The sequence below is a fragment of the Gobio gobio genome (genome assembly GCF_949357685.1).
Source record: "Gobio gobio genome assembly, chromosome: 14".
Lineage (NCBI taxonomy): Eukaryota > Metazoa > Chordata > Actinopteri > Cypriniformes > Gobionidae > Gobio > Gobio gobio.
Window position 1 is genome coordinate 14,132,005 of NC_137107.1, and position 276,615 is coordinate 14,408,619.

Below are 276,615 nucleotides of genomic sequence, written 5' to 3' on the forward strand. Positions count from 1 at the left end.
GTTGCTGGTCAGGTCTCAAGTAACGTCAGGATTATTTGGATAATGGGTAACACTTTATAATAACTATGCTTATTAATAGTACTATGAAGCATTAGTTAATCATTAGTGAATAGTTAATTCATCATTTATAAAGCATTGATAGACATTACTAAGCAGTTTATAAACACAGCTATAAATGCTTTATTCTTGATTTATAAGCATATCTATAATGTGTTTAATTGTTTTATTTTCATACTTTATAAATGATCAATTTATCATTTCTAAATTAAGTATTACATTATTTACAAACCAGTTATTTAGGAGTTGTCAGTGGTTCATCAGATAATTTCGAAAGTATTAGTTAAGGATTAATAAACTATTTAAATATATATTTATACATCTCATTATTTAGACATATAGTAATAGTTACTTAGTGTGTTAATAAATGCTTTATTAACATGTATTTCCACTGTAATTCATGATTAATTCAGGTAGTTATAAAACATTTAGTAGTTGTCAGTTAACTATTTTAGGAGCTCATCTAAAGTGAGGACTATTTATGCCTTGTAAAGCTTGTACAAAAGAGATTTAAAGGCTTAGTTCTCTTCTGCACTGCTGTTCTCTAATGATTTAAAGTTAGTACTGTTTTGACACTGCAAAATATTTTATTATATTATTATTGCTATTGTTTTATCTACATTTTATTTGTTGTATTTTGGCACTCCTGTAATCCACTATTCAGCAATGTTTACACTTTACATAAATTTATTTTTATATCAGATTGCAGAGGCTTAGTTTCATTTGATGCAGTTATGTTTTCTGGCGGTCTACAGGAATATTATTTTCTATGACATTGAAGAAGTTTAATTTTACTAGTTGTACAGTCTCCATTTTTGCATTTTGAAATAAATATTTCTATGTGCTATATTCCTCTGTGTTGTGTTCGTTTCCTTTTTATGTTCAGAAGAGAACTGAGCCTTCATATCTCCTTTGTACAAGCTTTACGAGGCATACATAGCCCTCACTTTAGATGAGCTCACAAAAATAGTTAGCTGACAACTACTAAATATTTTATAACTACCTGAATTAATCATGAATTACAGTGGAAATACATGTTAATAAAGCATGTATTAACTCACTGAGCAACTATTACTATGTCTAAATAATAAGATGTATAAATGTACATTTAAATAGTTTATTAATCCTTTACTTACACTTTCTAAATGATCTTATAAACCACTGACAACTCCTAAATAACTGGGTTTTAAATAATGTAATACTTAATTTAGAAATGATAAATTGATCATTTATAAAGTATGAAAATACAATTATTAAACACATTATAAATATGTTTATAGAATAAAGCATTTATAGCTGTATTTATAAACTGCCTATTAATGTATATTAATGCTTCATAAATTATGAATTAACTATTTACTAATGCTTCATAGCGTGTAGTTATTATAAAGTTTTACCGGATAATGCTTTTCCCTTACGCATAGTTTTAAATCACTACCGTGTTCTTGTCGTACACGATTTTGATAATATTGCCACCTTTCTGTTGGAAAGTTATTCCATAATTTTTTAGTTCAGTACGGGGAGTAGAACAACCGGCTGGGCCGAGGCTGGATCTAGAGGGCCCTGCATCCTTGGGATAAGAATGTGAGAAGTGTGAGAAGGGAGATAAAAGGAATAACATTAGTGTAGATGCCATTACATTTTATTAAATTTAAAATATATAAATACAAAATGTTTACAGTAACAGATAATAATAAATATGAAGTCATCACCTACTCTTCATAGGGTAAACCCATGGTTGTAATAGTCCTTGCTTTATCAACATGGTGTCACGATCATGTCCTGTTTGGTTTCATTGTCATGTTCTGTTTCTGTCTGCCTGAGTCCTCATTTTTTTTGTTACACTCTCAGAAAAAAAAGTACAAAAGCTGTCACTGGGACCTTTTCAAAAGGTACACTTTTGTACCTAAAGAGTGTATATTGGTACCTTAAATGTACATATTAGTACCTAAAGTGTAGATATAAGTACCTAAAAGGAACAAAAGTGCACATTTTGAAAAGGTACCGCCCCGGTGACAGATTCACTCACTCATCTTTATTGTGGATCGCGCTACACAGCATTGACACATGGCTGACAATAATTCTGTTTGAGGGCATGTTAATATTTTAAAGTAATTGCCAAATAACATCAGAGGAACATCTGGGGGAAAAGCTGAATCAAACTCAAAGACTCTTGACAAACTTTTTTAGATTATCTGTCTGACTGTACTGTATATGCATCAGTGGTAATCATGACAGTTTAAGCTAAAACTAACTAAATCAAGAAGCAACTACCTGCCTCTAAAATTTCCCACCTCAAAAGTAGGGGCAGAATTGTGGTTTCAATGAATCTACATTGAAAAGCAAAGAAGAAAAAAAACTGTATTCTCCCCACCCTAGAAGGAGCCAATGCCAGTAAACTCAATGCAGGTCATCTTTACTGTTGAAATAACTGACCTCCCACAGTTTACAAAGATATTTACTTGCTTGTCTTTGGAAAAGGAGAATCTGCAATCTAATTCAATAGTACATTTCTCCAATAAACTGACACTCTCTCTATCCCAAATATATTGTACACCCAACTTGACTTGTATCTGCTACAAGCTAGAAATATTATTTTAGTTGAAAGATCTGCACTTGCCACTTAATGAATAAAGAATATCATAATTAACAATACAAATAAAACAGCAGTGTGTAACACATATTAGGAATTTATATACCTGCAGAGTGTGAAAGAGGGGTTTAGACATCACTAGAGATATTTTTGTGAATATACATTATGTATTATTATTATTATGAATATTAACATAGCATCTGGATGGACTACTGTCACAATTCACCAGTGTGAGTGCCCGTGATCACCATCAGAGGGCACTCCAACCCGGACTGTCATTCCATAAAAGACTACATTACCCATAATCATTTGCCCGGACTCATCATCACTCATTGTTTGCACCTGTGTCTCATCACCTCATTACCCCATTACCCCAGCCTATATAAACCATGTTCACTCTATCATTCACTGCGAAGTCTTGTTTGTTGTAAACTGCATTTCTGAGCGTTTCCCTGGTTTCATGTCTCTGGTTTTGGATTTCTTGCCGGTTCCGTGGATTACCCGTTTGCCTGTCTCTCTTGCCTTGTTTGCCTTATTGGACTGATTACATGTTATGACTTCTTGCCTGTTTGATGACTACGAGTGTGGATTACCCTTTAATAAAGCTGCATTTGGATCTTCTACCTTCTGTCTCAGAGCAGTACGTTACAGAAGACTTTGCCATGCACAGATCCAGCAGCCAAGTGAACGTCCATCCACAAGTTAGTCCAGCCGCACAGATTGTGCGTCTCCGCCAGGGAGATCGCCCTATTGAGAACTATGTACCAGACTTTATTGAACTGGAACATCTCTCCACACTGGACACGCTATGCCTCATGATATTTTTCCGTGGGGGACTATCTGAGCCGCTCAGCTCGTTTATGCCATTACATGACCCTAATTCGACCCTGGAACATTATATCGATTTGGCATTACAAATAAGCGGCTCTGATTTTACTGTGGGTTTTACATTTACTCTGTACCCACCAGTCCTGCGACAGCTCCAGCCACAGACCAGCGTCCAGCAACGGCTCCAGCCACAGACCAGCGTCCAGCAACGGCTCCAGCCACAGACCAGCGTCCAGCGACGGCTCCAGCCACAGACCAGCGTCCAGCGACAGCTCCAGCCACAGACCAGTGTCCAGAGACGGCTCCAGCCACAGACAAGCGTCCAGAGACGGCTCCAGCCACAGACCAGCGTCCAGAGACGGCTCCAGCCACTGACCAGCGTCCAGAGACTGCTCTAGCCACTGACCAGCGTCCAGAGACGGCTCCAGCCACTGACCAGCGTCCAGAGACAGCACCAGCCACTGACCAGCGTCCAGCGACGGCTCCAGCCACAGACCAGCGTCCAGAGACGGCTCCAGCCACAGACCAGCGTCCAGAGACGGCTCCAGCCACAGACAAGCGTCCAGAGACGGCTCCAGCCACTGACCAGCGTCCAGAGACGGCTCCAGCCACTGACCAGCGTCCAGAGACGGCTCCAGCCACTGACCAGCGTCCAGAGACGGCACCAGCCACTGACCAGCGTCCAGAGACGGCTCCAGCCACTGACCAGCGTCCAGCGACGGCTCCAGCCACTGACCAGCGTCCAGCGACGGCTCCAGCCACTGACCAGCGTCCAGAGACGGCTCCAGCCACTGACCAGCGTCCAGAGACGGCTCCAGCCACTGACCAGCGTCCAGAGACGGCTCCAGCCACTGACCAGCGTCCAGAGACGGCTCCAGCCACTGAACAGCGTCCAGCGACGGCTCCAGCCACAGACCAGTGTCCAGCAATGGCTCCAGCCACAGACCAGCGTCCAGAGACGGCACCAGCCACTGACCAGCGTCCAGAGACGGCACCAGCCACTGACCAGCGTCCAGAGACGGCTCCAGCCACTGACCACCGTCCAGAGACGGCTCCAGCCACTGACCACCGTCCAGAGAGGACTCCGCCGCCTCCTGTCACGAGTCCAGAGAGGGCTCAACCGCCTCCTGTCACGAGTCCAGAGAGGGCTCCGCCGCCTCCTGTCACGAGTCCAGAGAGGGCTCCGCCGCCTCTTGTCACGAGTCCAGAGAGGGCTCTGCCGCCTCCTATCACAAGTCCAGAGAAGACTCCGACCAGGCCACCTGCTCTGCCCGCACCAGCCAGGCGCTTTGCACTGCCTGCACCGCCCAGGCGCCTTGCTCTGCCTGCTCCGCCGTGGGGTTCTTCAACCTCGTCTGCGCTGCTGTGGTGGTCGTCTGCTCCACCATGGGGGTCTCCAAGACCGTCTGCGCTGCTGTGGTGGTCGTCTGCTCTGCCGTGGGGGTCTCCAAGACCATCTGCGCTGCTGTGGTGGTCGTCTGCTCCGCCGTGGGGCCTTCAAGCCTATCTGCAGGCCTGTCTGTTCAGCCTGCGCCACCCTGGTCATCTGTTCAGCCTGTTCCGTCCTGGCTGCCTGCTCTGCCTCAGTCTCCAGGCCCTGTTCCGCTCCACGGGCCTGGCCCTCCATCCCGCCCCCGTTTCCGCCTCTGCTCCACCTCCCTCCTGGACAATTTCAGGAGCGTCTGAAAGCCGCTCCTTTGAGGGGGGGCTATGTCACAATTCACCAATGTGAGTGCCCGTGATCACCACCAGAGGGCACTCCAACCCGGACTGTCATTCCATCAAAGACTACATTACCCATTATCCCTTGCCCGGACTCATCATCACTCATTGTTTGCACCAAGCCTGCAGCGCTCCTGTCAGAAACTGAAGCTTCCGCGCCTCGATTGCCCCCCGGTGGTTGGTCCCAGTATAGCTCCTAAACCCCACCCCTCCATGTATTTGAATGGACGCGAGACACACTAAACAATTAAATTACACTTAAAATAATTGTTTCCTAAAGATGGTTTCTGTCATTTTATGCAGTTTTTATTACGATGATTTCATTTCAAGTGTTCGTTTTTTAAATAAGTTTAGTTTTAGTGAGTTATGTGATGTTATAAAAACGGGGGGTGTGACGTCATGATTGACAGCTGAGATTGACGGCTTCTCTGAGTGAAGTTGTCACTGAGGCACTAACAGACTTTTTTCAGGATTTTGGGGAGGAGATTGGAGCTTTAGAAATAATTTAACCTAGCCACGGTCCTCCTGCAATACCGTTATGGCCCACCGGGGGGCCAAGGCCCACAGTTTGGGAAGCACTGTTCTAGATGATTCGTTCAAACATAATTCCACACAAAACTCAACTCAACAAATCAACAATCTATGGCCGTAAAAGAAGTGGGCTCTGTTCAGTCTGCGACAAGCTAACGAACCCCCCAGCTAAGTACTTTATGGCCTTGCAAGCTTTGGGCCACACCAAGATAATGGCAGAGGTTGATTGATCCCCAAGACAAAGAGCCAAAACAGATCCCCTCCTTCTCAGCGACCTTTAAATGAACTTAAAATCCACAGCAAGACTGAGAAGATATGTTGTTACATTTAAACTGCATCAAATCATTCAAAAAGGTGTCACATGTCTGTGTTGTCTTGTATTGGCAAATGTGGTGTGTTGGGTAATTCCTGCGTTCCTGTCTTCTGTCTTGACCCCACCCCTCTTGTTATCTGATTATTGGTTAATTTGCCCCACCTGTTATGCCCCATTACCTGCCTTGTTTGTCACCCTTTATATTCTCATTGTGTCTTCATATTCTCATTGTGTCTTCAGTTCTGTGCTGGTTTGTTGTCGTGAGTATGTCTTTTGTCATCCGTTTCCCATTTGTGCCACATGTTCTGCTCCAGATGTTTATTGTATTTCAAGTTTCAGTTTCCCCCTCGTGGGTTTTGTTTTGTGTCTATGTTTATTTTTGTATATAATAAATCCCACCTTTATTTCTGCAAATGAGTCCTCGCTGCCATTTTCCCCTTTCATTACGTGACAAAAGGATGATAGCCGGACTTGCATTCAAACATCCTTTTACTGCATAATTCTATATCATGTCTATAACCGATACATGTGACCATTATGCTTAAACTCAGTAACAATTCAAGTAATTGTTATAACTATGGAATGGTTAATTGAAAGTGTGCCTTGCTTGGTATCAGTATGATTGTATGCTCATAATTCAGAAGATGGCTTGATTGAAATCTGTGTAGAATGTATTTTGTTCTTATGATTAAAAAAAATCCTGTCTAAATGCACTCTCTGCTTAGAGCAAGAAGTTAGGAGACAACAAATAACAGGTAATTTAAGGGAGGGGTGGGGAAGCAGTCACCTTTGAACCAAAGATGATGCCTAATTGGTCAGAACCCATCCAGGAGGATGGGCAGACATTTGAGTTTAAAATCTCAGAACATGAACAAAGAATCAGGTGAAAGAGACAAAGAAAAGACAGATGACTAATTACGAATAGATGATCGAACGAAGATGATCGAGGCAGACCAAGATCAGAGAAAATGGGTTAACAATTTCATTCAAGCCATCTAAATACCCTCTTCTCACTTTCCTTTCTTTTACATTTAGTCATTTACATTTAGTCATTTAGCAGACGCTTTTATCCAAAGCGACTTACAAATGAGAGCAACAGAAGCAACTAGAACAGTCAAGGGCAACAGTATGCAACTGCTGTAACAAGTCTAAGTTAATCTAGCACAGAACACACAGGACAGAAGTCTTTTTTTTATTTATTTTTTTAAAATAAATTAGACAGACAGAAAATGAACAGAATGATAAGTGCTATTCTTGATTGGTCAGGTGCTGCTGGAAGAGATGTGTCTTTAGATGTTTTTTGAAAATGGCTACAGACTCTGCCGCACGAATTGAGATCGGCAGGTCATTCCACCAGGTGGGGGCAGTCCAGGAAAAGGTCTGGGAGCGATTTCATGCCTCTCTGGTATGGCACCACACGGCGTCGTTCACTGGCAGAACGTAAGCTCCTGGAGGGTGTGTAAGTCTGAACGAGCGAGTTTAAGTATATTGGTGCAGAGCCAGTGGTTGCTTTGAAGGCGAGCACCAGTGCCTTGAATTTGATGCGAGCGGCTATTGGTAGCCAGTGCAGACTGATGAAGAGAGGCGTGACGTGCGCACTCTTTGGCTCACTGAAGACCAACCTCGCCGCTGCATTCTGGATCAGTTGCAAGGGTTTGATAGTGCATGCCGGAAGGCCCGCTAGAAGAGCATTACAGTAGTCCAGTCTGGAGAGAACAAGAGCTTGGACCAGGAGTTGTGTGGCCTGCTCTGATAGGAAGGGTCTAATCTTCTTAATGTTGTATAACGCAAATCTGCAGGACTAGTGTGCATTGGACATTATTACACTGAACAATAATGATAATCTTACAAAATTTACTGAAACACCGGTAATCAAACATTGTAGTTTTAGCTATGTGGAAATAAAAAAATCACCTCACAAAAAAGTGGTGCTTATGCATACATATTGAATGAAATGCACTATATAAAATCTCTCTCTCACTGTCTCTCTCTCACACGTCCAGGGGGTGTAAAAACCCTGCTAAAATTTGAGACCGACAGCATCGGGGTAGGGGGCAAACTGTGGGACACTTCCACATCATTATTATTCGGTGTAATAATGACCCCTTAATTTCTTAAAGAGAGAAACTAAAATAAGACCATTGTTTGAGGTGATGCCAAACACAAATTAATATCTGGAATGTTTTTAAAACTAGTCCTTTTTAAAAAATCATACATACAATTTAAAAATGCTATTTGAATCTTTGTAGAAATAAGCTCTTACATTTTAAAACAATCTAAAGTAATGGAACATTCTCATTGTGAGTTTTTTTGAGACTTTTATTTTGGATGCGATTAATCTTTTGACAGCCCTAATATATATATATATATCATTATTTACTTTTACTTTGGTAAACAAAACAGTGAGAATCAAGCAGGTAATTATGAGGAATTCATGTTCAGTTTTGTTGATGTTGTAAACCTGTATTATAAGTATGAAAAATAAGTATTTGCTATCATTAAATAGGTAACATTTTACAATAAGTTTTACAATTTTACAATTTCATTAGTTAACTACATTTGTTAACATGAACTAATAATAAACTGGCCTTCTACAGCATTTATTAATCTTAATTTAAATTTCAGCATTTACTAATACATTATTAAAATCAAAAGTTGTATATGTTATATTGGTTAATGCACTGTCAAGTAACATGAACAAACAATGAACACAGCTGTATTTTTATTAACTAACTTTGACAAAGATTAAAATATTAATATACAATAACAAATGTATTGCTCATGGTTAGTTCATGTTGGTTAATAACATAGACTGTAAAAAAATAATTAATACATTAACTTTACAAATGAGACCTTCATGCAAGTGTTACCATGATATCAAATATATAAATTCCATACAATTTAGAGTTTGACAAGGACTTTTTCATTTAATTTCACTAGATTTATTTCCCCGAGCTAATAACACGAGGACGTGCTATGGTCTTGGATAAAAACAAATTGAATGACATTGTCGACTCAGAATGCTGCTGCTGAACTCAAGACTCGAGTTATGCTTTTATTGTAATTAAGCATAACTTGCACGCTCCCGCAACCTTTACAGTAGCGTGGTGGAAGGATAAATATACATTTTCTGTATTAGCTTATATATATATATATATATATTGTTAGTGGTAAAATGGTACATAAGCGTATTGATATTTATTAAAAATATTTATAATAATAGTAATTAATATTATTTACTATTACCAGGGAGGGGCACATTCCATTTTGAGACAAAAGGGGCAGGGGCTTGAGGGGCTCAATTTCATGCTCCTAATCACCCTGATGAATGGGAATATACTTACTCATAAAAATAAAGGATAAAGGATTTAGCTACAGTGCCCTCCACTAATATTGGAATATTAGTGGAGGGCACTGTAGCTAAATCCTTTATAAATATTTTTTAAAAGAACTCATACAGAGACCTTTTTTGCCTCATATCTTGTCATTTGGGTGATTTATACATTTTCAGTTGAAACACATCTCTGTGTCTGTGTTTTCTGAGCTTGATGACTGATGATCCAAAAATTAGATGACAGCTGAACATCAGTTCATAAATAAAATATTTTAAATTATTATTGCCTTTTAGTTCCATTTCAATGTATTTATAAAACACAATTAAAAATAACTACTGTTAGTTATTATTTTGGAATAAATATAAAAATACTTAAAAACACTAACTTGATGAGATTTATACTTGGTTTTAATAAACAGAACATTAATTACATTGGGAGCTGTTGCGTTCCTGGTTTCTCCTGTCTAGATTTTGTCTCTGGTTCCCCTGTTTGTATTATGTTTTATGTTTGATGTTATGTCTCTGTTTTGGATAATCTTGATTTGTGTTTTTTGAATAAACTGTTGCTGCACTTGGATTATCACCTCTCCTCGTCCCTGCTTAAAGCGTAACAATATGAAACCTATTAGATATTAAAACAATTCAGGCTATACTGACAAATCTAGCCAAAATAAATGTATATGTTTATGTGTGTATAATATATATTTTGTAATATACACATGACAGCTATGTCTTTGTATAAATGTGTAATGTAGCCTACAAATCACACAAACAATTTTGAAACAAAATCCTACTACTCCTTCACATAACATGACCTTGAATGGGGTCCTTCAACTAATTAAACTTGTCACATGGAATTGCATATAGGATATGGTGTCACACTGGAGGACATTTTTTCTGTGACAAAGTGTAGGCTATCAAGTTCCTACGCTTTTAGAAATATATGGATGAAAAAAAAGATTGTCAGACACTTGTAAAAATATGCCTGAGGTGTTTATTAACATTTGTATGCTTTTCTTCTTATTTAAGAGTGTGCTGTAATTTATTGAATTGTTCAATTTTAAAAATCTAAAGACAAAGCAATTTTTATATTCCGTGTAAGAAATGTTTAACCTGCATTTGAAATGATGACAATACTAATTATATTCATTTTTATCAGTGAAAATGCCATGTCACGTCAACAACCCATAAATGTGTAACATACAAATACAATATAAATACTTTTTATTACTCTCTTGTCATGTCCACATTTTTGATTTGCGGGGATACTGTATCATTTTAGAAAATGTGACCCTAACAAGAAGCACACCATCGGTAATGAGAGAGTTAACAAGCACGTACTTGTGAAAAGAAGGCGGGGCCACCGCGCTCGACCAGTCCCTTTCCAGGAAACGCGCGGCTACATCAGTATGCTAATGTTTTTCGGGGGAAACTGAGCGCGCAGGCGTGTTGCGGTGTGGGTGGATGTGGGGGCCCGCGTGAACAGGGCGGCGTTTCTATGGTTTCTCTTTCATACGACACAAGGACCTGGGCACATCGCATCTTCTGCGTCTGCTTTTAATGTATTTTATCGGATGACACGTTGCAGCAGCGAGCTAACGTACACCGAACTGTCATATATCGGCCTCGGTCGTGTTGTTGATGTGTAAGGCCTCTCGCCGCTGAACAAGAGCCTCTTTGAAGCTTTTATGTAATGGTACGCTCTGGCCAGGGATATTCTGGACTCTCCTCTTATACGTTTTCCAGTCAAGACTTCACGTTTGGAAATACGCCTTCTTCCTTGCATACAAACTAAAGCCCAGCCCAGAGTCATCTGTGAATAACACACCGCACCAGAGAGTCTGTAGGTCTCTCCCACAGGTGTCTTTTACATAAAGGATGCCGATCTGTTGAAACGGCTGAGTCTGCCCACCTCCTTGAGCATTTCATTATTCTTACACCGAAGACAGATTTGAAGTTAATGTTTCGCCAGGAGGTTGGCGTCCTGTCCTTTATACCGTCTTGTTCGTACCTTTTCCAATACGAGCAGAGGAACATGTCTCGGTATAATATCTACAGTCTGCTGGACTGGATCTATGGAGGCGTGGACCCCATGTTTGAGGGCAATGGAGGACCAGAGTGTGCAGCCTTCCTCTCTCCACAGCAGAGAATATGTGAGACTCTGGTCATTGTGTTGTTCTCTATCGTGGAAGTGGTGGTGGCCACCAAGAAGCTCAATTTCCCTAAAGAGGTCAGAGATGTTGGAAAAGATGGCAGGAGGAGTAAGGAAGACAGCTTGGGCAAGAACCTGTTGCTTGTGGCTCTGTGCATGACTTTTGGTGTTGAGGTTGGGTTTAAGTTTGCTACAAAAACTGTGATCTACCTCCTCAATCCATGCCATGTGGTCACAATGGTGCAAGTAAGTATATTTATGATCAAATCAAACAATTATTGTGCAGATGTGGTGGTGCTTTTATTGCAGATGATTTGGGCTCGTAACTTGAAGAGTGTAGGTTCAAAATCCCAAAGGGTTGGTTCGTCCATCACCACTGTGGCCTTGAACAAAACGCTCAACTTCAGATTACTTAACTGATTTGAACCCATTTTCAGTGTGTCATAAGTTGCTTTGGTTACACTAGTAAATGATTTTGAAGTAGTTAAGGTTTGCAGCGATATTTCCTTTGCTTTCAAAGCTTTGAATATCATTGCATGCACTGGTAATTTTCATTGCATACCACATAGCTAGGAGCAAATCTGAACTTGTTATATCATGTGCAGTTCCTCTCCTCTCCCTGGCTCTCAAAACAGATTAAGGAAACGAGTTGCCACATTTAAAACGGACATCAGTTGAAAAAAGGAGGAAGTATGGTGTACATTTTTGCACCGTGGTTCAAACTGGTGTACAATTTATCCTCAGACATTTTACTAGCTGAATGTAGATGAATTAGTTTTGCATTAAGATTTTTTTTTTTTAATTCAAAAGGATGCATCACATGCAACTTAATGCATCTGCTTACATTTTTTTTAATGAAAAATTATGTCTTCAATGTTTTTACTACGTAATAACTACTGTCCAAAAGCAATAAGGCACTCAAGACCTAACTATAATAGTGTAGCTACCTGCATATATTTTTATCTGTAGACTTTTGATATGGGGTGAACAACTCTATAATTATGCAAACAAATTCTTACTGAAACCTTTTCTATACTAAAATAGTTACTATAACTTTTTAACACATGCCACATGGAAACTTAAGCAAACATTTTTTTTGCAAACAAGTTTTGCTGAAATACATATTACTAAAACATTTTAATATATGAAAAATGTCATGCAAAATTTTGGAACATCTCTCTGTCTTGATGTTCTCATACTTGTTGAAAGAGACGCAAAGATAGTCGAATGACACCGTTATTAGGAAATGTAATACACAAATAAGAAGCACCATCAAATTCTAAGTGTTCCTTAATTTTATATCATCAGGTGTAAATATTTGATTTGTTGCCCAGTCCTACTCCGACGTAAGCATTTTTACTGTAAATTACTGGTTTATGAAAATATTCCTGTCATCTATGTGAGGCTTTCTTGTATATTGAGCAACTCGATCAAGAAATCCTTGTTGCATGCACGCTATGATGCCACTCTACTAGGCCTCCACAATTTGAACACAGCACCTCATAGTAACTCCATAGTTCCACTTATGTCAATAAACTTATTTGTACAAGTCTTACAGTATTTGTACAAGGTCACAGTCTTATCATCTGGTAAATAATAAAGCCAGAGTATTGTAGAGAATTGTAAACAGACACACACACACACACACACACACACACACACACACACACACACACACACACACACACACACACACAAATTATTTGAGTGCAAAAACCAGTAATATACACAAGGAGTAATGGGAAAATAATTGTTGTATTGTTAAAAATTATTTAAAAATAAAAGAATAACTTATTATGATATTTTTTCTTCTGTCACGTGAGAGCATTGAGAGTTTTCTATTTTAGTTAAACATTGTGTCGTAAGTGGCCCCAAAGTAAATAACTAATTTCCGTTTACAACGGAAATTAATCAATCAAAAACTTACTTTAGCTGGATAATAACGTTTTTCTAGAGCTGATATACAGCCAAAACTATCTCTCTTCCATTCATTTCCTATTATCACTGTAAAGCTGCTTTGAAAAAATCTATTGTGAAAAGTGATACATAAATGGTGATAGGGATGAAACGATTACCGGTTTCACGATAAACCACGATACAATTTAGTGACGGTTAGTAATATAGTTTAAAATTTAATTATCATTAAAACTGCGTGTGATTATCACGATTTTGAAAACTTGCGGTAAATCCTGTCCAGTCAGCGTCAGTCTGGCTCAGGCGCGGTGCACGCTGTGTTTGAATGAGAAGAAATAGCAGTGACAACACTCGGGAGATTTTTCAGACTTCTAAAAGGACCAAATCTGAGGTGTGGTCATATTTTGGCTTTTACAAAAGTCCTGAGGGAAACCTAATCGAAGATGGTCACCCTGTCTGCAGAACATGCTAGAAGAAAGTCGCTGTAATAGGGGGAACACTTCAAAACTGCAAATGCAAGGCAAGTGGACTTTGTCCTCAATACCAAAAATATGTCTGGGAAATAATAACGTGAAGCGAACGAACAAGTTCAGACAAGACTAGGGCGACATTAAGGGATAATAATCAGGGCTTGACATTAACAACCGCCATTTGCCATTTTTTCGGCTGCACACTAGCCACTCTGGCTGTTGAACTTATTATAGTCTTCTCAAAAGCCATCTGTTAATCGCGTTGCGCATTATAACCACTCACACGTGTTTCTATTGAGTTTATGAATGCAATGTCTCATAATCAGAGGCATTCAGATTAGCCGGAGTTTTGTTCAGAGCGTGCGCCGCTCTCACTCGCTGAAATCTGCTCTCAAAGCGGAGATGAACGTGCGATGTACGCAGGAGATTCACTCATCATACAGTGATCGACTGTTTCTGTTCTATTTAAGCAGCGAAAATAGTTTCAAACAAACACAGCAGAACCACAGCGCATCTGATATGACTGGCACAACGCTGGCGAATTTAGGGGCCATCTCTAAAGTTACACACAACATTGGTAACGTTACACGTTTCAAACTTCAATAGCATTTGAAGAGAATTACTTTGTCATCAAACTGATTGTAAAGTGTTCCTCTAGGTGTCAGGTAGATGCACACATTTTGATATTTAATAAAATAAACTGTCAAATCATATGGAAATATGGATATGCAAAGGATACTGTTTGGGCTCTTACACAAAACATGCTAGATTTAAATGTGACTGATAGAACACTGATAATATTGCTTGAGAATATATTTACAGAGATAATATTAGAGATTATATTTATGTGTTGCTATTGACGACGGCCATTATAAGGAAGGAAATCCCACAGAATCTAGCTTTAAAAAGTGCTTAGAGCTGCTTTATTTATTTGTTGTTTGTTGATTTTCAAATATAATACTTGTTGAAATGTTTTAAGTGTGTGCATCTGTTTGTTTTTGAACACTTTCATCTCATTTGAAGAAAACCGTGATAATATTGATAACCGTGATAATTTGGGTCACTATAATCGTGATGTGAAATTTCCATACCGTCTCATCCCTAAATGGTGACTCGTGAAAAACAAACCAATCAAATTTTTCTTAGACTGTAAATGGCACCAGATAGGACGTGTTAGCCTCAGTAAAGTAGCATTAAGAAGAATCTGAAGTACAGTAGATGCCTATAAGGACTGTAGATAATAGCTTTGGGTCAGTTGTTCAAAACATTTAATCTGGATCAAAATGATCTGGATTTTGAAATCCCATGTTTTGTTATCCAGGATCAGGTAATCCATTTTACTTTTGTACCGGTTTTTCAAAGCAAAATTGGATTGATCAACCTGATCCAGATACACACCTTTTCAGATTACCAAATATGGATTACTAGTGCTCTATGGAGCCCCTAAAGGGACATGGTGGTGATGGGAAAAATATGAGTTGGAAAAAAAAAATTAAAATGCTTTTGCATTCTCTCAGAAAAGTTTTGCGTAGCATTCACACGAGAAACCTTTTGACTGGTTCATCTCTTATAATTGATAAGAAGTAAAAGGTCTTATAAGTGATAAAAAAACATTTGAAATGTAGTATATTATTTTTGTTTGATATTTACAGCTGTTTGGGGATTATTTTATATGGCTAAATCTTTTTTTACTTTGACTGTAGGCTACCGAAAGGCTAGCCTAATGTCTACTTCTAATTTATTACTTTAACAATTAGCCTAACTAATCAAGAGCAAAATAAAATATGTTTTTGTGTATTATATGATACAAATGTTGTATTATTTTGACCAGTTTTAAAGTTTTACTACATTTTCTTCCTGGAATCCACCTTGAAATCCTACCCCCTGTTGGGATCAGGATGATCCTGTTTTTTTGGATCAAAGTTATCCAAATCCTACTGACAAGTTTTGAACAACACAAAACGAAGGTTTGATCCAGATTAAAACTAGGATTGGATTCTGTAATCTAATCTGATTTCAGATCCCTTCTTTCCTTATTAACCCATTTTCAAGATTTGATCCAATCCGATAACCAAAATCCGATCAACTTACCTTTGAACAACTGTCCCTTTGTGTTTTTCTTTTTTTGCGTGAGATCAGTATGGTGTTAGCCAGCCAGCAGAGTCCCTAAAGAGCCCCTACAACTCTGACGTAATCTGACAACGTAAGAAAGAAATGAAAGAAATCTGCCTGCAAGTGTAGAGGTTCATGGATGCACTCTCGAAATTTAACGCCATATGTAGCAACTCAATGTAATAACTGCACATAATGTAATAAGTGTTACATTATTATTGTAATGAAATGTTCATAATGTAATAATTTCCTCAAAACGTAATAAAAACTTAATGTAATGTAATCATTTTTACATTATGATAAATTTATTGCATTATAAACTCACCAAAACATGTCATATTTTCATTATTGTAATAGCTTTTAAAACAAAAAATATTAGTATTCCCTTACAGTCAATTAAAAAAATATATAAATCAAGTCTTAAACTACCTGCGAAATGCAACAGATTTAAATATTCATGCAATTATTATTATTTTTATTAAAAATGATTCCTTTATAGTACATTTTAAAAATCTAAATCCAGTTTTAACTTGCCCTCGAAATCCACCAGATTACTGCTACTACTTCTACTACTTTGTCCCAAAATGTCTTTTGTGTAAAAATATTACAAAGTCTTTAAACTAGACGTTAACACAGGCCAGAGACGGGACACACTAAAGATAGACCAAAGAGAAGAGGAGAGCACAGGCGCGCCAAAAGAGAAAAAACTGTACCAGGCACAGCAAGCTTACTGTTCGCGATGTTCAAAATACTGGAAGAAAAATATAAATATTGAATTGGGGTTCATTTGAATGAATCTCTGATAGGAAATGACTGTCTTAAGAAAAGATTCAATGCCATTTTCAATGCCAACAGAGTTTGCCAATCACTTCAGTAAACATTACAAAACAAAATAAAAAGAATATAAAATTGGTTTGGTGCCCAGATATCCTAAAATTGGTGTGATTTGAATGTCAATGTCCTGATCAGTAAGATGACACGCCAGTGATGTTTGTACCTATTTGAATATGTGCAAACATGATGCAAACATGATTTCAGAGCTTTGATGGAGGAGAAGATTAGAAGTGAATAGTGACAAGACGGTTATCAATAGCCCTGGTCTACATTCACTTTCATTTTATGGAAAAGAGCATGCACATTCTGCTAAAAAAATTTGTGTTCCGGGGAAGAAAGATAAACAACAACAAAACATGGTTTGAAACAACATAAGGGTGATAAAATTATGACTTTTCAGATGTGTGTGAGGCTTGTGATGTATGAGAGATGTGTGATTGCTGTACAGACCCGCCCATTTTTAGTGTTATAGGCTGTATGAAATACTTTCCTAAAAAATCTAGGTGCAAGGGTGTACTCACACTAGGCGATCTGAACTGTGCCCGGATGACTAATGTGAGTGCTCCGTACCGTGCCCGGCGCGGTTCGTTTAGCCGGCCCTTGGAAGAGGTGGGCCAGAGTGTGGTTTGCTTGGGCTCAGGCGCATTACACAAATTACACATTGCACAAATCACTGTTACATGGTGAGACGTAGTGAACAGAGATTATTTACACATAATCAGGATTAGAGGTTGACCAATTCATCGGTTTTGTCAATTAATCGGCACCAGTAGCTGATTGGTGAAACAATCGGTTATTGACAAATCCAAACCGATAGTTTTTCCGGGTTGCGTCCATTGCTGAGAAGGGTGCGCTGTCATTACACTGTATGAGAGCGGCCTCTAGAAGCGAAATAACAACTATCACTGACGCCTCGTGTTGCTTATATTAACACGTAGGGCTGTACGATTAATCGAAAAATAACCGAAACCGACATTCAGAACCTCTAACCGACGTATTTTTCCCATGTCGGTTATTTCGGTTTTCATGTGACGTGACTCCGCCCCATCAGTCACATTAAGTGCAGTTTGCAGGCACACAGAGATGCAGGAGCAGTTATCTGTGTATATAGATGCCCAGAATCACTATAGTAACTGCATGTTTTACACAGTTTATATACAGGTCAGTTAATCGCCGTTCTTATAGCATATACGCGCTGCCACCGACACACACACACACACACACACACACACACAGACACAGAGACGGTGCGCGCGCACCCTGAAGGCAGACTCTTTCACCTGCGTCCTCACAAAGCTTTGTCATTTGTATGTGTTTTAAGCCCTGCCAGTTTGAACATTAAAGCGAGTTTAGACCATCAGATGTGTGTTATGTTGAACTAATGCCTGATATATTGTGACACACGAGCACTCAGACAGAAGCTTGCACATCACGTGAAGATCGCGTGCAGATAGCACAGAAACGCAGTGTCAACGCTGTCCTGTGACTAAAGTAAAGTCACTAAAGTTGCTTAGAAACTCAACCGTTATAGGCATATATTTTAATACCTTTGAAGTAAGTACAAACCACAGCTTCATAATGAATAGAGACGGTATGAGTAATTCACACACACAATCACTCTCTCATTAATGCATTCAAATAAATGTAATGTAGACCATGTCAATTTATCTGTTTCTGATGTACAACAAGCAGAAATCTGCTCCATAGACAATAACTGTTTTTTTTTAAAAAAAATCCACCTTTAATAGTAGAAAAAAAGAGAGCAAAATAATCGTTCATTAATCGTAATCGAGGTAAAATGTTCAATTAATCGAGGTTTTTATTTTTGGTCAAATCGTTACAGCCCTATTAACATGTGAGGCTGCGCACTGCACAGAGAGTTCTGACACATCAGATGCGCGTTTAAAACACTGACAGCGGAACAGTATGAATACAGAATACTTCTGTACATGTTGCCAAATCATTATAAAATAATTTGTTGACTAGATGCTGTATTAGCAGGGAAAGAACAGCAGTATGTATATACTTTGTCATCGAGACTGAGAAGACGCTAACATTAGCAGTACCTCAAGCAGTTAAAACAATGTAACAACTAGTGATGTGAGAAAGCAAACTGTATCGTCATGCAGCCGACAGAAATATAAACAAATCAGAAACGCATTCGATTTCAATACATATTTTGTTATTTTGATTAGATCATCGTCAAGTGTTCTAAAAAAGCAGACTGTTTGGATTTATATGTAATAACACTTTACAATATTATTTGTAATATTAAGGTTAATAAATACTGTAGCGGTATTATTCATTGTCAGTTTTATCTGTTAACCTTAGTTAATGCACTATGAACTAACATGAATGATCAAGGTACAGTTGTATTGCTCAAATATTTATACATGCTGTAAAATGTATATTGCATAATGCATTTAGTTCATGTAAATAAGCAAATACAACAAATGGGACTTGCAGTCTGTTACCTAGGTTATAGCTAAAGAAACATTTATTTATAATAGTATTTTAGTTCAAATTAATTTCTGTAGAATTTTTTCAGTTTGAACTTCTCATTTCAATATATTCATATTTACATATTTAATTTAGCACATTTTCATGATTCAGTATTGTTTTTTTTTTTATTTCTTGTAATAAAGTTCAGCACTGTTTTACTTAGTGTTATTTTTTTTTAATCGATTAATCGGTTATCGGCAAGTGTGGTCCAACCTTGTTATTTGGTATCTGTAAAATCCACTATCGGTCGACCTCTAATCTAGAGGCGTTCAAATTACTGTTAATTTTAAAGGCATGTTTCCTTTGAAGCTGTTCACTTGGAATTTATGACATTCATGAAACAGTCATACATAGAAACCACTCTAAAACAAATATATATGTTTTATGATCATCTTAATTGCAGTATTGCTGTAACAGTGTTATCCAAATTGTTCACTCCACCTCAGGATGAGCATATTACACAAGAAAGTGAAAGCGGTATCATCCTGTTACGTGACGTCATTGTGCTCTAGTTTGATTCACCTGGGACGATGACATCTGCTGGCAGGATTCAACTTCCTTTCTTCCTTTCTTCTTTCCTGTGTCATCCTCCTAGACTGATCTTCATATCCAAAGAGGGAAACGCTGGCTACCCTCCCAAAAGATACTAAACAATGTCAATCTGTGATCTCTTTAACCCTGTGTAGTAGATGCCTTTATCACTGAAAGAACAGACTGCATAGCGTTTGTAACCAACAAAATTGGTTTATCATATGAAAGTAAGCAAATGTCTCTGTAATTTTCAACATTGAAATTTGTTTTAATATTGACATTTACCTGAAATGTATATATAAAATGATGAATAATTCTCAAAAAGACTGTTTAAACGGCTCAGTTACAAATGCAGTTTATATTTTTTGATCTGTGATTTTAACAGTTTATGTTGATGGTGTTGTTGAATTGGTGTGTTTTTCATTGCTACATAAAGAATAAATAAGTAAAATAAAGATGATCAGAGAATGTATAGGTATATTTCTGCCATAATCAAAGTGCCACATAATCCAAGTTGGTTTGAAAATAGTTCTGAATGCAACACTGAACTGGTCCAAAATGGTGGTTATCTTAAGGTATCCATTTTTCACGTTTTAACGTCTCTGATTAACACTCAGCTACTTAAAATGTGATAAACTTGTTCTGATAAAATAAGCACTGCTTGGCCCATGGTTCAAAATTTGCATTTATCTATTTATTTATTTATATCCGCTTTGTCTGAAAGAGTCAGTTATTGAGCTTTACCACTTCCTCTTTTGCAGATCTTCCTGCTTGCATGTCCCCCCTGTAAAACTGCCATGGTTATCTTTAGGTAAGTACTCAGAAAGAGGTTGCACTGCAGAGAACTGTGAGCTTTCTTTGTCACCATCACTCTTGGTCTTGTGCAATTTGAGTCTAGTGACAGTAACTAATGTAGTGTTTGTCCTCTTCAGCTTATGAGGAATTCAAACCAGCCTGTTCTTAAAATAGCCTTTGGAACTTTCAAAACCTTTTTCTGTGAATGCTTGGGATACTCAGTTAGCCATGTCAGAATGAAACCAATAACACATTACTACAACAGACCATGAATAACCCCTGATTATTTCCGTAGCAATATTACAGATGTGTTAAATATCACTAGTAATATATGTCTGCATTATGAAACAAAAAAAGGCTCATTAACTGGAGCATTGAGTGTAGGGCTGCAACTGACGATTATTTTGATAATTGATTAATCTGTCGATTTTTATATTATACATAAAAAAAATTCGAATTAAAAATGAAATTTAATTCATTATTTTAAACAATATAGTATTTTTATTGATGCTGTCCTCCAAACAGTGTAATATAAAACCTATGAAAACATATAGGTGAATGTATCTTTTTAGGCTATAGAGACAGAGCGACACGCGTCATAATCTGAAGACCACGCCCACCTGGGGGGAAAACAATCAAACCGTCTCCATTGACTTTGCATTGTGGGAGGCTGCCTCCTTGTCATTTCGGACTTATAACAAAAAACTGAACAATGTATAAAAGCTGATATGTGACAAAGTGTACAGCAAACAAGCTAAACAACACCCAGAAGCAAAAACCCGGCAGTTTTTATAAGCTGTTGACCCAAAAAACGAGCGTTTAAGGACAAAAAAGTGGATTCAGGCCATTGAGACAGAGCGTGACGGGTCATATTACACTGACAACTACGGCGACTAGAGGGGAACGTAATCAACGACAGGAAATATCTATATAAAACGGACATTTGGATATTTGACTTAACAGTGACAAAATGTTTACTGCACACATAGACATATTGAGGCATACTGAGTGTCAGGATCCCAAAATTGACCCATTCTTCCTGCTGAAGTGTCACGTTTTACTGCCTGTATCAACTTTTGTCTCCTTAAACGCTCGTTTTTTGGGTCAACAGCTTCTAAAAACTTATTTCTGTGTTTTTTAGCTTGTTTGCTGTACACCTTGTCACATCTCAGCTTTTAGACATTGTTCTGTTTTTTGTTATAAGTCCGAAATGACAATGAGGCAGCCTCCCGCAATGCAAAGTCAATGGAGAGCGTTGGATTGTCCCCGCCCCCCGGTGTGGGCGTGGCCTAAATACGCTCTGTCTCTATGCTGTATAGTATAAGCGAAAAAAAATGTTAAAATACATTCCACACTGATTGCTTACTATTTTAAAGCAGAAATGAAAATGACTAAATTAAAAATGATAAAAAAAGATAAAAGCACAAAATATTAACTTGTACTCTCCTATTCTACTCTGCTGTCTGTTTAAAGTGCATGTCATTCATTGAAGACTGAAGTTTAAAGGGTTTGTTCACCCAAAAATTAAAATTGTCATTAATTTCTCACCCATGTGTTGTTCCACAACCGTAAGACCTTGACACAAATGAAGATATTTTAAATCAAATCTGAGAGGTTTCTGTCCCTCCATAGAAATCCAACGCAACTACCACTTTCAAGGTCCAAAAAGGTTGGAAAGACATCATTAAAATACTCCATGTGACTCCAGTGGTTTTAACCCAGTGGTTTTCATACTTTTTTAAGAGCGACCCTGTTTTTTTTTAATTGTCGTGACCCATATAAAGGCCTACAACCATTTACATTCAAACAAGTTATGCCAAGCATAAGAATACCTATATACAATGGGCCATTTGACTGTATTTTATTTAGCTCCGCACGTTTCCGCACGACCAATTTTTTTTAATCCTTGACGCATTCGCAATATTTTTATATTTTTGAAAGAGGAAAAAAAAAAAACAAGTCACGTATATGTCGCAATGTTATACTACACACTGGAAAATGGAAACCTAAACTCCAAAACGGTGTGATTTATGATTCCATGCTGCATCACAAGTCAGATTGTGGATTGGTATAATTCAGAATATTTCAACCAGTTCCTTCTGCTTGAACTATCTCTAGGGCTTGTCTAGTTGTCATGTTCTCTGCTGACATTCAGCAAAGATAAATAGGAAAAGGATCTGCCGCCCGCAATTTTTATGTAATTTAGGTATTATTAACTGGCCAGAATTTTAGTTTAGAGCTTTGTAAGTAATTAGCAATATTTTAAATGTATACTATGTATAATAGGGAGACAATGCAGTGTTGACAGAACTGGGCTAATATTGTCATGCTTTCAGGTTCTAGTAAGAACTATAGCCGCTGCGTTTTGGACCAGCTGGAGTTTATTTATTAAGCGAGCAGGGCAACCACCCAGTAGAGCATTACAATAATGTAGCCTTGAGGTCATGGATGCATTAATTAACTTTTCTGCATCTGACATATGTTGCACAGAGCATATGTCATAATTTAGATATATTTTTAAGATTGAAAAATGCCGATTTACAAATGCTAGAAATCTGGATTTCAAATAAAAGTTATTTAGGGTCACTGGAAACTTCCAGACAGATGTGTTGGGGCAAGCTGGAGCTAAACTCTACCCTCCAAGAGTAGGTTTAAACATCTCATGCTTTACCCAAGAAAAGTATTTTTTTGGAGGTAAATGCATTTGTAATATCTGTGCTATTAAGTATTTTATTCTGTTAATAAAATGTATTTTATTATGTCGTCTTGTGTTTTTCTTTTGTATGCTTATGACCATAACCCTAAAACTGCATGGCCAGTGGGAGAATAATTACAGCTACCACTGAAGATGATAGGATTACTTTAAAATTCCTTTTTTTTTTTTTGCTTGGAGTTTGGAGCCATGCAAAGTACAAATAATAGGACAAATAAAATGATGATAAATTAAATAAACAATGATTTAATTTTTCAGCTACTGTAGGTCTATTTAACAGTAGGGGAGAACCGGGGCGAAAGTAACACGGGACGAAAGTAACAAAGCGATTTTCTCCGAGCCCTGACTACATTTACTTTCCAAGCTATGACAGCACGTTCAGAACACAACCCTTGATGGATCTGCCAAATATCATGTGATTCCACCATCGTTTCCCGCGGTTAGGTCCGAAATGTAGTTTTCAAGTACGGCAAGTAAATTAATGAAGCGGTACTTTTTTTCTAATTACAAGTTGTTTCTTGTTTCATGTGTCACAGTAATGATCAATCTACAGGTTATTTAGTGCTATTACACACCCTGAAGGTTTGTCTTTTCAGAGTTTTTCAGTATAAAAGTAAATCGTGTTTAAATGTCAGGACTTCCTGTCGGGACGAAAGTAACACTTGTTTCTTTTGTCCCGCTATTATATATATATATATATAGCCTAATGCATATTATGCAAATTTAATTTAATTTTCATATTGTTCATACTGTTGAAGAAAAAACTTATTAAAAAATATTCTAAACAATTCAAGTTTGTACTGTCATATTACATTTGAAACATTTGATGAACTTTAACATTTAAAATGAAAATGTAATTTAATAATTTTTTTGCAAAGATAAAGGACAAAATATGTTTGCAGTTACATATTAAAGGGTTAGTTCACCCAAAAATGAAAATTCTGTCATTAATTACTCACCCTCATGTCGTTCGACACCCGTAAGACCTGAGAAAGGCTTCAGATAGGCCTCCATTGGCATTCAGTACATTAATACTCCCAAGACGCATAAAAGGCACTTAAAACGTCGTTACAAAGTCCATCTCACCACAGTGACTCTACAATAATTTTACGATGCGACGACAATAGTTTTTGTGCGAAAAAAAAAATCAAAATAACACCTTTATCCAACTTGTTCTTGTCTTCCGTGTGTGCCTCCACGACGCATGCGCGAGAATATGACGCAGATCCGGATTTCAACAAAAATATCTTCATTTGTGTTCCGAATATGAACGGAGGTCTTACGGGTGTCGAACGACATGAGGGTGAGTAATTAATGACAGAATTTTCATTTTTGGGTGAACTAACCCTTTAACAAGGTCATAGTCAGGTATGTTTAATAAAAACAAGAGTAGCACCAAAAAAATCTAGCTTGTATTGTTGTGTTACTTTCGTCCCACCTGATGGGGTCAAAAGTAACAATGTGCAGATTATGTTCAAAGTGAAATTATACTGTAGTCGTTCTACATTTGTACAAAATACCACCTGCTATTGATAGACCACACTTGTGAGTTATTGACCACAGCAAAAATATATCTCGGTCTAAAACATTATCTTTTAAAATTACGATTTTCTGAAAAATGGTACTTTCGTCCCTGCTCTCCCCTAGTATTCAAATAAAGAATGTATTAATCAACTGAGCATCATGACTGTATCGATTTCGTCTCCATACCAGTGTGATAAATCGAATCTTCAAGCAGAATGAACTGGATGAAATATTTTGAGTGCTACCGATCCACAATCGGTCTTCTGACTTGTGATGCAGCCTGAATCATAATCACACCGTGGCTTGTTTGGCCAGAGGAGTACTGGTCCCCCGACTGAGCCTGGTTTCTTTTTTTTTCTTCTTCTCCATTTCTGTCACTTGATGGAGTTGAGGTTCCTTGGGGATTTTCTGCAGAGCTGCTTTATAGCTGAATTGAACTCATTTCATAAATGATGTACTTTTTTGTTATGGATCCTAAATGAATAAACTCTGAACTGATTTCAGCTGAATAATGACAGACTGTTTTTCTAAATTGCTAAACCACTACACCCAATTCTCTTAACCAAATTCCATAAATCGAATAAATCACTTTCTCTGTAAAACCTTTAACAAGTTCAGGCTGTTAGACACCATTTGCAAATCTCATGCACTCTTTTTGCAAAACTCTGAACACATTCTCACTCACTTAAACAAATATCGCACTGTGATGCACTTGTGCTGCAAAAAGCTAAACACAGGCAGACAAAAGTTAAACACAAATTAAACTAGGGCTGTAATCTCCCAGTGTATTATTAGTCGATACGTTCTGGCTCGACCAAAATTCTGATTGGTCGATTTTTTTTTTTTTGCTGCATTCATTTCATCAGTTTTGCCGGGCCGCGTTTATTTCATCAAGGTGCGGATCCACTTGCCCGTGCAACACTTCTGTCGCGCTGCACTCCACTTTATTCCTTTGGGTGATGTCAAGCATTCCGGGAAGGCGGCGCTGCATTTGAACAAATGCCGTGCGTCTAAAAAGCTGGCCGAAGCCCAACTTAATGCACATGGAGAGTATATTTTTTTAATTGACTGTAAGGGAATTCTAATATTTTTTGTTTTAAAAGCTATTACAATAATGAAAATATGACATGTTTTGGTGAGTTTATAATGCAATAAATTTATCATAATGTAAAAATTATTACATTATGAGCTCAAGTTTTTATTACGTTTTGAGGAAATTATTACATTATGAACATTTCATTACAATAATAATGTAACACTTATTACATTATGTGCAGTTTTTACATTGTGTAGTTATTACATTGAGTTGCTACATATGGCGTTAAATTTCGAGAGCGCATCCATGAATCTCTACACTTGCAGGCAGATTTCTTTCATTTCTTTCTTACGTTGTCAGATTACGTCAGAGTTTGTTGTCGTTTATTGGAAATTCATACCACACTGCTCACTTTTTCTGTGTGGTGTGAATTGGCCTATATAGACCCTCAGAAGTGACCACTTAACCACAGCATTTGTATTCCCAAAGTCCCCCCTTTGAGAGTTCTAATAACAAGTCAATTTGCCTTTTTTCTTTTAACATAGCCCAATTTTACAGTCTTATAACTTTAAATAGTCACAGGCACATATAACTTATTCTGTGTCACAGAGTTTGTTAAAAGAATCAATGGATTGTACTTTAAAAGAAAGAAAGAAAAAAAAATATTTTAAAAACTGTTTACAAATTTACAACAAGGTGTGGTAAAATATCATATATTCCGTGTGATGACACAGAAAACCATGAAGCATAAAAGTTGAAGCACTAAATATCAATGAAGCCATAATAGCTGTGAAGTCTGTCTTCTGTGACATCATTTTTCAATGCAGAATTGCTCAGATGAATCTCTTACCCCTCTTAGGGCATTTACGTTTTTATTTGTTCTCTGGGTTTGCTTTATTCATGGATGCTGCTGCAGTCTTTACTTTTGCTTTAACATCTCTTTCCCATGTGACCAATTTGAAGTTAGTTTGTAGAGTTGCAACAGAACATGCAAGGTTTATGAAGGACAGTGCATTCTGTACTTTGAATCTACATCAAAATAAGTAGAGACTAATAGTTCCATTGGCCATTGTCAATAGCCATGTTTGCACTATTGGACGAGCATGCTAAAGTGTGTCAGGGCCAGTCACATTTCCACTGTCACTTCAGGGGCTTGGTCAGGCCTCCTCGGGGGGGGGTTCCTCAGGGCCAGGGGTTTTTGGCCCGCTGACTACCATGGTCCAAACAAAGCTATTGTCTGAAATAACTTCCTATTGCAATCCAATGGGGATTCTGATCACCAAATGATGTACAAATATATTTAAATGCCATGCTAAAGGCTACTTGTTTTAAGAACTTAGAATCAAATCATATGATTATAATCATATATTTGTTTGGTTTCATGTTTCTTCCCTGTGCCTTTGATACCCAACTTCTGCATCTGCATATGTCAGAAATTACACATACTCTGGTTAACCCCAAGGAGTCTGAGCTCTTTTTGGCCCTTTAGAAGTTTTGACATGCTCCGACATTTGTGCTTTTTCAGTTGCTTATAAACATATTAATGGCAAAAGTGTAACTACACTGTATTCAGCACAAACTGGGCTACCATAATATCTAAGCAACATGTATATACATGCTTGTATTTTTGAGAGAATAATGTTTATGCATGGTTTTTGAAAAAAAAAAAATATATATATTTTAAAATTAAGGCCTCATTACAAACAATAGATATGTGTCCACAAGACTTTTGACTAATGGGTGTTGTTGCCTAGAGTTTTTGCTTCAAACTGATGTGAGAATCATTGAGCCTACTCATTCACATAAAACAATACACTGAATTAAAATTTGTAAGACACCTTTTCTTTACAAAGCCAATATGCGAGGAGGTGTGAACGAACCATGAATAATGCTGGGTATCACACCTGAGATAACAAAAGAACGCATAATGACCTGCAAAATGAATGAGCTTCAGGTATGTGACTGAGAGAGCAACAGAACAAAGGAAATATATTTTTTTGTCGTTTATTTAGAATGTAGTCAACAAAGGCCTATTATATTCTAAATGATCAAAAGAGTTGACTACGCTGCAAAAAAATGCTCTTCTTATTTAGTAGTTTTTCTTGTTTCCAGTCCAAATATTTAAAATTCTTAAATCAAGATTCATTTACTAGATAAGTACAATTTTCTGGGGGAAAAAAATCTAAAAGAAGTGAGTTTTGCTTAAAACAAGCTAAATTATCTCCCACAACAATTTATGATTTATTAAACCATAATTTATGATTTTATTAAACCAATTTATTAAAACACAACAATTTAGGAGATTAAAACCGTGTTTTTACTCCAAACTTACTTTATATCACAAGTCAAATGTTTTAAATAACCTTCTGTGATCTCATTTGGCTTTGGATCAAATAATCAGACAAAATATATCATTTTACAATATTCTGCATAATGATAAAAGCTATGTCAAATAGCATTGCATTATAAATATAATCTATTATGAATACACCAAACATGGTATAAAGAACACAGATAAACCATACATCATCGCGATTGTGTGTTTATTGTCTTCAAACGTGTCTATCTGCATGTTATAGCGATCTCGGGAAGCTTTGTTTACCGGTATGTCAGAGTTCCTGGAATGTCACATGGTATATATCTTCTTCATCTATACCATATAGGGACTAAATGTGCACGGAGCGCCCTCCGGCTGCCTGTATGAACTGAAAACACAGCACATCAAAGCATTCAGCACTCATAATGATTACATCTGCGCATTATGGGTAAAGACTGAATAAATAATACTTCTCTGTATATAAATTTGACACAGACATATGAGAATCTATCAATATTTCTCCTCATCTGAACACTTTTGAACTAAAAGCCATGAGGGATGTTGAGTCTTCATGAAGAGCATAGAGGAGTTTTTTTAAAGGGTAACTAAACCCTAAACCAACTTTTTTTAGTTAATGATCTGTAATACTGGGGCTTTATTAATGCTGTTCATTGATTCGAGTAAATGTTTTGACATTTGAGTATAAAGTGTTTTAATTCTATAAAATATGGTGTAAAACCGCCAAAGTGCTGCCCTCTTAAGGTTGAACGGTGGCTACTGCAGTTGAATTTTCCTATTGGACGTCGTGGTACATCGTGACGTAGGATGGTACTTCCAACGGCTCATTATCCGCGCCCCTAGCGCGAGCTCACCACGCCCTCAGAAATGATTCCCCCAATCACATGATGAGAACGGCTTCACTCCAGTATGAACTGTCATATTACATGAAGTGGAAACATTATGAATGAAACTCACTTGACACTTGCTATAACATTGTATTGAAGAAAATACGGTTAAATAATGCAGTTGTCAGTACACGTCAGGCTTTTCTTGCGATATTATTGCCGCCCGTCATGTGTACAGATAATTTTCATATGCAGATAGATTAGGTCGGTTCTCTTGCGCGGCTGCTTCACTAGCATCGTCTGCATCGGGAGTTAACGCAGTTTGAGCAGCGGCTCGCATTGATAAGGCTCGGGGTTTGTGTCTGTTACAGACAATCCACCCTCCTCCACTTCAGGTGAAGGTAGGAGAAATGACCGCTCTGTTGCAAAGCTGGCATCACTCCAGTCATTCTCCATCTTTGCGACTCGCGAGTCTGACAGCTGTCAATCAATCCGTCACTGCGGGTCTCAGGTGCACGCCCTCCGCTCTGCCCCGCCCTCGGTTCGTCCCCTCTGTGTCCGCCGGGCTCTGCCCACTTTTCCAGCATTTTTTGAAAATTGCCAGTGGGTGGAGTTAAGCTCTGAGCAGGGGTTTAGTTACCCTTTAATGAGATTAACTTGAAGTGACAGCCATCAGTTAATATTTAAAGGGGTCATGAATTGAGAAATCAACTTTCCCTTGAACTTTTGATATATAAAAGGTCATGGTAAGAATATCCTGTAAGTTTCAGAGCTGAAAACGTCCTTGTTAGTCAAAGAAAAGCTTTTATAGACACCAGACCCAGCAAACGATCGATTTCAGAATATGCCTCACCTTGACGTCATCGTGTGGTAAAACACCGCCTCAACAGAAGAAGATAAACGCCTACTTCATCACTGCCTGTTAAGCCCCGCCCACCGATTCACGCATGTAACATAGGCCTAGTGTTGAACCGAGCTACAAAGCAATAAACATGCCGTTGAGGATTACAATTATTGTGCTGTGCCTGGACTCAACATGTACATACTAATACTAATGCCTGATCTGAAATGTAATGATTCATGTTCTGTGCATCAAACCAGTGACTAAACATCAACTTGCATTGTTTCTCTTAGTAGGATGAAAATAATCTGTTATTTAACGGTGATTCAATTCTATAAAGAAAGTGATCAAAAAAAGCCTTTGCGATCGTTTGCAGCGCACGCTGAACCTGTCAGTCAAACAGAAGAGTTTATCAGTGAAGTTTATCAGTGACTCCCGTTTTATTCAACGAATCTCTTAACTATATCACTTTGCACTGTTAGTGAAGATGAAACCATTCGTTAGTGTACAAAACCTGAGTTGCAATGATGAGATTACTGCTTTCATGCGCTCAGCATGTGTGTGATCGGCTACAATGGTCATCACTGCAACCTTTCATGCCACGATCTTAACATGATGCCATAGATCTAAATGTAATGCCATAGATCTAAATGTAATACAACACTTTTCACGATTAGTTAACCATGAGAGCTGTAATTGTAAAAACAAGCTAAAAGAGGGAGTAAAATTATTTCAAATGCACAATCACAGCAGTGGGCGTTTACACTGAACTCTCACAGCAGACACGCCCTTTAAAACAGAGCGTTCAGAGCAGAAGGCTAAAATCAGGGTAGGAAAAATGCCTTTTATTTATAAATTATGAAAATTTGATGTAAAAAGCATTCTAACATTATAAGTGCAACCCAGGAAACATAAAACAATAAAAAACGCAGTTCATGACCCTTTTAAAGTCTGTTTATGAAGTATTTACATAGACGTTTAATGTGGATGAGCTTAAAGGGAGCACACTGAGCTTTATTGGAACAGCAACCTTTTTTTAATTAATAAATATTATTAAATTAAATTAAAAAAAGACAATTTTGCTAAATAAATAATCTAGGTCATGTATTAAGTTCATACATATTTTAATATGAACAGCTATTACTGAAAATATCTATTAAATTATACTTTCTCTTATTGATATCACACTGAAGCTGTGTGATTTTCATAGTAGTGCACCCTTTAAAGAGCACCTATCATGGCATTTAAAATGTTCCAAATATTGTTTTAGAAGTCCCCAACAACAGTTTTGCATGCATGCAATGACAAAAAAGACTTTAGTTTTCTTATAATATGCATTTATTTTTACCTGTTTTGACAGCGATTCTCAAATGATTCCTTTAGTGATTCACTTTTCAAAACCCCGCCTTTACGTGACGCTAATCTGCGGTGATTGGTCCGATGACCCAGTCAGTTGTGATTGGTATAGTCTGTGCAGATATTTTCGGAAACGGAACGCCCATCAAAGTCTTATAGTGACAGTAATTTGTTAATATGTGTCAGGAGTTATGAATATGAAAACCGCGTCGGAACCGTTTGATTGTAATATGAGCCTCAGCTGATCTCATTCATAAAAAAACTCCTCTATTCTCCTCACGAAGACTCGCGACAAATCAACATCCCTCAGGGCTTTTAGTTCAAAAGTGTGCAGATGAGGAGACATATTGATATATTCTCATATGTCTGTGTCAAATTTCTAAACAGAGGAGTATTTTTTATTCAATACTTCCTCAAAATGCACAGATATAGCCTAATCATGAGCGATGGAGTCTCTTATGTGTTGTTTTCAATTCATACTGGCAGCCGGAGGGCGCTCTGTGCACATGTCGTCCATATATGGTACAGACAGACGAAGAAGATGCCATGTGCCATAATAGAAGTCCATAATAAAAGCTTCCTGAGATCGCGAAAACATACATTTGACGACTAATAAACACTCAATCGCGACGATGTATGGTTTGTCTTCAAGCCACTTAGTCTTCAAATGCTCATCCTTAGGCAGATGAAAAAAGTTTGCTTTTGAGTCGCACTTCAGAACACAGCGTCTCGTCGCCATGATGTTTTCTAGTTTTCACTGGCGTCTTGGAGCGCAATAAGTGGGCGTATCGTATTCAAATAACTTGACAAGTTGACGTCATCTAGTCAGAGAAAAAGCTTCGGTCTTCTAACGATTCTTAAAAATGACTCAGAGTCGACTCATACTTTTGAAAGAAAATAACTATATATACGGTGTACTGTCATATTTCAAAACTTTGCAGGATGTTTTTGTCCACTTAGATCTATGTTACACACTACATGAAAGGCAAATTTCAAAATTCCATGATAGGTGCTCTTTAAGCTCACCTTACAATAATACGAAATCTTTAGAAAGTACAGCAGTGTAAAACAACAGAACATCAATAAACTGTACATTTATAATATAATGGATTTAAAAATCCTTTATACACTGGAGAGATCACTCTAATTAAGTAGAAAATGAATAGAAATCATTCTAATAGAAATCATTCTATCTAAAGAAATGTGATGTAAACATAAACTATATTGCCAAAATCGTTGGGACGTCTGCCTTTACATGCACACAAACTTGAATTACATCCTATTCTTAATCCGTTTTTTTTAATATGGAGTTGGCCCAACCTCTGAAAAACAACCCCACACCATAATTCATACACTTGGCACAATGCAGTCAGGCAAGTACCCAGACTTGTCCATTGGATTGCCAGACAGTGAGGCGTGATTCGTCACTCCAGAGAACACGTCTCCACTGCTCTAGAGTCCAGTGGCGGCGTGCTTTACACCACTGCATCCGACGCTTTGCATTGCACTTGGATGCAGCTGCTCGGCCACGGAAACCCATTCCATGAAGCTCTATACGCACTGTTCACAAGCTAATCTGAAGACCACATGAAGTTTGGAGGTCTGTAGCTATTGACTCTGCATTTGTTGGCGACTTCTGCGCACTGTGCGCCTCGGCATGAGGCTGACCCTGCTCTGTGATTTTTACGTGGCCTACCACTTCGTGGCTGAGTTGCTTTTGTTCCCAATTTCTTCCACTTTGTTATAATACCACTAATAGTTGACTGTGTATTTAGTAGTGAGGAAATCTCATGAATGGACTTATTGCACAGGTGGCAACCTATCACGGTACCACACTTGAATTGACTGAGCTCCTGAGAGTGACCCATTCTTTCAGATACTCATACTCTTTTCTTCTTTTAGGGTAGCACTGCAGGGCTGGAGAAATATTTAAATATTTACTTAATTATTACGAAATCTCTGTCTATTTTGGTGTAGATCATTAAACTGTTATGCTGCCTTAGAAGTCCTTCTGAAATCAGTTTCAGGAGGTACCTTCATGCACAAACACTTCCTGCAAAGTCATTGCCTGATAGGGCAGGGAGGCAACAAGTCAGCTGCTAAGCGTGCGGACACAGCCTCTGTCTGCAGTAAGGCTGGCCAATATGTAAAAAATATCTCATTGATAATTGTCTTAAAAAATATCATGATATCCAAGTATATCGTCCATCTGAGATTCAGCCCCCACTGGAGACAACACTGCTGAGCTACACCGTAAACACCATATTCAGTTTGGCTGCACTTAATCTAATGATAACCTGTGATTCGGTTTGTTTAATTTAAATATTGAAACGTTGTTTTACTTTTCTTAGTTTGGGCTTAAATAACAGAAAACATATATGTTGGTGTTGCTAATAATTTCCACTCTGTTCTTATCAATGAATTTTGTTTCATGAGAACCTGTAGAAGAAAATTTAATAGAACCCAATTTTAAGTTCATGGTGAAGGTGGACATGCTGGTGATGATTGCAAGAATGGGAAGTGCATGGTAATGTCACTGTGTAGTGTGTCTTGGTCCGATGTTTCTCTTTCTTTTTGGCGTTATCACCACTTTTCATTATGATTTAATTTCTTTAGGTTCCTATGGTTTAACCCTTGTAGCGCCGTTTTTAAACCCTTAGTCAATATATATAATGTATTTGTTATTTGTCATGTGTCATGTATTTGTCATGTGTCTAAAATCAGAAAATTTTCCTTCTGGTTCTAGAGTTCCGAGGTCTCCCCTGTTGAAATCCTCATCAGGGAGCTTGCGAGATAGAACTAGTCTGCTGAGATCACTAAACCACTCCCCCTTGCCACAATAATATTCAGCCTTCCCAGGCAAAGCAGAGGATCTCATCTATCTTTATCACCATTTCTCATTTTATACCACCATCTTGAATATATTTCTTGCTGATTTTTAAAAGAAATAAATCAGAGTATTGCGGGATTGTCTTCTATGTGCAGGATGCATATTTTGCTGCTTCAAGATAGCATAATTGTCAAAAGGGGTCCAAGGAAGGAACAGTGGTGAACAGGCAAATTATGTATAATTATGTAAATAGGTTTGTTAGTGTTTTAAGTATTTTTGTGTTACAGTTGCTTCTGGCCTATCATAGCTTTAGATTTTGAATTATATTTCTGATATTGTCAATTTAATGATAGTGCTTTTTGTATTTCACTGTTTTCCCTTGCTTGTTTGATATTTAGAACCGTGTGATCCTGTAGTGTTTTAGTTAGTGTTGCTGTGAGCTTTCTACTGTTTTGTTTTTTGTTTTTTTTTAACAATCTTTTCTGTTTTCAGACTTCAGGTCCACATGTTGAATGGAGCCCTTCTAGCTCTTCTCTTCCCAGTAGTCAACACTAGACTGGTGAGTATATTTATGGTAATAATCAGGGCTCGCAAAATTTCAAAATTAAATTTTTATTTAACTAGCAAAGAATTTAGCTAGCCCAAATTAAAAAAGAGCATTTTTATGTAGAAAATTGGACTGCAGTCAAAATATCAATCAAAAACACAAATAAAAACATGTATTTGGTTCTAACTGAACTGAAATTTCTATTAATTTCTATCCTGACCTGTCTTTTTTGGATCAGCAGAACTGAAATACCTGTGTAAATCCGTGCACCTTTTAACATTTTCACACACACACACACACACACACACACACACACACACACACACACACACACACACACACACACACACACACACACACACACACACACACACACACACACACACACACACACACACACACACACACACACACACACACACACACACACACACACACACACACACACACACACATGTAGTGTTTTCATCTTTTATGGGGACTTTCCATAGGCGTAATGGTTTTTATACCGTACATACCGTATATTCTATCCCCCTACACTGCCCCTGCCCCTAAACCTAGCCCTCACAGGAGACATTCTGCAATTTTACATTTTCAAAAAACATCACTTAGTCTGATTTATAAGATGTTTTCCTCATGGGGACCTAAAAATGTCCCCACAAGGATGAGGATTTCGGATATTGCTATCTTTGTGGGGACATTTTGTCCCCATAACGTGATGATTACCAGTCCACACACACACACACACACATACACACACACACACAGTGTCATCGATTTTCACAATTTTCTTTCAATCTCTTTCATTCAGCAAAAAAAAAAATACATGTAAAGTAGTAAGTTCTTTGGCAAAATTACATTTCCTAAACACAGGAAACATTTCCTCGCATACTGGCTTTGTGGCTTTGTCTAAACACACTCTTAACCCTCTCGAGTCGGCAGTCGCGCCGGCGTGATCGGCTCTCTTCTTTTCTTTTCAGTGCCAAAGAGACTCAAATAACTGTGTTTTTTTTATCATTCAGGCAAGTGTTATACATCATTATTATCTGTTAAGTTTCTATTTTTGTAAAAATAATTTTTTTTGCTTTTTGCAAAATAGAGTAAACAAACATGATGCGCGATCTGCAGCCTCTCTCTCAAAGACATTCATTGGTAACACTTTAGAATAATGGTCATTAGTTAACTACATTAGTTAACATTAACTAATAATGAACTGCACTTATAAAGCATTTATTAATCTTTGTTAATGTTAATTTCAACATTTACTAATGCATTATTAAAATCTTGTTAACATTAGTTAATGCACTGTGAACATGAACAAACCATGAACAGCTGTATTTATATTAACTAATGTTAACAAAGATGAACAAATACAGTAACAAATGTACTGCTCATGGTTCGTTCATGTTAGTTAATACATTAAAGAGCACCTATCATGGCATTTAAAATGTTCCAAATATTGTTTTAGAAGTCCCCAACAACAGTTTTGCATGCATGCAATGACAAAAAAGATGTTAGTTTTCTTATAATATGCATTTATTTTTACCTGTTTTGACAGCGATTCTCAAATGATTCCTTTAGTGATTCACTTTTCAAAACCCCGCCTTTACGTGACGCTAATCTGCGGTGATTGGTCCGATGACCCAGTCAGTTGTGATTGGTATAGTCTGTGCAGATATTTTCGGAAACGGAACGCCCATCAAAGTCTTATAGTGACAGTAATTTGTTAATATGTGTCAGGAGTTATGAATATGAAAACCGCGTCGGTACCGTTTGATTGTAATATGAGCCTCAGCTGATCTCATTCATAAAAAACTCCTCTATTCTCCTCACGAAGACTCGCGACAAATCAACATCCCTCAGGGCTTTCAGTTCAAATGTGGCAAATTTCTAAACAGAGGAGTATTTTTTATTCAATACTTCCTCAAAATGCACAGATATAGCCTAATCATGAGCGATGGAGTCTCTTATGTGTTGTTTTCAATTCATACTGGCAGCCGGAGGGCGCTCTGTGCACATGTAGTCCATATATGGTACAGACAGACGAAGAAGATGCCATGTGCCATAATAGAAGTCCATAATAAAAGCTTCCTAAGATCGCGAAACATACATTTGACGACTAATAAACACTCAATCGCGACGATGTATGGTTTGTCTTCAAGCCACTTAGTCTTCAAATGCTCATCCTTGGCCAGATGAAAAAAGTTTGCTTTTGAGTCGCACTTCAGAACACAGCGTCTCGTCGCCATGATGTTTTCTAGTTTTCACTGGCGTCTTGGAGCGCAATAAGTGGGCGTATCGTATTCAAATAACTTGACAAGTTGACGTCATCTAGTCAGATTTTAAGCTTCGGTCTTCTAACGATTCTTAAAAATGACTCAGAGTCGACTCTTACTTTTGAAAGAAAATAACTATAAATACGGTGCACTGTCATATTTCAAACTATGGAGGATGTTTTTGTTCACTTAGATCTATGTTACACACTACATGAAAGGCAAATTTCAAAATTCCATGATAGGTGCTCTTTAACTAAAGTGTTACCCATTCATTCAGATAGTCTTCAGAAAAGGACCTCAAGCTTAGTGAATACTTGTCTCACAAACATGAGACGTATGTCTAAAGAAATGCTGAAACGTCAGGTTTTAAACAATGTAAACCAAATTGAAAACAAATATGCTGTGTTTATGTAATCTGGTTGAAAAGTGAGTCTTTTGCAAGCCACTTCATTATCCGCTAATGCGACCACACCCACGGAGCACGCGCTCTTTCAGATTCAAATACTGATGATCCAGAGTCGACACCCACACATAAACTCATACAAACACATCAAGTGAAGCGCTGTAACGTTACCTCAGCTACATCGTTTTGAGACACGTTGAGCTATATTTCTCCCCATGAAAAGCTCTTCATTTCTTAAAGCAACGGATTCAGGGCTGATTGTAAGGTAGGCTTTATTCTGTTAAGTTTATTCTGTTAGCATCTGTGAATATTAAACGCACAAAGACCGTTTAAATATGAATCCTGCTGCAACCTAAGATGTCATACACGCAAGACTGTTTAGACAAGATTTATTTGGCCTGTTTTGGACAGATTATAATGTGTTTATTGTAAAAGAGCCTAGTGTCACAGCAATAAAGCTTTCATTCACAAATGTCTGCTCAGATGCTATAAATATAGTACCAAACAAAAAATATTTTTCTTCATATTGATGTTTAAATATTATAGCCTAATGTTATTTTTTTATTTAATATCAAAGTGTGTTTTATCGAGTTAATATTGAGTTTTGTTTTGTAGAAAGTGAATTGCTTTCTTTAAAGTGAATTTCGTTTTGTATAAATTGTATCTTAATTTTAATTATTTATTATAATTTTTTTTAGCATGAGACTACTTTCAAAAACACAAAAAAAATAGTACAAAAAAATGTAGAAAAAATGCTCTTCTTAGTAATTTGTGTTGTTTCTATTCAAAATATTTAAACATTCTTAAATCAAGATGCATTTACTAGATAAGTACAATTTTTAACTAAATAAGAAGAGCATTTTTTGCAGTGTAGTCAAATCTTTTGATCATTTAAAATATAATAGGCCTTTGTTGACTACATTCTAAATAAATGATTCTGGAGTTTTGTTTTGTAGAAAGTGATTTTTTTTGTTTAGAAAGTGAATTGCTTTCTTTACAGTGAATTTCGTTTGTATAAATTGTATCTTAATTTGAATTTTTTATTATTTAATTTTTTAGCATGAGACTACTTTCAAAAACAAAAAAAAATAGTACTAAAAATTTTGAAAAATGCTCTTAGTAATTTGTCTTGTTTCTAGTCTAAATATTTAAACATTCTTAAATCAAGATGCATTTACTAGATAAGTATAATATATATAATATATAATGTCCTTTGTCCTGCTGCTCTCAGTCACATAGGTACCTGAAGCTCATTCCTTATGCAGGTCATTATGCAGGCTATTATGTTCTTTTGTCCTCTCAGGTGACACTCATCATTATTCATTAGATATCACGCCTCCTCGCATACTGGCTTTGTGAAGAAAAACTGTCTTACAAATTTTAAATCAGTGTATTGTTTTATGTGATTGTGTAGGCTCAATGATTCTCACATCAGTTTGAAGAAAAAACTCTTGGCAACAACACCCATTATTCAAAAGTATTGTGGACACATATCTATTGTGTGTTTTGAGGCCTTCATTTTAAAACAATTTTTTTTGTTTTCTCAAAAACCATGCATAAACATTTTGGACCCACTTTATATTAGGTGGCCTTTACTACTATATACTAACATTTTAATTAATAATTTGATACAATACACTTATTGTGTACATACATGTTTTTACATTTAAAAAAATACCTGCATGTAATTATGTCTGTAATTAATTTCTGTAGTCACATTTGTAATTACACAGTTGACACTTCCCTTACACCTAACCCTACCCTTAAACTTACCCATAACTGTACCTAACCCTACCCATATCCCACCTCAATATCAGCAAAGGTGTTTTGCAATACAATTTGAACACAGTAAGTACATTGTTCTTATTTTTTGATGTAAGTACATAGTACTTAAGGCCACCTAATATAAAGTGGGGCCAACATTTTTTCTCTCAAAAATACAAGCATGTACATACACGTTGCTCACATATTATGGTAGCCCAGTTTGTGCTGAATACAGTGTAATTACACTTTTGCCATTAATGTGTTTATAAGCAACTGAAAAAAAAACACAAATGTCAGAGCATGTCAAAACTAAATATGTTCAACCCAAGCTAAGACTGGATATAGGCGTTTATTAGTTTACTGTCTTACGTACACTGTGTTTCACAGAGTTGCTAAGTTAAATAAACATTATTTGTTAACACTTTAAAATAAGGTTGTATTAGTTCATGCATTATTTTAACATGAACTAACCTTGAACAACACATCTGTTCAGCATTAGTTAATCTTTATTAACGATAGTTCATAAAAATACAGCTGTTCATGGTTTGTTCATACATTAGTTCACAGTGCATTAACTAATGTTAGCAAGATTTTAATAAGCATTAGTAAATGTTGAAATTAATATTAACAACGATAAATAAATGTTTTAGAAGTGCAGTTCATTATAAGTTCATGTTAACTAATATAGTTAACTAATGTTAACTAATGAACCTTATTGTAAAGTGTTACCCAATTAATATTTAATTGAATAGTATATCAAATATAATATTTAATACTTTTTGAATAACTCCTTCGTGTTTTATATAATGACCACTAGGAGGTGTTCTAGGCGTATGTTTTCCTTGATTGGTTTTCCCTGAAGAGTTGAAAATGGAAGTAAAAAAGTAATGCACGTTCGTTGCATTTTACCATGAAATGAGAGTTGTGTCTTTATCAAACAAACACAATAATGGTTTATCTCTCATCACAATTCATTTGAATGTCATTAATTTTTTTGTACTTGGCCCGCCCGATCGGTGGATATAGAACCGCGCATCACGCACACAAATACACACACACCAGGCACGCGTTAGCAGCGCTTATTTTTTTCCGGCGCCCATGTTAACAGATTAGAGCATGTACACCGCACTCAGAGGCGTTTAAATGATTAAAACTAGAGGCATATCTTAACTTTAAGGTTACTTGTATCATGTAAACTACCTTAATACAGCATGTCATATGCATGTGTTTGGGACAGAGGGGAACACTGTCGCATTCTCAGCAGATATATGCTGCCCATCATAAATCAAAGCACGAGACAGACGGGGGTAAGAGGAGAACAGTGGAAAGGGTGACAGAATGGACAACACTCGTCTGTATAGTACACAAGCGCTGCAGTTCAGCTGCGCGCGAAAAACGCTGCCAATGTGAAAAGCACAACGGGCGAGCACAGCTCCGGCCTTCTCTCCATACGCACAGCTTTATTTCACTATTTAAGATAGCCCGTCAGGCAGTGCAGTGATACATTTTGGTAGCCCGACTGGAAAACACATTAGGTCGTCGGGCGGGTTATTTTGCGAGCCCTGATAATGTAAACCAAGTCAATTACACTATGGTAGTGGTTGAAAACACAGCAATTGTCAAGTATTCCTCACTGTAGACTGTAGCACAATTTAATTTAAGTTAATTTGTTGGCATGCTTAATGTTGTCATGTTTGATAACAAGGATGGACACGGTGGCAACAGAGACAGCCAATGAGCATAATCTGTTTATTATACTCTACATTATTTTACCAGTTGTTTATATTCCACATCACATAGAACATGATATTTGTTTTGTGGCTAGTATTCTTTTCAGGATTATAATGTTGGAGGGGAGATCCATCCTGAAGAGCACTAGATAAATGTTTTTTTAGTTTTTGTTGCTGTTTTGGATGTTTTTTTTGTTTTGTGATTTATGTGGCAAAAGAAAGTTGGGAGGACACCTATTATGCCCCTTTTAGTCTCTGATTTTCCCAGAGTGTGTAGGCTATATGAAGTTTTAGCTCAAAATCCACATTTAATTTTTATAGCATGTTAAAATTGCCTTTTTGGGGGCGAGCAAAAACACGCCCTTTTCGTGAGTCCCTTTAAATGCAAATGAGCCGGCCCCCTTTCAAGAAGAGGGCGTAACTTCAAGATTTTATGCTCCAGGTGTCAGGACAATTTCACACAATGAAAATGTCAGAAACTCAATAGCTAGCCTATGTTCAGTTCTAACCGGAGTTGGACAATGATGCATGGAGATAGAGCAGGTATAGTTTCGTTTAATTACTAGGGGTGTAGAAATTAATCGTTTCTTCGATACATCGCGATGGAGAAAAATTGCGATTCGGTATCGGTTCAGTAATCGACCATAACCGATTATAATGTACTGACGCTTTTCTGCCGTCATTTGTCACGTGTGTGCGTTGTCGCGGTAGCATACAATGGCAGAGGGAGGCAAGACGCGAGTGCGAGTAATTCAAATGCTCCAACTACTTTAAAAGCAGACATCTGGACACATTTCTCCTTTTATGAACAACATGGCAAGCACGACCTGGAGAACACTCGTGCTGTATGTAAATCATGTCACGCACAAATAAAATGTGCATGTGGTAATAATACCAATAACTTCAGAAACCACGTCAGCCGTTTTCATTGTGAGCTGTTAACGCCTGTCACTGCCAAGGTGCACCCAGCTCAGCCAAAAATGTATCAAATTATATCAACGTTATAGTTCTTAAAGGGTCATGAAACCCCCTGTTTCAGCAGCCATCAGTTCTCACCACAGTTTTGAAAAATGCTATAAAAGTGGGCGTGGTTAAGCTGTGGAGTTGCGGGGGATGCGGGGAGACTGACTGACAACAACACAGCAACGGCTTCTGATTCAGTTTTATTTCACTCTCAGTAAAAGCATCAACGTTATATTGTATATATAGTTATATAGTTGTATTGTAAAACTAAAATACCTTATTCAGTTTGACGTGTTAGATTTGTGGCTGAATTTGAAGTTCTTTTTCGCTTAAGAAAAATAAATAATATTACTGTCAAATGCATGTCAGATAATAAAATACTGTAATAAATACAGTAGTTCACCATGTATTTGTTCATGTTTTATTAAGGGATAAGTCTGAAGCACACCATAAAATAATTCTAGCAATTCATACAGGGCTAGTAGTATATACAGCTGTAAATACAGATACACACCCAGGTATCGGATCAGTACTCGGTATCGGCTGATACCCTGAGCCCAGGTATCGGAATCGGGAAGGGAAAAAGGGTATCGGAAAATCTTAATCCGCAAAACGGATATAAATCAGATCTCCAATTCCCGCACTGCGGATTTAATGAAGTTAACGCCAAACAACAGATATATGAGCTGCATTTTATTAATCATCAGCTAATTTCAAAATTAAAGACCACAATAGGAGAGAGCGCGGCAACAGCACTGGTAAGATCATTCGGTTTCTTTACTTTTAAGGAATATGATTGTATGTTGAGCACTGCGACTTGCTTTCAGTTTCATTTGTGGTAGTTTGTGTGCTGGCTTGATGAAGAGATACACAGCTGCTGTCTGTGGCGATGCGTGCTTCAGTAGCACTGTCATATCTGACTATAACGCCATATAGCCCATAACGCTCACACACGTTAATTTTTTTGCATTGTTGGGAGGAGTAAAATGTTTCAACAACCAGATGCATTTAGACTGTAGTTAAGAAGCGTGTTTTCTTTGAGCTAAAGGTTCTGTTCATATGACTGACAAAATTGTATACATGAGGATGCAGTGCATCGTCAATGCAATGTGATGCATCGTGGTATCGATCCGAACCAAATTGATGGCATGATAATCGTAATCGAAACGAACCGTGAGACCAGTGTAGGTTCACACCCTTATTAATTACGGTTATAACTTATCTTGTCATCTTGCTTTTATCCACTATTAGTACAAGCCTGTTGTAGAGGACCCCGTCCGAATGATGGCCAAAATTTTACTGATGAGTTTTATAAAGTTTATTGTACATCAAACAAAAGATGAAGCATCTGTTTTCACTCCACAAAATCACCATTAGAGCGGAATACACTGTACAAGAAGTGCACATTAAAGTCTTGTCCGTAAAAACACTCTCTCTTCCTTGCATTATCATCAACATACACAGCGAATTACACAGAAACGCTAGTTTCAATTCAATTAACAGTAAACAAATACACAGATCAGGCATAACATTATAACATGCCTCGACATTATAACCCGTCGAGGCATGGACTCCACTAGACCTCTGAAGGTGTGCTATGGTATCTGGCACCAGGATGTTAGCAGCAGATCCTTTAAGTCCTGTAAGTTGCGAGGTGGGGCCTCCATGGATCGGACTTGTTTGTTCAGCACATCCCTCAGATGCTCGATTGGATTGAGATCTGGGGAATTTGGACCCCAAGTCAACACCTCAAACTCGTGCTCCTCGAACCATTCCTGAACCATTTTTGCTTTGTGGCAGGGTGCATTATCCTGCCGAAAGAGACCACAGCCACCAGGGAATACCGTGTACATGGTCTGCAACAATGTTTAGGTAGGTGGTACGTGTCAAAGTAACATCCACATGGATGGCAGGACCCAAGGTTTCCCAGCAGAACATTGCCCAAAGCATCACACTGCCTCCGCCGGCTTGCCTTCTTCCCATAGTGCATCCTGGCGCCATGTGTTCCCCAAGTAAGCGACTCATCACGCACGCGGCCATCCATGTGATGTATAAGAAAACATGATTCATCAGTTTCATCAATTCTTCCATTGCTCCGTGATCGAGTTCTGATGCTCACATGCCCACTGTGGCCACCTAGCTGCTGTAGCTCAAATTGCTCAAGAAGTTAATGCTGGTTCTGATAGAAAGGTGTCAAAATACACAGTGCATCGCATTTTGTTGATTAGTGACCCCTTTGCTGACCCCTGTCCACCACAGGGCCAAAACGGCTTTCGGCCATGGACAGGGGTCAGCATGGGCACCCTGACTGGTCTGCGGCTATGCAGCCACATACGCAATGTGTATTTTGACACCTTTCTATCAGAACCAGCATTAACTTCTTGAGCAATTTGAGCTACAGCAGCTCGTCTGTTTGATCGGACTACACAGGCCAGCCTTCGCTCCCGACATGCATTAATGAGCCTTGGCCGCCCATGACCCTGTCGCCAGTGCTTATGATTTATGCCCCTTGAAATACCTCTAAATTTGTAATCTTCCACCTGGTTTCTTAAAAGCATGTGTGTGATTTTGTACCAATGTGTGGGGGGTTTCTCTTGAACTTTCTTCAAACAGAGGGGTGCAAACACTATCCAGAGTGTTGGAGAAGACTTTATTCATAGTTTCTATCCTTACATCAAGTTCTTCAGAGCTTGTGGGCACTGTACAGTAAAAAGCAAGCACACTTCAAGCACTTCCATCACTGTAATATTTCACTGTGACAGTAGTCAGAGAGATAGAATCTTGTGTATTTACTGCCACTGAAATTCCTTGTGGCAGCGGTGATAGGTATTTTGGTTGACTACCTACCTACTGTAGGTTAAATTGGTGCTGTATGTTTGGTGATGGGGGCTGATCACATGTTTGCGGCTATTGTGGACTAAGGTCATAGTGCCAGCAAATGGTAGCAGGAAGTGTTTTTTTACCTGACATTTATTGTTTTCCTAGAGCCGCCAGGTGGCGATGGCACCTTAGTATCGATGCAAGCAGAAATGACGGGCTCGAGCACTATATTTTTATGGTTTAGCTGTTTGTTTAGATGCTTATTGCTTAAGCATATACAGTAATACTAGTGACACATGCTAACACCAAATAAGACTAGATTGCAACGCTCTCTGTATGTTTTATCTAAACATACTTTTTTCCCCATCACAGCTTCCATTTGAAAAGGAGATCTACTATATTCAACACTCCATGCTGTATCTTGTGCCAGTCTACCTCTTCAGAAAAGGAGGTGAGTTTCCGAAGTTTGGTCAAACAGTAGTACTGGATTTTTTACCCCACATTGTCCACATGTGCACCACAATGTAATTTTAGCTTCCCTGTCTGTATGTTTCAGTTGAAAAAGGATGTAATGTAAATACTATTGAAATCAGTAGCATGTTATTTATGGAGCTCTACCCAACTGCAGATCTCCGCCATTTTTTTTTAAGAAACAGCTGAAAATACATCTCTTCTGTGAGCACTTAACTGCAAGCCTACTTAAAAAACAAATTTCTTTCACTATTCCTTTGTCTATGCTCTCACTATTTCTTAATCCCTCCCTTATTCTATCTTGTACTATCCCGAACAATGACTGAAACTTTGTATTACTAGCATTGCTTCTTTAAGATAAATGAATACATTTAAATTTAACTGATTGACAATTGAAATGACAGTTATGTTGTCAGAACAGCACCCAGGGTAAAAGATACATGAGTGAAGCAATGATGCTTATAGAGAAAAAATTTAACCTATAGTGTCACCTAATGTTCAGACAGGACAACTACAGCTCCACATTTACCTAAAAGAACAGAATAAGAACAAAGATTAGCATGTCTAGATTATTATTATTATTATTTTTTGGGTTGGGTAATTATGAGGATATGCCCTTACAGAGTAAAGAGAGTAACAAAATGTGTGTTTGAACAAAGTGCAAGGTTCTTAGCATATACATATATGCATGAAGTCTGGTCCACCTACAGCTTATTCTGGCCAAGAACTGCCCGTCTAACCAACTGTCTAACCAACAGGACGCACCTAATAACTTTTTAAGAACATTTTGTTATTACTTGTCATTTAGGGGGTGGATAAAATGTGAGCGATAGACACTTAAAATAAAATAGTGCTGCTACATTGTCTGCAACGGGCTGTAGGCTTATATAAAAGAGTAAATACATTTTTATCATAAATTTAGTCAGACCAACAGATCCATCAGACCGACTGATATGCCTGCCAGTCTCCCTGCAAAATAAAACATTATGGGCTTAATGCTTACAAGTGAAGAAATGAACACACGTATTGACTGCTGTAAGAAAAATTTTCAATTCAAATGTTACAATTCAGTTGTATTAATAATAAACCATGCCCTCCACTAATATTGGCACACTTGGTAAATATGAGCAAAGGCGGCTGTGAAAATAAATCTGCATTGTCCTTTTGATCTTTCATTAAAAAAAATCACAAAAATGTAACCTTTAATTGAAGTAAAATAATTGAAAGTGGGGGAAAACTCACATTATGAAAGAAAATGTAAATAAATGTACCAAAGTAGCCGGAGCAACTTTTCTCTATTTACAGATTTGATGAGACATGCACGGGCAAGTGACGTCTGTACGCAATTTCCCTCGAAAACCATCCTGCTAGGTCTAAAATATAAACACTTTTATATAAATATAAACACTGATTCACTGGCTTAGCATACTGAATCAGTAGCTGTGTTTACATGGACATTTATAATCTAATCGTAAACGGACTGTAAACAGACTAGTTGCACAATCGGAATAAAAAAGTCACAGGTAACCACGTCAATTGGAATGAATTGACCAGATCTGATTACATTTAATTTGGATTGTAAGAGGTGGTTTATTCCTTTTGTAATCCGATCGAGAGGACATGTAAACACTTGATCGGATTGAAAACCAAAACTGGAAAGTACTGTGCCAATGCAATAATGTAGAAATAGCGTAATTACGTATGACGCGCAGAACGAGCTGTTATTCCTGTTGAATAAAGTGTCATAAACGAGTGTCTCGTCATTCTAAAATTCTCTTTCCACTCTTCGTCTGTGAAGTGGAGCAGGACAACGTCCCACGAGTCTTTGTTTTGGACTCTTATCCTCAGACGTCTTGTTATGGGCGCGTGTGGATTGGGTGTTTTTACGGTTTGATAAATATAAGCAGCACGGCATACCGGTTCATGTGCTCGTCGGCACCTAATTAGGACCTGAAATAGAAAAATATTAAGACTGCTTTTTAAAAAAAAGAAAAAAATAGGATGGTTTGTATGCATCAACAGTGGGAAACCTATATATTCATGCAGTGTGCGCATGTCAATATATGTCACAAGCTTCTGATCGGATTTCATCTAAACGCGCAAATCACCCCGATCACTTTATTTAGTGTCTATGTAAAACTACGTTCAGATTAATCTGAATTAATTCATTATGATTGATGAAAGCAAAAAGTGTCAATGTAAACATAGCTAGTGTAAGACAAAAACACGTTTGGATGAAGGATTAATAATGTAATTATTTCATTTATTTAAAAAAAAGGGTATCATTAATTAAAAGTATTACATTAAATATTTAGTTGAATAAAGACAGATATATCAAATAACAATCTTAGACTAGAAGATTAATCTGAATTACATTATATAATTATATTCAGGCCTATATTTTTATTTCATGGGATATAGTAGACTATTCTGATTGAATGATTCTCCTCAATTGGCCTGTAGGTTCTGATGAACAATATATGAGATGCACTTGTAATTTATGTAAATAATATATAATAATTCCCTGATCTTCTATTAATTATTAAATTAAATTATGAAAACATGTCACTGGGCCTTCTGGCCCAATTCTATTGGGGAATTAACCTCACTTTAATTTTTTTTACAGTAAAAATTTGTACTGTACAGTAAAAAAAGTAATTTATAAAAACAATTTTGAAGGACGAGTTTAAATTCTGTGTGGTAACATGTTGTCTTGTCTTACTGAACCCAGAATATTCCTTCAGGTCATGAAAATAAATGATCCAGCATCCAAATAAACATACCACTGACTTGGAGAGGTCTGGACTTTACATGCATCTTTAACAACTCTGTCATGTGTCTTGTTTGTCAGGTGTGTATAAGCCAGAGCCGCTTGGTGACATGTGGTGGGCGCTGCTGTCCACAGGAATCCTCTTCCTCTATCACTTTGTATTCCTCCAGGGCCTTGGAATGGTACGACAATCAACACTATTGCAGAATTCAGAATAACATACTGCTCTTTGTATTTCTGCCATTCAAAGATATTGTAGTCATGTTAAATATGGAATACTAGCTTGCTACTTGCTGAATTATATAGATACTCGCTACTTACCTTACAATGCATGCTTTCCACAATGCATGCTTTTTTAAAAAGTGAAACAGCAGACATTATTCCACAACATCGTCACATGACCTCATCACATTATGTGTTTAATTCAGTAAGTGGTTATTTTGCATTTTTAATCCAATATTGTGTAAAAATGTCACGAAATTTCAAGTCGGATGCATTGTGTGAGACTATATTCAATACAGTATGCTCTGTTGGATACTGTTCATTTTAAGATCATCTTGGTATTTTATGTATGACAATTTGCACACTGTGCATAATATACACTCACCTAAAGGATTATTAGGAACACCTGTTCAATTTCTCATTAATGCAATTATCTAATCAACCAATCACATGGCCGTTGCTTCAATGCATTTAGGGGTGTGGTCCTGGTCAAGACAATCTCCTGAACTCCAAACTGAATGTCAGAATGGGAAAGAAAGGTGATTTAAGCAATTTTGAGTGTGGCATGGTTGTTGGTGCCAGACGGGCCGGTCTGAGTATTTCACAATCTGCTCAGTTTCTGGGATTTTCATGGACAACCATTTCTAGGGTTTACAAAAAAAGAAAAATGGAAAAACATCCAGTATGCGGCAGTCCTGTGGGCGAAAATGCCTTGTTGATGCTAGAGGTCAGAGGAGAATGGGCCGACTGATTCAAGCTGATAGAAGAGCAACTTTGACTGAAATAACCACTCGTTACAACCGAGGTATGCAGCAAAGCATTTGTGAAGCCACAACACGCACAACCTTGAGGCGAATGGGCTACAAATCAGTCAATGTTTGCGCAAGTTATAACACACTTCCTGTTTCCCTTTTCTCGCCATAAATTCGTTGCTTCGCCACGGCCAAACCATTCGAGATATCAAAAATCTGCTCGCAATTTAGCACCCTGAATATCTTGTCTTAATGCTGACCGAGTATGGCACTGATTGAAACAATGGCCTCGGAGGAGTATATTAAATTCCAGAGCATGCGTTTTCCGAACAACCCATAATAATAGCTCACTTCCTGTAGGGCTGACGCATAACTTAGAGCGCGAAAGTTGTTCGGCCCGATGAGGTCTATATGTCTACCGAGTTTCATACATGTACGTGCAAGTGTGTTTGATACATGGACCAAGTTTCAGAACGCATTCTAGGGGGCGCTGTCGAGCCCTGATGGCCGCGCATTCCGACATGTGTGCAAAGTTTCAAGAGTTTTCGAACATGTTAAGTGCCCCAAAAGTACCTGAGAAGTCAGAAAAAAAAATTATAATCTTAAGGAAAACTATTGCCTTATTAGGCTCTGCGCCCTTTCAGGGCTTGGGCCCTAATTAATTTTTCCAGGTACATAATGACTCTAATTTGCATTGGATTTCTTAATTTAAACTTAATTACTACACTAATTGTAATATAAATAAGAAAAAATATTAGAAGTATTTATTTTTATTTAATTCATTAAATGGTCATTAATGGACCATAATTATTGCACAAATAATAGGCCTATTTAGTACCAAAAGATCTCCTCAAAATATTCAATAAATATTATTAAACTAAAATATAGAGGTGTTTGGTCACATTTGACCACAAATGAGTATGAGTGTGACCAATTAGTAAAGAATACCTGAGGGCTAAATACAAGAAAAACAATAACATTAATGTAAACAATGTTGCATCTCCATCACTCTCCATAATAAAATTATACTGTAAATGTGGTTGGCGTAATAATCAATGCACACTATGCTGTACTGTTTACCAAAACTTGCAAATACCTGAATAGTGAAACTATAATAGTGCAACAAATGTATTGACACAGCGCTAGAAGTATTGAGAGCTTCATGAACCACGTGACGCGCGCCGCCGGGAGATGAGAGCATTTCGCCTCTGGCTTTAACTGTTATACCACATTAGCGCCAAAACGCTATTTATTGTTTGAATTTCGTATTAAAACTTAAAAAAATGTAAAAGCTTAGACTCTGTTCAATAACAAAAGCAGGTTTGGCAATTTGAGAGCGAGAGACGCGCGTGAGTGACAGAGAGATGGAGGGAGAGCATTGAAAGAAAGTGGAGCTGAACGAATACGCTGCGTGTAAAAAAAAAAGAATAACGACACGCAATATGTGGCGGCCGGTGTTGATTCTGTGGCACACCGCCACAAATTAGTCAATGTGTGGGAAACACTGATTTCCATCCCTTTATGACCACCATGTACCCATCCTCTGATGGCTACTTCCAGCAGGATAATGCACCATGTCACAAAGCTCGAATTATTTCAAATTGGTTTCTTGAACATGACAATGAGTTCACTGAACTAAAATGGCCCCCACAGTCACCAGATCTCAACCCAATAGAGCATCTTTGGGATGTGGTGGAACGGGAGCTTCGTGCCCTGGATGTGCATCCCACAAATCTCCATCAACTGCAAGATGCTATCGTATCAATATGGGCCAACATTTCTAAAGAATGCTTTCAGCACCTTGTTGAATCAATGCCACGTAGAATTAAGGCAGTTCTGAAGGCGAAAGGGGGTCAAACACAGTATTAGTATGGTGTTCCTAATAATCCTTTAGGTGAGTGTACATACTATATGTATGACAACAATAGTACAGTGTGTTAGGATAGTATAGGTCTGAATATAGCCTTCATTACTGAATTATCAGGCACAGCAAGAAAGCAAGCTCTTATCAAGTAATGATTTCCAGTATTTTCAGCTTACTTTCAGTAAGCTGAAAATGCCCTTAAATATTTTTATTGCTGTTCCTGGTGACAGTTGAATAAACAGAGAATAAATGTTGAGTGCTGTGGCAGCAGTAGGTTTTATGGTCTCACTCCGTTTGCGTATTGACTCGAGGCCTCAGAAAGGTGAATGCGTGCTGTCATCATCATAATACCTGTCAAAGGTTTTGTATAATTGTTTTTTTTTTTTTTATGCCTAAAATAACTCTTTACTATTTTAAAATATATTTGCAATTTAACCTAGGCATTGTACTGAATTCCACAGGATTGTGTAATGTTGAATTTTCACCTGTGCATTTATGCATATCTTATTTTGTATACCTTGTTGTGTAACAAGCAGCACTCATTGGGCGTCATTAATGAAACTTTCGTAAATATACAGGCAAATTCTGAGTTATTTGCGCGTAAAATGGACCTTTACAAAAACTCTCCTCCAGATTCACAAACACTTTGTATACCACGGATTCGGTAGTTAATCGTGTGTATATTAATGAATTCCAAACATTTGTAAATAGGGCGCGCATTCATGTTCATTCCCAATTAGCATAATCCACGCCCATGAGTTACAACTACGCAAATGACGTGTCCAGGAACGCTGTGGAATCTTCTGGACTTCCTTCTGGTTTGGCTCCAGTATATTGCAAAAATGCTAAAGAGACCAATTGGCCATTTGCCCAGCAATAAATATTCAATTATCGTGTGTCCACCAAAGCATTTATCTAAAAACGCCTGGTGCTCTTCTGAAAACGGCCAGCTGGTGGTGTTTGAAAGCATTTTGTAAGCACGTTACTAATAACACATTACTGCCATGATTATTCTGTATCATAGCATCTCATTTTGAAGAATATTACTGAATATAAAAATTAAGTAACCACTAACCAGTAATATTAACTCCTCTATTGTTGTACAAGTAGGATGGTTGGTTGGTGTAGTATTTGTCCCGCCCCTCCTCCACTGTGATTGGACGGCTGGGTAAAAAGTGACAGTGACGAGTGCTGCCTATTACCCAAAGTTGAACAGTTAAAAAAAAAAAAACAGACAGGGCAAATCAAATGAAATATTAATATTGTAAATAGTGCATCAAAATGCAATGTCATCAGTTTGCCTAAATTAGAACACAGAAATTTACACAATGGTGCGTAAAACATTTGAACATTCCTTCGTACCAACTAACATTTTGAAAATACAAACATTTTCGTGAATCCGAAAATTTACGTCAGAATGCCTTTACGAACGATTTACACAAAAATGTGTTCTGCTCGTGTTAACAAATGCCCATTAAGTGTATACATTTCTGTTAGTGGAAATGAAGAGGATCTGCTCCCTTTTGGTCCATCTTCTGTGAAGATCTGTCCTTCCTTTGTGGCTTGTTATTCCTGGGAGTCCTAAGGAATTTGCGATCATTTACACGTGTTGATAAGAATGATAAATTCCACTCTGTGACCTGAAGAAGACAGTTTCACGAATGGCTGCTATCGACCATTATAACAATCTGCATCTCATTATTGACAATGGAAAATTAACTTTGAAATTGACAATAAATGTCAATATTTCACTGTCTTAGCCTTACTTCATACCCTGATACAGGCTAGAGTGGAAGTTATGTTAGGCTACTATTTGAGCTTCTGCTTTTCAAATCTGAGAGTGTGTTGAAGGCCTATAGCACCCCTTGTGGCAGTGTTGAAAATGCAACTCTGCATTATGAATTGCATCCTAGTACATTTCATAAAATGAGACCCTGGACCACAAACCCAGTCATAAGTCACATGGGTATATTTGTGGCAACAATACATTGTATGGGTCAAAATTATCGATTTTTCTTTTATGCCAAAAATCATTAGGATATTAAGTAAAGATCTTGTTCCATGAAGATATTTTGTAAATTTCTAATGTAAATTGAATGTATTAGTAGTAGTAATATGCCTTGCTAAGGACTTCATTTGGACAACTTTAAAGGCGATTTTCTCAATATTTAGATTTTTTTGCACCCTCAGATTCCATATTTTCAATAGTTGTATCTGTAACAAAGATTATCCTATCCTAACTAACCATACATCAATGGAAAGCTTATTTATTCAGCTTTCATGATGTATAAATCTCAGTTTCAAAAAAATGTAGTTTTGTGGTCCAGGTTTACATATGAAGCATGAAATTGAGCAAATTCTGCTAGAATAATCTGTTCATGTACTTTCATGTTTTGGATATGCTTGGTTTGACTGTGCCTTAGTTATTGTGGCCCTATACTAACTCAATCTTGCATTTTGCTTCCCACCAGTTGACAGAAGTGAATTTGAACAACATGCTGTGTCCTGCTGTCTCTGACCCCTTTTATGGACCATGGTATCGAGTTTGGGCAACGGGCCACCAGACCGCCTTGACTTTACTGCATGGCAAGGCTCTGACCATCCTCTCGCAGCACACTGCTCCCACATGCCGGTATTTACTGGATATAGCACATCTACGCAACAAGAAGATGGACTAGTGTTTTTATAAGCAATCTTACGTGGACGAAACCTCATGCTCCTTAACTGAAACTTGTCCCGCATCCTAGATGAAAGCGTAACTTTAGTACATGCCTTTATTTTCCTATCTGTTGTTGTTTGGTCCGAACCCGAAAGATCGTTTTTACAAAATAGGAGCAGGGGACAGCAGGACTCAAGCAACATAAAACTTTGCCTTTTTCTTTTTAGTTTGAATTTTTAGCAAAATGAAGATTCAGTGAACTCGTAACAGACATAACCTTTCTTCTAATGTTGCCTTCTTTAGTTACGCTCATCGAACAGTGAAATGGGGCCAACCCAGTTCCTTTTACTCATTTGCTGAATAGCTGTTGCGCAGTTCCTCACGCCTTGCAGTTTTAAAAGATTGTCTCAAAATTTCACTTTGTTATTGTTGACCTGTTGCAGGAAGCATAAATGTGGTGGTACTCAATGTCTAGGATTTTTTCCAGGGCATTTCCAATCCTCTGGCAGTATCTTTCTTTGATACCGTTATGTAAATAGTCAGAACTATACATTCTAAGCTGAAGCCATTAGCTGTTGGCTAAAGGTGTCCGGTTGATTCCATTAGCCACTCTCTACTGAAGTTATTCAAGGGAAAGGACAGCGTTGTATCATAGCGAATTGACTGTTGTCTGTAGATAGACAGAATGACCATTTTCAGGGTATTTTTGATTTTTAACTGATAGTTCTTTAGATGTTTCTTACTGGGCCAGTTAAAAAGATTCAAACTTATTTCACAAACATTTTTACGGTCTCAATAATTAGCTAAACTCAGTTATCTATAAATGGTTCAACTCAGTTCAGTGGAAATTTATTTTACAAACAACTAAATAGACTAAACTTGAGCATGGCTGTTTCAGACAAAGTGTTTACATTATACTGTACATGAATGACTGAGTGTTTACCCTATCCATGAAAACAATGTACAAAAAAGCAGTCCAATATGTAGCCAAAAACAAGTTTCATTAGGAGGTTCTTTTGGTCCCAAAAACTGCTCAGTACTTGAAGTGTATCCCATCATTTCCATGTCAAAGGTCCAAGCATAAAATCGAAGTTTGTGGCTGTTGAGCTAATGCAAGAAATACCGATTGCAGTCTTGTGAATTATGGGAACACTCATTTCAATGTATGCAACTTGACTGAAAGGGTAACATTAGTTCTGATCTCAATTTTGTACATATGTTTTTATGAAATATGGTCTATATTAAAGGTCTTCTCCAACGTGTAGCATCCATGAGGTTTGTCTTGGTTTCACATCTGTTCATCAAAAAGGAAGCATAAAGACACCCAATGCTTATTCTTTCAGATTTTTTTATTGGATAAATGATTTAAAAGGTAATAACAATAATGTTTTAAAACTACATTATCATTGCCACAGCCATAGCTCACATACCCACATCTAACCCCCCTCCCCATCCCCTTCCCAACACTTTTTTTTGTAGATTTTGTAGATTTTTGTCTTTTTTTTGGAGCCATACTACCATATTCATAATAAATGCCCATTTCAAGTCTCATCACTCTAACAGCAATCCAATGGGGTAAAGGATCTAATTCTACAGGGGAGGTTTTTTTGTTTCTATTTTTTTTGTTTTTTTTTCACAAAGTCGTTACTTCAGCAATTTCAAGTTCATAAAGCAAGAGAGAATCCAAACTCAAAAATAGAAATAAAACAAAGTGGTGGGCATAGGGGGCTACTCCAGGCAACCCCAGTGCCCGCAATGACAACACTGCAAGATGTCAATCATCGAAGGGCACGTTCAAAACTCGTCTTCTCAAAGTTCCAGAACATAGAAAACCACTAAAATAATAATTAGAAACTAGGTCCAAAATATTTTAAAGAATTAACTTGATGTACAAAAACAGTCATTGTGTTTATTTTTTTTAACTTTTTTTTTTTACAAAAAAGTTTTCAAACAAGTTTATTGTAGTTCTTACATTTATTTTTATCATCATCATTATTATTATTATTATGCCCCCCCCCTCCCCCCCTTATATCTATCAGTGCGATTGTATGCCAGTGCAGCTACTGGGTCCAGAGTAAAGAAAAAAAGGCTTCTTTTTTTTCTCCTTAAATGGCATTTAAAAATAAGGATTAGCTCATCTTTTGTATAAAGTATAACTGCTGGTCTTAGGAAAAAAAAAAACACTTTAAGAAACCCATAAATCTAAGAGGCACGCTATGGGGTTTTCTTTCTTTACAAAAATAGATAGTAACAATGATGAAAACAAAATAAAAAAGTGCAACCTAGTATTACGGTCATAGACACCGTGCAAGGTTTCAAAAACGGCTACAATGAAGATTCATTGAACTTAGGTAGCTAAATACCTAAAACAATATTAGAAATTGTACAAAAGAAAAAAAAGTAAATACACAAAAACAAAAAAGACATTTCTCTTGCAGGGAAGGTTTTTGGAAGGACAGGAAGGCAGGTCTGTAGAGCAGCATTTGGACATGGCTGGAGGCATCTTTGGTTCGGTTGAACACACAAAGGTAACATGAGCCTAACTTCCAAATGACTATGGTTTTAACAGTAAATGTGAAGCTCGTATGTAGGTGTTACAACCCAACATTTATGCCTAAAATGAGCATTAACTACACTAATTCCAGGTGTTAAAGGTTACAGAAAATGAAGGTGTAATGAGAGAAAAAAGGGCCATGACGAGCAAACTTTCAGCTCATAACTGCAGGCCAGGTTCTGTTCAAATGTGCCAGAAATTGCTAAAGTTAATGTTTCCGAAGTGCATGTTTAAACTACACTAGGAAACACAAAATACTTTAAGCTCCATTTGCAGTCGTTTCACAATTAGACAGAAAAGTAATTTTTCAAAACCTTGCTTAAAACTCTAGACGTATACATGTAGCTCTATGAAAGAATGAACATGTCTTTCATCACAGCATCAATTGCAACAAAATGAACCAATAATATTTGAACAAACATTGTTAGGAAAGTAAACTTTGCACATTGAACATCATTATCGCTTTGGCCATGTTTCGGCAACAGCGTTCAGCTAGTTAAGCCAGCTGTAGTTCAAAATGACAATGTTCATGAACGCCAACATCGACAGCATTCAACGATGGATACAAAGTGTGAAACTTCAGGGTAATTGTGTATTGCGTAAATGTGCACATCTATGACAGATGATATAAGCATATGCCCGTATCCCCCAGGCCATGAGGGAAAGATGGGGTTAGACTCGTCACTACTTGTCCTTTCAAACCTGCAGGAGATTGTTACACTGGTAGGAAAAAAACACCTGTAAAACAGATCTGCATATATTGAGGATAATAAAAAGTCTGATATGATCAATGAGTCCGCATGACCAGTCACATTTACTGCGACCACCCCCAACATGAGGTCCAATAGCACCATTTTATAAAGTCTGTTTTCTCATATCTATATAGCAGTGAAACAAGCATGCCATGTTTAACGGCCTCCTATTCATGCAACAAATGTATTGCAAATTTGTATACATCAAATTTTCTCAAAATGCAAAGACTTGGTTTTGCAGCAGAAAAAAAAAAAAGTTCAGTTTGTGCTGTTTTAATGGACCAAAAATGAGGCCCTGATTGTCCAACTATAACAAATAAAAACAATAACTGGGTTTAAAACTGAGGCAGTAAAGTGGAGATATTTAAAGGGTTTTTAAAGACTGAGACACTACAAATGGATCACTATTGGAAGGTAGGATTTAGATAAGTGAATTATATATTTTTTTTTTAAAGGTCACAACTGGGCAGTGGAGGGCCTCAATTAAAAAAAGATCGTAATAAACAGCTTTGCTCAAACTTCACACAATTGCTGAAGTCGCTGGTCAAAACCTGCACGTTGTGATGCTGGCCAAAATAACGTGTCTTAAGCTAGTTGAGCACTCAGGGCAACATTTGCTGGTCCATGTTATAACCATTTTTAAGGCAACACAACTGAAATCAGGGTTTTTTTAGGTTTTTTTTTAGGTTTTTTTTAGGTTTTGGTGAACTGTATTATGACTGTGGATGGAACCCCAAAAGCCCTTAACATTTTGCATATGAAAACAGATGACAGGAAATAGTTTTCCGATTTTACAAAAGAACCTCTCAGATATTTTCCTTTCAGAGTCAGTCAAAAAACTGGAACTCAAAAGTTCACTGCATCTACAGATAAGATGACATGATTTAAAAAATAAATAAAAGATCTATATGAACAGAACACTCTGAGATGGTCTTTTCAGAATGGACCTAACACTATGACTATGGAGAGTGGTTTATAAATGATCTTCCTGTGACATGGCAGATCCGACAACATTATTCAAACAAACTTCATCGCAAGATGTCGGATTCAAAAGCTGCGATAGCATCTGCTCAATGATCTTCTCAAATTACAGCAACTTTAAATAAAGTGGCATTTGTATAGAGATGTAAACATTGTTGCCATGTGAGACAGAAATGAACATATTTATCCATAAGACCAGATCATTTAAAAAAAGAGCTTTCTGAAGCATCCTCCTGAGAGCAGAGTGAAGATTCCTGTGCCAGGAGAAAAATTCATTAAAAATAGCCATTTAGAGCAACCACCCTGCCACAGCCTGCATTTAAAAAAGGGAAAAAAAGTATGGCTTTTTTTAGCTTGTCCCTGTCATTTGACCTTGGTATCTCTGAAGGTTTTCCTCTCTGTGTGACAAAATAGGAGCAAAACAAAACAAATTCAGGCAGCTTTCTGGCCACAAGGTCAGTTGTGAGCCCAATTGAGCTTAACTAATTTTAATCTCTGACTATAAATGTCTTCATTTACTCCCTTATTCTGAATACAGACTGGCAATCTCACAAACAACACCTGACAAACACTAATACAACACGTCAACATGAGAAATTAAACACGAGATGGATTACTAATATGCTTTTTTCCCCTAAGAGTAGCAAATCTACACAAAAAGGGGTAACTGACTGTTTATCCAAGTAAATTCAATTCAAATCAACACCAATAATGCTAAGAGCAACAGGCCTTTGCATTAAGGTAAATATTCTGGTATCCCCAACAGCAAATTTAATATAGTGGTTTCAATTGTCTGATGACATCGAGTCAACAGGAAAAAACAAACAAGACTTAACTAGTTCTTCATTGCCTAACTCACACCACCACACTGCACAACCCTACAACCCACAACATTTACAAAAATAAAAAAAAGGAAAACAGAAATTCACCCTTCATAACGAAAATATTAAGAGGAATTACACAGAGAGGAAAGGACATCCCTTAAACCCTGTGGTTGCATACATATGATAAAAAGTCAAACTAATACGAAACAATGAAGGGGGGGGGGGGGTTGCGCCAAATAAAGCAAGTCGCTAAAGCTTAGCATAGATAAAATCTGAGCAAAAGTATACTATCTTCAAAACTAGCCCATCATTTAATATGACTTATTTCCATCCACAGACTGATTAGGAAATTTGTTGAAACAACAAAAAAACATAGTATTTGTTTATTTGCTTTTAAAAAAAAGGAAGGGGGCGATATATATATATGCTGCAAAAACTAAATTAATACAAATAAAAATGTCAAAATGAATTTTTCGCTTAATAATCACCTAATGCTTATTTGCACCCGCTGCCATGCCTCCATCTGACTGTAGGCATGGCAACGGAAACTATCATCATAAAATGGTACAGTAGTACAGATAGCTAGACCACGAGGAGGCGGGCTCTCCTGGGAAGATGTCCGCAGAGAGGTCCAGTGACTGGTCATGCGGCTCGCTGTCAGGAATAATGGTTGTATGGAGGGAGAGGGTGCCCGATGCCATTCTGGTAGTGATGATGCTGGCGGTGGGCGATGTATTCTGCGTAGCTCATTGTCATCTTTTCACTACGGTACCTAAAACAATGGTGAAAAAGGGGTAAGCATAAGAACAAGACCATTGAAATATTGTTCACAACACAGGCCTGTAGATGAAATGACGTCATTAATCACCTTCATGGTTCAAACATTAACTTTCCTCTGTGGAGCACAAAATGAGAAATTTCAAATTTTTCTCCAAAGTGCTCTTTTCCATGCAATAAAACTCAATAAGAACATAGTCTGTCAAGCACCAAAACCACAAAGATTAAAAAAATTCAATGAGAATTTTACCAATACAAATCTATTAAATTACATTATTAAAAAAAAAACTATGAATCACACATATTTCTGCATTTAATCATGATTAATCACATCAAACATTACAAATTGTAATCACATTAAATCTCTAAATTAAAGTGGAAACAAAGACAGAATTTTTGATACTTTAGGTAGTCTTATTGGTTTTCAAACCTTAATGAAAATGTATGATGCTTGCGAAAAAGACTTGTTTGAATTTTTAACCACTTTAATAATTAATCCAGTGTGAAATGGCCTGTGTTTGATACCAACTACAAAAAGCTTTCTCGGTTCTTAAAAGTCCAATGCGAGTCTTAGGCTTCGGATTGATCAAATGTGCTTCAGAAATAATTGTAAATATACATTTCCAAAATAGCAGAATCTTACTACATGACCATAAACAATTAAACAGTTTTCTGTTTACAGTTTACACTTACTACAGAGTGGAGAAATCATGGGATATTTTTTTGTTATGGTAAATATATGTTATGAAACTCCTGGTTATGGAGTTATGAAATATAGATATGTTTTGGTAAATAATGGAGCCTATGAATTAACTGGAACTGAATTATATTATCTAATATTCACAGAACATGCATGTACATTATCCCACGTTTTCATGAATATTAAAACCCATTTCCTCTTCCCAGTCATGTTTTATTTTCTCTGTGTTGTTGTCCACCTTTTCTAATAATTTACAAAAGTTTGACATGTTACCACTTACTCCAGGGTGTACATTAACAATTGTATCTAAAATAGGATTCAAACTCAAAACGTCCAAGTCTGGAATGTGAAAAAATTTGTGTTGCTGTTCAAAATAACTAAATGTACCTTCCCTATAAAGACACTGAATTGATACTATACCCATAGGATTCCACTGAAAAAAAAAACTTTGTTTTATTACAAATTAGAGAATCCAGATATATATCTGGAATTTTCAAATATACCTTTATTTGTTTCCACACTTTAATTCAATTAGAAATAACTGCATTTCCAATTATATATTTTTATATACATTTTAATGGGACTATTAAGCAGGGCAGATAATGAAGTCCTATTACAAAAAGCTTCCTCGATTGCTTAGCTCGATTAATTAATTAATTGTCACCTAATTCTACCAAACCGATCTTCTTCCACCATGCTAAAGTAGTTAAATTAGCTGCCCAATAATATTTAAAATTGGGATGCCCAACCCCTCCTTGGTGCTTAAAGTTTATTTATATGTTTTTTGTTAATCCTACGTAGCTGTTGGCCAAAATGAAGCAGGTTTTAATAGTTTCTAGTAGTTTAAAATGAAAAGGGGGATAAAGAAAGGAATAGCTTGAAATACATACAAAAATATTGGAAGTACAACCATTTTATAGAGTTAATCCCGCCTACCATGGACATGGGGTGTGTCTTCCGAAAGACAATATTATCTTTACCTCTGGTGCTCTTCGGTCATTTTTGACCTAAACGTTTATGATATACAAGTAAAATGATATATCCTCGCTCCCTTTCGCGCCACTTCAAAGCGTCGTCAAATAATAATGACTCTACACCGCTGGATTTAGTTTGCTTTAGTTTGATATAATTCTGCAACTGTCAGTTTTTGTTATTTGACATATATCTGTCTTGTACATGTAAACATAATAATAATAATGAATAAACTGTGGCAAGATGTGAAGGGGAGGAGAATTAATACGTGTGTCACGTTTAGTTGATAAAACACTTCCGCAAAGGATACACCCGTGTATCCTCGCTCATGACTCCTCAGGAAGCCTCCACGCGATGTAATTAGAGAATTAAGATGTCCTACAAGATGGCTGAGCTCGGTCGGTTTCCGGGTCATAGGATGGAGGAGCGAGGAAACGAGGAGGGATATTGAGAAGCACCCATAGTGTATCGTCTCGTGAGCTAAATGTATCGTCACACCGAGATACAAGGGCTGTCAAAAAGGCTGAAAACTTACATTTATATTCAATACTCAAATATTACTATTATTCTAATGATCTGAATGGCTATTTGAAAACATGTAAAAACTGTTTGATTTCCTTATATTTGTACAGTATTATATATCTAGCATGTTTTTATTTAACTTGTTTTAATGACACATTTATTCAAACATACATTAAATAAGATACAAAAATGACAGCAACCCGTTTAAATGATCTTTTTATGCCAGTTTTTTTTGTAGATCATTTAAAATGTCAATACAATTCTGTCTCTGATGTAGACGGTGTAGATTTATTTTAATGCAGTTCCCACACTGGTTACACTTGACAGCAAGAGAGATGTTGTGAACGCATGCTATATAAATCTCATGCTACAATTAATCTATGACCATTTGCACTACAATTTTTAATTTGATTAACTAAGAGGTCAAAGTTGGTTTAAAGGTCCCATGGCATGGATTTTTTATTTTATTTTATAATGCATTCTGAGGTGTACTTGTATTATTAGTATGATTTTTACATCATAACATGTCAATTTAGAAATAAAAGGCATTTTTTTTATACTGAAGTTTGCCCTCTGGCTGAATGCCCTGTTTCAAGGAGCGTGTCTGCTGTGAGACTTCAGTAAAAATGCCCACTGTTGCGATTGGCTGACATCTTTGCATTTGAAATGAGTATTATATCTTTTAGCGGAGGGGGTTGGGTTTAGCAAGGTCTACGAGGCATGAGCCTGCCAGAGAGACGGATGGACCCGAGTTCACTTCTCATCAGTTATCTCGGCACGTCTCAGTTCAGTAAACTGTTGTAGTTACTAGCATATACTTCAGGTTATTAGTTTATTTCTAGTCAAAGGGACTGTCACTCATGTCAGAAAGTTAATAACTTTAGTAAATTATGGATCAGCGCTGACTCCAGACGCAAACCGTTTAGAATGATTCAGTCCGATTTGGTGAACTGGTTCGACCGGTTCACTAAAAAGAACCAGTTCAAAAGAACGATTTGTTCGCGAACCGGACATCACTAGTGGACAAGAGACGGAGCGATTGCTAACAAAGTTATATTGTAACTACTGAGTTGTGAGAGCGCTGTCAGTGCGAGTTTATTTAGTTTGTATCTGAGAATTCTGAATAAACACGAGTCCCAGTCACGGAGAGCCCGTATTCCTCCTTATTCTACCAACCTTGTAACACATGCAATGTACCATTACAGCTGTCGAGATGAACAAGTTACGAGTAAGTGTTGATTATAGCATTATTTTTAGATGTTTTCCTATCATATGAAAAGCATCAGTGTATTAGTGTACACAGTATTTTTTTTTCCTACTATGGTAGTCAATAGTTGCTCTATCTGCTTGGTTACAAACATTCTTCTAAATATTTTCTTTTGTGTTCAGCAGAACAAAGAAACTCATGCAGGTTTGGAACAACTTGAGGGTGAGTAAATGATGACAGAATTTTCATTTTTGGGTGAACTATCCCTTTAACCCTCTCGAGTCGGCCGTCACGCTGGCGTGATTGGCTTGCTTCTTTTTTTTTCAGTGCCAAAGAGACTCAAATTACTGTAATTTTTTATCATTCAGGCAAGTGTTATACATCATTATTATCTGTTAAGTTTCTTTTTTTTTTGTAGTGTCACAATAAAAACAAATTGTTGTGCTTTTTGCAAAATAAAGAAATCAAACATGATGCGCGATCTGCAGCCTCTCTGTCAAAGACGTTCTTTCAGATAGTCTTCAGAAAATTACCTCTAGCTTAGTGAATACTTGTCTGACAAACATGAGACATATGTCTAAAGAAACGCTGAAATGTCAGGTTTTAAACGCCGTAAACCAAATCAAAAACAAATATTCTGTGTTCATGTAATCCGTTTGAAAGCAGAGCGATGTTAGTCGTTCCTGAGCGGCTCATTATACACTAATGCGACCACGCCCACGAAGCACGCGCTCTATTGAGATTCAAATACTGAGGCGACGCCCACACACACATCAACTCAAACAAACATCGTGCATGAGGGCGCACTGAAGCTTTCTTTGTTTAAATTAGCTCAAAATTACTGTCAGATGTAAGTAATTACCTTGACAAACTATACATCATTTAAAAGATCTAAGACTCAAGCTTCCATTTTTGACCTCTGTTTTATTCTCAAAGTCATATAGTGACCGTAATTTGTTAATATGTGTCAGGAGTTATGAATATGAAAACCGTCGGTACCTTCTAAAGATTGTAATACCGTCAGCTGCTCTCATTCATAAAAAAACTCTTGATACTTCATACTGGCAGCCGGAGGGCGCTCTGTGCACATGTAGTCCATATATAGCACGCATGAAGAAGATACCATATGACATTGACATAAACAGCTTCCAGAAATCGCTCTAACATGCAGCTAGACACGTTTGAAGATAATAAACACACAATCGCGACAATATATGGCTTATCTGTGTTATTTATACAATGTTGGGTGTTTTCATAATAGATTATATTTATAATGCAATGCTACTCGAGCTTTTATAATCATGCAGAATATTGTAAAATATATTTTCTGTCTGATTTTTTTGATCCAAAGCCAAATGAGATCACATAAGGTTATTTAAAACAATTGGTGTAATAAATAATAAATTATAGTTTAATAAATCATAAATTGTTGTGGCAGAGAATATAGATTGTTTTAAGTTATCTGGTCTACCTTTATGAAGCAACTCTGCACTGTGCCTAAGCAGAATTTCCCCTTGGAGACAATAAAGTTAACTAACTAACTAACTAAGCAAACACTTCATTTTGTATTTTCCCCCCAGAAATTTGTACTTAAAAATTGTAATTAATCTTGATTTAAGAATTTTAAATATTTGGACTGGAAACAAGAAAAAATACCAAATAAGAAGAGCATTTTTTGCAGTGTAGTCAAATCCTCTGATCATTTAAAATATAATAGGCCTTTGTTGATTACATTCCAAATATAATAAACTACAAAAAATATATATTTCCTTTGCTCTGTTGCTCCCTGTCACAGGCCTACCTGAAGCTCATTCATTATGCAGCTCGAGTCCTTTGTTATCTCAGGTGCTATCTCATCATTATTCATTAGATATCACGCCTCCTCGCATATTGGCTTTGTGAAGAGAAACTGTCTTACAAATTTTAAATCAGTGTTTTATGTGAATGAGTAGGCTCAATGATTCTCACATCAGTTTAAAGAAAACCCTCTATACAAATACAGACAGGAGTCAAAAGTTTTGGGAAAAGATATCTATTGTGTGTTTTGAGGCCTTAATTTTAAAACTATTTTTTTTAGTTTTTTCAAAATCCGTGCATAAACATTTATCTCTCAAAAATACAAGCATGTACATACATGTTGCTCACATATTCTGGTAGCCCAGTTTGTGCTGAATACAGTGTAATTACACTTTTGCCATTAATGTGTTTATAAGCAACTGAGAAAAACACAAATGTCAGAGCATGTCAAAACTTCTAAAGGGCCCCAAAAGAGCTCAAACTCCAGAGGGTTAAGGGAAGTTTTCACAGAATGGCATAGGCTGCAGATTTTGAAGTTTTGTGTGTGTTTTAGTAATTCTGAATGGATCTGTTTTGTTTTTTTAACCGTCTTTTGGCATCTCCATGTGGTCCTGTTTGGTATCACACCATGACAGTTGTGGTCAGAATTATTGGCACCCCATGTAAATATGATCAAAGATGGCTGTAAAAATAAATCCGCATCATTTATCCTTTTTAACTTTTATTAAAAGAAATTCACAAAAATCTAACCTTTTATTGAAGTAAAAGAATTGAAAGTGGGGGTAAATCACATTATGAAATAAATGCTTTTCTCCAAAGCACGTTGGCCATAATTATTGGCATAATTATTTTGGGTGAACTATCCCTTTAAGAGACTAGTACCATTGGACACAAGTACTAAAAGATTCACTTTTATATAGCCTTGTATTGTAGTGATCGAAAAGGTTTATAAAAGGTAATTCTCTCACCTGGTCAATTTAATAGTCTTCCTGAAGTCATTTGTGATGGGAGCTTTGTAACCTCCCTTTCGAAGTAAGGAATCTATGGTCTGAATGTGGTCCCATCCTATGGAGAGAGAACAAATTCAATCCTGTTTTTTCATACTGATTAAGTGTTACCTTTTGGCCTATTCTTCATCTTGTTTCTGCTATTATATCGTAACTGTAGACAGATAAAACTCAGGCAAGTGTACTTTTTCTCACCTTGCTCCTTCGCAACCTCTGGCAGGTAGGTGGCGGTGCGCTTTGATCCTTTTTCATTAAAAAATTCTATCCTAATGCCGTGAACACCCACCTAAGAAATAAAAACATTTTGAAAAATTGTTCTTTTTTTCGGTTTGATCTCCATGTAACTGATAAATACGGTTACTTTGGTTCTGACAATGACAAACATGGTAAGTTACCTTGTTGTGAGGGGAAACATTTAATCTATAAGGATACGCAGTTTCAAGAATAATTATAAGACAACGATGAGTCATCAATGATGCAAGAAAACGTTGACATTGACACAAAGACCATTTTAAACCCAGAAAATGAAAACAGCACAAGAAAGCTTCACATGAGCAACATGACTCTTAACATCTCAGAAAATGTGGTTTAGGGTTTCATGTCCCATTAATGTTAATCAAACAACAAAAAACAAACAACTGGATAACTTTTAAAGCTTCAATAAGAATCAAAGCAAGTTAAATTCATACAATAAAGACTGTGCTGTGTTTTATTCTACATTTGATTCTACATTTTTTGTGGAATGCTATTACCTGAATACTATTCTGTTAGACTTGCATGAAAAACGCAAACACTGTTTATTTATGTCTTTTTATAATGGTATTTGTCCTATTTTTGTAATTATATATATTTTTTTATTGTATTACTGTCTGAGTACTTCACTGACATTAGTTAGCCTAGTATTCGGCTGTGGTATTGACACCTATATATATATAGTTATATAGATATATAATCTTTATGTATTGCTATCTATAAATAAATAACTGATTACAATATTGACCGAAATAATTATGATTTAACACATGACATACTTATTCAGCTGATGCAGTTTAAAGTAAGGGCCTGTTCACACAGGCGGCATGCGTAAAATTGCATCGCGAGACCATGCCTTTTTCATTCATTAGTCATGCGGCTCTGCAGTTGGAAACTACTGTGCACCATCTTACGTTTCAGTGTGAATGGGCCATTAAGCGTTTCACTCTGCAAATTAATGTGGTCAAATTGGACTGGAGCTTTTCTACTCATCAGCTCAGACGAAGGAGGTCATTTTTGATGACTGACATCACAGAGTTTATTTTATTTGTTTATTACTTCTGATTTACATGCACATCAATTCTGGTTATGCCTTTAGATCTGAAGAAACCAAGACCTGAACTTTATTTTAATGCAATTTTTACGATACAGTCAAACCAAAAATTATCAAGACACCAGATATTTTTACTACTGGGTGCAGGACACTATAGTTAATTTATGTAAGTGAGGATAGCAAAATCAAATAAACTGTGACATAGTACCCAAAATGTCTTCATACAGTGGACTACCAGTAAAATTTATAAATTTGGGACAAAAAATTATTCAGACACTTTGACCTGACCATATTTTGCTTAAGTGTTTTTTCTTTCTTTCTTTACACCACAGACTGAACAAAATGAAGCATTGCTTGGTAATTGGTTGACATAAATTGGTATAGAGGGTGTGCATCGACATCACTTTCCCGCCGGAACACGCCCCCTCAGCCGGGACTGAGTGGCAGAAGAGCAGGGGCACGTTCAAAGCTCAAAACGGTGCGCAACGTTTTGCTTTGGTTTCCGGTTGAACATGACGTTTCCTGGAAACGGTGCGCAGCGGTGTGCAACAGGTTTGAGATGCGTTTTATCTTGTTTGGTGGGTGTGTCAGTAATGTCAGCCCAATCAGCAGCAACATGTATATAAACCACACGGTATTAAAGAGACAGCTCACACAATGAGTCCAAGTAAAGTTGTTTACAAATGTGTCCGCTGCAGCTCAGTATGTATACGCAACAATTGAAGATATTAGAAGACATGATTGTCGTGAAAAAAAAAATTTATACAGTATATATATCAACATGATGTATTTATTTATATTTTTAGCTTCATTGCAAGGCAAATTTCATATATGGTAATTAAGTGCTTTACATAAAAATGAGAATAAAAAAAAGCAAGCTATTAAAAAAGAACTAGAAATAAAATAAAATAAGAATTGATTACCAGGAGATAAAAAAAAGGTTCATTAAATGGGATTGGGGTAAGTTGTCTTTTATTCTGGACGGCAAGGGCAGTGATTGCATGTATTTTGCAGTATTAAACACGTATTTATATCGATTTCATCAGGCTCTGAAAATTCCTCAAAAAGAACACAGAGAATGGCCTTCTCAGCTGCCATAGTTACAACTCTTGCGTCATCAGAACAGGGTGTTCAACGCTGCACCGTTTCCGTTTAAAAAATGTTTTGCAATGTTTTGTCAGGGCTGAACGCAGCCCAGCTGCGTGACTGGAGTTAATAGGGGAAAAACGCGAGTAAAACAAACAGTTATCAGTTTAAACTAAAGGTTGGACTCTATATAGTGTTCTTTACAACTTGGCAAAGATCCAGTGACCCATGAATATTGACATGCAGCCAGGAATCGTGTTTTCCTGACATTTATATGAGCCTGATTTCGATACATAAATATCACTGTCAGTCATCACAATTTCGAGAATGAATCCCGCATGTATATGCGGATATGGGTCGATGTATTAAAGTGTGTATGTGGCCGCTTGTCAAGAATGGAAAACAAAAGTATTATTCAAATTCTGAATATATTATAGGCCTATTAATATTTTTTATATATCGCCTAGACAGCGGGCAAATAGTGCTCCCTTTATAATCACTAAAAGCTGTCACTCATTCAATGAACGCGATCTCCCAAAGTTCCGTTATATTAATCAGTGAAGCTGACGGCACAATGAATCTTATTTACATATCTAACGTTACACTTTATTAGAGAGGATTAGCGCGTGTGCAGAACTGGACAACAACTCGAGCGGTGAGTGGATTCTAACTTCAACACCTGTGATTGGCCATTGCATTTTTAGAAATCAATAAACATGTCTGTGATTGGCTACATTACTCACCGAAGGGGAAATACGTTGGAAATGTAATCATTTGACGAGTGTAAATACAGAAACGCACAGGCTCTTTTGCCAAATCTTTTTCGCTAATCAGATGCTATTATTACAATTTCTTACAGTGGATTACAGATCCTAGATCAGCAGTGTTGGGCAGCTTTTCCCTCTAAAAGCAGTAAATCCTGAGTGCCAGTGCACTGCCTGGGCAGTGGTTTGAGTGCGAAAATGACACGCTATTATCAGACAAGTCCATCTCCCTCGGTCCGGAGGGGCCGTGGACAAAGCCTCCCCCGACCCACCCTCTGGCGTCAGGCCTTGTTTTATGTGTTTTTCATGGCATTCACGCTGTAAACCAATGCTGCCTCTCAGTCGTTTTGCCACTCAGTGTGGCGTAACCGCAGTCACTCCAGCTGAAGGTGACGTCACGTGCATACCCTCTATTATCTAAGTGTGCACTTAAATTTAACAGCTGATAGCTGATTGCAGTACATTACATACCTTTCTATCAAAGTTATCTGACATTAATCAAGATTAATTTGTTCTGACAGTTTAACACTGAGTTCTTGTCATATTTTATTACCATTTTCTAAAATATAGCAAATAAACTGTGATAATGTGAGAAAATGTTGAAGGTGTAATAAATTTTGGTTTGATTGTATACTAGAGATTCTTAATCTTGACATTTATTAAACTGCATTTTAGTAATTTTGGAGGAGTTATCAACAATTCTCATTCATGTCCTTTACAAAAACACAGTAGCATGATGAAAAGCACACTTAAGGTCATGAGACGCATACAAACGTAGGTCATTATGTTTCCTCACTTCAAAAAATGTGTTTCTTCAATGGCTTCAATGTCTTTGTCTAACCCCAAACTATTTTTATGTATACATGTGAAACAAATAATGGTGTATGGTGGAGTAATGGTAATGGTGTAGTAATGGTGGATATGCAAAATAAGGCATTTACATGACCCCACATTTGTATAATAACAATAATAATAATAATAATAATAATAAACCTGCTGTCTTATTCAGATATATAGAAACTGGAATATTGGATTCAATTAGTTATGCCAAACAGGTTAATGCTTGTACATGACGCTTACATAATCACAATTATGTACATTTCAGAATAATTACAGGATATTCTTGTGCATGTAAATGCAACCAGTGTATGTCTATGGGTCTTTTCATCTGTTTCATCACAAAAAAAATAGCACACCTTAGGTGTTCTTTCAAATCCCTAACCTTAGGTATGAGCAATAGTGATGCTTTCATTATCAATCACCACCAATGAGAGACTCCTAAAGCAGCTGCTACACTTTACTTCTAGTGGACTATTTTGCCTCTAGGTTTGTGATGTGTAAACACAGTCTAGCGCCAAACTGGGTCACTGCTGACAAAAGGTACAGATGCATATGGAATGGCAGCAGAACTACACAACATAAAGACTTTGGTTCTAACTTCCAGGATCTGAACAAAAGATGTTTTGTGAACAGATGGGAAAAGAATGCGGAAATGTTGTGGCAGGGATTAGTGACTAATACCTAACTGTCATGCCATTTTTTTTAAGGAAAGGCAGTGCGAGTGGAGAATCAGAAAACAAATCCATTATTTTTTGGACAAGATTAGCATTTCTGACAATTATAAACAAAATTATAAGAAAAATAGAATTTTTTAATATCAGATTTCGATCTTAGTAATTATCACTAAGGTTGGATTGTCTATTTTCTAGATGCAGCAATTAAATGCCCGTAAGCCAACGTTAGAGGAGTTTTGGTCAGATTACAGTGAGCAAAATTAAAGGTGGGGTAAGCGATATTTGAAAAATGCTGTTTGAAAGTTGGTCGGGCCGACAACAACAAACGTGTAGCCAGTCAGCATTAGGGGGCGTATGAATATCACTGGAAAATTAAGGGTTATGATCAGGAAAGAGCTTTAGGACCCGCATCAATATTAGAAAAGCTTTCCAGCGCTGGAGAGAGCTAAGCAGGAAGGCCTGGAAACAGTTGTGCAGGCTGATGACTGCTAGAGAACACGTGCTGCTCATGCTCCGCTGACGCTTGTGATGTGAAACGGCCATGGTAATAGACATAGCGGAATCGTTGATATTTAGAAATAAGGTTGCATGGGCGTTTGAATCGAGATCACGATCTTTTAACGATTAATCGTGCAGTTTTACTTCAAGCTAGTGATGCACCGAAATGAAAATTCTGGGCCAAAACCGAAACTTTAGGATGCACTTGGCTGAAAACCGAAACTGAAGCCGAAAATAGCTTCTTTTAAAAACGTTTAATACAATTTTAACCTTTTTTTCAAAATATAAACAATAATACCAAATAATATTATTCTTCAAGTTTTATGTTCCATCAAATAAAATAGTTTTTAACAGTACACACAAAATCACAATGGCAGTGGGCCTCTATTCTGCTGCTGCATGTAAAAAATTTTTTACTTACATTTTAAATTGCTGTGCAAAAGAACATATACAGACGATTGTAGAGAAAACTTTTATCTTAGTTTTTATTTTATGCAAAACATTTTAGTCTCGTCCTTTTTCATCAACAATAATGTATGTTAATTTAGTCTTAGTCTGCGTTTTTGGACATTGGTGCAGTCTCGTTATAGTCTCGTCTTCGTCATGGAAAAAAAGGTCGTTGACGAACATATTTAGTCTCGTCTCGTCTGACGAAATTAACACTATTGGTGTCCTCATCTGAAACTTTCAAATACTTCCATACCGCTGACATGCTTAATCTTTGATATGCAGACAAATGATAACAGCTCGACCGTGAGTGAAACCTAAGTGCTCGTGCACAGAAGGGAGGGGCGGGTGACATTCATTTTCGGTTTACGTTTTCGGCTTTTTTTTTTTCGGCCCGAAACCGATAATGCCATTTTCGGCCGAACATTTTCGGCGGCCGAAATTTCGGTGCACCCCTACTTCAAGCACACCACAAACTGTGTGTAATTCATTTGTTATTTTATATTAGCATGGTATATGCCGTGTTTATTCGTTTTGTTAATAAAGCTGTCAGTCGTTTTGTATAAAAGTCCTATGTTTAATATAAGCGAGTTAGTCATTGTACCGTTTTATTGTGTTTTTCATTAAGAATAATAATGAACCCACCATTCAAGCAATTGCCACCTAGAATTGCAGTGAAAGTAAAATGTGCACAGGCATTCATAAGGGATCTAAAGGCGAGGTGGAAAAGAGTGAAATTTAATTCTCAGACTTTGGCTCTCGGGACCGAATATCCTCATCTTTGATGACTAGATTGACTGTTTAGGACTTTCTTCCTTTAACAAAGTACTACTGCTGCACAGATGGAAATACAAACTCACCTAAAGGATTATTAGGAACACCTATTCAATTTCTCATTAATGCAATTATCTATTATCTAATCAAAACATGGCAGTTGCTTCAATGCATTTAGGGTTGTGGTCCTGGTCAAGACAATCTCCTGAACTCCAAACTGAATGTCAGAATGGGAAAGAAAGGGGATTTAAGCAATTTTGAGCGTGGCATGGTTGTTGGTGCCAGATGGGCCGGTCTGAGTATTTCACAATCTGCTCAGTTACTGGGATTTTCATGCACAACCATTTCTAGGGTTTACAAAGAATGGTGTGAAAAGGGAAAAACATCCAGTATGCGGCAGTCCTGTGGGCGAAAATGCCTTGTTGATGCTAGAGGTCAGAGGAGAATGGGCCGACTGATTCAAGCTGATAGAAGAGCAACTTTGACTGAAATAACCACTCGTTACAACCGAGGTATGCAGCAAAGCATTTGTGAAGCCATAACACAAACAACCTTGAGGCGGATGGGCTACAACAGCAGAAGTACCACTCATCTCCATTTCAAATAGGAAAAAGAGGCTACAATTTGCACGAGCGCACCAAAATTGGACAGTTGAAGACTGTAAAAATGTTGCCTGGTCTGATGAGTCTCGATTTCTTTTGAGACATTCAGATGGTAGAGTCAGAATTTGGCGTAAACAGAATGAGAACATGGATCCATCATGCCTTGTTACCACTGTGCAGGCTGGTGGTGGTGGTGTAATGGTGTGGGGGATGTTTTCTTGGCACACTTTAGGCCCCTTAGTGCCAATTGGGCATCGTTTAAATGCCAAGGGCTACCTGATCATTGTTTCTGACCATGTCCATCCCTTTATGACCACCATGTACCCATCCTCTGATGGCTACTTCAAGCAGGATAATGCACCATGTCAAAAAGCTCGAATCATTTCAAATTGGTTTCTTGAACATGACAATGAGTTCACTGAACTAAAATGGCCCCCACAGTCACCAGATCTCAACCCAATAGAGCATCTTTGGGATGTGGTGGAACGGGAGCTTCGTGCCCTGGATGTACATCCCACAAATCTCCATCAACTGCAAGATGCTATCCTATCAATGTGGGCCAACATTTCTAAAGAATGCTTTCAGCACCTTGTTGAATCAATGCCACGTAGAATTAAGGCAGTTCTGAAGGCGAAAGGGGGTCAAACACAGTATTAGTATGGTGTTCGTAATAATCCTTTAGGTGAGTGTATGTATGTGTGTGTGTGTGTGTGTGTGTGTGTGTGTGTGTGTGTGTGTGTGTGTGTGTGTGTGTGTGTGTGTGTGTGTGTATGTATATATTATATATATATATATATATATATATATATATATATATATATATATATATATATATATATATATATATATATATATATATATATATATATATATATATATATATATATATATATATATATATATATATATATATATATAAAAATATAAATAAAACTTCTAAAAAAAACACATTATATTTCCTTCCTAGTGGAGGTCCGGACCTTTTTGAACTTTAATTGAATACCCCTGATGTAGAGTAAACAGAAAATCACACTGAACATCTTAAAAGTGAAAAGCTTCAGTTCAGTGTTAAGGGTTCAGTATGTTTACAATGTACAGTGTTTATGGAGACCTTGAAAACTGTACATTTGTACATATAGTTAGTAGGACTCAACGTAAGAGAAAGAGAGAGGCTTAAGCCTTGTTTTTACTTTCAGTAGGAACTCTGAAGTGACGTAAGCCGCACTTGTTGTTGTGACAATTGCGGCAAACTTATTTTGACGGCACAGAGAATGCCAGAGCCTAAGCACACAGCACTCACATGATCCATCTTCATTAGTTTAAGACCTGTTTAACAGTCCTGTCTAACACATTATTAGATAGAACTGTTATAAAAAGAAAGTAGACAGTATATGAAAAAGTATTGGCGTTTGCCGTGTGGTTGATGTCCAGTGTCTCTAGCGGAGCAGAAATACTTTGTGTTTCACTTGGTCCCCTTAAAGTTGCGTTGGATATTCTCTTTAGCGTAAAGATTAAGAGATCCATATATCACAGCTTTCCATGTTCGTAGAGTTAGTTTGTGAAGTAAATATATAGGCTATAATCTGTGTTTTTTTACACATCTTTCAAAAAAAATGGTGGGTTTTGGTGTTTTGCATGTGTTCGACCAATCAGCGTACACTTACGTCAACTGGTAGTTCCTATTGTGCTGGGTTGGACTCTACTCTAAAGTAGGAGCTAATTTAGTTCCCCCAAAAGTTTCTAGAACTAAAATTGTTCCTGCGGTGTGAACACACCAAAAAGCAGATACTTCCACCAATAGTTCTAGGAACTATGAAATGGTTCCTTTGGTGCCCCTAAAGTTTGATTTTAGTACACGTCACCAAAGCTTGCACTTCTATCTTTATGTTCATTAAAAATGCTTATTTCTTCTATTGTAGGCTCATTTTGTAAATGCAACAATTAATGTGGACAAATTGCTAACTGGGTGCCGGTACCAACATGATCGGCCAGAGTCGCCTCGTTGTCATGCATCTTCGGAAGCGGAGCCGCACAAAAAGTTACAAAAAAATGCAGTGCACAATAAGGGTGTGAACCTACACTGTTCTCACGGTTCGGTTCGATTACGATTATCATGCCATCATTTCGGTTCAATTCGATATCACGATGCATCACAATGCACTGCATCCTCATGTATACAATTTTGCTGTATCTGCTTTTAAAGTAGTTGGAGCATTTTAATTAGGCTACTCGCACTCGCGTCTCGTCTCCCTCTGCCATTGTATGCTACCGCTTCAATGCACGTACGCGGCAAATGACGTCAGAAAAGAATCAGTACACTATAATCAGTTATGGTCTATTACTGAACCGATACCGAATTGTCCTCGTCTGCATCGCGATGCATCAAAGAAACTATTAATTTCGACACCCCTAGTGCACAATGGCCTGCGAAATGGGTCTCATGACCGCCTACACTGCGATGACGCCAGTTTGGCTGCGCACACCTTCACACTTGTGCGGATGCAGCAAGTATGAACCAGGCTTTACACATTCCACATAAAGAAAATGTATGTGCTATTTGGAAATGCAGGGCTCGAAAATAGTGGCTTTCACACCAGAGGACCGTTTTCATAGTTCCTATAAATGTTGGCAGAAGTACCCACTTTTTGGCCTTTTCGCACTACAGGAACGATATTAGTTATATCGCCTTTGGGGGGTACATTAGCTCCTACTTCAGAGTAGGGTCTAAACCAGCACAATAGGCCTTACTCCCTAACCCTGCACCGGTATTGGCGATAACCGTGATATTCAAAGCACAAAATATCAACATCGTGTTAATTTAGTGTGTGACAATATACTGATATTTGTGATAGCATGACACGTAAATACTCCCGAGTCCGAATGGAGACAGTGTTTTTTTTCTCCCTCCCTATTACACTGTTGCAGCCATACAAATAGTTCAGCTTTGTTTTTAATGTCAAGGTAGTTATATTTTGTTTAGTTTCTTCATTAAGTTAATTTAGAAAAAATGTTTGGAGCAATTTTTGTTTGTTAAATTAAAGATTTAGTTTTTTAAAGTAACGACCGAGCGGCCGACAGGGAGTTAACCACACGTTTGATCAATTTAGACTCTCAAATCAACACTTGACTTGTCTTGCTTATAATAAAATCTATAGATATAAAACACTTTAAGCACATCACAATGTTAGTTTAAATGTAAAAGCCCCCACAGTAAAAACGCATTATTGACGAGCTGAGGCAGGCTGATGCTGCTCGCAACGGCGCCCATTAACAGAACGGGCTATACAATCTAAACGAATAAACAAAAAAATAAAGCGTTGAAGGAACGCTGACTGCTGCTGCTGGAGCGGACTCTAAACACCAGTCAGAGACAGGTGGCGGTTGCGACTGCATGGGCTCGTGTTGTTTCCACCAGTGTAGCGCATCTCAGTTTCTTTTAATTAATCAATGTCTATTTACATAATGTATATTCTTGTATTTGTATTTGCAATCTAGTCATGGGCAATCATGTTTGTAGCATTTATGTTAATATTTATTCATCATACTGTTGAACTTGACAGAATTTTCTCTCGTTATTTTATAGGGAGCTTCAAAGATGCATGTGCCCTGTTGTTTATCAGTATCCAATTATGTTCATTGGGTGAAAAAAGAAAAACTAAAACAAAGCAAATTATTTTGATAACTTTTTCCCCCAAGGTTACTGTAGAGATCGCGATAATGCCCTTTAAAGTTATATGTTGTCTGTATTGTGTTCTTGCAGATCTGTAATAAAATAATGTGATCAGACTCTAAATTATTGCACATACGCATGGCTACAATATTATGAATTTTGTTGTCTTTGTTTCACAATACTCAATTAATGATAAACGGATCTGGTGGTAAACTGATGGTAAAACTGAGGTTGGTGTCTTTAGAAGAATCTGTGCTGAATTTTACATAAAACCACAACATTCCTGTGCTATTGGCACCGGCCACTGATAAAGGATTCAGCGCAAGTTTTTTTTTTTTACGCCACTATTTGTAGCTTCTGCTTTTTGAACGTGGAAATGTGATGAATGCCTATAGGAACTTTAGTGTACATTGATTGGCCAAATACATGTGAATTGTTTTTATGAATTTTTACATGTGAAAAGCAAATTCTCTCATTTGGATTGTTCTTGCATTCCATGTAAAAAGTCTGGCAAGTAAAAAATGTAAAATAAATAGCTAATGGCAACTTGAGCTTCAGTGTGTCCGTAGAGGGTTGAATAAGTAAAGTAAATACTCAAATAAAAGAAAAATACAATAGAGTGGTGCAGGGATGACGTCAGAACCCAGAAGACATTTGCCAGTGGTTCCTTCAAGATTTTTGCGGGTTCTGATGTCATCCCTGCACCACCCTGCAATATGAACTTTTATATACACATACACAAATATTAATTTATTTATACATAATATACACACACACGTTTTTAAATAGTAGCTCCAAGGATTAAGTGTCAAAGTAAAGTAAAATTGTCAGTTATTGGTATTAGCCATAAGCTGTGAATGATCAGTTACTGGTGTTAGGCCTGAACTTCCATTTCAGTAGTAACATTTATATTTAAAATGTGTGCAGCAAAAAACCTTAAGTGTACATATAGTTTTTGTTTGTTTAGTTAATTTTGTGAATAAATGATAATATACACAGCACCTATGTATTAATAACTGGTAGTAATTGTTTCTGTGCTCTTACCTCCCAGTCTAAGTAATCACCAACATCCTCAAAGTTGGTAAGCAGAGACACTGAGCAGAAGAGGCGCGGCAGCTCGTCCCTCGTCATGGGGGGAAAGCGACTGTCTTTAAGGGCACTGTGAAGGGGACATGAAGATGTGTTTTAAGACAAAGCACGTCATGGATACAGTATGACAACCCCAATAGTATTATTTACAGTAAGGTAACAATTTATACTTAATTTTCATTTATTTTTTAGTTTTATGCCGGGGTTCCCAATCCTGTTCCTGGAGATCTACCTACAGTACCTGAAGAGATCAGATCCAACCCTGATCTAACACACCTGTCTGGAATTATCAAGGGCTCCTGAAGATTTTAAGCTGCTTTAGTTACGTTTGATCAGGGTTGGAGCTGACATTTTTAGGAAGGTCTCCAGGAACAGGATCGGGCACCCGTTTTATGGCATGTCAGCATCTAACGGACGAGAAGCGCAGTCGCATCTAGAACAACTCAGAGGTACCGCACAGCAGACACTCACATTCTGTTGTCAGTTTGTGGTCAACAATATTGCTAAGTTTTACGGACATCATGAAATTAAATGTCTATACTGAACGTAATGTATTGTAATGTACCAGGCAAATGTTACAAGGTTACAGGTTAGTGTATAAAAATATTGGCACAGAAAATGCTATGTTTGTTATATAACAAATAGAAGCTAGATGGCTTCAGACAGAAGCTAAGTGGCGCCATCGGTGTGCGTACACTCATAGAAAACAAATTTTTCAAATTTCAAACATTAGCGAGACGCAACAAGGCGCTTCTCATTCAAACACACAATATACAATGTTAGTTTTAGTCTGCATTATATTTGTGTGTGTGTGTGTGTGTGGGCATGTTTTTGTGAAATATCAGGACACATATGTGTATAATGACATGGGTATGACATAGGTATTACAAAAAGAGGGTGAAATGAGGACGTTCCCCATGTCCTCACTTTTCAAAATGCTTATAAATCATACAGAACAAGTTTTTTTTCACAGAAAGTAAACTGCACAGTCTCCTGTGATGGGTAGGTTTAGGGGCAGGGGCAGTGTAAGGGGATAGAAAATACGGTTTGTACGGTATAAAAACCATTACGCCTATGGAATGTCCTCACATTTCACAAAAACAAACATATGTGTGTGTGTGTGAATAAAGACTCTACCACTGAATGTTCTCTCCTGTGTCTATGTTAGTTTTTAATTCCAAACGGTCAAAATCACAAATGTGGCAAATAGTGACAGATAGGATAACACAAACACAAGTGAGTCAATGTTACCTTGAAGTCATTCATTGTTGAACGTGGCAAAATAGTAAATGGTGGGGGTTTTTTTGGACAATGTTTAGATTTGACTAAATTATCGTTTTGAAGATTTTCTCTATTACTGAGGGCTCAACAGTGCAACCATTTCAGTCACATTTACTGCAGTACATTCAATGCTCATATGAGGACAGCAAAGCTTGAATTTCATCACAGGGTTTTAGGTATTGGCCATGATTTTACTCTTCCTGCAAACTCACACACAAATATTAATTCGCTTTAGCTATGTGGGATTAATGAGTAAATTAAACCACACAGATCAAGTCAATCTTTTGTAATTTCACAAACAGCGTGAGTAAATCAGTGATATACTGTGTCTCCTCTCTCTTAATACAACAAAAATGGCTTTAATCAACACATTGCATCTGGACGCATCTGGAGCTGGAGTTTAGAATCAATAATGCTAACAGGAAAGACAGCAGGAATACAAAATAGTGTTTATAATGCTAGACCAAAGCTATGGAGCCAGATATTTATAACAGCCTTCATCACTTACTGGTTATACTCGCACAAGGGATGATCTACCAGTGCAAAATGTCAGGTAAAAAACAACAACAACAAAAAACATTAATGAATAACCTTACTTGATAACAATAGTTAATATATCAAACCTATTATGAATGGAATATAAGAACTGAAAGCCAGAGTTCTTTAGAAGATATTTGTCAGATGATTACAGCATTTAAAGGATGCACATCACAGGCCTACATTGTAATTGTATAAAAATAGAGTAAACCAAAAAAACGCAAAGTTATAAATCCAGCTGCATTTAGAATACCATTATGAATGAGCCCTACATTTCCCAAAAAGAGTGAACATCTATTTGCCCTGTTGGTTAAGGTTTGATGAATTACAAAAATGTGAGCTCATTTTTCCAGGTTCGTTTCCAGGTTCATAAATCAATTAAATTATGTCAAGTCAGTCTCCTACGCTGTTCACGTAATAAACAGTGCAGTGCTTCCGGTTTTTATGTCAGAACTCCGGCTCTGACTGATGCTGTTCACGTGAGCACCACAACGCATGTGTGATGCTGACGCAGGAGCAGGCCAATAACGAGCCAGCGTTCTGATGTAGAACCCGGAAGTGCTGTACTGTTTACTACGTGAACAGCATAGGAGACTGACATGGAAGAGAAGAAATTGTTGAATGAATTCATTTTTATTTGTTTATTGCACACAAAATGTATTCTTGTCATTCATAACATCAAGGTTGACGCTGTAGTCACATGGACTATTTTAACGATGTCTACCTTTCTGGGCCTTGAAAGTTGCAATGACGTTGCTGCCTATGGGTGGTTCAGAAACCTCTCGGAATTCATCAAAAATATCTTAATTTGTGTTCCAAAGATGAACAGAGGTCTTACGGGTTTAGAACGACATGAGGGTGAGTAATTAATGACAAATTTCATTTTTGGGTGAACTAACCCTGAATGTTGTCAGGTGGCACAACTGATATTCATCAATTGGTACAACCATATAAATTCTTGATTTAAACCAACAAATAATAGGTCAAAGTGATTAAATGGTTGAAAACTAGACTGTGTACTAGTTATTGTATCCAATGCATTTATTTGTATACTTGTATGATTTTTTTTGTCTTTTTCTGTCATTAAAAGTAAAATCAGATGCTAAAGGTACAAAATACCTGGTCACTAAAATACAATAATTATAAATTAATATAAATAAAATGCACAACAACAAAACAATGTGTTAGGCACTGTAGACACTCTTTAAGGGTAACTAAGGGATTTCATTTATAAATAAAATTAGGAATATATTTACAAATATTTGGTTGTACCACCTGAAAACATGTCAAAAATTATTTAACCATTGAAACTTCTTTAAACACATTGTTCCCTCAAAAATATGCATTACATCAAACGATCACAAAACAATGTTTTTTATTCTTTAATTTTCATTTTAATAAAACAAAACAAAAATATTTAAATGTTACCATATAAAAATTAGGTTGTTACAATTTTTAAAGATGTTACTGTATTTGTTAATGAACATTTGCTACTACTGCTGTCAACTCAAGCTACTGTCAAATGTGCATTTCTAGGAGACAAAACATGTACTATTAATATTGCAGCTGGCACTGCAAACTTTGCTGAAGATACACGTCAAAGTCAAGCAACACAAACATTTTCATATTGTTTCATGACTTGAAACAATATCACCTGTTAACACATGCAGTAACTAAGAAAATATTTTTTTATATTAAGAGATTACTTTTTAAGGAAAAATTAGTGGATGTGCGTAAAGAATTCTGACAATAAAGAGTAGTCTAAAACCACAATTAACAGTCTGGTTTCAACAGCTTTAGGAGCAAAAATCTGCCTTCAAACTTGAAAGAAATAAAGGTTTGAAATTCATTGTGATAATTATCAATATCAACTGATCTATATCGCCTAGCACTAAGCAGCATCAAATATGAAAAATCGTCCACCATCTCCTTCACCAAAGACAGGATAATGCAGACAATGGCTGTTATAATGGCTCCATGTAGATATCTGCCTCCTAATTCATGCCTAATCAAATTCTCTTAAAAAGACACACACAAAAAAACTTTTGAACTATATAAGAGTCAATGTAGTTAGGGCAATTTAGACATTTAGGAAGTTAGCATGTACATTGTATTTGCCAACATTAATTATATTTAGGGGACAATAGAACAAACGAATAGTCTACATTGAGACCACACTAAGGAATATAAAATAATAATGATATTATTGAATATCGTCAAAAACTGGGGGGGAAAAGGAGATATACATGTTTAATTATATCTCCCAGCCTTAGGTGAAACACCTTTTCAAAAACAAAAGAGGAAATCAAGAAAAGAAAGAAATCTCTCAGTCATGTAGATTTCTTTTGAACCCTACGTGAAAAACAAAAAAGTAACTTCGCCATAAACATTTCGGGGCCTTAATTATTCATCATTTTCTCTTTAGCCCTGACCACTTGCACATTACATGGACAGACAAAAGGAACTACTACTACAACAACAGACTGCTCATTTAAAGGGGTCATGAATGAGAAATAAAAATGTTCCTTGATCTTTTGACATAAGAGGTCTTAGTACTAGAAATATATCCTGCATGTTTCAGAATTCTAAACTTCCTTGTTAGTCCAAAAACAGCTTTTATTGAAACTAAGATCCCCAAAAACTCTTCTCAGTGGTTTGACGAAAGACCGCCTCTGCAGAAGATGATCAACACCTAATTCAACATCATTGCCTCTTTAGCCCCGCCCAATTCGTGCATATCATATAGTAGTAAATACGAGAGAGATGCAAACCCAGGATAACTTGAGCAACAAAAAATTATAAAGATGCCTCTGAGGATTACAAGATGTTCTGCACTGCCAAGTTGTGGAAAAACAGTCTTTGCATTGCCTTCCTTGTGATCCCAAGCGTCTATGTATAAATATTCAGGTGTTCCAATCACTTCCATGGCCACAGGTGTATAAAATCAAGCACCTAGGCATGCAGACTACTTCTACAAACATTTGTGAAAGAATGGGTCGCTCTCAGGAGCTCAGTGAATTCAAGCGTAGTCACCAGTGCAATAAATCCATTCGTGAAATTTCTTCACTACTAAATATTCCAACAAAAGTGGAAGCAATTGGGAACAACGGCAACTCAGCCATGAAGTGGTAGGCCAAGTAAAATCACAGAGCGAGGTCAGTGCATGCTGAGGCGCACAGTGCGCAGAAGTCGCCAACTTTCCTCAGAGTCAATAGCTACAGACCGCCAAACTTTGTGTGGCCTTCAGATTAGCTCAAGAACAGTGCGTAGAGAGCTTCATGGAATGGGTTTCCGTGGCCGAGCAGCTGCATCCAAGCCTTAAAATCACCAAATGCAATGCAAAGCGTTGGATGCAGTGGGGTAAAACACGCCGCCACTGGACTCTAGAGCAGTGGAGACGTGTTCTCTGGAGGGACCAATCACACTTTTCTGTCTGGCAATCTGAGGGATGAGTCTGGGTTTGGCGGTTGCCAGGAGAACGGTACTTGCCTGACTGCATTGTACCAAGTGTAAAGTTTGGTGGAGGGAGTATTATGGTGTGGGGTTGTTTTTCAGGCATTGGGCTTGGTCACTTAGTTCCAGTGAAAGGAACTCTTAATGCTTCAGCATACCAAGACATTTTGGACAATTTCATGCTTCCAACTTTGTGGGAACAGTTTGGGGATGGCCCCTTCCTGTTACAACATGACTGCGCACCAGTGCACACAGCAAGTCCATAAAGACATGGATGAGCGAGTTTGGTGTGGAGGACTGGCCTGCACAGAGTCCTGACCTCAACCCAATAGAACACCTTTGGGATGAATTAGAGCGGAGACCGCAAGCCAGGCCTTCTCGTCCAACATCAGTGCCTGACCTCACAAATGCGCTTCTAGAAGAATGGTGAAAAATTCCCATAAACACACTCCTAAACCTTGTCGATAGCCTTCACCAGAAAAGTTGAACCCAACTCCATATTAAACTCAATGGATTAAAAATGGTATGTCATTAAAGTTCATGTGCATGTAAAGGCAGACGTTCCAAAACTTTTGGCAATCTATAGAATATATAAACTTTATATATTAACAAAGTTCCAGATCACGTCGGTAAATACACGGTTCGTTTGTTCGCTTCATTTTACTAAAGATATATATTTAAATGAGGCACAGCTTGACGTAGGCTTTTCAGAGAGACTAAAAGATGATGCAGTGCCAACTATTATTGGATCCGACAGTAATGCGAGTATCAATGTTTTTACCATGTGTCACTATTGCTTTGTTACAGATCATTTTGATATGCACTCACTTTACTTACACTTTGCTAAAAATGATGAACGATGAAAATAAGAATGACAGTGCGACAAACGAAGGTACATTCATTCATAGTTTGTTTACACAAAACACTGCAAGTTATCCTGTCAACTTTAACTGTGGTAACCCCAAGTACTTAAACTTTATTTGTCACAACCATATGTAATAATGTAATAAGCATATGTAATATGCATAAATGTTTCACAGTTGGTAAATGTTTCAACTATGCCACAAGATAAACACCTTTTTGTAGCGTCTTCGTTTTAACACTAATATAATGTAATGTAATAAAATACAATACTTCCTCACAAATACATAATGAATAAATATAAATAAAGATGATTACCAAGCTGTCGCAGACTGGAGTATCCTTGGTATTTGAGGTGTAGGTTCGTCTTCTGATTTGGGTTTAGACTCTGGCTCCAACATGTATGGCGAACATCGGAAGTTTTCAAAATAATTCCACACGTGTAGTGGGGATGTTGAAAATTATTTTAATATGCAAAACTGTTACCCAATCATACCAGTGGGCAGTTACTTCCAAGTCTTGAATGCGGCACGCCTATCAAAACGGAGTGTTTCAAAGAGAGGGTCAAAAACAGGATAGAAAATAACCTAATACTTCTAAATTAGGATGTTATTTTTATGTAAAAATCTTGCTAACAATATAAGTGGACCTCAAAGAACATAAAATAAAATAAAAAATAAAAATGCAGTTCATGACCCCTTTCATTTATCTATCTAAATACACTGAAGAAATTTAAATATTGATATTTTCATTTTTTTGTGTGTGACTATTTTAACATTTTCCAAAACAACACTGGACCCCCATTAACGTTTTATTGTATGGACAAAAAAGAGAGACATTTGGATACAGGAAACAAATGCATACAGGTGATGATAAAAATGTAATTTTTTGGTGAACTATCCTTTACAGCAAATGATATGTTAGAAAGACATGCAACGATTGCAATTAATTAAAAAAGTTTGTGGCAGCAGCACCTGTGATACTAAGTTCTATCCACTCATAACTATACTCATTCCTTTAAAAAAAAAAATAAGAAAAGAAAACAGACAGTGTTATTGGTTATATAAGCTGCTTCAAAGTTAATGAGAGAATAGAGAAGTGGGAATTTGGCAGCGAATACTGGGTTGAACTGAGCCAAGGCACAAGCATCTGCTCTGGTGTCTCCGTCCCTGCTGCGGGAAGAATGTGGCTGTAGATCTACAGATGGATGACATGGAAGCAAGGTCAAGCAACTGCTAGAGATAGAGATGTCTAAGATGCATGTACAAGGCAATGCATGTACAAGTGTAAGTTATATGCACAGGCAACTTCAAGTAAACCAACAGGAGGTGGGTTGGGGGGGGGGGGTGCACTCGTAATAGTTTTTAATTAAGTCACCATCAGAACATTGCCAATCAAACCGCATCAGTGTTTCCCACAGGATTTTCAGAGACTATGAGAGGTGGGACTTGGTCCCTTGGTTCTGAGGATATAACCCCCAGGAAGAACATGTTGTCCATTTAAAGTTGAAATTGAAGCAATCGGCCTGGTGCTCTTTGAGATCAAACTACTAAATTCAGCACTATGATCTGAGGGTACATGCAAAAGTTGGGACCAGTGCCAGCTACAGGTCATGAGATCTGAAAATTATATTTTCGAATTTTCATAAATATTTAAATTTTTATTCCTTTTTTCCCCCCATAACTTTTGAATTTTTTGTCAGAAAATCATAACGTTGGGCTCAGCAGATTTCTTGGGTCACGGTGAATCGGTTGATACTGATTTTACCAGGATCAGACAAATTGCCTGTCTGACATTTTCTTTTTAAAGGTTTGACATTTTGGCAAAAACGTTTTTCAGCAGATATAAGGTTTTTTACAGAATAGCTTTTGAAAACGTTAAACAAATTAGTTCTTAGTGCCATAACCCTCCTTGGTTTATGCTGATTCTGATTATGTATTATGGTACAGAAATAGAGTATTAAATAAAAATATATATATATTTTATAGTACAACAGAAATTTTGAAATATTAATATTTATGTTTTAATTTCTCCATTTACAGATATTAAACCATCAAGCTTATATTTTGTTGGATAACTTCAGGGATTCCTTAAAGCAGTGGTAGCCAACCCTGCTCCTGGAATGTTACCTTCCTGCAGACTTCAGTTCCAACCCTGCTCCAACACACTTACCTGCTATACCTTGAACACCTTAATTAACTGGTACGGGTGTGTTTGATTAGATTTGGAGCTAAACGCTGCAGGATGGCAGCCCTCGAGCAGCAGGGGGTCTCCAACCCCTGCCTTAAAATGTCATAAAACCCCCATTAAAGTTGGTAGTGTACAGGGAGAGGGGGAGGCGGGGGTTGGGGCAACCAATAAAACACAGACCTACATGTGCTACAACACACTCATTATGTTACATAAAGTTATGTTTATGTAAGTAATCCAGTGTGTCATCGCGTTCATGTTCAGACATACCGCTGTATATATTTAATTTTAAGAAGGAGTGATTTAATATGTGCGCATGCACAGCGCTGGTTTACATTTGGAGCACTAGAGTAGATGAAATATGGCCATAGAAACTTGAAGGGGAAAAAAAAAGGTGCTTGATTCTGGTCCAGATATGAACTTTGATTCACGTGGCGACTGTTGTTAAACGTATTGTGGTGTTCAGCACAGAAAACACTCTCATGCTTGTTACATGTATGTATATGTGAAATGCTTTTTACAGACATATTTTCCGTGTTGGTAGGTAGCCAAATGCACGCGAGGGAATGCAAACAACGCATTTCGTTGAACGCAAAAATATCCATATTTAAAACTTCATATCTAGCTTCATACCGCCTTCCATATTCATCTTATGAAAAAAACTTAACTGACGCTACATCTGACTAGGACGTAGCGTAAGCATTTTAAACTGCGAGAGGCGTTACACTTTCTTTGGAAGTTGAATACAGAAGGCGGTCTGGCTTTTAAAGTTTTAAATATAGATTTTTTTTTCCTTACAAACACCCATTGATTTGCTTTAGAAGGCCTTTATTAACCCCCCTGAGCCATGTGGAGCAGTTATATGATGGATGGATGCACTTTTTTGAGCTTCAAACTCATTGGCCCCATTCACTGCCATTATAAAGCTTGGAAGAGCCAGGATATTTATCAATGTAACTCTGATTGTGTTCATCAGAAAGAAGAAAGTCATATACACCTAGGATGGCTTGAGTAAATCATGGGGTAATTAGCATATTAAAGTGAACTAATCCTATAAGCAGCTTGCCCTTTTACAACAGATTTAGTTCACAAACAACTGACAGTCAACTGACTAAACAGGAGTCTCATTTACAGAAATAAATCATAAAATTCAGCATTAGTAACTTGGTAACTCAAGCTTTGAGGGTCTCCCGCTCTTGGCTCATTTTGAGTCAGACTTTTGAATTCAGTGAATTGTTTACTGGAGACTCACTCTGACTGGATCATTTGAATCAGTGAGTTGCTGACTCAAGAACAAATGCAATCTGATCGGTCCAATTGACAAATTAATCGTTCAGTGTGCATTGCGAACCGATTTAACTGGTTAAGAATCAGCTTGTTTGTGAATCGGACTCCACTATCGCATTTCGCAGCTGGTGACGATTTCTTTTTGAAGCTGGTTTTAGGAAATGTAGAGGAGTACAAAGTATGATATTTAGATAGATACTCCGATAAAGTACAGATACTAGAAAAATGTACTTAAGTACTGTAACAAAATAAAAATATAGCTGCAAACAGCAATGTCGGGCCCAAGACCCGGCGCCACCACCAAAGTGGCTTTAGGAAAACTGTGCGGCAATATGCATTTAAAGCGATTAAATATTAAAGGACAACATCAAAGTAATTTGAATATGCCACATTTACTGCAGCCAGCTTATGCAAGTATGACCACAAAATTTAGATGAATTTCATGTCATTTGTCAGTTTTTTATGAGTGTAAAGTTATAATTTGCAGCTCAAAATGTTGTAAGTCCAGAAGTATTTATCTTAAGATCTTTTAAACTAAACATTTTCAAAATGATAAGCCTCACATTTCAGCCTTTAAGAAAAGGAATCAAGACGATAAATGATATTGCATATAATATATTTGAAATGTAATCATCATAATGTAAATATGATATATATTTTTACATTTTCTGAATGCACTTTCTTTTCGAACCACCAGTTAAAAACTGTTTGTAAAGGTCTGAATGAAAATGCAAATCCAATCTCTGACAGCAAGTGGCGGTTATGGAACAGCAGAAATAGAACGTTACCCTGGTAACCCCTGTTCACAAATCACCTGAGCTTATTGTGAAGGTCATTTTCTCTGAGAGGCGACGAGTTTGCAGGTAATATAATCACCAATGTAAACAATGTTCAATCAGTCTTGCTAAAAGTAACTTGATCATCACCTTATATCTTATATTGGCACTGCCTGCCAAATGTTTAGCGTAGACTTCTCATCAGTGGCAAGGGTTTCACACATGATACATGCAGGGAAATAGTTAGGCTGACAGAGAAGATTACAGAATTAGAGACATGCTTCCAAACTTTAATTAAGGATAGTAAGAAATCAAGGGCTTTAGATATGGCTTTTGATCATCCGTACATTGTTTGGTTCTGGTTGCAGAGCAGGGCAACTGGGTGACTACGAGATGGCATAGTCGTGAGACAAAATAAAAAGATTCCTGTTCACATTGGTGCTAATGATTGCAAATGTTGAAATATCCATTTTCTCTGAATTGCTTCAAGTCTTTTTAGGAATGCACGGATACCAGTATCGGGCCCGATACTATACTGCTCTTGTGTACTCGTAGCCCTGCTGAAGCAGCTCTAAATATGCACTGTGCTATTAAATGAAAGATAAATATGATATAGCAATAGAATGAACAGTGAAAGTAACAGAAGCTTGTACAATACATTTTAACAGGCATAATTAAGCATGAAAATAACTGAAGGAAATGTATATATTTGCTAAACAAATTAAACCAAGGAATATGATCCATATTCTTTTGGTTTCTCTACCTAATATTTTTTTTAATTTACAAATGCAATGAAAATACAGGTATTGTAAGTACCAACAATTAAAGTATCGCATTGGACTCGTTCTGAAAAAAGTGGTATTGGTGCATCCCTACATTTTTTATAATTGTCAATAAAGGTATACATTTGAAATTAAGGTATTTTTCATGTCTTGAATACTGTTGCCATGGCAACAATTTTTTTTATCATTTTTATGTATATTAATGTCTTTTTTTAGGTACTTGATCTTTGATCTTTTTAACTCACAGGACTCATCTGCCATTAGTAGAGGGCAATGGTTCATACATGGGCGTGTAGAGGGGTCTCTACAGCCGGATGAACCCCTTATTGTTATTAATATTATTACAGAAGATGCATAGGCACCTATTAGCTGCTTTTCCACTGTCGGGCTAGTACAAGCCAGAGCTTTCAATGGGCCGGGTTGGGCTAATAGCCTCGAACCTGTAGCATGAGCCCAAAACCACGCTGCATTTCCACTGTCAAGCTAGAACCTCTGCATCGCTTCACTAAAACCCGCCCGTAACAACCCTTTTCGGGAACAACGTCACAAACCCATCATTTCACCAACAAATGGAAGTTATCATAAAACTATTCAGTCACTGGTAACTAGCAAAACGAGCATGATAAAAGGGAACGTTTGTTGCCTTGTTTCCTTAAAGATTTAAAACCTAAGCGTCAATGTTTTACCACAGGTTTAAAAAAATGATTTTTCATTGATCATAATTGATTTATCAAGATTGCACATTAGTCACAGAAATAAAGTAGTAGCGTTATTTTACACAAGAAAGAGGACATGCGTACTTAGTCGGATATGTTTCTGTTTATTTGTAGTCACAGGACATGGTTTACATCACATTTTGAAAGAATGATTATTTCTAGAGGTCGACCGATAGTGGATTTTACCGATACCGATAACTAGGTTGGACCGCACTTGCCGATAACCGATTAATCGACCAATTGTTTTTAAAATGGATACTGGATTTAAAAAAAAAGTAAAACAGTGCTGAACTTTATAACAAGTTCTAACAGAACAAATTCTTCAGAAGATAATTTAAACATTAAAATATTACAGGTCAAATTTGTTTCTTTACCTATAACCTAGAAACATGCATGTACATTTCATAGGTAACACTATGCAAGCCCCTATGCAACATGAACTTACATGAACTATAAGCATTATGCATACATTTTTACAGCATGTAATAATATGAGCAATACAATTGTACCTTGATCATTCATGTTAGTTCATAGTGCATTAACCAAGGTTAACAGATAAAAATAAAATTTCAAACTCAATTTAATGTTGAAATGAACATACTAACAATGAACAATACTTCCACAGCATTTATTAACCTTAGTTAATGCAGTGTTTCCCACAGATTAGAAACCAATTTGTGGTGGCAGGTGGGTGGGGGTATTTGGTTGTTTGGGGGGGTGGGGGGTTGGCATAAATATCGTACATATAGGGAAAAAGTTTGCCTTTTTGGCATTATTTTGAACTTTTCATGGCAAATTATATTTTCTCGCATTCATTAATATTCTATTGTGTGCTCATATAAGTATCATTAAATTAAAAAATATTAGGATGCAAGTTATTAACGTTTTAAAATTTCACATTTAAAGAAATCTAGTGTTTTATCATGTCTAAATATGTATTCAAAAGCAAAACCTAAAAATAAGTAAGCAGTTATGATCTGCAATACTTTGAGCAACTAGATACATGTATATTTATTAAAGAGTCATACAGGCACCTATAGTGGGTAAACCATGGCATTACAAATGAAATATATTATTTTTCCAGCCAAAAAATGACTCTAATTTGCCTCTATGCATTGGAATTCTCCATTTTAACCTTAATTACACTAATTGTAATATAAATAAGAAAAATATTAGAAGAAATATATTTTAATTCATTAAATGGTCATGGACCATAATTATTCCACAAATAGTAGGCCCTATTCAGTACCAAAAGATCTCCTATAAATATTATTAAACTAAAATATAGAAAAAAATAATTGAAAAATAATAAAAGGTGTATGGTCACATTTAACCACCAATGAGTATAAGTTTGACCAATTAGTAAGGAATACCTGAGGGCTAAATACAAGAAAACCATTAACATTAATGTAAACAATGTTGCATCTACATCACTCTCCATAATAAAATGATACTGTAAATGGTTGACGTAATAATCAATGCACACTATGCTGCACTGTTTACCAAAAATTGCTGCAAATACCTGTATAGTGAAACTGTCGTCTTTCCATTCAAATGTATTGACAGTGCGGGTTTGTGTGGAACTATTGAGAGCTCTGTGAACCACGTGACCGCGCGCACCGCCGGGAGATGAGAGCATGTCGCAACTCTGCTTTTCAACGCCTCTGGCTTTAACTGCCACAATAGCGCCAAAACGCTATTTAGTGTTTGAATTTCGTATTAAAACTCTTTAAAAGCTTAGACTTTGTTTCAAATGAAAAGCAGGTTTGGCCATTAGAGAGCGAGAGACACGCGTGAGTGACAGAGAGAGGGAGGGAGAGCAGGGAAAGCAAATGCAGCTGAACGAATACGCTGCGTGTTTTAAATAGCGTAAAAAAAAAGAAGAACGACGCACAATATGTGGTGGTCAGTGTTGATTCTGTGGCGCACCACCATGAATTAGTCTATGTGTGGGAAACACTGTAATGTTAAAAATGGAATCTTATTGTAGTGTTACCATTTCATAAATCTAAGCAGTCTGCTTTTTTAGAAGGAGATTATCTAATAAAAAACGAATGCGTTTCTGCTTTGTTTATGTTTCTGTCGGCAGCATGACGATACAGTTTGCGTTCTCACATCACTAATTTTATATATGCAACATTTAGGTCTGACTTGCGTGTGTTTTTATCACATTGTTTTAACTGCTTTAACTGAAATTAATTACTATATAATGATTTGGAAACAAGTACTGTAGTGTTCTGTATTCATACCGTTTCGCTGTCGTGTCTTAAACGCGCATCTGATGTGTCAGCACTCTCTGTGCAGGGCCGCGGGCAGCCTCATGTGTGAATGTAAACACCACATGGCATCAGTGAGTTTTTATTTCGCCTCTAGAGGCCGCTCTCGTGCTATATAATGCCAGCAGACCCTTCTCAGAGCTCTTGTACTGTGTAATGACAGAGCACCCATCTCAGCCACTCCAGCAACGGACGCAACATGGAAAAACTATCGGTGTGGATTTTTGCCGATAACCAATTGTTCCAGCAATCAGCTATCGGCAAAACCGATTAATCGGTCAACCTCGAATTATTTCTACAAATTTTCCACCAAAAATACGACCTGAGGAGCTTTAGCATCTCCAGTAATAGGTCTCCAGTTCTAATACAGTTATAATTTCAGTCAGAGAAACAGAGGAAGCTCCCGAAAAAGACATGTGGAGCTAAATATGGATATCAGACAGTCCGGTATAAAGAGACTACACTCACTGACAGATAAAATACACGATTGTGATAGTCTATATGATTTGTGTGATTTCTTCAAGCAGTCGTATTTACCATGTTTACTATGGTAATTGTTAGAGCAAATGGCTTATACATTGATCAGAATCCACATCGGATCACAAAAAGTGAGTTGAGCTATAAATGATTTTAAATCTTTAATGTTGTTAGCTGGTATACGAAATCATCTGCGCCGCTGCCGTCTCCAGACTCAGGTCAACTTTGTTCGTAACCGCTCCTCAAGCCCAAGCTGGCCTACTTTGGACCAAAAAACTCTGGCCATTGGCCCCGACGAGGCCCGATCAAGCCCCAGAAGTGACAGTGGAAACGCGACTGGCCCTGGTACTCACTAGCACACCCGCTTTTGGCCCGACAGTGGAAACATGGCTATTGGCGATAAAACGCTTACGATAATTATTGCAATATTTTCCTCGATAAAACAATAACAAGAGTTCAATAAATATTCAAAATGTTTATAAGCCAGAAAATACATGAAGATACAAGACAAAGTCAGGCAACAATCACGATTACCACAAGCAGAAACTAATAAATTACGATATTTATTTTGTTAAGGAAAAATGACTGGAAATATATAAAGAATTTGAAAATGTAGTTTAAAACCACAATTAACAGATTAACTTTCAATTAGAAGAAATAAAGTAATACAGAAATAAAGATTTGGCATTTATCGTGATAATTATCAATATCAACTGATATGAAAATTTTTATCATGATAATTATTTTTGCCCATATTGCCCACCAAACCGCTTGTGGAAATGTTATGAAATTTGCACCATAGCAAATTCACCATTGCAAATTTGGAGTTTCTAACTCAATCCCTCTAGCACCACCAACTGTTCAAAGTTGCACTCACTTTTATGCTAATAACTTTTGAGGGGCTAGAAATACAATTTTCCCTCTAATTACTTGGCTCAAGATGATATGATCATATGAACTATGACATAATTTTCTGAAAAACCTACTTTTTTGAACTCATCCAAGACGGTTCGTCTGATTTTCACCACAATTGGCTCAGATCAACTTCAGACCATGCTGGCAAAAAGTTATTAAAAACCTTTTGAAAAACCCAACCATTCTCGAATAACACAAATGAATTTGACGAAGAGCACGGAAAATTGGATACAAGGCTATAGGTGTGTGCTGTTGCATGTAACCGTTTGGTTTTACTGTAATAAAAATACAGATTTGTAAGCAGTAGTGGAACTGATGGTGTTAGAATAAACACAAAACACACATGATCGTTGTGGAACACCTGTGTCGTCATCAGAGCTCATGCAGCCCCTCTTGAATCGCTCTCGCGGTATTTGATGCCATACATCACAGTGACGTAGCGTCTGCGCTGTCTTAAGTCGGACAAAATTTCTAACCGGCATAAGTCAGCCGCTGACCGGTCTGCGCAGCGCTGCATGAAGTCGAACAAGCCTTAAATCTCTGCAACACTTTAGCTTATTGAGACGAGTCTTGGTAATGTCATCACAAGACCAGAGGCTACATGGTGTTTCGGCACAGCACCACCTACTGGTCAGGAGATATGAAAATGGTTATTTTTGCTTTAACTTCTTACAAACAACTCCTCCTTGAACGTTGGTCTGATTTTCACCAAAATTGGCTCAGATCATCTTCAGCCCATACCGGGCGAAAGTCATTAAAAGCTTTTCGATTGACCAAACCGTTCTCGAATAACGCATCAACAAATTTGATGGCAGTGTGCCAAGCTTATTCTTAGGCTGTAACACTGCAACGCTTTGTCATATTGACACCAAACTTTGCATGCGTCATTGTCTGCTCACACATTACATGTGATTGTATGTGATTTTTAAGCAATTTATAATATAATAAGCTAAAAATGTCTTTAATTACTCATTGTTGCAGTTGCTCTGAAGCTCCCAGCCATGCTTGCATGTCTCATTGTTCCTATTGTGCTTGGCCCTGATAAATGCTGCTCGCAACTATATTTATTATTATTATAATCAGTATTTACTGCACAATTAATGTGGAGATCTGAGTCACAAACCTGCAAGACCTTCGTTCATCTTCGGAACACAAATTAAGATCTTTTTGATGAAATCTGAGCACTCCCTGATAAGTTTTTTTTTTTCATTTTTGGGTGAACTAACCCTTTAACACCCCGGTGTAAAAACTGTGGCGCTTTCAAAACATTACATTTCTAAACCTAAAAATTCTGGGTCAACCAATATTTTGGGGTGGGACAATGTTAACTTAAGAAAAAAAAAGAAAAAAAAAGGGAGCTGGGCTAGTGCTGCAGTAAAAACAACACTTTTAAAAAGGACAGGTCCTTTAGAGAAGTTTTTCAGAGAAATTGAATCAAGAAACTCTCATATTTTGGTAATAAGTCTAATAAGAAGCCCAAATAAAACAAAGCCCCCCAAAAATAAATAAGAAATCTTGAATAAGTAAATTTTATGATATGAATGGAGACACATTAGTGAGAGAAAAGCAGAATTTCAAAGATGTGGCATACCTAGTAAGGGTGTACTCCCTGAGTCCTGAGTGCAGGTTCATGGCAGAAAATGTACCTATACAACCCCTTAACCGCTTGTCCCGGCCGATTTTCCAAGTGACAAACAGTGGGCTGTTGGAAAAGAAAATAACACCATCTGTAAAATCAGGGCTTAAACAAATGACCATTACATTAATGACATTAAGTATGAACATTCTACAAACATAAATGTATAACCACAAAAAAAATCTAATTCTAGAAATCACAGAAGCAAGTAAAACCAATTAATAATTTAAAAGCCAGAGTCTGTTCAGCTTCCACTAAAATCACATACAAAAGGCTTTGCACCAAAATAGGATTGAGATCCAAATCTGGATTGGCATCCAAATCTGGACACTTGTTCAATTCTTGCTTAATACATTACCAAGACACCAAGGAAATCAAAAGAGATTTTATATAAATCATTATCAACTATAGAGGACACCGCATTAAAGGTGCAATAAGTGATTTCTGAGAAATGCTGTTGAAAACTGAAATCAACACAAACAATTTTGTGAATATTTGCTAGATGTCTGCTCAGTGTGTGCTGAAAATATTGTGCTTGTACATAGTCCTGGCTGTGTAAATAGAAAAACAAAGTGGATTGGACACACAGAACATGTTCGCCTATATTCGAGAAAACCATAAAGGTATGTCCTGTTTAAGGTTGTATGGATTTCTGCAATACAGAAGGAATCCACTCCTGAAAATGGAATTTATAGTAAACGCAGTCACCAAAACACTCCTATAGCCAATTATTCACAATACATTTAAATTTAATAATTTAGTAAACGCTTTTATTCAAAGTGAATTGCAAATGAGAAGAACTAAAGAAGCAATATAAATAGGGTTGGGAACCGAGAACCGGTTCTTATGCAGAACCGAAACTGATTTTTGAAAAATACCAGAACCGCGCGAAATTCCTAAGTTTCGGTTCCGAAAACGGTTCTGGTGCAATGTGTGTGCGCGAAGCGCTGGAAGCGTATCCTTTCATAGCGAGTGACAGCCAGTGTTGCCAACTCCGTGATTTTCCCGCTTTCCCGTTTTCCACTGTTGCCGCGGGCTGTGTTTCATGTCCGCGGGTTGAAACGATTGTGCAATTGTGCGGGTTTTGTTGTGAAAACCTGGCAACCCTGGCTCACCTCATCATGAATATTAATTACGTTGCCTGCCGCTTCCAGGAGGGCAACGCAGTTCAGCACTGAAAGCCCTCGCGCTATTTACGGTTTTGTGTCAGATATTTTCTCGTTGACCACCAGCATAGCGAAGAGAAAGTCACAAGTATGGATTCATTTCCAAAGAATGAATGATAATGAAGCAAAATGTAACACGTGAAAAGTTAATAACATGCAAAGGAGGCTGCACTAGCAATTTGACAAAACATTTGCTACAGCACAGAGTGCCACAGGGCTTATACCAGATTTATAGTGAAAGGCATATATATATATATATATATATATATATATATGTCAACCGTTGAGTCACCATGGTTTAGGTAAGCGTTTAGGCACAATTACCTTTGTAATGCTGAATTGCAATTTATTATTTACAAGTTCACTGAATAACTGAATTACTATTAAATTAATATATAACTAATTAATAAATATAACTAATAAATATAATTTATAACTTGGTTTTATTCAGAGACAGAGAGATAAAATGTAATAAGACAATTTCAGAGGTGTTCATTTGAAAAAAAATGTGTTGCAAGAATGGCTTAATTAATACTGTAATATATGTACAGTACAGGACTTTTTTGACATTGCCAACCTGTAAATAAATTTTAGAGCAAGTAATAAACACAAAATGGATTGTTTGAGTTGCGTATTGTGCCTTTTTCCTTTACCACTATTTGTTTAATAATTTTAATGGAACCGGAATCGGAACCCGGAATCGTTAGGCGGAACCGGAACCGGAAAATTTCTCACGATTCCCAACCCTAAATATAAATCAACAAAATGTAAGTGCTGTGAAAAGTCTAGTTAGTCTAGCGCAATGCATGTAGCAAGTTTTTTTTTTTAAACAAATAAAATAAAAATAGAATAGCAAGTGCTAGTATTACTCAGCTGCTCGTTTTGAGATCAACAGGGAACAAAGGTAAAGGTCTGTGAAAGCGATGTTGTGCAAACTGATGAAGAGACATGTGACGTGCGCTCTCTCCGGCTGGTTAAAGACCACTCTTGCTGTTGCATTCTGGATCAGTTGCAGAGGCTTGACAGTACATTCTGGAAGGCCTATCAGGAGAGCATTACTGTAGGGAAGGGGGTTTTCTCCCTGGACATGTTATGATACAAGATGGACAAATAAAAATGATGGCTTAACTCGTGTGCACCAACAAATGCACTATGGTGCAAAAGATGCGTTTTTGAAAAGTAAATAAAAGATACATTTTATTTATATATAGTAAGGGATAGTTCTCCAAAGGGTGCGCAGTATATGTGTGTATATATATATATATATATATATAAAATAAAAATCAAACAGAAGGATCTTCCTGAGGTAAGACTTAAAATACTAGAGTGCAGTTCCTGAGGTGTCCCTTGTTGTGAGGGTTGACTGCAGGATCTGAAGGTTAACGGTCAAAAGCAGCAGAGAGATCCAGCAAAATGGGTACTGATAATTTGGAAGCTGCTCTTGCCAGTAACAGAGCTGAGAACTGAGAGCAGGGCAGTCTCGGTGGAGTGGCTACTTTTGAAACCAGGAGGTTGTTTTGTGTAATAAAGGTAGAGAATTGGTTGAACATGACTCGCTCAAGTGTCTTTGCAATGAATGGAAGAAAGGATACCGGTCTATAGTTTTCTAAAAGTGCTGGATTTAGAAATGGTAAATGGACTGCATTTATATAGCGCTTTAAACAGACCTACAGCCATCCAAAGCGCTTTACATTTGCCTCACATTCACCCATTCACACACCGACAGTTAAATGCTCCTGGGAAAGGTACCAGTGTGAAGAGAGGTGTTGATAATGTGAGTTAGTGCAGGTATAACAGAAGAAGAAATGGCTGGAAGGAGATAAGTGGGGACAAGATCAAGCGGACTGGTAGTAGAGCCTAAACAATAAAGGATTTTTAAGGCCGATACCGATACAAATATTTGGTCATTTAAAAATCCGATATATCAGCCGATATATATTAAAAATAAATAAATAAAATAACAAACACGTAAAAAACACTTAAACAGATTTCCCTTACATTAGTTATTTGTAGTTATTCATGATCCCTCAGCCTCTTTAAAATAATATGATAATGCAGTTGTTTGTTTTATTGTCACAACAGAACATAAAAATATATTAAAGTTCTGATAAATAAAATGTATAAAAATACAAACTTAAAAAAAAAACATATTCAAATTGGCTAGTGATTTGACAGTGTTACCCGCTGCAGTTGATTTTTACCTGCATTTGGCAGGTTTTCATTTCAAACCCTGGGTGTAACGATACGTTATCTGGGCTCAAATTCGGAAATTCCGCAAACATTCATTCACTTTTAGCATGTAGTTTGTATGAGTAAATACATCCACACAGATTATAAGATTATTTAAGATTTAAAACTTTCTGCAAGACAACTTTTTGTTGGACAAGAGGTTCATAAATGCTTGTCATGTTTGACACATGATGCTTTTCAAATGCACGTTATAAGCGACTAGATATCGACCAATATATATATTTTTTTATAACCAATACCGATTATTTGCATGTTTATGTGCCTGATAACTGTAATATGGAACCTATATTTATTTATTGTTATTTCTGTTTTTCACAATTGTAGCAACAGCACTGAACTGAACAAACTTTTATTTAACAGTATTTAAACACTGTAATTTTTCCAATTTCATTTTCTTCTTACAAATAAAACACACTTCTACATCAATAAATAGAGTCTGAAAGAGTGCAATTTAAACAAAAAATACAGTGCACTGTCACTAAAGTGTCTTTTTAACTATTGCGTCTTTTATTTATAACAACAGCATATTAACAGGCAAAATAAATGCACAAAGTCTAATGTTTTCAAATGGAGAACATAAATAAATGACAGGGGAGTCTATCAACTCCCCATAAATATAAGCATGCATTTTAAACTACAGTTTTAAAATGTTTATGTGTTGCTTAATATACTACAGAGTGAAGAAAATGGAACGCATTGGAATATTATTTGGAATACGCAAACATTTTCAGAAAAATAAAAAAACAGTGAATACTTCATCGCTATTACAGAGTCCATCTCATCTGGCACAATATCAAAATCATTAATGTTTCTGTTGGTCTAGATTATGAAATACCTGCTGATGACAGAGCGCTGTATTCATCTATGCGTTGACACAGAACGTCTCTCACAGAGATAGGCCTCATAATTAATTTAAGGAGTTTTAAACGAGTGGATCTTGTTAAAAATTACATACACTGGAAGTTTAAACTACCTAACAGCCTTATCTTATTTGTGCATTACTTGCTGTTGTGTTAAATAAAGTTTATTAATTAAAGGATGCAAGTTATTTTACCTTTGAACACCGTTGTCAACTCATTTCCCATCAGGCACAGTGCTTTAATGGCAGGCTTGGCGTCATTTGTCGGTGAATCTGATATTACAAAACCGATACCCAGTTATGGGAAAACGCTTCGATATCAGGAAAAATATCGGGAAACCAATATATCAGTCGATCTCTATAAGCGAGTCAAACTCGCAGTGATTTCAGATGGAGCAGCATTTACTACTGACCACAGAGCCGTGCTTCACAGACCAGCTGTGCAGAAAGAAAAAATAAATAAAAATAGCAGCCTTTGCGATTTCATAATCGATCTGAGCCACATCGGTTTAAGCATGATTTTGTTCTTAGATCTGATGACATATCTATAATATGGTTTGTTGAATATAATGTGTAACACAGACAGTTCTAGCTAATGTAGGTTTCTGTTGATTGATGTGCATTCTGGCTTCCCAATGTACACCACCAATAATAAAAGAAAAAAATGTGGACAAAACAGTCACTCTTTGTGAAGTTTTGTTCAATAGAAGTACCGTTTGCTCTAATATGACCAGTCATCATTACGGTCATCACTTGGGTGTTGATAGCCTGCGAGTTGGGGTGCGCCGATTTTTGTGCTTAAGGACCCGAAATACTCATGGCAAAGTAATTTTTCGTTTAGGGGTAAAACAATGTTCGAAATACAGGACCAGCTACTCAGGGCTCCAGACTAACATTTGAGAGCAGTGGCACCAGCACAAGTCCTACATATTTATCATAAAATGTATCAAAAGTATTATATACTACAACAACTCTTCCTCTTCTCTAAAGCAGCACAACATGGCCTCACCCCCTTTGTTGCGTGTTCCCGGGGGCTTGGTTTATGTACATTTTAGGGAAGAAGCTTGTCGTAGTCCCTACTAGCCATTTGTTGTAGTCCTACAAAAAAGTGCTTTCTTTAGAAGAAAATATCTCCCTTTAAAAATGCAGTATGTAATATTGACAGCTAGTGGTTGAAATGGGTACTGCATTACAAACTCAATATTGGAGAGGGACACATTTACTTACTGGTAGGGATGAAACGATTACCGGTTTCACGATAAACCACGGTAAAATTTAGTGATGGTTAATATCGTATAAAATTTAATTATCATTAAAACCGCGTGTGATTATCACGATTGTGAAAACTCGCGGTAAATCTTGTCCAGTCAGAGTCAGTCTGTTGCGCGCACCGCTGTTTTTTGAATGATAAGAAATGGCAGAAGGCAGTGACAGCGCAGTGAGATTTTTCAGAATTCCACTAGGTCACCTAATGGGGTTTTGGTTTCCTTGCCACTGTTGCCTCTGGCTTGGCGTGCTCAGTTGGGGACACAATTTTTCAACTAAACATCGAAATACATCTAAATAATAAACTAAATTAACCATTTAAACTAAATTACTGATCAAATTATTGATCTAAAGCCCACACTGTCACTGTATGATACTTGAAATTTTTCCAGAATGGCTATACAGCTGAATAAAATTATGCTGCATTATTTTCCTGTTTAACACTGTAAAGCTGCTTTGAAACAATCGACATTGTTAAAAGCGCTATATAAATAAAGTTGACTTGACTTGACTTGACTTCTAAAAGGACCAAATCTGAGGCGTTGTCATATTTTGGCTTTTACAAAAGTCCTGAGGGAAACTTAATTGAAGATGGTCACCCTGTCTGCAGAACATGCTAGAAGAAAGTCGCTGTAATAGGGGGAACACTTCAAAACTACGAACGCAAGGCAAGTGGACTTTGACCTCAATACCAAAACTAAGTCTGCGAAATATTAACATGAAGCGAACAAACAAATTCAGACAAGACTAGGGCGACATTAGGGAATAATAATCAGGGCTTGACATTAACAACTGCCATTTGCGGGTGTAACAATGTTATTTCGGCTAACGTTAGCCACTCTGGCGGTTGAACTTATTATAGTCTTCTCAAAAGCCATCTGTTATAATCGCGTTGCGCATTATAACCACTCACACGTGTTTCTATTGAGTTTATGAATGCAATGTCTCATAATCAGAGGCATTCAGATTAGCCGGAGTTTTGTTCAGAGCGCGCGACGCTCTCACTCGCTGAAATATACACTCAAACAGAGATAAACGTGCAATGTATGCAGGAGATTCACTCATCATACAGTGATTGACTGTTTTTGTTCTATTTCAGCAGCGAAAATGGTTTAAAAAGCACAGCAGAACCACAGCGCATCTGATATGACTGGCATAACGCTGGCGCATTTAGGGACCGTCTCTAAAGTTACATACAACATTGGTAACGTTATACACGTTTCAAACTTCAATAGCATTTGAAGAGAATGACAGTCATAAAACTGACTGTAAAGTGATCATCTAGGTGTCAGGTATGATGCACACATTTTGATATTTAATAAAATAAACTGTCAAATCATATGGAAATATGGATATGCATTATTTCACCAGGATACTGTTTGGGCTCTTACACAAAATATGCTAGATTGAAATGCATCATTGCTGAACACTGATGAGAATATTGCTTGAGAATATATTTACAGAGATAATATTAGAGATTATATTTACGACAAATTATTATTATTTATGCGTTGCTATTGACGACGGCCATTATAAGGAAGGAAATCCCATGGAATAGAATCTAGCTTAAAAAAGTGCATAGAGCTTCTTTAGTTATTTGTTGTTTGTTGATTTTCATATACAAAACTTGTTGAAATGTTTTAAGTGTGTGCATCTGTTCTTTTTGAACACTTTCATCTCATTTGAACAAAACCGTGATAATATTGATAACCGTGATAATTTGGGTCACTATAATCGTGATGTGAAATATCCATACCGTTTCATCCCTACTTACTGGAGTAGGATTTTTCTCCATCTCTGGTAAGATAGCAATCATGATAAGAGAGAAAGAGGTGCGTTTCAGACAGCGCTCGAACATCGTATTGATTCCGCTTTCGTGTTTACTTGCGCTTGAACGGACACATACACACAAAATGATGTCAAAACAAAAGTATTCTCTCGGTTATGTCTTAAGTGAACAGTTGAGAAAGAAACCGGATGTCCATCCATCATCTTCCGCTTAGCTGGGGCCTAGTCGCGGGAGCAACAGTCAAATCAGAGACGCCCAGACTTCCCTCTCCCTAGACACTTCCTCCAGCTCGTCCGGGGGAATACCGAGGCGTTCCCAGGCCAGCCGGGAGACATATTCCCTCCAGCATGTCCTAGGTCTTTCCCGGGGTCTCCTCCCGGTGGGACGTGCCCGGAACACCTACCCGGGAAGGCATCCAGGAGGCATCTGAAACAGATGTCCGAGTCACCAAAGCTGGCTCCTCTCGATGTGGAGGAGCAAGGGCTCTACTCGGAGCTCCTCCCGAGTGACAGAGCTTCTCACCCACAACTCATGACCATAGGTCTTAAAGTGACAGCAGCCTAATATTCCTGCTGTTGTCGGTGTCATTTATGTTGATAAAATAAACACAAATACAGCTTTAACAATGATGAACCGATATTTAATTTCTACAGTGAACAAAGTGTTATTTTACATTTAGGCAGCTTAGGGAACAGTATCCCTTTCGCGGCTTAATGCACTTTTAATAACATTGTTTAATATCAAGCATGTCCCAAAGTATAATAACAGTAGCCTACATTTTACAACACTCACTTATTCAGCTGATTTGGGTTTTAAGTTTGGCTTCGGTAGGAATCAAAGCACATCTAAAGTTTCAGATAATGTAACTCCTGGAGTTGACGTCGATCATGAGGTGAATGATTCCAACGATTATGAAAACAATAATCAACGTAAAACAATAATTGTGCCGCATTCCATCCACTTCCTTCACAGAGGTACGCTTTCGTTCCTACCTAAGACAAACTTAACACCCAAATCAGCTGAATAAGTGAGTGTTGTAAAATGTAGGCTACTGTTATTAAACTGCGGGACATGCTTGAAATTAAACAATGTTATTAAAAGCGCATTAAGCCGCGAAAGGGATACTGTTCCCTAGGCGGCCTCCTGTGCACAAGAAAGTAAGCCATTTTGGTAAGTATCCTCGTAAACACAGTCGGTTATGTCAGTGAATGTAAACACTAACAGTTATGAAAGAAATACACTGGAAATAAATATTAATATACTATATGTATAAATATATTGGATCCGTGCGGCTCAAAGTGACAGCAGCCTAATAAATATACAGCAATGTTATTTTACATTTGATTACTTTATTAAATTTCAGTTGTAGTAGGATATTACTTATCTGAATACCACTGTTAGTACATCTTCCTGAAAAACCTAAAGCACCGTTTATTTAATGTGTATTTTTGTTCTGTTGTATTTTTTGTCGATTTGTTTGTAATTAGTTTCTTTGTTCTTGTTTTATTGTTGAATGTTAACTTGTCTTCTGTAACTCTTTTGAGGACCTTTTTTTTTTATAATTTTTTTTTTTACTTATGATGGCGACACAAGATATTCAGGCCGTTTTTTGGACCGATTTCTCCCCTTCCGACAATGTGTATGACATTCTTCTTTCAGACAAATAAAATCGGAGTTATATTAAAGGGGCTATATGCAACTTTTTCCCCAAAATAAACGTAACAATAGCCTTTTTATTTTACCATTTATGACTCAAACATCTCCTGATGAGCATACTGACACCTTGTCCGCTCACAGTGGGTGCACCTATAAGCCTGTATCCTATTTTTCCTATTTTCTGGCGGGTCGTCTTTTCCCGCGCTGTCTGCGGATGTGACGTCACCACCGCTGCGAGAGCGAGCAGAAAATGAGCAGTTCTGTTTTTTGGCCACAGGTGTCAGTCGCGAGTTTAAATTTCAGAAAAACGCATATAGCCCCTTTAAATAAGTCCTGGCTAATCCAAGCATTATAATGGGTGACTCGATGGGTCATTTTTTAAGTCCATATCTTGCATCTATCCATCATAAAAGTGCTCCACATGGCTCCGGGGGGTTAATAAAGGCCTTCTGAAGCGAAGTGGCGTGTTTGTGTAAGAAATATATCCATATTTAAAACTTTATATACAAAAATAGCTCATTTCCAGTGGTCAGCAGTGCACGAGTCGACTTCGGCTAAAAGAGTAACCCCCAACGCTACAGGGTTTTTTTTTTTTGCTCTATCCTCTGCGCTATTTTAGTGCAGAGGATAGAGTTAGCTATTTAGGAAGTTAGCTAGCCTGACGTCGTCATACTCAATTCTAGTCAGAATATGAGTCTGATACTGCTCCGTTGGGCTGTGATTATGGGGCGTGTTTCAACCGAACCAGGAAAGACCTCAATTGGATAGACCTACAACCAATCAGAGCAACGGAGCAACGCATAACGTTAGTTGTCAAATGTCAAAAGAACTCAACTGCACTGTGTTGCCATGTCCGCGGGTTGAAGCGACCCCAATTATGTGATATACAGGCCCAGGAATGCGATTTTTAGCTGCCATCCCTGCCAAAATAACATATTTTAACCCCCAAATGCCTTTTTTTCCCCCGGAGAACGCCCCTGGAAAGCTATTGGGCTTGTTTTGAAGAAAAAGATGAGTGTAAACGATCTTTGCCAGTGTTGTAAAAAAAGAATTTAAGGATACACAGAGTACTTACCAACACGATCATCATTTCTGAGAGAAATAGTAAAGGTGAATGCATATACAACAAGTTCTCCGTTTAGGATTAGAACAAATTGAACCCAAACGCTCTTTGGTGATGTGGATGATTACGTTAATGTTGATCATCTGTCCATCATCGTCTAAAGCCCGCCCTGACAATTTCATTGGTCCAAACAGTTTCTGTTCGGGCATAATTACTTCTCTACGGAGAAAGTCCAGACCGAACTGCCCGAGTAAAAATGTTGTGGGCGGGGCTAAGTTCGGCTGGCATCCAGGCTAGAAGTTAGCTATTTTAGTCTATAAAATTTTAAATATGGACATTTTTCTTACACAAACGTGCCACTTCGCTTCAGAAGGGCTGAATTAAGCCCTTCTGAAGCCCTGAATTAGCCCAAACTATTAGCCTAAATTAATTTGCTATTTATTTTTTAGATATAATAATCAACACTTATAAGCTTCACATAAGGCAGTTTTTGCATTAACATCTAAATCTAATTATTATTATTTTTTCTCCAATTCGTTGTTGAAATATAATCATTTAGTGGCTGTAATTTTCATGACAGGTTTATTTAAACATACATTAAATAAACAAGACATCACTAACAGGCTAAGTAGTATATAATGAATATATATAGGCTAATATAACGAATATATAGGCTAATATAGTGCATGTATTCAGTGAAAGTTAATCTCTCTAGTGAACTGACAGCTGTGGACACCGAATGACTTCTGAGGTAAACGTGATTCTACATGACATTGTTTACAAGCTGTTTTATTGTCTTTCCGTGGTCGAAACACAGATGGAGCGATTACACAACATATGATACGTTTCAGTAAGTTGTAATGTATCCTCAACATACCTTAAGATATTCATTTATGTTTATTCTTTAGGAAGAGATGATCGCGTTCACTCGCGCGCTGCCGCTCGAAATTGAAATGATACGCGTCTATCAGTCATGTCACATTATCGAGCGTTAAAACGGCATTGTTTGAATTTCGTGATAAAATGGACTGAACTCAATATGTTCGTGTGGGAACTCGGACTGAAGTGTGTTCCGCGCTTTAAACAAGCCGACTGTTAACTGTTAAAGATTGCATTCATAACCGTTCGGTATTGATTTTGGATTTCAGAATAGCACAACGGCGAGCTCGTAGAGAATAAACACGTCCCCAAATGAACAAGGCAGGTGCGCGCGCTGTCAGCAGAGGCTTGCGCTGCGGAGCCAGACAAAAGTATAAACAAGGCTGGTAAAACAAGTTTGTGGTATTACCAGTCTTAGTAGGGACGACAGTCATGCATAATTTGCAGACGACATTGGTCTGACTACGGTCAGACCTATAGAATCCAAAAAACTGCCATACTGGCGAGCTAACTTGTTTTCATGTTTTATCAACAAATTCCTCGCTTGCTGTGGCACTCATTTTCCACTTATCTAGGGCCCTATGAAATCCGTTTTATTTTTTCCCAAATTCCGTTTTATTTTTTCCCAAATTCCGTTTTTTCCGTTTTAATTTTTGCTAATTCCTTTTTTTTCCGTTTTAATTTTTGCAAATTCAGTTTTTTTTACCCTTAACTGTTATTTTAGTCGTAAAAAGAGTGTTTTTAATGTTAATATAATAGAACATAAAACATAAAATAGGAATGACAAACATCAAACAGGTAACAAACATCACATTTACTTTTCAGGACAAATACTGCAACATAACACTGCACTCTAAGCACTTCAAGTCACAACTAGATATTAGTGCTGTGAATTGATAATTAAAAAAAACCCAGAATTAATTGCATTTTTTCTGTAATTAATCATGATTAATTGCAATTAAAAACATTGGAGTTTTTAATATTTTGATATTGTAATAATTTCAGTTACTCTCCAAATTAATTTAGAAACAATTTAAAGACAGCATATTTTAAATGTGTGTTGTAATGGCATCTTTTTATGAATGAAGGCCAGTATCACTGATATTAATGTCTATATGAAACATTGATGACGTTACATTACAGTATAACTGAAAGCTACCGATTTCACCATTTATTAGGCTTTAAAAAATAACTTTTAATTTAATTGAACTTAAAACAATCTTTACATAAACCCATTATAATAAATGTTATATTTACCTGTGGCCTTCCCTGTCATAGTCTACACAGAAATTGAATAAAGTTATCAACACCTTTCTTAACTGCATAAATAATAAGTGAAATATAGATGAATCATCATTAAAACTACAATCTTCTGTTCCCGTTGTTCTTTGAACATTAATGACAGACATTATCAGTGCTCCTGTCACTTTAAGAACAGCCGCTTCTGAACATGATGTGGATAATGCTGCCTTCACGTGCTATCGGAAATTTGATGATTCCGACTTCTGAAGTCGTGATTACGAGCGCATTGCATTCAAGTTTCAAAATGTGAGGGCGTTCATGTGCAATGTTTACCTAGGAAACTCGTATATTACGATAATTCCGAGAGCACGTGAAGGCAGCATAAGACGCGCTGATCCGCGCATCTCATTTTCTCTCAAGTTCATTTAAGGCATTATTTTCCATACAGTACATTGAAGTGCATTAAAAACAAGGCAAAATACAGCAAGCACTACCTGAGGGAACTGCTCGGCTCTGTACTGAGGGCGGTGTGAACGGGGCTTTAGCGTTGAGTTTCTTAACTTTTCCGCTGATGAAAGCAGAGCCGTGGTGAGCCGCTTCACCATACTTTCATTGTTTTGAAGGCGGAGCTGAAATGACGGGAGGGGTTGAGTCGCCCAGATTTGCTTCCCCCGGTCTGCATTTTCCCCAGACATACGTTCTTCTCCCACACAAAACCGCATTTCATTCCAAATATGTCAAATTCCGGGAAATTCCGCGTTAACAATAGATTCCGCGTTAATATGCCAATTCCGCGATTCCGTCCGCGATTCGGTGATCGCGGAAATCATAGGGCCCTACTTATCACTCCACGCTGGGTCTGTTTACTGAAGAATTAATCCAACTCGAGACAGCGATATGGCGCAACCAAACGCAACGCCTACAGTTACTAGGAGTGGCACGGTACATATAAAAAAAAAAAAACGTTCGGTTCGCTCGTCTCGGTTCGGAGCGTGTGCGTCGCACGGTTTCGACGCATGTGCAATGTATACTTGGGCCCGTTTGTTACCTCAGACAGTGGGTGTCCTTTTCGCGCAAAATAAGAGGTGTGTGTGGACACACAATAAAATAAAGTAAAAGTGGAGTGCTGCAGGTCACGTCACATGTAGAAATGCAAGTGGGAGAGATAAGGAAGGCTGCCTGGAGTTGGAGGATGCGCCAGCAGGGCAGATGCAGTGCGTATGGAGAGCGGGAGCCGCGCGCGCCCGTCGTGCAATCACACACTGGCAGTGTTTGTCTCGCGCAGCTGAACCGCGGCTTGTGTATTGCAAATACAGACAAATATTGTCCATTCTGTCACATTTTCCGGTGTTCTCCTCCGACCCCTGTCTGTCTTATGCTTAGATTTATGATGGGCAGCATATATCTGCTGCAAATGCGACCGTGTTCCCCTCTGTCTCATACACACATGCATAACATTTAAAAGTTAAGATATGCTTCTAGTTTTAATAATTTAAACATGCCTTTGAAGTTTGGGCAAAAACCTCTGGCAGTGTTGTGGTTTCGTGTACTTTTTTCTTTTCTTTTCACAGCGCTGGATGTCATATGGTGATTGTGAAACACACGGAACACTTCATGGTGAAATTTGTTAATCAGGTCAGCTGAATTAAAGCCACAGTGCATTGTTCTGATCAAAATTTACATGATTAACATGAAAAATGTTACGCCAATGTGTCGGATTCGGTAGACAGCCGGAAACAACTTCTACATGATAACAATTTTTTAATAATGTATCCTAAATTGTGGATGATTAAGCTATATATCATATGCTGAAGTAAATTTCTGGATTGTTAACGATTAAAAAAACAACAACAAGAACCGTACAGAACCGAAAACCGTGACCCTAAAACCGTGATACGAACCGAACCGTGGGTTTTGTGAACCGTGCCACCCCTAACAGTTACATGATTCGCTGTTAGCCTGTCACTCCCTACGTTGCTTGGTTACCAGAGAGCGAGTGCCTTTGTTCATGCAACCAAACTTGCTTTGCAACCTCTGGTTTCTTCCTGGTTTTTATCAAACGCATTTTTTATTGATATCGATTACGTGTATCGCGATACATATCGTTATCGTTTTATCGCCCAGCCCTAGTTTAACGTGAATAAATTGACAATACATTATGCTACTGTTGTAGCCTATAGTAGATTTAGCTACGTCTCTATGTAATAATACATCTTTATTAATAATAATAATTATGCCTAGACGGTTGCTTAGTTTTTAAGACCTAATGGAGAAAAATAAACCTTGTGAAGAGGAAGATAACACCTGAGCAGTGCCACAGACTGATCGACTCCATGCCACGCCGCATTGCTGCAGTAATTCAGGCAAAAGGAGCCCCAACTAAGTATTGAGTGCTGTACATGCTTATCATTTTCATGTTCATACTTTTCAGTTGGCCAAGATTTCTAAAAATCCTTTCTTTGTATTGGTCTTCAGTAATATTCTAATTTTGAGATACTGAATTTGGGATTTTCCTTAGTTGTCAGTTATAATCATCAAAATTAAAAGAAATAAACATTTGAAATATATCAGTCTGTGTGTAATGAATTAATATAATATACAAGTTTCACTTTTTGAATGGAATTAGTGAAATAAATCAACTTTTTGATGATATTCTAATATGACCAGCATCTGTACACTAGAAATTAAAGTCCCTGTAAAGTCAAAACTAAACATGTGTTCTGAGTTTCTCACACCACAGATAAATGTGTTATTAACCACCCAGCCAAATTCGAATCATTAAAAAATCCGCAAAGTACATAAAAAAGCTTATCAAAAACTTGAATAAATGAGCAGCATTCTCTGCTCTCAAACACTGGGGGTGTGTCCGCTGTCTGCGCCGAAACCACGCCCATTCGCGGGAAAGCTGCCGTGGCACACAAGACAACACTCACTGATCACGACCGTGTATGATCACGACGCACCAGATGTCGGTGGGACGGGAGGACTAAGGCCGGGGCGGGGGATAGTCTGTTCTGAAGCGGATTATCAGTGAATCCCAGTTGTCTCCGGTGAAAGTTTGTAAAACGATCCGGTGTATTGTCACTGCAGACTCAGAGGCAGGCGTCGGTGGTTATCCTCAGCTCTCCATCAAGATGGCTGTTTACAAAATTAATCCACCTCTTCTTGATCATCGTGTTTGTTTTGTAAGCTGTTTTGCAAGTTGTAGACTATAGTAACTAACAGTACTGTGGGCAAACTGTTGCGAATGTGCTCGAGTTATGATCGTGTTTGGGGAGGAGCCAGGCTCGGTGGCTCCAGTGCGTCATCGAGCCACCGTTTTAGCCCCGCCCAGAAAATCCTGAACACAGCAACGGTGAAAAACTGTTTTACGGTCTAACTTCTGAATTCAGTACTACATAGTTCACAGTCTTTGTAATTTGTTTCAGCAATACATTTCTAACATTTATAATGTGTTTAGAAAAAAATCTCAGAATTGCCTTTACAGGGACTTTAAAGGGGCTATATGCAACTTTTTCCCCAAAAGAAACGTAACAATAGCCTTTTTATTTTACGATTTATGACTCAAACATTTCCTGATGAGCATACTGACACCTTGTCCGCTCACAGTGGGTGCACCTATAAGCCTGTATCCTATTTTTCCTATTTTCTGGCGGGTCATTTTTTTTCCCGCGCTGTCTGCGGATGTGACGTCACCACCGCTGCGAGAGCGAGCAGAAAATAAGAGCAGTTCTGTTTTTTGGCCACAGGTGTCAGTCGCGAGTTTGAATTTCAGAAAAACGCATATAGCCCCTTTAACTCTTCTATTTTTGTCTATTATTCTGTGGCTTCCACAGAACTGTCATTTTCTGCAACCAGGTAGGCTCTGCCCACAAAAAAGATCATTGCTGTTCACAAACACAAAATAGGTCTATAGACCTTGAACTGAATTTGATGTGCGACTGCGAGTATGTCATTTTATAAATTTTCTTAATGAGGATTTGCACTTTTTACACATTGCACATTTTAAAGGGTTAGTTCACCCAAAAATGAAAATTCTGTCATTAATTACTCACCCTCATGTCGTTCGACACCCGTAAGCGCATGCGTCGTGGAGGCACACACGGAAGACAATAACAAGCTGGATAAAGGTGTTATTTTGATTTTTTTTGCGCACAAAAACTATTGTCGTCGCATCGTAAAATTATTGTAGAGCTACTGTGGTGAGATGTAACTGTTTTAAGTGCCTTTTATGGGTCTTGGGAGTATTAATGTACTGAATGCCAATGGAGGCCTATCTGAAGGTCTTACGGGTGTCGAACGACATGAGAGTGAGTAATTAATGACAGAATTTCATTTTTGGGTGAACTAACCCTTTAACATAAAAACATGAAAGACTTTCTTGATGATTGTCAAGCGGTCATCAGATTGATCTCATGTGTGACTCCACCTGCCCCCCTCCCACATTATTATTTTATTTATTTATTTTTTAATCTAAAGTGTTTTTGTTTGTTTGTTGTGGATGTCCCAATTGAGATACAGTATGAACAATTTTCAGAGAGTTCAGTTAAATGGCCATTTTATATATTTTGGTTACATTTGCAAGTTAAAAGTAAAATAAATAAATAGTGTAAATTACATGTAAATGTAAATTATTTTGTCAAATAGGCACATACCGGTAATATTAGCAAATTAATATATCGATATACTCCAGAATCAAATCAAATTGTAATTGTCTCACATAATTTATTAAGGTGTCTGCAAAATTGTCTATGGCTAAATAACAGTTGACTATGGCCAAGACAAATGTTTCATATTTTTGTAATGCAGCAACTTAAGGTAAATAAACGAGTTGTATATTGCCTAAATACATGGATGTGTGTGTGTACCGTCCATATCGGGTCAGTGTCGCTATCAGCAACAGAGGGAGGAACTGCAGTGAAGACATTCATTCATTACCTAGTTCGACGAAACATGACTAACCGGATAAGATAAACATTCCTTTAACGTCCTTAACAGAAAAAGCTCTCGAACTGTAGCTCGAGTAAAATGCTTACCTGAAAGGGTCCAAAATAATAAAGAATCGGTGTTTACAAAGTGACAAAATACCAGAATATTGAAGTGTTGGTGATTTAACAGTTAACATGTGAAATGTTATTGTGTGTCCTGATGTTAATTTTGTTGCTTTATCACTAACTTGAACAATACTGTAAGAGCTTTCGACTGGGGGAAACGTAACCAACACTTGGGTTTTGTTAGCTTACTAGCTCACTTCAGCTAACCACTAACAACAGCTTGGGAACGAAATAATACTCGATGTTTCTTACAAAAATCTAACGAATTAAGAAAAGGAAAGGGAGCGGAGAGTAAATAAACAGAAAAAGGCAAACATTGGCCGATATGTCAATAGTGTGAGTTGGCTAACGTCGCTTAGCCTGTTAGCTTGCAGATAAGCTTGAATAAATGGGGGGGGGGGGGGGGGCATTAATAATACATCATTTCACTTCTAGTCTTCTAAATCATGCATACTAAACCCAGTATTTGCCCTCAAATATTTTATTTATTTATATATATATATATATATATATATATATATATATATATATATATATATATATATATATGTGTGTGTGTGTGTGTGTGTGTGTGTGTGTGTGTGTGTATGTGTGTGTGTGTGTGTGTGTGTGTGTGTGTGTGTGTGTGTGTGTGTGTGTGTGTGTGTGTGTGTGTATTATGTATAAACTATATAAACTTGATTTGACCACCAATAAAATTAATCTACACAACTAAGTTAGACTAGCGGGTGTTTATGTATTAACGACATTTTTTTCTAAAAACACCTCAGAAACCTCGAGTTTGGAAACATGACAACAGCTCTTTTCTGTTGTAAAAAAAAGAAAGAGCCGTTTTAATCGGGAGGGCTTGGGTTAGCGAGTTAAACTATTAGTGACTGCATTTGGTATGGACATCAAACAAAGTAATTAACATGGGGGGGGGGGGGGACATTAGACCAAGATGAGCAGGAGCAAAACTTCGCCGAGGAGCATGAAGACTCAAAACTTCGTTATTACTGCATAGGGAAAATGAAGCACACCATCTGTTGTTGAGGGAAACCAGGTCAAAATAGCCATCTTGCTACTTACTAGGGGTCGTTTGTAAACCTGGGTGTTCGAGGAGGCTGGTATCCGTATAGATGGCAATAAAGCACGTCGAAGCAAAAGCAACACATCTCCGCCGAAACGACCATTTTCCTGCCTCCTGAGCCAGGCCCGGGACTGAGAGTCGGGGAGAGGCCAGTTGAGTTGTAGCCTCCCGGGGTTGGGGACAGAGCATTGGTGTTGTTGCTGCTGCTGCCGCTGCTGCTGCTGCTGCTGCTGCTACTACTACTACCCCCTGGACCCCCCAGGCCGTTCATCCGATTCACATTCCCGGTCACTATAGTCGACGACGACCCGATCCCCAATTCCGATCCACAATGTCCGGTCCCGGCTACCCCGCTCCCCGCCCCGCCGGGACCCCCCGCCCCGGGGGATCCCGACAACTTCTGCTTCTTCACCCCGCAGCACCCGGCCGCCATCTTCGAACAATCTGCACCGACACACCGCTTCCGACCCATCACCGTCACCGCGGGAAGGGCGGGTCGAAACGCAGACCAGACGTAGAAATCCCACTGCGTCAGCACGTACGACGGACAATGCTCCACCTTCCCTTCCTTTGACAAACGTAATAAGCGAGAAGAGCTTACGTTATATCTCTCCGAGAGAGACTGCAATGTCACCCAATATTATTCCTCCGAACAGACGTAGCGTACGCTGCAGCCTTACGCAGTGTTCTTAGGGAGACAGGCAGCAAATTAAACGCTTCGACGGATCCAATGTATATTTGCTAGAGTAAGAGCCCCTCCTTGGGATACTCTGTGCCAGCTGCAACGATGCACGCAGGATCTGTCAAAGCATGCACGCGTCCATCCATACATGAAATGACAGTCAAGCTAGGCAAATATATGGCCCGTATAGCAGCTCGGATTCAGGTCTCCCTATAAGGGAGTGGGGATATTGAGAACGCAGGACCCACACACGCCTCAAGAACATCAGCCGACCCGAGAAGCGACGCAGTCAGAGTGGCTTTCAATCGATGTAACTGTTAGTTCGGCTGCATGTGTGATAGTACCATGCTAGCCACAGCTCCCCGGGATCCTGTTAGCCACACGGCCTCCTTTTATTACAAGCCCACCGTGTAAACTGAACTATAAAGTTTTCCTTCGATGGATCGGAGTGCTGTCATCCGATTATTCGGGTACATTTCCGAGCGGCATAATGTGGCCTCCGTCAGAAATCCACCGGATTCCCCCGGACTCTCTGAGTGTTCCGCTCACGGCTGCTAACATAAGCTCGGTTGCGGTTGAGAAAATATCCTATGCGATCATCTGAAGCACTCGTATTCTCTACTTTCACGCCGGAGTACAGAGCCCAGGACGTATTTTACGACAGATTCCTGCGTATAATACGCATTCTTCGTATTCACAAACTTGTACGTGATCACGGCGCCGTTTCTTCACCGAGGGACACAGACATCCCGAATTTGTTATGCGATCAAACGCATAAATCCGTTTATTCATCCTTTTGTTTTGTCATCATTAGTTTAAATCTTCAGCCTAATGGAGAAAGAATAGAGCAGTTAGAGAGTATCATGACCCAGCAGCATCCAGCCTGTCTGACTGACTGACTGAACAGCGTATGTTCTAGTCACTGAAACGAGCCCAAGTGATGCCGAGTCTGCACTCAGTGTATTATTCTCAAACTGAAACTCACCAAACAATTGGAAAACAGTCTCATCACCCCTAATTAAACGTATGGGCTATATCCTGGGTTCATATGGCAATAGAAAACCCTCAAATATAAAGATCATTTTAAATTGTGCTTTTCCACAAAAATAATGAAAATTAATACCACCTTAAAATGACGGGTATTTTTTTATAGTGCGTGTCTGTGCATCAAAGACTAGACAGAAAAACAATGAAGAAGAAAATCAGTTAAAGATATTTTGCTTACTGTGAAGGGTGTGTCATCACCCAGGGTCTTTCAGACAAATTATCTTCTGTCCCCAATTATGCGTAAACTCTCCAGCTCTAATGCAAATTCCAGTCGTAGTTCATACCTCCATTTGGATGTTTTGTTTTGGTCTGAGTAAGCTTCAGAAAGATATGTATGGAAGACACTCAGCAGTGTCATTCTGATTTCAGGCAAGCATCTTGTACTCTTTATTTCTGAGAATTAGATGTTTTGTTTTGGTTATCTTGAATTGATTATGTAATTTGCATGATACATGTTCACCTGACTAATAATACATTTTTACATTCAATTTTATTCTGACCTTCTCTGAAATTATTGAGTCTAGTACTAGCCTACTACTTACTACTACTACTTTATTTGTCCCTTTAAGGGAAAATTGTTTTGGGCAATACAGGTAAGCAGCATAACAAGATACCCACACCAATACTTAATCACACGTCGTGTCCTTTGAACTAGATTTTAACATCCTTAGCCAAAGGAACACAATAATTCTTATAGCGGTTGTATCTGTAGATTATAGTAGTAGATTAGGTTAAATCCCTGGCTGTTACCACAAATCTGTGATCCAGTTAGTAACAGACTACAATCCAGTTTAGATGATAAACAAAAAAAAAGTGTTATCTAAATAGGGTTAGCCTTAACTTCTGATTTTTGTAATATTATTCAAGCTACCAAGACTGATTAGTTTGTGACCGTGAGATCCGTGTATAGCGGGTGTTGTAATTTCGACTCCATGTCACATTATGACCCCTCTGATCTGTTTGAAGCTGCTACCTGATTGCCTAATCCAACCTCATCCCATTATCCTAACCTAGGTGTTAACTACTATGTACTTACATAAAAAAATAAGAGCAATGTACTTATTGTGTTCATATTGTATTGGAAAACACTTTTGCTGATATTGAAATGGGACACGGGTAACGTTAGGGACAGGTGTGGTGGTGTGGGTAAGTTTAAGGGTAGGGTTAACTTCGTTGTAAGGGAAGGGTCAACAGTGTAATAATAAATGTGACTACAGAAATTAATTACGCTGAAATGCATAAATCCATTTATTCATCCTTTTGTCTTGTCATCATTAGTTTAAGTCTTCAGCCTAATGGAGAAAGAATAGAGCAGTTAGAGTATCATGACCCAGCATCCATCCATCCATCCATCCAGCCTGCCTGCCTCACTGAAACGAGCCCAAGTGATGTCGAGTCTGCACTCAGTGTATTATTCTCAAACTCACCAAACAATTGGAAACCAGCCTCATCACCCCTAACTAAACGTATAGGCTATATCCTGGGTTCATATGGTAATAGAAAACCCACAAATATAAACAGAATTTTAAATGGGCAAGTGTCAACAGTAATTATAAATGTAAGAAATTAATTACGGATGTAATTACATGCAGTATTTTAAATAATGTAAGTACAATGTAAAAACATGTATGTACACAATAAGTGCATTGTATCAAATGATTAATTTAAATCTTAGTACACAAGGCCAACTAATATAAAGTGGGTCCAAATAATCAAATGTCTGGATAAATTATATATATTACATCATTAGAAGAATGGCATCTACGCTAATATTATTCTCTCTGTTTATCCCGAGGTTTACTGCAGTCAGCCGTATCCAGATCAGATGGTAAACCGGCGCCTAGACACGACCACAACGCATTCTTGTCAACTAGACTCTCCCCTCAATAAATAAATATGGGTAAAATAATAAATATGATAAGGGTAACAAAAAGAAAAGGGGGATTATCTAACATACTTATATAATACTACTTGTAAACTTCTTAAAGGAAATCACAGTTGTTACATTACCACATCAGAATTGTCTTAAATATAACATCACAGTTTTTCATACAATTTATACATTTGCCCTAGATCTTCTCAAATAAAGAACATAAGATGATTGTTCTCTTAGCGACACATGATAAGGAGGTTCTGTAGATTTCCCCTGTATAGCTGTACATTTCTTTGCTGCCATCAGGACCATCTTCATAAAATATAAATGTACCCTCTGTTCAAGTTGCATGACCTAATAAAATAAATCTCGGATCAAATGGAAAAATAACCTGTCATTTTGTTATTAGTTTCTAGTATATTTTCCCAATAGGTTTTAAGTTTTGTACATGCCCAAAACATGTAATAATGTACCAGTTTCTACATATTTTATGTAATCTCTCCGGTGTGTAATAAACCCTGTGTATAATGTTAAACTGAATTAATCCATGTCTTAGGGAATTTTCACAATTTCCCAAGCATCTTGTTCAAAAGTACAATACAAATCTTTTTTTCCAGTTTGGATTTAAAGGATTCCTTTCCTCTCCATAAAAAAAGAAGTTTCCTCCCCATAAATATAAATGAAATTGGCATACATGATACAAACCCTCTCTTATGTTATCTTGGGAGTGGAGAAAGAGGCAATAAATGACCACTTTGTTGGGTAGCAATGTCAAGCATCTATGATATTATGCTTTATTAAAATGCTTACTTTTTTTTTCTTTTCAATTTTGTGTTACACGCTTTGCATTGCACTTGGTAATGTAAGGCTTGGATGCAGCTGCTCGGCCATGAAAACTCACTCCATGAAACACTCTGTTCTTGAGTGAATCTGAAGGCCACACGAAGTTAGGAGTTCTGTAGCTATTGCAGAAAGCTGGCGACTTCTGCGCAGTGTGCTGACCCCGCTCTGTGAGCGGAGACATTTCATTACAGAAGTAACAAATCACAAAGTTGGTTGCGATTTATTCGATGGGAGGCACGCTATAAAGTTTTGTTTATTAAACCAACTGAAAACAGTATAGACTTGGGATTTAAGAATCGATATTGGTTCTTCAAAATGAGAATAGATTAAAAAAAATGTTTGCATAGTGGTCTTTGTGAAGCCCAACACTGGTCTGAAGATATGGTTCAATCCCTCCTTCAGTGTGAGTCTATATTAATTTGTCACCTGTTTTATTGTCTGCTAGAGGATAAACTCTGCAGCACTTGGCTAAAATACACACCTGTCACCTACAATGTAATATTAGAATTAACCGTGCGTAAGATTACAGCATTCTAAAACAGCCTTTCCCCAGGCAGAATTTAAAAAGGAATTTAGATATTTTAACATGGCAATATGTTAAGAAATGAACAACACAAATAAAATTAACCATTTATTTAAGTCACTAGATTTAATAGAAATAACATCTACAACAATGACTTTCAAATGTCATACAAATAGCTTAAAAGTCTATAAAATTACTCATTACATGTGCAGTTCATATTGTTAGTTGGTGCATTAACTATTAATGCAAATGAATTACCATTAACAATAAAATACCAATTTAACAAACAAATGTATACATTTAAACCACATGAAAAAGACAAGACAAAATAATTAGCAGGCGTAACGATCACATTCTACTACTAATGTTCTTCACGGATAGGTGTGCAGCCAGAGAAGAAGCTGTTTTTGAAGTTATTTAGGCCTCTCTTGTTCCTCCGGAGGAAGCTGGAAGTGCTGTTCATCGCTTCAGAGTCATCACTGTCACTTTCGTTGTCAGCAGGGACTGGTTTTTTTTCAAGCTTCAGATCTGCAGGCAAGCGGCCCATGTCTCCAATTTCCTGTTTATGATGCAGAAAACAAGTGTGTTTAAGCAAGAAATAGCCCACACAGAAATGAAAATACTCCTAAACCAGTATGCTGTCATTTTAAGGGTCAGTGAAAAATAAGAATGGGTAGATGAGGAAAAAAAAAAATTCTCTTCAAGTCCTGAAAAGTGAAGCCAAAGCATTTCAAAATCACCCACTGGTGGCTGGCTGCAGTACAGGTCATAAACCCGCCCTTTCCATGTAGTCCAGTGATGCACCTCTTCATGGAAATAACATCACAACATTTATTTACATCAAGAGGCGCATCAAGACAATGCAAGAGTCCAGCACTCTTTAAAGTCTCCTCCAGCACATCCCAAAGACTTTTAATGAATTTAAAGGTCTGGGTCCGTATTCATAAAGAATCTTAATGCAAAGAGTAGCTCCTAGTGACAAAATTCTAAGAAAATTCTTTGAAATGTGGGCGTTTACTCTTAAAATTAACTAAAAAAATCCTAGTAAAGAAAAAAGTAATTCAGAAAGCATCTTAACCCTTAAAAGAGGTCTTACGGTCAAATTTGTTAGGAGCACAGACGAGGACTTTTAAGAGGCTTAAGAGTTTCTTTAGCAGTGGAGAAAATAGCAGAAAGACGAATAGGGAAAAGAAATGTGTTGCAGACAATGGATGACCGTGACTTAAGACGCTATAGATTAGATCGTGCAGGGATCATATTTGTTGCATTAAACCCAACTTTCAAACCACCAATTAAATAGACATGCCACCAATCAGTGTAATTGGAAAGAGTGGAACAATGTTTATAATTCTAAGCCAATCAAATACCTTATAGGAAATTAACAGCATGGTAAATAAAAGGATTTATATACATATTTATAGTGTGTGTGTGTGTGTGTGTGTGTGTGTGTGTGTGTGTGTGTGTGTGTGTGTGTGTGTGTGTGTGTGTGTGTGTGTGTGTGTGTGTGTGTGTGTGTGTGTGTGAGAGTGAGAGTGAGAACGGTAAAATAGGACAATTTGCGCTTGTAATTTCAAAGTGAAGGCTTAGAATCGACCCTATACTTAAAAGCGCTCCTTTTTCCCCCTTTTTGGACAACCAACCAATCACAGTCTTCAAAAGACTGTCATACGTAGCAACGGGGTCAGCCCCGCCTCTTCACTAAGATAAAAGTATGTATTTTTCCTTGCTCAGAGTTGCTCTCAGATCGGTCTCGAATAGCTCTTAAGCTAAGACTCCTACGTAAAAGTTTTTAAGCTAAATTAGGAGTTTTCTAAGAGGACTCTTTATGAATACAGGCCCAGGACTTTTTATGCCTCTCCCAACCATTCTTTCACAATTTGAGCCTGATGAACCTTGTCATCCTGGAATCCTTCCTACATAGTTGTTTAAGAAATTAAAAGATACACACTCCACCAATATGGGTTGGAAGAACTGTTGCCAACATATAACATGCTAGAAAGATAATCACTGCAATAATGGTCCAATCATAGACTCTTAAGCATTTGCCTATTTAAATCCAAACAGCGATTTTTTTTTTTTGGCTGGGCAGTGTATAAAATATAATTTCCACTCAACTGACGCTATAACGCGAGTCTGTAGTAAAAATATGCTGTTATTCTTATAAATTTTCGTACTTTAGCCCCATTTCCACCAAAATTACCCGGAACAATTTGTACCAGGAACTTTTCTTCCCCCTGACCTGCTACAGTCTGCGTTTCCACTGCGGTCTAAAGTACCGTGAAGATTAGGCAAATTAGTCCGGTGATGTAGGACTGCACGCGACTGCTCCTCCCAGTCAGTGACGGACAGTAATCATTTTTGCGCGACACTGTCTGCAACAATAACAAGTATAGAGGAGATTCAAGTAGCGCTGATTTTGCTGGTTATGTATTGGTTTACTTAAGAGGTAATTAACAAAACGGCGGAAAAGAGACGAGCACTGATACTTAAGCGTATTCTGAAAGCTCTTAAAGCTAGATTTAGATTTAAGACAACGTATGTTATTATAAGCTATTACGGACATTGAGAATGAGATTGTTGAGACGAACGCGCGCCACGACAGAAAGAGCAAGACTGATATTTGCTGTACACAGAACGAACCTCGCAAAAAACTTTTAAAAATCCCGGTTGAAATAAAATGCTGCGTGAGTTCAACCAATCAGCATGTTCAGCGTCCAAGTCTCACCCCCGAAAGTTCCTGAACTTTGAAAAAGTAGTACCTCGCGAGCAGGGACTCTCGGAGGGGGAAATATTTACCCGGAACTTCATTTAGACCCTGGTTCCTGCGGACCCTGGGGAAAGTTCCTGCGGTGGAAACGCAGCTTAAGACTAAAAACTATTAGCATTTTAGTCTCCTCTAAATAAATAAAATCACACGGGATGGTCTTAATCTTTTTATCAGTTTTGTTTATCAGTATAAAGGTAGCAACCAACTGTAATTGTTCCTTTTGTAATGTTGCAAAAAAAAAAGTCAACAAATTCTATAGATATAGCAATGTATTATCATGAATTCTTTTGGCCATGATAATTGTGTTGTGAAAAATCTGATCGTAAAACCCATCTTAACAGCCTTAAGCATCCCAACAAAGAGTGCAAAAATTAGATTACATAAGTAAAAACTATTCATTTTCTCTACAGGGAAATTGATTTTTAATGATGACTCATAAACTTTCAAAGACTGTGGTTGTTAATCCATGGTATTTGAAGCCATCAGCCCGCATTAGCTTATTTTTAAAATCATGGTTAACAGCAGAATTCCTTGTGAAAACTACATTACCCATGATGCTGAACAGACAATTACACCAGAAAAAAAGCAACATGCACCAAAATAGCTCTTTTCTCACTTTTGCCCACTCCCATGAAGCACTGCTAATGATGTAGATTCGATCACTCTACACTCTCAAAATACTTAAATGTTTGTATATGTATAATTTGTAATAAAATATATAGTTTTTATATTAAATCAATTTGTAAATAGGTTGTTTTGGATTTCCCCATTTTTAATTTGATTATGCTATTTGCAATGCTTTATGGGATTGTAGTTCTTTCTCTCAGTAAAGCTGTTAAAAACAGCCATCTTATTATTTGTCAGATTTTAAAAATGTCTTCGCATCAAATCAAAGTTTGTAGTGTTGTTATTCACCTCGTGCTGACTGGCTTGGTTCGTGGCTTATAACTCTTTAATTAAGACTTTTTTTAAAATTGCAATGGGAAAAATAAATGGAAAAAAATACTTTCGGAACCAAAAAAGGGCACTGTTGCACTACTTTTTAAATGACTTGCCTGTTTGTTATGCTACTATACTTAGTTACATTTCTGTTAACTGAATAAAAAAAGGTTTCTCAAGGGGTTAAACCCAGCACAATCTAATAAAACAAGCTTAATGGATAAAGAATTTTGACAAAACAAATTTTTGTTGGATCGTGTCCATTATTAAAACTGGCCTATTTGGTAGCAGGCATAAACAATCTGGTCCCATCAATCTGAAAAAAAAAAAAAATCTAGAAACCTCTCCCAACATGGGAATGGATTTCATGAAGTTTGTTCAAAACTGAATATATTCCACTCTGTTATTGGTTATTAACATAGGAATTTATTTTATTATAGGTTTTTAGATCCATAGGAGCTATTGTCATCTGATAATCCAGGTACCAAAAAAACCCTTTTAAGGTGCAGTGTGTGCATCTAGCAGTGAGGTTGTGAATTGCACCCCCCAACGCTCCCCCCTCCCTTTCGAAGCACATAGAGAAGATACGGTGGCTGACACAGGACAAAAATGTCGTCGTCGGAGAGAGCAGAGAGTGACTAGTGCTCTGTAGAGAAGTTTGTCCATTTAGGGCTACTGTATAGTGTTAATTTCGTCAGAAGAGGCGAGACTAAATATGTTCGTCAACTACCTTTTTTTCCATGACTAAGACGAGACGATGACGAGACTGCACCAATGTCCAAAAACGCAGACTAAGACTAAATTAACATGCATTATTGTTGACGAAAAAAGACGAGACTAAAATGTTTTGCATAAAATAAAAACTAAGATAAAATCTCTCTTAATTTTCGTCTACAATCGTCTCTACTTTTTCCATCATGAGATAGAATATTCAGCTGTTCAAAATATTCCGAAAGAGTTCATGCTGTTGCTCATGTACAGGTCTCATACTCCTGTTGCTGCCAGCCTGTCATCTCGTGGCAGCGGCGCGGTCACGTGGTTCCCGGAGCGCTCAATACTTCTAGCACTGTGTCAATGGTCAGTACCATTGAATGGCTTAAGCGGATACATAACAGTTTCACTATACAGGTGTTTGCAGCAATTTTTTGTAAACAGTACAGCATAGTGTGCATTGATTATTACGTCAACCACATTTACAGGATCATTGTATTATGGAGAGTGGTGGTGATGCAAAATTATTTACATTAATGTTAATGTTTTATTGTATTTAGCCCTCAGGTATTCCTTACTAATTGGTCACACTTATACTCATTGGTGGTCAAATGTGACCATACACCTTAACTATTTTTAAAATAAAATCGCCTATATTTTAGTTCAATAATATTTATTGAATATTTTGGTACTAAATACTATTTGTGCAATAAGTATGGTCCATTAATGACCACTTAAAACATTTGTCTTCTAATATTTTTATTATTTATATTACAATTAGTGTAGTAATTAAGGTTAAAATAGAGAATTCCAATGCAAAGAGGCAAATTAGAGTTATTTTGTGGCTGGAAAAATACAATTTTCATTTGTAATGCCATTACTGGTGCCTGTATGGCTCTTTAATAAATATACATGTAGTCTAGTTGCTCAAAAAAGTATTGCAGATCATAACTACTTACTTATTTGTGAAATGTGTGAAATTTTAAAATGTTAATAGTGAATAGTACTGAATGCAAGCAAATATAATTTAACCCCCAAAAAAGTTTAAAATAGTGCTAAAAGGCAAACTTATTTTTCCTTATGTACAGTAGGCTATATACATATGAATTCATACTGAATCAAGATCGAAATCGATATTTGTGCCCATCGTCTCATAAGCTAATGATGATTTTAGGCATTTATGCTGTAAATCAACCAGTTAGCTATGGTGTTGTGGCACATACATTATGCAAGTTATATGTTTTTTATTTAACTTATTTTGCCACACAATATATTGAGTTTTCCTTTGACTAAAACTAGACTAAAATGATGAGACTTAGTCGACTAAAACTTGACTAACAAAAAAAGATATGTGAATCACTAAATATGACTAAAACTAACAAGGACATTTGGCACAAGACTAAGACTAAATTGAAAATAGGTGATAAAATTAACACTACTACTGTAGAAACATGACGGTGTAAAATGGTGATTTCACTGTAAGGGGACCCGCTGTGTATGTACTGTAGATAGAAATGGCTTATTCTAAGCCAAGGTAACAAAAACATAATGGTACGGTACATTAAGTAAGTTCTTTATACTCCACTGAAAAAATAGTTATGTATATTATATTGCATTTCTGTCAATAGATCCTCATAAATACTACACACTGAAACTTTAAAAGAACTTTATATTTTTTGACAGTTAAACCAGTGAGGTATTTTTGACTATTTAATTCAGAGATTAAAAACATGTTCATAATAGATGTATTAAAGTGTATTAAAATCCTTGTATGTATAAATTCTAATTTACTCAAACATTAAAAGGCCTGCTTTATCTTTCTGCCATATTTTCTGTATTTCCATATGGTGTTAAGCCATTGCTTTAGAAAAAGACATGGTCAAAGACAAAAAACGTCAGCCTTGGTCTTACCTTTTTAGTAGGTGGCACATTAGGAGGTCTGAAAAACGTAGAATCTCGAGGGCTGACTGCTGTGGGGTCCTCAGGAATTGCAGCAGACTCCTTCGACACGTCACTTATTTCGGTATAATCCTGAGGACAACAGCAGAAGATGAAGAAATGGCCATTCACAGAGTAAACAGACAACCCCAGGCTCTTTAAAAGAACATTTTACTAACCACATTGTTGCGGTTCTCCATATTGCGACATTTTGCATGGTCACAGAGACAGTTTTCTCCACAGGTCATTTTTCCCTTGCGGCAGCGACAAAGCTTGTTAACACAGCGGCCCCGACATGCACACTAGAGAAGACAGAATCATTCACTTAATTAGCTTGCTAAAAAAAGCAAAGCCACAAAATAGATGCTTAATTACAGGGTTCATACACATTTTTGCTAGGGCTGGACGATATATCAAAATAACAAAATATCGCAACATAATGTACGCATCATGATATGCACAGGGTTCCCACTCGTCCTGGAAAACCTGGAAAATTGATGACAAATTTTCCAGTCCTGGAAAACACATGGAAAATTAGAGAAAATGTAAAATGTCCTGGAAAATCTTGTTGTTGTCTGGGAAAATTCTTTAAAAAAAAGTTGCCGAGTATAAAGAGCTTATCGCTGGCCCAAACAATTAGCGCTAGTTGTAGAAAGCACATGTTCAGTAATGCTGAGTTTGATACGTGTGAGTAGTATTTTGAATAATGATGTTTAGTCTTGTGTTGCCACTTGCAGCCGTTAGCTAATGCTATTAACTGCTCAAATGTATGCAGTGAATGTTAACTCGTACACTGCTAACTAATCACAATTTTGATATAAAGTCACATTTGTGTGTTATAAAGTCAGAATTGCATGATATAAACTCGCAATTCTGACCTTTTCTTCACAATTGACTTTTTTGCGCAGTTGCGAGTTTATATCATGCAATTCTGACTTCTTTTCTCAGAATTGTGAGATCTAAACTGCAATTGCAAGTTATAAGTCCAATTCTGAGGAAAAAAGAATTGCGACAATTTTTGCGTTTATATCACAAATATGTAAACTCGCAATTGCGAGAGTCAGAATAGAGATAAAAAGTCACAATTACCTTTTCTTTCCATTCTGTGGTGTAAACAAGCTTCCATAGTCATGATTGAGAGCTCATATTGAAAAATGCTGGATTGTTAAGTAATGGCAATAAACTGTACGGCTTTTAAAGACTTAAAGAAAGCCATATTTGGCATGATCCTTGTCTTTTATTCCCGCCGTAGTAAAATTGAAAATGTCCTGGAAAAGGACTGGAAAATGGTTGCTGAAAAAGAGTGGGAACCCTGTATGCATATTGCAACGGCATACAATATCTGAATGATTTTAATAGGCTACTTCAAAAACTAAAGTCAAAGTTTTAGGTCGACGCATATAGCAGAGAACTATAGACTGGGCATTGTTACTTACATTACTTGCTTGAAAATAAAAAGTGTTAAGTGCAGTAAGTTGCGTAAAACAACTTGCAGTCTCGCGCTGACTGACACACACCCGAAGCGCACAAACAAGCCACCTCTCTGACAGCATGTGAAACCTTTCAGTTATTTTTCACGCTTTGTCACAGTTGAACACTCAAATATACACAGTTGTGTCAAAATGCCTCTTATCAGTTGGGAAAGAAATTGGATGTGTCAACAATGCATTAGGTCTTAGGTACACATGGAGACGTGTTTAGCTGTATACATAAGAATGTTGAATCGTATCGCGTGTTTCGTCCAGACGGATCCGGCGTTTTAGGAGGCTGAAAGCGCTGTTTTTTTAAACCGGGTTCCAGAGTGGTAGCCTGGATGCCAGCCGAACTTAGCCCCCCCCCACAACATTTTTACTCGGGCAGTTCGGTCTGGACTTGATCCATAGAGAAGTAATTATGCCCGAACAGAAACTGTTCGGACCAATGAAATTGTCAGGGCGGGCTTTAGACGATGATGGACAGATGATCAACAGTAACGTAATCATCCACGTCATCAAAAGGCGCTTGGGTTGAGTTTGTTCTAATCCTAAACGGAGAACTTGTTCGTATATGCGTTCACCTTTACTATTTCTCTCAGAATGATGATCGTGTTGGTAAGTACTCTGTGTATCCTTAAATTCTTTTTTTACAACACCGGCAAAGATCGTTTACACTCATCTTCTTCTAACGTAAGGCTACTTATTCCAGCGTGCGTGCAGGTACAGGGTTGCCAAGTTTTTACAACAAAACCCGCCCAATTGCTAACGTTCCTCAAAACTAGCCAAAAACAAGCCCAATAGCTTTCCAGGGGGGTTCTCCGGGAAAAAAGGCATTTGGGGGTAAAATATGTGTTATGTTGGCAGGGCTGGCAGCTAAAAATCGCATTCCTGGGTCTGTATATCACATAATTGGGGTCGCTTCAACCCGCGGACATGGCAACACAGTGCAGTTGAGTTCTGTTGACATTTGACAACTAACGTTGTGCGTCGCTCCATTGCTCTGATTGGTTGTAGGTCTATCCAATTGAGGTCTTTCCTGGTTCGGTTGAAACACGCCCCATAATCACAGCCCAACGGAGCAGAATCAGACTCATATTCTGACTAGAATTGAGTATGACGACGTCAGGCTACCAGAGTGGATGAATCAAAAAAAAAAAATGACACCCTTGCATTTTCGTGTGTACAGACAATCCGTATATTTTGTAAAACAATGATGTCATCACCTCACATCTTGACCCTAGTCAGACACCGCATGCGCATGCTCCAAGTCTTTTCCATTTTTAGTGCATCTCTGTGGCAGAATTACAGCACCACATACTGGTCTGGCATGTATACTACATCGTTTTGAGTCTGTTTCAGTGGTTTCGTGTGTACGTAGATATTTGAGACGAGGAGAAAAAAAAAGTGTTGGATAGGGAAAGCTCTGGCTTCATGTGGATGTGGCCTTAAAGTAACAGCCTGTTTATATAGTAAACCTGCTGCTGTCTGTCAAACAACAAAAGAAAAAGAATCATTCACTGCTCTTGACTGAATAACTTTTGTAGCTTTATTATGAATCAATGTATATTTAATTAATGTATATTTATATGTATATTATATGTATAATGTTATATGTATATATATGTATAATGTATATTTAATATTTAAAGTCCCTGTAAAGTCAAAACTAAACATGTGTTCTGAGTTCCTCACACCACAGATAAATGTGTTATTAACCACCCAGCCAAGTTTGAATCATAAAAAAATCCGGGAAGTACATAAAATAGCTTATCAAAAACTTGAAAAAATGAGCAGCATTCTCTGCTCTCAAACACTGGGGGTGTGTCCGCTGTCGGCGCCGAAACCACGCCCACTCGCGGGAAAGCGGCAGTAGCACACAAGACAACACTCACTGATCACGACCGTCTATGATCACGACGCACCAGATGTCGGCGGGACGGGAGGATGAAGGCCTGGGCGGGGGATAGTCGGTTCTGCAGCGGATTATCAGTGAATCCCAGTTGTCTCCGGTGAAAGTTTGTAAAACGATCCGGTGTGAAGTCACTGCAGAGGTAGGTGTCGGTGATGATCCTCAGCTCTCCATCAAGGTTGCTGTTCACAAAATTAATCCACCTCTTCATCGTTTTTGTTTTGTAAGCTGTTTTGGAAGTTGTTGACTATAGTAACTAACAGTACTGTCAGTAACTCGCGATCGAACGGGCGAACTGATGCGAATGTGCTCTAGTTATGATCGTGTTTGGGGAGGAGCCAGGCTCGGTGGCTTCAGTGCGTCATCGAGCCACCGTTTTAGCCCCGCCCAGAAAATCCTGAACACAGCAATGGTGAAAAACTGTTTAACGGTCTAACTTCTGAATTTAGTACTTCGTAGTTCACAGTCTTTGTAATGTGTTTCAGCAATACATTTCTAACATTTATAATGTGTTTAGAAACAAATCTCAGAATTGCCTTTACAGGGACTTTAAGACTATGCAGAGTTTTAGTTTTACATAAATTAGTTCCTGTGTTGTTTCTTTCTTGAATGCTACTGTTAAATAGATCTAATGTAGGCCTACCTGAAAAACTTAAAGTAGTGTTTATTTCAATTGTATCTTTGTTTTTATTGTATTTGTCCTATTGTCTGTAGTTCTTGCATGTAATAAAGAAACGTTTAAATAAAAGTGTTGGTTTACCTGGATATTCTTGATGTTAAGTTTTCCATGAAAGTCTATGTATACATATAAAATAAGAATAAAAATGTTCAAATGTATAGCATAATGTGCAAAATAGCATATCTAAAACCATCTAAGCTTGATTTCAAATTTTTAAATAAAATTCATAAACAGTCAGTAAAATAATAAATTACAAGCTGTAGCACAAATAAATAAAGAAACAAATGAAAGTTAAGGTAGGTCTAACAGTAGAATTCAGGTACAGAAATACAACAGAAATTGAATAAAGTAATCAAATGTAAAATAACACTGGATAGTCTTTACTGTAAATTATAAACAGTAAATTCACTAACTAAAAACAGATTAACCATTCAAATTAAAGCTACAAAAGTTATTCAGTCAAGAGAAGTGAGTGATTTTCTCTGTCAGGTTGCTGTTTGTCATTTCCGGTATGGTGCACGTGATCATGTTTATTCTGTAACTATTAAAGAGGAAGAGATGATCTGAAGGCATGTTGAAGGATACATTACAACCAGAGGTGGACAGTAACTAAGTACATTTACTTGAGTGCTGTACTTAAGTACACTTTTTGAGTATCTGTACTTTCCTTGAGTAGTATTTTTTCTGGAAACTTATGACTTTATTTACATTTGGAAGACAAATATAATTTCTATCAAGGCCCTCAAAGTAGAAAGTCGTAGCCGCTTTGAAAGTCAGTGGATGATTTGTTTTCTTCTTTAAAACGTGATTAGTAATCACTCTTGTAGGATCACATGAAGTTCAATGATTTCCAAGTATTTTTTGAACACCAATCAATTGATGGCAAAATAGAAGGCGGCAGTTCCCAGACGCAGTGCGCGCAAACATGGCCATACTTAAAAGTTAAAATTCCGAAGAGCAGATGTGGATAAGTCTGAAAGTGCACACAGAAAGCTGCCTCTCAGACGCCAGACCACAAGTAGACTACTGAAGTTTAGTCTATTGAATCTACTAAAATCTTATTATAGTCAATTAAAACTAGACTAAAACTAAAACAATTCAGATACCTAAAATGTTATAGTCAAAAGACTGACTAAAACAAAATCAAAATTTGCTGTCAAAATTAACACTGGTATGAAGTATGATTGGTCAAATGATTTTTATAGATTTACCCGCCAAGTTGCCATAGCCTTGTGGATACAGCGCTAACGCATAGGCATAGGTAACGTTCCACAGTGACGTTAGTTAGCATACAAAAACGTATTTGGGCTAATAATGTTAAAAGCCGACATCTGGACACATCTCGGCTTTTATGAACAACCTGGTAAGCACGACCTGGAGAACACACGCGCTGTGTGTAAATCAAAGCTATCTGATTTATCAAAACCATTTAATTTACACTTAGGAACATAAATGTATCTCCGCAAAACGGATATAAATCCGATCTTCAAATTCCCGCGCTATATGCAGATTTATTGGAGTTCACGTCACCGAAAACAACAGATCATAGGCAGAGTTTCACTTATGTGCTTGAGGGGGGACCTTGGATATAATTTATATTTTTATAAATAATAATAATAATAATAATAACCCCCCCCCTCCAACAATAAAATCAGAAATGGACTTTAACTGTTAGCGTTCGCGTCTCCTGTTTCACGCGCCTTAATCCATGCAGAGCTTTTCAGAAAGTCAGCCACGCACCATTAATAGTATTTCAGAGTGCCAGTATGAGATTAATGCAATGTTTCTGCTCAAAGCTCACTCTATTGTGACCTTATGCAAATATTATATATAATTAAAGCTGCAAGCAGCATTTCTCGGGGTTCAAGCAGTCTAAGGCCTTTAATCACACGTGCATAAAAATATATGTTTTATTTAGCAAGCATGTAACCACTTAGAAAACTTAGGAAACCAAAAGTAATTTATAAAAGATCATAAGAGATTCAGTAAAGAATCATTTTGTCCAAATGTATTCCAGATGCATTTTGTCCAATTAATGCATGTTGGATCGCTGTTTAAAAGGAAGATCATCCTGATAATGCATTGTCAGCATTTGATATATTATTTTACCCTTTGGTGGACAAACATGCACCTATGGAAAAATGTACAGTGAAGAATGTTAGGGCAGCATGGACTGAGAATGAGTCGAGAGAGATGTGGCAAAGGGTACAGCCAACAGAACTCGGAGCAAGGAGGATTGGGAGGTCAATTGCAAATTAAGTATTAGCTAAGTATAACTAAAATTAATAGGAAAAAATACAATGTTTTATGTTACATTAAAATAAGTGAACCTAAATATGATCAATAAGTTTGGTAACGGTTCTTAGCAAAGTATTGGAAACAATAGTTTGAGCAAATTTAAGTGTTTAATAATTTTCAGCATGCACATTGAGAAGGAAACTCAATAGGAACAGCATTAACACAGATGATTGCTTAGCACAGATTGATGAAAATAAATTAGCAGTATTGTTCGATTTTATTTTACAATTACTTTTCATACTGTACATTGGTTTAAAAGTTATCCGTTTAATAGGGGACATTGTGTATTTTATATTGGAAGTTTTTCAGATGTGAAAGAGCCTTATGTGGTGTGCCTCAAGGAGGTTTTTTAGGACCATTACTATTTTACCTTCCTTGCAATAAACTGTGTACGGACAGACATGTATGCAGATGAAACAATTAGGGGTGTAACGGTACACGTATTCGTACCGAACCGTTTCGGTACAGGGCTTTCGGTTTGGTGCACGCCTGTAACGAATGGTTTCCGAGTGCAAACAGTTAACAGTAGGCTTGTTTTAAGCGTGGAACACACTCAATCCGAGTTCCCACACGAACATATTAAGTATTCTGTCCATTTTATCACGAAATTCAAACGATAAATGCCGTTTTGACGCTCTATGTGGCGTGACTGATCACTGATCACAATTCAAGCAGCCACGCGACACGCACGCGCGTGAACGCGATCATCTGTGAAGGCGATCGATCATCTTTTCCTAGAGAATAAACATGAATGACCATCTGAAGGTATGCTGAGGATACATTACAACTTACTGTCATGTACAGGGCTCCAGACAAAAATATCAATTAAGGAGCCATTGGCTCCTATAAGGGAAAAACTTAGGCGCCAAATAATTTTCTCAAGTGCCACAAAAGAATAAACGCATTTTAATTTTTCATGTGCAATTATATGGGCGGTGCTGAATTTCATTTTTGGCTTCTTCCATTCTTTGTCATTAAGACAACAGGTTAAGTAAAACATTTTTGTTTTGTCTTTTTTGCCTGTGTAGAACTGAAACAACTTAAATCTATGCGCCTCTTAACATTTTAACACCACACCATACACAGAGCGATTTTCACAGTTTTCTCCACTATAGGCTTTATTAATTTATTGTCATATACATGGAGCGCTTCACAGCTGTTACACATCACATAGGCTACCCAACACTTGATTTGTTTTGTTAAACTACTTCACTAAAACGCTCCCACATTTTACTTTACTTTATTTTCTTCCTTTTGTTAATTTGGCAAATTAGAACCTGAAGAAAAAAGTTTTAAACATGTTGATATTTCCAATCACTATGTTGGACAATTCTTATCAGAATCATTTCTATTAAGTTAGTGTATATTTTTTAGGTAAAACTGTTACATTTTTAAGCAATCTCATGTAGGATTTTTCCTTTGCGTTATATATACTGTCCACTAGGAGGTGCTCCAAGCATATCTTATCCTTGATTTGTTTTCCCTGAATAGACGCTGGTTATGAAAGTGAAAGTGACGCACGTTCGTTGCGTTTTACAGTGAAATGAGAGTTCTGTGTCTTTAATAATATCAACACATTAATTATTTCTCTCTCATCCACCCGTAATTATTTACAATGTTATGATCCGCTCATCACAAACACACTCAAAAATATCCACGCAGACACATACATCCGCTAAACTTCACTGCGGACAAATAAGCATTGTTTCATTCTATCCTCTATCGTCAATAGAATGGACGGTTAACGCCAAGATAGTTGCGTACACTTAACTTTATTGAACACAACAAACCCGGTCTGTACTGTCACATGTAAACAACATCTAACTACTGGTGTCACATCAATTACAGTCCGTGCTACAACAACAACTAAGCATGATCAAAAACATTCGTGATCTTATTTTTCCTTCAGACAACAAGTTAAGAGAGTCAACAATGCAAAGCAAGAAAGGATTTTAATCACTATTTAAAATAGCCCGTCGGGCAGGGCGGTGATACATTTTGCGTATTCCTGTGAAGTTAAGGCAGTAACAGAAAAGTTTAATAAGAGTAAAATATATTGAGAATAAGTATCAGTATCAATTAAAAACTAGAATTGTTACTGATTAGTTGGCGTCCACACAGCCTTCCTGCACTTTTACAAGTAGAGTAGGGTACTTGGATGTTCATTCATTGACACGTCTCTGTCGCTTTCTATCTCTCTCCGGCTGGCACAGCCGTCAGTGTTGTTGCTTGATAGAGATGAGGGCTTTGAAAAAGCATGATATTTTCCGTTTTGACATCCGTTTCTGACGCGTATTTTGGCGCTCCGACTCAGCAAGGTTTTTTTCTCTGTAACTTTGCTGCGCATCGTCTTAGTTTATTACGTCAACACACAACAAGACTGGTCGCCAATGGCGATCTCAGCAAAAATATCGCTCGCAAATTAATATTTTTGGTCGCAAATGCGACCGTTTTAGTCGCAGTCTGGAGCCCTGCATGTATCATATGTGGTGTAATCGCTCAATCGGTGTTTCAACAGCGTAAAGACGTCAATAAAACTGCTTGTAAACTAAACAATGTCATGTAACGTTAGAATCACATTTAAGCAATCATTCAGTGTCCACAGGATTTTATTCACTAGAGAAATCAACTCTTTCACTAAATATATGCTCTATATTAGACTTTATATTAATTATATTCTACTTAACCTGTTAGGGATGTCTTGATTATTTCATGAATGTTAAATAAACCTGTCATTAAAATGACAGACACTGTGTAGGCTATAAATGATTATATATTTCGACAACAAATTGGAGAAAAAACTATTTTATAATTAGATTTAGAAGTTAATGCAAAAACTGCCTTATGTGAAGTTTACATGTTTGCATACAATGTGTTATTTGAGTGTTGATTATTATACCTAAAAAAAAAATAGCAACTGAATTTAGGCTAATAGTTTGGGCTCTGTTGTTAACCTTTAATATTAATGTGCAAGTAAGGGCTCCCTATATAATTTACAGAAATATCTTCAATAAACTTTTAGTTATAATTTAATTCATTAAAGGAGAGACACTTTTCTTCTTCAGTAAACCACTGTTTAATAAAAATAAATAAAAAGCAATTTTGTAAAACTGCTGTACCGAACTCGTACCGAACCGTAACTTCAAAACCGAGGTACGTACCGAACAGTCAGTTTTGTGTACCGTTACACCCCAAGAAACTATATAATATTTACCTGCAACATCAATTAAGCAGTTGTCTACTGCTTTGGATGAGGAATTATAATTGGTCAAAGTAGGTACAGAATAATAAGTTGGTTGTAAACTTGACAAAAACCAAAAGCATTTTGGTGATCCATAAATCAGAGTAATATCTGATATGTCACTCACCAAAGCCAGATATACTATTAGTATTATATAACTATTTCAGATTATGAATGAAAGATAATTGAAGATTGTCCTTCTGCTTTGTTTATCATTTGTCGAGAGTTCCTAATGTCAACTTTTATATAGTAGTACTAGTCATATATAACACCAGGCATGCATCAAAAGGATGTTTTTTACTTGTTTCGAAAACTATTGTAAAACAACGTACTGTAACATTTAGAGGAATGGAAATATGGAATGATTTACCATTGCATATTACATATTTGAAGTAAAATTAAAAATTAAAAAAAGTTCTAAAAAAATCTTTAAAGGAACATTTATTGGCACAATAGTAAATTTTAGATTTTGATATTTGAAATTAATTTTGGGTTTGTATGTTTCATTGACTTTTTGTTGATATGGATTCATGTATTTTTTTACTTGTTGTGACCTCAGGAAGAGCACTGCCTATGTATTGGCTAATGTGGATCCAAATAAATAAATAAACTTAGATCATATATGAAAAAATACCATTTACTAAGGAATACATTTAAAAAAATAAATAAAAAAAAAACACTTGTTTTAGTAATGGCAGTTATAGCACCACATCTTGGCCAATCTCCACTTTTTAGGTGTCCTTAAGAGTGTGTCCATACATATGCGTGTCGAATTTGTTATAAATATCTCACTGAATTTTGAGGTTATAGACCAGGGGTGTCCAAAGTTGGTCCTGGAGGGCCACTGTCCTGCAGAGTCTAGCTCCAAGTTGTCTCAACACCCCTGTCTGAAAGTTTCTAGTATGCCTAATAAGACCTTGATTAGCTGGTACAGGTGTGTTGAATCGGGGTTGGCGCTAAAGTCTGCAGGACAGTGGCCCTCCAGGAGCAGGATTGGACACCCGGTTATAGACACTTACAGTATATTTATGAGAGTATAAAAATGACTAATTGATAGGATTTCACTTCCTATTATAGTTTTGACATTTGGACATTATTGTTTAGCTATTGACCTATGTTATCAAATTTCCTGTGGTGGTTTTGTCTCGATCGGACTAGCGGTTTCGAAGATAATCGCAAAAGTTTTGTAAGCGCTAAATTACACTGTTATACAAACTATAAGGCAAAACCTGCCATGTTTGGTATTGTTGAACTCTGCAAGGATTCAGGAGTCTAAGGAGGTGACTCCCGTGAAAAAGACTGGCTTAATTTCTTGGGCTCCTTCAAGGCATTGTGCCGATGTGTTCTTTGAGATACACCCATGTCTTTCTACATTACTAACTAAAATTTTTGTCATGTAATTTGGAATAAGGAACAAACTACAATTTGTAAGTGATCTATCCAGCACTGCTTGTAGTGCAGACACGATGTGCTGACATTAACTTTTGAAGCCATTTGCTGGTGAGATAGATAGATAGGATGATAGATAGTAGGGATGGGCGATATGGCCTAAAATCCATATTGCAATATACATTGCAGCCTCTTGCGATAACGATATATATTGCGATATAAAAATTATAATAGAACCATTTCAGAACGGGTTAGACCATAAGGAAAGCCAAACAGCTAAATGTATTTTAATATTTTTAAAGATAGAAACGTTGTATGTAGTTTTGAGAACATTTATTGTGCAAAACTGGAATTATAACATTGTTGCAGATAAATAAAATTCAAGTACACTAGCTGCAGAGACTTTAACAAAAAAAAGCAGAAAGTTTTAAAAACGTCCTGTACGCGCTTATCCATATAATGGCAGTGAATAGCGACCAGACTAAAACTTTACAAAAATTATACAAAAGTATCACGCAATGATACAGGGAGATGCGTGCCAAATCTGTACCAATTTCGGTACCACAATTTTTTTTATTTAAGTATTTAAAAAACTTAAATGCAATTCAATAAGTTTATTATTTATGATAATCATTATAAGTAAATAATACATAAACATTTAAAGCATGTATGCTGTTTAAAAGTAAACATTGTTTATAAAAAAGATCAAGTGAAAAATAAGCAATCATCTAGGCATAATTTTTATTATTATTAGTTGAGACGAATTATTATTACATAGAGACAAAGTTAAATCTACTGTAGGCTACAACAGTAGCCCAATATATTTTGAAAAATTTCTCACGTTAAACCAAACTTTTATTTTGACGGGTTGTCGTGAACACCTTTGAGTGTCTGTTCATTTTATGATATGACAGTTTTCTCAAATGAAATGGTAAATTCTCATGAAGTGATTGTTTATGCATTCGTGTCCTCTATAGCAGTGTTTCCCAACCTTTTTTCAGTCATGGCACGCTTTGAAAATGTTTTTGTGGCACCCCCTCGCATACGTTACGCTAGGGGTATAACGGTACAGATTGCTCACGGTTCGGTTTGTATCACGGTTTTAGGTTCGCGGTTTCGGTACGGTTTAGTATTTGCTATGTTCAGGGAAAAAAGGACTACTGTCAAATAAAAATAAAGAAAATAATAATAAGAACAAATAATTTAAATACAAGCAGCAGCACAAATAAATACTTTTGAGCAAAGATACTAATAAAATAAACTATGCTTTTCAGGTTGCCTACGTCTAACATTAGTTTTCAGGTACAGAAAATTATCAAATGTAAAATAACATTGCATATTTGACTGTATAAATTAAAGATTAATTCTATTAAACTTACAAAAGCATTTCAAACAAGAGCAGTGAGTGATGTCCTTGTCTTTTGTTGTCCGACATTAAACAGACAGCAGTAAAGGCTACTGTCCCTTTAAGACCTAATCCATGGATATGCGTCATCTTTCTCGACTGTATAAAGTTCACTTAAGGCATATACTAACTATGTCTGCTAGAATACTCATCAAGATGGACATGTTGACATACTTTTTGTGTGAGTTCCTCCATTCAAGAGCAATACTTGAAAGATAACTCAATATTTGCGCACTGAGACGTGTGCGCGCTTTCGGATGAGTGCACAGAGACAAATTTTCTCAGCGCGCGCGACTTCTCATTCGCGTCTTCTGGTACTACACCCGGGTGATGACGAAAATGACTGGTCATATTCGAACATAAGGCAGCACTCGCATGCATTGAACAAAGTTTACAAAGAGAGAATTATTTGAAAAATTTGAAAGAAAAAAAAAAGGTTCCGGTTGGGAAACACTGCAGAGACTACAAAGACCGTGAGCGAGTGTGTGTGTGTGTGTGTGTGTGTGTGTGTGTGTGTGTGTGTGTGCACGCGCCCGCTCAGCTGTGCGTCGGACGGCTTAAATCCGAACCAAGTCCAAACAATGGATGTTGCACCGGTCTTTTTTTTACCAGCTCCTCCGTTTCGCTTTCAGCTATGTTTACTCAAGATGACCAATACGATGATGCATTGCTGCCAGTTGCAGCTCGTGGCTCTAAATTTCGCGGGTAGATTCTGTCATCAACGTGCATTATCGCGATAGACTTAATCTCTATCGTAGGCCAATTTTGTATCGTTTAGATCGCATATCGTTTATATCGCCCATTACTAAAAGATAGAATGGATGGATAGGATGGACCACTGAATCACTCGCACTGTTTTCAAATTACTGTTTTGATCTGGTATTGTGTGTGGATTCATTTAATCATCTAACCTACATGCTGATGCTATAGTAAAGAAGTAGAGAGTTTTGAAACAGCTAAATTCTGCATTAACCACCAAGGTATATCCAAGTGAGTATATTTAATGATAGCATCTCTCGAGATTTACAATATCCCCACCACAAACTCACCCCATTCATTTTTGACTTTTTGGAACCTCGTCGTGTTCTATCGTTTTTCTCTGGGCGCCAGTCGTCCTCCTCTTTCTCAGACTCTGATGGAGAGATAAGTTCATCAAGGTCTATGGGCTCTTGCAGACGTGCCCGAGCAGTGGAGTAGCTTTTGGCTTTAGGCTAGAAGTAGGGGGTGTGGAAGACAGGTGTTAGAATAGACCTATAAATCCTTTTTTTCCTTGCTCCAAAAAACCCCCAACAAAAATAAAAACAAAATGCGGTCAAAAAAACAAAGCAATCAGGTTTACCTTGGGTGGAACATATTCAAAAGATGTATCAGGTGACTCATTCACAGAAGAAAGGACTTTCTTTGCACTGGTCAGCTGGGCCAGAAGTAATTTCTGTGGAGATCCGCCCGCAAAACAAAAGTTTTCAGGATTCGGAAATTTGCTTATATAGAACTTATATAGAAAACTAAATCAAAAAATTCAATTCCCACTTTGCTAAATAAAGTATTATGAAATTTGTGAGCAAAAAGGCTTATACCTGCTTGTATTGTTCATTTTCATCCTTGAGTTTTTGGTTCCGATCATCGAGTTCTCGCAGTTTTTCAATTTCATCTTCCTGTGACAGAAAGCAGCCCATACATATATTTCTTTTAAATGTTAACCATTTTATTTGCTGAATGGATATTATGTCTAATATGTAATTAGGTTTTATTGCACACTATCAACGTCTGCACACCTCCTCATTGTCTTTTACATATTACATAATGAATCCTTTACCAAAATTCAGACATGTAATCATTTTTGGTACCGAGATCACCAGTGCCCGAGTTGCCATTCTCCATGTTCATTAGTTTACGGTCTCTGTTTAACAGTTCGGTCTAATAAATTGTTAGAACTGTTAAACAAAGAAAGTAAACAGTATTTGAAAAGAATTAGAAAGGCAAACACCATAATACCTTCTCATCTACCATCAGCGTTCAGCAAATATGCATTTACTTACTACTCCACTTAAGTGTTCCTTTGTAGTCTGCATAAAAACATGTATACTATGCAAAACGGACGGTCCATGTGAATTGGATGCAGACAGGAGAGTTCAGCTGTCACTGGCCACGCATGTGTCTACAATTTTTAAATCCTTGATTTCACACTGTGCTGCGCAATATCCAGTTGGCTACTATGCTGTATTCATGTCAATCACTTTGTACTCCAAGTAAAATGAGCACTACCTTGTCTTGATTTGAAAAAAATATGATTCATGGTCCACACAGATTACTGCATACACTTTTTGTTACTGTGTTCCTTTTTTAATCAACCATATTTTTAACCATTTCATAGTAAAAAATAAAAAATAAAATAAAAAATAAATAAAAATAAAAATACAATAGGATTACAGAATCAAGAAGTTGCCCTGAATCCATTTATTTTACAGATTTTTTTTTTTTATCAAGTTCAATGTTCAAATTATGCATTTCTAATTTAGTAAATTTGTTAAATAAATAAATTCCAATATCGATTGACCACTACAAGATGTATGGAGACATTCACACCTGAAACTTTAGACGCTGCATCAGCTCCTGCTCTCGTTTGGACACCTCCTCCTGCTGCTCCTTCAGCTTCTCCTGTGCCACAGGCTTACCTTGGAGCTGACCGAGGAGATACAGCACCTGGACAACACATCAGACACAAGGAATGAGTGAAAGGCCAATATACATCAACAACACTGCATATGTATATAAGGGAAATTTCACACTATTACCGTAACTGGTCACCATTTTAATCACATTTTAAATGGTTCTACAGTATAAAACAATTTAAATTACAAATATTAAATTAAACTTTAAGAAAAATATAAAACTATAATATACAATTTTAAAAGTAGTGTAAAAATAATAATTTAAAATACAAACATTGAATTAAACTTAAGCAGAAAATCTTAAGTCAATCTACTTGCATCAATGTCAAAACTAAACGGAAAATAAAATGGAACTAATTAAACTAATTCTTTGCCTTTGCCTGTATTACTATGAAAATAGCAGCTAAACATCTATGAGGAGCTTCTGTGAAAGCAGACCTTCTCCTGGTGTCTCTGCTCCATTTCTACCAGGTGACTCTGGTGCTCCATGTCCATGGCAGACATGAGCTTGCGTTCATCACACATGATCTTTTGCATATCCAGTAGGTTGGCTCTTTCCTGCTTCAGCTCACTCTCCAGCTTGGCATTGGTGGTCTTGGAGACTACAACCTAAAACAGGTGCATGGAAAAGAGTCAAACAATTGACTATTATCATAAACGGAACAAAACCTTCTAAACCTACTTTTATAACAATTACTCATAAATACATTTTTAGACAATATATGAATTAGATTTTTAGGTTAAATTAAACTTTTTAAACAATTGACATCCCTATGTCATACACCAATGTGTTTACAAGTAATACCTAGACTCTGGTGTAGGGCTGAAACGATTCATCGAGTTACTCGATTACAAAAATTCCTCGAGGCAAAAACTCTGCCTCGAAGCCTTGTTAAATTCCGGAAGCACACCATAGCGCGTGATACATTTTGAATTTAGTTGGCGCAATGGCGGAGAGTAAAGATGTCCATAAACGGCAGAGAATGTCTAAAGTTTGGGATCATTACATTCTTAAAAAAGAAGAGAACAAGGTGCAATGTGTCTACTGCAAAGTAGAACTGGCATTCCACAGCAGTACGACTTCAATGATTTAGCATCTGAACCGAGAACATCCACTCCATGCTGTTTCACCAAGTGTCGCTGAAACGTAGCCTAAGCCTATTGATGTTCGCTGATTTTAATCCCATACTGTATTTGTAGCGATGTCATGATGCGGTTTGACTAGATATGATGTTTAGGTTTGATGTTTTTAAGTAGTAAACGTATTCGCGTTCAACTGCAAGAGAGTATAGCCTAATAAAAGAACCCCTTCACACTAGAGATGGGCGTATCGATATGAAGTATCGATACTGATGTGAGCATCGAAAAGAATCGATTCTCAAATTTAAAAAAAAAAACATATTAAGGTGTTTTTTCCTTGGTAATTTTGTTTATTTAGAGAGATTATTTTATGCATACAATACAAATAACCTATATTACTGAACAGTTGTGTAGTATAGGACTATTTTCCTGCTCATCTGAACGCATGCAAATGCTGCAAGACAGAACCAGTCAATCACAGAGAGCATTTGGTCACTGATGACACTGTATTTAAACAGGTCTGCGTTTCCCAAAACTATCTTAAGAAACCATTGATGCTTTTGGAAACAGCCCAGAACAATGCTCACCAGAAGACAAAAAAAACATATGTTTGAGTTATTTCCCAATAAACAAATAGAAAATAGAAATATTATTGTAGCCTACATAGTGCAATTACACTCTTTAAAATTTAAACGCGATCCGTTTTGATTGTCCGTGCGGCCGTCTGTGTTTAACATTCTGTGCGTGAGATCTCTCCTCTATGGGCGGGTTGATAACATGCGGAACAGCTCCATCTAGTGGCTGTAGTCTTTAGCCTCTGGCAAAAAAATCCTCCGATGACACAAAATGACGATTTGCGTCAGAGGATTTTTTCCAGAAATAAAATGCACAATTCTCTCGTCTCAGGGGACATGAGGGGGGAAAGTACCATAATTTTAATATACTGCCGGGTTTCTACTGATACAAAGCCTAATGCTAAATCACTGAAGTGACCCTTTAATAAAAATTATGCTAAATTATAATTTTTTACTACAGTGACCATAGTTCAACTAGTATTTGTAAATGTCCATGGTTACCACTACAAGTAAACATATTTTATGTGTAAACGTAAATATGATCTAATAAGTTGCAATTAAGGCATATTGAATATTAAAATACTTTTCAAATATGATGTTAAGTGGGTCTCTTTACCCATTTTACTCTTAGTAATTTTAATAATTTAATAAATGTAATCATTAAAAAGTTCAGTTTAGAAGTATCGTATCGATATCGTTGATACTGGCCTTGAAAGTATCGGTATCGTATCGAAAACAAAATAAGTGGTATCACCCATCCCTACTTCACACGCGCGCACACACACACACACAGTCTCTCTCACGCGCCAGTCAGACCAATCGCGGCAATGCATCACATATGCTTAAACTTTTATGTAGCCACGCAACAATTTCAGCATGCATTCACTGTATACACCGGGACGTGATGTTGTGATGCGATTTTTCGAAAGGATGCTTCACCTAAAATGCACCGCAATGCAAGTGATGCAAGCCAAATGCAGCGTTCTATTGAAAATGAATGTATGCATTTCTGCTGTACTAAACTGCAATGAAGCAACTGATCTGACTTTGGGGCGTCACTCTTCCGCACGCACGCACGTTGCTAGGTTACCATAGCAAATAGGCTCACCCCAGAAATAATATATTATTTGTTAGTAGCCTAATGGTAAATGCTGCAGGTGTAGAAATCTACATAAATATATTTACTTTGATTTCAGGGCTAGATTACAGCATGAAACCTGTTGTGCATATTAATAAATTAAATTGCTTTTCCTCTTTTTCTCCCTCAACACACACTTTTTAATCCGATAAATCGAATCGTAGCTACGCCGTAGGCTGTGATGCGCGCGTACCCTAAGCCGTACCCTGACGCGCACCTCTCCAAAAATGTAACAACGCGTCAATTCTACGCGGACCGCAAGCACTGTGATTGGTCTGCCAGAACCCCTACCTAAGGTCAATAAATAAATAAAAAATCTGCGATAGGTGTGTGTGTGTGTGTGTCCAGAATTGGGATGATAGTTCCTTACGTCTGCTATAACAATATTTTGTAGTCCAGCGATTCTTTATGCTAGTAAATAAATACATAGATCTGCTGAGTATCATTTGTTTATTTTCTCATTAAAACCAAAGATGTTAGTCAATACTTGTATATCAAGAACAGGGACACATTAGGGCAGTGTTTCTCAAACTTTTTCTGCCATTCCCCACTCTGGAGGTAGGGAAGGGTTCCGAGCCCCACCTGTCCCCAATCGCCCCAACAAATTTTTTCCAAACTATCAGTATCAGTATTTATGATGGCCGATAAATTAATATTTGACAAAATTATAAAAATGGATGAAACACCGCTCAACCACATTATGAGTGTTGGTGTTTCATAGTTTTAATACATTTTATTTATCAGAACTTTAATATATTTTTATGTTCCTCTGTTCTGTTTTGACCATAATGCAGTTTAAAAATAAACTTGTTTGTTTTATCACATTATTTTAGAGAGGCTGAGGGATCATGAATAACTACAAATAACTAATGTAAGGGAAATCTATATGCGTTGTGTTTATATATATATATATATATATATCAGCCGATATATCAGACGAACTTGACAAACTTGCTTACCATGTCATAAAATCAAATAATCGAATTCTCAAATATGTGCAAGTGAGTGTGTTTTGCCATTTAAAAACCTTCATAAATTATCTTGATTTTGATCTATAACGTGAGATGGGTGCCTATGTTTGTTTGCATCGCAGTTCAGAGAGTCCTGACAGTCGGATTCGCGTGAATTTATCAGTTTCTCCCGAAATACAAGTGACCGGTGAACTGGGAGAAGAATATAGTAAACTTTTTAGTTACCTATACGTGTATCTGATATGAATAAAACGTAGGCAATTATTTTTGAATGGATTGTTATTGCTGCGTCTAGTGACACCAGTGTGTAGGCCTATTTTACAAACTCTAAATGTATTGTTTTACTACTAGGCCTACTTATGTGTATTTAAATGTTTGAAACCTAAAATAAACATTATGCATGATATGTTAAGTCACCTTCATTTATTTAGCGCATTTTACAACACGGATTGCTTCAAAGCTTTAGTGATAATCGTAAATAGGCTACATTTTGCTTTAGAAGAAAAGCTAAAGTAGTTTTTTTTATTATTATTATTATCAAGCACTGAGCGAGTGCTTTTATTATCAAGCACTGAGGCCCTAGCCCGGCCCGTGTCCGACAGCTTATCAAAATTTTCAGCCTGAGTCCGACTGAAGCCCGTGTTTTTTTTTTCTTCTATTTTTTATCCTCCCTATTAGGCCTACACATTGTTGCAGCCATTAAAATAGTTCGGTTTTGTTTTTAATGTCAAAGTAGTTATATTTCGTTTCGTTTCTTTATTAAGTTAATTTAGAAAAATGTTTGAAGCATTTATTTGTTTGTTAAATCTTTTTTTTATTTTAAGTAACGACCAAGCGGCCAGCAGCTGACAGTTAGTTAACCACGTTTGATTAATTTAGCCTCTCAAATCAACACTGGACTTGTCTCTTGCTTATAATAAAATCCATAGATATAAAACATTTCAAGCATCACAATGTTAATTTAAACGTTTAGCCTAAAAAAGGCATTTTTTTACAAGCTGAGGCAGGCTGCTCGCAACGGCGCTCACAAACAAAACGGGCTGATCGAGAAAAAAATAAAAAACATACACACACACACACACACACACACACACAAAACACATGCTGTTTGTCCTATCCTTACACCTATCTACAAAACTATTATAAATCCGATCTTCAATTCCCGGTCTGATGCACATTTAACGGAGTTCACGTCAACGAAAGCAACAGATGAGCTGCATTATATCAGCTCATTTCAAGATCAAAGACCGCAAAATGAGAGAGCGACCTGAGCACTGGGAAGAGCATTTAGTCTCATTCGTTTTAATGAAGATGATTGTGTTTTTGAGCATCTAAGACGTAGCCTATTTTCTGTTTCACTTGCGGCCGTTTGCGTGTTGGCTTGCTTTACTCATTTGTGGCGATGCGTTGCATAGCGCCAGCCCCGCGCCACTCTAAACACTGAGCGAGTCATCTTGACAGTTGCGGTGTCATGGTCTCATGTTGTTTCCACCAGCGCAGCACATCTCATCTCAGGTGCACCGAAATAAAAATCCCACATGTGGGACCGCTCAAAAGGGTAATAAAGATGGGCTCAAAAATGACCACATTTCCTCCCGTTTGTCGCGCCCCACCTGTCGCGTCTCTATTCCCCACCAGTGGGGCGCGCCCCACACTTTGAGTAACGCTGCATTAGGGTATATTTCGTGAATGAAGTCTCCGCAACAGCAATCGATTGCTCGAGCCACCGCTACTGAAAACAGTGGCCACGAGCTCTGCATGATTTCACAAACGCATTCCAGTGCCAGATCGCCTTATTTAACTCTACAAATCTACTAGAAATGCTTAATTTGTATTAGATACAAGAACTCAAGCTGCAAGAAAAGCCGCTCTCTCACTGCTGCTGATACTCCGAAAATGAATGTACACATTCTACACAACAAGCTGCTTCTGCTTCTTCGGCTGTTGTCTTGATTACACCAACATGCCCAAGGACACTGCCTACTAGCGTCTGCATGTGTAATTGCACATTGACACGGACAACAGCGCAGAAGTATAAATCAAAACCAACGCGTAACTAACGGCGTAGAGGATACGGCGTAGGTCCGACGCAGAAGTATAAATCAGCCTTTAGCCTGGTCCTACCAGACTCTCGTAATGATTTCTCAGTTCATCACCCCTTTAAAAAGTATTTTCAACATGGAGAAACTTAAATTTTTTGTTTCAGAAGGATTTTTATGTTTTTTTGTTGATTTCTGGTCCAAATTGATTGAGTACATTACTCCTATTGAACCAACTACTTTTTTGATATAGAATGAATGTTATGTTTTTTGCGACTACCTCCCCCTCCTTTTGTAAATAGTTTCTGTGTTGAAACTGCGGATAATGTAAAGAGATACATAGAGGTGTCTTTTATTATAAACAACTTGTCACTGGAGAGTTTTGTTATTCCTGATTAATTCATATTTTTGTAAGCTGGTAAAGCTGTAAAAGTGGAATGTCATAAACAAATATGAATTGTATCCCTTTGCAATAAAAACCCTGGTAAAAACACAATCAAGGTTCCAGCAACTTAAGTGCTTGGACCACTAAAATCCTCAAATGTGAGAAAATGTTGCTTTCACCTCAGTCATGAGGACTTTCAGGGCACTCTTGGCCTCTACGATGGTTGTGACAGAATCCCAGCGCTGTTTCATTCGCCCCTCATTATCCGCATCCAGAACCTTCTGCTGGAGGTCAGCTATTTGAGCGCTCCTGAAAGAGTTTAGAGAAAGGTATACATATACACACAGTGAATATAAAAAGTCTACACAACCCTGTTAAAATAGCAGCTTTTTGAGATGTAAAAAAAAAAAGGAATTATGACTGGGTGACTGAGTCTGCAGTAGCAGGACAAAACACAGCTCCTCTGTTCCGACTGAAACATCTAAATGGTTCTCCCTACTCAGTGACAGACCTACTGAGAAACCTTTTGAAAGTGCCCTTGTTATCGAAGATTCTGTTTTATGGTACATGAAATAGACATCAGCCACCATAGTCAAATGTTTACCGGGAGCCAGAGCACCTGACATCAAATCAAATTTAAAATTGCAGACTAAAGCTAAGCGTAAGTTCAGCAAAATTGTTATCCACGGCAGCACAAATTATGTCTGTCGAACGGAGATCACCAAAAATAACAGTACAGTGTCACACACCTCTTTAATATGCTCAGGTCTGCTCTGGATCTCTAAGGGGTGTCTGCAGAATAACATTGGTTTTATAGATAATTGGACCCGTTTTTGGGGCAGACCTGATCTGTTGAAAATAGATGGTCTTCATGCCTCCTGGTGTGGTGCCGCTATTCTTTCAAGAAATATGGCACAATCTTAGAGTTGGTACTTGACTAGACCGAGGAAATATGACGACATTACCTTGGTACTTCCAACACTACATTGGCTCCCTATTAAACATTGTATACATTGCGATAGTGGCTCAGTGGTTCATGTAGGTTGTCTACAAACCAGAAGGTTGGTGGTTAAATCCCCGGTTCCACCTGACCAAGTGTCGAGGTGTCCATGAGCAAGACACCTAACCCCAGCTGCTCCCGATGAGCTGGATGGCACCTTGCATGGCTGACACCGCCGTCAGTGTATGAATGGGTGAATGTGAGGCAATATGTAAAGCGCTTTGGATGGCCATGGGTCTGTTGAAAGCGCTATATAAATGCAGTCCATTTACATTTTATAAAACGCCATTACAAAACTGCCCCTCGTTACCTTCTCATTATGGCTTGCACCTGTTTTAGTTTGTTTGTCAACCTTTATATTCCCTTTTTGTTTCCTGTCCTGTGCCAGACTGAATTTCTGCATTGCTAAGTAACTGGCTCACGTCGGTGTACAACTTGATCTTGATGTAGTTTTAGTCTTAAGCCTTGTTTATACTTCCGCCTGGCCCCACTGCGCGCGCTCCTCCCCAAACGGACGAGACATTTATACTTGACGCGCTCACTGTTGTACTTTTCTACACAGGGGACAATATCTATTTTAGAACACTTCACCAAAAACCACACTACAAAAGCATTGTGGACAACTCGGTGAACCTTGATATTATTACTTGTTGTGACATTAGAACAAAATGTATGTATCAGTGATGCAAACGGGTAAGGGGTAAAAAAGGTGAGAAAGGTGAGAATATCTTTTCCGAGGTCAGGACACTTTAAAAAAAAAAAAAATTATATTTACTTTTCATGTTCATTTCTAGACACTATTAAGTATCTTTGAATCTGCCTGAAAACTCATTCTAACAGGTAAGAGGTAAAAAAGTTGTTTCATGTAGGGCAAAACAACCCTTTATAAAACACTCAAAACTTTCTGATGAAAGATTCCACTGGCTACAAATGCATCAATATGGGATACTTTGTACACCAAGTTAAACCCCATTTCTTCTGACGTTTAGTCACCAGAATTTCAAGGGCCCGCTTCCTTCGTTTTGCTGCATGTCTCAGCCTTGCCCGTTTTTCTTTTACATATTTTATATTTTTATTTATTTACAACAGTAGCCTAATATATTCTATGTATTAATAATACATCTCTACTAATAATAATAATGCCTAGATGGTTGCTTATTTTTCACTTGTTTTGTTGTAAAGAGATTGTTTTTTAATTCTTAGATTTATTTGTTGCACTGTTTTTTATACAGTTGTATTGTAAAACTAAAATACCTTTTTCAGTTTGCAGTGTTAGATTTGTGGATGCATTCTTTTTCACTTAAGAAAAATAACTAATATTACTGTCAAATGCATGTCAGATAATAAAAATACTGTAATACAGTAGTTCACCATGTATTTGTTCATGTTTTATTAAGGGATAAGTCTGAAGCACACCATAAAATAATTCTAGCAATTCATACAGGGCTAGTAGTATATACAGCTGTATATACAGATACACACCCAGGTATCGGATAAGTACTCGGTATCGGCCGATACCCTGAACCCAGGTATCAGAATCGGTATCGGGAAGGGAAAAAGGGTATCGGAACATCTCTAATCCATAATCTGAAGTTTTCTTCATCTTCATCTTCAAAATTGTCTGACATCGTTGTTTTATCTTTTTTTGCTAAAGGGCGTTTGTATTAGTCTTCGCATGTGCACTTTGTAAACACGGGGACGGTACTTCTTAGCCTGGTCCTACCAGACTCTCGTACATTTCATTTGTACAGAGAGTCTGGCCACTCTCCATTGACAAGCGTTAACTTCCTTGAAGGCGGTACTCTGTTGAAGTTTAAAACTATTGCATCCGCCAAAAGCCACTCTGGATCTGCCATAACCAATCGCTAACGTTTGGTCGTGACGCATGTCATGCGCCGTTCGCCTTTATTTCTCACATAGTGAAGTCCGTAAAAATAAATCTGCAGCCACCTCAGTGATAAAACCTTGTGCATTCGGATTGTGATTTATTCACGGTGGAGGGGAGAGTTTTGTGATCGGGAACGCGCTGCTCACGTGGTCCATAACAATTGTATACTGTAAATAAAATATCATATGCTTGGTATGATAAGAATAAATGCTGCCGTAAATAACGGCCCAATTCAAATGTTAACGTGCTTTTCTACCTGTTATTTTTTGAGCGTGATGAAATATATTGCTCTTGAAAATACTTGTCTAGAAATGCATCCAAATTACAGCGAAGCGCAACCTTACGGTGCTCTGCAGTGGTCAAAAAGGATATAAACAGTGAATTTTGAAGTGGTATATTCTTGAAAATTCAGAGATGTGGACTCGGACAGCAATTAAATTACCACACGACTTGTGTTTGTCAAAACCAGTAGGTTATTCGGCCGGGGATTTTTAAGCGGGTGGTGGGAGACGGACGGCAAAAAAAAAATCAATAACGTTAGCCCCTGTAAATGACGACAATACATTCCGACCGCACGCAAAACAATTACCAGGGCTTCAGCTCAACTCCTTCACCACTAACGGAGCGAGCTGGAAAATCAAACTTTTCCCAGGACACATCATGGCCACCAAAAAAAACTCAAAGATTGTTCTTGCTCTGGCTTTAACTTCTGGATATTCGGCAGAGGTGCCACAACGGAATGAATGGCCATTACTGAACTACAACTCAAACTAGCGCACGATATCAACGTCATCGTTCTCAGTCACTCCCTCTGTTCGCTGATTGAACCAGTAAAAATTTGTTCGGAGAAAACCCAAGACTACACTGCATTCCCAGACGGAGTACTGAAGGAAAATGAAAATTGAGTACGTAGGAGGGCGGAGCCAGGCTAGGTACTTCTGCCTACGTCCTCAAAGACTTTTGAAACTGCAATGATTTTGGACCTTGAACATTTTGGTTGCAATTGAAAACCATAATGTGAAGAAAAATCCTGGAATGTTTTCCTAAAAAAAAAAACTTAATTTCTTTTTGACTGAAGAAAGAAAGACATGAACATCTTGAATGAGATGGGGGTGAGTAAAATATCAGGGAATTTTCATTTTGAAGTGAACTAATCCTTTAATAGCTGAATTTAACTAATTTCATAATTGATTAAATCTACAGTTATTGAACAGAAATAAATCAACACTGAACTGACTTCACCTGAATAAATGACATAACGTCTTTTTTAGAGCTGCTTTACTCTGCACGATAGTGGACTAAAATATGAAAATATTTTAAAACTGAAAACTGAAATATGGACCACTTTTAGGGTACTTTTTGTTTGTTCTTTTCTGACCTGAGCCCCATCTCTGTTTCCAGACTCTCCACTTGCTTGCTGATGGAGGCTTCCAGGTCACCTTGGCCTTCCAACTCTGAAATGGTCAGTGTACGACGCTGAGGGAAAAAAACAATTCAAATGCATCTAGCTTCCACTGACAAATGACTGAGGCTTTCAATCTGGGTCAACACAGGGTCAGTATAAATCACAATTAAATGGAACAAAGGGCTGTGTCAAAGTGAATATAGGTAGGTGTGTGTGTGTGTGTGTGTGTGTGTGTGTGTGTGTGTGTGTGTGTGTGTGTGTGTGTGTGTGTGTGTGTGTGTGTGTGTGTGTGTGTGTTACAGTTACAATGGGTTTCGATCTGCAAATCACCACAATTAACCATGGATCAACTGTAGTACTAACACTTACTGTAAAACAATGTTATTGTTGGTGGTATGTTACGGTTATTAATGATAATAAATTGACATATGCATCTAACTCAAGCTCAGTGCTTAACTTTTAAATCTGCATTTCCAAGAGACAAAATGTCATATTACCCCAACCTTCTCAAATGTCTGTGCTTGACACACAAGAATTAATGAGGTTCATCATAAAGCATGTGTTTTCAGAAGACTTGGATTAAACCACTCAATTAATATGACCCAAGATTCATACTTCATTTTTGTTCCGAAGATGAACAAAAGTCTTACGGGTTTTGTTAGGGTCTCTCTTACAAGCATTGTTACAAAGCCCTGACACAAATGTAGTAAGCAGTATGTTAGTATTCCATGCTGAACATAGTGTGTGCAAATCTCACCCGAACTTTGGCTACAGGTCTCTCTCCTGCCTCCATCTGCTGGCGAAGCTGAGCAATCTCCTCTGCCAGCATCTTCCTATCCTCCAGCAGGTCCTTTAGATGCCGGCGGGCCTCCTCCGTGCTCACAAGCACTTCTACCTCGTTCAGCAACCAATTCTTAACCAAGCAAAATGACAACAATTACAACATTCCCTCTAAGATGCCAATACATTCTAGTGATGAAACAGTTACCGGTTTGACAATAAATCACTATAAAAACTCCCAATAGTTATAATTAAAATATGCAACGCTAATCCTAATTAAAACCATGAGAAAAAACAAAATGAGATTATTGCGATTTGAAAAACTCAGTTAAAACTGTTTGGCATTAATCAAAGTTAACAACAGTCTGGATTTAAATTATTCAGCTTGTCTGCCACTTTTGTTTAGACGCAAAAATCAGCAGATGGAAAATAAGCTAATATGCATTCTAAAAATCTCAACACTTCGGATAATAAAGTAGCCTATGTAGAATTGTTTATGGAGCAGATGAAACACCTGTAATTTACCATTTTAATAATCCTTTTCATAAAAATAAATTCAACTCTGCAATGTGAGGTTGATAACTGAATTTTTTTGGGGGGTCAAAACTTTTTGAACATTTAGTACATGTTAGTAGATAACATGCTATGCTGCAAGTCACCCAACCAATATTTTTTGTTAGTTTAAAATCCGGCCATCATCTTTAATGTTATTTTGTGCAGACAAAAAGTGCATAGTGCTGCGAATTTTATTGGTTGTTTGTTGGTTTTCGACAGTGCATGTATGATTTCCTTTTTTTTTTTTTTACATTTCCAACACATTTTAACAATACTGTGGTACATTTTGGTCACTATAAGAGTGATATGAAATTTTCATAGCTTTTTTTCCAAGTTGACAATTTATTTCTCATGCCCTCAACATAGAAAGTTCTCTCAAAGTGCCACGATTTTTTTCTATGGTAATCTGCCTACTTGAAATACTTTTGTGAGCAAGGTCGGATGTTTTTTTTTTTGGCCATTCATTTAATTCTAACTCACCTTAAAATAACATTAAAACTGAGGGTGTATTTCTAGCAGGTAAGATGTCGTAAATACATGACATCCAATCAAATTAACTCCTCTTTCACGGTCAAAACTGACTGCATACACACAAGCAGCAAGCATATGATATTGCATGGAGAGTATGCTGTCTTAGCAAGTTGCGCTACATTACTGCCGTTCTCGACAATGTACCTTTGTAAAAGTGGGGATTTAGCATTTACTAGGATGAAGAACAAATAAACACAGACGGTGCATAGAGATTGATTTAAGATTCAAACTTTCTTCAATAAAACATTCCCTGTGAGTTTGTTTTTCATTTTGATCATATAGCCTATTATACAAGCAGGAATGCAATGTTTCCTGAATCCACACGATTGCAAATGAGACATTGATTTTATACAACAATTCAACAAATGAAAGGGTATTATTAAAGGGATAGTTCACCCAAAAATGAAAATTGTTCAATTGTTCACTTTAAACAGTATTTTGCAACAAAAAAAAAAAACGTGTGCGCGTGCGTGTGCATACATGCATACACACACATGCACACTTTTCATTACACAGACTGGTATATTTCAAATGTTTATTTCTTTTAATTTTGATGATTATAACTGACAACTAAGGAAAATCCCAAATTCAGTATCTCAGAAAATTAGATTATTATGAAAAGGTTCAATATTGAAGACACCTGGTGCCACACTCTAATCAGCTAATTAACTAAAACCACCTGCAAAGGCCTTTAAATGGTCTCTCAGTCTAGATCTGTAGGCTACACAATCATAGGGAAGACTGCTGACTTGACAGTTGTCCAAAAGACGACCATTGACACCTTGCACAGGGAGGGCAAGACACAAAAGGTCATTGCAAAAGAGGCTGGCTGTTCACAGAGCTGTGTCCAAGCACATTAATAGAGAGGCGAAGGGAAGGAAAAGATGTGGTAGAAAAAAGTGTACAAGCAATAGGGATAACCGCACCCTGGAGAGGATTGTGAAACAAAACCCATTCAAAAATGTGGGGGAGATTCACAAAGAGTGGACTGCAGCTGGAGTCAGTGCTTCAAGAACCACTATGCACAGACGTATGCAAGACATGGGTTTCAGCGGTCGCATTCCTTGTGTCAAGCCACTCTTGAACAACATACAGTGTCAGAAGCGTCTCGCCTGGGCTAAAGACAAAAAGGACTGGACTGCTGCAGAGTGGTCCAAAGTTATGTTCTCTGATGAAAGTAAATTTTGCATTTCCTTTGGAAATCAGGGTCCCAGAGTCTGGAGGAAGAGAGGAGAGGCACACAATCCACGTTGCTTGAGGTCCAGTGTAAAGTTTCCTCAGTCAGTGATGGTTTGGGGTGCAATGTCATCTGCTGGTGCTGGTCCACTGTGTTTTCTGAGGTCCAAGGTCAACCCAGCCGTATACATGTGCTGCGTTCCATTTCATTTGTATTATGCCCTTCACTCATTAACTTCCCTCCGTCTCGTTCACTCGGATGTGTGTCATTGCTTACGTTGCATGAGTGCCCACTACTGGAGGAACATTTGCAATGGACTGAACTGGAACGTCCTAAGCCCTTGATCACTTCAAATCCACTATGGAGTTGATTTTTTTTTCTTTCTTTTCTTTACGAAATTGTTTAATGCAGCATTCTACAGGGAGTGCAGAATTATTAGGCACGTTGATTTTCTGATCATATTTTTTTTCCAGGCACATTTGACAAATTCCAAACCACAGTAATCCTAATAACTACTATTGATTTAGTATTTAATAATGTATAAGTGATATATAATTGTTCATGAAGGCTGGAAATGAAAATCACCTTATATTCAGGTGTGCAGAATTATTAGGCATGTTTTCTTTTACAGATAAATTGAGCCAAAAAAGAGATTTAACTCAGACTGAAAAGTCAAAAATTATTAAATGCCCATGAGAAGGATGCAATACTAGACATTGCAGTTAAGGCGTGACCATTGGACAGTGAAATGCTCGTTGGGTCAGCAGGGTCAGACAAAAACAGGTGGTGAAGAAAAGACACCTGTTAACTGCAAAAGAATTAAGAATTAAGGTGAAGAATTAAGGGTGAAACCATCAGGAACCCTTTAGTCTCCAGCGCCACCATTTTCCAGAGCTGCAACCTACCTGGAGTCTCCAAAAGTGCAAGGTGTCAGGATCTCAGAGACTTCAGTTAGGAAAAGAATCCTAAAAAATGACCCCCACTAGATAAGAATCACAAGCTGAAGTGTTGTAAAATACATGAAGGTGGTTTTTTTATAGGCTTTATGGACAGATAGGTTGAGAGTGACTCTTGAAGGACCAGCACCACATCCTGTAGTACCACTGTTTGAAGAATTCATCTTCCAGAATCTGGCAGTACGTTTTGGGAGTTCATTTTAGTCCATCCTGAAGTCCGTTTTGCAGAGATGGACTAAAAATGAACTCCCAAAACGTACTGCCAGATTCTGGAAGATGAATTCTTCAAACAGTGGTACTGTAAATTCAGACACTGAATTTGGGATTTTCCTTAGTTGTCAGTTATAATCATCAAAATTAAAATAAATAAACATTTGAAATATATCAGTCTGTGTGTAATGATTGAATATAACATACAAGTTTCACTTTTTGAATGGAATTAGTGAAATAAATCAACTTTTTGATGATATTATAATATGACCAGCACCTGTATAGGCCGATATATTGGATTTTTAAATCACCAAATATTTGTATCATATCGGCCTTAAAAATAATTTATCGGTCGGGCTCTAGTCAAAACAAGTTAAGCACCTTGACTCTGCTGGCGACACCATCCACTCCACGGTTCTGAACGTCTTTACGCTTCTCTGCAACTTCACTTCTCTTCTGAAGTGCATCTTTCAGACGTTTGTTAGCAGCAGCCGCCTGTGGATGAACCATAAAAATAAAAGAAAATTCCCATACTGTATAGGGGAACACGATCCTATCATCTGAGCAGAGAGAGGTGTTAAACATCAACAAAACAGCAAGTGCAAATTTGTTCAGAATGGTTTGTTTTGGAGAAACAGCTCACCTCTTCTGTCTTGCGACGGAGAACACTGGCCTGTTTCTGGAAGTCTCTCTCCAGTTTTAGCATCTCATATTGCCGTTTCCGATCCTGAATTGTGTACAACAAACATTTAATTTCCTACAAAACCTTATTAATACATAAATATTAAAAAATTTGAATGGTCAAACAAAAACAATGATAAAATTACACCATCTGTGATTGAAATAAGACCCGAGTAAAAATTCAAGATTGACACTCACTTTCTCTTTGAGCTGCAGTACTTCTTTATCTTTCTTCTGTTTCCACAAGCGAAATTTCTCAGAGTCTTCCTTCATCTGTCTCATGAGCTGCACCCGCTGAGACTTCATAGCCTGCACAGATCAAGCAGCACAAAAGAAAAAGTTTCAAACCTCTTTTTAATCCATTTTCATTGACTAATGCAAATAAGACGGAAATTATCCAGTTTAAAGGGTAACTAAACCCCTGCTCAGAGCTTAACTCCACCCACTGGCAATTTTCAAAAAATGCTGGAAAAGTGGGCAGAGCCCGGCGGACACAGAGGGGACGAACCGAGGGCGGAGCTGAGAGGAGGGTGTGCACCTGAGACCCGCAGTGACGGATTGATTGACAGCTGTCTGACTCGCGAGTCGCAAAGATGGAGAATGACTGGAGTGAAGCCAGCTTTGCAACAGAGCGGTCATTTCTCCTACCTTCACCTGAAGTGGAGGAGGGTGAATTGTCTGTAACAGACACAAACCCGGAGCCTTATCAATGCGAGCCGCTGCTCAAACTGCGTTAACTCCCGATGCAGACGATGCTAGTGAAGCAGCCGCGCAAGAGAACCGACCTAATCTATCTGCGTCCGTGGCAACCACTTGCGTGTCAGGGTTTGAAAGCGCGTCTCATGCATGAAAATTATCTGTACACATGACGGGCGGCAATAATATCGCAAGAAAAGCCTGACGTGTACTGACAACTGCATTATTTAACCGTATTTTCTTCAATACAATGTTAAAGCAAGTGTCAAGTGAGTATCATTCATAATGTTTCTACTTCATGTAACATGACAGTTCATACTGGAGTGAAGCCGTTCTCATCGTGTGATTGGGGGAAACATTTCTGAGGGCGTGGTGAGCTCGTGCCAGGGGCGCGGATAGTGAGCCGTTGGAGGTACCATCCTACGTCACGATGTACCACAACGTCCAATAGGAAAATTCAACTGCAGTAGCCCCCGTTCAACCTTAAGAGGGCAGCACTTTGGCGGTTTTACACCATATTTTATAGAATTAAAACCCTTTATACTCAAATGTCAAAACATTTACTCGAATCAATGAACAGCACTAATAAAGCCCCAGTATTACAGATCATTAACTAAAAAAAGTTGGTTTAGGGTTTAGTTACCCTTTAAATATTTATGTGAGTAGTGGCAATAAGAAAAGTCTATGTAATTATCATTTGAAACTAACTTTGTCTCCATTAAAAAGGGCAAAAAGAACAGTCTTAAGGCCTGTACACACCGGGACGAATATCGCGCGCGCTTATCGCCAGCGTTTTTCGTGACGTTTTTCGGCGCGTCTTGAGTGTTCACACCCAATCGATTTTCACTGGCGCTGCGCCGAGTGAACGTGCACATTCAGTCGATGCGCTCCCGGTACACAAGATGGTGCTGCGGCACTTTAAGCTTCTGACACTCGCTTGTCACACAGAAGGAGAAGAGAGACAGTATTTACGTGCTTGCCAAAACCATAGACATATTATGTATATGGACAAAACCATTCACACACTTTTTGCTAACTGGCAAGCAGCATTAGCAGTTCATCTTCTTCTTTGTCTACTTACTACTTCTTCGTCGTATCAATGTGTGCTCGGCAAGACCGTTTTGTGCTTGAGCGCCACCAAGTCGTGTTTTACTGTCACTTCAGCAGCTCCAGGCACGTGAACAAAAGCGCCGATCTCATTGGTCGGACAGTTTTTTACGCGCCGCGTCAAAATAAAAAAACGAACCCGAGGCGTTTTTTAAAAAATGACGCTTTTACGCCTGGCGTTTTGCGCGTCGGTGTGAACACTCACATTGGCGCCCATTGTTTAGTCCCGAGGCGTTAAACGTCGGCGATAAACGCGTGCGAAAATCGTCCCGGTGTGAACAGGCCTTTAGGGTTGACCGGATACTGAGGGTTGCAACAACTATATATACACTTTTTTGTTGTAGTATCAAACAAAGCAAAATCGTTCACAGTTTGCATCACTCCAGTTGTCTGTGCGCTGTCCAGATAGGCTAATTAGTCTGTCCAATAGTGGTGGAGTATTTTTCTGCAAATTACATCGCTACCTGGATGCAAGTAACGTCCCATTCCAAATCAGCAAATTAAAGGCTTTGTAAACACAAACCTGAATCTCTTGGTTGAGTTTAGATACATTGCGCACAGATGACTCTTTCAGTTTAAGCAGCTTCGATTGATCTTGCAGTTTTCTCTTTAACTCTGTGATTTGTCCTTCCAGCTCCTGCAGTCTCTTTCTGCGTTGTTCACTCAGTCTAGAGTGAAACAAGACATGAAAATAATAAACTATCAAAGTGTCGTGTTGCAGCATTAGAACTGGCAGTTTAAGTTTGGAGAGAAACTGGCATAGATATTGAGTTACTTGGCCTGATTGGTGTCCTTCTTAGACTGCAGAGCATGGATGAGATCTTCCTTCTCTTTCTGCAGAGAGCCAACCGCAGCCTGCAGACTTTGAACATTCTCCTGGAGAGGTAAAACAAATTAACATGACTTTCATGGAGTTCACCAATATCACTTTTTATGATTTGGTTTCCAGGCTTACCTGATATTCTGTTTGCATGGGCTCCAAATGACTATCATTCTGACACATCTTCTTGACAAAAGCCTCTTTCAGTGCCAAAACTTTATTAAGCTCAATCAGTTCTTTTGACATCTGAGCCTGCCGCAGTGCATGCTGGGCTGTGTAGGCTTCAGGAGAGCCTTTGGCTTGAGGATCAGCACTGATGTCCTAAATAGAATATTTGAGCAAAAAACAAACTAGAGTGAAAACTATTAGGATTTAACAATGCCCTGACTACATATCCGTTGGGCATATAGGAAAAGGATGTAGCATATGGTAAACTACACCAACTACACTGGCCAATGACTCTTTCATGAATACAAATACATTTATTTTAGGTATGCACGATATATCTACATTTATCGGCTAATACCGATATGGTGGCAAACGTTATCAATCAGATAATAGGCCAATATATTAAAGCCAATAAATAATGGATTATTTCCTTCAGCTGAGACATTTCAAATGTGCGCTGGTAACCATGATGGTTTTGAATCGCTTGAAATATGATGATTGGAATAACTTTGAAAAGGAAGATAGTTAAGTTGACAGTTACCGGTATGTATAGTTAAGTTAATTACAGTTAAGTTAATTCGAGGCTACTGCTGTGTCGTGAATAAGTCACGGCTGAAGGGGTTACAAGCACTGTGCCTAACAATGCCCTTCAGCCGATGCTTATTCACGCTACAGCACAGCCTCTCATGCCTTATTGCTTACTTAACAGATACAGCTTTGGATCTTAAAAATAGAGATTAACTTTAACTAAGATGAATAAATCCTGTAGTATTGTTCATTCATTGTTAGTTCATGTTAACTAATGCTAACAAAATGAAACCTCATTGTAAAGTTTTACCAATTTTTTTATATATAAAGTTGGCCATAGGAGTGTAAAATTAATTTTAAAAGTTAAGGAAGCTTACACTGGTTCAAACTAGGGTACTGTATTGTAGATGTTTGATTGATGTTGAAGTGTTTGGAAAATTGCTTTTAATGGTGAGCCTTTTATTTCTGTAATCAGGATCTCAAAGTTTATCAAAATTTGGATTTAGATTTTTCAGGCAATATATCATTAGCAGCTTTCAAATATATAGTGGGGAGAACAAGTATTTGATACACTGCCGATTTTGCAGGTTTTCCTACTTACAAAGCATGTAGAAGTAATTTTTATCATAGGTACACTTCAACTGTGAGAGACTGAATCTAAAACTAATCAAAAATCCAGAAAATCACATTGTATGATTTTTGAATAATTAGTTTGCATTTTATTGCATGATATAAGTATTTGATCACCTACCAACCAGTAAGAATTGACCTATCGGTAAGCCCCGCCCCCCTTAGTTACTGTTGCTAACTCGGACAAACAAACAGAGTTGTTATATCTTACAATGACAGCTGTCAGAGTGAAAACCTTATCCCAAGATGTTGTTGGACACAGAATGTAGCGTATACCCTGTCTGAATGATGGCCAAACTTTACTGATGGACTATCAAGTTTATTATGTCTTTTTTCACTCCAAAAAATCATTGTAAGAGCTGAACAAACAAAGCATAAGAAGTGCGCATTAACGTTTCATTCACAAACTATCTCTCTCCGTTGCATTACCATTAACATACACAGCAAATTACACAGAAACACTCATACAACTAACAGTAAACAAACATATACACAGAGCTTATGACTTTAAGGGTGCAGTTAATAACTGATAAACTTTGCATTTGCAAAACAACTCCGATAAACTGCGTGCGAGCTCTCCCTTTCACTACCCGTAGATTGTAATACCCATCATTATGTAGACCCATAATGTAGACCTTAAACATATCTCAAATTAAAATTATATTACATATAACCAGTTTAATATGGAGAGGAACTGAAATGTAGACCTTCGTGTTTTTGACCTACAGTGTTACAAGACGAGAGAACAGTTAGTTATTACGGTTTGTATGTTAGCAGGGACTTTAATCGTAACTTCACGAGAGTATGACAAACAGAAAATCCTCTCAGGATTAGGGATGGGCGATATCTTATCGTTTGCGATATACCGTTAAAAATTCTCCCCACGATAAGGTTCAATCTGAACCTGTACATACAGATGTATTTTCACTCGCTGAGCACTTGGACTGAGCGCTTAAGAGATTCGCTCTGTCTCAATCGATCGGTAAAGCAAACTATTTCAGTTCATCTCAATGAATGCGCAGTGTATTTGACGCACATTTAACACTAGTGTGAGGCGCGCGACTGAGAGCGCTCAGTGTTTCACACACACTCAAAGAGAGAGCGAGAGAGTCTTACACAACACAGAATTGACGTGCTACATGTAAACAATATCCTTTTGTTGTATTTTCCTGTAAAATAATGGCGTTTATTTGGAATTATTCAGCCTTTCATGAAACAGGAAGAAACGAATGCACAAACGGGAATCTCATTGGCTGGCGCGCACCTATTACTGTGTTTTGATTTCAACAAATCAGTTTGAATGAGCGCTGACAACGTGAGTAATATTCATGAACCCAGAAGCTCATTAATCCTTAGTGCAGTTTATTTTTATTAGTAGAAGAATTCGTGGTATTATTATCTTTACTCAAATTACTGAAGTTCTATCATTAAATCATTATTTTAAACTTTTTTGTAATCTGAAGACATTTTTGGGATAATTACTTTTGCTGTTTCTGCTATTTTTACCACTGTTTGCACCATGTATGAATAAATACAGAATCGGTTTACATGTAAAACTTGTCATTGATTTCAAAATTATTATTGTTTGTATTGTGTGATGTTTTTTAGCACAGTTGCACTATTTAAACATTACCTGCACTTTTACAGAAGACAATTATATCTGCAACTTTTCCATTTCTGAAAAGGCTGGTGTGGAATTTCACATAAAAAATAATTAATTATATATGTATATATATATGTATTATAGGAGCCTATTTGATGACAGGTACGTTTTACCAGATCATTGTTTGTTTTTCTGAGTCTCTCAAGAATGCATGCAGCTTTCACTTGTATCCAAAAACATGGGGAATGATACTACATTTATCGTCATTGATATCGTTATCGCAATAAATACTAGAAAATATCGGGATACATTTTTAAGTCCATATCGCCCATCCCTACTCAGGATCCCTGGAATCAGTGTTACAGAACCTCAGGCACGACATATTTTTGTAGCATAAACACAAACAAACCGATGAGAGCTTCGGATTTTCCAATGTTTCTCTATGGCGCTGACACCTAAAGATGTCCGAGTGCAACTGATACTCAACTGCTATTGGCTCATCTGCATTCGAGGGGAGGGGTTACCGATAGGTCAATTCTGGCTCACAGACCTGTTCGTTTTTCTTTAAGAAGCCCTCCTTTTCTCCACTCATTACCTGCATTAGCTGCACCTTTTTGAACTCGTTACCTGTATACAGACCTGCAAACTCACAAGTGGTGAAAAAGGTGACATGTTTCCGAATTAAATACTTGGGGGCCAGTAGAAATTTGTGGTTTTAACTAGGGCTGGACCAGAATATTAGAATATTCGTTCGATGGGTTGGTATTCGATTTTCAAATTTGTGATTCGAATATTCGTTGTTGTTTTTTCCACGAACACCTGGCATCCCGCTCGAAACGGCTCTCATTCGTGCTTGCATATGTTTACACTATAAAATCCAAAACTTTTTTTCAGTTATCTTATAGCCAAGCCATTTTTAATAGCCTCGTTATACTTAAATATATTTGCTTCTTCTTAGTGTTCCCTGCAGCAGAGCGCACAACTGCAAGAGCTTATATGGCAAAAGCCATGTCTGAGCTTGCATTTTGGGTTAAACTGCGTTCGTTTGACATTGTGGAAAATAGAATAGAATCAAAATGTATTATCCTTTTTACACGTTAGGGATGTGACGGTGAAAACAGGTTCCCTCACCGTTTCCCTCATTGCTGTGCTTGTGCACTGAGCGGCTGAACGCATGCAGCCGTGCACAGTTTACTTTCGGTTTGCCCTGCATGGGCCTCAAATCTAGGCCCTAGCCTGGCCGTATCCGACAGCTTACCAAAACTATCGGCACGAGTCCCGATTTTTTTTAATACATTTTTTATCCTCCCTATTAGGTCCACACATCATTGCAGCCATTAAAATAGTTCAGTTTTGTTTTTAATGTCAAAGTAGTTATATTTCGTTTGGTTTCTTTATTAAGTTAATTAAAAAAAAATTTTAAAGCATTTTTTGTTTGTTAAATTAAAGTTTTTTTTTAAAGTAACGACCAGGCGGCCAGCGGCCGACAGTGAGTTAACTGCATGTTTGATCAATTTAGCCTCTCAAATCAACACTGGACTTGTCTTACTTATAATAAAATCCATAGACATAAAACACTTCAAGCATCACAATTTTAGTTTAAACGTTTAGCCTACTATCACCACCACAGTAAAAAGGCATTTTTGACAAGCTGAGGCAGGCTGCTCGCAACGGCACAAAACAAATAAAGTTAAGTGATGTTTTTTAAATTTATTTTTTTATTTTATTTATTTTATTTTAGTGCCATATAGAACCTTTTTTTTTTTTGAGTAAACATTCCTCCCCATTACACACTGTTGCAGCCATTAAAATTGTTCAGTTTTGTTTTTAATGTCAAAGTAGTTTCGTTTCTTTATTAAGTTAATTTAGAAAAATGTTTAAAGCATTTTTTGTTTGTTAAATTAAAGTTTTGGTTTTTTAAAGTAACGACCAAGCGGCCGACTAAGTTAACACCACGTTTGATCCATTTATCCTCTTAATTCAACACTTGACTTGTCTTGTTTATAATAAAATCTATAGATATAAAACACTTCAAGCATCACAATGTTGGTTTAAACGTTTAGCCTTTATCACTTTTTTGAACCACTTTTAGTGCCGTAATGAACTTCTTTTTTTTTTTTGAGTGTTCAAAAAAAACAAAAAAAACAGGCCAAAATCCCTGCTGCAGTGTGTGCAAACCTGGTCAAGAACTACAGGAAACGTATGATCTCTAATTGCAAACAAAGGTTTCTGTACCAAATATTAAGTTCTGCTTTTCTGATGTATCAAATACTTATGTCATGCAATAAAATGCTAATTATTACTTAAAAATCATACAATGTGATTTTCTGGATTTTTGTTTTAGATTCCATCTCACAGTTGAAGTGTACCTATGATAAAAATGGCAGACTCCTACATGCTTTGTAAGTAGGCAAACCTGCAAAATCGGCAGTGTATCAAATACTTGTTCTCCCCAGTGTAGATAATAATTGGTTATCTTATCAGTATCGGCCAAAATGTTCATATCGGTGCATCCCTAATTTATTTAGCTGGGTGTTTAACACTGTGCATTGCCAAACAATGAAAGTGGACGGGATAGTGAAAGTCAAAGAACATGGCGTCATATTTCAAATCTTTGATCATTGCACAAGTATGGTGTTTTATCATTGTTAAAGCTCAACCACATTCACTTTCATTACACAAAAAAAAGGCCGGATGCATTTTGTAAAACAGCACTTTTGAGATCCACAGATGAAAAAATACAGGTCAATCATACAGATTTAGAATGACAAGAAAGTAATTGATTCACTTTATTTTGGGGTTAACTACTCCTTTAATAGGAGAATGAGAGAGAAAAATATATATGTATACAAATTTTAGCACTTAGAATTGTGGTTCTCAACTCTTCACTAATCCCTATATAGTGCATGGCAGTGAATTAGGAACTTTTCCTTACAGTGTTGCGAGTTTAAAAAACAAACACTTGGCTGTCAGTAAAACACATTAAAATGGAGTTAATGCCTAAATAATATATTTTATTATTATTAATAATAATAAATAAAACAATAAAATTACACCTTATTTCTATAATTTTACTTAAAGGTCCCGTTTTTCCTGATTTTTTTGAAGCTTTGATTGTGTTTACAGTGTGCAATATAACATGTGTTCATGTTTCGCGTGTAAAAAAACACAGTATTTTTCACACAATTTACTTATCTGTATACCGCAGTTTTCACTGTCCTAAAAACGGCTTGAGGATTTCCTTATTCTATGAAGTCCCTCCTTCAGAAATACGTAAAGAGTTCTGATTGTGCCAGCGGTTCCCGTGTTGTGATTCGACAGCAGCTTAGCGCACGTTGCCCGGAAAGGTCACGCCTCTTACCATAACAGGGAGATGCATGCGCTCAAAGTACAGCGTCCCTGAAGGCTAAACAAAGGTGATTTGACTCCGGGATGAAAATAACAGCGTCTAGACGACATGGCGACAAACACACTCTACAAACGCAACACTTCCTCTTCTCCATGTGGGAGAGCAACAAGACCACACCCCCTTTTTTGTGTATTCTTGTGGGCGGAGGTTAGTCAACAAACTGTTCTACTGATGTCATTAAAGCAGGAAGTACAGGGATGTAGTCCAAACCGGCCGTTCGCTGTAGGCTTTGAAAGGGAACTTCTGTTAAATAAAATATCTCGCTTGCCATTGAACTTTGAGCTTTATAATTTTACAGGTATTATTTATGCTTTAACAGCAACATTACACACTAACTAAAGTTTGAAAAATGGGATCACGAATAACAGGACCTTTAATTTTAACAACACACCGTTGAGATCCACTGACTTAAAAATACATACCACTGGTGGGCCAGTATCTGAACCGCCAGGACTGGAACACTCAGTGTGTACCTCCATAGATGAAACACCGCCTGAAGTCATGGCATCAATGGTGGCAGCAATCCCCACACTCTCGCTCTGTTGGACCAGGTAATTTGGTTTTATTGCACAATTTCAAATCACTGTTGGAAGGATGTTTTCATTATCATTAGTTTACAATCATGACACATTCAGCAATCAACAGGTAAAATCTTTGAAGTTTGTTTATGCGGTCATAGAAAGGTTTAAATACTTTATTAACTATTTAACCTAACTCAAGTTGCTTAAATTAGCACTTCTGTGACAAAGCAGACAGAGACCTCATCCTCACACATAACTGTACCACTGATAACCATCTTGTTAATCAACATCCTTCTGAGCACTTCTCCACTGGTCACCTTTTGCCGTAACCTCCGCTTTCTGTCTGTACTAAACACTTCCTCTGTGGTCTCAGTTATTATTTTCCACCGGCTTCGGTCTTAACTTACAGGGAGGTCTTTCCAGGATTCATGGAGAAGAGGGGTATCGGAGTCACATCAGCTAAACACTGGGGTGCTCAAGGTTCAGTGCTTGCTCCTCTTTTCTCCATTTTAAACAACTTCACTGGGAACGAACATGGCTTTTCCTTCAACTCTTATGCAGATGACACGCAGCTCGTGTGTCATTTCAACCTGATGATCACACGGTCTCAACTTGTATCTCTGCCTGCATTTTAGCCATTTTTGCCGGGATGGAGCATCATCTACAGCTTTGAAATGTCTCAGTGCGACTGGTACAAAGATCTCATCCCCACAGGAGTAAACAAGATGATAATAAAGGTTTTAAGAGTTTAGAGATATTTTGTCTATTATGGTCGGTGTGCCTTCAGCCAATTGGTCTTTTGTCAATACAGGTCCATGGGACAGTGATGTAAAATCCCATTGTTAAAACATTTCCATTTGAAAGAGGTTTCTGTCTTGGTCTGAGCATTTAAGGAGATGTGGAAAAAGGGTCAGGGCGCGATACTGTAACCAGTTCAGCCCATAATGCTGAGTGTCTACTAGATAATCAGCGTTACGTAATCTTCAGAAGTCAGCTGAAAAGACAGAGCGCGCAACAGACCTTCACCCGTGGATCGTTAGCCTCCATTGGGACAATTGAGCTGGCCTTACAGCTATTTACAACCATCAGAGAGAGAAAAAAAAAAAAAAACATCACACCGTTACAGTCAGAGTATGCAACATATTTGTCCAAGCTCTTCTAATTTCAAGACAGGACAACAGCAACGCTCTACTGGCAGGCCTTTCTGCCAGCACAACTAAAGGCCTGTTCACACAAAGACCGATAATTATTAGGGGTGTAACGCTTCAAATGGCTCATGTTTCGGTTTGTATAACGGTTTTAGGTTCACGGTTTTGATTCGGTTCTGCATGTGCTATGTTCAGGGGAAAAAAGGACTACTGTCAAATAAAAATAAAGAAAATAAGAACAAATAATCTACAAGCAACAGCACAACGATACTAATAAAATAAAGTGCTTTTCAAGCTTTTCAGTTAAGTCTAACATTTGTTTTCAGGTACAGAAATTGAATAAAGTAATTAATGTAAAATAACATTGCATATTTTACAAAAAATTCAAGATTAATCCTTTAAGTTATAAAAGCCATTCAATCAAGAGCAGTGAGTGATTTCCTTGTCTTTTGTTATTTGAATAACATGAAAAACACAGACAGCATTAGTATTAGGCTGCGGTCACCAAAATATTAATACTGTACACATGAGATGTCCTTCTTGACTGTACAAGTTCACTTAAGGCATAACAGACTTTGTCTGCTGGGATACTCATGAAGACATGTTGACAATTTTTGTGTGAATGGGTCTACTCAAGTTCAAGACTTGATATTAATATTTGCACGCAGTCTGAGACGTGCACATGCTTCGGATGAGTGCACTGACAAATCTCAGTTTTCATTTGCGTCTTCTGGCTTTTGAATGTTTAAAGGGTTAGTTCACCCAAAAATAAAAATTCTGTCATTAATTACTTCCCCTCATGTCGTTCGACACCCGTCAGACCTCCGTTCATCTTCGGAACAGAAATTAAGATATTTTAGTTGAAATCTGATGGCTCTGAAAGGCCTCCATTGGCACAATGGCACTTTACACTCTCAAGACCCTTAAAAAGTACTAAAGACGTCGTTACAAAGTCCATCTCACTACAGTGGTTCTAAAATAAATATGAATCGGCGAGAATAGTTTTTGTGCGCAAAAAAACCCTAAATAACGACTTGCATAGTGATGACGATTTCAAAACAAGGCATCATGAAGCTTCGAAGCGTTATGAATCAGAGAGTCGAATCGCCAAATTGTAACGACGTCTTTAGTACCTTTTAAGGGTCTTGAGAGTGTAAAGTGCCATTGTGCCAATGGAGGCCTTTCAGAGCCATAAGATTTCAACTAAAATATCTTCATTTCTGTTCCGAAGATGAACGGAGGTCTTACGGGTGTCGAACGACATGAGGGTAAGTAATTAATGACAGGATTTTCATTTTTGGGTGAACTAACCCTTTAAATTAGCAAGACTTAAATTAATTTAGTTTAAACACAGATAGCAACATGTGCTGTTCAGGTACACCCAGGTGATGACGGCGTAAATGACTGGTCATGTTCAAGCATTCGGCACCACTTGCAGTGAACAAAATTTACAAAGTGACTGTTTTGTCCACGTTTTTTTTTTTTATTATGGCTGTTGTAATGTATTAGTGCGGAGCCAGCATGTGTATCCATCAACAGAAACATACATTAGAGGAAGTGTCTGTGTTACACATTTTCAACAAACCATATTATAGATCCATAGTCAGATTCGAGATGAACCAGGATGCAAGTGTGTGCGGAACCGTGGGTGGAGAAAGGTACGGTTAGATTTTTTTACAGAAAACCTTTATATCCCTAGTAACTGTAAAGATAAATGTAACGATAACTATAGCGTCCAACCAAAACACAATATCACTTTATGCCAAGTGTGCGCTGCAGTTAGGTCTTCTGGCTGGCGCTTTAAATTTTTAAGCTCTTTAAAGTTCCTGTGCCGTTATTACAGTTATGATGTGGACTCTATTCCTAAATACATTGACATTACAGTTATCATCCTTAGTGTGAATGGTCCTTTAAACCCTTCAGATGATCCAGAACACAGCAGCATGTCTTGTCTTCAACAAACCTAAGAGAAACCATGTCACACTACTCCTGATCTCATTCCACTGGCTCCCAGTTGTGGCCAGAATCAAATTTAAGGTTTTAACGCTAGCTTTCAAAGCTACCACTGGAACAGTACCTCTCTACCTCAATTCTCTCTGACTAGTTTACACTCCCTTCTCCCAGCTAAGGTCTCTGAAATGTTTTGCCTTGTAAAGGGACAAAACAACAGCTCTCATTCACTCTCCAAAATGTTCACCTTCTTTGTTTCCCTCGGGTCAAACAGGCTGCCAATGTCCACCCGAACCACAGAGACAATCACATCTTTTAAGAAGCAGACATACCTCTATTACAAGCACTTAACCACTGATACACTTAGACAAATTAATTTACACAAACACACACACACACACACACACACACACACACACACTAAATATATTCTCTGCATTTCTTCTCTAGCTTGCTTCCTAATACAGTTGTAAAATAAACCTGGTATTGTATATTACTAATATAGTTGGATCCTTGATGAATTTCTAATTTCTGATAAAAGCATCTGCTAAATGCATAAAATGTAAATGTTAAGTGGACTCTAAATCACCATTACTGGGGTGGACTCTTAAACCTGTTGAAGGCAACCAGTTCAAGAAGCCACCATCATTGCTGCACATCAAGGCACCACACTTTTTGCAGTAGATTTGGCATGACTAATCATCCTTTGTGTCCTTTGCCAGCTGTAATGTTGTATATTTTATTCATATTTTTCCCCTCCCAGATAAATCTCAATCATCTTGCCTCAAGTCCTGAATTGAATCTCAGGAATCTTACTGACATATTTTATTTTAATTCAACCCTTTGACAAACATGTAAAGCACATTAAGAAAGCAACCAGATCTGTCTGCAGATTATTATTTTTTTTAAGGATAGATTTCTTTCCAGTGTTTAACTTGAATGTGTACATGATTGCCAGATTCTGACAAGATTCTCTCTGGGCAACCTTATTACAATAAATGGTTACACAAGCCAAAAACAAAATGAAAACTATTTTTTTTGTGGTGGGGCCACAAGTAAACTAAAAATCTGTACCACTCGCCCGATCGGGAGATACTTCGCATTGAGCCATGTGTTACTTTCAGGAAAGCATATTTCAGCGTTTCCCCATGCATATACTTTACTTGGACGGTCTTTAGAATACCTAATATAATTTGCCGCCTAAGTAGATCTGGCAACCTGCTGCAGAGAAACAAAGTGAGAGAGACATCCCATTTCCAAAGAAAATTTGGAAATTCTCACTATTTTCCACTAAAACGGCCAATCTCAGGTCTTTACCTGCAGTTCTAGGATGAGCTGTTGAAGGTTCTGGATGACCTCCATATTCTCCTTCAGTTCCTGGTCTTCCAGAGTCTCGACCACTTTCGTTAGGTCCACCTTACACCTAGAATGAGAATTTTTTTTGTTGAGATGTATTCAAATTACTGAACAAATTCTTGAACCTCATTAGTTCACAGATCGGCAGGACATTGATAAACTTACGCTGAGTGCTGCCTCAACTCCTCTAGTTTGCTTTGCAGTTTCTCATTTGTCTGCTCTGTCTAAAAGAATCAAATAATTAAATTAAATGCACAAAGATTTGAAGATGAATGGTTAACAGTACAGTAAAGGAATTATAAAGGTTTCTATACTGCCAAATTACACTACATCTGGATCAACATGCCAGTGGTGGTTGAACTGAGAAAATGTGACAAATGTTTTGCAGGTCATTCATCTATTTAGTCATTTTCCCTGTTTTTATTTTACGAGTAAACTGTGCAAGACATTGGTCGTTCTCAGCATAAAACATTTATTCTGTTAAAATGCAACCCGTCACAAAAGTGACATCCCCTGTCATTTCTAACACCAATTTGTTGCTCTGTGCTGCATGAGTAAAGCATTCTCTGAACTATACATCAAAAGACTACAAAAACAAGTTTCACCATGATGATCCTTTCAAACATAAGAGCAGTTTGTCCCACAGCTTCACTCAGCTCTCGGCTCAGCTTGCAGTTTTCATCTTGCAGACAGCGATTCTGCTCCAGGATCTTTGACACATTCTCAGCTGGCTCTGACCTACAAATCAAACATCTTTAGATTTAGATGGAGAATGATTTAGATCGCTTTCAAAGTCTCATGAAAAACAAAAGGTTTCTTCAAATTGCAAAGAATTACACAAAGTAAGAGCTTTTTTATAAATCACTGAAGCTGTCGGTCAGTTCAGTATGATACTATAGAAGAACAATGGTACATTTAACAAGAATAGAACATTACATTTTTCCCTATAAAAATTAGGTGGTTGTTAAAAGGTAATTTTATCTGCATCTCAACTCAAGCTCAGTGCTTTACAGTCAAAAGTGCATTTCCAAGAAATAAACATGCAATATTATTAGTAACTGCACTTATTAAATGTAAAACTATGTAATAGTATAAATGGTGGAAAAATTATAGATGGAACATGATTTATTTTCTTTAATATAATTACATATTACCGAATTGTTCCGAATATAAGACTAGGTTTTTTTACAAGGGAATACATCTGAAAAAAATAGTTGTCTTATGGGGTCTAAAAAAAACCCTGAAAACCCCTGAAAATGGGGTCTAAACTTTTATATGTCAATAATACACCTGTAACAATAGGTGGCGCCAAATATGAGTAAAACGAGAGTTACACCCAGGACTGATAAACACAGCGAAGTCAAACAACTCGGATTAATCAGGCAAGAAATGTGGTGTGTCAAAGTGTAATGTTTGTAGATGTGAGCCCAAATTAAAAATGCTAACTGTCAAAGAAAAGCTTATTGTAAGAAAAACTAAAAGCGGCCGCTTTGAAGAAACTGACAAGCTAGTGTGTCAGTATGTTGCCGAAAAAAGAAATGGCGGCGCTGGCCATAACAAGAGCCGTCATCCAGCGGGGGGATGAAAAATCATGCATCTGTATTTTGGAGTTAAAACAATTTCTATGTTTTTCTATTTGGATACAACAACAAAAAATCTGTATTATTGTAAAAAGTGTTATTTCACATCCTGCCCAATGATGTCCTTCAAACAATGTTTTGAAGGCTATAAACAAATATAGAGAATATAAATGTAGACTATGCATTTAGTTAAATCGGGAGATAATGTTCAATTTTTAGATAATACAATGTTAGAATGTAATGTAATTTAAACCCCCTTTTTGTACATAATATATTGATATTATGTACTAAAAGGGGGTTTAAATTACATTATATTACATTCTAACATTGTAACATTACAATCTAAAAAAACAACAATGATATTTTTCATAAAATATTTTAGCAATGTATATTTAAGTATTTAGCACTCTGTCTGTTTGGCGTGCATGCATGTGGTGGTGCTCATTCACATAATTCACACATTCACTGAATTTTAGCGGATATTCACTTGCAGATGGCTCATCCCCTCCTGACAGCAAAATTGACATATTTGCATGACTTTCTAACATTTACAAATGGAGAATATACTTGTGAAATGTAAGTTATGCACTGACGAAAGCACCACAACTCAGACGCATTAAAAAGCGCACTTGCGCAAGTAACATTATTTATCTGTCAGTCAGTCTGCTTTAAACTATATGTTAACTATATCAACACCTGTGTGACATGCCAGCATCCGTCACTGTCCATAAAAAAAGTTGAGAAATCTGTATAATGAAATCTACTGAATGAGAACTTCAGGTTATTATGGCGGCAGCTATGCTATGCTAAAAAGTGTTTATTTCTGAATGTGATTGTTGGTACATTTTGCCAGTATTTACCCCCCTTTAAATACAAAAATTGTATTTAAATAAGAAAAATATGCAATATTAAAATTAAATATGAAAAAATACAATATTAAAATGAAAAATATGCAACATTAAAATTATTTTCAAATAAAAGCATTTACATTAAAAGAAAAGATTTGGTCTTCAAAAAGGTACATTTTGAAAAGGGAGGGTAGTCTTATATTCAGAAAAATATGGAAATATTTTTGGTCTATAATTCAGAAGGTATGTTTAGAGTAGGGATGCACCGAATCCAGGATTCAGGTTCGGATTCAGCCGAATATTGGGCTTTTTGACAGGGTTCGGTTTCTGCCGAACCTTAGAATTCTTTTCCACCGAACCGAACCCTAGGCTTGCACTACGCGCCTCCGCTGGTCGAACGTCATGATGCCCCCCTTGATTATGGGAACGTGCTAACTACCTGGACCGTTCGACTCCAGTAGGCTGTGCGAAAGTGAAAATGGAACTCGAACAGAAAACGTGTTGTTTGGCAGTACTTTAAGTCAAAAGAAGGCGATTCAAGTCGAGCTACATTCAATTTACATTTACGCATTTGGCAGACCCTTTATCCAAAGCGACTTACAGTGCACTCCCGAGAGCAATGTGGAGTAAAGTGCCTTGCTCAAGGACACATTGGTGGTGACCGCTGGGATCGAACCAGCAACCTTCTGCATATGAGTTCAGTGGTTTAACCCACTGGACCACCATCTCCGATTTGCAATGCCGATTTGTCTCATGGTGTCAAGGACCCTAAACAATAGCCGTTGTTAAAACATTTGCGTATTAAACATCCAAAAGAATACGAGTTGTGCATGAAGGATTCTACAGACAGCAGCCAAAATGCAGCAACTTCAGGTAGAAAGAACAGTCATCCTGGCATAAAGTTGTCTATTCTTAATTAAAATTAAATTAAATTGGATGCTCATTTCGGTTAATTTTCCCAACCGACAACCGCTGCTCATTATCCGAATATTAACCGTTAACTGATAGGATTATAATATTGAATTGACATTAAATAAAAATACGATTGACGAGTGTCTGTGACTCGTTAAAAACATTTTTACCGTGCAACAAACAGCAGCATACAGATCAGATAAAATATAAAATTAATAAAATAAATAGGCCTACACAAAATATTTTTCCCTTAAATAATCACCAAATTAAGATAACAAAACGAAAATACACTGAATCCGTTTGAAGCTTTGAAGAACCAGAATAGTTTTTGTCAAATAAAAAAAATAGCATGTTTTAGTTTTTTTTTAAGTAAGTGATGTGGGTTAGTCTGGAGCACAGCCTGTTGACAGTTAAACCCGCGGCAGAAAACACCCTCTCGCCTTCCCTCTGTCTCTGCAGCACGAGCCTCCAATGACTGCTACGCGCCTTCTGCGCTCTCCGTTGTGCTGTTCTTTGAAACGACAAAGGGCGACTCTTTGTTCTATATAGAATTGTTCTATAAACCATCAGGAAACAGCGGTGAGAAGAACATGCGTGACAATGTTTACTTTAGTAAACTTGACCAAAACAACACTATGAAAAACCTTAAACAAGGCTTCAGATGGCACTGATGCCCCAGGAATACATAGATAACGACTCGCTAGAGTGGCCATGCAGCCTCGGGAAGTGCCTTTCATTTGCTTTCCACCAGTCAGGAGCTTGTACTACTGCTGTATTTTAATACCGCATAGCATATTTTGCAATATGAGCATCATTACACTGCTGTGGACGTTGTTTAATTCATTAATGTGTTTACGGTGATAATGGACTGAGGATGGGAGTAGGATTCGGTTTTCGGTATTCGGCTGAACCCCAAAAATTTTGATTCAGTGCATCCCTGGTTTAGAGAAAGCAAGACTTTTGACACAGTCTGTGACACATTTTGACATGTGCGCCTGTGTAATGTAGTTGAAGACCCTTAAATAAATTCTCCTACAAGACTGTTAAACAAAAATGATAAATCAGTAACACTTTACAATATGGTACCATTATATATCAATAGTTAATACATTCACTAACATTAACAATGAGCAATACATTTGTTACAGTATTTATTACTCTTGGTTATTAGTTAATAAAAATACAACTGTTCAATGTTAGTTCATGTTAGCTCAGGTCCATTAAATAATATTAGCATATACAACTTTTGATTTTAATATTGTATTAGTAAATGAGGAAAACAACCTTAAAAATGCCCAATTATGGATTTTTGAAAATTACCTTTCATATAGTTTAACACAGTTGAATGAAAACATCCTGCAAACTTTTATATCTGAAATTGCACCGTATATAGTTATTGTCTCTAAAAGATTAGTCGATTTGGAGTCAATTAAACAAATTGTTTTAAAAACGAATCGCAAGCTGTTTCGTTGTGACTTCAAGGCAAAACATTTGCATATTGCCCGTCCACTTATTGCGCGCACATTGTCTTTCATATTGTGCTAGTATCTGGCTAACCGGCTAACACGGTCTTACTGAAATACTACTGTAAATCAGCTGTGGGCTGCAGTATTACCTAAAACTGTCTATTAATGCAGACTGTCTGTCGTTCTTACTACTTTGAGTAAAGATAAAGGATGGAGCAAGATTTGTTTTGCAAACTTTAACGTTACATCAGTCATTTACGTCAGTTCTGGGCTAACGTATGCGCTGTTATTGATACAGTTCCCGCATGTGCACCGTAAATTCATAAATTAGAAACACACACAGACAACATGGGTTTGTTGATAGACGCAGTTGTTAATGAAGATGTGAGGAATTACAGTTGAAACCTCTCATAATGTACCTCAGACTGAGTTAGAGGGCTGCATTGGGATTGAGTCCCGCCGGGTCCCGCGGGACCCAACGTAAATCTCGCGGGAGCGGGCGGTTTGAATTTTGCTGCGGGCGGGAATGGGCGGCTAAAAAAAACACAGCGGGAATCGGCGGGATAGGGAGGTTGCCTAACGACATGATGGAGAAGATGTAATAGATGATGTAGAAAAGAACCTCAAACGAGGTAATTACAGCACAAAAGCTAAGCAAGGAAAGTCTGACATTTGGAGAAGTTTCTCAATTGTTTTGGTAGGCAAAGTCATGCGGTATAACGTTATATGTCTCCACATATTGCGCAGCTGGCAAATACATAGCTACTTGATCATACCTCACCAAAAACGCTCAGCACTCCCTGCAGGTCAAGTTGACTGTTTGGTGTTTTTGACAAACAGAAGTTTAGTGAGTGGAAATGGATTGTTTCTAAATGTCCGTTTGCTATTTTGTGTTCACATTACGTTCTGTTGAAGCATGTTTTCTCAGGTTTCCTTTCAGTCGGTCACGTTCGACGGAATTGGGATCTGTTTTTTGTTTCTCAATCTGGTTTTCTGTTTTGCAAAGCAGTCTATTTTTATGTGCAAAGTTTTTGATAAAAACGAAATTATATTTGAATGTATTTGGCCTTTTTTTTTTTACATGCAGGCCAGGGAAACGAAACAAACAACCCCATGAATCTCTTTAATAATATCAATACAAATACGTGTTTTTTTTCCTCTGCGGGACGGGAGAAGACACAAAATCAATGCATCTCTATTATTGTGCGGGAATAAATTCTCAGAGTTTTGCGGGTGCGGGCGGGAGTGGACATACATATTGCGGGAGCGGGCGGGAGTGTAACACATACGTTGCGGGAGCGGGCGGTAATGGTCAGAAATTCGGCGGGTGCGGGCGGGAGCGGGATGAAGAAAACAGTCCCGCGCAGGGCTCTAGACTGAGTAGCATCACTGAGAAACATCCTGCCCAAGGTTCGGGTTGAATAACTAGTTCTTCCTATGTGGTGAAACTCAAATCAGAAACTCAATTCAGAAAAAAACAGAATTTTTAATTAATGAACAAAAAAAGCAAGTAGTAACCTAGAATACTGTCTAACACTTAATGGCTGCTCTGTCAAGTCCTCGTCGTCAGTGAGGAACCTGGATGTGCACTTTGATACCAAGCTCTCATTTGAAAGCCAAGTTTCTAGCATCTGTAAAACTGCATTCTACCATCTTAAAAATATATCTAAATTACGGCACATGCTCTCAATGCAAAATGCTGAACAGTTAGTTCATGCGTTCATGGCTTCAAGGCTAGATTATTGTAATGCTCTACAGGGGGGTTGCTAGGGCTGGGCCGATAAACGATATGTCGAATCGTGATAAAATTCATGTCGATAACGATGATAAGCTCTGGACATTTTTACTCGATATAGATTACTGTAACACCCAATCACACAGCAGAAATAAACGCAACAACAGCCAGTCAGAGCCAGTCAGCGTGCAGCTTTTAACTTGCACATCAAAAGTACACCCTCTACTGGAAAAGAAAACTCGACTCGACAAGAAGGAAAAAATTAGTGGAAGCCGTGACGAACGTTAAATCAAAAATGAAACTAACCTTGGGTCATCATCCAAAGGCGACAAATTTTTTGATAAAAGGTAGCACGAATTGTTACTCATTTGAACCCCATCACACAGACGGCTCGGGTCAAAGTCCAAACGGCAGCAAGCTCACTAGAAGAGATCCGTTTACTCTGATCAGTCACGCGAGCACTAAACATCACTGTGAGATCCAGTGAGAAGCATTCAGCAAAAAACACAAATCTCTAGGTGATTTAAACTAGTTTAAAGCCAGACAAAACAGCGCTGACAAACATCAGAAACACTGTGTGCAATGATACAGTCAGAAGGCTTTTCGATCTTATCCATAATTTACCATGAATTTACTGTTCTGACTCTAACTGCACAATCTGTGGCAGAAATGTGTGATATATTCATATATAATTGTATTTTATTAATGTAGACATGTATTGAATCTATTAAAGGAATAATGGAACATTACATTATTTTTATGATTGAGCTATAGAATTTGTGCACTTATACTAAATGTCTTTAGGCTAGGCTACTGTTTTTCATACCATAGAAACCATATAGATACATTTTACCATGGTAGTGAAGAGCTATATGCGTGTTTTTAACTGTGGTTATCATGATCTAAATCTATGATACTATGGAAAACCAATGGTTAATTTGAATAAAACTCAGTCATAATATTCATATTTTACCATATAAAAATGAGGTTGTTACAGATGTCCGTGTTTTTGTTCATAAACATAAATTTACATCTGCATCCTCCTAACTCAAGCTACTACTACTGTCAACTCACAGTCAAATGTGCATTTCTAAGAGACAAAACATGTAATATTATTAATACTGCACTGCAAACTGTGCCGAAGATATATGTATATGGCAACACAAACCTGCTTCATGAGAAACAATATCACCTACTAGAACATGCAGAAACTAAGACATTCATTTTTTCTATCAAGACATTTATTTTGTTAAGGAAAAATGACTGGAAAAGTGTAAGGAATTCAAAAACATGAAGTGTTTGTCATATTCTGACAATAAAAAGTAGTTTAAGACCACAATTAACAGTCTGGTTTCTACAACTTTTAACTAGGAGCAAAGATCTGCCTTTAATTTTGAAATGCATAAATATTTGACATTTATCATGATAATTATTGATATCGACCGATATTACTTTTTTTTAACCGAGATCACTTTTTGGCCATATCGCCCAGCCCTAGGGGTTGCCCTGCTCGCCTAATAAACAAACTCCAGCTGGTCCAAAATGCAGCAACTCGAGTTCTTACTAGAACCAGGAAGTATGACCATATTAGCCCGGTTCTGTCAACATTGCACTGGCTCCCTATTAAACATTACATACATTTTAAAATCTTGCTTATTACTTACAAAGCACTAAATTGTTTAGCTCCCCAGTACTTGAGCGAGCGCGTAACATTCTCCATCACGTCTACTGTGGTCTCAAAATTCTGGCCAGTTGATAACACAGAGAATATCGAAATCAAGTAGTCAGCCGGATCTGGGCCGTATCCAGATCAGATGGTGGACCTGCGCCCAGACATGACCAATGCATGACCCTGAAGTGTCTGCAGAGACAGTGTCAATTAGACTCCCCCTGAAATTACCTCGTCGACACGGAATCCCAATAAACCCGTCTCCGATGTGATTACTCCGATCGTTCGAATATTCCCATTTAATAATTGTTAAATCGATATGTCATCCTCAATAAACCCGCCTTCGGCCTGGCGGCTCTGATCTTTCGAATATCGCAATTTAATAATTGTTTAATCAATACGTCATCCTCAATAAACCCGTCTCCGGCCTGACGGCGCCGATCTTTCGAATATTGCAATTTAATAATTGTTTAATCAATACGTCATCCTCAATAAACCCGTCTCCGGCCTGACGGCGCCGATCTTTTGAATATTGTAATTTAATAATTGTTTAATCAATACGTCATTCCTCAATAAACCTGTCTTCAGCGTGTTGCCTCCGATCTTTCGAATATTCCGATCTAATATGACCTCTGACTAGGGCTGTACGATTAATCGAAAAATAATCGAAACCGAAATTCAGAATCTCTAACCGACGTATTTTTCCCCATGTCGGTTATTTCGGTTTTAGTCACGTGACTCCGCCCCGTCAGTCACATCAAGTGCAGTTTGCAGGCACACGGAGAGATGCATGAGCAGTTATCTTTGTTTATAGATGCCCAGATTCACTATAGTAACTGCATGTTTTACAAAGTTTATACAGGTCAGTTAATTGCCGTTCTCCTAAGCGCTGCCACACACACACACACAGACGGCGCGCGCAAGCCCCGAAGCCAGATCGCTTTCACTTTCTTCCTCATAAAGTTTGTCAAGTAAATGCGTTTAAAGGCTTGAACATTTAAAGCGATTGTGCACTATTCAAAAACAACAATACGGAAAACTGATCCGTTCAGTGCTCAGCTTTTTTCTGTGGCACAGAGCAGAGCCGCGTCTCTGACAACGCGCGCACGCCCTGACGGCAGACCTCTTTCACCTGCGTCCTCACAAAGCTTTTTCATTTGTATGCGTTTTAAGGACTACCAGTTTAAACATTAAAGCAATTTTAGGCCATCAGATGTGTATTATGTTGAACTAATGCCTGACATTTGTGACAAACGAACACTCAGACAGAAGCTCACACATCACGTGAAGATCACACGCAGAAACGCAGTGTCAACACTGTCCTGTGATTAAAGTAAAGTCACTAAAGTAGCTTTGAAACGCAACCGTTATAGGCATATATTTTAATAACTTTGAAGTAGGCAAAAAACCACAGCTTCATAATGAATAGAAAACATTTTTTTTCTATATCGTCATAAATATAGTTATCGCAAATATTCTTGAAATATCGTGATATAATTTTGAGGCTATATCGCCCACCCCTAGATGACATCACCGTTTTCTCCGGAGCGCCGGTAAGACCAAATTAAATTCTGTTGTATTATTTTCCTGTTTAACACTGTGAAGCTGCTTTGAAACAATCTGCATTGTAAAAAGCGCTATATAAATAAAGTTGACTTGAGATTGTGAAAACATTTTAGGTCGACGCATATAGCAGAGAATAGACTGGGCACACGATTGTTACTTATGTGACTTGCTTGACGTTAAAAAGAGTTATTAAATGCAATAACTTACGAAAAACAACTCCTTGCAGTCTCACGCTGTCTGCTGTCTGACACACCGAAATGTGCACACAAGCCGCCTCTCTGAAAGCGTGTGATCCCTTCAATTGTCTTGTTACACAATCGAAATATACACACACACAGTTATGTCAAAATGGCTGTCTTGATGAGTATTCATGTAAACACAGTCAGTTATGCTTTAAGTGAATAATATCAGTAGGGGAAAGAAACCGAATGTGTGACAATTTTATTTGTGCATTAAACCTGCCGCTGTCTGTCAACAACAAAAGAAAAAGAGAAAATCACTCAGTGCTCTTGCCTGAATAACCTTTGTAGCTTTATTATGTATTAGGGATGAAACGGTATGGAAATTTCACATCACGATTATAGTGACCCAAATTATCACGGTTATCAATATATTTTCACGGTTTTGTTCAAATGAGATGAAAGTGTTCAAAAAGAACAGATGCACACACTTAAAACATTTCAACAAGTTTTATATTTGAAAATCAACAAACAACAAATAACTAAAGCAGCTCTATGCACTTTAAGATAGATTATATTCTGTGGGATTTCCTTCCTTATAATGGCCGTCATCAATAGCAACAAAAAACACATAAATAATAATTTGTCATAAATATAATCTCTAATATTATCTCTGTAAATATATTCTCAAGCAATATTCTTATCAGTGTTCAGCAATGATGCATTTAAATATAGCATATTTTGCGTAAGAGCCCAAACAGTATAGGCTACTAGTGAAATAATGCATATCCATATTTCCATATGATTTGACAGTTTATTTTATTAAATATCAAAATGTGTGCATCATACCTGACACCTAGATGATCACTTTACAGTCAGTTTTATGACTGTCATTCTCTTCAAATGCTATTGAAGTCAGAAACGTGTATAACGTTACCAATGTTGTATTGTATGTAACTAGAGACGGCCCCTAAATTCTAAAAACTTTATGCCAGTCATATCAGATGCGCTGTGGTTCTGCTGTGTTTTTTAAAAACTATTTTCGCTGCTGAAATAGAACAAAAACAGTCAACCACGGTATGATGAGTGAATCTCCTGCGTACATCGCACACACATCTCCGCTTTGAGAGCAGATTTCAGCGTAAGAACGGCGCATGCTCTGAACAAAACTCCGGCTAATCTGAACGCCTCTGATTATGAGACATTGCATTCATAAACGCAATAGAAACACGTATGATTGGTTATAATGCGCAACGCGATTATAACAGATGGCTTTTGAGAAGACTAAGTTCAACCGCCAAAGTGGCTAACGTTAGTGTGCAGCCGAAATAACGTTACACCAGCAAATGGCGGTTGTTAATGTCAAGCCCTGATTATTATCCCTTAAATGTCGCCCTAGTCTTTCTGAATTTGTTCGTTCGCGTCACGTTATTATTTCCCAGAAGTAGTTTTGTTATTGAGGTCAAAGTCCACTTGCCTTGCGTTCGCAGATGTGAAGTGTTTTCCCCTAGTACAGCGACTTTCTTCTGGCATGTTCTGCAGACAGGGTGACCATCTTCGATTAAGTTTCCCTCAGGACTTTTGTAAAAGCCAAAATATGACAACGCCTCAGAATTGGTCCTTTTAGAAGTCTGAAAAATCTCCCGGCGCTGTCACTGCCATCTCTTCTCATTCAAAAAACAGCGCTGCGCCTGTCAGACTGACTAGACAAGATTTACCGCAAGTTTTCACAATCGTGATAATCACACGCAGTTTTAATGATAATTAAATTAAATTACTAAGTCACTAAATTTTAATCGTGGTTTATCGTGAAACCGGTAATCGTTTCATCCCTATTATGTATCAGTGTATATTTAATTCATGTGAAGACTACGGTTTTTGGTTCTTATTTTTAATAACAACGATAAATTAAAATAACAAATAATCGTCAACCCCTAGTTCAGGTGTCTTAGTTTACCTCAATGTTCTTGATGTTATATCAAATAAGGTTGATATAACTATACATTACCAAGTCAAGCAAAGAGTTTTTGGAATTTAAATATTGGCATTTCATTTGTTGTTTGTTTACATTGATGTTAATTATATTGTCAGATTTGTCACATACATTTTTGCTAAAACACTGCTGGTCACTTTCAGAAGTTGTAGGCGATGCTTTTTCCCAGAAAGAATGTGAAACACATAAATGGTATCATTCTCAGTTTTTAAATAAATTTTTTTATATAATTTAAATAGATTTTACACACTTAGAGCAATATTATATCGAATATCGCATTATTTAACAAGGTATTGCATATCGCAATTTTCTCCAATATCGCACAGCCCTAGACTAATCCATCTAGTCGCTTGAGAATCATTGGTGATGTGCAATGTATATTATGAGAAAATGAGTTTTTGACCTTTGCTGCATGTAAACCTGTTGTTGGAGACAAAATTTAAAATAGCATAATAGGGGCACTTTAAGATAAATGAATGCTTTATAATTTTTTTCATTGTTAGTTCATGTTAACTAATGTAATGTAGTAACCTAATGTAAAAAAAGGAACCAGGAACTTTACTGTAAAGTGTTACCCGAAAAAAAAATAGGCCATACCCAGTCAGTACAGATGCAACACCACCACGGGCATGTAGGAGCATCACCTGAAGATCTTGCACCTGTGTTTAAAAAACAAAACAAATTAGAATAAAAAATAAATAAAAAAAACACCTAAATAATTCACTCAGCATTCGACTTAAAATTAAGTAACTTGTCATGAAACGGCAGTCCTTTGAAAACCCACACTAGACCAAGTACCTGCTGTTTGAGTCGCTTCATTTCTAGTGCACGTGGGTCAACATTGAGAACAGGCTTATTCTTAATTTTACGGGCACGGTCAGCATAACGCAACGTGTTGATGGTCTCCTCAATGTTGGAGTCCGCTGGACTGACACACGCAATCATCAAGGTGTGGCTGTTACCTCCGAGAGAGTCTGGGGAAAAGGTTTAAGAAGCATTTCATGACCAACTAGCCAAAATTCAACAATTACTGCTAAACTGAAAAAAATAACACATTCCCATTTCACACTTCACCACTTCTGCATAGCATTCTTTTTAGATTGTACATTGTTTTAAAAGCTTTAGAGAAAAAGAAAATATTGCTGTAACTATTGAAAAGGTTGAAACAACAACAACCTTTATTTATAAAGCACATTTAAAACACAATATGGATTGATCCAAAGTGCTGTACAGAGTACAAAGCAGACATATACAAACATAATTACAGGTTTTCAAACGCTAAAGAATAAAAATACGATCTAAGAGTAGATTTAAAAATGTCCAATGAAGGGGCAGACCTCACATGATAGGGGATACCATTCCAAAGCTCGGGCCCAGTCACAGAAAAGGGCCGATCACCCTTTGATTTATAGCGACACCGAAGCACAGTTAAGAGCAAGTGAGTAGACGATCTAAGTGCCCTAGCGGGACAATAAGGCACAAGATCACCACTTATATACCTTGGTGCACGGCCAGATAACGCCTTATATATAAACATTAGGATTTTAAAATCAACTCTAAAATTTAATGGGAAGCCAGTGAAGAGATGCTAAAATAGGGGAAATGTGGTCCCTCTTTTTGGACCCAGTCAGCAGTCTAGCAGCCGCATTTTGAACAACTTGCAATCGTGATACTGAAGACCGGAATAAAGAGAGTTGCAATAATCTAATCGTGATTTTACAAGAGCATGAATCACAACTACTAAATCTTTGCTTGAAAGGAGATGCTTCAGTTTTGCAATAGATCTTAAATGGAAAAAACTTACTCTCATAACAGTACTAATTTGTTTATCAAAAAATAGTGAAGAGTCAAAGATCACTCCAAGATTTTGTATTTGTTTGTGTGTATTTGATGAAAGAGGACCTAACTGGGCTTCCAGAGCAGGGGAGGAATTTGCAGGGCAACTTAGAATTAAAACCTCCGTTTTATCCTCATTTAGCTGCAAAATATTATTTGCCATCCACCTCTTGATGTCATTTACACATTTCAATAACAGATGAACCAGTAGTGTCCAGCCTTACTGGTAGGTAAAACTGGGAATAGTCTGCATAACGATATGAAATGTTGTATTTCTGAAAAATGAGGGCCAAGGGAAGCATATAAAGGGAAAACAATAAAGGTCCCAAAATGGATCCCTGGGGCACACCACACAAAACAGGTGCAGATGATGAGGAAAGGATGGCGAGGTACGAAGCAAACCATTGTAATACAGTGCCTTTGACACCTACCATACATTCTAGTCGTTCAAGAAGGATGTTATGGTCAATGGTATCAAATGCTGCACTCAGGTCCAACAAAACCAGCACTACACAAGAGCCTAAATCCAGAGCAAGCAGGATATCATTTGTAACCCTCAACAGAGCGGACTCAGTGCTATGTAATGATCTAAACCCAGACTGGAACATGTCCAAAATATTAAAAGAATCCAAATAGGTCTGAAACTGTGAAAACACTACTTTCTCCAAAAGCTTAGAGATGAAAGGCAGTTTAGAGATTGGTTGATAGTTATTGCACAGTCTTTCATCTTGAAATGAAAGACAAATGAAAGACAAACTTTGTGTTGGCTTGAAAAAAGCCTGAAAGATTAAGAGGTTGAATAATTTGAAGTTTGAAGATCATAATGAATGCAAGATAGATAGGATTTAAAACATTACTAGGCACTGTTAGCATGTTGCTAGATGTTATAACGTTAGGGCTTGTTAACACGTTTTAGCATGATGCCAGCACATTAGCATTCTAACATGTCTTAAAACGTGTCTCGTCTTAAATTTCTTGAAAGTTCACTCCCTCACTGTAATATGGTGTAGTAAAAAAGTGATTTGATGAACAACTGACTTAAATTGACTAAATTAATCTTACCCTGTAAGAGGCGTGTCAGTTTGGAGTCCCTGTATGGCACAAAGGTCCCCTTCTTGCTTTCATCACCAAGTGCACTGATCACATTCCCCAGAGACAGCAGTCCACGGTTAATGCTGATTCCTGCGAGACAAATGTCGTCAAGAATGTGTTTAAGGAACGTTCCATCATTTACTCCATGACTTACTTTCACAGAACACAAATATAGAAATTTTGGAGAATATCCTGGTCACACTTTAACATCATGCAAATGGATTGAGGACTGGGGGAGTCAAGCTCAAAAAATAAAATAACACCAATAATGCATGCAAGGACGTAGTTAGGGGTGTGATACCACTGCATTTTTATAACATTTCATGAGTTCATTTGCCCATTTAGGTAATCTTTAAGCTAATGAGGTTGAACTTATTTGGCTTGCTGTCCACAGTGAAAGAGAATCGAGAAAGCAGCTTCAACTCAAGCTCTGATATACCACAGGAACTACTAGTGCTTGGAAGATAAGTATGGGTGGCAAGATACTTGTATCATATTAGTGGAGAGTAGGGGTGTCGCAGATAACCACAATATTTAAAATGAATGGGACTCTTAGATTTGCATGACAGGTAAATGCTCCTGTTTTTTTTTTCTCCCTCCCTTGTTGCAGCCATAAAAATAATTCAGCTTTGTTTGTAATGTCAAAGTAGTGATATTTCATTTCATTTCTTTATTAAGTTAATTTAGAAAAATGTTGAGCAATTTTTGTTTGTTAAATTAAAGTTTTTGTTTTTTAAAATAACGACCAAGCGACCGAGAGTGAGTTAACCACACGTTTGATCAATTTAGCCTCTCAAATCAACACTTGACTTGTCTTGCCTATAATAAAAATCCATAGATATAAAACACTTCAAGCATATCACAATGTTAGTTTAAATGTTTACTAAATGTTTACCACAGTAAAAACGAATTTTTGACAAGCTGAGGCAGACTGATGCTGCTCGCAGATTGCAACGGCACTCAAACGAAACGGGCTATACAATCTAAACTAAAAAACTAAATAAAAAACAAAAAACATGCAGGTTGTCTTACCTTACACCTCTCCACAAAATTAATATAAATCAGATTTTCAATTCCCGCGCTATAGGCTATGTAAATTCAATTCACGTCAACGAAAGCAAAAGATTCGAGCAGCATTATATTTATCAGCTCATTTCAAGATCAAAGACAACAATATGAGAGAGCGACCTAAGCACTGGTAAGAGCATTTAGATTGTGTTTTTGAGCATCTGAGACTTAGGCTACTTTCAGTTTAACTGGCGGCCGTTTGTGTGTTTTTCTTGCTTTTTCTTGTGGTGCCCTTTCTTGTGGCTCTGGTTTGAGTGATCAGATTTAAATTCGCCTCGAAAGAATTTCGGAAGACATATCTCCTGATCTCTTCAAAATATTATAGATATCTGACCAGAGAAAACGAATGAAGTGAGCAGGTGTGAAAAGGCCTTAACTCTTGCTGCTGCTGCTGCTGGTGGGGACTCTAAACACCAGTCAGAACCAGTCTGACGTTCGCAGTAGCATGGTCTGGTGTTGTTTCCACCAGTGCAGCACATCTCAGTTTATTTTAATTAATTAATGTCTATTTACATAATGTCTATTCTTGCATTTGCAATCTAGTCATGGCCAATAACATTTATGTTAATATTTATTCATCATACTGTTGAACTTGACAGTATTTTCTCTCTTGTTATTTAATAGGGTGCTTCAAAGAAGATTTATCAGTAACAGAGTATTACCCTGTGTTTATCAGTATCCAATTATGTTTGTTGGGTAAAAAAGAAAGACTAAATAAACAAAGTAAAATTAATTTGATAACTTCTTCCCCCAAGGTTTCTATCAATATCGTGAATTTTTTTGGCCACAATAACCGTGGTGTGAAAAACCTAATACCGTAACAGCCCTAGTGGAGAGATATGGAGAGATGCAGAAACAGCTAATGCCGAAGTAAGGTGAGTGCTGCAATAGGATTCAGCAGATAACCAAGGAATAACAGGCTGTTGAATTATTGAAAATAATGCACACCTGAAGTAGTAATGAGGCCACGAAACGAGTGTAAATTTATTTTCAATAATTCAATTATTTCACTTCTACCATGGTTACCACAAAACTTTTCAGATGTTTTATTTCAAGACATTTGTCAGCTTGTCGTCCTTTAAACGCTCGTGTGGAGCTAATTTCTTACACATCTCATTGTAACAGCTGCAGAATAACCACACTAGGAAACGGTCTAAAGTGCAAACTAGTGTTAATTTCGTCAGACGAGACTAAATATGTTCGTCAACAACCTTTTTTTCAATGACGAAGACGAAACGATGACGAGACTGCACCAATGTTCAAAAACGGAGACTAAGACTAAATTAACATGCATTATTGTTGACGAGACGAAAATGTTTTGCATAAAATTAAAACTAAGATAAAATCTCCCTACAGTCGTCTCTACTTTTTCATCATGAGATAGAATATTCAGCTGTTCAAAATATTCCGAAAGAGTTTGCACTGTTGCTCGAGTACTAGGCTACAGATCTCTCTCATACTCCTCCTGTTGTTGCAAGCCTGTCATCTTGCGGCGGTGCGCGCGGACACGTGGTTCCCGGAGCTCTCAATACTTCTAGCGCTGTGTCAATACATTTGAATGGCTTAAGCCGCGCAAGTTACACAACAGCTTCACTATACAGGTGTTTGCCGCAATTTTTGGTAAACAGTAGCCTACAGCATAGTGTGCATTGATTATTACGTCAGCCACACTTACAGCATCATTTTATTATGGAGAGTGGTAGAGATGCAACATTGATGTTAATGTTTTTCTTGTATTTAGCCCTCAGGTATTCCTTACTAATTAAGTCACACTTATACTCATTGGTGGTGACCATACACCTTAACTATTTTTAAAATAAAATCGCTTCTATTTTAGTTCAATAATATTTATTGAATATTTTGAGGAGATCTTTTGGTACTAAAATACTATTTGTGCAATACATATGGTCCATTAATGTTTAATGACCACTTAAAACATTTTTCTTCTAATATTTTTATTACAATAGTGTATTAATTAAGGTTAAAATAGAGAATTCCAATGCAAAGAGGCAAATTAAAGCCATTTTGTGGCTGGAAAAATAAAATTTTTACTTGTAATGCCATTACCCACTAGCCTGGCTCCGCCCTCCTACGTACTTCCGCTCAATTTTCATTTTCCTTCAGTACTACGTCTGGGACTGCGGTGTATCCTTAGGTTTTCCCCCGAACAATTTTTTACCGGTCCAATCAGCGAACAGAGGGAGTGGCTGAGAGCGATGACGTTGATGTTGTGCGCTAGTTTGAGTTGTAGTTCAGTAATGGCGGCGGTGAAAGATGCGAGTGTGTGGCAGCGCTGACGAATGTCCAGAAGTTAAAAGTGTGGCGAGGTGGACGAGCGAGCGACACCGGTGTGCGTGATTGAGACACACCGATCTCGAGTCCTCTCATGAGGGAGCACGGAGGCATATAAGGACGAGCGACACCGGTGAGAGAGGACCAGGCCTGGATTTTAAGTTGGGTTTTGTTATGTTTGTGCGCGGCAGTCGTCCGTGAGGGGCTGCCACTTTTACTTTCATTTTGTGTTTATTATTTGATTAAAAGTTGTTAAACGTTCGCCGGTTACCGCCTCCTTCTTCCCTGAACAAACGAACTCCCGTTACACGGAGCAAGAACAATCACTGCTGTACTGCTGATGTTGTGGTCCGGGAAAAGTATTTTCCAGCTCGCTCCGTTAGTGGTGAAGGAGTTGCTGAAGCCGTCCGTCTCCCACCACCCGCGAGAAAAACCCAGGCTGAATTATCGACTTTTGACAAACACCAAGGTCGTGTGGTAATGTAATTGCTGTCCGAATCCACATCTCTGAGTTTTCAAGAATATATCACTTCAAAACTCACTGTTTATATCCTTTATAGACCCTTTCAGAGCACTGTGCGGTTGCGTGAGCAGTCCCAATCATAGTTATTATTAGCCGTGCATTGTTGTTTGAGCTGCGTGCACTGAAAGAACACTTTGCTAACAAGTTATTTATCTCAAAGAAATTAATCCTATACGAGATTAAGATATATACAAAACAAACTATTACAAATTAGCAATGTAGCAGCAATGCAATGTAATTTGCACTCACAAGAGACGTCGTTAAAAAGTCCATCTCACTACAGTGGTTCTACAATAATTTTATGAAGCGAAGAGAAGTTTGTGCGAAAAAATAAAATAAAAAGAACGACTTTATTCAACAAGGTCTTTTCAGGGTTCCCACTCTTTTTAAGCAACCATCTTCCAGTACTTTTCCAGGACATTTTCAATTTTACTACGGCGGGAATAAAAGACAAGGATCATGCCAAATATTGCTTTCTAATGTGGCGTTCACACCGGACGCGATTCTCGCAAATAATTTGCGCTAATCGCGCGAAGGTGGACGCTTGAACATTTTGAGTTTACTCGCTTCATTCGCGCGTGAAATTCACTTCACAACAGATGCGAATTCGCGTCATGTGCGGGGCTTCTGCCAGCGGCTCGTCTCGTTGAGAAATGGCTGACATGGGCTGTGTTTACACGTCTTTTTTTTGTTCAAATCTACTGTTAATGTGTGACAAAACGTAGTTAAGACTTTTTCAGTCGATAATGTAGTTGTTTAAAGCTCAAATATGTGGTTTATTTATATAAAGAGTGCCTATTTGAACATTTTATCTGCCGTTTTCGGAGTTGTGAGCTCCAGTGGATCAGCGGCGCTCAGCGCTCGTCAAAGCCGGCGAGAGTAGCCTTTCCTCGGCCAGTCCTTCTGACGTCTGCCGCTGGCTCTGATGTCTCTGTGGTGTGTCTCGAGCTATAATTCGTCTTGTAACGGCCGATCTTTGGTCTCATGGATCTATAATTTGTTCCCTGGCAAATCGTTTAGGCTGAGGGCAAAGAGAAGTTTCATTACTTTATATTTTTAGGCTATAACTGTACGTTGCAGTTGTAACGTTAGCCTACTAGCACTGACTTTGAATGTTTGACTGAATTGTTTGCTTTATTTCATGTATAGCTTGTTATACATTACTTATACTTTTGTATTATTGATCATACATAAACTTGCATTTAACAAAGAGACTGGGTTGTTTCATGCCATTTAATGTTATCACAGTGATAATCATATTGTCTGAACCAGATATTAATATACAGATTTTCTCTTCATTGTTGTCACTACTAGAGCAAGCTCCTGATTGGTTAACGCGGTGCGAAATATCCGCCAGACTTTTCAACTTGAGCGTTTTGCGCGAATCGCGCGTTCAAAACGCTCAATTCGCGTCCTTCGCGCCGCCTCATTCGTGCAAATCTCGCCGCAGAATGCCATTTCGCGTCTCTGCATTGACTTAACATGTAAATCACTTGCGCGAATCGTGTCCGGTGTGAACGCACCATTAGTCTTTAAAAGCCGTCCAGTTTTTTGCCATTACTTAACAATCCAGCATTATTCAATATGAGCTTAATCATACATTATGACTATGGAAGCTTGTTTACACCACAGAATAGAAAGAAAAGGTAATTGTGACTTATCTCGCTATCCTGACTCTCGCAATTGCAAGTTTACATATTTGTGATATAAACACGAAAATTGTCGCAATTCTTTTCCTCAGAATTGGACTTTATAACTTGCAATTGCAGTTTAGATCTCACAAGTCTGAGAAAAGAAGTCAGAATTGCGAGTTTATATCACGCAATTCTGACTATATCTTGCAATTCTGACTTTATAACACAAATGTGACTATATCAAACTTGTGATTAGGTAGCAGCTTACGAGTTAACATTCACTGCATACATTTGAGCAGTTATAGCATTAGCTATTAAACATCATTATTCAAAATACTACTCACACATATCAAACTCAGCATTCCTGAACATGTGCTTTCTGCAGCTAGCGCTAATTGTTTGGGCCAGCGAAAAACTCTTTAAACTTGGCTAAAGAAATAACTTTTTTAAAGAATTTTCCCAGACAACAAGATTTTCCAGGACATTTTACATTTTCTCTAATTTTCCATGGGTTTTCCAAATTTGTCATCAATATTCCAGGTTTTCAAGGTTTTCCAGGAAGAGTGGGAACCCTGCTTTTCTTCTGCTTGGGCCTTTGACGTGAACTCACAAAGCACCACGACGCATGCGCGAGAATGACTTTCATTTCGCTGCTTTGATAAGGCACTTTTATGTGCACTTGTTCGTTTCTCACAGTTCAGGCATCCAGGAAATGCACACTTTAGCCCCATTTTGGCCACTATGCCAAGGCCGCGCAGACTCTCCTTCAGCTCACGATGCATTGGGCAGACACATTCAGCTTTTAGTGTCTGTTCTCTAAACGAACTAAATTATTTTTACTACTATAAATAAATCCAAATGACGGTGGGGGTGGTGCTGCAGTGGGCAAGTGATGTAACCCGTGTTGCAGCTGAACACTGGTAACACCAACTATTGCAACCAGCCTAGTACAAACCTTGTCAGTGAACCATGAGGGCAAAAAAGCAGCAAAAAAAAAAATTTGTTCATTAAATCATTATCGGGGTAAAATATTCAAACAATCTAGATTTTAATTGTAGGTCATATCGTCCAGGCCTAGTTGTGTTTAAAAATAATAAATATATGAGCTTTAAAGGGGTGGTAAACCACGATTTCACTATTCTAACTTTAGCTAACGTGTAATGTTGCTGCTTGAGCATAAACAACATCTGCAAAGTTACAACGTACAAAGTTTAAAGCAAAGGGAGATATTTGCTTTTAAAGAAATCAGTTTCTAAGAACTACAGCAAACGGCCAGTAGGCGACTACACACATTCCTCCAGGGTTGGTGACATCAACAGGCTCAATATTTACATAAACCCCTCCTCCGAGAATATTAAATAAGGGGGGGGTGAGGCCATTTTGTATCGCGGCGCTGTTGTGGTATAAGTTAGTTAGGCTGGAGTGTTGTTGCCGCGATGCCGAGGAAACGCTGTTATATTCATCCGGATTGCAGGTCTGGGGTACTTGCTCTGTTCAGCCTTCCTTGGGACGGGGGTGCGTTGCAGAGCGTTTAACATACAGCATGTTGCACGTGTGTTTGAGTCAGCGGGGAATCAGGCGCTCGCGGGGCTCCTGCAGCTAAATAATCCTACATCTAACAGAGGAAAACATCCACCGTCTTCGCGATTTCAATGCCAGATTTGCACAACGTCAGCTGCGTGAAAAAAACACTGCCGGTGCGTGGATGCACGACGCGCGCGCTGCACATTTCACGGAGGACAACACAAACTTCCACAAACTTCGCGAGTTCAATACAGGATATGCACAACGGCTTGCCCTGAAAGCTGGATTTACAAACAGAAGCTGTTCACGGGCCACAACCTGTAAGTCTGATTTATTTTTCATCGATGTGTTTTCCTGTAATAGGTTGTAGCAAGGAAGTAAACAGATGACAATGCTGTTCTGCAAACCAGTCTGTTAAATGCTCATTCATACTTAACATTATCCGACGAACACCTAACGTTACAAACACTAACGTCAAAATCTCAACAGCGAACTTGGCATTAGTGTAAATGATTCTTTGATTAGAGCTTTTATGTGTTGTTTATCTACAGGCATGCTAAACATGGTTCTGTGTGTGATTTGGCTAACTTACTAGTTAAAGCCAGTGCTTAGTGTTCGTTTTGGGTTAGTTCTTGCGACAGATATTTGGCTATAATCATTCTAAAAATACAAAAGTTAAAGTGCCATTCAGTAGCGATCATTATAGATCCGCAGTCTTTACTCTTGAGGACTGAACAGGTTCTGCTCGATCATCTTCACTCAAATGTTCTGGATCTGATTCGGGCTCATATGGTTTTATTGACGCCGTTGTTTCTAACACTGACCAAAGCAAGCACAGCCTCCGGTAAGGGGCGTGACGTTTCCGACATACGTGCACTAGGCGTTTAGCGAATCACAACACACTGGGCCAGCTAACCAATCAGAGCCCACTGCGTATTTTTGAGGGACTGGCTTCATACAACCCGGAAAGCATCAGACCGTTTTACAAGGAGGGACAGAGCAGTGTAGAATAAAGGTCAAATATATGAAAAATAAGGCAATTTTTTTTAAAACGAAGCATGAACACATGTTACAGTGCACCCCACAAACACAGTCAAGCCTTCAAAAGAATGTGTTTTACCACCCCTTTAATGATGGGCTTTTTACCCCTTTATTTCTCCAAGATTAAGTAAACTGGGACTAATATAAATAAAAATGAATTTGATTGCACTCACCCTCTTTGAGCCGATCCCCCTCAGCTTTAGTTTTTTTTTGTCTTTCAGATCCAGCGAGATCCACCAAGTGCAGTTTGGAGACCATGACATCACTCCTTTATGAACAACAAATTTCTCATTTTATTTAATTAATTTATTTTCTTTTTTTTAACAATTTCAACCAAACATTTTACAGTTTTATATGTTAGCAGTTCACCATAATTACATTTTTAGACCTGGATACATTTTCTTTGAAAATTCGCTTCACCTTTACTTCCATTAGTACCTTCTTGCATAAAAATAAAAAAGCTTATCACTTTTCTTATGCACATCTTTCAAACACAAGCGGTATATATGTTTGGGCTGCACAATTAATCAAAATGAACCCGGAATCACACTTAAACCATTTTGGCTTATTGCGATTGTGAAATCCCAATGGCTGCGATTTATTTTATGCGCAGCTTGTCAGTGAAGCATGGCTCTGCTTTCAAATGGAGCAGCATTTACTTCTGATCACACTGTTTAGAAGTGTAGCTTTCTCAAATGCATGTTATAAGCAACTGAAACTCATTTATGAATCTCGTCCAACAAAACAGAACATTTAATAACATGTTTTTACTCCAAACTCGCTTCATAATGTCAGTTGAGTGTATTTTGTAGGGCTGTGCTCCGAATGTCGATACAACGATACATCGTCATGAACTCCTGATGATGCGCGATGTGCTTTTGAATGTAACCAACGCGACGCGAGCAGCAGTGCAAGACATTCAAAGTGGAGAAGTTTTCAGTTAATTGCTTTGTTGCTATTGATATAAAACAAAGTTTCAGATTTCAAATTACATCCATTTTATTACGAAATTCAAAAACATAAATACCGTTTTGGCGCAGTGTCGTGAGATCGCTTTGGCGCAGCTCAGCTCTAGAGAAGCGACCTCGATCAGTGTTTAAAAAGCGGAAAGGTATCAGTAAAACAGCTTGTAAACAATGTCATGTAACATCACATTTACCTCAGAAAAAAAACATATCCAGTGTCACTTTTCGTTGGTCAGCTAGAAAAATTGACTCTAGAGAGCAGCATTTTGCTAAATATGTGCACCATATTCATTATAATTTTTAATGTTGTTCAATATTTAATGCATGTTTGAATTAATCTGGCAAGTTTTTTATGACAGCCATCATTTAAATGTTTACATTTCAAATAAACGAATTGGAGTAGAAATATGATTATGTCATTTGTAAAGTTAGTATTATAACTATTATTATAAAAAAAAATTACTGTAAATTGTGTAATTTAAGTGTTTGTACAAATCCGTTCATTTTTACCTTTAATATTATAGTACAACTGACTTTAGATTTTAGATTTATTCCAAGATTTGTTTTACATTCAAAAATTTGCCATGTATTGTACCTGAAATACATCTAAAATAATCAATATTGGAGCGAGCCTTTCCAAAGTTTTTTTGTGACAATTTATTTATTTCATTTAACTCATTGTTTTTTTAATGACAAAAACAAAATTGTTTATTGAATAACCAGTGTTATAACAGTTGTGATAACTGAAAAACTGATATCACCGTTACTAAACTCAAAATAAATTTAATTCCAAATTGATCCATATCGTGATCCATATCGTATCGTGACTTCAGTATCGTGATGCGTATCGTATCGTGACATTGTTGGTGATGCACAGCCCTAGTATTTTGTGTGCCTTATTCTGTGTAAACCACAAACATTATCTCACGTCATAATGTCAGTTGAGTGTTTGAAATAACATCCTTCTTTGAGATGTTTGTGGCTTCTTACATAGAATAAGGCACAAAATATTTCATAGTATGTCAATTAGCATTGCAGAATAAATATCAATTTATCATCATGAAAATACCCGAGAAGGCTTGAACTCAGATAATCCATATATTGTTTTAGTCATGTTTAATCAAAGCGTTTCAATCTTCAGTTTATTCAGCTACAGCGATAGTATGAGGCCCGTAGGGATTTCCTGGTACAATGTGCTTTATCGTACTTCTGCTGGGCATATTTGGAGTTTGTGTGAGAGCGCCCTTTGGCTTTCAGATGCAGCAGCATTTACTACTGACCACAGAGCTGTGCTTCACTGACAAGCTGCGCATTTATAAAAGTAAAATAAAAAATGTTTAAAAAGCAACCATTGCCAAATCACGTTCAGTTTTATTCCGATTAATTGTGTAGCCCTAATATTTCCATGAATTGTGTACACTGCAAAAAATGCAGATAATTGGTAGCTTATGATATAGGCAGATAATTTAGCTTGTTTTAGGAAAAAAACACTTAATTTTTATTTTATTTAAAAAAAAACAAGAAAAATATCTTGTCATTTTACTTATGTAGTAAATGCATCTTGATTTAATAATTTTCAGAAATTTTGACTAGAAACAAGACAAAATTACTAAGTAAGAAGATCATTTTTTGCAGTGTAGCTCTAATAATTCTATAAAACCATAAACATCATATACAGCCAACTCTCAAATTTAACAGCCTTCAAACAACCATTTCAAGTTGCTTAGTTTAACAGCATATGCTAAGTTTACTTACTTGTCTCCTTTGCGTCGCTGCTCCAGTGATATGGTAAAGATGGCATGAGAGCGAGATGAGGCTGCGTTCATGGCTGTTGAGCCCACGGTTCGTGCAGAGTTTCCCAACTCAAGACAGCTCACCATCTCATGAGCAGTGAACACATTCCTTTCTGTCAGTCCTACAATCTAGACCATGAAAACAAAAACAGACACCAATGGTCATACAGGACACATGAGAATTAAAGATGCATTCAAAAACGATTTCCTTGTGGACAGTGCAGCAGCGGCTAGGCATTAAGCCCAGATTTGTAGCCAACTTCTCACTCTCCCACAATCAGGGTTTGACATTAACACCCGCCAACCAGCAAAAATGCAGGTGAAATCCACAGTGCGGGGGTAAAAGTATATCAAAACACTAGCTAATTTGGGTTGATTCATATATTACGTTCTATCATTTTCCATGGCATCACTATCAGAGTCCTTCCCCTAAAAGGAGCCTCAAACATTAGCAAAACAATGCGTAAAGAGGGTCGCACCAGTGTTTCCCACAGATTAGTACCTTTTAAGCACTATTTTAAACTTTTCCTTGGGTTATATTATATTTGCTCGCATTCATTAATATTCACTTGCGTGTGCTTATATAAGTATCATTAAGAAATATTAGGATGCAAGTTAACGTTTTAAAATTACACATTTAAAGAAATCTAGTGTTTAATCATGTCTAAATATGTATTCAAATGCAAAACCTAAGAATAAGTAAGCAGTTATGATCTGCAATAATAAATATACATGTATCTAGTTGCTCAAAAAAGTAAAGAGCCACCAGTGGGTAAACCATGGCATTACAAATGAAATGTATTATTTTTCCAGCCACAAAATGACTAATTTGCCTCTTTGCATTGGAATTCTCTATTTTAACCTTAATTACGACTTCAGCTCTTCAAAATCATTAGGGATGCACCGATGATGAAAATTTGGGCCGATACGATAACCGATGAAAGCCAATAACCAATATATTGGCTGGTAAATCTAAATTCACATTTTTATACACTACAAAAACAAAAGGTTCACCATTAAAAGTCATGCCCCAAACACTTCAAAATAAAATCAAACATATACAGTACAGTAGCCTAGTTCGAACCAGTGTAATTCCTTAACTTTTCAAATAAATTTTGCACTCCTATGGCCAACTTTTTTTTGTAACACTAAAAATACTTTTTGTAACGGAAATGTTAAAATTAGTTAAAGGATTAGTTCACTTCAAAATGAAAATGTCCTGATCATTTACTCACACTCATGCCATCCAAGATGTTCATGTCTATCTTTCTTCAGTGGAAAAGAAATGAAGTTCGAGTAAAACATTTCAGGATTTCTCCACACAATGGACTTCAATGGCAACCAAAATGCTGAAGGTCCAAATCAATGCAGTTTCGTTCAAAGGGCTTCAAAACTATGACCAAAATGAGCACTAGAGATTTCTTTGTAGCCACCATTTCAATCTTGTGTGTAATGCAGTTCTCCACCCCCGAATGAGTCATTGATTGATATATCTACAACTCCGGACACGTTTTCTTGCGTGCGTCCGGTTTTTTTACGCACCTTGACTATCGTACAGTCTGACATTAATGAAAACTTCGATCTTGCGGTATGACATGGCTTACAGCGGGGATCATGTTCATACAGTCTGACAAGGAACAAACGGAAAGCCAGAGAAACAATTATCGTAGAAATTAGTATTTATTAGGGGTGTAACGACATTCAAACCGAACCGAGAAACCACGATACACCACCTACGGTTCCAACCGCGATCCTCTCATGTCGAACCGAACGTTCCCCGCCCCCTGCTGCCCCAGCCCAGCTCTCACTTCACCTTATGCCACATTCTTTTTTCCTTCCTTGATATTTGATTAAATAGTAATAATTAGTACACTTTTAACTACTAACAAGAGCTGTATTTGTATTTACAGCGCACGCTGTATATCACTTCATATATTATTAAGCGCAAGAGAAACTACGATCATGCAACGCAAGTCATGAAATAAAAGTAAAGTACCAATAAATCACGTAACAGGTAAAAAGGTGTGTGTTAAATGGAAAGTATTTGCATGCATTCTGTTTATCAGGAGCAGACATATGATTCATTAACAGTTAATGTTGGTATTGTGTATTTGCCATGGTAACTATTGTTTCCAGAACCCCAAAATGCCACTTTATTCTCAGTTATTTTGTAAATATAAACTAGTGTGGTGGCTACTTTATCATCAGTATTAGTCATATTCATACAATTTATGTGTTTAAGTAGGCTAAAGTGGGACATTACTTGTGTGTGGTCATTAATTTGTGTGGAATAAATTAGCTTGTATTTTTATGAATCAGTGAGTCGATTCAGCAGTTTGAATCGCCAAATTTCAGCGGTTTGGCGGTTTGACACGCAATCCGAATCATCATTCGGCTCACTGATTCATAACGCTTCATGAGGCCTTGTTTTGAAATCGTCATCACTATATAAGTCGTTATTTAGGGGGTTTTTTGCGCACAAAAACTATTGTCGCCGATTCATAAAGTTATTTTAGAACCACTGTAGTGAGATGGACTTTGTAACGACGTCTTTAGTACCTTTTAAGGGTCTTGAGAGTGAACCGTGCCATTGAGCCAATGGAGGCCTTTCAGAGCCATCAGATTTCCGCTAAAATATCTTCATTTCTGTTCCGAAGATGAACGGAGGTCTGACGGGTGTCGAACGACATGAGGGTAAGTAATTAATGACAGAATTTTCATTTTTGGGTGAACTAACTTTTAACTAGGGGTGCACCGATCCGATATTAGGATCGGATATCGGCCGCGATACTGACAAAATAGCTGGATCGGGGATCGGAAAAATGAACAGATCCACAAGCCGATCCAGGTGTTTTTTTCCGTCGCAGCAGAACCGACGTCATTCGTCAGCTTCACGTGTGTCGCATGCTAGAAGAGACTCGGCTGTGTGGAGGAGATATTTCACGCTTGCCACGCGAACTAGTTCGCAATGTCTGCAAAGTAACTTAAATGTTTCGAGGGGAGGTGGTATTACTGCAAAGTCAGGGTTTTTCCTGCATTGAACATTTTTTGACGGCCGCCAAAGCCTAATTTGATGAGTTATTGTGATTTACGAGCGATGTAGAACAGATGCTGCGCTTGTGACTGAGTGACAGAGAGACCGATCAGAGAATTCCTCCCCCGCGCACACTCTCTGGGTCTTCAAAATAATCAGCGTTAGCTCTCTCATATTTCACATATTAATCCAAATCAAAAGGTCGGAAGACCGAAACCATGTTGCACGTGACACATTCGGACAAATTTGTCCTTGAAATATCGCTGGTTGTGAATTGCGCTCAAAAAACATTGCCTCTTCTCTTACCAGCTGACATACAGCATACTTTCAATAAACGGGAGACAAATTTTATTCAGTTATGAAGTGTTTTCTTTGTGTTGACATCTTTCGCGATGTTCTTACAGACGGGATTCACACACAACGTGTCTGCTAATGTCCGATTCGTGACCTGATGACTCATTTGAACAGAATCATTTTAACGACTGGTTAGAACAACTGATCTGTCCAACACTGAACTCATGAATCAGTTTATTAATTTACTCAGAACGCATCTGAAATGAGAACACAAGTGCTTACCCAATTAAGCAAGAGTGGGTAGTAAGAATTATTTTTAATTATCAACAGTATTTCAGCTTATTTCTGTTGACAATGTGTAGTAAAATAAATAGGCCTAGCCTACAATCATTTAGACAGGAGTGAGGTGAAACCAGAACAAAGTTGTTATTAGCTAGCTGATCATTTTTATTAAATTGCATATGGCAGAAAATTAAGACTATTTGTTAATTTGTAATGCTACTTTTTAATATTGATATGATTATATACCAAAACAATGATCTGTAGTGTAAAAAATGTTTGGTAACTGTCAGATTACTATTGTATGTTTGACTGTTTTTTGTTTCCACTGCTACATTTTATTTATTTAAAGAAGTTTGATTACATTCTATTTTAGATTTGAAAGCACAATTGTTTTTTAAATAAATAAGAATTCAACACTTTACATTCATCTGTTATTTTGTCTTAGTTATGTTTAGTTAGTAAAGTCTGGTGCCTTTAGTCTCTTCAAGGAAGGTATAAGGTGGAAGATATACAGTTTATTATTAATTCAACAATAGTATCGGATCGGTATCGGGTATCGACAGATACACAAAGCCCAGGCATCGGTATCGGTATCGGGACTGAAAAAGTCGGATCGGTGCACCCCTACTTTTAACTTTGTTTTTTTTTAACATGAGTGATGTAGGGTGAAATAAGAGGGGAGGCTCTCAATGAAAGTGGTCACAGGAAATGTATTTGAGACACAGTAATACCATGGGGAAGTGATGACTTCCCATGGGGAAGTGATGACAAGTGATGATGAAAATCACTTATGATGAAAAAAAAAAAAAAAAAAAAAAAATTCCTTTCCTCTTTTCCTCCTCTTTCCCGCCCTACTCTAGCCTGTGCTACACTGAGAAATGTACACGGACCAAGTATTTCAGGCACTTGCTGCGCTCACTCGACTCTTCACGACCAATCGCTTATTGTACCCCCAAGTTGTAAGTCGCTTTGGATAAAAGCGTCTGCTAAATGCATAAATGTAAATGATGTAAATGTAAATGACTCAGCTGACCACACCTGTGATCGGATCCAAAAAATATCTAGTACCGAGCTAAGAACAGGGCCAAAGGTTTTAAACAACATGAGGGTGAGCAAGATAGTAAATAGTATAGATATAAATAGATAATAAATGGGGTCAATTGCAAGTTCAAATTCATACTACCAAAATACTTTGTGGTTCCACATGATTATAGGTTGTAAAACTCACTTTAATGCCGTCTTTAGGATCCTCTCTGATACTGATGACAGGTTTATCCTTTGACGTGCACAGCAAGTCCAGTATCTCTTCATTGTAAATCTAAGAATTAATAAAATAAAATTAATAAATAAAAACACCACCCTTGAATAACACAAAATGAGTATTGACTTTCATAAATTAAATCCATAAAGGAGGACAACATGGGATGCAAGCTATACCTCAAGGTAAGATACAGCAAGCAGAAATTCACAGTCTGCACATTTAGACTTTTCCTGATAGATTCTTCGTATTACTCGTGGGATGACTCCAACCGTAGGCTCATTCTCTTGTTCCGAAGTGTATGTGCCGCCCATAGAGAACGTCTTCCCTGACCCTGTCTGTCCATAGGCCAGAACGGTGGCATGATAACCTGTGATTGCAAACAATGAACAGTCACATTTACATTGAAGTACATTGATGTTAATTATGCCTTGGATCTTAGCCTCAGATGACATAAGCTTGTACCTAACAGCGCGTTTGCAGACAGTCTTATTGGCAAATGTAAAATAACTGCTGTATACATTAAATGGAGTAATCCTTATTAAAAACTACAAAAGTTATTCATTCAAAAGAAAAGTGTAATTTTATCTTTGTTTACATTCACTTAATGAGTGTGAGTCATGACTATGGTCATGAGCTTTGGGTCATGACCGAAAGGACAAGATCCCGGATGCAGGCGGCCGAAATGAGCTTTCTTCGCAGGGTGGCTGGGCGCTCCCTTAGAGATAGGGTGAGAAGCTCAGTCACTCGGGAGGAACTCGGAGTAGAGCCGCTGCTCCTCCACATCGAGAGGGGACAGCTGAGGTGGCTCGGGCATCTGTTCCGGATGCCTCCTGAACGCCTTCCCGGGAAGGTGTTTCGGGCATGTCCAACCGGGAGGAGACCCCGGGGAAGACCGAGGACACGCTGGAGGGACTATGTCTCCCGGCTGGCCTTGGAACGCCTCGGTGTCCCCCCGGAAGAGCTAGAGGAAGTGTCTAGGGAGAGGGAAGTCTGGGCATCTCTGCTTAGACTGCTGCCCCCGCGACCCGGCCCCGGATAAGCGGAAGAAGATGGATGGATGGATGGCATTCACTTAAGACAACTGACTGCGTTTATGAGGAATACTTACCAAAACGGTATTTCAACATATTTGGGTGTAGGCTATTTTGACCATTTAGGCGCATTTCTGAAGCCCGTAGTATCCTTCGCTTACGCATGCTCCGAGTCTCTTTCACGGCTTAATGCGCTTTTAATAACCATTTATTAAATCAAGGTTGTCCCGCAGTTTAGCAACAGTAGACTGCATTTTTCATCAGTCACTTATTCAACTGATTTGAATGTTAAGTTTGGCTTAGGGACAAATGAAAGCGCACAGCTGTGAAGGAAATGGTGCGCTGGGCAGAATGCACAATTATCTTGTTGTTTTCATAATTGTTGAAAGCCAAAATTAAATCGTAAATACTATTAATCGCACAGCAATGGTGGGGATGGTGGTCTAGTGGGCTTAAACCACTGAACTGCTATGCAGAAGGTTGCTGGTTGGATCCCAGCGGTCACCACCAGTGTGTCCTTGAGCAAAGCACTTTACTCCATGTTGCTCCAGGGGGGTTGTCCCTGTAATAAGGGCACTGTAAGTCGCTTTGGATAAAAGCGTCTGCCAAAAGCATAAATGTAAATGTAAGCCCTACCAATGAGGTTCATTCTCGTGTGTTATGGCCCACTCACACAAAGGACGATAACGATAAAGTTCTAAAAATGTGTTCTTAATATTAAAGAAGAGCAGAATTCACACCACAGCTATAACTATAACGATATAGAGAAACAATATCGTTGAATCATTTTCAGAACAATTTTATCCAGCTGATGAACGATAAAAACATTGACAGCCAATCAGAATCCATCCTGCTGTAAGAAGCTTGAGCATTTAAAGCAGTGGACAAGCACGCACTTAGAATGAACAGAACGATATCGTCCGCTGGTGTGGATGCTAATATAGTTATCTTCATACGTTTGCCGTTTGAGATTCCGCAAGAAATTTGTTCTCATGCGTGAAGACGGTTCAGTTGAGCTTCTGTTTATGTTGGCTGATCAATGTTTATGTGTGACATTCCTCAATATCTTATGTTTCACAGAAGAAAAAATATCATGGGTTTGGAACAGCATGAGTGTAAATGCTAACCATTTCCATTTTTGGGTGAACTATCCTTTCAGGACGCTTTCACACGTGGTTCGATCGCCTGGTCCAAACCAGAGTTTGATTGATCCGCCCTCCCCTTGCCCCCACTGGACTGGGATCACATTAGTGTTGTCAAATATCGATATTTCTCGATAGTGAAATATCTGAAACGTTACAATGGAGTTTAGGAAACTACGTCATAGCACATTGTATTATGGGTAGGTGCCGCCATGTTTTAGGCAACGCTCAGGAGCGTACAATGATAAATACAAATCAGAGGGGGAAAAAAACCCAACTATTTACAGTAATCCTTTTTAAGAACTGCTTGCACTCACTTAGAATGAATGGAGTAATATTTGAATCTCTTACGTACATGAGCGCTCAGTCGTGCGGCCAGGACAATGCACATATTCATCACATTTCATACAATCAGAAATCATACGGCCGCCTTCTAACTAAAACTCACACTTTTTAGTTAAGCTATTAAAAATAAACTGCAAAAGTCAGTTTCTGATATATAAAATAATAAATACATATTACTTGATCTCAGCCTGTGGATTTCAATCAACATATCGCCCCAAATCCTTAACGTTAAAGCATTAAGGGATAACATTATGGCCCGTAATGCAGCTTTGAAATTATTTGTATACAAGTACAAGATTCCTTCTACTGAGATTTCCAGATGCGTTTCATACCTTTATGGTGTGAGCACATTCAAGCGGTTCAGAAATTATTAATCTGTAATATGTGTTATAAATAATAAATACATAAATACAAATTATAAAAAGACACCTTTTGGTTAAGTTGGTCATTTCAAAGTTATACTTTCACCTTCTCTTGATATTTTCAAGCTGGTAAACTGAAAAATGTATGTGTCATTGGAGATACGTTTTCCACACAGGTCGTAAGAGCGGCTATGGCAGTTCATAACACAGTAAGTGTTGACCATCCTAATGTGTTTTTAACTGTGTAATACACGACAATTTTTAAAAGTCTACCTCCACTACTACTCATTCTCTAATGTAGTGTCTGTGTCCTTAAGTCCACAAATGCAAATTGCGTTGCAATGTCACGTTCTCTCACTCCAAAAATGTTGTATTTAAATATTTGGGCTCATACTTTTTTTTTTTTTTAAAGAATACATTTCATTTATTTAAATTAAGTTTAAAATCGAGAAAGACGTTAATTTTTTTAATTCCTTTCCAAATTTTTGACACTTACGATTAGGCAATATACACAAGCTTACATTATATCTATCGTGCAGAACGAATACACTCGAGTTAGCATATGTTTATATAGTGTCACATGTTCATGTTGAGAAAACAATATCATCCACATGCTCGGGAAAGAAAACGTGCTCCGCTGACAAGACGTTGCAGAGACAAAGATAACAGTGTGCGAAGCAAAGTTTCTAACACTGCTTTGTGTGTTCTGTACTTGAACCGGTCTCTCTCGACAAAGCATAAAGGAAGCATATGTCTTGATAATTTTGCAGTCTGATAAGGGATCATCTCCGCTGATGATTTCCGGGACGTTTCTGCGATTTTAGAAAAAATCCTTAATTACAATATACCCGTGTCAAGTAACCAGCAAAATCCCTGTGAAATGTGGCGCATTTCACAGATAAGAATCCAAGAACCGCATTATTAGATCGTTTTCTAAGGCCGCACAATATTAAAACCTTTTATAAAACCATAATATATAGTGCGTTTGTATATTCACAAATTCAATTTTAAAAAAATGTATGTGCTGCGGCTTTAATATTAAAGGGGTGGTAAAACACATTCTTTTGAAGGCTTGATTGTGTTTGTGGGGTGCACTGTAACATGTGTTCATACATCGTTTTTAAAAAAATGGCATTATTTTTCATATATTTGACCTTTATTCTACACTGCTCTGTCCCTCCTTGTAAAACGGTCTGATGCTTTCCGGGTTCTATGAAGCCAGTCCCTCAAAAATACACAATGGGCTCAGATTGGTTCGCTGGCCCAGTGTGTTGTGATTCGCTAACCGCCTAGTGCACGTTTGTCAGAAACGCCACGCCCCTTACCTTTCCCGGTAGACTGTGCTTTGGTAGTATTAGAAACAATGGCGTCAATAAAGACATACCAATCTGAGCCCGAATCCGACCCAGAACATTTTAGTGAAGATGATCGAGCAGAACCTGTTCAGTCCTCAAGAGTAAAGACTGCGGATCTATAGTGATCGCTACTGATTGGCACTTTTGTATTTTTAGAACGATTATAGCCAAATATCTGTGGCAAGAACTATTAACCCAAAACGAACACTAAACACTGGCTTTACTAGTAGCCAAATCACACACAGAATCATGTTTAGCATGCCCGTAGTAGATAAACAATACATAACAGCTCTAATTAAAGAATCATTTACACTAATGCCAAGTTCGCTGTTGAGATTTTAACGTTAGGTGTTTGTAACGTTAGGTGTTTGTAACGTTAGGTGTTTGTCGGATAACGAATAATAATGAATAATGAATGAGCATTTAACAGACTGGTTTGCAGAACAGCTTTGTCATCTGTTTACTTCCTTGCTACAACGTACAATTAACCAATTACAGGAAAACACATCGACGAAAAATAAATCAGACTTACAGGTTGTGGCCCGTAACCAGCTTCTGTTTGTAAATCCAGCTTTCAGGACAAGCCGAGGTGCAAATCCGGCATTGAACTCGCGAAGATTGTGGATGTTTTCCTCCGTGAAATGTGCAGCGGGAGGCGCGCCCGTCGTGCATTCACACTGAACCGCTCATGAATTGCAATGGACGAATATTGTCCATTATGTGACATTTTCCAGTCTTCTCCTCCTTCTCGTGCTTTATGATGGGCAGCATATATCGGAGACCTGACCATGCTGTATGTTAAACGCCCATCCCCAGACCTGCAATCCGGATGAAAATAACTGTTTCGTCGGCATTGCAGCAACACCACTCCTGCCTATACCACTATACCACAACAACAGCGATACAAAATGGCCCCACCCCCCCTTATTTAATATTAACGGAGGAGGGGTTTATGTAAATATTGAGGCTGGTGCTGTCACCAACCCTGGAGGAATGTGTGTAGTCGCCTACTGGCCGTTTGCTGTAGTCCTTAGAAACTGATTTCTTTAAAAGCAAATATCTCCCTTTGCTTTAAACTTTGAACGTTGTAACTTTGCAGATGTTGTTTATGCTCAAGCGGCAACATTACACGCTAGTTAAAGTTAGAATAGTGAAATCGTGGTTTACCACCCCTTTAATTTACATGCGTGTCGGTTACGTGCGTCTCAGAGCAGCTCCGTTCTGCTCCACATGAACTGTTATCATTTTACATATGTTTAGCACCTCAAACTTCGACTCTGCATATGCTGTGACTTTGGGTTGCTTATATAACGTTCACCTGGGAACGCAATGTGCGCCATTTCATTAGATTTGTAAGGTAAATTTATAAACCTGCCAACACTGGAGAACACAATTAGGGATGCACCGGTTGACCAGCCAAAAACCGGTCTTCTTTGTATTTTTCTGCCGATTTATCCGGAAGTGCGCCTGCGTGCACATACGCCTATATTGCAATCATTCGCGAACATGTCACTTGTGTGTTACAAACGGAAACTGGAGAACTGAGGGAAGGAGATACGCTGAAGGGAATGAAGAGCCGCTTTCCTGCGCGAGCTGAAGTTGCGCGAGCTAACCTCTCCGCCCTGCACAAGCGTAGAGAGTGAGCGTTTGTTCAGCTCAGCTTCTCACATGTTGGATCGGATGAGAACAAAACAGACTAACTTGTGACAAAGCCGAAATACTTCTTTTTGTAGCCTAAAGAAGAACATGCATGCACTTTTGAAATGAAATACTATCTGTTCTGTAGCCTATGATGATCATTTTTATTTGATAACACTTTAGAATAATGATCATTAGTTAATATTAGTTAAAGGGTTAGTTCACCCAAAAATGAAAATTCTGTCATTAATTACTTACCCTCATGTCGTTCGACACCCGTCAGACCTCCGTTCATCTTCGGAACAGAAATTAAGATATTTTATCTGATGGCTCTGAATGTCCTCCATTGGCTCAATGGTACTCTACACTCTCAAGACCCTTAAAAGGTACTAAAGACGTCGTTACAAAGTCCATCTCACTACAGTGGTTCTAAAATAACTATGAATCGGCGACAATAGTTTTTGTGCGCAAAAAAACCCTAAATAACGACTTACATAGTGATGACGATTTCAAAACAAAGCATCATGAAGCTTCGAAGCGTTATGAATCAGTGAGCCGAATGATGATTTGGATCGCGTGTCAAACCGCCAAACTGCTGAAATTTGGCGATTCAAACTGCTGAATCGACTCAGTGATTCATAACGCTTGTTATGAGCAGCATTTAATGGAGCCGCTCTAATGCGGAGTTCACACATTTTCACTCGCTGACAGGTTTTGCGAAATCGCAGACATTTAGAGGCAAATTGGACGCGATCTGAGAGAATCACAGATGAGTCACAGATGAGTCACCGACACCTGTGAGATATTTGGCATGCTAAATACTTGGACATGTCTGTGATTCAAAATCCTGCTGTGTGAACTGGAGGATTTTTTTTATTTCCTTATCACTTCTCGCAAGTGTTTGGATGTGAAATGTAGTTTGCAGACCAGACAGAGTTGTTGGCAATTCTTCCTATTGTAAAGTCATGCAATGTGAAACCCCCCTGTCGCAGATGCATCATGCAGTGTGAACACAGCAGCAACTAAATGCTACCCCAGATAGTCATGCAGTGTGAAAAGGATAGTGATCTGACAACTCTAAAAATGCAATGTGAACTAGTGATAGACCAATATATTGGGCCGATATTTGCTAATTTTACGTGTATTGGCATCGGCCGATACCAGGCTGCTGCGTTGGCCAATATTTTTTTCCCTACATTATTTACAGACAGGCGTCCACAGGGCAGCTCTCACCGTCTTCAAACTCTCTTGCTCTCCCTCCCTCGTGCATATTAATCAAAATCAATTGAGAATTGACACAATGGTAAAAGGTCGAAAGAATGAAGTTTCACGTGGAGCATTGGGAGATTTTTTTCTGAATTACCGCGGTGTTGCTCTACAAGAGATTAAGTTAAATGACTAGGTTGTAAATAGTTTTAAAATTAAGAATAGTACAGTCAGCGTACACTTTATTATGCTGTTTGCTTGTTGATACTGTGTGCAATAGTGTAATTATTTTATTTATGATTAAATATTTATTTTCACCACTGAACTCTTTTTTTCTTGTTCTACATCACCTGTTTTTACTATTTGTTAAATATAGTTTTTTTTTGTTCAATAAATGTTCCTTTTTTAAATTGTAAATTTTAAATTGTTATCATGATCATTGTGTCATTTTTATGATGTAAATTGAGGGAGCAAAAGCAGTATCGGCTCCAAATACAGGGTTCTTGCAGGTTTGAGAAAGTCAAATTTAAGACCTTTTTAAGACATTTTAAGACCATAAAGATTGAAATTTAAGACCTATACGACGCATTACCAAAATTATTTAAATCAAAGAAACAATAAAAAAAGCAATAAAGCAATGACATTAGTAACCCTCCACAGCCAACAACGTGCCAAATGCCCAAAACCTTAGGCCCAAAATAAAAATAGGCTAAAACAAACTTGCCCTCAAATAGAATAGATTACAAAACAGCATATTAATAGCCTAATAGAGATTGAACAGGGGATGCACTAAGGAGATAGGATAAACTAGGGATGCACGATTTGGGGAAGATTTCTAATTGCGATTATTCTGGTTAAAATGCTAATTTTTTGTTTTGTTTTTTTTACAAATGAAAAATGTATGCATATAACATTTTATATATTAATGTTTATATATTAACGAGACTAATAATAATGATTATATTCAATAAATACAAATATTTAACAAAATTATAAATACTACTATTACAATAACATTTTAATTATTAAAAAATTAAAAATAGAGTATTTAAGAATAAATATAACAATATAATAATAATACTAATAAAATAACATTTATATTTTACAGAAAACTTATTTTACAAAAAAAACCTGCTGGGTTACCTGTTAATATGCAGACAGCCTATGACAATCATTAGAAGGGTCTAAAGATTTATTGTAAAAAATAAAATAAAATAAAAAATTCTGTGCTTTTTATCTGTGATATAAATTTCTTAAAGTCTATGTATTTAATATGAAACTGTGGGGGAAAAACTGTACATTGGAGAAAAACATATGGGTTGTCATATAAATTTATTTAGAGAGAAGTATTTTTTTTCATATTTGTTACCCAAACTTTCATTCATACTGAAGCCAGAGGGCGCCCTCGAGCAGAAACTCCACATTTCCCTCAGAGAAGTAATCCTTAGCCCTAATGTGAAGCTAGCGATGTAGGATAAACTGAAGATAGAAACGCTTTGACTGATGAAACGAAGACAATAAATACAACTGCATCAAGCTATGGTGTATTTGAGTTCTTCAAGCCTTCACTATTGTCATAATAATAAGGTATGCAGTGCTGATTGAGTGCAGACTTTATCACTGTATAGAATAGAAAACAATGCATGTCTGCCTCATTCTGTCCAGAAAAATACAACGTTATTAAATGTAGACGTATTTTGCGGGCAGGTAATTGCATTTATCACGGGATTTGTAGTTTTATCACCGAGTACGTGTACCAACACCCCCAGAAAGAACTACAACACACCGAACGAACGCTCTGAGGGCGGCGCAGCAAAGACTCTAGAGCTCCGCTTTCGCGATTCGATACTTTTTGCTACAGTGTAACGTTAATAACTTTCTGCAGCCAGCGTTTCTGGAAATGAACAAGGATAACACTTTTTTTAAGACCTAACTAAATTTAATTTAAGACCTCGGGTGAAAATCTGGCCGTTTTTAAGACGTTTTAAGGCCTTAAATTTAAAAAATAAAATTTTAGACTTTAAGACTTTAAGACCCCGCGGGAACCCTGCAAATATCGGCTCAAGAAAATCGACAGCCTCTATCGGTCATCGGCTAAGGCTGATGAAAGAAAAAAAAAAAAACGGTATCGGCACTAAAAAATCCATATCGGTCGATCCCTAATGTGAACTCAGCATAAGAGGCACGTAAGCTACAAGGCACACATGTAAATAATTAAAGCACATACATAGGAAAGTGGATATATAGAGAGATAGAGAAAGAGATAGAGAGTTGTTACGGCAACCAACTGGCAGGTTATGATCCACACATATTTTTAAATATCCCTGGAGTAAGGCAAGCCTAATGAAACTTATATCAAACTGAAGATAAAAGCAAGAGAAATATTATACACTGAAACAGCGCAGTTGGGATGAGAACTGGAGGGAAACTGGACAGAACAGAAGATACTGGAATCAATCCACATCATTCACATCCAAAGAGCAGGCAAGATTGAATCTCCATCTACACTGCATTTAAAAGACTGTTGGAAATTAATGAGACCGAACTAAAGAATGAGAGAACTAAAGAAACTTTAAAAAAAATAATAATAAAAAGTTATTTATTGTTAAATGAATTCTAATATAATATAGAAAACTAGCATACAGTATTAAAGTGACAGTTACAAAATGAGTTACAGAAAACAAATCGAAACAATGGAAGCCATTGCAGGGGAGCCCCTCCCCCTCTCCATCACATACCATCAAGAATGTAAAGGACAAGAAAGCTTATAAATACAGCCTGCTGAAGAACAACCCAGAGACTTTGATGGCAGACGTTTCACAAAAAGGGGACAGAGCCATCATCACTAACCTGCTCCTCTACACAGCAGACTGCAATCTGTACAGATGCCTAGTTTTCTGTAGTTTTTGTAATATTTAATGGCAGAAAAATTCAAATTTATGAAGAAAATTACATTAACAAGGCATTTCTAACCATAAACATCTATCATAATGGAACCATGATGTTGGAAATGACGTCATCGCAGAGTGCCAAGCAGACGAGGCGCGCGCGCAGTCAGCGGAGCCGGTCACAAGCCTAACAGTGTGTAAATGCGCACCCGCATTAGTCTAATCTAGACTTCATCAGGTAGTGTATGCATGCACTATCTGGGTGTGTGTGAGGGATATACTCGATAATGTCAGATCGCACATCGTTAAAACACCAATTACGATACTAATCGCAGACGATATGTATCGCACACCCCTACATCCATGTAGGCATGAATGACCTGAGGGCACAACAAGAGCGAGTGGCACAATCAGTGACACGGGTGGCCATTAAAGCTACACAAACCTTCCCAACTTCAAAAGTAATTATCTCCACCATCCTACCCAGATCAGACTTCCATCCTTGTACCATTCAAAAAGCAAACATGGAATCTCACGTAGATGTGCTGGAATGCTCACCTAATGTTCACCTGGCACATCATCCCACACTGGACATCCACCTCCATAAAGACTGTGTTCATGTGTTTGCTAAAACGCTTAAAGACATGGCCCTGGGCCGAACCCCTGGCAGCTTCCTAAAGAACGCCAGAGCAGCATCTACCCCTCAGCCAGCGAGACGCTATCTTCACGCAGCACCACAAAACATCATCTCTCCACACTCAGCTGAGCCCTACACTTCAGCCCCTACCCAGAGGCCTGCACCCTATCGCCAACACTGCACCACCCAGCACAGAAAAATATGTGGCAGCAATGGACCATCCAAAAGTATGCTCACTCACTGACAACTTCCTCTGCAGAGTTTATCCTCACGATGGAGATGGTGTAAATCTGACCGTGGAAAACAAATTATATATTTGATTATTTGGCAACTTTATCTAATCTCAAATCCTCTAAGAAAATCCATAAAACTACAGAAGAGAACGAAAAATGGTTTGATTTAGATTGTAAAACAATGAGGAAATATAAGAATTATCAAATCAAAAACACAGACAACCAAACGATGCAGATTTGCGTCATCAATATTGTGACCATGGTACCATGGCTGCAGCGGCGCAATGATTAGTTGGTATTCTGTGAAACATGGTGGTAGTATACACCTTCGACTTCCTATCACAGCCCTTTACAACACACAGAACCATGGCTAATCACAGGTAAATCCACAACACAATTTGTCGGCTGCCACCCTGAAACTTTCTCTGCAACTACACAAACTTACTGCCGGTCACATTGAAAGTTACCTAACTTGGGGCTACTTTCAGGCGCTGTAATATCATTGCGCTGCTGCAGCCATGGTACGGCCTCGAAGATCCGCGACTATTACGCAGGAATGAGAAAGTAGTTCCTAGCCATATAGGTGTAGAAAAATCGCAACTTTTAATTTTCAGTTGGTCTTAGCAAACGATGTAACTGTAGAAGAGTCAAGATTTAAATATTAAAAAAATGACCAAAGACACTTTCAATATTTTTCCTGAGATTCTAATGGACTGATCAGAATCAATGATGTATGCTAAGCTATGCTAAAAGTGCTACCGCCAGATACAAAGATCGGCTGAATGGATTCAAAAACGGTAAAATTCAACTATTTAACTCTAAGGGACTTGTAAAATGAGCCTATTTTCAAAAAAAATGGAGTGTTCCTTTAAACTATAAAACGATCGCAGATGAAAACATCCAGGATCAACACTGTTCATGTACCGCAGGGTAAGATTACATAAATTCACATTTAAAGAGCACCTATCAAGGAATTTTGAAATGTACCTTTCATGTAGTGTGTAACATAGATCTAAGTGAACAAAAACATCCTGTATAGTTTGAAATTTGACAGTGCACCGTATTTATAGTTATTTTCTTTCAAAAGTAAGAGTCGACTCGGAGTCATTTTTAAGAATCGTTAGAAGACCGAAGCTTTTTCTCTGACTAGATGACATCAACTTGTCAAGTTATTTGAATACGATACGCCCACTTATTGCGCTCCAAGACGCCAGTGAAAACTAGAAAACATCATGGCGACGAGACGCTGTGTTCTGAAGAGCGACTCAAAAGCAAACTTTTCATCTGGCCAAGGATGAGCATTTGAAGACTAAGTGGCTTGAAGACAAACCATACATCGTCGCGATTGAGTGTTTATTAGTCGTCAAATGTATGTTTCGCGATCTCAGGAAGCTTTTATTATGGACTTCTATTATGGCACATGGTTCTTCTTCGTCTGTCTGTACATAGACTACATGTGCACAGAGCGCCCTCCGGCTGCCAGGATGAATTGAAAACAACACATAAGAGACTCAATCGCTCATGATTAGGCTATATCTGCGCATTTTGAGGAAGTATTGAATAAAAAAATACTCCTCTGTTTAGAAATTTGACACAGACATATGAGAATCTATCAATATATCTCCTCATCTGCACACTTTTGAACTAAAAGCTCTGAGGGATGTTGATTTGTCGTGAGTGAGGAGAATAGAGTTTTTTTTATGAATGAGATCAGCTGAGGCTCATATTACAATCAAACGTACAGACGCGGTTTTCATATTCATAACTCCTGACACATATTAACAAATTACTGTCACTATAAGACTTTGATGGGCGTTCCGTTTCCGAAAATATCTGCACAGACTATACCAATCACAACTGACTGGGTCATCGGACCAATCACCGCAGTTTAGCGTCACGTAAAGGCGGGTTTTGAAAAGTGAATCACTAAAGGAATCATTTGATAATCGCTGTCAAAACAGGTAAAAATAAATGCATATTATAAGAAAACTAAAGTCTTTTTGACATTGCATGCATGCAAAACTGTTGTTGGGGACTTCTAAAACAATAGTTGGAACATTTTAAATGCCATGATAGGTGCTCTTTAATCAGTTTAATATGGAGAGATGCACTGAAATGTAGACCTTCGTGTTTCTGACCTAACGTTACACCGTTGCATGGGAACAGTTATTTATAGTTAGTCAGTTTGTACGTCAGCAGGGAATTACTAACTTTAAATCGTAACTTAATGAGAGTATGACAAACAGAAAATCCTCTCAGGATCCCTGGAATCAGTGTTACAGTACCTCAGGCACGACGTTTACCATTTTTGTAGCATAAACACTATCAAACCGATGACAGCTTCAGATTTTCCAATGTATCTCTATGGCGCTGACACCTAAAGATGTGCGAGTTCCGGTCCCAGCGCGACTGATACTCAACTGCCATTGGCTCATTGGCTTTCGATGGGAGGGGCTTACCGATAGGTCAATTGAATTGAAAATTGAAGAGACAGAGACAGTCTAATAATGCGGTTCATTAACGGTCCTTGGAATGCGCCACTTCTGGTATTTTGACGGTTACTCGACACGGGTAAATTGCAATCAAGGATTTTTTTTAAATAGAGTACTCGATTTTAATAGAGGACTTGTGACAGCCCTAATATTTACATTAAGCATGTGGAACAAATGAAAGTCAATAGAGGTTTAATAATAGTATTAAACTATTAAATAGAATACTGAATATAAATATAATATAATTAATATAATATAATTTAATATAATTTAATATAATATAAGGCTGTATGATTAATCGAAAAATAACCGAAACCGACATTCAGAACCTCTAACCGACGTATTTCCCATGTCGGTTATTTCGTTTTTCACGTGACTCCGCCCCGTCAGTCACATCAAGTGCAGTTTGCAGGCAAACAGAGATGCAGGAGCAGTTATCGGTGTATAAAGATGCCCAGACTCACTATTGTAACTGCATGTTTTACTCAGTTTATACAGGTCAGTTAATCGCTGTTCTTAAAGCCTACGCGCTGACATACACACACACACACACACACACACACACACACACACACACAGACAGACGGCGCGCGCAAGCCCCGAAGCCAGACCGCTTTCACTTTCGTGCTCATAAAGTATGTCAAGTACATGCGTTTAAAGGCTTGCCAATTTCAACATTTAAAGATTGTGCACTATTCAAAAACAACAATACGGACAATGTATCCGTTCAGGGCTCAGCTTTTTTCAGTGACACAGAGCAGAGCCTTGTCGCGTCTCTGACAACGCGCGCGCCCTGAAGGCAGACCTCTTTCACCTGCGTCCTCACAAAGCTTGTCATTTGTATGTGGTTTAAGCCCTGCAAGTTTTCTACCATCAGATGTGTATTATGTTGAACTAATGCCTGATATATTGTGACAAACGAGCACTCAGACAGAAGCGCACAGAGAGTAGCGCAGAAACTCAACCGTTATAGGCATATATTTTAATACCTTTGAAGTAAGTAGCCTACAAACCACAGCTTCATAATGAATAGAGACGGTATGAGTAATTCACACACAATCACGCTCTCATTAATGCATTCAAATAAATGTAATGTAGGCCTACTGTATTAATTTATCTGTATCTGATGTACAACAAACAGACATCTGCCCCATGGACAATAACTGCTGAAAGTGAACCGTTTCCTTCAAGTGTTTTAAAAATCACAAAGAAATGCACTTTCATTAGAAAAAAAAAATTCCACCTTTAAAAGTAGAAAATATTTACAGTAAAAACCTTATCAGTGAACTCTCAACCTTAATATGAGGGCAAAAAAAAAAGAAAAAGAAATAATCGTTCATTAATCGTAATCAAGCTCAAATGTTCAATTAATCAAGGTTTTTATTTTTGGTCAAATAGTTACAGCTCTAATATAATATATAAATGACAATATTTGCTTGTCCGCATAGTTTCTGATTTCAGTAGTAGATTAGTTTCTCAACACGGTCCCTAAAGGTTAACTTTTGTGCAGAGTTTAGCTCACCTGCCTGTAACTCTCTATAGATGATATCAATTAAATTGTAAAAACATGAAAATGTACAGCATATAATCTACATCAATGAATACACACAATTCTGTATTTTAAAAAAAATAGATTAAGTATTTTTTTTACTGGTGTAACCATTGAATTTGGTTGCACCAGCATGGTGCCAGACACTTTTGGCTGCAAAAATCAGAGATCCACAAAATCCTAGTGTGACTGGTTTACAAACCTTTAAAAAGCCCAGACAATAATGGAGACACCGCAGTGTTGAATACTTCCTCCTGTTCAGTTGTGGGGTCAAAAACATAATCATAGGTGAAAGCCTTGTCATTCCCAACAATGACCTGAAATGGGGGAAAAGATTTCATGAGTCAAAGTACTGATATGACTTTTTGATGCAAAAGAGAGAATAAAATAGGCAAGATCTTATGATACACACCTGAGGTTCACCAGGTACAAAATTAAGACAGCACTGACATCCTTCATGCGTTTCTTTCGGAACCAGTGGCCGGCATCTCAGCGCAACCCTCACTGGAAAGGCCTTCTCATCCTCCTTGGTCATGCTAGAAGAACAAATGAGGCTGAATTACAAATGACAACCCAACTCTACTATCATGTGTTTACATACACATTCTTAACCCGTTTATGCTAAATAAGCAACAATGCACATGATCGTGTAAATGCATAATTTTCCTTGATCAGAGTAAAGGCCTTTGCACACTGAGTCCGAAATTTTTGCATGCGTTTTTTCGTATTCGTGATCCGAAAAATTTGTCACGCACAGAGACCTTGCACACTGAGTCTGATGCGTATTAATGAATGCGTCACGGGAAAAAAAAGCAAAAAAATACAAAATGCCGTCTTCAAGTAGTGAGGATGTTTTTTTTTTTTGTCCACTCTCGTCTTAAAAAACAGAAAAAGAAAGAGGAAATATTGGGTCCATCCACTTCTGCGATCGCGTAGAGAGTAGGGCTGGGACGGTTACCGCAATACCGCAGTCACGTGACGCCTACCGCGGGTCTGAGATCGTCACCGCCATCACCACAAAAAAAAAAAAAAACAAACAAAAAAAAAAAACATTGGCCTGCACATGTGTGCACGTTGTGTCTAATTCCATGGATTCATTGATTCTAATGACATGGATTGTGTCTAATGATGTGCGTGTCTTATATGGATTCAAGGTTTTCTAAACAAAACTGAATCAAAAGATGGAGCAAATCCGACCTTTCGCGAGTTGGGGAGCGCAATTTTCCATTATAACATTCCATTTGTATCTGTGTAATGTCTTGTAGCCTATAATTTGAATTAAATTTTACTAAAGCATAAAATACAGGCGCATAAGCAGGTTAATTGCACGTGCTTAACACAATTCTCTCACATGGTTGCGCAGCCGACAATAGCGGGTAGGGAGATAGAAGTCATGAAAGCAGAAAAAAAAGAACGCACCGCCCGGGCCATGGGTTTGTGTCGAACGCTGGTGACCGATTTCTCCCATAGCTGGCAAAAAAAAAAAAACACGGCTTCAGAAAGAACAAACTGAGCTGGACCTGCCTCAGCCCTCCTTAGTACTGGCAAGTACTAACTCTGTTTGGGAAAGATTGACTACAAATAAGCTGGGCATGCGAAATTTCATTCAATATAATCAATAAATAATCTATTGTAGGCAATTAAATATAAGTAGGCTATGTGATTCTGAAATTCCAATTTCATTAAAAGGCTATCGAAAAAGATATCTGTCTGGCAGGCTTACAAGCACAGTAGTGTGCGACACTTAAATAAATTAAATTAAATAGCCTTCGTTAAATATTTGAACCACTGAGACAAAAGCGCACACGAGATATATAAATTAATATGAATATGTAAAAATATGTAATATAAATATAAATATAAATAATATGTAATATAAATATAAATAAATAATATCCAATCAAGGTAGTGTGAGCAGCGACACTTTGTTCAATTAAATAGCCTTCGTTAAATAGCACCACTGAGACAAAAGCGCACACGAGATAGGCATATAGCCTATATATTAATTAATATAAATATGTAAAAATAGGCCTAATATAATATAATATAGTATGTAAAAATTATTTAGCCTATGTAATATAAATAACATAAATATAGATAATTATATAATATGAAAATTATTTATGTAATATAAATAACATATATGGGGATATATATATATATAAATAATCATTAGCCTAAATAGCCTTGTTAAATTAAAAAGTATTCGTTAAATAGCCTTGAACCACTGAGACAAAAGCGCACACCACACAAGATATGTAAAATAATATAAATAGGCTATGTAAATGTTATAAAATATAAAAAATAAATATAAATAATAAACGTAGCATAATATACAATCACGGTAGTGTGAGCAGCGAGTGACTACACTTTGTTAAATTAAATAGCCTTGAGCCTTCGTTAAATAGTCTTCATTAACCACTGAGACAAAAGCACACACGAGATGTAAATTGTAAATGTAAATTATAGCCTGAATTTGTAAAAATATGTAATATAAAAATAGAAATACTATAAATATAAATAATATATTATATTATATGGGCGGGTGTGCGCGAAAGTCGTTATAGTTTAAGTGATTGTTTGATGACGACGACTGTAATCTGAAAGTAAAAATATGGTAAATAAATAAACATGAACAAATAAATATAGGCTATATTACTGATCAATACCGATAAATAAAAATGTGTTTGTTTGTCTTTGTTTATGCTGTTCCATCTTCAGATCTCTCAGTCGTGATCTGATCTGCTCTCTCAGCAAAAAATATGACGGATGTAAACCATGGCCTAGTCTATATTTCGTTTTGCCAGCACTTTTTTTTTTCAGATATCATTTCATTTCTGTTCTAATTGTTCCTGTTCTAAACGTGAAAAAATAAATGTAAAATAAACATGTTCCTTATTATGTTCAATTGCCTGCGCTGGTGTGTGCGTGTGCGGCTGTGCGCGAAACTCGATCGGGAGCCGTTTAAAGCGGTTTACCGCTGAACCGCGGGAATTTCTTGCTTTTCAACCGCGGTAAGAAAAAATCCATACCGTCCCAGCCCTAGTAGAGAGGAAGGAGAGTTCCACCTCAAGGAGCGTTGCGAGATTATCCAGACCGATTAAAAATTTACTTTAGACTGTCAGTGGCTCAGTTTGATGCTTTGCTAGCGATAGGCTACTGGAGCCACATATTAAAAAGAAGACCACCAATCTCTGTGAATCAATTTATCCTGAACAAAGACTGGCAGTATGTCTCCGCACACACGCACGGTTTACAGGGACTTGGTGAGCTATAATTATAGCTGTGATATAATAATATTAGTAGTATTTTTGATACAATAATATATAAGGGTATCTGAGCACTGGCGATTCATTCACCAGCATTGCCAGCAGTTTTAGGTTGGGCATCAGCACTGTAGATGGGAAAAACGCAGAAAATCAAACCTGTTCCGAATTTTTTTTTGACGGACGAAAGTTTCGGAGGCAGTGTGCAAAGGCCTTAAGGTCCTAAACGGCTTAAGCATAAACCGATTGTCACATAGATTTTTTGCTCTACGCTGATTTCACTCACCATGTAAACGCATTAACCTGATTTCTGTCGGCTTATTGAAATACTGAACGGAACGCATCCTTACCGTAAAATTAAGCGTATCCAGACAGAGCAAGCATTTTGCAGTAAGGGAGGAGGAAATATATGGCAAACCCAAAAAGTTATAAAAGTGCTCTCCTCTCATGCAGCAGAAGTGGCAGCAAAATGTTGCATCTGTAACTGCATGAGATGATAATATATGAGCTGTAAGTTTCCCACTGACATGTTGCAATACTCTTCTTCGCTTTATTTAAAGTCCAAAAATGAAAATGACCCCATGATTCACTAGGTGTATATGACATTCTTCTTTCAGACAAATACAATCGGAGTTAAAAATGTCCTGGCCAATCCAAGTATTATAAATGGCAGCCCAAACTTTGAAGCCCAAAAAAAAGTGCATCCATCCATTATAAAAGGTAATCCACACGGCTCCGAGGGGTTAATAAAGGCCTTCTAAAGTGAATGGGTTTGTGTAAGAAAAGTATCCATATTTAAAACTGTATAAAGTAAAATATCTAGCTTCTGGCGGAACGCCTTCCGTATTCAACTTATGATGAAAGTGTAATGCCTCTCACAGTTCAAAACGCTTGCTACTTCCGACATCATGTCACGCCAGTTACACTTTTTTCGTAAGTTGAATACGGAAGGCAGTCTGGCGTAAAGTCTTGTAAACACGGTTTACTTGCGTTGTCGAGTTATTGTTTGCATTGTAAACATGGACAAAACATTATATGTTTTTTGAGAGTTATCAGCGTACTGGTGTGCATGTAAATGTGCTCATTGTCTTGCAAAGCCAGTGTGCATCGAGCAAGACAAGACTGGTAACATAGGAATTGCCATTATTAATACTGAGTCTAAGAATAATTAGTCTGATCAACCAAAGATGCAACGGAAAGCCTGATGCACCAAACAAGCTCAAAGTTGTCAAATTCACAATGCACTATTTGAAAAATGTAGACATTGAATAACTTTAGACAAAACAGCTGACTCTAAAGCCGGGTGCACACTGTACGATTTATAATAGTCCTTTACGATTGCTCCTTGTCATACTATATGAACATGATCCCTGCTGTAAGCGATGTCACACTGCATGTCAGACTGCAACCTCCAAGTTGTCATTAAATGTCAGACTGCATGATAGTCAAGGCAAGTTAAAAGTGGACGCACACAAGAAAACTAGCCCAGAGTTTATCAATTAATGATGTGTTTAGTGACAGTGAGCTGCATTACACACGGGATTGAAATGGTGGCTACAAATAAATCTCTAGGGCTCATTTTGGTCATGGTTTGTCTTGAAAAACAAAGACAATTTGATGGTCTTCAGAGGAGAAAGACTGTGTACCAAATCTTCTGACACTGGCAGAATTTCGTCTGAGATAAAATTATCGTAAGGGTCATTAATCGGCAGTCAGTGAAAATGTCAAACTAACGATCAAAGACTTCAGATTTTAGCCTCGGATCAGAGGAATCTTTTAGTATTTGCAAAATTTGTCTCAGACGGCCAAATCATGGCCAAAAATCACAGTGTGGACCCGGCTTAAGGCACACCAACTGGGTTCAAAAAGGATGTGAAAAAATATTTGGGATTAGTGGATAACCAGAGTCAAGCAAAAGTGCAGTAGCCTGCAATGCATTTGCTTTGAAGGTAATTTGAAGGTATTTTTGCCATATTCAAGCAGGTAGAGACATCAGTTGGATAGATTGAGTTAGACATACCTATGCCAAAGTCATGACCCTGCTATTTTGGAATAGCAATAAAAAAAATAATCTATTTGCCATTTCATTTCCTCCGTGTCCTGCCACAACCTGCACTAAATTCAAATGAAATCGCAACACCCTTTGCACTTGCATTTCCGATGTCTAACACAGTCAACTGTCAATCAGGCTTGAGGGCGGGGTTTATTGATGTAGGCTGAAAGTAGGCCACGACGTCTAGTGGTGGAAAACAGGGAATTTGGATATTTTTGTAATAAAAACCAAAGTTAAAACTCTTTAGCTCAAACAAAGTCAAAATGCAGAACTGATTGTATGTTCACCTGGCAACCAGAAAAAACAGCAAATAAGAACTGACATGACTGCATTCGTTCAAAGGTTAGTTCACCCAAAAATGAAAATTCTGTCATTAATTACTAAAGGCCCATTTATACTTCTGCGTCGAGTGTACGCCGTAGTGTATGCCGTAGTGTATGCCGTAGTGTATGCCGTAGTGTACGCCGTAGTGTACGCCGTAGGCTACGCGCGTAGCCGCCGTCGTGAGCATTTATACTTCTGCGCTGTTGTCTGCGTCAATGTGCAATTCCACATGCAGACGCTAGAAGGCAGTGTCCTTGGGCATGTTGGTGTAATCAAGACAACAGCCGAAGAAGAAGCAGCTTGATGTGTAGAATCTGTACATTCATGTCGGAGTATCAGCAGCAGTGAGAGAGCGGCTTTTCTTGCAGCTTGAGTTGTTGTATCTAATACAAATTAAGCATCTCTAGTTGATTAGTAAAGTTAAATAAGGCGATCTGGCGCTGGAATGCATTTGTGAAACCATGCGGAGCTCGTGGCCCCTGTTTTCAGCAGCGGTGGCTCGAGCAATCGATTGCTGTTGCGGAGACTTCATTCACGAAATATACCCTAATGTGTCCCTGTTCTTGATATACAATTACTGATTAACATCTTTGGTTTTAATGAGAAAATAAATAAACTATATTCCGCGGATCTATGTATTTATTTACTACCATAAAGAATCGCTGGACTGCAAAATAGTGTGTTATAGCAGACGTAAGGAACTATCATCCAATTTCTGGACACACACTCCTATCGCAGATTTTTTATTTATTTATTGACCTGAGGGAAGGGTTCTGGCAGACCAATCGCAGCGCTTGCGGTCCGCGTAGAATTGACGCGTTGTTACATTTTTGGAGAGGTGCGCGTCAGGCTACGGCGTAGGGTACGGCGTATCCAACGCGTCTATGCCGTACCCTCTGTGTGCACTCGACGCAGAAGTATAAATTGGCCTTTACCCTCATGTCGTTCGACACCCGTAAGACCAAAAAAAACCTAAATAACGACTTAGTGATGACGATTTCGAAACACGGCATCATGAAGCTTCGAAGCGTTATGAATCAGTGAGTCGATTCAGCAGTTTGGATCGCCAAATTTCAGCAGTTTGGCGGTTTGACACGCAATCCGAATCATGATTCGACTCACTGATTCATAACGCTTCGAAGCTTCATGATGCCGTGTTTTGAAATCGTCATCAATATATAAGTCGTTATTTAGGGTTTTTTTGTAAAGTGGCCGTTTGAATTGAACACAGAATCGATTCTGAATTTTTGAGAATCGATTCCGAATCGTGATGCATCGATGCATCAACCTTTTCTCCCACCCCTAATATTAACTGTTAACTGATAGCCTAATATTAGAATATTAAACTGGCATTAAATAAAAATACAATTGGTCAGTATCTGTGACCCATTAAAAAGACAAAAAAAGCTCAACAACAGAACCTGGATTCACACATTATCACATGTTCACGCACCTGCAGCGTTTCTGACAACAGAGAAAAACAGAATAAAATATAAATAAAAAGCATAAAATAGCCAAAATAAACACTAAATATCGCTCTCTTAGCCTTAAAAAGAACCGGCAGTTTGTTTGCTGGCTCCAAAATATGTGAAGTGATATAAGAAGCTAAGGCTGTCCCTGAATGAAGTTTTTTTTCTACTCAACTAGTTGTTCATTTAAGCCAGGGGTCGGGAACCTTTTTGGACCAAAGAGCCATTTTTAATTTTTGGTTAAAGCATTTTTCCTAAAGAGCCACAGTAAAAAATTATAAAATCGTTATTTAAAAAAAAAAAAAATGTATCTTCAATAATATGTCAACAGTAGGCTAGTATAACTAAAAACCAACAAATATGCAGCAAACAATAACATAAGTTGCAATATGAAATTAATTGTGCAGGGCTTTCACGGTGAGGTTGAGTTATAAATTTGAGTGTGTGAACGCACACACAGTGCTTAGGCCTACAGTTATGTGAATACTCGACTTGGCATTTTTATATATTTTTCTGTGTTTATTTGGCCGTTTAGGCGTGCTATGTGTGTCCGTGTTGCGCTCGGAGCACACGCACAGCATCCTGTCAGTCATTCAGTTGTCTTCCGCGATTTATCACGCTTTTATTATTTATTTTTATCAACTGAAATCTGCACGGATTATCATAAATACAACACATTTATTTATCACAAGGGTCTCTGCGGCAAAAGCGAAAGTACCAGCGGTTGAAATGTTTCTTTGCACCAGTTTCAATAAAAGGATAGGCCTATTTTAAAGATTATATATTATATATTGAGCTGATCTTCACACTGTAGCCCTATATCGCATATTTTGGTTTTACCATGCAGCAAACTAAAAATAAACAATAAAAAAAATCCCGCCCTCAAGCCTGATTGACTGTTGACTGTGTTAACAGAAATGCAAGTGCAAAGGGGATTGCGATTCCATTTGAATTTAGCGCAGGTTGTGGCAGGACATGGAGGAAATGAAATAGCAAATGGATTATTTTCTATTGCTATTCCAAAATGGCAGGGTCATAACTTGTAAGACATTGCAAATGCAATTGCAAACAGACTTTGCTTTTCCATTTGAAATTTGGCAGTCGTTGTACGTTCGCGTAAACGAAAATGCAAATGGGTTTGCAATTCCTTTTGAAAATTGTCCGCGATATCCTTCCATAGTTAAAGGGTTAGTTCACCCAAAAATGAAAATTCTGTCATTAATTACTTACCCTCATGTCGTTCGACACCCGTAAGACCTCCGTTCATCTTCAGAACACAAATGAAGATATTTTAGCTGAAATCTGATGGCTCTGAAAGGCCTCCATTGGCACAATGGCACGGTACACTCTCAAGACCCTTAAAAGGTACTAAAGACGTCGTTACTAGGGCTGTCACTTTACATTCGAAAATCGATTGCACAATCGATCGGACCAACCAACACAAGTTTCGAAAACGAAAATAGGGAATCGATTTTAACCAAACATGTACACTATTATTTATGAACGAATTAAACAAATAAAAAAGTTATTAACAGGTATTATTAATATGTTGAAATATGTTTTTAAAACTTGCATGTGTTCATATTGTGACAATGCTGTGTGAGAAAAGAATGAGCGCTATTTCCTTCAGAAGGGAGAGCAGCTTTCTCATTCCTCTCAGCGCCGCTCGCTCAACCCCGAAATGCCCTTACGGGCTACGAAAGAGTGAATGACGTCGAAAGCGACCTTACAGGAGATGTTGATTTATGAAAAGGAACCACCTTTGCCAGCTGACAGCGACCCGCTTTTGTGGTGGAGATTGGCAGTTCGAAATACCCCCACCTTGCACAGCTGGCAATGAAGTACCTGAGTGTCCCTGCATCAGTGCGGTCGGAGCGCGTCTTCTCAACAGCTGGGCATATAGTGAATAAAAAACACTCTGCTCGTGACCCCGAACATGTTGATAGACTTGTTTTCCTGTCCAATAATTTGTAATAGAGCTTATTTGTTTCATCAGTAACGCCCGCATAGCTTAAGTGTCGGTTACGGTCAATTAAAAAAACACATGGCCTGTTCGCAAGCTAAGTTTATTCAAAGTTTCATTTTGAACGGTTGAATAATTACGTTAAATTATTATCCACACGAACTTCACATTCAGTGTAGGCTAGTACATTAAGCTTTATTTTCAACCTCTTTTCATGGGCTACAATTATTTTATTTTTTTTGTGGAATTTATAATTGTAAACACAGCCATGTTAAAGCCTGTAGCTAATGTTTTTCTTTGACGTTATGGCAGTCCACTCTGCTTAATGTTTTTTTTCCCTGAATGTTGCACTCCTGTTTGTCATTGTGCAAAAAATAAATCATCAGAAATATTGCTGACTTGTGCGTCTCAAGCGCCCTCTTTACTTTCATCCTAATGCCCGTTAGTTGTCCGTGGATTGGCGTAGGCTATATTTAGCGTTGAAAATGAAAATGTCATTTAAAATCGATTTTAGAATCAATTCAATGAACACTTGTGTCTCAAAAATCGAACAGGATTTTTTTACAAAAGTGACAGCCCTGGTCGTTACAAAGTCCATCTCACTACAGTGAATCGGCGAGAATAGTTTTTGTGCGCAAAAAAACCCTAACGACTTACATAGTGATGACGATTTCAAAACAAGGCATTGTGAAGCTTCGAAGCGTTATGAATCAGTGAGTCGAATCATGATTTGCTTGTGTTTGTGTTTGCTTCTCAAGCCACCAGTGGTGCTCACACGGACATTGACTTCTACACCTCCTCTGTATTGGATCATATCAATACCACCATTGACAGTGTTACAACCCAGAAACAGATCACCACATACCCAAATCAGAAGCCATGGATGAACAGGGAAGTGCGACTCCTGCTGAAGTCACGCAATACTGCCTTCAGATCAGCAGATGCACAAGCCTACAGTACGTCCAGAGCAAACCTGAAGAGGGGGATCAAAAAGGCCAAGCACTGCTACAAGCTAAAGATAGAGGGTCACTTTTCCAACTCTGACCCTCGACGCATGTGGCAGGGCATTCAGGCCATCAGTGACTACAAACCCCCCCACTCCACCCCCGCAGCCACTGATGTCAACTTCCTGAACGAGCTAAATCACTTTTATGCTCGCTTTGAAAGAGACAACAGAGAAACTGCCACCAAGCTCAAACCCTCAGCTGACACACCAATCACACTCTCCACCACAGATGTCTGCAAGTCACTGAGCCGGATCAGCGCGCACAAGGCTGCTGGACCAGACAACATCCCTGGTCGTGTTCTCAGGGCATGTGCGGAGCAGCTCGCTGAGGTTTTTACAGACATTTTCAACCTGTCTCTTGCCCAAGCAGCTGTACCTTCATGCTTTAAACGCACTTCCATTGTGCCAGTGCCAAAACACTCTAACCCGAGGTGCCCTAATGACTACCGCCCTGTAGCACTCACACCCATCGTCATGAAGTGCTTTGAGCGGCTGGTCCTGGAACACCTAAAAGACTCTCTACCATCCACATTGGACTCACACCAGTTTGCCTACCGCAGCAATAGGAGCACAGAGGATGCCGTTTCCATGGCACTGCACTCTGTGCTCACTCACCTGGACAATAAAAACACTTACGCACGCATGCTGTTTGTTGACTTCAGCTCAGCATTCAACACTGTCATCCCAACCAAGTTAATAGCCAAACTTGGAGACCTGGGCATCAACACTTCAATGTGTAACTGGATTTTGGACTTCCTAACTGACAGACCCCAGAATGTTCGTTCAGGATTCACCTGCTCCACATCCATCACTCTTAACACTGGTGTACCACAGGGCTGTGTGCTAAGCCCGTTTCTCTACTCCCTCTTCACCGCCGACTGCAAGCCTGTGTATGGATCTAATTCTATCGTCAAGTTTGCGGACGACAGCGGTGATTGGTCTCATCAGCAACAACGATGAGACCGCCTATAGGGAGGAGATCCAGTACCTGGCCACATGGTGTACCGAAAATAACCTGCTCCTCAACACCACCAAAACGAAGGAGCTCATCGTGGACTTCAGGAAGGAGTCAAGAGGCACACACGACACCATCCACATCAATGGAATGGCTGTTGAACGTGTCTCCAGTTTCAAAGTCCTGGGGATCCACATCTCGGCGGACATATCGTGGACGACCAACACCTCCAGCCTGGTCAAGAAGGCTCACCAGCGCCTCTTCTTCCTGAGGACACTGAGGAAGAATCAGCTCTCCTCGGCTATCCTGGTGAACTTCTATCGCTGCGCAATAGAAAGCATCCTGACCAACTGTGTCGCAGTATGGTATGGGAGCTGCTCTGTTGCGGAGCGCAAGGCACTGCAGCGGGTGGTGAAAACTGCCCAGCACATCACAGGGACTCCACTACCTGCCATCGAGCACATCCAGAGGAAACGCTGTCTGCATCGAGCTCGCAGCATCCTCAAGGACTCCTCGCACCCAGCCCACAGACTGTTTTCTCTCCTGCCCTCCGGCAGGCGTTTCAGGATCCACCGGACCAGGACCAGCAGACTAAAGAACAGTTTTTTCCCCAGAGCTGTCTCTTTACTGAACTCAAACCCCCGTTGATCCACTCCCCTTATATACTGATAACTCTCCTACCTCACATCCGCCTTCACTTTGTTATTTGCACTACCGACTGTTTATTACAGTAACAACTGTTTACTTATGCATTTTGCACTACCACACCGTAACTGGATGATGCTCATTTGCACTGCCGACTGTTATTTACAGTACCAACTGTTTACATCTGTATTTTGCACCGTACTTCTAACTGTAATATGCAATCACTTTCCACTGCACTGACACTTTTTTTCGGATAGCTTCTGTCCATAATTTATTGCACTACCTTAATCCACTACCATATTCCTCATTTTAGCCTAACATATCATTGTATACCTCTATCTGTAAAATTCTGTTTATAGTAATAGCCATCTGTATATTATATTATATTCATAGTACATATCCACTAGGGATGTGATGGTGAGGAAATTTTCCCACCGGTTAATTGATGTGTGACAACACCGGTAATACCGGTATCACCGGCGGAGGCTTTTAAATCACTAATTCTATCTAACCGAAAGTAACATGCACACGACCGCTCTGAACTGAAAACGCGCCAGTGCGCGCACACCGTGAATGACAGCTCGTCTGTAAATGCGTGCTCTGTGAGGCCATGGGCGCGTCTCAATCAGTTCCCTAGTTCAGAATCAGTAGTCAGGGCACTGATCAAGCATTGATCAGTCTATGATTGAGATGCACGCCATGAATGCACACTGTTAGTTCGCCCGTAAAGCCTCGTTTATACTCGACGCGCCCGCACGAGCGCGAGGGTGCGCGCGGCAAAAATAAATGCGCGCAGTCAGCGTAGCGCGGAGGCTCGCACTGCGGAGCTAGGCGAAAGTAAACAATGCGCGCTCTGTGCGGCCGTGCTGCCCGTGCACATTTTACTTTCGGTTTTTAATTAGCGCCAATTCGGCTGCGGGTTGCTTGAATTGTGGGTTCATTAGCCTATTATTTTTAATGAAAAACACAACAACAAAACAAATGACAAACTCCCTTAAATAGGCGCTTTTACGTTTCGCTTTGAAACCAAATCTTCCGTGATCATCTCAGTCAGCTCCTCACTCTTAAATCTGATGAATGACTCCTGCCGCCTCCGAGACTCACGGTCGGATCTTGCTTTATTAAGCAGATACGTTCAGTTTTTATTTGTATTGTCTGTTCTCTAACTGAACTAAATTATTTTATTACTATAAAAAAAAAATCAAAAAGACGGTGGGCGGTGCCACGGTGGGCAAGTGATGTAACCGGTGTTGAGTCTGGACACCGGTAACACCGGCAACACCGACTATCGTAGCAAGCCTAATATCCACCTGTAAATTCTGTTTATAGTAATAACCATCTGTATATTATTCACTGTACATATTCACCTGTAAATTCTGTTTATAGTAATAACCATCTTTCTATTTATAGATATATTTATATATATTCAGTACATATCCATGTCCTGCACTTATGCAAACGTTGTATATCCTGCACTTGCTGCTATTGCACTTCTGGTTAGACCTAAACTGCATTTCGTTGCCTTGTACTTGTACTTGTGCAATGACAATAAAGTTGAATCTAATCTAATCTAATGATTCGGATCGCGTGTCAAACCGCCAAACTGCTGAAATTTGGCGACCCAAACTGCTGAATCGACTCACTGATTCATAACGCTTCGAAGCTTCATGATGTCGTGTTTTGAAATAGTCATCACTATACAAGTCGTTATTTAGGGTTTTGCGCACAAAAACTATTGTCGCCGATTCATAAAGTTATTTTAGAACCACTGTAGTGAGATGGACTTTGTAACGACTAGGGATGGGTCGCGATTTTCGAATATTCGATTAGTTATTTAATTATAGAATATCGAATAGTATGTGCGATTATCGTCCAAAAAAAATCCCCATGTTGTCGGTGCTGATGTGGTGCTGACGCGTTCATGTAACCAGAGGCGCTGCCAGTAACGCTCCTAAAGCTGCCAGTCAGCTCTCAGGGTGTTTTATACTGGACACGTTTGCTGCGGTCCGAGTCTGATTGTTCCCTCCGCCTCCGCACGCAGTGTTGGTCTGGTTTCACACTCAACTTGAACCCTGGTGCGTTTGCGTTCATCTTACGTCATCACAAACGTGCACGGGCGTGATAGAAAACAGAACGCGGGTCAATATATTGGGCTTTTTTCAATTAATTTGGTGCTATTATGTGCAGCTGAGTAAACGACACTTGGGTTTACCGTATGTGTGTCGCTTGAAAGCGGCTTTGCTGCTTGCAAACAGACTCTTTTGAGGAGACGGTGAATTGCCATTCATTTGCTGCCCTGATTGCACTCTATGCGCGAATACACTGCAGGCTCGCTCTCGCGATCGTTTCTCAGCTAAATCATCAACACTATCATCTCTTACGTGTATGTTATTGAACTAATGACATTGTAATCGGCTAAAACGCATGCGCTGGTTACTTTCTTCCACAACAAGTGCGCACCCGAGTGCTGTTTGCACATTCACGTGAATCACGGCTCAGCTCCGAGAGCAACCGAACTCCGGTTGTGTGTTCTCGGGTTTGGTACCTCAGTGCACACCAAGCTCTGTAGGTAAGCTTTCACATTAGCAATTTTTCATGCTAACCGTGCCCCATTCCGAACTAAAATGCCAAAGTAAAAACGCCCTGAGACAACAGAAGAATAACGTCTCACGCGCACGCTGTAGACTTGTGGCATTTATCAGGTAACTTGGGGCGATGTCACATTACAGTCATATGTTTCAGCATGTTACAATAATATGGCTTGAGTTGATATAGCCTATTCCCTAATGAATTAAACAGTTTGTTATCATACAGATTGAGAGTGTGAATGGTCTCTCTCCCTCTCTCTCTCCCTCTCTGTTTATGTGTGTAACCTATACATGCGGGGGAGGAGTTGCGATTTTCGAATAAAAATCGAATAATTCCCAGCGATCTTCGAATATAATTTTTGCTTGAAATGCCCATCCCTAGTAACGACGTCTTTAGTACCTTTTAAGGGTCTTCAGAGTGTAGAGTGCCATTGTGCCAATGGAGGCCTTTCAGAGCCATCAGATTTCTGCTAAAATATCTTCATTTCTGTTCCGAAGATGAACGGAGGTTTGACGGGTGTCGAACGACATGAGGGTAAGTAATTAATGACAGAATTTTCATTTTTGGGTGAACTAACCCTTTAACTGCGGTCACAGCAACATGCAATGTAAAGTTAGCTTTACATTGAGTTACTTTTTGATCCATTCTAAAACAAGGTTTATGCAGGTTATGATGGTACATTTAAGACTTTTTAAAGACCAAGTAACAGAAATTTAAGGAATAAAGTGAAGGGAACACAACATATCAATATTCTCTAAATGATAATGTCTAGGGAGCACAAAATTAGTTTAGCAACAATCCAAATACAACCTCCTACCTCCTCCTTTTTAAAATTATTTGACAAAAACAATAGCTTAAAGGGTTAGTTCACCCAAAAAGGAAAATTCTGTCATTAATTACTCACCCTCATGTCGTTCGACACCCGTAAGACCTCCGTTCATCTTCGGAACACAAATGAAGATATTTTTGTTGAAAGCTGATGGCTGAGAAAGGCTTCAGATAGGCCTCCATTGGCATTCAGTACATTAATACTTCCAAGATCCATAAACGTCCACTTAAAACGTCGTTACAAAGTCCATCTCACCACAGTGACTCTACAATAATTTTACGATGCGACGACAATAGTTTTTGTCCGCAAAAAAAAAAAAAATCAAAATAACACCTTTATCCAACTTGTTATTGTCTTCCGTGTGTGCCTCCACGACGCATGCGCGAGAATATGACGTAGCGCCAGCGTTCAGGAAACCATGAAATGCACACTTAAGCCCCATTTTGAGAACTACGCTGAGACCTAAAGCACGATCAATGTAGAATTCAACAGCTTAGACACGCGCTTCCTCTGCTTGTAAACAAATCCCTTCTGGGTCATGTGTCCGAGCGCCGGATCTGCGTCATATTCTCGTGCATGCGTCGTGGAGGCACACACGGAAGACAAGAACAAGTTGGATAAAGGTGTTATTTTTATTTTTTTTGCGCACAAAAACTATTGTTGTCGCATCGTAAAATTATTGTAGAGCCACTGTGGTGAGATGGACTTTGTAACGACGTTTTAAGTGCCTTTTATGCGTCTTGGGAGTATTAATGTACTGAATGCCAATAGAGGCCTATCTGAAGCCTTTCTCAGCCATCAGCTTTCAACAAAAATATCTTCATTTGAAAACAAGACAAATAATAAAATACTGAATAAGATATTCATTTTTGCAGTGCATTTAACATTTAATGCCATCACTTTACAAGAGTAAGAGTTTCTTACTCGGATTTAAGACCTTTTTAAGGCCTTGATTTGTGGACAGGTGAATTAAGACTTTGTATAAAACATTTTAAAGACAAGCAGAATTCTTAAAGGAAAGAAAAAAAACAATAGATGACTAACTTGTGTGATTATGGTTTCTCCAACAGGCCTAACGGCCGTTTCACTCCACAAACAGCACGTATTTTTTTCGGCATGTTAATCAATGAGTGCATTCACACCGGGAGCAGGAGCAGCACCTGAGCGACAAGCAGGAGCGTCGCGTGAGCAGCAGTGAAGCGGGGGTTTCGGCGCAGAGCCTATTTTTGCTGCACTGCTGACGCTCAATTAAAGTGAAAGCACACTTTTGATGGACAAAATAAATATAATTTCACACAAAAAGTGCTCAAAAAGCACACAGGGAAGCACGTGTAGTGTAGTTTAACAAGAACTGGAGTATGTCAGAAAAGAAAACAAAGAATAAAATATATTTGTAGAACATTTACCCCTTTTAAACTGTTTTAATTATTGAGTTTGTGTGAAAGTATAGTGTGTGTATATGTGGTGGAAATGGACGAAATTCACTAGGCGGACTCCAGTTTGGAAAGGTGTTTTTTGTTGTTGTTTTTTTTAGTTGCAGTTTAAGAGGTCACAAAAACCTTCTAAATAAATTGTCCTCAGGTTAAATAAATCTGTTGAATGTTTTGGATGGTTACTGTACATCTCAGTTTAGTGCAGTGAAAATTAACCATTAAACATGTAACGGTGAATCTAGTTGTAAGGCAGTATCTCTCGATTTAAAAAAAAAAGGAACTAATTAATCGCACATTCAACGTCTGCTGCATTTTTAATATTTTTATATTGTAATAATTTCAGTTACTCTCCAAATTAATGTAGAAACAACTTAAAGACAGTATATTTGAAATATTTGTTGTAATGGCATATTTTTATGAAGTCTAGTATCACTGATACTAAAACTGCTACTGAGGTCTCTGAATTTTCTCTTCATTTTAAACATTAATGATAGACATTCAACATTACAGTACAAATAAAAGCTATATCAATTCCAAGTGAACTTAAAAAACAATCACACAAACCCATTATAATAAATGTCTGGGGGTCATTTGGAACATTTCAAACTTGTGTGGCAAAAGGTTACACAAACAAGGCTGTTACAGTATATTATTTTGAAAATTAAATTGTATTAATTTTTTTTTTTAAAAATTCTCAACATTATATTCTGAATTCTATACTTGTCTTGGGTTAGTTTAATATAGCCTACGCATCATTGATAACCCCTTGTTATAAATACAAAAAAGGGGAAATTATTAGTAATTCTCTCTAATTGGCCTGATTAGCTAAGCCCTCTAAAAACACAAGACAAGCAGGACCGAAACACAAAACACATATTGAGGGGGACAAGTACCGCCCCAATATGTAATGTAACTTTCTTCAAACAAACGTGATATCACAAGCTTTATTAATGTTTTTACTATAAAGTTGTGCAGTTTAAGGGGGATTTAAGGGGGACATATATTTAAATTATTACAAATAATAATTTAAATACACACATATATACATATACATATACATATATATATATATATATATATATATATAGCTTCGAAGCGTTATGAATCAGCGAGTCGATTCAGCAGTTTGAATCGCCAAATTTCAGCAGTTTGGCGGTTTGACACGCGATCCGAATCATGATTCGACTCACTGATTCATAACGCTTCGAAGCTTCATGATGCCATGTTTTGAAATCGTCATCACTATATAAGTCGTTATTTAGGGTTTTTTTGCGCACAAAAACTATTATCGCCGATTCATAAAGTTATTTTAGAACCACAGTAGTGAGATGGACTTTGTAACGACGTCTTTAGTACCTTATAAGGGTCTTGAGAGTGAACCGTGCATTTGTGCCAATGGAGGCCTTTCAGAGCCATCAGATTTCAGCTAAAATATCTTAATTTCTGTTCCGAAGATGAACAGAGGTCTTACGGGTGTCGAACGACATGAGGGTAAGTAATTAATGACAGAATTTTCATTTTTGGGTGAACTAACCCTTTAAAATTAAAATACTATTTTTACCTACAGCCACTTTATGACATGTCTAAAAATCATTATTATAACAATAACGACTTATCTTTTTGGATGCGTGGTGAGATAAGTAGCTAAACATTTAATATTTGACGACCGTTTATGATAGACATATTCAACGACCCACAGTAATAATACAGTGATGTAAATTGTTAATATTTTTTATGGAATTTCACAATATTTTATTAAATTATGTTATAAGACACGTTTTGAACTTTTGACATATTAGTGAATAGTGAATGTGTGCATATTTTAAATAAAATACTATTTGCAAAGAGTTAAGCTAATGGATTACCTCACAGCTAAGCTACAATTAGACTATACAATTTATTTTACCGTTCTTATTTCTTTATTTTATATATTCCCTTAAATCCCTTTTAATCCTTATTTTATTTTTCAGGTATTACTACATGCTTGGCCTGTGTTTTCATTGCATTTCCAATTTTGACCAGCATGGGTCACCATTTGTGTATGTTTTACAGCAAAGTTTGAGCTCTTTTCGGGCAATACGGCCGGATCATTTTTAGATGACCATTTATTAATTATTATTATTATATTTATAGACAGGATAATTTCATCTTTAGCCATTTCAAAGTTTGTAATGGCATCTGTTAAAATAACGGGTTTTGGTCAGAAATCACAGTTCATCATTCCAGATAATTTACCTCAAGCGTGCACTGATGGAGAAGCATTTCCATTGGCTGCAGTCTGTCAGTCGGCCAATAACAAAAGTCAACGCAGACATTATCACAGAATATCCCGCTACGTTTTTATTATTATATATTTTATGTTACGTTTATGTGGCTAAAATATTGTAGAATATTAAGTGGATAAAATATAGAAATCCTTTTAATAAAAAAACAACTCGAACATTTTTTTTTTTTCAACTGGAACTCCGTCCCCCCTCGAAATTCACTCCCCGGACACCGGGGTTTTATTTATATTTATTTATTTAGTAAGCTAGCCAGCAAATATGGTATATAAACATTAGTTTGGTTTATTATGTAGGCTACACAGACAGGTCTAGGCTCTAGCAATACCCAAATCAAACAGTGTGCGTTTTATTTTTGTCTGCGGAGTTTGCGGCCTTATAAACGTATCGAAGTATGAATTAAACCACATGATCGGAGCTGTTTTCTTGGTTGTGTTTGTCGTTTACCATTTACATGCGAATGTTGTAGTAGCCTACGCCTCCCCATGTTAACAAAGTTTCAAGACTATCAAGTTTATAAATGACCAATTTCTATAAACATAGGCTAGTTGTCTTTATAAAGAAATACCCGCATATGATATGAGTGAGCATTATATGAAGCGTTGGAGCCGTTGCTGTGACGCTGTACAGTGTGATATTGTTGCAGTTACGCTGGCGTGCAGCTCAGGCACTGCTCACGCTTGCAGTGTAAAACGGCCGTAAGTCCTGACCTACACATAAAGTCAGTATCGTGTATCTTTATATACACTGTCTACATATAAATATACATTTGCACTAAACACAAACAAACTAAGGAGCTGATACAACAAAACAGGATGTTTAAAAAGCATGTCATTAACGTTACCTTCCGCCCTGTAGTCTGTTGTTATCGGGCTCGAAGAGTAAAGCTTTAGTAAACGTTCCTTTTTACACAAAGTTGACAACAGTTTAAAATGAGAAAAGAAAAATCGTGATCCTAATCGCCCTCACAGGTTACCGTTATCTTTTGTAAAGACAGACGTCTTTAACAGTTTCTGCCATTAAAATGCGAGAACAGCGTTAGCTTCTCTAAAGAAAGACTGCCCGCCACTTTCAAATAACTTGCTCCGCCTTAATGCCGTCTTCTTCTTCTTTTTGTTTCTTGGCAGATTGTATCGTTCATTTGTTGCATACCGCCACCTACTGTACAGGAGTGTGTATAGTGTTGCAGTAAATCTTTCACTATTCAATTAAAAAAAAAAATCTTATTATTAAATCACTGTCTTTAAGGAATATAAATAAATGTCTAATTCTTTCGGTTTGCATTCCTTGTTCCCAAAGAATATCCTCAATGTTGTCATCCATTTCTTGCCATCTTTGTCTCTGTTCACTGTATCTCCTACATCTAAATAAAACATGTTTCACATCTTCTTGTGTTTGACATTCTGTGCATAAACCATTTCCTTTCCCTACCAATTTCAGTGTTGCATTCAATCCTGTATGTCCCAATCTTAATCTTGAGAATACAATTTCTTCCTTCCTATTTTTCATATTAGGCCTAATTATTTTTCCTCCAACCTGTTTCTGAATATTATAATATTGCCTAGCCTTAGGTTCTGCTTCCCATTCCTGTTGCCACTTCTTTGTTATTTCAAATTTTATTTTAGCTTTCGCTTCTCCTTTCCCTATTGGAACATTAATTTCTATTTCTTTATTTTTTTAGTGCCTTTTTTGCTAAATCATCAGCCTTTTCATTACCTCTTATTCCAATATGTGCTGGAACCCAACAGAACTGAACTGTTATTCCTAATCTTTGAATATTTAACAATAGATTTCTAACCTCTACTATTAAATCATCTCTGACTGAAACTCCACTTCCTAAGCTCTGTAAAACAGCCATTGAATCTGAGCATATTATTGTTATTATTTTAATGGTTTTGTCTCCTCTATCCACCTTAATGCAGTTATTACAGTCATTTCAATAGAATATTGAAAGGTAATTATTTAGTCTATACTTCAGGCCTTTCTTAAATTCTGGAATGTAAATTCCTATACCACAATTACCATTTTGGTCTTTTGATCCATCTGTGTAAATGTTATTAAAACCATAAAAGGAAGTAGACAAATATCTTTCACTACTGTATACCATGCAAAACTCTGTTCATCTAAGTGTTCTCTCTTTTCTTTCAATAATTCTATGTTTACTTCTGGCATTGGAAGCATCCAGGGAGGAACTTCACTCAGAACTATTGCAGGACTAAACTCTAACTCTTTAATGCAACCCTGTATCAAGACTTTGAGAAATGGAAATCTTCTAATTTTCTGTAAAGATGAAAAACAGCAGAAAGTGGCACAGGGTCTAAAATCAATGGTTGGTCAGACAGTGACATGTATAATACCAAGTAGAGAGCTTGGGTAAGGGGAGTGATCTATGGAATACCAATCAAGGTTTCCACTGATACAGTAAAGAGCAACATATCGGGGGCTAAAGTGATTGAAGCGAAAAGGCTAAAATGTGTACGCAACAAAGAGAAAGTAGATAGTCTTTCTGTAATGCTTCAGTTTCATGAGGACAGAATGCCAGAGAGAGTGCACATTGGATATGTCAGTTATGTAGTAAGAGCATATGTACCACCTCCAATCAGATGTTTTAAATGTCAAAAATATGGGCATGTCGCTGCAGTTTGTAAGGGAAAACAACGATGTGCTAGATGTAGTGGTAACCATGAATATGGGAAGTGTGAGCAAGGGACACAGCTAAAATGCTGTAACTGTGGAGGTGAACACAGTGCTGCTATGGGGGATGTGTGGTCCATAAGAATGCTGTAAAAATTCAGAACGCCAGGATGCAAGAGGGAATATCATATGCTGAGGCAGTTAAAAAGGTAAAACAGACGGAAGTGGGTCAAGAAAATGTACAAACAGTCCAAATAAATCCAAAAAATGTACCATCGATGCAATCCAGAATAAATGAAGAAGTTTTAAAAGTTGGGAAAGCTGACTTTATTACTTTCTTAGCTGAGGTAATAAACTGCGCTGCACAAACTGAAAGCCGAACTGAAAGTATTAAAATCATAATCAAGGCAGCTGAGAAACATCTACAGTTAGATGTTACTTTGGAACAAGTTAATGAAAAACTTAAGGGTCAAGTAATAGATTCTCAGGCAACATGTGGAGGCTCTTAATGTTTTTATTAATTTTACAGTGGAATGCAAGGAGTTTAATCGCAAATGGACAAGAGTTTAAGAAGGTAATAGAAGATATGGATTATAAGCCTCATGTTATAAGAGACTTGGTTGAAAACTAATTTAGATTTTGTGATTCAAGGATATACAAGTAGCCTATTAGAAGGGATAGACCGAAAGGAAATGGTGGAGGGGTGGCTATATTTATTAAAAATGAAATTACATATAGGATTTTAGAAGTTGGTGTGTAATATGAATCAATTTCAGTTGAGGTATATTTAAGAGAACAGAGTGTTAAGGTAATTAACTTTTATAATCCTTGTTATAGGTTAAGTATGGAAGATAAGGTAATGGGAATGGCTAATCAAAAAGGAATATGGTGTGGGGATTTTAATGCACACAATACTTTATGGGGAAGTGGTAATACTGATCACAATGGCAAGGTAATAGAAGGAATGCTGGATGAGAAGGGTATGGTATGTATGAACTAGATTAAAAAGTTTGTCGAGACAAACTTTAAGTTGGCTTGGGAAGTTGACCAGAAGGTTTGAAAAAGCTTTTTAAAAAGTTTAAAATTTTCAGTTTAAAGTAGTTTAAAAGGTTGACTGTTTTGAAGTTAATACAGTCTATCAGAAGATAGATAGATAGATAGATAGATAGATAGATAGATAGATAGATAGATAGATAGATAGATAGATAGATAGATAGATAGATAGATAGATAGATAGATAGATAGATAGATAGATAGATAGATAGATAGATAGATAGATAGATAGATGATAGATAGATAGATAGATAGATAGATAGATAGATAGATAGATAGATAGATAGATAGATAGATAGATAGATAGATAGATAGATAGATAGATAGATAGATAGATTAACACAGTTTACCCCGCTCTAGTATGATTTGCCCCAGTTTACCCCGCTCTAGTATGATTTACCCCAGTTTACCCAGCTCTAGTATGATTTACCCCAGTTTACCCCGCTCTAGTATGATTTACCCCAGTTTACCCAGTTCTAGTATGATTTACCCCAGTTTACCCAGTTCTAGTATGATTTACCCCAGTTTACCCAGCTCTAGTATGATTTACCCCAGTTTACCCAGCTCTAGTATGATTTACCCCAGTTTACCCAGTTCTAGTATGATTTACCCCAGTTTACCCAGCTCTAGTATGATTTGCCCCAGTTTACCCCGCTCTAGTATGATTTACCCCAGTTTACCCAGCTCTAGTATGATTTACCCCAGTTTACCCCGCTCTAGTATGATTTACCCCAGTTTACCCAGTTCTAGTATGATTTACCCCAGTTTACCCAGTTCTAGTATGATTTACCCCAGTTTACCCAGCTCTAGTATGATTTACCCCAGTTTACCCCGCTCTAGTATGATTTACCATAGTTTACCCCGTGCTAGTATGATTTACCCCAGTTTACCCCGCTCTAGTATGATTTACCCCAGTTTACCCCGCTCTAGTATGATTTACCACAGTTTACCCAGCTCTAGTATGATTTACCCCAGTTTACCCCGCTCTAGTATGATTTACCCCAGTTTACCCCGTTCTAGTATGATTTACCCCAGTTTACCCAGCTCTAGTATGATTTACCCCAGTTTACCCCGTTCTAGTATGATTTACCCCAGTTTACCCAGCTCTAGTATGATTTACCCCAGTTTACCCAGCTCTAGTATGATTTACCCCAGTTTACCCAGCTCTAGTATGATTTACCATAGTTTACCCCGTGCTAGTATGATTTACCCCAGTTTACCCCGCTCTAGTATGATTTACCCCAGTTTACCCCGTTCTAGTATGATTTACCCCAGTTTACCCAGCTCTAGTATGATTTACCCCAGTTTACCCCGCTCTAGTATGATTTACCACAGTTTACCCCGTGCTAGTATGATTTACCCCAGTTTACCCAGTTCTAGTATGATTTACCCCAGTTTACCCCGTGCTAGTATGATTTACCCCAGTTTACCCAGCTCTAGTATGATTTACCCCAGTTTACCCCGCTCTATTATGATTTACCCCAGTTTACCCCGCTCTAGTTTACCCTGTGCTAGTATGATTTACCCCAGTTTACCCAGTTCTAGTATGATTTACCCCAGTTTACCCAGCTCTAGTATGATTTACCCCAGTTTACCCAGCTCTAGTATGATTTACCCCAGTTTACCCAGCTCTAGTATGATTTACCCCAGTTTACCCAGCTCTATTATGATTTACCCCAGTTTACCCCGCTCTAGTATGATTTACCACAGTTTACCCCGTGCTAGCATGATTTACCCCAGTTTACCCCGTGCTAGTATGATTTACCCCAGTTTACCCCGTGCTAGTATGATTTACCCCAGTTTACCCCGCTCTAGTATGATTTACCCCAGTTTACCCCGCTCTAGTATGATTTACCACAGTTTACCCAGCTCTATTATGATTTACCCCAGTTTACCCCGCTCTAGTTTACCCTGTGCTAGTATGATTTACCCCAGTTTACCCAGTTCTAGTATGATTTACCCCAGTTTACCCAGTTCTAGTATGATTTACCCCAGTTTACCCAGCTCTATTATGATTTACCCCAGTTTACCCCGCTCTAGTTTACCCTGTGCTAGTATGATTTACCCCAGTTTACCCAGTTCTAGTATGATTTACCCCAGTTTACCCAGCTCTAGTATGATTTACCCCAGTTTACCCAGCTCTAGTATGATTTACCCCAGTTTACCCAGTTCTAGTATGATTTACCCCAGTTTACCCAGCTCTAGTATGATTTACCCCAGTTTACCCAGCTCTAGTATGATTTACCCCAGTTTACCCCGCTCTAGTATGATTTACCACAGTTTACCCCGTGCTAGCATGATTTACCCCAGTTTACCCCGTGCTAGTATGATTTACCCCAGTTTACCCCGTGCTAGTATGATTTACCCCAGTTTACCCCGTGCTAGCATGATTTACCCCAGTTTACCCCGCTCTAGTATGATTTACCCCAGTTTACCCCGTGCTAGCATGATTTACCCCAGTTTACCCCGTGCTAGTATGATTTACCCCAGTTTACCCCGTGCTAGCATGATTTACCCCAGTTTACCCAGCTCTAGTATGATTTACCACAGTTTACCCCGTGCTAGCATGATTTACCCCAGTTTACCCCGTGCTAGTATGATTTACCCCAGTTTACCCCGTGCTAGTATGATTTACCCCAGTTTACCCCGTGCTAGCATGATTTACCCCAGTTTACCCCGCTCTAGTATGATTTACCCCAGTTTACCCCGCTCTAGTATGATTTACCCCAGTTTACCCCGCTCTAGTATGATTAACCCCAGTTTACCCCGCTCTAGTATGATTTACCCCAGTTTACCCCGCTCTAGTATGATTTACCCCAGTTTACCCCGCTCTAGTATGATTTACCCCAGTTTACCCCGTGCTAGCATGATTTACCCCAGTTTACCCCGCTCTAGTATGATTTACCCCAGTTTACCCCGCTCTAGTATGATTTACCCCAGTTTACCCCGCTCTAGTATGATTTACCCCAGTTTACCCCGCTCTAGTATGATTTACCCCAGTTTACCCCGCTCTAGTTTACCCTGTGCTAGTATGATTTACCCCAGTTTACCCAGTTCTAGTATGATTTGCCCCAGTTTACCCCGCTCTAGTATGATTTACCCCAGTTTACCCCGTGCTAGCATGATTTACCCCAGTTTACCCCGCTCTAGTATGATTTACCCCAGTTTACCCCGCTCTAGTATGATTTACCCCAGTTTACCCCGCTCTAGTATGATTTACCCCAGTTTACCCCGCTCTAGTATGATTTACCCCAGTTTACCCCGCTCTAGTTTACCCTGTGCTAGTATGATTTACCCCAGTTTACCCAGTTCTAGTATGATTTACCCCAGTTTACCCAGCTCTAGTATGATTTACCCCAGTTTACCCCGTGCTAGCATGATTTACCCCAGTTTACCCCGCTCTAGTATGATTTACCCCAGTTTACCCCGCTCTAGTATGATTTGCCCCAGTTTACCCCGATCTAGTATGATTTGCCCCAGTTTACCCCGATCTAGTATGATTTGCCCCAGTTTACCCCGATCTAGTATGATTTGCCCCAGTTTACCCAGCTCTAGTATGATTTACCCCAGTTTACCCCGATCTAGTATGATTTGCCCCAGTTTACCCCGATCTAGTATGATTTGCCCCAGTTTACCCCGATCTAGTATGATTTGCCCCAGTTTACCCCGATCTAGTATGATTTACCCCAGTTTACCCCGATCTAGTATGATTTACCCCAGTTTACCCCGATCTAGTATGATTTGCCCCAGTTTACCCCGATCTAGTATGATTTACCCCAGTTTACCCCGATCTAGTATGATTTACCCCAGTTTACCCCGATCTAGTATGATTTACCCCAGTTTACCCCGATCTAGTATTATTTACCCCAGTTTACCCCGCTCTAGTATGATTTACCCCAGTTTACCCCGATCTAGTATGATTTGCCCCAGTTTACCCCGATCTAGTATGATTTACCCCAGTTTACCCCGATCTAGTATGATTTACCCCAGTTTACCCCGATCTAGTATGATTTACCCCAGTTTACCCCGATCTAGTATGATTTGCCCCAGTTTACCCCGATCTAGTATGATTTACCCCAGTTTACCCCGATCTAGTATGATTTGCCCCAGTTTACCCCGATCTAGTATGATTTACCCCAGTTTACCCCGATCTAGTATGATTTACCCCAGTTTACCCCGATCTAGTATGATTTACCCCAGTTTACCCCGATCTAGTATTATTTACCCCAGTTTACCCCGCTCTAGTATGATTTACCCCAGTTTACCCCGATCTAGTATGATTTGCCCCAGTTTACCCCGATCTAGTATGATTTGCCCCAGTTTACCCCGATCTAGTATGATTTACCCCAGTTTACCCCGATCTAGTATGATTTACCCCAGTTTACCCCGATCTAGTATGATTTACCCCAGTTTACCCCGATCTAGTATGATTTGCCCCAGTTTACCCCGATCTAGTATGATTTGCCCCAGTTTACCCCGCTCTAGTATGATTTGCCCCAGTTTACCCCAGATGAGTTTAATGAGTCTCTATGGTTTAGATGTATTTCACAGAATGTCAGTTGGAGTGAGTCTGGGCTTCAGTGTTTAGATTTGAATTTTTGACAGTTGGACAGTTTGAAAATCTGAACATTCCGTCAATGTTAAGTCTATGGGAGTTTTTCCGAGTTTTAATCGTCATTTTTAGGAAAACCGTGAGTCGGATCAGTTAGAAAAGATATAGCATACCGAGTTAGACTAGTTTGAAGGTCTGAGCCGAGTTTGGAGTATGTGGAGTTAAAGCTCTAGGAGGAGTTAGAGTTGTAAAGTTAGCGGTCAGAAAAATAATAATAATAATAATAAGTTTATTAGGATTTCAGTAAGTTGGCTCTTCCAAGCCAACTTAACTAGATAAAAAAGTTCGTAGAGACAAACTTTAGGTTGGCTTGGAAAAGCTAGACCAGAAAGTTTGAAATAGTTTGAAAAGTTTGAAATAAATAGTTTGAAATAGTTTGAAAAGTTTAAAGTTTGAAATAGTTTGAGTTTTAGTAGTTTAGATAGATAGATAGATAGATAGATAGATAGATAGATAGATAGAAATAGTCAGATGATAGATGATAGATGATAGATAGATAGATAGATAGATAGATAGATAGATAGATAGATAGATAGATAGATAGATAGATAGATAGATAGATAGATAGATAGATAGATAGATAGATAGAAAGCTAGGCTACTAAGGAGGTTGCTAGGGTGGTTGCCGTGCGGTTGCTAGGGTACTCAGGTGGTTGCTAAGGTCTTGCTATGTGGTTGCTAGGGTGGTTGCTATGCAGTTGCTAAGGTAGTGCTCTAGTATGATTTACCCCGTTCTAGAATGATTTGCCCCAGTTTACCCCGCGCTAGTATGATTTGCCCCAGTTTACCCCGTTCTAGAATGATTTGCCCCAGTTTACCCCGTGCTAGTATGATTTGCCCCAGTTTACCCCGCTCTAGAATGATTTGCCCCAGTTTACCCCGTGCTAGTATGATTTGCCCCAGTTTACCCCGCTCTAGAATGATTTGCCCCAGTTTACCCCGCGCTAGTATGATTTGCCCCAGTTTACCCCGCTCTAGTATGATTTGCCCCAGTTTACCCCGCGCTAGTATGATTTGCCCCAGTTTACCCCGCTCTAGTATGATTTGCCCCAGTTTACCCCGCGCTAGTATGATTTGCCCCAGTTTACCCCGCTCTAGAATGATTTGCCCCAGTTTACCCCGCTCTAGTATGATTTGCCCCAGTTTACCCCGCTCTAGAATGATTTGCCCCAGTTTACCCCGCGCTAGTATGATTTGCCCCAGTTTACCCCGCTCTAGAATGATTTGCCCCAGTTTACCCCGCTCTAGAATGATTTGCCCCAGTTTACCCCGTGCTAGTATGATTTGCCCCAGTTTACCCCGCTCTAGAATGATTTGCCCCAGTTTACCCCGCGCTAGTATGATTTGCCCCAGTTTACCCCGCGCTAGTATGATTTGCCCCAGTTTACCCCGCGCTAGTATGATTTGCCCCAGTTTACCCCGCTCTAGAATGATTTGCCCCAGTTTACCCCGCTCTAGTATGATTTGCCCCAGTTTACCCCACGCTAGTATGATTTGCCCCAGTTTACCCCGCGCTAGTATGATTTGCCCCAGTTTACCCCGCTCTAGAATGATTTGCCCCAGTTTACCCCGCTCTAGTATGATTTGCCCCAGTTTACCCCGCGCTAGTATGATTTGCCCCAGTTTACCCCGCGCTAGTATGATTTGCCCCAGTTTACCCCGCTCTAGAATGATTTGCCCCAGTTTACCCCGCGCTAGTATGATTTGCCCCAGTTTACCCCGCGCTAGTATGATTTGCCCCAGTTTACCCCGCTCTAGAATGATTTGCCCCAGTTTACCCCGCGCTAGTATGATTTGCCCCAGTTTACCCCGCGCTAGTATGATTTGCCCCAGTTTACCCCGCTCTAGAATGATTTGCCCCAGTTTACCCCGCTCTAGAATGATTTGCCCCAGTTTACCCCGCGCTAGTATGATTTGCCCCAGTTTACCCCGCGCTAGTATGATTTGCCCCAGTTTACCCCGCTCTAGTATGATTTGCCCCAGTTTACCCCGCGCTAGTATGATTTGCCCCAGTTTACCCCGCTCTAGTATGATTTGCCCCAGTTTACCCCGCGCTAGTATGATTTGCCCCAGTTTACCCCACGCTAGTATGATTTGCCCCAGTTTACCCCACTCTAATATGATTTACCCCAGTTTACCAGCTCTAGTATGATTTACCCCAGTTTACCCCGCTCTAGTATGACTTACCCCAGTTTACCCCACGCTAGTATGATTTACCCCAGTTTACCCCACGCTAGTATGATTTACCCCAGTTTACCCCACTCTAATATGATTTACCCCAGTTTACCCCGCTCTAGTATGATTTACCCCAGTTTACCCCACGCTAGTATGATTTACCCCAGTTTACCCCACTCTAATATGATTTACCCTAGTTTACCCAGCTCTAGTATGATTTACCCCAGTTTACCCCGCTCTAGTATGATTTACCCCAGTTTACCCCGCTCTAGTATGATTTACCCCGTTTTACCCCACTCTAGTATGATTTACCCCGGTTTACCCCACTCTAATATGATTTGCCCCAGTTTACCCCGATCTAGTATGATTTGCCCCAGTTTACCCCGATCTAGTATGATTTGCCCCAGTTTACCCAGCTCTAGTATGATTTGCCCCAGTTTACCCCGATCTAGTATGATTTGCCCCAGTTTACCCCGATCTAGTATGATTTGCCCCAGTTTACCCAGCTCTAGTATGATTTGCCCCAGTTTACCCCGCTCTAGTATGATTTGCCCCAGTTTACCCCGCTCTAGTATGATTTGCCCCAGTTTACCCCGCTCTAGTATGATTTGCCCCAGTTTACCCCAGATGAGTTTAATGAGTCTCTATGGCTCAGATGTATTTCACAGAATGTCAGTTGGAGTGAGTCTGGGCTACAGTGTTTAGATTTGAATTTTTGACAGTTGGACAGTTTGAAAATCTGAACATTCCGTCAATGTTAAGTCTATGGGAGTTTTTCCGAGTTTTAATCGTCATTTTTAGGAAAACCGTGAGTCGGATCAGTTAGAAAAGATATAGCATACCGAGTTAGACTAGTTTGAAGGTCTGAGCCGAGTTTGGAGTATGTGGAGTTAAAGCTCTAGGAGGAGTTAGAGTTGTAAAGTTAGCGGTCAGAAAAATAATAATAATAATAACTAGATTAAAAAGTTCGTTGAGACAAACTTTAAGTTGGCTTGGAAAAGCCGGACCAGAAAGTTTAAAAGTTTGATATAGTTTGAAATAGTTTGAAAAGTTTAAAGTTTGAAATAGTTTGAGTTTTAGTTAGTAGATACAGATACAGACCTTAGTTTACCATGATTTGCCATGTTCTAGCATGATTTACCCCAGTTTACCCCGCGCTAGTATGATTTACCCCAGTTTACCCCGCTCTAGTATGATTTACCCCAGTTTACCCCGCTCTAGTATGATTTACCCCAGTTTACCCCGATCTAGTATGATTTGCCCCAGTTTACCCCGATCTAGTATGATTTACCCCAGTTTACCCCGCTCTAGTATGATTTACCCCAGTTTACCCCGATCTAGTATGATTTACCCCAGTTTACCCCGATCTAGTATGATTTGCCCCAGTTTACCCCGCTCTAGAATGATTTGCCCCAGTTTACCCCGCTCTAGAATGATTTGCCCCAGTTTACCCCGCTCTAATATGATTTACCCCAGTTTACCCCGCTCTAATATGATTTGCCCCAGTTTACCCCGCTCTAGTATGATTTACCCCAGTTTACCCCGATCTAGTATGATTTGCCCCAGTTTACCCCGATCTAGTATGATTTGCCCCAGTTTACCCCGCTCTAGTATGATTTGCCCCAGTTTACCCCGATCTAGTATGATTTACCCCAGTTTACCCCGATCTAGTATGATTTGCCCCAGTTTACCCCGATCTAGTATGATTTGCCCCAGTTTACCCCGATCTAGTATGATTTACCCCAGTTTACCCCGATCTAGTATGATTTACCCCAGTTTACCCCGCTCTAGTATGATTTGCCCCAGTTTACCCCGATCTAGTATGATTTACCCCAGTTTACCCCGCTGTAGTATGATTTGCCCCAGTTTACCCCGCTCTAGTATGATTTGCCCCAGTTTACCCCGCTCTAGTATGATTTGCCCCAGTTTACCCCGATCTAGTATGATTTGCCCCAGTTTACCCCGATCTAGTATGATTTGCCCCAGTTTACCCCGATCTAGTATGATTTGCCCCAGTTTACCCCGATCTAGTATGATTTACCCCAGTTTACCCCGCTCTAGTATGATTTGCCCCAGTTTACCCCGATCTAGTATGATTTGCCCCAGTTTACCCCGATCTAGTATGATTTGCCCCAGTTTACCCCGATCTAGTATGATTTGCCCCAGTTTACCCCGATCTAGTATGATTTGCCCCAGTTTACCCCGATCTAGTATGATTTGCCCCAGTTTACCCAGCTCTAGTATGATTTACCCCAGTTTACCCCGATCTAGTATGATTTGCCCCAGTTTACCCCGATCTAGTATGATTTACCCCAGTTTACCCCGATCTAGTATGATTTACCCCAGTTTACCCCGATCTAGTATGCTTTACCCCAGTTTACCCCGATCTAGTATGATTTACCCCAGTTTACCCCGATCTAGTATGATTTGCCCCAGTTTACCCCGATCTAGTATGATTTACCCCAGTTTACCCCGATCTAGTATGATTTGCCCCAGTTTACCCCGATCTAGTATGATTTACCCCAGTTTACCCCGATCTAGTATGATTTACCCCAGTTTACCCCGATCTAGTATGATTTACCCCAGTTTACCCCGATCTAGTATGATTTACCCCAGTTTACCCCGATCTAGTATGATTTACCCCAGTTTACCCCGATCTAGTATGATTTGCCCCAGTTTACCCCGATCTAGTATGATTTGCCCCAGTTTACCCCGCTCTAGTATGATTTGCCCCAGTTTACCCCGCTCTAGTATGATTTGCCCCAGTTTACCCCGCTCTAGAATGATTTGCCCCAGTTTACCCCGATCTAGTATGATTTGCCCCAGTTTACCCCGCTCTAGTATGATTTGCCCCAGTTTACCCCAGATGAGTTTAATGAGTCTCTATGGCTCAGATGTATTTCACAGAATGTCAGTTGGAGTGAGTCTGGGCTTCAGTGTTTAGATTTGAATTTTTGACAGTTGGACAGTTTGAAAATCTGAACATTCCGTCAATGTTAAGTCTATGGGAGTTTTTCCGAGTTTTAATCGTCATTTTTAGGAAAACCGTGAGTCGGATCAGTTAGAAAAGATATAGCATACCGAGTTAGACTAGTTTGAAGGTCTGAGCCGAGTTTGGAGTATGTGGAGTTAAAGCTCTAGGAGGAGTTAGAGTTGTAAAGTTAGCGGTCAGAAAAATAATAATAACTAGATAAAAAAGTTCGTCGAGACAAACTTTAAGTTGGCTTGGAAAAGCTAGACCAGAAAGTTTGAAATAGTTTGAAAAGTTTGAAATAAATAGTTTGAAATAGTTTGAAAAGTTTAAAGTTTGAAATAGTTTGAGTTTTAGTAGTTTAGATAGATAGATCTAGTATGATTTACCCCGTTCTAGTATGATTTGCCCCAGTTTACCCCGCTCTAGTATGATTTACCCCAGTTTACCCCGCTCTAATATGATTTGCCCCAGTTTACCCCGCTCTAGTATGATTTGCCCCAGTTTACCCCGCTCTAGTATGATTTGCCCCAGTTTACCCCGCTCTAGTATGATTTACCCCAGTTTACCCCGCTCTAGTATGATTTGCCCCAGTTTACCCCGCTCTAGTATGATTTGCCCCAGTTTACCATGATTTACCCCAGTTTACCCCGTGCTAGTATGATTTACCCCAGTTTACCATGATTTACCCCAGTTTACCCCGTGCTAGTATGATTTACCCCAGTTTACCATGATTTACCCCAGTTTACCCCGCTCTAGGATGATTTGCCCCAGTTTACCCCGCTCTAGTATGATTTGCCCCAGTTTACCCAGCTCTAGTATGATTTGCCCCAGTTTACCCCGCTCTAGTATGATTTGCCCCAGTTTACCCAGCTCTAGTATGATTTGCCCCAGTTTACCCCGTGCTAGTATGATTTGCCCCAGTTTACCCCGCTCTAGAATGATTTGCCCCAGTTTACCCCGCTCTAGAATGATTTGCCCCAGTTTACCCCGCTCTAGAATGATTTGCCCCAGTTTAACCCGCTCTAGAATGATTTGCCCCAGTTTACCCCGTGCTAGTATGATTTGCCCCAGTTTACCCCGTTCTAGTATGATTTACCCCAGTTTACCCCACACTAGCATGATTTGCCCCAGTTTACCCCACGTTAGCATGATTTACCCCAGTTTACCCCACGCTAGTATGATTTACCCCAGTTTACCCCGCTCTAGCATGATTTACCCCAGTTTACCCCACGCTAGCATGATTTACCCCAGTTTACCCCGCTCTAGCATGATTTACCCCAGTTTACCCCACGCTAGTATGATTTACCCCAGTTTACCCCGCTCTAGTATGATTTACTCCAGTTTACCCCACGCTAGCATGATTTGCCCCAGTTTACCCCGCTCTAGTATGATTTACCCCAGTTTACCCCGCTCTAGCATGATTTACCCCAGTTTACCCCGATCTAGTATGATTTGCCCCAGTTTACCCCGATCTAGTATGATTTGCCCCAGTTTACCCCGATCTAGTATGATTTGCCCCAGTTTACCCCGATCTAGTATGATTTACCCCAGTTTACCCCGATCTAGTATGATTTACCCCAGTTTACCCCGATCTAGTATGATTTACCCCAGTTTACCCCGCTCTAGTATGATTTGCCCCAGTTTACCCCGCTCTAGTATGATTTGCCCCAGTTTACCCCGATCTAGTATGATTTGCCCCAGTTTACCCCGCTCTAGTATGATTTGCCCCAGTTTACCCCGCTCTAGTATGATTTGCCCCAGTTTACCCCGATCTAGTATGATTTGCCCCAGTTTACCCCGATCTAGTATGATTTGCCCCAGTTTACCCCGATCTAGTATGATTTGCCCCAGTTTACCCCGATCTAGTATGATTTACCCCAGTTTACCCCGCTCTAGTATGATTTGCCCCAGTTTACCCCGCTCTAGTATGATTTGCCCCAGTTTACCCCGATCTAGTATGATTTGCCCCAGTTTACCCCGATCTAGTATGATTTGCCCCAGTTTACCCCGATCTAGTATGATTTGCCCCAGTTTACCCCGTTCTAGTATGATTTGCCCCAGTTTACCCCGCTCTAGAATGATTTGCCCCAGTTTAACCCGCTCTAGAATGATTTGCCCCAGTTTACCCCGTGCTAGTATGATTTGCCCCAGTTTACCCCGTTCTAGTATGATTTACCCCAGTTTACCCCGCTCTAGTATGATTTGCCCCAGTTTACCCCGCTCTAGTATGATTTGCCCCAGTTTACCCAGCTCTAGTATGATTTGCCCCAGTTTACCCCGTGCTAGTATGATTTGCCCCAGTTTACCCCGCTCTAGTATGATTTGCCCCAGTTTACCCCGCTCTAGTATGATTTGCCCCAGTTTACCCCGCTCTAGTATGATTTGCCCCAGTTTACCCCGCTCTAGTATGATTTGCCCCAGTTTACCCCGATCTAGTATGATTTGCCCCAGTTTACCCCGATCTAGTATGATTTGCCCCAGTTTACCCCGATCTAGTATGATTTGCCCCAGTTTACCCCGATCTAGTATGATTTACCCCAGTTTACCCCGCTCTAGTATGATTTGCCCCAGTTTACCCCGCTCTAGTATGATTTGCCCCAGTTTACCCCGATCTAGTATGATTTGCCCCAGTTTACCCCGATCTAGTATGATTTGCCCCAGTTTACCCCGATCTAGTATGATTTGCCCCAGTTTACCCCGTTCTAGTATGATTTGCCCCAGTTTACCCCGCTCTAGAATGATTTGCCCCAGTTTAACCCGCTCTAGAATGATTTGCCCCAGTTTACCCCGTGCTAGTATGATTTGCCCCAGTTTACCCCGTTCTAGTATGATTTACCCCAGTTTACCCCGCTCTAGTATGATTTGCCCCAGTTTACCCCGCTCTAGTATGATTTGCCCCAGTTTACCCCGATCTAGTATGATTTGCCCCAGTTTACCCCGTTCTAGTATGATTTGCCCCAGTTTACCCCGCTCTAGTATGATTTGCCCCAGTTTACCCCGCTCTAGTATGATTTACCCCAGTTTACCCCGCTCTAGTATGATTTGCCCCAGTTTACCCCGCTCTAGTATGATTTGCCCCAGTTTACCATGATTTACCCCAGTTTACCCCGTGCTAGTATGATTTACCCCAGTTTACCATGATTTACCCCAGTTTACCCCGTGCTAGTATGATTTACCCCAGTTTACCATGATTTACCCCAGTTTACCCCGCTCTAGGATGATTTGCCCCAGTTTACCCCGCTCTAGTATGATTTGCCCCAGTTTACCCAGCTCTAGTATGATTTGCCCCAGTTTACCCCGCTCTAGTATGATTTGCCCCAGTTTACCCAGCTCTAGTATGATTTGCCCCAGTTTACCCCGTGCTAGTATGATTTGCCCCAGTTTACCCCGCTCTAGAATGATTTGCCCCAGTTTACCCCGCTCTAGAATGATTTGCCCCAGTTTACCCCGCTCTAGAATGATTTGCCCCAGTTTAACCCGCTCTAGAATGATTTGCCCCAGTTTACCCCGTGCTAGTATGATTTGCCCCAGTTTACCCCGTTCTAGTATGATTTACCCCAGTTTACCCCACACTAGCATGATTTGCCCCAGTTTACCCCACGTTAGCATGATTTACCCCAGTTTACCCCACGCTAGTATGATTTACCCCAGTTTACCCCGCTCTAGCATGATTTACCCCAGTTTACCCCACGCTAGCATGATTTACCCCAGTTTACCCCGCTCTAGCATGATTTACCCCAGTTTACCCCACGCTAGTATGATTTACCCCAGTTTACCCCGCTCTAGTATGATTTACTCCAGTTTACCCCACGCTAGCATGATTTGCCCCAGTTTACCCCGCTCTAGTATGATTTACCCCAGTTTACCCCGCTCTAGCATGATTTACCCCAGTTTACCCCGATCTAGTATGATTTGCCCCAGTTTACCCCGATCTAGTATGATTTGCCCCAGTTTACCCCGATCTAGTATGATTTGCCCCAGTTTACCCCGATCTAGTATGATTTACCCCAGTTTACCCCGATCTAGTATGATTTACCCCAGTTTACCCCGATCTAGTATGATTTACCCCAGTTTACCCCGCTCTAGTATGATTTGCCCCAGTTTACCCCGCTCTAGTATGATTTGCCCCAGTTTACCCCGATCTAGTATGATTTGCCCCAGTTTACCCCGCTCTAGTATGATTTGCCCCAGTTTACCCCGCTCTAGTATGATTTGCCCCAGTTTACCCCGATCTAGTATGATTTGCCCCAGTTTACCCCGATCTAGTATGATTTGCCCCAGTTTACCCCGATCTAGTATGATTTGCCCCAGTTTACCCCGATCTAGTATGATTTACCCCAGTTTACCCCGCTCTAGTATGATTTGCCCCAGTTTACCCCGCTCTAGTATGATTTGCCCCAGTTTACCCCGATCTAGTATGATTTGCCCCAGTTTACCCCGATCTAGTATGATTTGCCCCAGTTTACCCCGATCTAGTATGATTTGCCCCAGTTTACCCCGATCTAGTATGATTTGCCCCAGTTTACCCAGCTCTAGTATGATTTACCCCAGTTTACCCCGATCTAGTATGATTTGCCCCAGTTTACCCAGCTCTAGTATGATTTACCCCAGTTTACCCAGCTCTAGTATGATTTGCCCCAGTTTACCCCGATCTAGTATGATTTGCCCCAGTTTACCCAGCTCTAGTATGATTTACCCCAGTTTACCCCGATCTAGTATGATTTGCCCCAGTTTACCCAGCTCTAGTATGATTTGCCCCAGTTTACCCAGCTCTAGTATGATTTGCCCCAGTTTACCCAGCTCTAGTATGATTTGCCCCAGTTTACCCCGATCTAGTATGATTTGCCCCAGTTTACCCCGCTCTAGTATGATTTACCCCAGTTTACCCCGATCTAGTATGATTTACCCCAGTTTACCCCGATCTAGTATGATTTGCCCCAGTTTACCCCGATCTAGTATGATTTGCCCCAGTTTACCCCGATCTAGTATGATTTGCCCCAGTTTACCCCAGATGAGTTTAATGAGTCTCTATGGCTCAGATGTATTCCACAGAATGTCAGTTGGAGTGAGTCTGGGCTTCAGTGTTTAGATTTGAATTTTTGACAGTTGGACAGTTTGAAAATCTGAACATTCCGTCAATGTTAAGTCTATGGGAGTTTTTCCGAGTTTTAATCGTCATTTTTAGGAAAACCGTGAGTCGGATCAGTTAGAAAAGATATAGCATACCGAGTTAGACTAGTTTGAAGGTCTGAGCCGAGTTTGGAGTATGTGGAGTTAAAGCTCTAGGAGGAGTTAGAGTTGTAAAGTTAGCGGTCAGAAAAATAATAATAATAATAAGTTTATTAGGATTTCAGTAAGTTGGCTCTTCCAAGCCAACTTAATAACTAGATAAAAAAGTTCGTCGAGACAAACTTTAAGTTGGCTTGGAAAAGCTAGACCAGAAAGTTTGAAATAGTTTGAAAAGTTTGAAATAAATAGTTTGAAATAGTTTGAAAAGTTTAAAGTTTGAAATAGTTTGAGTTTTAGTAGTTTAGATAGATAGATCTAGTATGATTTGCCCCAGTTTACCCCGTCCTAGTATGATTTACCCCAGTTTACCCCGCTCTAGTATGATTTGCCACAGTTTACCCCGCTCTAGTATGATTTACCCCAGTTTACCCCGCTCTAGTATGATTTGCCCCAGTTTACCCCGTGCTAGTATGATTTATCCCAGTTTACCATGATTTACCCCAGTTTACCCCGTGCTAGTATGATTTACCCCAGTTTACCATGATTTACCCCAGTTTACCCCGCTCTAGTATGATTTGCCCCAGTTTACCCAGCTCTAGTATGATTTGCCCCAGTTTACCCCGCTCTAGTATGATTTGCCCCAGTTTACCCAGCTCTAGTATGATTTGCCCCAGTTTACCCCGCTCTAGAATGATTTGCCCCAGTTTACCCCGTGCTAGTATGATTTGCCCCAGTTTACCCCGCTCTAGAATGATTTGCCCCAGTTTACCCCGTGCTAGTATGATTTACCCCAGTTTACCCCACTCTAATATGATTTACCCTAGTTTACCCAGCTCTAGTATGATTTACCCCAGTTTACCCCGCTCTAGTATGATTTGCCCCAGTTTACCCCGCTCTAGTATGATTTACCCCAGTTTACCCCGCTCTAGTATGATTTACCCCGTTTTACCCCACTCTAGTATGATTTACCCCGGTTTACCCCACTCTAATATGATTTGCCCCAGTTTACCCCGATCTAGTATGATTTGCCCCAGTTTACCCAGCTCTAGTATGATTTGCCCCAGTTTACCCCGATCTAGTATGATTTGCCCCAGTTTACCCCGATCTAGTATGATTTGCCCCAGTTTACCCAGCTCTAGTATGATTTGCCCCAGTTTACCCCGATCTAGTATGATTTGCCCCAGTTTACCCCGATCTAGTATGATTTGCCCCAGTTTACCCCGATCTAGTATGATTTGCCCCAGTTTACCCCGATCTAGTATGATTTACCCCAGTTTACCCCGATCTAGTATGATTTGCCCCAGTTTACCCCGATCTAGTATGATTTACCCCAGTTTACCCCGATCTAGTATGATTTACCCCAGTTTACCCCGATCTAGTATTATTTACCCCAGTTTACCCCGATCTAGTATGATTTGCCCCAGTTTACCCCGATCTAGTATGATTTGCCCCAGTTTACCCAGCTCTAGTATGATTTGCCCCAGTTTACCCCGATCTAGTATGATTTGCCCCAGTTTACCCCGATCTAGTATGATTTGCCCCAGTTTACCCAGCTCTAGTATGATTTGCCCCAGTTTACCCCGATCTAGTATGATTTGCCCCAGTTTACCCCGATCTAGTATGATTTGCCCCAGTTTACCCAGCTCTAGTATGATTTGCCCCAGTTTACCCCGATCTAGTATGATTTGCCCCAGTTTACCCAGCTCTAGTATGATTTGCCCCAGTTTACCCCGATCTAGTATGATTTGCCCCAGTTTACCCCGATCTAGTATGATTTGCCCCAGTTTACCCCGATCTAGTATGATTTACCCCAGTTTACCCCGCTCTAGTATGATTTGCCCCAGTTTACCCCGATCTAGTATGATTTGCCCCAGTTTACCCCGATCTAGTATGATTTGCCCCAGTTTACCCCGATCTAGTATGATTTGCCCCAGTTTACCCCGATCTAGTATGATTTGCCCCAGTTTACCCAGCTCTAGTATGATTTGCCCCAGTTTACCCCGATCTAGTATGATTTGCCCCAGTTTACCCCGATCTAGTATGATTTGCCCCAGTTTACCCCGATCTAGTATGATTTACCCCAGTTTACCCCGATCTAGTATGATTTGCCCCAGTTTACCCCGATCTAGTATGATTTGCCCCAGTTTACCCCGCTCTAGAATGATTTGCCCCAGTTTACCCCGATCTAGTATGATTTGCCCCAGTTTACCCAGCTCTAGTATGATTTGCCCCAGTTTACCCCGATCTAGTATGATTTGCCCCAGTTTACCCCGATCTAGTATGATTTGCCCCAGTTTACCCCGATCTAGTATGATTTACCCCAGTTTACCCCGATCTAGTATGATTTGCCCCAGTTTACCCCGATCTAGTATGATTTGCCCCAGTTTACCCCGATCTAGTATGATTTGCCCCAGTTTACCCCGATCTAGTATGATTTGCCCCAGTTTACCCCGATCTAGTATGATTTGCCCCAGTTTACCCCGATCTAGTATGATTTACCCCAGTTTACCCCGATCTAGTATGATTTGCCCCAGTTTACCCCGATCTAGTATGATTTGCCCCAGTTTACCCCGATCTAGTATGATTTGCCCCAGTTTACCCCGATCTAGTATGATTTGCCCCAGTTTACCCCGATCTAGTATGATTTGCCCCAGTTTACCCAGCTCTAGTATGATTTGCCCCAGTTTACCCCGATCTAGTATGATTTGCCCCAGTTTACCCCGATCTAGTATGATTTGCCCCAGTTTACCCCGATCTAGTATGATTTACCCCAGTTTACCCCGATCTAGTATGATTTGCCCCAGTTTACCCCGATCTAGTATGATTTGCCCCAGTTTACCCCGCTCTAGTATGATTTGCCCCAGTTTACCCCAGATGAGTTTAATGAGTCTCTATGGCTCAGATGTATTTCACAGAATGTCAGTTGGAGTGAGTCTGGGCTTCAGTGTTTAGATTTGAATTTTTGACAGTTGGACAGTTTGAAAATCTGAACATTCCGTCAATGTTAAGTCTATGGGAGTTTTTCCGAGTTTTAATCGTCATTTTTAGGAAAACCGTGAGTCGGATCAGTTAGAAAAGATATAGCATACCGAGTTAGACTAGTTTGAAGGTCTGAGCCGAGTTTGGAGTATGTGGAGTTAAAGCTCTAGGAGGAGTTAGAGTTGTAAAGTTAGCGGTCAGAAAAATAATAATAATAATAAGTTTATTAGGATTTCAGTAAGTTGGCTCTTCCAAGCCAACTTAATAATAAGTTTATTAGGATTTCAGTAAGTTGGCTCTTCCAAGCCAACTTAATAAGTTTATTAGGATTTCAGTAAGTTGGCTCTTCCAAGCCAACTTAAAAATAAGTTTAAATAGGATTTCAGTAAGTTGGCTCTCCCAAGCCAACTTAATGATGATAGAGCTACACAAATGATGTAACTCGGGGTAGTTGCTCATGTATAGATTTAACACTGGTGTCTGAATTTTTAGCAGGGATGTGCACATAGGATGTTTTGGAGGATTCTACAATTGGAAGTGATCATTATGCCATTAGTTGTAAAATAGGCATGGATATTACAGAAATTATAGAGGATAGGATGTGTAGATGGAAATTTAAAACAGCAAATTGGGAGGCATTTAAATATATTAGTGAAGTCAAGTTTCAAGAGTTGAGTCTTAATGAGGAAGTGGAGAATGTAGAAATATATAATGGAAAATTATGTCAAGTATTATATAGTACAGCTGAACAAATTATTGGGAAAAGTAAAGGAATAAAAAGGAATAAATCAGTCCCGTGGTGGACAGAATTATGTAGCAAAGCAATTCAAGCTAGGAATAAGGCTTTTAAAAAGGTTAGGAAGACGTATTGATGAATTAATTATATATAAAAGAGCACAAGCCAATGTGAGAAGGATAATAAGAGAGGCTAAAAAGAACTACTGGAGAAGTTATTATGATTCTATTGGGGAGAAAGTAGATGTTAGTGAGGGGTATGATCAGAAAGATGGGGGGTTTAAAAAGAAACTTTGGTCTACCCGTTCTGAATAATGGGGATAGAATAGCTGTGACTAATGTAGAAAAGGCAGAAATGCTAGCAGAGGTGTTTATTAAAGTACACAGTAATGATAATGTGTCAGAAGAAATGAAATAGAGAACAAAGTTGAAAGGTACATCCATTATAATGGATAAAGAGGCTTCTAATGATCATTTTGATGTGGACTTTTCGTTACATGAATTAAAGAGAGCTGTTGGGAGAGTCAAGTAAACATCTCCAGGGAAGGATGATATACGATGATTAAAAATGTATCTGATTTCTCTTTGAGTGTTTACGTCTTTTTAATAAAGTGTGGCGCACCGGGAGACTTCCTTCTTCATGGAAACACGGGGTTATTATCCCTGTCTTAAAACCAGCTAAGAACAAGCATAATTGTGTAAGATAACGGAACGTATGATTGTGTGTAGATTGAACTATTTATTAGAAAGGAGAGGGATTATGTCACCACATCAGAGTGGCTTCCGTAAAGGACGAAGTACTTTAGATGCTGCCATTTGCTTAGAAACAGATATAAGAAAGGCTCAAGTTAACAAAGAGGTGGTACTAGGCATATTTTTTGATATTGAAAAAGCTTATGATATGCTTTGGAAGGAAGGATTATTAATAAAGTTAGAACAGTTAGGGGTAGAAGGAAGAATGTTTAATTGGGTAAAATATTTTTTGTTGAATAGAACAGTTCAGGTAAGGGTAAGATCTTCATATTCTAAAATATATAAAATAGATAATGGCACTCCACAAGGAAGTGTCTGCAGTCCAATAGTATTTAATATAATGATAAATGATGTATTTCAAAATATAAAAATTGATATAGGAAGATCTCTCTATGCTGATGATGGAGCGATATGGAAGAGGGGACGTAATGTATTATATGTAACACAAGTCATACAAACAGCGATTGAAGAAGGGGAAAAATGGGCCAACAAATGGAGTTTTAGATTATCAGTTGCTAAAACTCAACTAGTTTGTTTTGCAAAGAGAAATCGTATTGATAAGGTCAGTTATCGATTATGGAAGTATTATTTATGGATCTGCATCAAAATCCTTGATAAAGAAAGTTGAAACTATTCAGGCACAATCATTAAGAATATGTTGTGGGGCTTTTAGAACATCTCCTATATCAGCATTACAGGTGGAGGTAGGAGAGATGCCAATTAATATAGGTAAATTAAAATTAACAATGAATTATTGGATTAATATTAAAGGGCATTCAGAGAAACATCCAGCTAGTCCCTCTATTGTAATGTCAAATATTTCCCCTTGGCTGCTACCTTTACCCCAAGTCGATTTTTATATTCAACATAAAATTAAAAAGGAAAAGTCTATACCGAAGGAAGTTTTCAGCAGTATTTGGATCAAGCATACTCCTCAATGCTCCATATATACACAGATGGGTCAAAGGATCCTACATCAGGACATACAGCTGCAGCTGTATATATTCAGAAATTCCAAGTTGAAATTCAGAAAAGAACAAATAATTTTGCTTCTGTTTTTACTACAGAGCTGATAGCAATTTTAATGGCAATTCCTTGGGTGGAGGAAGTTTAGCCGATAAGGGCAGTTATTTGTTCAGACTCTCTGTCAGCTTTAAATAGTTTAGTAAGTGGACAGTCAACAACAAGACAAGAATTAATATATGAGATACTTATAAATCTATTTAGAATACAGAAAATGGGTATAGTCTTAGTGTTAATATGGGTACCTGCACATGTGGGAGTACAAGGTAATGAAATGGTTGACAAATTGGCCAAACAGGCATTACAGCATAGGAATCTTGATTTGCAAATTCCAATTAGTAAAGTAGAAATAAAAGGAATAATTAAAGAACACATGAATAAAAAGTCTATACCGAAGGAAGTTGTTGTTCAGCAGTATTTGGATCAAGCATACTCCTCAATGTTCTATATATACACAGATTGTCACGGTTCATCAATTCTCTGACTCCTTCTCTCTATGTTCGTGTGGTTGTGTTGGGGGCATGGTCTCTGATTAACGTGCTCATCACCTCCACCTGCTACACTCATTAACCAGCCTTCATATACTTGCCTCTCACCCTCACTGTTTGTCAGATTGTTTCAGGCTGTTTCCCGGTGCTGGTCGTGTGTGTTTGTTCCCCTCTGGTTCCTGAGTGTTCTCTCCGTTCCGGTCTCTGGATTCCACCGATCTGGGTTGTCCGCTGCTTCCCTGCATCACCACCCGTGCCTGTTCTACGTGTTTGAGTCTGTGTCTTCTTCTGAGGATTGCCTGTTACCACATGAGGATCAGCTGGACGATATTGCTATCTACTTCCTGCCTCGATCTCATCGTGTTTATTGTACTCTACGGACTATTTCTGTTTATACTCTCAACGAGTACGAGAATAAAAGAGTTTGCTTAATCGCTATTTGATTCATCTGTCTCTCTTCCAGTTAACCTGACAGAACGATCTGACCATATCATGGATCCAGCGAGGATGGCAGAGCTGCAGGATTACTTGACCACAAGCAAACAGAGAATGGAGCGGCAGGACCAACAGGTGACCGCTACGGCTCAGGCGATGCAGGCACTGGTGGCGCAGGTGTCCGAGCTCTCGTCCCAGATTCAAGAACTAAGATCGCCCACTGCGCCCACACCGCCGACCGTTCCCCAACCACCTATCAACAGCAACGGCCAGCACGAGCCCCGGATACCCACGCCAGAGCGTTACGCGGGTGAGGCTGAGCTATGCAGACCTTTTTTAACGAGATGTGCACTATTTTTCTCGTTGCAACCCGTTTCCTTTTCTACAGAGATTTCCAAAGTCGCTCTGGTGATTAATCTGTTGACGGGTCGTGCGGCACGTTGGGGAACGGCGGTCTACGAGAACAACGAACCGTGCTGTTCCTCGTTCCTGGCACTCTCGGCAGAGATGAGACGGGCCTTTGACCGGACAGCGGTAGGTCGTGAGGCGGCTCGGAAACTCGCCGAACTCCACCAAGGCAGTAAATCCGTCTCCGACTACCTCATTGATTTTCGGACTTTGGCCGCAGAGTGCAGGTGGTACGAGGAGGCGCAGTGGGATCGATTCCTGCATGGGCTGGCTGACCGTGTCCAACAGGAGATTTATGCCATGGATCTGCCGTCTAACCTCAATGGACTAATGGAATTAGCGATTCGCGTGGACTCGCGACTTGAGCTGCGAGACCGGCGCATCCGTTCGAGAGGAACCCCTGTGTTTCATGAGTTTCTTGGGGCTGACACGGTCAGCCCACCCAACGATCCCGAGCCCATGCAGGTGCCCATGCAGGCTTTCCCGGGAGGAGAGAGAGCGTCGGAGGACAGGAGGACTATGTCTGTACTGTGGTGCGGCGGGGCATTTCCTCAACCACTGTCCATTAAAAGATCGAGCCCGACAGTAGGTCAGAGGTTACTGTCGGGTGGGGCTTCGTTGGGGAAATCCTCGTCGGCCACACTCCTCCCGGGGAGATTGCAGTGGGCAACCAGATCCTACCACTGCCAAGCTCTCGTGGATTCCGGAGCGGAGGGTAACTTCATTGACTGTTCTCTAGCAACCCAGCTCCAGATTCCCATCACTCCCCTGTCCAACACCATCACGGTTCACGCACTTAACGGTCAAGCACTTCCCAACATCACTCACATCACTGACACGATCACATTGACTATCTCTGTCATCCACACGGAATCCATCAGTTTCCTCCTCCGTAGTTCACTGACAAGCTTGCCATATCGCCTTAATTATCACAGACGTATCGCCTGCGATAATTAAGGCGATATGGCTCAGCTTGTCAGTGAACTACGGCTCTGTGTAGTAAATGCCGCTCTATCTGAAAGCAGGTGATGGCGATTTACTACTAATCAAGGAACCGGCTTTACTGATGAGATGCGCCTAACAATGTCATGCGATGTATCGCCCAGCCCTAGGGCAAAGAATACTTATCCTTTGCCGTTGATGTCTTCAGCCTTCGAGAGGCTACAGGGAGCATCCATATTCACGAAATTGGATCTACGTAATGCTTATCATTTGGTGCGCATAAGGGAGGGGGATGAATGGAAGACTGCTTTTAATACCCCCAGGGGCCATTTTGAATATTCGGTCATGCCCTTCGGGCTGTCCAACTCCCCAGCAGTCTTCCAGGCACTAGTCAACGACGTGCTGGGAGACATGGTCGATCAGTTTCTCTATGTTTACCTGGATGACATATTGATTTTTTTCTTCTTGTCTCCAGGAACATGTCCAGCACGTCAGACTAGTGCTCCAGAGGTTGCTAGAGAATGGGCTTTTTGTCAAGGCGGAGAAATGCGCGTTTCATGCACAGTCAGTTCCTTTTCTGGGTTATATCGTTTCATCCGAGGGAATGCGCATGGATCCTGACAAAGTTAAGGCTGTGATAGATTGGCCAAGCTCAGATTCTCGTAAGGTCCTGCAGAGGTTTCTGGGTTTAGCCAATTTCTATCGCCGTTTTATTCGCAACTTTAGCCAACTAGCCGCGCCTTTGACTGCGTTGACCTCCTCCAGAACGGTGTTCAGGTGGTCTGGTGCAGCCGAGACTGCATTTGTCAAACTTAAGAGCCGCTTCGTTTCGGCTCCCATTCTCGTTACCCCTGATTCTTCACGCCAGTTCGTGGTGGAGGTGGACGCATCAGAGGTGGGGGTAGGAGCAGCTCTTTCCCAGCGCTCTCCCTCGGATGACAAGATGCATCCTTGCGCGTTTTTGTCTCACCGTTTGTCACCTGCCGAACGCAACTATGATATTGGTAACAGGGAATTGTTGGCAGTCAAGCTTGCATTGGAGGAGTGGCGGCATTGGTTAGAGGGATCGGGTGTTCCTTTTATCGTATGGACCGATCACAAGAATCTAGAGTAAATCAGATCAGCTAAAAGACTCAACTCTAGGCAGGCTCGGACGTTTTGCCCCAATTTGTGTCCAAATTTTGGCGGGAATTTTGTAGATTACTGGGGGCGACGGTTAGTCTGTCTTCGGGTTTCCATCCCCAGAGTAATGGTCAGACTGAGCGGGCCAACCAGGATCTTGAGAGAGGTTTACGATGTTTGGTTTCCAAGAATCCTTCCTCCTGGAGCCAGCAAATCTCATGAATTGAGTACGCACATAATTCGTTGCCAGTGTCGGGTACGGGCCTTTCACCGTTTGAGTGTAGTTTAGGGTATCAGCCACCAATTTTTCCCAGCCTGGAATCCGAAGTCGCGGTCCCCTCCGCTCACGCCTTTTGTCCAGAGGTGTCGTAACACATGGAGCAGAGCCCGTGAGACTCTGCTCCAGGTGGGCAGACGCACCAAGGCCCAAGCCGATCGCCACCGGTCTAAGCCTCCCGTCTACGTCGTGGGTCAGAAAGTGTGGCTTTCCTCTAAGAACATTCCTCTTCGCTCCGTGAGTAATAAACTGGCTCCCAAATTCATTGGCCAGTTTACTGTCACTAAAATCATTAGTCCTGTGGCAGTCCGCCTCAAATTACCTCCTGCGTACGGGAGGATTCACCCCGCCTTTCATGTTTCCAAATTAAAGCCCATTTTTCATGCTCGTATTAATCCGCCTACCCCGGTTCCTCCCCCGCCGCGTCTCGTAGACGGGGAACCAACTTATACGGTAAATCGTATTCTGGACTCTAGACGGAGGGGACGCTGATTTCAGTACTTGGTGGACTGGGAAGGTTACGGTCCGGAGGAGAGAAGTTGGGTTCCTGCTAGGGACATACTGGATCACTCCCTTATTGATGATTACAATCAACAGGTAGGTCCTCCTGGGAGTGTGTCCGCGAGAGTGTGTGTGATTTAATCATGGTGTTTGTTTGATATTTTGCGAGTCCTCTGAGCATTTCCCCAGAAGATACCCATATGGATTGACTGAAGCTCATTAAATATGCAAATCTTATCCAATCCTAGCCGTGGGCGTTTACTTCCAAGTATTCAGTGCGGCACGCCCATCAAATCCGAGTGTTTTTCAGAGAGCCTCAAAACCAAGGCAGAAAATAGCCTATTACTTATTCATTATGATGTTTTTGAATGTAAAAACCACACAAACGTTATAAGTTGACCTCAGATAACATTATAAAAAAATACAAAAAAGCCAGTTCATGACCCCTTTAAGACAATCCATTGTGCCATCAGCTTGAAAGATGGCCCTGGTCACACCCATTTTTAAATCAGTTGTCGAATAGTCGAAAAATGGGTGGCTAAATTACTGATTCAACATCTCAATACAAGCAATAATTTATTCCACCCTATGGGATTTGGGTTCAGGGTTCAACTGTGTGTTTCTGGGAAAGGTTAAAGGCTATCTAGATAAGAGTTCTTATGTTGGTGCTATCTTTATAGATCTAAATCGAGCTTTCGATACTGTTAATTACAAAGTTCTTTTATCTAAATTAACATATTTCAATTTCTCTGAACAAGCTCTGAACTGGATAAAATCATACCTATCCAGTAGAAAGCAACGTGTTTGTGTTAATGATTCAAAGTCCCCATTCTGTGAATGTCCAGTAGGGGTCCCCCAAGGCTCCACACTTGGTCCAATCCTGTTTACACTGAATAAATGATCTGCCAGAGGCATGTAAAAATGTTGATGTTCAGATGTATGCAGATATGCTGTAATCTTTACACATGCTAAGAACAACCAAGAGATAGCATCCACACTTACATCTGCAATGCTCACTAAGTCATGTTGGCGTTTACTAAACAAAATATGAAGGTGTCACATTCTAATGCCCCTCCGCTGCATGGCTTCTTCCAAAGCAGTGGTAGTACACGGGCCTCTGTGAAAGGGGACAGTGTGATACCATCTAGGCGCACCACTTTTGGACAAAACGTATTGTCAGTAATTGGCTGAAAACTCTGGAATAGTTTGCCCCTTCCAATAAGAGAATTTCCTACATTGAAAACCTTTAAAACTCACTCACAAAACTCAAACTGTTTTAACAGTTGCTTCTAGAAAACCAGACATGTACTCACACATTTATCACCCATACATTTTCAGTTTATTGAATGCAGTATAGAGGTGGATGAACAATGTCTTTGCCATTATGTGTTTTTGTTTTGTTTTATCAATGTATATGTCATTATTATGTGTATATTTTACTCTATAGTGAATGAATGCTGTTTGATTGTGGGCTGTCTTCTTGTTAGTCTTATGTTACCTGCCTAGGGACTGCAGATGAAAAGTAGTTATTTTGACTAATTCTGGCATATTTACATGATGTATTTTTATACAACAATGTTCATTTATATGCATAATCCCTATCAAATAAACCAATAAAATACAAATAAATAAAAGAAATGTACTTTGCAAGGCTGTGCGTTCAACAAACAAATGATACTTTTATTCAAAGGGGTCATCAGGTCATATATAAGACACTATTGTCAGGATGTACCAGCGGACAGAGGTGTAAAATAAGTGACAGGGACAAAAATGCACAGTCCAGAGTGGTTTTAACTCCCAAAGTGGAAAAATATAAATATATACAGTGGCAATAGTGAAGACAGAAAAATAATCCAAATATAATACAGAGGAAAATACATTTGCAATACACGAATGTAAGTTGGCTATGCCGATGTACTGGACCAAAAAACACAAACGAGATTGAATCTCTCCACACTCCCTCCCCTGCCCCTAAAATGGCTGCCTCTTTTAGAGGCTTTGGCTCCTCCTATTTTTGGAACATATCATTTTAGGGGAAAACCTATAAGTTACAAACAGGCGACAAAACATAAACAAACAAACCTTCAAGACATTTCAACTCTACAACATATATTATTTACATCTATTAACATGTACAGAGCTCAAAACAATAAAGACAAAACATACATCCCAGGCTCTCTCCCTCCCCTATGAGGTCAGAACCTGATGGAGTAATCTTTGATGAGCAAATGCTAGTTTAAATATGGCTACTTTCCATGTGTACTGGTGTGGCATGTGAGAGGTGTGATGGAAATATTTTATATAAATGGTCAAAGGGTTATTTAGCATGACACTACAGAAAAACGCAGACTAAGGATGTTTAGGTCAAAGACCATGTAGTTTTAGCCAAAGAGGTGCAGTCATATGATTACCTTAAACCAATCACCAGAACCAATCACAGTTAAGAAGGCTTGAGTAACATTGATTTTCAATCAACTGTAAGAAACATAAATGTACATGCATCTTTCTGTTCAGGAGACTCATTTGGTTGTTGTGACCAGTGATCTCCCGTCCGTGAATAAAACTTCATTTCAGCAAAGAGCAACTTGGGAGTGGTGTCAGGTATATATGCTGCGCAGCTGAGGAATAGAAGTACTAAAGATTCTACGCTCAATAGATCACAGCAGAGACAGTGATAGTGTTGGAAGACTATAGAGCCGTTCTCGGGGTGAGGCTGTAATACGTTAAGAGTCTGCAGAGACCAGCGTACACCTGAGAAGGACGGTGAGAGCGTATAGATGCTAAAGACCTGTGTGCTCATGTGTGTTTGAGTAAACGCTAGTGATAGTAGCTTCTCGACGGGACGCAGTCACCTTACTTCGGGAGGGGAATTACCTCAAAGTATTGAAATTGTGTTCGATGTATTCGAGAAGGGAATTACCTCGAGATACTGTAGTTTTATATTAACAACTGGGAGTTGTTTTGAATTGTCCGTGGTGAAGTCAGATAAACGGATTGAGAATTTCCGCGACAGAGGTGAACCAGAAGGGATGTTTAGCTGTTTGAAAAGCATTGAAGTTAAACTGATAACTGAATGAAATGAAATAAACTCTTATGGTGTAAAGTATTTTTGGTGTTCTTCTCTGGTGAACATTTAAACAAATTCCAGCATTAAACAAACAAAACAATGAAACTAACAACTTGGGACGATGAACGGGATGTTACAACACCGACATCAGGGCTACAAACACACGACTACATCAGGATGGTAAATTTTTCCGGCATTTATGCTGCGTTCCAGGCAAAGTCACGCCGAACTGCCTGAGCGGTAGCTTGATGTAAACAAAGCATGGTGGACCGTACGGGGCTTATGCTCATTTACAAACATTTCTATCACCAAAGGTGCTCACTCCTTGCTTATTTGAGGGAAACGGAGGAGAAAAACGGCCCATAAGGCAAGAGAAGCTGTTGTACCTTTTATTTTATGTTATTTGTATATTTGGAAATGTATTAGGTATTATTTTATTCTTGCACTCAATGGCCTGAAAACGAGCTAACGCTAGAACAGCTGCTGATAATGCATAACATTTGCAGATAAATAACGTTAGAGCAATACCTTATTTTAAAAAACGATTTGGGTTTTAAAGGTCCCGTTTTTCCTGTGTTTTTGAAGCTTTGATTGTGTTTACAGTGTTCAATATAACATGTGTTCATGTTTCGCGTGTAAAAAAACACAGTATTTTTCACACAATTTACTTATCTGTATACCGCTGTTTTCACTGTCCTAAAAACGGCTTGATGATTTCCTTGTTCTATGAAGTCCCTCCTTTAGAAATACGTAAAGAGTTCTGATTGTGCCAGTGGTTGCCGTGTTGTGATTCGACAGCAGCTTAGCGCACGTTGCCCGGAAAGGTCACGCCTCTTACCATAACGGGGAGATGCATGCGCTCAATGTTATTGTAAACATGTCTATATTACCGTATCAATTTGAGCCCAAATCAGACCCGGGATGAAAATAACAGCGTCTCGACGACATGGCGACAAACACACTCTACAAACGCAACACTTCCTCTTCTCCACGTGGGAGAGCAACAAGACCACGCCCCCTTTTTTGCATATTCTTGTGGGCGGAGGTTAGTCAACAAACTGTTCTATTGACGTCATTAAAGCAGGAAGTATAGGGATGTAGTCCAAACCGGCCGTTCGCTGTAGGCTTTGAAAGGGAACTTCTGTTAAATAAAATATCTCGCTTGGCATTGAACTTTGAGCTTTACAATTTTACAGGTATTATTTATGCTCTAACAGCAACATTACACACTAACTAAAGTTTGAAAAATGGGATCACGAAGAACAGGACCTTTAATGTACGACTTTCATAAACACCGCATCCGTAGGGGCTGCCATTGTTGCTTCGCGGGCTATGTGACGCCAGAGCTCGTAACTGGGAGTACATCGATCTACTACGAGTTCACGGGTGGGAAGTCACGGGTTTGACTGCCGTTCCGGTGCACTTTCACGGGTAGAAGGTTGGAAAAACACGGGTCACAGGTCGCCTGGAACGCGGCATTAGTTTGTGTGTATGTGTAATGGTGGAAACAGTTTGTTGTGTGCACATGCCCGTGTTCAGTCCCTTCAAAATAAAAGTCTGAGGTCACAGTCAGTCTGTGACAACTATATAAATAAAGATGAGTTGTCTTGACTAAACAAAGCAAATGTGGCTGTGATGACTTGATGACTTCTTTCCAGTCTTCGGTCTCTCGTGTTCTTGCTCAGACGTGGGCCGGCTCTGATCTCTGGTGCGGCGGCTTGGGTTCCTTTCAGCAGGTCGGGGTTGAACTTCAGGCTTCGGCTCAAGCACGCCACCAAGGACAGCAAGTGTTATATCCTATCCAATACAAAGATTATATGAACATGTGAACTCATGAATGTTTTTTTTAGAGCGGATTTACAACAGAACTGAATTGTTGCAATCGCATCACTGATTGTGTTATTTTCCTGTTTATTACTGTGAAGCCGCTCTGAAACAATCTGTATTGTATAAAGCGCTGTATAAATGAAGCTGACTTGACTATAACAATGAACACAAATTTGAAAACCTCACTACCAATAATCCAGAACTGAAGATAAATGATAATAATCCTACTCTGTCTGTTACACTTCCTCACACCTGAAATCACTGATCGAGTGAATCTCCTGAACTTCTCCTGAACTTCTCCATTCTAATCCATTCATGGTGTAACATCTGCTCTAACGTCGGCCGTTTCGTTGGATCCCGGGCTAGGCACTGGCTAATCAGATCTCTGCATTCTGTACACATTTTTATTAAGGAGAGGCTGGTTAGTCATGACCATGTGACACGAATGTTGAAAACATTGACAAATCTTAAATACTTCATCTTTACCTGTTTATAAACAGAGCCTTTGCTTTATTTTTGTGTTTATCAATGTTATCAATATTTTTCGCTCACCTTTGGATAAGTTGGGGTTCTGAAATGTAACTTTGGCTTGTGTGATTTCCGTTCTATTGCCAAAGGGAGAGCATGCGTTCATGATCTCGTAGAACAGCACTCCTAGAGCCCAGACGTTTGTTGGGTCGGCGTGGATTTGAGATTCTGTGAAGACTTCAGGCGGCCAGTAATCCCGTAATCCTGTAAGCAAGACATTTGCACATTGTTGAGCAATCTTTTCAAAGCATCAAATAATCAAAAAGTCACTACATCCAGGTTTCCACACTCCAAAAATACTCACCACGGTATATGTTCCTCTCGTAGCCATCAGCACTAAGTAGCTGACCGCAGCCGAAGTCTATCAGTTTGAGCTCTAACGTGTTTGCCTTCACCAGGAAATTCTGTGCATGAACATCATTATGAAAAACGCCATGCTCGATGCAGTGTTCCACCGCCAGCACAGCCTGTATCATGATGACCCGAGCTGTGGTTTCATCCAGTGGAGGATCACGAAGGATGAAGTCCAGCAAGTTCTCGCAGGGGTCAGGGAACTCCATTATGAGACTGAATCTCCGAGGATGCTCAAACCAGTCGTACAGTTGTATGACGAAGGGGCTTATGGGTTCTTGCCTCATCATGAGCAGCAGCGCCACTTCTGTAACGAGAGGTGTGGGATGCCCAGGCTAGAGAAAAGTAGTAGACAGAAGGTTAGCTGGGTCAAAATCTGAAGAAAACGTCTCATTTTTAAATGTACTTTTCTTTGATCTTTATAGATACGATCATCAGAGCCTTTCCAGGTTTATTGAGCTATTACATTTACACCTAATGCTTCCTCCAGGTGTATTGACTACAGTAATCCGCACTTAAACAACAAATACACATTCAACTTTTGACCAACTTACAATAACAAGACAACGATCATTGTTAATCTTGCGCATCTGCTTGATGGCAACCTGCAAAAAAAACTATGTTCAATAACAGTTCAATAACAGTAACAGTGTTCAATAACAGTTCAATAACAGTAACAGTGTTCAATAACAGTTCAATAACAGTAACAGTTCAATAACAGTTCAATAACAGTAACAGTGTTCAATAACAGTTCAATAACAGTAACAGTGTTCAATAACAGTAACAGTGTTCAATAACAGTTCAATAACAGTAACAGTGTTCAAGCGGCTGACTTTGCACATAAAATTTATGATTTGAGCATCTAAGTATTAACCCATCTGTATTAAATATGTTTTGATGCATGCTAGAGCAAAAATGTTTGTACAATTCAGCAAGATTGCTTTACCTTTTTGTCTACAAAACCTCCTGACCAGCCGTCTGAGAGAAAGTGGCTCTCCTGGATTTGGAGCGGCCTGAGGCTGGAATATTTCAGTAACATAACATCCCATAAACAAATGAAACACCTAAAGCACTCACCTCCTGTTTCACCCATCATATTCGCCATCCATCACATCCTCCTCCAATCTGGAATAAAAACAATACAAAACACAAAACACAATACAATACAATAAACTCTCCTCAAAAATACTCCTCCCAGAAAAATAAAAAATAAAAAGAAATAAAATTTGAAACTCCTAAAATAAGAAAAGAACAATAAGATAGCACTATAGAAATAATAAGAACTAAAACTCAAAAATATAACTTGTGTAAAGGTGTAAAAGGATATCTCCTGCGTTGTTCTTCCAGAATAAAACTCTATCGTCCGAACAGCTTCAAAATCTCAGTCAGCACAGAAAATATTCTGCAAAAGTTTTTGAATTCGCCTCGTCTCTCTCAACAACAGATCGCGATCAGTGCGCCTGCATATGAGTCAGAATCAATTCATAACATGCGTCGCCATAGCAACTAAAATTCAAATCATTCATATGAGCAGAGCACGTGACCGCGCATCGATCTGAACACATTTATTGAATAGTTATGAACTTAATTTGGACGTTTTCTTTAATAAAAAGTCTGAATCTGTAATTGTTAAATTATGAATTATTAAGATAAATTATTAACTGAGAGTAATTTAAATGCGTATTTGGCGTGCTGTCCGGGGGGAGGAGTCGGACTTCGAGTTCTGAATTTGGCCCGAACCCAGAGTACTTTCAGAGTACCTCTGCTTCTCCCGAACTTTGTTTATAAAACATAATGTGTGTCTGCCCGCGAGTGTGTGTGTGTGTGTGTGTGTCCGCCATAGACCGTAAAAAAATGTCCGCCCGCACAATCGCGCGAGTGAGTGAGTATGTGTGTGTGTCTGCCCGCAAGTGTGTGCGTGTATCCGCGCGAGTGAGTGAGTGTGTGTGTGTGTGTGTCCGCCCAGAGCTGGCCCAAGGCATAAGCGAGCTGGCCACCAGGGGGCCCCCAAGAGCACAATACATTACCATCCGTCAATGTTATTTTATGAGGATTGAAATCGCAAAATGGCCTTAAACAATTACTAAATAAACTGCAAAATGTTAAGTTTTCTTATATATGCACAGATTGATTCCGACAGCGCTGCACAAGCTCGCGGCGCCATCGGCTGGACACTATTTACTTGTTAGCCAGGGTTCAAAGTCCAAGTATGAGAAAATATGCTTGCTAAAATGTACTCGTCAGTTGCCCGGTAACCTTTTTATGAATGGATGGATTGCAGAATGCGCTATGGTTAAGTGTGAATATCTTGGCTGACCTGTGGCATGTTTTCGACGGAGTAGGCTACACTAGCATAGCTTCCCAGTTTCTCAGTAAATGTTTTTCTGCAAGTGCTATTTCGTTCCCTTGGAATTATAAGTTGTGTCAACGAGTACGAGAATAAAAGAGTTTGCTTAATCGCTATTGGATTCATCTGTCTCTCTTCCAGTTAACCAGACACAGATTGGTCAAAGGATCCTACATCAGGACATAGGCCTACAGCTGCAGCTGTATTTATAAAAAGTGGCAAGTAATGTGGGACAGGGTAAAGAAGGGTAGACATCATAAAATTCAAAAACAAGTTGGTAAAGGGAGAGTAAGTTTTAATAGCAGGAAAGAAGACATAATTATTTCAAGACTCCGTATAGGACATTCTGGGTTGAATCATTCATTTTTTACAATAGGGAAACATCAAACTGGATTATGTACATCATGTAGTGAAGCAGAGACAATTGAGCATGTACTTTTACATTGTGTATGTGGTTCTTCAGCGGTTCTTCAGAAGTTCTTCACCGGTTCTTTGACTAAGGTGCTATATAGCACCTCTGAAGAACCGGTGAAGAACCACTGAAGCACCAAAATTGGTGCTATATAGCACTAAAAAAGGTTCCCCTATCATTACGAGCCAATAACCATTTTTGGTGCCATATAGAACCTTTTTTTTTTTTTGAGTGTAGGGTAATTAAATTATAATTCAACAAAACAGCTTTAAAGCCTGGATCCGATGCATTAAAGGGATAGTTCACCCAAAAATGAAAATTATGTCATCATATACTCACCCTCAAGTTGTTCCAAACCTGTAAGAGTTTCTTTGTTCTGCTGAACACAAAAGAAGATATTTTGAAGAATGTTTGTAACCAAGCAGAGAGCAACTATTGACTACCATAGTAGGAAAAAAAATACTATGGTAGTCAATAGTTGCTCTATCTGCTTGGTTGCCAACATTCTTCAAAATATCTTCTTTTATGTTTCACGGAAGAGAGAAAGTCATACAGGTTTGGAACGACATGAGAGTGAGTAAATGATGACAGATTTTAAAAGCAGTAAATTCACTTTAATGTATCCTAGCTCAAAATCAGTGCTTTACTGTCAAGTGCATTTCTGTGTGACAAAAGTGCAATATTACGTTTGTTATCTGCATTTGCAGTAAATTCGATAATATCCATCATTAGTTGTCCCTGTCCTAGATTTATTTATTTACTCCAATTTAAGGCCCTAACCCCAGTTAAAACATTCAAGAGGAACTCATGGGCCGGATGGGCTGGATTTGCCAGGGCCGAATTTTAGCCCCAGCCCAGCCGTTGATCACAGGAATAAATTAGCTACACTTTACTATATATTCACATAGAGAACAGTTATTTTACATTTGAATAATATTTCACAATATTACAGCTTTTTGTATTTTAATAGCATAAATGCAGCCTTGGCGAGAAGAAGAGACTTCTTTAAAAACATTTTATTACACGGCTCTGTGGAATACTTGATTCTGATTGGTCAATCGTGCATTCCAGCAGTAGGTTATTCCCAGATAACAACCACCTAAAATGAATAACATTAGATTAGATTAGATTAGATTCAACTTTATTGTCATTACACAAGTACAAGTACAAGGCAACGAAATGCAGTTTAGGTCTAACCAGAAGTGCAATAGCAGCAAGTGCAGGATATACAATGGATGCGTAAGTGCAGGACATGGATATGTACTGAATATGTATAAATATGTATAAATAGAGAGACGTTATTACTATAAACAGAACTGAATTTACAGGTGAATATGTACAGTGAATAAATATACAGATGGCTATTACTATAAACAGAATTTACAGGTGAATATGAACTATGAATACAATATACAGATGGCTATTACTATAAACAGAATTTTACAGATAGAGATATACAATAATATGTTAGGCTAATATGAGGAATAGCAGTGGATTAGGGTAGTGCAATAAATTATGGACAGAGCTATCCGGAAAAAAAAAGTGTAAAGTGCAGTGGAAAGTGGTTGCATATTACATTTAGAAGTACAGTGCAAAAATGCAAATGTAAACATTGGTACTATAAATACAGTCGGCAGTGCAAATGAGCATAATCCAGTTAAGATATGGCAGTGTAAGATGCATATGTAAACAGTTGTTACTGTGATAAACAGTCGGTAGTTCAAATAACAAAGTGAAGGAAGATGTGAGGTAGGAGAGTTATCAGTTTATGAGGGAAGTGGATCAACGGGGGTTTGAGTTCAATAAAGAGACAGCTCTGGGGAAAAAACTGTTCTTTAGTCTGCTGGTCCTGGTCCGGTGGATCCTGAAACGCCTGCCGGAGGGCAGGAGAGAAAACAGTCTGTGGGCTGGGTGAGAGGAGTCCTTGAGGATGCTGCGAGCTCGATGCAGGCAGCGTTTCCTCTGGATGTGCTCGATGGCAGGTAGTGGAGTCCCTGTGATACGCTGGGCAGTTTTCACCACCCGCTGCAGTGCCTTGCGCTCCGCAACAGAGCAGCTCCCATACCACACTGCCACACAGTTGGTCAGGATGCTTTCTATTGCGCAGCGGTAGAAGTTCACCAGGATAGCCGAGGAGAGCTGATTCTTCCTCAGTGTCCTTAGGAAGAAGAGGCGCTGGTGAGCCTTCTTGACCAGGCTGGAGGTGTTGGTCGTCCACGACATGTCCGCCGAGATGTGGATCCCCAGGAACTTGAAACTGGAGACACGTTCAACAGCCATTCCATTGATGTGGATGGTGTCGTGTGTGCCTCTTGACTCTTTCCTGAAGTCCACGATGAGCTCCTTCGTTTTGGTGGTGTTGAGGAGCAGGTTATTATCAGCGCACCATGTGGCCAGGTGCTGGATCTCTTCCCTATAGGCAGTCTCATCGTTGTTGCTGATGAGACCAATCACCGTAGTGTCGTCCGCAAACTTGACGATAGTATTAGATCCATACACAGGCTTGCAGTCGGCGGTGAAGAGCGGTAACATACCGCTCATCCGGGTACTACGAGTTATCTTGACCGGTACTACTTATATGCTGTCAAAAAATAAATAAATAAACAAATAAAGTAAAAAAAGTAAAAGTAAAAAAAACAATAACCGCCATTAATGGAAGACTTCAAGGGTTTACTAAAGTTTTAAATATGGTTATTTTTCTTACAGGCATCGATTCGATGGTTAAAAATAGTTTGAACGCTAATGAATGGCATAATTTATGTTTCTTTCTTTTTTTTTACATTTATATTTTTCATTCTTGTTGTGAATTTCGTTACATTTCATGAATTAGGATTTGTTGTGGAAGCAGACTAAAATAGCTACATGTTGATAATGTTTGTAAACATTTCGTTTTTACCAGTATATTTAATAAAATGGGAATGACACACCAGTGCGATTTACCTGGGTTTATTTCTTAAGTCTTACCCAGTGCATATACTCGGGTGCAACTCTGTGTTACAAAGGCATATAGGCTATATCAATTCTCTAATGTGGATAAAGGCATATGTTGTAGCTACACGTCACTATATACAACACATGTCCTTATTAGGAGAAAATATTGAAGGGTTAAGGGTCAGGCTCCAGAAAATATCGGATCCTGTTTAGGGTCAAAGATCTCAAAGCGATGAGTGAAGGGTTAAGGGTCAAGCCAAACATCACTTGCCTCTTCAACAGACCCATATCCTTCATAAACGATTTTTTGATCTAATATCAAAATAAGAATTAATGATAATCAATTTATAACCATTTTCTACCTTTACTAAATCAATTTACATATAACCTCTTTATATTTAATTCTCTCTGTATTCAATGAGTGTTTTTGATGATTGAAGTGTGTTTGCTGTGTGCTTTTGAATTCCTATTATTGAGGTGCTGCTCTAATGTCTGGGTCAAGACGTGCTGGCAGGCAGATGTCCTTGGTGTAGTAATAACACTCCAGGGAGTCAAACGAGATCAGCATATGTTAACTGTATGTCTTCCTGAGGTGACCCCCCCGGGGTCATCCCTGAAACATCTATGGGATTCTTTGGGGACTCAGGGGAAAATGTACCTCTTTGATCTATCTTCTTTCTTTATAGAATAGAATAAAGTCACTTCTGAATTAGAGTTAGTATCAGCATGTTTGGAGAAAGACTTTGTTGATAGTTAGTTAAGATGTCCCGACCTTGATGGAGACTGTTTTTCTGGGAAACTTTGTGTGTGCGTTTCATGATTCTGTGCAGATCCAGTATTGGAGATGGTCCTTTCTGCAAACGATTCCAGACTTTGAGGCGTCTTTTCTGTGATCTCCGAGGTCGTTGAGGGTTAATCTGGACCTGGGCGACACGGAGTCTACGCATTTTGAGAGATATATGTCCCTATCTGTCTACGTGTGGAAAATTGCTTACACTGCCTGTGTTAGAACCAATCAGAAGCCTCCCACCTGTGGGATGATGTAACTTGCGCCCTTGAAACGGGTATAATTGCTCTGTGATTTTCTGTGATCGGTAGAGTCTTGGCCTCGACTTCCCCGTGCGACTCTCCGGCTGGCTCTACCGATGAAACTACAAACTGTACTTCAGTAAAATTCTCTTCATTGATTGAACATCCTGACTCCTGGTCTTCCTTGTGCATATCTGGTCTCTGGGTCAATAACTGTGTCCCCAACAGTTATTTTGGTGGAGAATGCGGGCAATCACCCTACGGTGACATCTCTGGCAAACCAACAAGATAAGGTAGTATATCTTTTATTATTAGACTTGTCTGACTGGAAGAGACTGGGTTGGGGGTACGGGAGAGCCTTTAATTTCGAGAGGAAATAAGGATTACTTATACTATGGGTTGTGTTCAGCTATCTCGAGTGAGTCAAGAAGCTTTGTTAAGAAACACAAAAGGGTATAAGCGGGCGCTCTGGGTTGCCAGTAGAACTGTTACCAGAGTGAAATAGTGGCATGCGGAAGGAGAGCTGATTGTTGAAGCTAAGGTGAGGTCACCACTCCTCAGGGGCATGCGGCACTGGACAAAGGGGGCCAGTGCACACCCTAAACCTTCTCCGTCTCTTCCAACTCAGACAGAGGGCCCCCGAATTTAGGACAATAGACAGTGAGGGACTAATCTGGGCCTGGGCGACATCAAGTCTACGCATTTTTAGTGATATATGCTCCTATCTGTCTACGTGTGGAAAGTTGCTAACATTGCATGTTGTTAGAACGAATCAGAATCATTCCACATGGCAGTAATGACGTGTCTAGACCTTAAAAACCGTATAACTGTTCAGAAAATTGTATGTACGTTAGACGGAGGCGGGGAGACTGTTAGAGGGAGCGCGGCCTACGAACTCCTCTTGAAGCTGGCTTCTGCTGATGAAACTGCAAACTATTCTTCAGTAAATTTTTCTTTAATTAATCTGACTCCTGACTCCTGTTCTTCATTTTTCACTACTGGTCCTGGGTCCTAAGCTGTTACCCCAACAATATATAACATAAGATCTCGTTATTACGAAAAAATTATGTCATTTTTATGACATGGAGAAAAGATGTGAGAAAAAAGAGTGGAAAAAAAGAATATGTAGCCTATGTGGCAGCAATGCTTAAACATAGGCCTGTCTTTGTCAATTTTTGCTTCATTCTTTTAAACGTTACCAATTAAAACGTTTTTAGTAGGCTGTGTTGACCATGAGAGCTCACTGGTTTGGACGTCCTGCTTCAAGATATTTCCATTTAAAAAAAAAAAAAGTTCAATATATATATATATATATATATATATATATATATATATATATATATATATATATATATATATATATATATATATATATATATATATATATATATATATATATATATATATATATATATATATATATTTAGTTTGATGGAAAAAAGTAAAAAAAAAAAAAAATTGTTTTACACAATAGGCTACAATTATTTTGTGTAAAACAAAACTTTTTTTAAAAACTTTTTTTCCATCAAACTAAAAAAAAAAAAAAAAAAATTGTTTTGTTTTACACAACATAATTGTAGCCTATTGTGTAAAACAAAAAATTAGTTTTAAAATAGCCTACACATTTTAAAGAAAAAAAAATATTGCAAAATGCTATAGGCCTATATGTAGTTGTCAGGGTTCTCCTCTGACAGCTCTGTATGTTTTGTCTTTGTTTAATGTGTCTTTGTTTGTGTTGTGCATGAACACATGGCTTTGTCTTGGTTTGTGTTTGCCATGTGCTCCCTGTGTCCTGCCTCCTTGTTTCCTGTTACCACGCCCCCTTGTTTAGTCCTTGGCTGTTTCCGAAATCGCCCCCTATACCCTCATTCACTATTCCCTACATTAGTCCACTGATATAGTCCACTTCGAAAACGAGTGAGTGATTTCGGACACTAAGTGCGCCGGAAAGGCTGCCGTTTTTGCAGTTTGTGCTTGCTGTTTGGCAGCTCCAGTAATAATGAAAATATTTATCCTGAACTCTGCTACGGAAACTAGCATGTAACCTTAATCAAACAATGTAATAATCATCTTAAAAAGGATCATTTATACCTGTATGCATGATATTGGGCTGGACCAGTGCGGTTCGGAAGATGGATGGATGATTGATTCAGCTGTGGGCACTATTTGAAGGAACAGCCATTTAGTGGTGTCCGAAACCATAGTGGACGTTATAAGTGCACTCATTCAATCCCACAATGCACCACAATAACGAGTTTCCAACCGATGTATGCTCGACGGCTAGAGAATACCCATAATGCACTGTGAGAGTCGCGCCGTGCATTGAATGAATTCCCGCGTTTCGCCAGGAGATGGCATTGACTCACACACTTTTTAAGACCAATGATATTGGGCCCACTCACTTGTATCGTCTCTAATTGAGCACGTCTGTTTATATACCCTGATAAACACTGATTAAACGTGTTAGAAGCTTTATTTTCACTTTTCTAATATTTTCTTCATATTCATAGAAAATAAATTCCTTTCCGATCTGATATATGATGGAAAAAAGGATCAGTGCGAGTTTGGCAAAAGGCATATTCGAACATCTGATCAATTTGCGTCAAATCTTAACGCCATGCGTCTTACCCCTACACTATCGCTGCCGATGAAGATTGTGTATTCCGTAGATGTTTCTTCCTCAACCAGACGTTTAAACAAGCCGATATATTTAACTATATTTTTATGTAAATTGCATCTACTCCAGTAAAATGTTTCTGTTAAAGGACCCACCGACATTTTTTGCTTCTGACGCCCATAATATAAATAGTAGCCTACTATAAAGTATGATATATATAGGCCTACTATTCTATTTATATATATATATATATATATATATATATATATATATATATATATATATATATATATATATATATATATATATATATATATATATATATATATATAATACTATATACAAATATTTTTTTTTAATTAAATGCTTATTAGTTACTTTATTATTCCCCTTTCCAAGTAAGTTCAGTGCCACACAAGTAAAGAGTTGTAGGGTTAACTTTAAGCTTGTTGGCTCGTTTTTGAGTAGTGGAGTAA

General features: G+C 38.4%; 3 protein-coding genes across 3 annotated transcripts; 1 reads left to right on the forward strand and 2 right to left on the reverse strand.

Moving 5' to 3' along the window:
* Positions 1-10,764: 10,764 nt before the first annotated feature.
* tmem164 (transmembrane protein 164) lies at positions 10,765-55,436 on the forward strand. The gene is made up of 6 exons (XM_079835917.1): positions 10,765-11,776; positions 20,655-20,704; positions 34,643-34,709; positions 45,026-45,104; positions 47,976-48,076; positions 53,204-55,436. Exons 1-6 carry the CDS (start codon positions 11,339-11,341, stop codon positions 53,408-53,410), a joined length of 942 nt encoding a protein of 313 aa, XP_079692043.1. The 5' UTR covers positions 10,765-11,338; the 3' UTR covers positions 53,411-55,436.
* On the reverse strand, positions 55,326-114,317 carry ammecr1 (AMMECR nuclear protein 1). Its single transcript, XM_079835916.1, has 6 exons — positions 112,714-114,317; positions 94,377-94,487; positions 77,190-77,304; positions 65,680-65,770; positions 65,446-65,542; positions 55,326-59,274 (listed from the first exon to the last, which is right to left on the reverse strand). Exons 1-6 carry the CDS (start codon positions 113,184-113,186, stop codon positions 59,160-59,162), a joined length of 1,002 nt encoding a protein of 333 aa, XP_079692042.1. The 5' UTR covers positions 113,187-114,317; the 3' UTR covers positions 55,326-59,159.
* Positions 114,318-117,778: 3,461 nt separating this feature from the next.
* On the reverse strand, positions 117,779-233,778 carry kif4 (kinesin family member 4). Its single transcript, XM_079834417.1, has 31 exons — positions 233,536-233,778; positions 214,290-214,413; positions 214,080-214,194; positions 199,176-199,366; positions 198,967-199,056; positions 194,091-194,257; positions 191,544-191,638; positions 183,259-183,378; positions 181,159-181,334; positions 180,958-181,019; positions 169,018-169,150; positions 168,578-168,636; positions 168,374-168,479; positions 163,860-163,976; positions 157,235-157,420; positions 157,055-157,155; positions 156,803-156,947; positions 154,675-154,785; positions 154,439-154,522; positions 154,177-154,290; positions 150,344-150,499; positions 149,560-149,657; positions 145,473-145,602; positions 139,544-139,714; positions 139,020-139,136; positions 138,011-138,088; positions 137,773-137,865; positions 137,483-137,644; positions 124,217-124,339; positions 124,011-124,130; positions 117,779-118,241 (listed from the first exon to the last, which is right to left on the reverse strand). Exons 2-31 carry the CDS (start codon positions 214,410-214,412, stop codon positions 118,044-118,046), a joined length of 3,741 nt encoding a protein of 1,246 aa, XP_079690543.1. The 5' UTR covers position 214,413; positions 233,536-233,778; the 3' UTR covers positions 117,779-118,043.
* Between the last annotated feature and the right edge of the window lie 42,837 nt (positions 233,779-276,615).

Bases quoted from the DNA above. Each gene is read 5' to 3' on its own strand.
- tmem164 (XM_079835917.1), top strand. From the start codon at position 11,339: ATGTTTCGCCAGGAGGTTGGCGTCCTGTCCTTTATACCGTCTTGTTCG. The intron at 20,705-34,642 runs GTAAGTACTCAG...TTCTGTTTTCAG, and splicing joins ACTGCCATGGTTATCTTTAG to ACTTCAGGTCCACATGTTGA. The intron at 34,710-45,025 runs GTGAGTATATTT...TCCCCATCACAG, and splicing joins CAGTAGTCAACACTAGACTG to CTTCCATTTGAAAAGGAGAT.
- ammecr1 (XM_079835916.1), bottom strand. From the start codon at position 113,186: ATGGGTCGGAAGCGGTGTGTCGGTGCAGATTGTTCGAAGATGGCGGCC. The intron at 65,543-65,679 runs GTGAGAAAAAGT...CTCTCTCCATAG, and splicing joins AGAGGTTGCGAAGGAGCAAG to GATGGGACCACATTCAGACC. The intron at 59,275-65,445 runs GTGAGAGAATTA...CCATTGTTTTAG, and splicing joins AAGACTATTAAATTGACCAG to GTACCGTAGTGAAAAGATGA.
- kif4 (XM_079834417.1), bottom strand. From the start codon at position 214,412: ATGACCAAGGAGGATGAGAAGGCCTTTCCAGTGAGGGTTGCGCTGAGA. The intron at 154,291-154,438 runs GTGAGCTGTTTC...GTTCATCCACAG, and splicing joins TCCGTCGCAAGACAGAAGAG to GCGGCTGCTGCTAACAAACG. The intron at 137,866-138,010 runs GTATAAGCCTTT...GGATCTCCACAG, and splicing joins AAAATGAACAATACAAGCAG to AAATTACTTCTGGCCCAGCT.